This window comes from Symphalangus syndactylus, chromosome 11 (genome assembly GCF_028878055.3).
Source record: "Symphalangus syndactylus isolate Jambi chromosome 11, NHGRI_mSymSyn1-v2.1_pri, whole genome shotgun sequence".
Classification (NCBI taxonomy): domain Eukaryota; kingdom Metazoa; phylum Chordata; class Mammalia; order Primates; family Hylobatidae; genus Symphalangus; species Symphalangus syndactylus.
This window is the reverse complement of record NC_072433.2, coordinates 20,939,637-21,189,700: the sequence shown is the minus strand read 5'-3', so window position 1 is coordinate 21,189,700 and position 250,064 is coordinate 20,939,637. Positions and strand designations below refer to the sequence as shown.

At 43.4% G+C, this 250,064-nt stretch overlaps 3 protein-coding genes, 1 long non-coding RNA gene, 3 other non-coding genes and 2 pseudogenes across 15 annotated transcripts; 5 read left to right on the top strand and 4 right to left on the bottom strand.

Annotated features, from left to right (window-relative positions):
* Positions 1 to 10,330: 10,330 nt before the first annotated feature.
* LOC129492601 (E3 ubiquitin-protein ligase TRIM13-like) lies at positions 10,331 to 11,293 on the bottom strand (annotated as a pseudogene).
* A 22,903-nt stretch (positions 11,294 to 34,196) lies between these two features.
* Positions 34,197 to 114,290, top strand: AP1G1 (adaptor related protein complex 1 subunit gamma 1). Of its 3 annotated transcripts, XM_055298497.2 has the most exons (24): positions 34,214 to 34,285; positions 54,599 to 54,802; positions 70,424 to 70,548; positions 71,650 to 71,791; positions 73,759 to 73,855; positions 75,310 to 75,386; positions 77,128 to 77,136; positions 79,427 to 79,522; positions 80,316 to 80,396; positions 80,596 to 80,694; positions 83,446 to 83,501; positions 86,071 to 86,184; positions 88,817 to 88,957; positions 91,159 to 91,213; positions 94,726 to 94,848; positions 95,074 to 95,163; positions 96,662 to 96,789; positions 98,343 to 98,447; positions 99,746 to 99,887; positions 100,090 to 100,216; positions 106,312 to 106,419; positions 106,551 to 106,711; positions 111,055 to 111,153; positions 113,017 to 114,290. In XM_055298497.2, the coding sequence occupies exons 2-24, from the start codon at positions 54,602 to 54,604 to the stop codon at positions 113,116 to 113,118; spliced, it is 2,478 nt and encodes an 825-aa protein (XP_055154472.1). In that variant the 5' UTR covers positions 34,214 to 34,285; positions 54,599 to 54,601; the 3' UTR covers positions 113,119 to 114,290. The 3 variants fall into 3 exon arrangements, with proteins under 3 accessions (XP_055154474.1, XP_055154472.1, XP_063467661.1); XM_055298499.2 differs by lacking the exon at positions 77,128 to 77,136 and having other exon boundaries at positions 34,197 to 34,285; XM_063611591.1 differs by lacking the exons at positions 34,214 to 34,285; positions 77,128 to 77,136 and adding an exon at positions 34,376 to 34,543.
* Positions 86,489 to 86,574, top strand: LOC129457923 (small nucleolar RNA SNORD71). Its single transcript, XR_008649460.1, has one exon. It is a non-coding gene; the product is annotated as a small nucleolar RNA SNORD71 (small nucleolar RNA).
* On the bottom strand, positions 113,741 to 123,448 carry LOC134731689 (uncharacterized). The gene is made up of 2 exons (XR_010114160.1): positions 122,755 to 123,448; positions 113,741 to 122,450 (listed from the first exon to the last, which is right to left on the bottom strand). It is a non-coding gene; the product is annotated as an uncharacterized lncRNA (long non-coding RNA).
* Positions 122,238 to 207,739, top strand: PHLPP2 (PH domain and leucine rich repeat protein phosphatase 2). 5 transcript variants are annotated; one of them, XM_055298488.2, is made up of 19 exons: positions 122,238 to 122,405; positions 129,648 to 129,937; positions 142,215 to 142,348; positions 154,472 to 154,662; positions 167,171 to 167,296; positions 169,864 to 170,018; positions 172,535 to 172,681; positions 173,085 to 173,315; positions 175,432 to 175,634; positions 180,077 to 180,137; positions 183,072 to 183,167; positions 185,124 to 185,279; positions 188,344 to 188,544; positions 193,608 to 193,770; positions 194,060 to 194,190; positions 195,765 to 195,875; positions 196,995 to 197,189; positions 199,369 to 199,600; positions 202,353 to 207,739. In XM_055298488.2, exons 1-19 carry the CDS (start codon positions 122,307 to 122,309, stop codon positions 203,505 to 203,507), a joined length of 4,077 nt encoding a protein of 1,358 aa, XP_055154463.1. In that variant the 5' UTR covers positions 122,238 to 122,306; the 3' UTR covers positions 203,508 to 207,739. The 5 variants fall into 5 exon arrangements, with proteins under 5 accessions (XP_055154463.1, XP_055154464.1, XP_055154465.1 ...); XM_055298489.2 differs by lacking the exon at positions 167,171 to 167,296; XM_055298490.2 differs by lacking the exon at positions 188,344 to 188,544.
* On the top strand, positions 146,529 to 147,238 carry LOC129457612 (large ribosomal subunit protein uL16-like; annotated as a pseudogene). Its single transcript, XR_008649339.2, has one exon. The product of XR_008649339.2 is annotated as a large ribosomal subunit protein uL16-like (transcript).
* LOC129457905 (small nucleolar RNA SNORA70) lies at positions 146,532 to 146,666 on the top strand. Its single transcript, XR_008649444.1, has one exon. It is a non-coding gene; the product is annotated as a small nucleolar RNA SNORA70 (small nucleolar RNA).
* Positions 186,253 to 186,359, bottom strand: LOC129457867 (U6 spliceosomal RNA). Its single transcript, XR_008649418.1, has one exon. It is a non-coding gene; the product is annotated as a U6 spliceosomal RNA (small nuclear RNA).
* A 3,009-nt stretch (positions 207,740 to 210,748) lies between the features above and the next one.
* MARVELD3 (MARVEL domain containing 3) lies at positions 210,749 to 225,263 on the bottom strand. Of its 2 annotated transcripts, none has more exons than XM_055298508.2 (3): positions 224,737 to 225,263; positions 222,013 to 222,140; positions 210,749 to 212,325 (listed from the first exon to the last, which is right to left on the bottom strand). In XM_055298508.2, the coding sequence occupies exons 1-3, from the start codon at positions 225,207 to 225,209 to the stop codon at positions 211,688 to 211,690; spliced, it is 1,239 nt and encodes a 412-aa protein (XP_055154483.1). In that variant the 5' UTR covers positions 225,210 to 225,263; the 3' UTR covers positions 210,749 to 211,687. The 2 variants fall into 2 exon arrangements, with proteins under 2 accessions (XP_055154483.1, XP_055154484.1); XM_055298509.2 differs by lacking the exon at positions 210,749 to 212,325 and adding an exon at positions 217,735 to 218,476 and having other exon boundaries at positions 224,737 to 225,215.
* Positions 225,264 to 250,064: the final 24,801 nt, after the last annotated feature.

Below are 250,064 nucleotides of genomic sequence, written 5' to 3'. Positions count from 1 at the left end.
TAACTAGTCAACTTCATAGTAACATGAACATCTGATTAACTTAAGTGAAAACAAAAGTGAGCGCCAGTTGAATTTATGTTTGAATAACAACTGTGTTTTTGTTGTTGTTGTTTGTGTTAAAGTATTAGGTTGGTGCAAAAGTAATTGCGGTTTTGGCCACCTAGATGGAGACTTTCAGTTTCTGCAAATTCTGTTCCATAAATAACAATTGGGCCGGCGCGGTGTCTCACGCCTGTAATCCCCGCACTTTGGGAGGCCGAGGCTGGCGGATCACGAGGTCAGGAGATTGAGACCATCCTGGCTAACACGGTGAAACCCCGTCTCTACTAAAAATGCAGAAAATTAGCTGGGCGTGGTGGCGGGCGCCTGTAGTCCCAGCTACTCGGGAGGTTGAGGCAGGAGAATGGGATGAACCCGGGGGCAGAGCTTGCAGTGAGCCCAGATCGTGCCACTGCACTCCAGCCTGGGCAATAGAGTGAGACTCCGTCTCGAAAAAAAAAAAGATATGTCATTGCAGTTGCGTGTGTGTGTGTGTGTGTGTGTGTGTGTGTGTGTGTGTGTGTGTACATATAATTTTGTTTTTTTTTTTAGCCCTGTCGCCCAGGTTAGAGTGCAGTGGTACCATCTTAGCTTACTGCAGCCTCAAATTCCTATGCTCAAGCAGTCCTCCCACCTCAGCCTCCCGGGTAGATGCGATGATAGGCATGCATCACCATGCCCAGCTAATTTTTTAAAATTTCTTGCAGAGACAAGGTCTTGCTATATTGCCCAGGCTGGTCTTAGACTCCTGTGCTCAAGTGATCTTCCCTCCTCGGCCTCCCAAAGTGCTGAAATTTCAGGCATGAGTCAACCACACCCAGCCTCCGTTGTATGAATTTCTGTGTGCCTGTACAGAAAAGGAATAGAATACATAACTAATTAACATTGGTTATTCTGGGGAAGGAAAGTGGAATTGGGTGGTGGTCAAAAGGCAAAGAAACAACTTGTATTATTGTTTGAATATTTAGGAGAATATTATCTTAGAAATAAAAAAAGTAAGTTGAGTTACAGGTACAATGCATGATCTCTAAGATTCTTTCTAGAGAAGCCTTAGACCTCAATTATATTTTCTCACCTGGATGGACACATAGGGCCATAAAAAAATTATCAAGCACCACACACACACACACACACACACACACACACACGCACACATGCACACAGCACAAATGGGAAAAAACAGTGAAGTTACTGCTGTCATCTAAATCATCTGAGTGTTTTGCTTCATTAATATTAATATTGTTCATGACAGTCTCCTTCTCTCTCAATTTGGCCAAGAAGGAAGTCCTGTGGTCACTCAGTGTGTCCGTTTTAGCACTAACTGGCATTCTGGTTTCTACTTCATTTCTTAGCTCACTAAACTGGCATTAAAATAGTCAAGATAGGAACCCTTGGACTATCCAAGCATATTCAAGGATAGCTGGTTTCTCCCAGATCAAAATATACACTCAGAGCTGGGTTTTCTGTACAAATTTGAAAGAGTAGATGCAGGTAGATGTAAGCAAAAAAAAGTTTTATGGCTACCAACCATTAACATAATGATGTATTTGATACAAAAGCATGTCCATTAAAAAATAAAAACAGGGGCCGGGCGCAGTGGCTCACGCCTGTAATCCCAGCACTTTGGGAGGCCGAGGCGGGCGGATCACAAGATCAGGAGATCGAGACCATCCTGGCTAACACGGTGAAACCCCGTCTCTACTAAAAATACAAAAAATTAGCCGGGCGAGGTGGCAGGCGCCTGTAGTCCCAGCTACAAGGGAGGCTGAGGCAGGAGAATGGCGTGAACCCCGGGGGGCGGAGCCTGCAGTGAGCCGAGATCGTGCCACTGCACTCCAGCCTGGGTGAAAGAGCGAGACTCCGTTTCAAAAAAAAAAAATAAAAAATAAAAATAAATAAAAATAAAAAATAAAAAATAAAAACAGGATGTTCTGATTGGTGAAACACAGGTGATTTCCAGGTTTGGCACTACAGTCCCAAAAGGGTGGGTCATATGTCCACTGTATCCCATTCCTGAACTCTTTACTACTCTGAGTAATCCTTTTTTCTTTGGTTGTATATCTTGATGGTAGAAAGCTCCATAGCAACAGTTTGACAGGTATATTAGCAATAAGTAAACTAATAAAGTTTTTAGATTTATGGCACAAAAATAACCAAAAGTTACCTAATTTATCCAAATATCTGTATTATTTTTCTGGAATCTGGATAACGCCCCTATTTAAGCTATTTATATTCAGTAAACCAGGCCAGGTGTGGTGGCTCACGCCTGTAATCCCAGCACTTTGGGAGGCCAAAGCAGGTGAATCACCTGAGGTCAGGAGTTTGAGACCAGCCTGGCCAGCTTGGTGAAGCCCCATCTCTACTAAAAATACAAAAATTAGTTGGGCATGATGGCCCGTGCCTATAATCCCAGCTACTTGAGAGGCTGAGGCAGGATAATCACTTGAACCCAGTGGGCAAAGGTTGCAGTGAGCCGAGATCGCGCCACTGCACTCCAGCCTGGGCAACAGAGTGAGACTCTGTCTCAAAAACAAAAACAAAAAACAAACAAAAACTGATAAAGTAAATGGTTTTTTGTTTTTGATGTGTTTTAGGTATTTGGGGTATTTAGAAAATGAAAAGTTAAACTTCAATCTGTTTTGTCCACTTCTTCCCTTTCCCTGGATTCCTATTGAATTCCATTGTTGTGTATAGATTGAATTTTTGTGATGGGAGAGCTTGAGCTGCTCTCTTGGAAGGAAAACAAAAATAAAACCCTGTTAATGCTGGTTATTTTTCTCCCTGAGCAGTCAGGAGTTGCAAACTAGCTCTCTGTGTTACCTAGTTCTCACTGGTGATATTTCTTGTCCTGTAATACAGGGAGAGGAAACTCAGGAAACTACCCCAACTCTTTTTGACAATGCAGATCAAACCAGAGAGAAGCACTGGTAACTTGGGAAACCATGCGTGTCATAACAAGAGGAGTAGGTGGCATCTTTCATACTGTCATGTCTTCCTGTTTGTGTACTTGAGCATGTCAAGGTGTCATTTTAGGAAAGGAACTTTATCTTTGGATGCCAATGGCAGAAACAACAACAAACCAGCCAGGCGCAGTGGCTCATGCCTGTAATCCCAGCACTTCATGAGGCCAAGGCAGGCAGATCACTTGAGGTCAGGAGCTCGAGACCAGCCTGGCCAACAGGGTGAAACCCTCTCTCTACTAAAAATACAAAAATGAGCCAGGCGTTGTGGCAGGTGCCTGAATCCCAGCTACTCAGGAGGCTGAGGCAGGAGAATGGCTTGAACCCAGGAGGCACAGGTTGCAGTGAGCTGAGATTGCACCACTGCACTCCAGCCTGAGTGACAGAGTGAGACTCCGTTTAAAAAAAAAGAACAGCAAATCTCAAGTATACATTGAAATTATACTAGGCCAGGTGCAGTGGCTCACGCCTGTAATCCCAGCACTTTGGGAGGCCGAGGTGGGTGGATCACGAGGTCAGGAGATCGAGACCATCCTGGCTAACGTGGTGAAACACTATCTCTACTAAAAATACAAAAAATTAGCCGGACATGGTGGCACACGCCTGTAGTCCCAGCTAGTCGGGAGGCTGAGGCAGGAGAATCGCTTGAACTCAGGAGGTGGAGGTTGCAGTGAGCCGAGACCACGCCACTTACTGCACTCCAGCTTGGGCAACAGAGTGAGACTCTGTCTCAAAAAAAAAAAAAAAAAAAGAAATTATACTGATACTCTAGAAATGTATCGGTGCCTAGTATTAGATTACATTTTTTTTCTTTTTTTTTTTTTTTTTGAGATGGAGTCTTACTCTGTCTCCCGGGCTGGAGTGCAGTGGCCCAACCTTGGCTCACTGCAACCTCCACCTCCCAGGTTCAATTGACTCTCCTGCCTCAGCCTCCCGAGTAGCTGGGATTACAGGTGCCTGACACTACGCACAGCTAAATTTTGTATTTTTAATAGAGACAGGTTTCGCCATGTTAGTCAGTCTGGTCTAGAACTCCTGACCTCAGGTGATCCCCGCCTCAGCCTCTAAAAGAGCTGGGATTACAGGGGTGAGCCACCATGCCTGGCCTTAGGTTACTTTTCAAAAGCTTTTCTAGATATCCAAATGTAGAGATAGGCAATTCTCAAGCTTCTCTTTTAGCTACTTCTCTGAACAATTCTGTGTCCTCATTTCCACCTGCTTTTAATGTTATATGACCTTGCCAGATTCCAAAAGGGATTTCCCTTGAAAATTCATTAATATTTTATTTAGAAGGAGGTCTTACAATTTCTCTGTAAGTGACTACTATTTCCTTTGGGGAGGGGGATCTCCATCTCTTGTATATTTCCTCAGACACTTGCCAGTTTTTGTCAAAAACTTCCTGCAGAACTCTTAAAGATTACAGTAGAAAGAATGACCATTGGAATAAACTGAAGGAAAGCTAACCCTTATTTGCACTGTAAGAGTCATATCTGGGGAACTGGTCCACAGAGAAGCAAGTGCATTCAGGCCATTGCTGAGTGGCCAGAAGTTCCTTACAGGAGGCTTGCTGAATGAATAAATTGAGTGTGGAAAAACTGGAGCCATTCGTAATACTAATAACTTTCTCTGAGAAGCTTGCTCAGCAAGGTGACTTGTGAGCTGTTGTGTCCTGTGATGAAATGTTCAGCTCTACCTGCAAAGTTAACTTTGTAGTTAATTTGCAACTAGTTATAAATCGCCTATAACTCCGCGAAAAATGTGAGTAAATATTCTAGGCAGCATGGCAAGCTGCCTCTCAGATCACTGCACAGTCCTCAAGGCAGTACATCACCTAAGACTTCACTTAGCAATTTTGGAATTTAAAGGGATGTTTCTGACTTGAGAGAATGTGGTAATAATTATGACAGTGATCAACTCATTTTAAATGAGTTTCCAAAGACTGGAAGGGCACGGTGACTCATGCCTGTAATCCCAGCACTTTGGAAGGCTGAGGTGGGCGGATCACTCGAGGCCAGGAGTTCAAGACCAGCCTGGCCAACATGGTGAAACCCTGTCTCAACTAAAAATACAAAAATTGGCCAGGTGCAGGGGCTCATGCCTGAAATCCTGGCGCTTTGGGAGGCTGAGGTGGGTGGGATCCCCTGAGGTTAGGAGTTTGACACCAGCCTGGCCAACATGGTGAAACTCCATCTCTACTAAAAATACAAAAATTAGCTGGGTGTAGTGGTTGGTGCCTGTAATCTCAGTTACTCGGGTGGCTGAGGCAGGAGAATTGCTTGAACCCAGGAGGCAGAGGTTGCAGTGTGCTGACATCGTGCCATTGCACTCCAGCCTGGGCGACAAGAGCGAAACTCCGTTTCAAAAAAAATAAAAAATAAAAATAATTAGACAGGCGTGGTGGCGAGAGCCGGTAATCCCAGCTACTCTGGAGGCTGAGGCAGGAGAATTGCTTGAACCTGGGAGGCAGAGGTTTCAGTGAGCCAAGATGGCACCAGTGCACTCCAGCCTGGGTGACAACGTGGGACTCCATCTCAAAAAAAAAAAAGTTTGCAAAGTCTGTTCTATATCTTGACTATCAATATCGAGATCCTGGTTGTGATATTCAACTACACCTTTGGGGAAAGGTAGGGGATATGGTACTCCAGATTTCTCTGTATTGTTTCTTACAATGTGTGAATTACATGTGAATCTACCATTGTCTCAAAATAAAAAAGTTTAAATTTAAAAAAATTTCTGAAGGTTTAAATGTAAAACAATGCCCAGGATGGGCACGGTGGCTCACGCCTGTAATCCCAGCACTTTCAGAGGCCAAGGCTGGCGGATCACGAGGTCAGGAGTTCAAGACCAGCCTGACCAATATGGCAAATCCCCGTGCCTACTAAAAAGACAAAAATTGGCCAGATGTGGTGGTGAGCACTGGTAATCCCAGCTACTCAGGAGGCTGAGGCAGGAGACTCTCCTGAACTCAGGAGGCAGAGGTTGCAGTGAGCCAAGATCTCGCCGCTGCACTCCAGCCTGGTCGACAGAGCGAGACTCCGTCTCAAAAAAAAAAAAAAAAAAAAGTCCAGATGTCCAGATTACTGGACTTCTCTCCACAAAGGCAGAGAACTTTTATCTAGTCAATCTTTTAAATTGTGCAATAGCTATTAAGTTTGAGCCCTCTGGGCAAATTTCTCTGGAAGGGCTCCTTTACCTTTTTTCTTTTTTCTTTTTTTTTTTTTTTTTTGAGATGGAGTCTCACTCTGTCACCCAAGTTGGAGTGCAGTGGCGCAATCTCGGCTCACTGCAAGCTCCATCTCCCGGGTTCAGGCCATTCTCCTGCCTCAGCCTCCCCAGTAGCTTGGACTACAGGCGCCCACCACCATGCCTGGCTAATTTTTTGTATTTTTAGTAGAGACGGGGTTTCACTGTGTTAGCCAGGATGGTCTCGATCTCTTGACCTCGTGATCCACCAGCCTCGGCCTCCCAAAGTGCTGGGATTACAGGCGTGAGCCACCGCGCCCGGCTCCTTTACCTTTTTTCAAACACGCACACACAATGCTATTCCTTCCATCAGGTGACAGCTCAAGTCAGAGTACACTCAGGAGCAGGGGTAGTGCTGAGTGTTGTTTTTCTTAAGTTCAACTTGTTTTCTGTTGCCCTCTGCTCTTTCCTCATTCCTATGGGTCACATGAGTCATTAACCCCTCAATAAACTGAAAAACTGATGATCTCTGATTATGAGAAAGGTTCAGGTGAAATAAAATTGCATATGTTAATTAACTGCAGTTCCCTGAGTCTATAGTTAACAGCCCTGTTGATTTATCATCATCTATTAGTAGGAAGGTAGCTGTTGCTCACTTTCAAATTGATTTTTGGGCTTCTTTAGCCGGGTCTTGAAGATGTTTGTGCATTATTTAGACAATAAAGACCTAAGGAAAGTATCAAAACACATGAAATTTATGCAAACCCATTGGTATCCATTATTATGACCATGAACAATGAGGATGACATTGATGGTATAAACAGCCCTTGTAAATTTTAAACTGTAGGCCGGGCGCGGTGGCTCACACCTGTAATCCCAGCACTTTGGGAGGCTGAGGCGGGCAGATCATCTGAGGTCAGGAGTTCAAGACCAGCCAGGCCAACATGGCAAAATCCTGTCTCTACTAAAAATAGGAAAAAAAAATTAGTCAGGCGTTGTAGCACATGCCTGTAATCCCAGCTACTCTGGGGGCTGAAGCAGGAGAATCACTTGAACCCAGGAGGCAAGATCGCACCACTGCAGCCTGGACAACAGAGTGAGACTCTCTCAAAAAAAACTATACATATATATTTTAAACTGAATGTCCACATGTTCTTTTATTTTATCCTGACAATCTGGGGACACATATTACCCAGATAAATATTACCCTCTTTTTACAAATGAAGAAATTTAAACAAAACACCTGAGTGATTTGATATAAAACAAATTAGCCCTGTCTTACTGAAGTTTACTGTTTTTTTGAAAGGAGATAATAATCTTGACCTTCTATTTCTCCAGAGTTCTATTTGTAACACAGTTCTATTACCTGGGCACACAATAAATGTGTGCTGATGTTGGTATTGGTGTAACAGTGGCTCAGCATTTATCTGAAACAAGTCTGGTATTACCATGATTTCTTTTCCCTGAGCTGTCTAATGCAAGGAACATTTTCCTACTTTGGACTTAGCCATGCCCCCTTTCAAGCACTGGGCCTTGTGTTTATCTGAGATCCAAATGTAGTCTCATGTCAGCATGTTTTGCAGTAACAGAGTAACTCTCTATTCATGATTAGATGGTAAACATCACTTGTTAGGGTATCGCGGACAGACAGCATATGTAATTTGGAGGCTCACAGGTTTTCCCAGCTTGTGAAAAGACCATTTCCTCAGGACTCAGTCATCAATTGATAACGCAAGTTTTTTTTTTTTTTTCGAGATGGAGTCTTGCTCTGTCACCCAGGCTGGAGTGCAGCGGTGCAATCTCAGCTCACTGCAAGCTCCACCTCCTGGGTTCACGCCATTCTCCTGCCTCAGCCTCCCAAGTAGCTGAGACTACAGGCAGCCGCCACCACGACCAGCTAATTTTTTGTATTTTTAGTGGAGATGGGGTTTCGCCGTATTAGCCAGGATGGTCTCGATCTGCTGACCTCATTATCCACCCGCCTCGGCCTCCCAAAGTGCTGGGATTACAGGCGTGAGCCACCGTGCCCGGCCTACAAAGTAGAACGACTTTATTTGTCTCAGTGGATTGGCCTGGGAGAGGTTACATTTGTTACCTTTCCAACATGATTCTACTTGTTCATTCTGTGGCATAATGTGGTTAAAAAAAAAAAATCATAGGAATTTGCAGCCGGAAAGTTTGGCCTCAAGTTCCAATTCTACCAATTACTCCTAATTATGTGACCACGGGCAAGCCATTTAATCCACCAGAGCCTCAATTCTCTCAGCTGTAAAATGCAAAAATACAAACACACAGGTGTTGCTGGGATCAAATGGAACTGTATATATATACAAATATGTTTTTCTTTTTTATTTTCTTCTTAATATAATTTTTTTCTTTTCTTTTTTTTTTTGAGACAGAGTTTTGGTTTGTTGTGCAGGCTGGAGTGCAGTGGCATGATCACAGCAGCCTCAACCTCCTGGGCTTAGACGATCCTCCTGCCTCAGTGTGATGAGTAGCTGGGACCATAGGTATGTACCACCATGCCAGGCTAATTTTAAAATTATTTGTAGACGGCCGGACACAGTGGTTCACGCCTGTAATCCCAGCACTTTCTTGGAGGCCGAGACAGGCAGATTGCTTGAGGCCAGGAGTTCAAGACCAGCCTGGCCAACATGGCAAAACCCTATCTCTACTAAAAATACAAAAACTAGCTGGGCGTGGTGGCACACACCTGTAGCTACAGCTACTCGGGAGCCTAAGGCAGGAGAAATGCTTGAACCTAGGAGGCAGCGTCTCAAAATTTTGAGAGTGAGGCTCAAAAAATAAATAAACCGGCAGGCACAGTGGCACACGCCTGTAATCTCAGCTACTTGGGAGGGTGAGGCAAGAGAATCGCTTGAACCTGGGAGGCGGAGGTTGCACTGCAGCTGAGATTGCACCACTGCACTCCAGCCTGGGCGACAGAGTGAGACTCCGTCTCAAAAAAAAAAAAGAAAAGCTCCAGGGAATCTTAATGAATGTGCCAATGTGTTGAGGCAAAGAACATGTATGCACAACTACTAGTTTTATCTCCTCCCACTGACTGGTATCAAAGTTCTTCATTAGGGAACTTGTGGGCAAATTAGAGGGAGGTAAAGGGGTTTTCTTGATTACCTCCCAGAATTCCTGCATCTGTTGCAGCACATGACGGGTTCTGACACGACTTTGATAGCTTCAGCAATGTTAAGGCCATTCATTGCTCCTGCAAGACGGTGTTGAGTTTGTTGATCTCTGGATCAGTGGTTTGCCTAACTTTAAGTTTCATTTTTTGAGGCTGGGTGCAGTGGCTCATGCCTGTAATTCCAGCACTTTGGGAGGCGGAGGCGGATGTGTCACCTGAGGTCAGGGGAGGCTGAGGCAGGAGAATCACTTGAACCTAGGAGGTGGAGGTTGCAGTGAGCTGAGACTGTGCCATTGCACTCCAGACTGGGCAACAAGAGCAAAACTCCATCTCAAAAAAAAAAAGTTTAATTTTTTATTTTTTGGATCCAATTCACTTGATTTAATTTTTTTTTTTTTTTGATAGAGTCTCGTTCTGTCGCCCAGGCTGGAGTGCAGTGGCACAATCTCGGCTCACTGTAGTCTTCGCCTCCTGGTTTCAGGTGATCCTCCTGCCTCAGCCTCCCAAGTAGCTGGTACTACAGGTGCATGCCACCGTGCCTGGCTAATTTTTTTCTTTTTTTTGAGACGGAGTCTCACTCTGTTGCCCAGGCTGGAGTGCAGTGGCGCCATCTCGGCTAACTGCAAGCTCTGCCTCCCGGGTTCAGGCCATTCTGCTGCCTCAGCCTCCCAAGTAGCTGGGACTACAGGTGCCCGCCACCGCGCCCGGATAATTTTGTTTTTGTATTTTTAGTAGAGACAGGGTTTCACCGTGTTCACCCGGGTGGTCTCAGTCTCCTGACCTTGTGATCCACCCGCCTCAGCCTCCCAAAGTGCTGGGATTACAGGCGTGAGCCACTGCGCCTGATCTAATTTTTGTATTTTTAGTGGAGACGAGGTTTCACCATGTTGGCCAGGCTGGTCTTGAACTCCTGACCTCAAGTGACCCACTCGCCTTGACCTCCCAAAGTGCTGGGATTAAAGGTGTGAGCCACTGCACCCGGCCTTTATTTCAATTCTTTAGTACTTTACTTAAATATTTTAATCAGTAACTTGCTAGTCTCCATGGTTTTCAAGCGAGAAAGAACATCTCCCCAACGCCAGTTCTCAAAACTCTAGAAGAGGGATTCAAAGGCATAGCCATTTCTTTTCTGAGCATGAACTTCTTCAATAGAACAGAAGACAATGCTTGGTGTGGTCAACACCAGTAGCACGGATTCCACAGATTAGCTGTATATCAGTCAGCCGGAGAATGCTGAGAGGTACTCCAGATGTCCTTTGAACACTGGCATTTTAGAAGAGATCTTGATCTTGTTATATTTTCCTCAAACCCTTCAGGGAGTAATTAACCTACAGGCTGTTGACTCCAGTTGCTGAAGTTTCCTTACAGCACCCCAGGGCACTTGACTGAATGGAGATAGTCTCCACAATGAATTCTGCACATTCTCCTTTAAGCTACCTTGTATTAGAGTTCTCTTAGAGGGGCGGAACTAATAGTTTTTATATATGGGAGTTTATTAAGTATTAACTTACATGATCACAAGGTCCCACAACAGGCTGTCTGCAAGCTGAGGAGCAAGGAGAGCCAGTCCGAGTCCCAAAACTGAAGAACTTGGAGTCTGATGTTTGAGGGCAGGAAGCATCCAGCTCGGGAGAAAGATGTAGGCTGGGATGCTAGGCCCCTCTCTCCTTTTCACATTTTTCTGCCTGCTTTATATTTGCTGGCATCTAATTAAACTGTGCCCACCAGATCAAGGGTGGGTCTGCCTTCCCCAGCCCACTGACTCAGATGTTAATCTCTTTTGGCAACACCCTCACAGACACACCCAGGATCAATACTTTGTATCCTTCAATCAAGTTGATTCTCAGTATTAACCATCACATGCCTTCTAAGCATTTTTTTTCCGGAAGTTGTGCAAGTAAGCCAAAACTCAAGGATCATCAAACAGATTGTAACAAATTGGGCATTTGAGATCTTTCAGCACCACCATCACATACTTTGTCGCCTGCCAACAGATGTATTCAGCAGGGTTACCATCTCCCAGGGCAAAGCAATCACATTTATCTCCAGATCTAGACATAAGAATTGTGGTGTCTCTCCTTTCAGTCCCTGTGTATGTAACTATATGTAACATACACAAGTGTGTAGACACAGGTATATTAATATATAGGTTTATGTTTCAATTTTAGTTTTTAAAACTGATTTAACATTATATTGTGAGCATTGTCCATGGACTACTCTTGAAGCAAGGAAAAGAGGGAAATATAAGGCCCTGAATTTCATAATATTGTGCTTTCCTTAGGGAACTAGATTCTTGTCTGGCTGAATCCGTATCTATACTAATCTGGGCAGTTCTCAATTGCATGTAGATTTGCCTGAGTTGAACTGAGTTTGACCAGTTCTAACTCTGCACCATAATTGTTTTTTGTTTGTTTTTAGGCAGGGTCTCACTCTGTCACCCAGGCTGGAGTGCAGTACTGCGATCTCGGCTCACTGCAACCTCTGCCTCCCGGGCTCAAGTGATCCTCCCACCTCAGCCTCCCAAGTAGCTAGAACCACAGGTGCACGCCAACACACCCTGCCAAATTTCGTATTTTTTGTAGAGACGGGGTTTTGCCGTGTTGCCCAGGCTGATCTCAAACTCCTGAGCTCAAGTTATCTGCCCACCTTGGCCTCCCAAAGAGTTGGGATTACAGGCGTGAGCCACCGTGCCTGGTGTGTCTGTGCTGTAATTGTATATGAGGGTATTCCTAGTGTTACTTGTTTGGAATTGTAAGATTATTTGGGGAATCCTTTTTTCTCTTAAGGGATAACCAAAAAGTATTTCCTTTTATTAGTCTTTTTAAAAAGTGAAACATAAATGCTTTATTATGGTAATGGTATAAAAACTAAATAAGCTTTAACTAAAAACAAAACAAAACTTAAAAAGTGAGTTGGTTTAGAATTAAAAGTTTTTTTGTTTTTGTTTTTGTTTTTTGTTTTTTGTTTTGTTTGTTTTTGACAAGCCTTGCTCCGCTGCCCAGGCTGGAGTGCAGTGGCATGATCTCGAGTCACTGCAACTTCCACCTCCTGGGTTCAAGCGATCCTCCCACCTCAGCCTCCAAAGTAGCTGGGACTACAGGCACACACCACCACACTGGGCTAATTTTTTGTATTTTTTGTAGAGATGGGGTTTTGCCATGTTGCCCAGGCTGGTCTTGAACTCCTGGGCTCAAGTGATCCACCCACCTCAGCCTCCCAAAGTTCTGGGATTATAGGTGTGAGCCACCACACCTGGCCCCAGTTGTTCTTCGTCTAAAACAAATTCATCATAACTTGATGAATCTTGCCTTTCTTTCTTTCTTGGTGATGATTTGCTGCAGATATCTAGTCAGCTGTGTGCCAAATACAGCCAAGAATATAATCAATGAGATTGGAATTGTCAGCTCTCAAGTAGTACTATTTCTGGAGACACTTATTTTTTCTTTTCTTTTTTCTTTTTCTTTTTCTTCTTCTTCTTCTTCTTTTTTTTTTTTTTTTTTTTTGAGACAGAGTCTCACTCTGTTGCCCAGGCTGGAGTGCAATGGCATGATCTCATCTCACTGCAACCTCTGCCTCCTGGGTTCAAGTGATTCTCCTGCCTCAGCCTCCAGAGTAGCTGGGATTACAGGCACTCACTACCATGCCTGGCAAATTTTTTTGTATTTTTAGTAGAGACAGGGTTTTACCATGTTGGCTATGCTGGTCTCAAACTCCTGACCTCAAGTGACCCACCTGCGTTAGCCTCCCAAAGTGCTGGGATTGCAAGCGTGAACCACCACCCCAGTGACACACACTTTTTCTAAATGAAGAAGTCTGAGAAAAGCTGAGCAACTTAGAACACATAATTTGGTGCAGACGGAAAGATGTATAGAAATAAGTTTTGCATTGGAGGCAAAGCAACTTGGATAAAGGTCTCAAACTAGGGAATTGAACTTTATAAAAAAAGCTAATGCCACCAGGCATGGTGGCTCACGCCTGTAATCCCAGCACTTTAGGAGGCTGAGGTAGGAGGATCACTTGAGGTCAGGAGTTCAAGACCAGCCTGGCCAACATGATGAAATCCCATCCCTATTAAAAATACAGGCCGGGTGCAGTGGCTCATGCTTGTAATCCCAGCACTTTGGGAGGCCGAGGCGGGCGGATCACGAGGTCAGGAGATCGAGACCACGGTGAAACCCCGTCTCTACTAAAAATACAAAAAATTAGCCGGGCGTGGTGGCGGGCGCCTGTAGTCCCAGCTACTCGGAGAGGCTGAGGCAGGAGAATGGCGTGAACCCGGGAGGCAGAGCTTGTAGTGAGCCGAGATTGCGCCACTGCACTCCAGCTTGGGCGACAGAGCGAGACTCCGTCTCAAAAAAAAAAAACAAAACAAAACAAAAAAACAAACAAACAAACAAAAAATTGGGCTGGGCACAGTGGCTCACGCCTGTAATCCCAGCACTTTGGGAGGCCGAGGCGGGCAGATCACGAGGTCAGGAGATCGAGACCATCCTGGCGAACATGGTGAAACAACGTCTCTACTAAAAATACAAAAAAATTAGCCAGGCGTGGTGGCAGGCACCTGTAGTCTCAGCTACTCGGGAGGCTGAGGCAGGAGAATGGCATGAGCCTGGGAGGCGGAGCTTGCAGTGAGCAGAGATCGTGCCACTGCACTCCAGCCTGGGCAACAGAGTGAGACCCCATCTCAAAAATAAATAAATATACAAAAAATTAGCTGGACGTGGTGGCAGGCGCCTGTAATCCCAGCTACTCAGGAGGCTGAGGCAGGAGAATCGCTTGAACCTGGGAGGCAGAGGATGCAGTGAGCCAAGATTGTGCCATTGTACTCCAGCCTGAGTGACAAGAGCGAAACTCTGTCTCAAAAAAAAAAAAAAAGCTAAAGCCAAGAAAACTGAGCTGATTTCTTTTTTAAGAAAGTACACATTGGCCAGGTGCGGTGGCTCACGCTTGTAATCCCAGCACTTTGGGAGGCCGAGGCGGGTGGATCACGAGGTCAAGAGATAGAGACCATTCTGGCCAACATGGTGAAACCCCGTCTCTACTAAAACTACAAAAATTAGCCAGGCATGGTGGCATATGCCTATAATCCTAGCTACTCAGGAGGCTGAGGCAGGAGAATCGTTTGAACCTGGAAGGTGGAGGTTGCAGTGAGCTGAGGTCATACCACTGCACTCCAGCCTGGAGGACAGAGCGAGATTCCGTCTCAGGAAAAAAAAGAAAAAATGTAAAGTACACATTTTACTAAATGTAACTGGCTTAGTAATATAAAGGAAGCTAATGAAATTTAGAAGTTTCAGCTTTTGAACATCTGACATCATGATCACATTTACATAATTCAAAACTGACATTCAATGGAACACAGAGATCTGGCTACAGCAGTTGCTTCCGGCTGGTGGACATTTTTTGTTATTCAGGATGTCCATTCTGATTGGTTAGTGCCATGTTGTACTGGTTCTTGAATATGTTTACTATCACCCTTGACATAATTCAAATACTTATCACAAAATCAGAACTGTTGATTCAAAGTTTGGATTTTTTTTTTGAGACAGAGTCTTGCTCTGTAGCCCAGGCTGGACTGCAGTGGTGCAATCTCAGCTCACTGCTGTATTTTTGGTAGAAACAGGGTCTTGCCATGTTTGCCAGACTGGTCTTGAAATCCTGGCCTTAGGTGATCCACCCACCTCGGCCTCCCAAAGTGCTGGGATTACAGGCATGAGCCACCATGCCCAGCATTTTCTTATGTTCACTTTCTTCCTCATATTCTGCTTGGTTTGAAGTTCTCTAACTCCGGAATAGGGCTGTCTTATACATTCACAAGCAAGGCCCCTTTTTGTTGCTAAATTATACATCATCTGGCTGGGTGCGGTAGCTCACGCTTGTAATCCCAGCACTTCGGGAGGCCGAGGCGGGCGGATCACAAGGTCAGGAGATTGAGGCCATCCTGGCTAACATGGTGAAACCCTGTCTCTACTAAAAAATGCAAAAAATTAGCCAGGCATGGTGGCGGGCACCTGTAGTCCCAGCTACTCGGGCAGCTGAGGCAGGAGAATGGCGTGAACCCGGAAGGCGGAGCTTGCAGTGAGCCGAGATCGGGCCACTGCACTCCACCCTGGGTGACAGAGTGAGACTCCGTCTCAAAAAAAAAAAAAAAAAAATTATACATCATCTAAAAAAATTATACAGTAGTCCCTGTTTATCCGTGGGGAACACTACCAAAACCCCCATTGGATGCCTGAAACTGCAGATAATACCGAACCTGAGTAAGTTTCTGTACGTTTCCCACCCCCAAAATTAAGGTTTTTTTCCATCCTAACTAAGCATTTATCACACTCTACAGCCAAAAGTTTTGCAGTTTGTTTGAGCTGCGACAGGCAAACTAGCATGAATTTCTTTTTCCTTCTTCACAATTTCACAGATAGAAGATTCATTCTTGGCTGGGCAGGGTGGCTGACACCTGTAACCCTAGCATTTTGGGAGGCCAGGCAGGTGGATCACTTGAGCCCAGGAGTTAGAGACCAGCCTAGGCAACATGGTGAAACCTAAACCCTGTCTCTACCAAAAAATAATTTTTAAAAAATTAGACAGCTGTGGTGGCACGTACCTGTAGTCTCAGCTACTCAGGAGGCTGAGGTGGGAGGATACCTTAAGCCTGGGAGGCAGAGGTTGCAGAAAGCCAAGATCCTGCCACTGAACTTCAGCCTGGGTGACAGCGAGACCCTGTCTCAAAAAAAAGAAAAAAAAAAAAGAAGAAGATTCATGCTACCCATAGATCTTTGCTCTTTGCAACCTTACCATATGATTTTTTTTCTATCCTTACACTTTTTTTTTTTTTTGAGACGGAGTTTTGCTCTTGTCCCCCAGGCTGGAGTGCAATGGCATGATCTCGGCTCACAGCAACCTCCACCTCCCAGGTTCAAGTGATTCTCCTGCCTCAGCCTCCCGAGTAGCTGGGATTACAGGCATGCACCACCATGCCCAGCTAATATTTGTATTTTTAGTAGAGATGAGGTTTCACCATATTGGCCAGGATGGTCTTGATACCCTGACCTTGTGATCCACCCTCCTTGGCCTCCCAAAGTGGTGGGATTACAGGCATGAGCCACCATGTCCGGCCCATGGTAAGTACTTTTAAGATGGGAAAATTGACTTAAAGCTGAGTTTTTATTGTGCACTGAAAGATTTTTTTCTACTTAGTGATGTGGCTTCTAGAGTAGCTCTGGAAGAATTGTAAAGCAGGTAAAATTTGTACTTTTTCTCTGCCCACATAGTATTCGTAACAGACTCTTATAAGTGATTAACAATAGAGTAGAAAACAAAAAAACGAAGGTACTTAAAAGTGTTACATCCAGAAGTGTGTAGAACATTTTTAGTTCTTTTCTCCCCCGTCCTCTACTAAAAATACAAAAAAAAAAAAAAAAAAAAAAATTAGCTGGGCATGGTGGTGCATGCCTGTAATTCCAGCTACTTGGGAGGCTGAGGCAGGAGAATCACTTGAACCCAGGAGGCAGAGGTTATGGTGAGCTGAGATCACGCCATTGCACTCTAGCCTGGGCAACAAGAGCGCAACTCCTTCTAAAAAAAAAAGAAAAAGAAAAAAGAAAGAAGAGTATGGGTTCAGGAGTGAAATGATCCATATTCAAATCCTTGCTCCACCATATATTAACCGTGAGACCTCAGGCCAAGTGTCAACAACTCAGTTTTCTGGGTTGGGGATAATAGTATTTCCTAACTCATAAGCTTGTTGAGATGACTCAATTAGCTAATACACATAAGGAACTTAAATGCAATGCCTGGAACATAACAAATATAATCAATTTTTGCTTTTGCTTTTTTTCATTGTCATCATTATCATGGGGGGTGAATTAAGCTTCCAGAAGATGGTCATGAACTGTCTTAGGACAAGAGAGATTTTCCCCTAATGCATCTCACATCATTTCATGTGGGGAGCTACTTGTTTTAGTGATTAAGCTGTCTCTGGTGACTTCTTTATAAAGGATGGCTTCATACTTGGGTGCCAAACTTTTGCTTAGTGCAGGCATGAAGCAAAAAGTCTGTTCCATCTCCTGTGTTCCCATTGCTCTGCTTTCAGATTGCTGGATGTATCATGTTGGATTGCAGAGAATGGGGCACATTTATCTTTGCTGATGATGGTTTCCTGATAGGGATTCTTTTACTCTTGTTCTCTTCCAAAGAATTATATAGCTTGTTGAAAAATGACACATTGTATACATTTAAACAATACAGAAAGGGACTTTAAGCAGTAAAAGACATACGAAATGCCACTAGAGATGTGCTCAAGGGCTTAGTCTTTGGACCCCTTCCCAACTCTTGAGCTGACTTCATCCAACCACATGTTTTTCAATACCTTCTTTATGGTGGGGGCTTCCACATGTATAGCATTACCTAAGGCTTCTCAGTTTATATGAGCTCCAGGTTCATATATCCTCCTGCCTTCTTGACATCTTCACTTGAATATTTCATAGACATCTCCAACTTAACATGTCCCAAAGTGCTCTCACCCCTTCCAAAATATCTACCTATTCTACCGTTAATGGTAATTCTATGCTAGGACAAAAATATTGATATCTTCCTTGACTCTTCCCATTCTCTCAACCCCTACCCATCTAGGCTGGAGTGCAGTGGTGCAATCTTGGCTCACTGCAACCTTTGCCTCCTGGGTTCAAGTGATTCTCGTGCCTCAGCCTCCCAAGTAGCAGGGATTACAGGCACACGCCACCACGCCCAGCTGATTTTTTTTATTTTTAGTAAAGACAGGGTTTTACCATGTTGACCAGGCGGTCTTCAACTCCTGACCTCAAGCGATCCACCTGTCTCGGCCTCCCAAAGTGCTGGGGTTACAGGCATGAGCCACTGCATCTGGCCTCCAGTGCCTTTTTATTTCTTTTTTTTTTCTTTGAGATAGAGTCTCACTCTGTCGCCCACGCTGGAGTGCAGTGGCTCAATTTCAGCTCACTGTAACCTCTGCCTCCTGGGTTCAAGCAATTCTCCTGCCTCAGCCTCCTGAGTAGCTGGGATTACAAGCGACTGCCACCACACCCGGCTAATTTTTTATATTTTTGGTAGAGATGAGGTTTCACCATGTTGGCCAGGCTGGTCTCAAACTCCTGACCTCAAGTGATCCACCCACCTCCACCTCCCAAAGTGCTGGCATTACAGACGTGAGCCGCCACACTTGGCCATATTTCACTTAGAATAATACGCAAAGTCTTATTTCCCATACCTTCCCTCCCCATCACTCTGACTTTATTCCCCCCACCTTCCTCCTTGCTTACTCTGCCTTAGCCACACTGGCCACTTCGTGCTTCTTCAAATGCCCAGGAACATTCCAACGTCAGGGCCTTTGTATCTCCTTCCGGTATTCTGTGTTCTCTAGATATCTGCCTGGTTCCTCCCTTACTTCCTGGAAGCCTATACTTAAATGTTCTCTTCTCTGTGAGGCCCTTCCTGGCTATCTTCTCTAAAATGTCAACCTCCTCCCTCTTCTCTGCTATTTTTTTTCCTCTGTAGCATTTATCTCTAGCTCACATCGTGCATAGTTCACTTAGTGATCATGCTTATTATTCGTCTCCCCCACTAGAATGTCAGCTTCATGAGGGCAGGGACTTCTGTCACAGTTGCATCCCCAGCCCTGTTACTGTCTGTTCATTTTGTCAAATGAATGAATAAATCTGGAGTTTACCACTGCTAAAGTTTAATAAACTTTCTTGTAGACCTATCTATGCTTATTTACACATAGCTCTTAACTGTTTGTGTGCTAGTGTCTAACCTCATAGGTACTCAAAACATAGGCATGGAAAGAGAGAGAAGGAAGAAGTCTGTGGACTGGAAGGCCCAAAGTTTGCTTTTAACTCTCATTGACTAGACTATAAGCTTCATGAGGGCAGGAACCATGTCTCTTTGCTCACCATTTCTTCCCCAGGGATTCCAGGAATGTTTGGCATGTAGTAAGCATGCAATAAACCAATGGGTAAAAGATTGAGAACCTGGCCAGGTGCAGTGGCTCACACCTGTAATCCCAGCACTTTGGGAGGCGGAGGCGGGTGGATCACCTGAGGTCGGGAGTTCGAGACCAGCCTAACCAACATGGAGAAACCCTGTCTCTACTAAAAATACAAAATTAGCCAGGCGTGGTGGTGCACGCCTGTAATCCCAGCTACTTGGGAGGCTGAGGCAGGAGAATTGCTTGAACTCGGGAGGCAGAGGTTGTGGTGAGCCGAGATCACGCCATTGCATTCCAGTCTGGGCAACAAGAGCAAAACTCTGTCTAAAAAAGAAAAAAAAAAGATTGAGAACCTAGTGGAATTCTTACTCTCTTGTGAGGCTGAAGCCCCAGCAGACCTGGTGAGTATTTGATTTACTGATGATGTCAAGAAAGATGGCCTTGGCAGAGGAGATGGTACTGTAGTAGGAACTGATGATCAACTTGGGGTATCAACAACATCTACACCAGGACCCTTACATGTCATCGGCAGCCCTTTGTTGCTCTGTCCTTCCTCCTAAAAGATCAGTATGGATAGGGAAACAAAATCTGGAAGGACGCTATGGGTAGTGCCAAAATACGTTTTTGTTGTTGTTGTTGTTGTTTTGAGATCGAGTCTTGCTCTGTTGCCTAGGCTGGAGTGCAGTGGTGTGATCTCAGCTCACTACAACCTCTGCCTCCTGGGTTCAAGTGATCCTCCCACCTCAGCCACCCAAGTAGCTGGGATTACAGGTGCACTCTACCACGCCCAGCTGATTTTCGTATTTTTTGTAGAGATGGGGTTTCACCATGTTAGTCAGGCTGGTCTTGAACTCCTGACCTCAAGTGATCTGTCCACCTCAGCCTCCCAAAGTTCTGAGATTACAGGCATGAGCCACTGCGCCCAGTCACATTTTTTTTTTTTTTTTTTGAGACAGGGTCTCACTCCGTTGCCCAGGCTGGGGTTCAGTTTCGTGTTCTTGGCTCACCGTAACCTCTGCCTTCAGACTCAAGCAATCCTCTCATCTCAGTCTCCTGAGTAACTTGGACCACAGGTGCATACTACCACACCCAGCTAATTAAAAATTTTTTTTGTAGAGATAAGGTCTCATTATGTTTCCCAGGCTGGTCCTGAACTCCTGAGCTCAAGTGATCCTCCCTCCTTGGCCTCTCAAAGTACTGGGATTACAAGTGTGAGCCACTGCACCCAGCCAAAAATACATTTCTTTTTCTTCTTCTTTTTTTTTTAGAGTGCAGTGGCGCGATCTCTGCTCACTGCAACCTCTGCCTTCTGGGTCAACAAATTTTCCTGCCTCAGCCTCTCGTGCAGCTGAGACTACAGGTATGCGCCAGCACGCCCAGCTAATTTTTGTATTTTTAGTAGAGACAGGGTTTCACCATATTGGCCAGGCTGATCTTGAACTCCTGACATTGTGATCTGCCCACCTCGTCCTCCTGAAGTGGTGGGATTACAGGCATGAGGCACTGTACCCGGTCTGATCTTTGTAATGTTTTAAGGATGGAGGGATATTTGCAATCATTTAGCTGATATGCGATGTATTTTTACGCTTAAATCATAAGAAAACAAGGCTATAGTCTCTCATCAACCTCTTAATAAAACAGTACAGACTGCAGAGAACATTTTTATGAGCTGGACAAATTTGAAAGTCTTTAATGTACAGTGATTTAGACTCATGTTTTAGATTAGATATATTCAATTCATATAATATGGAAAACAATTTACTTTTATGTGGAAAATAGTATTAAGCCCAGGTGCAGTGGCTCACACGTGTAATCCCAGCACTTTGGGAGGCGGAGGTGGGCGGATCACCTGAGGTCAGGAGTTCAAGACCAGCCTGGTCAACATGGTGAAACCCATCTCTACTAAAAATACAAAATTAGCTGGGCATGGTGGCACATACCTGTAATCCCAGCTACTTGGGAGGCTGAGGCAGGAGAATCATTTGAATCCAGGAGGCGGAGGTTGCATTGAGCCGAGATCGTGTCATTGCACTCTAGCCTGGGCAACAAGAGTGAAACTCTGTCTCAAAAAAAAAAAAAAAAAGAAAAAAAGAAAAAAGAAAGAAAATAGTATTAAAATTTTGGGTGGGTATGGGGGCTCACATCTATAATCTCAGCATTTTGGGATGCCAAGGCAAGAGAATCATTTGAGCCCAGGAGTTTGAGACCAGCCTCGGCAACATGGGGAAACTTCATTTCTACAAAATATAAAAAAAATTAGCTGGGCATGATGGTGTGTGCCTGTGGTCCTAGCTATTCTGGAGTCTGGGGTGGGAGCATCTCTTGAACCCAAGGGGTCAAGGTTGCAGTGAGCCATGATCACATCACTGCACTCCAGCCTTGGTGACAGAGCAACACCTTTTCTCAATAAAAAAGAAAACCTCACAAAATTTGTATACATAAATCTGAAGAGGTCAAATAAATAAAAACTAAAGAGCTGTAGGCACTAATTTTCTTCACTTTTTATTCCTTCAGCGTAAAGAGAACTTCTTTGATTACTTTGCTAGGCTTTTTTTTTTTTTTACTTCAAAATTTTCCTCATTACTTGCTAGGCATTTCTGAGCCTGAAGCTCTTTTTCTGAGACTTTATATTTCAGACGTGGATTCCAAGGCTGATTTTCTTGTTGAAATTATTTGTCTCAACCATACCTTGTATATTGCTCAGCTTCTATTCTCAAAATTCGAGTCCTCTGATTTAAAAATAAAACAAAAAAACTTTATTAAGAAAAATTTTAGATACTGCATTTATAAAATTAGAATTACATATGAACTCCCATGTACCTATCATTCAGTTTCAATAGTTATCAATATTCTGCTGCTCTTATTTCATCTATCCCTTCTTAACTTTTCTTTTTTTTTTTTTTTTTTTTGAGATGGAGTTTCGCCCTGTCACCCAGGCTGGAGTGCAGTGGTGCCATCTCAGCTCACTGCAAGCTCCACCTCCCGGGTTCACACCATTCTCCTGCCTCAGCCTCCCGAGTAGCTGGGACTACAGGCACCTGCCACCACGCCTGGCTAATTTTTGTATTTTAAGTAGAGACAGGGTTTCACTGTGTTAACCAGGATGATCTCGATCTCTTGACCTCGTGATCCACCCGCCTCGGCCTCCCAAAATGCTGGGATTACAGGCGTAAGCCATCGCGCCCAGCCTCTTCTTAACTTTTCTAGGGGGAGAAAGCAGAGGAAGAATTTAAGCAAATCTGAGAAATTATATAATTGCAAATGTAAATACTTCATTACATATCTCTAACACATATCCTTTGTTTAACATAAAACAATGTCATTGTTCTCATTATAATGAAAATAAGTACTGGCCGGGCACGGTGGCTCACACCTGTAATCCCAGCACTTTGGGAGGCCGAGGTGGGTGGATCATGAAGTCAGGAATTCGAGACCAGCCTGTCCAACATGGTGAAACCCTGTTTCTACTAAAAATACAGAAATTAGCTGGGCATGGTGATGCGTGCCTGTAATCCCAGCTACTCAGGAGGAATTAATTCCCAGATTACTCAAGGGATTCTCCAGGCAGGAGAATCGCTTGAACCCGGGAGGCGGAGGTAGCAGTGAGCCAAGATCACGCCATTGCTACCCAGCCTGGGTGACAAGAGTGAGACTCCATCTCAAAATAAATAAATAAGTAAAATAAAATAAAATATAAATAAAAGAAGTCCTTACTATCATATAATATTCATCTGGGCCGGGCGCGGTGGCTCACGCCTGTAATGCCAGCACTTTGGGAGGCCGAGGCAGGCGGATCACAAGGTCAGTAGATCAAGACCACGGTGAAACCCCGTCTCTACTAAAAATACAAAAAAAAAATTAGCCGGGCGTGGTGGCAGGCGCCTGTAGTCCCAGCTACTTGGGAGGCTGAAGCCGGAGAATGGCGTGAACCCGGGAGGCGGAGCTTGCAGTGAGCCGAGATCGCAGCACTGCACTCCAGCCTGGGAGACAGAGCGAGACTCCATCTCAAAAAAAAAAAAAAAACATATAATATTCATCTATATATTAAGTTTATCCAACTGTCAAAAATGAATTATGCAGTTATTTTGTGAAATCAAGATCCAAAAAGATCCACATATTGTATTTGGTTGATATGTATCTGAAGTCTTTTAATCTTCAACACTTCCTTTTTTTCCCATTACTCTTTTTCCCGTCTCTATTTATTTATTGGAGAAAATGCCTTCTGATTTTTTTTTTTTTTGAGATGGAGTTTTGCTCTTGTTGCCCAGGCTGGAGTGCAATGGCGCAATCTCGGCTCACTGCAACCTCTGCCTCCTGGATTCAAGCGGTTCTCCTGCCTCAGCCTCCCAAGTAGCTGGGACTACAGGTGCGTGCCAACACACCCGGCTAATTTTTTGTGTTTTTAGTAGAGACGGGGTTTCACCGTGTTAGCCAGGATGGTCTCAAACTTCTGACAGGAGTTGGAGACCAGCCTGACCAACACGGTGAAACCCCGTCTCTACCAAAAACACAAAAAAATTAGCCAGGCGTGGTGGCACGTGCCTGTAATCCCAGCTCCACAGGAGGCTGAGACAGGAGAATAGCTTGAACGCGGCAGGCGGAGGTTGCAGGGAGCCGAGACTGCACCACTGCACTCCAGCCTGTGCGCCAGAGCGAGACTCCAACTCAAAAAAAAAAAAAAAAAATCAGTTTCGTCTTGAATGCTTCGTTCTAAGATTTTCCACTCCTCATAAAAGACAAGTTTATTTAAAGAATATGGAGTTAGAGAGAAGATCTTTAGGTCCAGGGCCAGGGACCCGCTTGCATAGCAAACTGCTTGCCTCTCCTTAGAAGTAAGACACCTCACTCTTGGCACCTACTTGGGTCCTAGACCATCAGCTGGCATGTGTGGACGGCTTGGCGAAGGAGTTTGTTGTTCCCTGAGTTGGGCACCAGGGACTGGCTGCCCCAGTTACTGCAGATGTCTCAACACTTCTTGAATGTCCCAGGCTAATTTTAAAGCAACTCACAGAACTGATTTTGGAAGAACAAGTATAAGACTTTGCAATTAAAGGAAAACAAAAACAATTTACTATAGATTTTTCTAGACAAATGATGGTGCCCATATTTATACATATTTTCGAGATGAGGTTTCACTATGCTGTCCTAGCTGGTCTCAAACTCCTGGGCTCAAGGATTTTTCCTGCCTCATCCTCCTGAGTAGCTGGTACTACAGGTATGAGCCACTGCTCCTGGCTCAATGGTGTCCATATTCAGGAAATAAAATTACTTGAGTAGAAAACAATGGGTCAGAAATCCTGCTTTGTTTCCGGATGGTGCATTCTCTTCTAGTGACCTTAGTTTTGTCATTCCTAACGGGAGAATGGCATCATTTCCTCAATTTGGAATTTAAGTTGATTGCAGTCTCATACCTGGTAAAGTTTTTCCCTCCAAAAGTGCCAAAATAATACAGAATAATTTACAAGTCAAGAAAAACTACTCTACAAAAAAGAAAACATTGTGACATAAAGCATCTCAGGTGGCACTTTGGGCTGCCTCTTTTTTTTTTTTTTTTTTTTTTTGAGATGGAGTCTCACTCTGTTGCCCAGGCTGGAGTGCAGTGGTACGGTCTCAGCTCACTGCAACCTCCACCTCCCGGCTTCAAGTGATTATCCTGGCTCAGCCTCCCAAGTAGCTGGGATTACCGGTGCCTGCAACCACGTCTGGCTAATTTTTGTATTTTTAGAAGAGACAAGGTTTCACCATGTGGGCCAGGCTGGTCTTGAACTCCTGACCTCAGGTAATCCACCTGCCTCGGCTTCCCAAAGTGCTGGGATTACAGACATGAGCCACCACGCCTGGCCTAGGGCTGCCTCTTTTAAAAAAAAAATTCTGAAACAAAGAAGCAGCTTGGCAGAAGCTAATATCCTCCAGGCTTTGGTCTTTACTCTTCTACATATAGTAGAGTTCCTAATGCTCTTGGTAAGAGGTCAAAGAGTGTATGGAGTTGGCTGTTGGAATTTTAATTTTTACATCCTTTCTGGCTTTTGTCATAAGTGAAAGATGAATTCCTAAACTCTTGTCTCAAGCCAGCATACATTGTGATTAGGGACTGTGCTTTAAAAGAATTGTGAAAATGCTTTTTGTGAAAACATTACGTAAACAGCAGACAGACTAATTTCTCTGACTTTCAGTCTTATTTATAGATTCGTGTGACTCAAAGGATAACAAAACAGGCCAGTGGAGCCGCCTCTTTGACTCACGTCACTGTATTTCTTACACGGCTGTGCCCCGCTTCACTCTCCTTTCTCGGCTGAGATATCTGGCACGTGGAGAGGCAGGAAGGGTTCCTTGTGAAAGACGCTGACTGCATTTCTTCAGAGAGAGATTTCCCCATCTGCTCTAAAGGTCACATGGGCTTCAGCTGCTGATACTGACCGAATCATTTAAGAAACTCACTGTGCCGGATGAGGTAGCTCAAGTCTGTAATCCTAGCACTTTGGGAGGCTGAGGTGGGAGGATCACGAGGTCAGGAGTTCGAGACTAGCCTGGCCAACATGATGAAACCCCCATCTCTACTAAAAATACAAAAATTAGCTGGGTGCAGTGGCACACCCCTGTAGTCCTAGCTACTCAGGAGACTGAGGCAGGAGAATCACTTGAATCCAGGAGGCAGAGGTTGCAGTCAGCTGAGATTGTGCCACTGCACCCCAGCCTGGGCAACATAGGGAGACCCTTTTTTTTTTGTCTCAAAAAAAGAAAGAAAGAAAGAAAGAAACTCACTGCATCCTAAGCCCAAACAAGACAGTTCCCCTCTAGTACCCCAGATTCCACCAGATACTATATATTCCAAAAGCCATCTTTCACTGCTCTGGCTCCCAGCAACCTCTCCCTTTTCTGCTCTTTCTGAACTAGAACTTCAGCGACCTCTCCGTTTTCTTCTCTTTCTGAACTAGGACTTATCTGCTGAATGATATCACTGGCTTATTTTATATTTGTGGATTTTTTAAAAATCTCGTTTTCCTCAATGAGATTGTAATTTTCTGGAGGGTAGGGGCAGTCTCTTTTGTTATGTCTATTACAGATTCTGGTGCACCCAGGACAGTGTGGCATAGGGGAAATAATCAGGTAGTCTGTTTGAATGATTGCTATATGGGCTAGAAGACGAATCCAGAGTTGGAAGGACTAGATTTGAGTCTGGTCTCTATTGTATGAAAGTCTGACCGATCATTTAATCTCTCTGAGCCTCTCCTCCTCTCCCCTCCCCTTCTGCTTTTCTTTCTCTCTCTCTCTTTTTGATATATTTTTTGAGACAGAGTCCTATTCTGTCACTCAGACTAGAGTGCAGTGGTGCAATCATGGCTCACTGCAGCCTTATCTTTCTGGTGTCAAAAAATCCTGCCTTAGCCTCCTGAGTAGCTGGGATTACTGGTGCGTGCCACCATGCCTGGCTAATTTTTGTGTTTTTAGTAGAGATGAGGTTTCACCATGTTGGCCAGGCTGGTCTCAAATTCTTGACCTCAGGTGATGCCCCTGCCTTGGCCTCCCAAAGTGCTGGGATTACAAGCGTGAGCCACCGTGCCTGGCCTAATTAATTTTTTTTTTTTTTTTTTTTGTAGATACAGGGTCTCACTATGTTACCCAGGCTGGTCTCAAATTCTTGACCTCAGGTGATCCCCCTGCCTTGGCCTCCCAAAGTGCTGAGATTACAGGTAGCCTCTGTTTTCTTATCTCTGAAATAAAGATGATAATATTTATCCTAAAGTAAGCTAATGTTTATTGTGTCCTTACTATGTGCCAGTCGCTTTTCTAAGTGCTTTAAGTGTGTCAGCTCATTTAATTATCACACCAGCCCTAAGATGCCAATGCTATTATAAGCTTCATTTTTCAGATGGGAACACTGGGTTCAGAAGTGTTCAGAGATGTTAAGTAACTTGTTGCAGGTCACAAAGTAAAGAAAGGAAGAGCAGAGTTTTAAGCCCAGGTAGTCTAGCCCCAGAAACTTACACTCTTAACTACTATGCTATAACGCCTGTGTGGTTTACAAATTCATGGTGTATGAGGAGCAAATGAATGGACGTATATGAAAATACTTTTTTTTCTTTTTTTTTGGGACAGAGTCTTACTCTGTTGCTCAGGCTGGAGGGCAGTGGTGCGACTCTGGTTCACTGCAACCTCTGTGTCCTGGGTTCAAGGGATTCTTCTGCCTCAGCCTCCCAAGTAGCTGGGATTACAGGCGCGTGCCAACACGCCTGGCTAATTTTTGTTTTTTTAGTAGAGACAAGGTTTCACCATGTTGGCCAGGCTGGTCTCAAACTCCTGACCTCAAGTGATCCACCCACCTTGGCCTCCGAAAGTGCTGGGATTACAGGCATGAGCCACCGCGCCCAGCCTGAAAATACTTTTGTAAATGTAAGACACACTGTACTACTGTTACTTATAAAGGGCAGTCAGTAAATGCTTTAGTTGAATGATGAGGCGGCACAAAAATTTCAATATTTACATTCTTATGATGCTTTAGGCTTTTCAAAGTGCTTTCATGTAGCCGATCCCTTCTGCATAACGAGCCACTCTAAATCCATTTTGGAACAGGCAAGACCTAATTAAATATTGGAAAGCTGAGTAAACCGGCTCAGAGATGTTTAACACCTTGCTCTGGGCAAAAAGTGAATTAAACCTAGCCAAGACCGGCATCTAAGTGGTCTGACTGCTAGCCAATGTTTCTTCAGTTTTATTTTTTGTTGTTGTTCTTTGTTAAATTGTTGTTATTATTATTATTTACTTATTTATTTTCGAGACAGAGTCTTGCTCTATCACCCAGGCTGGCGTGCAGTGGCGCCATCTCGGCTAACTGCGTCGTCTGTGATTTTCAAGTGATTTTCCTGCCTCAGCCTCCCGAGTAGCTGGGATTACAGGTGCATGCCACCATGCCTGGCCAATTTTTGTATTTTTAGTAGAGATGGGGTTTTGCCATGTTGGGAAGGCTGGTCTTGAATTCCTGACCTCAGGTGATCTGCCCGCCTCGGCCTCCCAAAGTAATCATGTTGGGATTACAGGTGTGAGCCACCGTGCCCGGCCTATTCACTGTTAAATTGAAGCAGTCCTCAATAGTAAACAAAACCATAAAAATAATAATCTTTGGCCAAGCACAGTGGCTCATGCCTGTAATTCCAGCACTTGGGGAGGGTGAGGTGGGAGGATCACTTGAGCCCAAGAATTCCAGACCAGCTTGGGTAACACAGCAAATCCCCGTCTCTACAAAAGAAAAAAAAAAAAAAATTAGCTGGGCATGGTGGTATGCACCTGTAGTCCCAGCTACTCAGGAGGCTGAGGTGGGAGGATCACTTGAGCCTGGGAAGTCAAGGCTGCAGTGAGCTGTGATTGTGCCACTGCACTCCAGCCTGGGCAACAGAGCAACACCCTGTCTCAAAAAAAAAAAAAAAAAAAAAAACTTTTTTCCTAGTTATTATCTCTTACTAAGTTTAACACTTCCAGGCTATTGTTGTTTTAAAAACAAAAATTGGCCAGGCACGGTAGTTCACGCCTGTAATACCAGCACTTTAGGAGGTGAAGGTGGGCAGATCACCTGAGGTCAGGAGTTCGAGACCAGCCTGGCCAACATGGTGAAACCTCATCTCTACTAAAAATACACAAATTAGCTGAATGTGGTGGCAGGCACCTGTAATCCCAGCTACTTGAGAGGCTGAGGCATGAGAATCTCTTGAACCTGGGAGGCAGAGGTTGCAGTGAGCTGAGATCACGCAACTGTACTCCAGCCTGGGCAACAGAGCAAGACTCTGTCTCAAAATAATAAATAAATAAAATAAAAACAAAAATCCATAAAATTCCATTTTCTTATAAGAATTTTCTTTTTAACTAAAAGAACAGTGTGCTCATTGCAAAAACAAAATATAATATAATAAAGTAAAAATTATCTGTAATCCCATCATCCAAAAAAGCCATTTTGTTGTTGTTGTTTGTTTTGTTTAAGACGGAGTCTCGCTCTGTCCCCCAGGCTGGAGTGCAGTGGCGCAATCTCGGCTCACTGCAAGCTCTTCCTCCTGGGTTCACACCATTCTCCTGCCTCAGCCTCCCGAGTAGCTGGGACTACAGGCGCCTGCCACCATGCCCGGCTAATTTTTTGTATTTTTAGTAGAAACGGGGTTGCACCGCATTAGCCAGGATGGTCTTGATCTCCTGACCTCATGATCTGCCCGCCTCAGCCTCCCAAAGTGCTGGGATTACAGGCGTGAGCCATCGTGCCCAGCCCAAAAAAGCCATTTTTAAATTTTAATTTGGTCCTTCAATTTTTTTCTATGCATGTAAGTTATCAGTAGTAAACAAACCCATAAAAATAATAATCTTTGGCCAATGGAAGTGGCTCACGCCTGTAATTCCAGCACTTTGGGAGGGTAAAGTGGGAGGATCGCATGAGCCCACGAGTTCCAGACCAGCTTGGGTAACATGGCAAAACCCTGTCTCTACAAAAAATTAAAAAAAATTAGGCGGGCGTGGTGGTATGCACCTGTAGTCCCAGCTACTGAGGAGCCTAAGGTGGCTCAATATACACTTTGCAAGCTCATTTTATAACATTGTTTTATAATATTTCCTTTTAAAGTCTGCCATACTATAATAATAAGGTTTTCATTTTATTGGTAGCATAGTATTCCCTTTTATAGATGTGCTGTAATTTATTGATCTGGAATTAGGGATTCTGTTTGAGAAGATGGGGAGTAAGCCTCTCTAAACTTAAATCACTAACCATGGAAACCAAAGATTCCAAGACAATGTGACTATGCTACATATTGAGGCAATTGCTTTTATTTATTTATTTTATTCACTTATTTAAAAGATGAGGAGGCCGGGCACGGTGGCTCATGCCTGTAATCTCAGCCCTTTGGGAGGCCGAGGCAGGTGGATCACCTGGAGTCAGGGGTTCGAGACCAGCCTGGCCAACATGGAGAAATCCTGTCTCTACTAAAAAATACAAAATTAGCTGAGCGTGGCGGCGCATGCCTGTAATCCCAGCTACTCAGGAGGCTGAGGCAGGAGAATGGCTTGAACCTGGGAGGCGGAGGCTGCAGTGAGCCGAGATTGTGCCATTGCACTCCAGCCTGGGCAATAAGAGTGAAACTCCATGAAAGAAAGAAAGAAAGAGGGGCGGGAATAGGGGAGGAAGGGAGGAAGGGAGGAAGGCAGGAAGGCAGGAAGGCAGGAGGGAAGGAAGGAAGAAAGGAAGGAAGAAAGATAGGGTCTCCCTATGTTGCCTGGGCTGTTCTCAAACTCCTTGGATCAAGTGATCCTCCCACCTTGGCCTCCCAAAGTGCTAGGATTACAGGCGTGAGCCACTGTGCCCAGCTGGGGCAATTGCTTTTAATTTTAGTTGCATGGAAGAAGGGTTTGGTAATTATAAATAAAGATAAATGGGCTGGGCGCGGTGGCTCACGTCTGTAATCCCAGCACTTTGGGAGGTTGAGGCGGGCAGATCATGAGGTCAAGAGATCAAGAGACCAGCCTGGCCAACATGATGAAACCCCGTCTCTACTAAAAATACAAAAATTAGCCGGGTGTAGTGGCATGTGCCTGTAGTCCTAGCTACTCAGGAGGCTGAGGCAGGAGAACCACTTGAACCTGGGAGGTGGAGGTTGCAGTGAGCTGAGATCATGCCACTGCACTCCAGCCTGGTGACAGACTCCGTCTCAAAAACAAAAACAAAAAAAAAGAGAAATGTAAGTTAAAAAATACTGAGAAAGGGTTTAGTTTTTAATGTTTAAAACTCTTTAACGCTCTGCACTTGGCATGGTAGAAAAAAAGCTCTTTCCGGGGCCGGGCGCAGTGGCTTACGCCTGTCATTCCAGCACTTTGGGAGGCCGAGGCAGGCGGATCACGAGGTCAGGAGATTGAGACCATCCTGGCTAACACGGTGAAACCTTGTCTCTACTAAAAATACAAAAAATTAGCCAGGTGTGGTGGCGGGTGCCTGTAGTACCAGCTACTCAGGAGGCTGAGGCAGGAGAATGGCATGAACCCAGGAGGCAGAGCTTGCAGTGAGTTGAGATCGCGACACTGCACTCCAGCCCGGGGACAGAGCAGGACTCTGTCTCAAAAAAAAAAAAAAAAAGCTCTTTCCTACTTAGGTAGCTGGCTTAATTTTTCTTTTGTGGTTCACAATGATACACATTTAAATTTGATCTCTAAGCATTTTTTTGTGGTGTTCCAAATGGAATACTTTAGCTAACTCTGCTTTGCAACCTGCAAACTTCTTTCTTATGTGGAAACCCCAAACTAAGTTTGGCCTGTGTTCCCTGCATAGCTATATCTCAGAGGAAACTGTGTTTTGGCTTCATTCCACTATTTACTAGCCTTGTAGTCCATGGTTGCACTGTACAGTAGCAGCATGGCAGAGGATCTGAATTCTGTAAACATTCTGTTCTCTAAACCACTTGTTGGGGGTTGACTCCATCCACCCTGAGAGTGTAGGTGTGTGTGTAGGTAGGTAGGTAGGTGGGTGGGTAGGTAGGGGTGGTGGAAGATTGTGGTACCCTATGCTAATTTATAAAATGGCACTCTGGCCTGGCGTGGTGACTCATGCCTGTAATCCCAGCACTTTGGGAGGCCGAGGTGGGTGAATCACCTGAGCTCAGGAGATCGAGACCAGCCTGGGTAACATGGTGAAACCCCATTTCTACTAAAAGTAGAAGAAATTAGCTGGGCGTGGTGGCATGCGCCTGTAATCCCAGCTACTTGGGAGACTGAGGCAGGACAATCACTTGAACCCGGGAGGTGGAGGCTGCAGTGAGCCAAGATGATGCCATTGCACTCCAGCTCAGGCAACAAGAGCGAAACTCTGTCTCAAAAAAAAAAAAAAAAAAAAAAAAAAGGCACTCTATAGCTCTACAGCAGAACCCCAGTGGAGGAGGGGGGAGAGGATGTGTCTTTTAGTCAAGTTAGTTTCTTGGAGCCTCTTTTTCCTTATTTGTAAAACTAAGTTACTTATGCTTGCCTAGCCTGACTCAGGAGGTTGTCCAGAGGGTCAGATTAGATTATACACATGAAAGTGCCTTATGAACAATGTGATATCAATATTTAATAATAAAAATGATAATTATTATCGCACCCATGGCCTCCTTTCTTTCCAGCCACTTGGCATGTCCCAGTAGTTCAGGGACCAAATTGTACAGATGGGCCTACTTGGTTCAATTTTTTTTGTTTTTTTTTTGAGACAGGGTCTCACTGTGTCGCCCAGGCTCGACTAACTGCAACCTCTGCCTCCCAGGTTCAAGCGATTCTCCTGCCTCAGCCTTCTGAGTAGCTGGGATTACAGGTGCCCGCCACCATGCCCGGCTAATTTTGTATTTTTAGTAGAGATGGAGTTTCACCATGTTGGCCAGGCTGGTCTCGAACTCCTGACCTCAGGTGATCCGCCCACCCCGGCCTCCTAAAGTGCTGGGATTACAGGCGTCAGCCACTGCGCCCGGCCTACTTAGAGCAATTTTTGTTAAGTGTTTTGAAATCCCTGCATGAAAATGACTAAGGAAAAAAGTGCAACCTTCTGTCTATGACACCCAGGTCCTAAACTCAAGATTTGTGGTTAGTTCTGGCCAGGCTGGTGGCTCACACCTGTCATCTCCACACTTTGGGAGGCCGAGGCAGGCAGATCACCTGAGGTCAGGAGTTCAAAACCAGCCTGGCCAACATGGCGAAACCCCCTCTCTACTAAAAATGCAAATATTAGCCGGCCGTGGTGGCGGGAGCCTGTAATCCCAGCTACTTGGGAGGCCGAAGCACGAGAAATTGCTTGACCCCGGGAGGCAAGGTTGCAGTGAGCCGGGATCCCGCCACTGCACTCCAGCTTGGGCAACAGAGCGAGCATCTGTCTCAAAAAAAAAAAAAAAAATTTGTGTGGTTGGTTCTGTTCTCTTTGGCACCCAGCCTGGTGCTGTTGTATTGTACTTTGTTGCCAATCTAGCAGAAGGATTTTAGTCTAGGTAGGTCACCTTTCCTTTAAACAGGCCAAGATATCAGGCCCTCTTTACATTCACATGGAAAAGACTCGCGTCATATGTTAGTAAATATTTATCAGGTTAGGAACTGTCTGGTTAGACTTTCTTTGGCCCTGGTCATTAATTCATGGAATCATAGACCGAAAGCCCATTCTGTAAGGGTTTCAGCTAACATGAGTCCAAGTCTTCTTTCTACAGATGAGGAAACTGAATCCCTGGAGAGTTTAAGTGACTTTAGCAGTGCATGCACCGCGGTACTGGGTGTGGAATCCATTCTTTTGAGTCATCCTCTTAACTCTTCATAAAATATGTTGCAAAGACACCATAAAACCATAGAATACCACCTGGAGCACGCTCCTTAAGTTATAAAGGAAGCAAAAATCTTAAAGGAGACAGCAAAGAGTTCGGGATTCCCGTGGACGAAGACCTTTTCAGCCCTGCTATCTTCTCCGCCCCACCTGTCTCGCTTGCTCTCACTTCCTGGGCTACCTGACCTAGCTCCGCCCCCTCCAGGTGGCTCCACCGCTTCCTGGTAGCCCAGCACCCCCCCCCCCCACCCCCTCCCACCCCCTGCCACCAAGCGGAACCAATGTCCGTCCGCTACGGGGTAAGCCGGATCTTTCTCGCTCAGACTCATCGCAGCGGTGACTCGGCAGCAGCGTCTCGCGTCATCAGTGACAGCCCCGACCCTTGCTACGCTTTGCGTCGCTCTGCCAGGAGCAGTCGCCTCCTCCTTGGCAAATAGTCCTCGGCAGGGTCCGAGTTCTTGGATAATCCGAGAGGAAAGGCACGAGAAGTTGCAGTACGGGGACACGGAAACGACCAGGAGAGGAGGCCAGGGAGCGAAGTTTCCGCAATAGTGTGTGAAGTTAGTTAAAAACTCCCTCCTTCCTCAGGATCCCTCCGCCTGCAGTAGCGGTGGTGAGGCCGAGGGTGCCGCCATTTTGGATGTTCGGTTCCTGCTGCCACTGCTGCCGCCGCCCCCGGAGCTGCTGGTTTCATTCGAGGTTTCGGGCCGGTGAGTGTCACTCCCGGCGCTGAGAGCATATTGCTGCTTTTGCCCCGCCGCTGCCGCGGGCGCTTGACCGGAAGCTTCCTGTCAGTTTCAGGGGTCCGGTCCCAGGCTGTGGGTGCTGAGAAGAGAGGACAGAGAAGCTGGGCCAGGAGGGGCCGGGAACCCCAGGGGCTGCTCCGACTTCTGGAGGGCCGACCCCGAGGCCTCGGAGCGGGAGGTTCCGCGCGCCGCGGCGTTCCATGTTGTGGCGTTGCCCCGCCGGTACCGGCCTCCTTGAACCCTTGACTTTCTCAGGCTGCGATCTTTGAGGGCTCATTCAGGGAGCCTGGGGTTTAGCGGGGCGGGCCCCACCCCCGCGTGTCTTCTCTGAGCCACGTATCAGCGTTCTTGTGACTTGTACCCGTGTCAGGTCTCTCAGATAACTCTTAGCGTGTCCAAATGCCCAGTTAATCGCTGCCTGCCCCTGCAGTGCCGTCCTCTCGAACCGGACATCGGCCTCGCCTCTCTCTAACCTTCCGAACAACTTCTTTCCCAATTTTCCGTGTGTGTGTGTGTGTGTGTGTGTGTGTGTGTGTGTGTGTGTATGTTTTTTTGTTCATGTTTTTTTCAACCTACCTGCGAGTATACTGTTTACCCTTTTCTTAGCTCCTGGCCCTGTGGACGTCAGCGTCTAATAATTCTCCCGGTCTTCCTGATTGCCTGAAAGAGTCGGGACGGTTCGGTTGATTGTGTTTCCCGGTTAGGACATGGTGTAGGAGGTCCATCGAACCACTCGCTCAGAGTAATGTTTATGAAGCAGATTATGTTTATGAAGCAGATTAAATGGCTTTTGGGAGGCGGGAGCTGTCAAATGTTTTCTCATGTGTGGATTCCCTCCCTGTGCCGAATACTTAGCTTTTTGGTACTTACCGACACTTGTGTGGTGTTTTTTTTTTCTCCCCTATTATATATCCCTGGGCATGGAAATCTGTTCGTGGAGAAAAATCTTAACCTGAGGTAGGTAGAAAGGAGAGTTGGGCTGCTTTACAGTGATTAGTTAACAGAAGAGAGGAGTTAGTGCTTTCTTAGTGACCTTAACTTTGAGGTGTTTGTACAGTAATGATCTTTGCTGACTGATTCTAAAAAATACTTGTAATGACTTCATGTATTGGGTTTTTCTGGGGATAGTTGAATTTTAAATATTCACTTCCACCGTTCCCTAGAATACTTGTCAAATACCTATCTTGTCACACACCCTAACTTTCAAGTTTGAAAAATATGAACCCTCTAAGTACTCGTAATCTCGTCACTTTTATTCTAAAGGCATGTTTGCAGTCTAGCATGCTTGAATAAAAAGTATGTCTTTATTTTTATTTTTATTTTTTTTGAGACGGAGTCTCGCTCTGTCTCCAGGCTGGAGTGCAGTGGCACGGTCTCGCCTCACTGCAACCTGCACCTCCCGGGTTCAAGCAATTATCCTGCCTCAGCCTCCCAAGTAGCTGGGACTACAGGTGCACGCTGCCACGCCCGGCTAATTTTTTATTGTTGTTGTATTTTAGTAGAGATGGGGTTTCACCATGTTGCCCAGGCTGATCTTGAACTCCTGAGCTCAGGCAGTCCGCCCGCCTTGGCCTCCCAAAGTGCTAGGATTACAGGCGTGAGCCACCGCGCCTGGCGAATAAAAAGTATTTCACAGTAATTCACTGATATATTTCCTACGTTTCAATTTAGGCGAGTGTGATTGAATCACCCTTATTTCATCTCAGCCTGGGTTTTCATATCTGCAAAAGAGAAATTAACTTATTTGAGATCACAGTCTAGTGGTTGAAGTTTAAATTTATAACTTGAACTGAGTCAAGCTTTTTAGTATTGCTAAGCCACATATAGATGCATTATTCTTATCAGGTTATTGAAATGAGATTGTAGATAAATTCCTGTATAGGTCATATGATGTCTTAGAAGAAAACTATTTTCAGTTTAAATACTCAATGATCTTGTTATTTGTTTTAAGCAGATTTTTCAAAAATATATTAGTTACTATTAGATATGTGAGTTCTGTATTACCCTGAAGCAGTGGAATTTTCTCTTTTGGTTTAAAGGAACTGTCAAACACTGAACACCTATGTAATGCTCACTCATTTACTAAGTATGCCCTCGCAGTTACTACTGAAATGTTCCATTTCTGACTTAGACTTTTCAAGTAAGGTGTTAGAAGAGCTATCACATAGATGTTAGTTAACTCAGTGTTTTTCATGCTTTAATATATTGGTATTTAAATGTCATTCAGGCGGGCACTCAGTGGCTCATGCTTGTAATCCCAACACTTTGGGAGGTGCAAGGTGGATCCCCTGAGCCCGGGAGTTGGAGGCCAGCCTGGGCAACCTAATGAGACTCCGTCTCTACCAAAATATTTTAAAATATTAAACTTTTAAAAATTCATTCTTAGATAGTTTGCATTCACTGTAGGAAGGGTCCTTTTGCCTTAACAAATTCCTAGCAAAGTGTTGTTTAGTGCACCATTGATCAGTGCGTATTTGAATGTCTGCTTTGTGTTTAGGAAATCTCCGTTTTCTTTTGGGAGCAGTTGCTTGTTCTTTGGTCTGACCTCTGTAATTGATAGCAGTTCTAGATTTGAGGGCAGATTTTAGAGTGAAACTATAAAGTACAGAATTTGCCAGGAATGCCTTGGTGATATTTCACCCCAGTATTTATTTTAAAAAGGACTTTTAAAAATCAGTGGTATGCAAACCAAAACCAACTTCTTTATGATTTATAAAAACTTTTATTTTTTATTATTTTTATTGTTTGAGACAGGGTCTCACTCTGTTGCCCAGGCTGGAGTGCAGTGGTCTTGGCTCACTGCAGCTTGGACCTCCTGGGCTCAAGCGATCCTCCTGCCTCAGCCCTCCACGTAGCTGGGACTACAGGTATCTGCCACCACACGGGGCTAATTTTTGTATTTTTTGTATAGTGTTTTGTCATGTTACCCAGGCTGGGCTCAAGCAGTCCTCTTGCCTCGGCCTCCCAAACAAAGTGCTGAGATTACAGGTGTGAGCCACCTCACCTGGCCAAACTCTTTTAATTTATACAAATTTAAAAAGTTGAGTGAGTATTTTCCAAGATATTATTTTTAATTAAAAAAATTGAATTGGCAATCTACATACCAAAACAGATTTTCCACAATGCTTAATCCCCTTATTTGCATTTGATGAGGATTTTAAAATTTTGTGTATATAGCAGGACTTAATTGCTATCAAAACTTTAAAACTCTTACTTAGAGCTTCAGAAAATTTAAAAATACTCTTTTAGGTGCTTGTAATTTAGTCTGTCCTTGCTTTATGAATTGTTTTCAGTTCTTTTTTGTTTGTTTTTTGAGACAAAGTCTTACTCTGTCTCCCAGGCTGGAGTGCAGTGGCTCGATCTTGGCTCACTGTGCAACCTCCACCTCCTGGATTCCAGTGATTTCTGCTGCCTCAGCCTCCCAAGTAGCTGGGATTACAAGCGTGAGCCACCATGCCCAGCTAATTTTTGTATTTTTAGTAGAGGCGGGGTTTCACCATGTTGGCTAGGCTGGTCTTGAACTCCTGACCTTAAGCGATCCACCCACCTTGGCCTCCCAAAGTGCTGGGATTACAGGCGGTAGCCACTGCGTCCAGTCTGTTTTCAGTTCTTGATTTTGGCTTTCTTTATTCTCTGTTACTTTTACTCAGTTTCTAATGCAGAATAATGTTGAAAGTAGCAAATAATTTTTTTCAACTCCTCTCAGCTTATAACTAACAAGCAATTTTATTTTAATTGATTGATTGATTGAGACAGGTTCTCTTTCACCCAGGCTGAAGTGCAGTGGTGCAATCTCAGCTCACTGCAGCCTCGACCTCCTGCCATGTTCAAGTAATCCTCCCACTTCAGCCTCCTAAGTAGCTGGGACTGTAGGCATGTGCCGCCTGATTTATTATTTTTTTGTAGAGACAGGGTTTCGCTATATTCCCCAGGCTGATTTCAAATTCCTGGGCTCAAGAGGTCCTCCCACCTCTGCCTCCCAAAGTGCTGGTATTAAAGGTGTGTGCCACCATGCCTTGCCCACAAGCAATTTTAAACTTAAGAGAGCAGGCTGGTGCAGTGGTTCATGCCTGTAATCCCAGCACTTTGGGAGGCCGAGGCAGGTGGATCACTTGAGGTCAGGAGTTTGATACCAGCCTGGTCAACATGATGAAATCCCGTCTGTACTAAAAATAAAAAAGTTAGCTGGGCATGATGACGCGCACCTGCATTCCCAGCTACTTAGGAGGCTCAGGCAGGAGGATTGCTTGAACCGGGAGGTGGAGGTTGCAGCGAGTTAAGATCGCGCCACTGCACTCCAGCCTGGGTGACAGATGGAGGCTCTGTCTCAAAAAAAAAAAAAAAGAAAAAAATTAAGAGAGCATATTTATATAATCTTTTGTATTTCTTGGCTTACAGGTTTTGAAATTGTCTTTGTTGGCTGGGCGAGGTGGCTCACACCTGTAATCCCAGCACTTTGGGAGGCTGAGGCGGGTGGATCACGAGATCAGGAGATCGAGACCATCCTGGCCAAAATGGTTAAACCCTGTCTCTACTAAAAAATAGAAAAATTAGCTGGGCATGATGGTGCGTGCCTGTAGTCCCAGCTACTCGGGAGGCTGAGGCAGGAGAATCACTTGAACCTGGGAGGTGGAGGTTGCAGCGAGCTGAGATCACACCACTGCACTCCAGCCTGGGGACAGAGTGAGACTCTGTCCCTCCCCAAAAAAAAAAAGTTTGTCAAAATGTAGTAGCATTTTTCCAGTTGCCTTTTTGTATAGAAAATTTTATTTCAATGAGGTCAAGAAAGAGAAAAGGGAAAAGAGGTGTCTTTTTTTTTTTTTTTTTTGAGATGGAGTCCCCCTCTGTCGCCCAGGCTGGAGTGCCTTGGAGCCATCTCTGCTTACTGCAACCTCCGCCCCCGGGTTCAAGCAATTCTCCTGCCTCAGCCTCCTGAGTAGCTGGGACTACAGGTGTGCGCCACCACGCCTAGCTAATTTTTGTATTTTTAGTAGAGACAGGGCTTCACCCTGTTGGCCAGGCTCAAGTGATCCACCAGCCTTGGCCTCCCAAAGTGCTGGGATTACAGGCGTGAATGAGGTGTCATTTTTACTTTGAAGATACATGTTAAGTTTTTTTCTTCACTGACCTAAAACACAATACACTTAATATGGCATGAGTTTTGGTTGCTGGAGAAACTGGTTAAAGTTTGAAGGGTCCAGAAGTGGGAGAAAAACACACTTGCCAAATGTGTTGAGTCAGCATTAACACTTTAGCATAAAAGGGCAAGGGTTAGGATGAGATGATTGAAATGAGAAATGCTTTTTTTCACTAGGTACTTGGAAATTTTACTTTTAAAAAAAGCCTACTCAGGGCCAGGCGCGGTGGCTCACGCCTGTAATCCCAGCACTTTGGGAGGCCGAGGCGGGCAGATCACGAGGTCAGGAGATCGAGACCATCCTGGCTAACATGGTGAAACCCCATCTCTACTAAAAATACAAAAAAAATTAGCCGGGCGTGGTGGCGGGCGCGTGTAGTCCCAGCTACTCGGGAGGCTGAGGCAGGAGAATGATGTGAACCCCACGGGGCGGAGCCTGCAGTGAGCCGAGATCGCGCCACTGCACTCCAGCCTGGGAGACAGCGAGACTCCGTCTCAAAAAAAAAAAAAAAAAGCCTACTCAGACCATTGGGAGATTTAATTAGTAAATTATAAATGTTGTTGGCAACAAATTAAGTAGTTTTAGAAGAAGTCATTTTTTTAAAAGATGAGGAAAAAATACATGTGACTTTTGTAATTTATAAATAAAAACATCTTATTTTTTATTTATTTATTTTTTTTGAGACAGAGTCTCACTCTGTCACCCAGGCTGGAGTGCAGTGGTGCCATCTCCGCTTACTACAGCCTCCACCTCCTGTGTTCCCGTGATTCTTGTGCTCAGCCTCCCGAGTAGCGTGCACCACTGTACCTGGCTACTTTTTGTATTTTTAGTGGAGACGGGGTTTTGTCATGTTGGCCAGGCTGGTCTCGAACTCCTGACCTCAGGTGATTGACCTGCTTCAGCCTCCCAAAGTGCTCGGATTATAGGTGTGAGCCAGAGCCTGGCTAAAATATTTTAAATCTTTCAAAGATATGTAAAGATGTTACATGTTTTCTAAACCTAAAAATAAACTTTGCTGGCCAGACCTGGTAGCTCATGTCTGTAATCCCAGTACTTTGGGAAGCCAAGTCCGAAGGATCACTTGAAGACAGGAGTTGGAAACCAGTCTGGGAAACACAGTGGGACCCTGGCTGTACGAATTTTTTTTTTTTTTTTTTTTTTTTTTGAGAGAGAGTCTTGCTCTGTCACCCAGGCTGGAGTGCAGTGGTGCGATCTCGGCTCACCTCAACCTCCACCTCCTGGGTTCAAACGATTCTCCTGCCTCAGCCTCCCAAGTAGCTAAAATTACAGGCGCCCGCCACCATGCACAGTTAAATTTTGTACTTTTAGTAGAGATGGGGTTTCACCATGTTGGCCAGGCTGGTCTTGAACTCCTGACCTCAAGTGATCCACCCGCCTCGGCCTCCCAAAGTGCCAGGATTACAGGCATGAGCCACTGTGCCTGGCCCAAAATTTTTTAAAGTAGCTGGGTTTGTGGTGTCTTTGCCAGTAACCTTAGCTGCCTGGGAGGCTGAGGCAGGAAGATCACTTGAACCCAGGAGTTCAGGCTGCAGTGAGCTAAGACTGTGCCACTGCACTCTGTCACCCAGCCTGGGTGACAGAGATAGACTGTCTCAAAAAAAAGAGAAAAGTCGGCTGGGCGTGGTGGCTCACGCTTGTAATCCCAGCACTTTGGGAGGCTGAGGCGGGCGGATCACGAGGTCAGGAGATCGAGACCACAGTGAAACCCCGTCTCTACTAAAAAAAAAAATACAAAAAATTAGCCGGGCGTGGTGGCGGGCGCCTGTAGTCCCAGCTACTCGGAGAGGCTGAGGCAGGAGAATGGCGTGAACCCGGGAGGCGGAGCTTGCAGTGAGCCGAGATCGCGCCACTGCACTCCAGCCTGGGCGACAGAGCGAGACTCCGTCTCAAGAAAAAAAAAAAAAAAAAAAAAAAAAAAAAAAAAAAAAAAAAAAAAGTAAAAAACGCTTCTTTTGCTTTCTTTTAAGACTGAACAATTTCTCAATTGTTTAGTTTTGAGGTTTAGTTAAATAGGTTCACTAACTTGAGCTGTAAAAACACTAATGGAACTCCTTTTACTTTGAGTTGTACAACTGTGTAATTATTTATATAAGTTAGCTCTTTCAACCAAATACACGTTGAGCATCCCTTATCTGAAATACTTGAGACCAGGAGTGTTTCATATTTTGGATTTTTTTCAGATTTTGGAATATTTGCGTTACGCCACTTGTACATCCCTAATCCTAAAATCCAAAATCTGAAACACTTGAAGAGCATTTCTTTTTTTTTTTGGAGACGGCGTCTTGCCCTGTTGCCCAGGCTGGAGTGCAGTGGCACAATCTCAGCTCACTGCAAGCTCCGCCTCCTGGGTTCACGCCATTCTCCTGCCTCAGCTTCCAGAGTAGCTGGGACTACAGGCGCCTGCCACCACGCCCGGCTAATTTTTTATATTTTCAGTAGAGACGGGGTTTCACCGTGTTAGCCAGGATGGTCTCGATCTCCTGACCTTGTGATCTGCCCGCCTCCGCCTCCCCTGCTGGGATTACAGGCGTGAGCCACCGCGCCCGGCCTTGAAGAGCATTTCTTCAAGCATCATGTCAACAATAAAAAAATGTCAGGTTTTGGAGCATTTCAGGTTTTGGATTAGGGACGTTTACCCTATAGTGTTACATCATCTCTTCTATGACAGTCTTAATTTTAACCCACAATTTTAACAGATTATGAATGAATATGCTTCAATGTTTCTCTCAATGCTTAGTTAAGTACTGTATATACGCACGTAAATGTATATAGGAATTTTTTGTTTTTGCTAAAGAGAGATCATGTTATTTATATTACTCTATAACACTTTTTTTTTTTTTTTTAACATGTCATGGTCAGTAAATATTATTCTTTTTTTTGTTTGTTTGTTTTTTGAGACAGTCTTACCCTGTCACCCAGGTGATGGGAACCTCCGCCTCCTGGGTTCAGTGATTATCCTGCTTCAGCCTTCAGAGTAGTTGGGATTATAGGCACCTGCCACCACACCCAGATAATTTTTGTATTTTTAGTAGAGATGAGGTTTCGCCATGTTGGCCAGGCTGGTCTCAAACTCCTGACCTCAAGTGATCTGCCTGCCTTTGCCTCCCAAGATGCTGGGATTACAGGCATGAGCCACCGCGCCCAGCCAATATAATTCATTTTTGTTTTGTTTTGTTTTGTTTTTTTGAGATGGAGTTTTGCTCTTGCTGCCCAGGCTGGAGTGCAATGGCGTGATCTCAGTTCACCGCAACCTCTGCCTCCCAGGTTCAAGTGATTGTCCTGCCTCAGCCTCCCTAGTAGTTGGGATTACAGGCATGTGCCACTATGCCCCACTAATTTTGTATTTTTAGTAGAGACGGGTTTCTTTTTTTTTTTTTTTGAGACGGAGTCTTGCTATGTCACCCAGGCTGGAGTGCAGTGGCACGATCTCGGCTCACTGCAAGTTCTGCCTCCCAGTCATGCCATTCTCCTTCGTCAGCCTCCCGAGTAGCTGGGACTACAGGCATCCACCACCACGCCCGGCTAATTTTTTGTATTTTTAGTAGAGATGGGGTTTCACTGTGTTAGCCAGGATGGTCTCCATCTCCTGACCTCGTGATCCACCCGCCTTGGCCTCCCAAAGTGCTAGGATTAAAGGCATGAGCCACCGCGCCCGGCCCGAGATGGGGGGTTTCTCCATGTTGGTCAGGCTAGTTTTGAACTCCCGACCTCACGTGATCCTCCCACCTTGGCCTCCCAAAGTGCTGGGATTACAGGTGTGAGCCACCGTGCCTGGCCAATATAATTTTTTTTTTTTTTTTTTGAGATGGGGACTCTTGCTCTGTCACCCAGGCTAGAGTGCAGTGGCGCGATCTCGGCTCACTGCAAGCTCCGCCTCCTGGGTTCACGCCATTCTTCTGCCTCAGCCTCCCGAGTAGCTGGGACTACAGGTGCCCACCACCACACCTGGCTAATTTTTTGTATTTTTTTTTAGTAGAGACGGAGTTTCGCCGTGTTAGCCAGGATGGTCTCAATCTCCTGACCTCGTGATCCACCTGCCTCGGCCTCTCAAAGTGCTGGGATTACAGGCGTGAGCCACCGTGCCTGGCAATATAATTCATTATTATTTTTTTAAAAGATGAGATTTTGCTATGTTGCTTGGGCTGATCTCGAACTCCTGGGCTTGAGCAATCTGCCTGCATCGGCCTCCCAAAGTGCTGGGATTACAGGCGTGAGCCATTGCACCCAGCCAATATAATTTATTATTATTATTATTATTTAAGATGGAACCTTGCTGTGTCACCCAGGCTGGAGTGCAGTGGCACAGTCTCGGCTCACTGCATGCTCTGCCTCCTGGGTTCATGCCATTCTGCATCAGCCTCCCGAGTAGCTGGGACTACAGGCGCCTGCCACCACACCCGGCTAACTTTTTGTATTTTTAGTAGAATTGGGTTTCACCATGTTAGCCAGGATGGTCTTGATCTCCTGACTTCGTGATCCGCCCACCTCGGCCTCCCAAAGTGCTGGGATTACAGGCGTGACCCACCTCTCCCAGCCTATTATTTTTTTAATAAGAGATGAGATATAGCTATATTGCTCAGGCTGGTCTCAACTCCTGGACTTGAGCAGTCTGCCTGCCGCGGCCTCCCAAAGTGCTGAGATTACAGGTATGAGCCACTGCACTCAGCCCACAGTAAATATAATTCTATCTTATTCCTTTAAATAGTCCTATTGTGTCTTATAGCATGGATGTACCATAATTTATTATTTTCCTGTGGGCATTTAGATCATTTCTAGATTTTTGCCACTTAACAAAGTGCTACAATAAATATCCTTGTACATGCCACCTTATTTGCTGATGCTTTTATTTCTGTAGAGTCTCCAAAGGGGGAATTCTGGGTTAACAGAGAAATACATTTTAAGTATTATTATTGCTAGATTACTCTCTAAATAGGTTATCATAATTTTCATCCCAAATAGCAGTAACTTCTCCATATCATGAAACCACTGGGTGTAAATACATAGTTTAATTTTTACTAGTCTGCTGGATGATAAATGGGTCATGCAGTTTGTCTTAATTTTAACTTCCCTGTTACTGGGGCTAGCCTTATTTGATACATGTGATGGCCATTGGATTTCCTTTATTGAGAATTGTCTGCTCATGTCCTTGGTTCATTTTTCTTTCTCTTTTTTTGTCTCCTGTAGGAGCGCTTATGGAATGTGAATTCTTTGTTATATGGCACGTGTATTTTTCTTGTCTTTCATTTATCCTTTTTTTTGGAGACGGAGTCTTGCCCTTGTTGCCTAGGCTAGAGTGCAGCGGTGTGATCTTGGCTCACTGCAGCCTCCGCCTCCTGGATTCAAGCGATTCTCCTGCCACAGCCTCCTGGGTAGCTGGGATTACAGGTGCCCGCCACCATGCCCGGCTAATTTTTGTACTTTTAGTAGAGACAGAGATTCGCCATATTGGCCAGGCTGGTCTCAAACTCCTGACCTCAGGTGATCTGCCTGCCTCGGCCTTCCAAAGCGCTGGGATTACAGGCATGAGCCACTGCACTGCGCCTGGCCTCATTTATCTTTTAACCTTATTTATGTCACAGACATTTTCAGGTAATTATATATATCCCTCTTTTCGTCTTTGGTTTCTGAAACTGTCTTAGAAGAGTCCATTCCAGCTGGGTGCAGTGGCTCATGCCTGTAATCCCAGCACTTTGGGAGGCGGAGGCTGGCAGATCACGAGGTCAGGAGACTGAGATCATCCTAGCCAACAAGGTGAAACCCTGTCTCTACTAAAAATACAAAAAATTAGCCGAGCGTGGTGGCACGCGCCTATAGTCCTGGCTACTTGGTAGGCTAAGGCAGGAGAATTGCTTGAATCTGGGAGGCAGATTTTTTTTTTTTGTAGAGACACAGTCTCACTCTGTTGCCCAGGCTGGTTTCTAACTCATGGCCTCAAGTGATCCTCCCACGTTGGCCTCTAAAGTGTTGGGATTACTGGCATGAGCCACCGCACCCAGCCTTAACAGTTTTTGATGATAATTTTTCCTTGCTGTAGTGTGTGTCTATTTGTTCAAGTTTCTTTTAGGTCTTTCAACAAATATTTTATAGATTTCGAAGTTTTTTTCGTATAGTTCCTATACCTTTCTTACTAAATTTATTCCTATGTATTTTATTTTGACACTATTGTCAATGGGACTGTTTACTCTCCACTTCTAACTAGTTAATATCAGATACATCAATTAAAAGTAAATCTTTAATTTTCTTTGGACAACTCCCCCACTCTCCTTGTGTATCCAGAATTAATAGAACTTGGATTCATGAAGAATATGCTAGGGAAAATTTGTCATCTTAGTATTAAGTAACTTTTTTTTTTTGAGACGGCGTCTTGCTCTGTTGCCCAGACTGGAGTGCAGTGGCACAATCTCAGCTCATTGCAACCCCTGCCTCCTGGGTTCAAGTGATTCTCCTGCGTAGCTGGGGTCACAGGCGTGTGCCACCACACCCGGCTAATTTTTGTATTTTTAGTAGAGATGGGGTTTCACCATGTTGGTCAGGCTGGTCTTGAACTCCTGACCTCGTGATCTGCCCACCTCAGCCTCCCAGAGTACTGGGATTACAGGGGTGAGCCACCGCGCCCGGCTATATTAAGTAACTTTCTAATGTTTCTGCTTGTCATCCTAGGGAAGAGTACCCTTAGATAAGTTTTTCTGGAATGAATGACACCTTACTAGGTTTGAAAGTTTACAGTTGCTTTATTTATACGTTTTTGTTAATTTGATTTTTTTCAAAGCAAGTTTTATTCCAAGTTTTACATGCTCGTTACTTGAAAGATAGCAGACTATGTATAGAAGTTAAAAAGGCATCTATATTTACATCAGATAACCTTCTTCAACATTAATTATACCCTTTGGGTCATGTCTTTAAGCCAAATTTTTGTTTTGAGAATTTGATGATACTTCTTGAATTGAGAGTACTTTAGTATGGTTTTGCTAATAAGATTATGGTTGGGAGAATGAAAATTTTATTTCATTAGTGTCAGATTAGATGTTTGTCTTGTTTAGCGATCATTGTTTACTTGGCCTTTATTGCTTTTCATGCTTTTATACATATATGTATATATATAAAATTTTTTTTAAGAGTCAGGGTCTTGCTGTGTTGCCTAGGCTGGTCTTGAACTCCTGGAATCAAGCAATCTGCCCTCCTCGGCCTCCCAGAGTGCTGGGATTACGGGCCTGAGCCACTGTGCCCAGTCTGCTTTTTATGCATCTTGGTGCTGTTGAATTGTTCAGTACGCATGTTTGCATTTATAGACATCTGCTTTTTAGATCTCAGTTCTGGTGAATTTTGGTTATGGATAATTAAGCATAAAATAAGATTCCTGTAATTACTGTGACAATTTAGGGAGAATTGAACTTAAGTCCTCTTAGAGGGATGCCATCTGGCTGCCTAGACAGGGTGGGGTGGTATCTCAATGTGATCCTACATTCCACAGCTTATTCTTTAGCCTTGAAGATCCAGAAATTCCATTTCAGTAGTTCATCTCCTAGGGGTGATCGAGACCAATCAAACACACTGATTTGTAAGTTATAATAATACTGTAGTATTGTAATACACAACGGGGGGGATATGCTCTTCTCCTGAATTACCTGTGCCTGCATTCCACAGGACACTATTCCTTGTATGGAGGTACTTGGGAGTTGAGGCGCTTAAGGAAGTATTTAATAATCAGAAAGTTGCACTGTGAGCCTGAAATCAGATCATATAAAGTTGGTCTTGAGTGTTTCATCATATTAGGCCATGGTGAAACCTGATCAAAGAATTATGCTTGTCTTACAATGGTGTTTGCCTCTCTGATGACCAGAATACTTATCCCCAGATTTATTTCATTTTATCATTATTATTATTTTTGAGATGGTCTCACTCCGCAACCCAGGCTGGAGTACAGTGATTCGATCTCAGCTCACTGCAACCCCTGTCCCCTTGGCTCAAGTGATCCTCCCACATCAGCCTCCTGAATAGCTGGGACTACAGACACATGCGCCACCACACCCAACTAATTTTTGTGTTTTTAGTAGAGACTGGATGTCGCCATGTTACTCAGGCCGGTCTTGAACTCCTGGACTTGAGCAGTCTACCTGCCTCGGCCTCCCAAAGTGCTGGGATTACAGGCGCGAGCCACCACACCTGGCCTATCTCCAGATTTAATCTCCTATTCAACCAGTGAAGTTCTAACTGGTCTTTTCCGTTTATTCACTCTGTAGACCATTTCCCTTCTGTGAACACATTTCTTCATATAGGGGAAATAGGTATGCACCCCTCTACTCCCCTCAAAAGAAAGAAAACCACAAAAACACAGGCAGTGAGAAAACCAGCTAGGCTAGATCAGTGTAATGATAGCCAGAATATCTAAGATGTATTGTAAAGTAAAAGTCTGATTGAAGCATAATACAATCAGTTGATTTGATTTAAGCTTTCCTCGTGTCACATTCTAGTCATAGTATTTTGCAGGTTGTAAATGCGTTAAAGCAACTCAGATATACACATGAAATAAAAATCTGAAATAGGGGTTCTGTATGGCCCATAATATAAAAATATAGGCCATCTGGAGAATGCAAGAGGGAAAGCATGGTAACTTCTTTTTTTTTGAGACGGAGTCTCGCTCTGTCACCCAGGCTGGAGTGCAGTGGCGCAATCTTGGCTCACTGCAAGCTCCGCCTCCCGGGTTCACGCCATTCTCCTGCCTTAGCCTCTCCAAGTAGCTGGGACTACAGGCGCCTGCCACCATGCCCGGCTAATTTTTTGTATATTTTGTAGAGACGGGGTTTCACCGTGGTCTCGATCTCCTGACCTCGTGATCCGCCTGCCTCGGCCTCCCAAAGTGCTGGGATTAACAGGCGTGAGCCACCGTGCCCGGCCTAGCATGGTAACTTCTTTGGAGGGTTTTGCCTGATGTTAACTTACATCCCTTGAACATTCTCAGCCAGACTTAAAGTCTGTGACTGACACAGTAGTCAGTGGTGAAGTTAATTGAAGTCTCGTTTATTTGCTTGGGTCTTATTGTTTAGCCAGAAAGACTTCTTCAAGTACAATCTTTGTTGGATAGAAAAATAGGTGATTTTAATGTTGAAAAGTTAAGTTTTAGAATTTTGTTTTTAGATTTAGAGCTCAAATAACTTGAAGTCTTTTAGGGGAAGACTGACCACATAGCTGCAGAAGCTCCAGCTTTTTGGTTGTGTCCTTGATGGTTGGCTATCAGTAGCTGAAAGTGCACAGCGGGCAGTGTGAGTTCTGAAGCAGGGAGAACGTTATCTGGGCAGGGTAGAAGAGAGAACTGGGTTGAGTTCTGACACCCTTTTTCCGTAGCTGTTGGTGAGCAGCTGGTATACCTTTATTTTGTGTGCTTTGGAAAGGACAATTCAATTTTTTTTAAAGATATTTTAGCATTTAGGATTTAATAAATATAGTATTTATCAAGTTTGTATTCTTATAGGGGGATACAAGAGTGAACAAGGCAAATGAAGATCTAGCCTTAGGGAGCTTGTATTTCGTGGGAAAAATAGGCATTTCAAAGTAAAAAAAAAAAAAAAAAGGTACTTCTCATGGCCTGAGAATGGTATTGCTGTATGAGAAAAATCTTTATACTTAAAGGGATTTGTGAAGGTGTTGGAAAATAGTCATCTTCCCCATTTTGGCCATAAATTTTAGGAGAATTGAAACATGCACACATTATTTTTTTCTTCTTCTTTTTAAATTTTTTTTCCTTTAGTTTATAATTTTGATTCTTTGGGCATATAAAGTAATCTTATTTAGTTTAAGCTCCAAAACCCAATTTTGCTTAACCATTTTGGATAGAAATTTTTCTAAAATGAATTTTATGTTTCCTTTTTTTCCTTTGTTTTTATCATTATTTATCATATAACTGTTAATAAAAACTGAAACACATTAATCCGTGTCCCTTAAGTCAGACTTTTAATTATTTTTGTGTTCCCTTTCCATCCTTGTTTTAAGAGATGTTTTTATTATTTGCTTTAAAAAAACAGGACAAAGAGGGACATTTTATTTTGTTAGAGTGTACAAGCCATAATGAATATAAAATAGGGAACACTTAAGCGTAGAGTGAAACCATTGAAATACTAAATGTTGGAAACACAATCTTAGTGGTAGACTTTAACATACCTTTCTCAGTCTTTGACGGGTCAGGTAGTTAAATTAGTAAGGGCAGATGTTACCTGAACTGTAAAATTTTTAGAAGTTGGTTATAATACAGATATAATTTTGTATTCATGTTTTTTCCCTGTGAATTGAATGTTAAATGTTAATCTTATTTTAACCACTTCTTGGAGAATCAAGGTCTTTTTATAAAACCACGTTATGGTCCAGGTGTGGTTGCTCACGCCTGTAATCCCAGGACTTTGGGAGGCCAAGGCGGGTGGATCGCTTGAGCTCAGGAGTTCGAGACCAGCCTGGGCAACATGATGAAACCTCATCTCTACAAAAAATACAAAAATTAGCCTGGTGTGGTGGCTTGTGCCTGTAGTCCCAGCTACTTGGGGAGCTGAGGTGGGAGGATCGCTTGAGCCAAGGAGGCAGAGGCTGCAGTGAGCCGAGATTGCGCCACTGCACTCCAGCCTGGGTGGCAGAGTGAGACTCTGTCTCAAAAAGAAAGCAAAAAACAACAACAAAAACTACATTGTGGTACTGTTTATAATTTATTGGTGCTGTTAGGACCTTAGTGGGAGTTGGCTACTTTTTGGTTACACGGTAAGTAGCTCCAGACTGTTTTAAAAATGCTTGTTTCTGCTGTATGTAGGTTTTTATTTATTTGTTTGTTTTTGTTGCTGCTTTTGTTTCCTCCCTTGGTGTTGGGTGACATTTTTAAATATCATAGATGTCCTTTTCTAAAGCAGTTTCTATCTCCTGGGTCCACCCTCCTCCCCTCTTTCCCTTAACAGTTTTCTGATTTGTAGCTTCTATTCCAGAACAGGCTGAATGAGGACCTCTATTTGGAGTAAAGTAGATGTTTTAGTGTGTTGATATGTCACTCTCTATATTGGCTGCTTGAGATAATAAAAATGTGTTTTTGGATTCTCAGCTATGTTCTGTATAGTTTCATTACTGTGTTCAGGACTTTTTTAAAAAAAGGTTGGAGTTTATTATTGTTATTTCTTTTGTTTGTTTGCTTTTTGTGTTTTTTGAGACAGGGTCTTGTGCCATCCCCCAGGCTGGAGTACAGTGGCCTGATCTCAGCTCACTGCAGCCTCACTCCTAGGGTCAGGTCATCCTCCCACCTCAGCCTCCCAAGTAGCTGGGACCACAGGTGCATGCCACCATGCCTGGCTCATTTTGTTTGTTTTGTAGAGACAGGGTTTCGGCATGTCGCCCAGGCTATTCATGAACTCTTGGGCTAAAGCGATCTGCTCGTGTCTGTGTCCCAAAGTGCTGTGATTGCAGGTGTGAGCCACCGTGCCCAGCCTCACTTGTAATTCTTTTTTTTTTCTTTCTTTCTTTCTTTTTTTTTTTTTTTTTTTGAGACGGAGTCTCGCTCTGTCGCCCAGGCTGGAGTGCTCACTGCAAGCTCCGCCTCCTGGGTTCACGCCATTCTCCTGCCTCAGCCTCTCTGAGTAGCTGGGACTACAGGCGCCCGCCACGACGCCCGGCTAATTTTTTGTATTTTTAGTAGAGACGGGGTTTCACCGTGGTCTCGATCTCCTGACCTCGTGATCCGCCAGCCTCGGCCTCCCAAAGTGCTGGGATTACAAGCGTGAGCCACCGCGCCCGGCCTTTTTTTCTTTCTTTTTGACAGAGTCTTGTGCTGTCGCCCTGGCTGGAGTGCAGTGATGCAATCTTGGCTCACTGTAATCTCCACTTCCCGGGTTAAAGCGATTCTCCTGCCTCAGCCTCCATAGTAGCTGGGATCACAGGTGTGCGCCACCACGCCTGGCTATTTTTTGTATCTTTAGTAGAGACGGGGTTTTGCCATGTTGGCCAGGCTGGTCTCGAACTCCTGACCTCAGGTGATCCACCCACCTCAATGCTCGCAAAGTGCTAGAATTACAGGTGTGAGCCACTGCACCCAGCCTCCTCACTTGTAATTCTTTAACTTCCTGTTACTTCCAGTGCTTGGTTCCTGTGGTGTGCTTCCTTCCTTTCAGTGCTTTGGCCAAAATACGGACTCACATTTCTTTGTTTTTCAGGGTTGGAAAGGGCTGGGATTTTCAGAATAGACTTTCTTATATATCTGGGGTAGAAATAAGTAAAAGTTCCTGAAGATTTGTCATTGCCCTTCTCCACATATATTAAGCATTATCTTCTCTTTCAGTCTGATTTTACCAGTTTAGAATGCCAAAAAGTTCATAGCTTAACAGGTGGCTTTTTTGACCTGCCTGTGTTTGGAGGGCATGGTCTTTCAACCCGCCATACAGAAACTCCCGTCTAGACATCTTGACACCTTTATGGTTCAGATTAATAGAATCTTTTTTAGCCTTCCATCCCCCATAGTTCTCGTCTCTAGTTTATTGACTCCGAAAATGACTTCATTTTTGAGGTGAGACTACCTTCAGCCATATAAGAGTTTAGTGTTGGCCTGGCGCGGTGGCTCACACCTGTAATCTCAGCACTTTGGGAGGCCAAGGCGGGTGGATCACCTGAGGTCAGGAATTCAAGACCAACCTGACCAACATGGTGAAACCCTGTCTCTACTAAAAATACAAGAATTAGCCAAGCATGGTGGTGCATGCCTGTAATACCAGCTACTTGGGAGGCTGAGGCAAGAGAAGTGCTTGAACCCAGGAGGTGGAGGTTGCGGTATGCGCCATTGCACTCCAGCCTGGGCAACGAGCGAAACTCCACCAGAAAAAAAAAAAGACAGTTTAGTGTTAGCTTTTGTACACCCAGCCGTATGACCATATCTTAATACACCCATTACACACAACTTTTTTTTTTTTTTTTTTTTTTGCAACAGGGTCTCACTCTGTCACCCAGGATGCAGTGTCACAGCTTACTGCAGCCTCAGCCTCCAGGGTTCAGGTTGTCCTCTTGCCTCAGTCTCCTGAGTAGCTGGGACAGTAGTCGTGTGCCCCTATGTTCGGCTAACTTTTTTTTTTAATTATTTGTAGAGACAGGGTTTCCCTATCTACATACAACATTCTTCACAAGATTTTACAATAATGTTTTGTTACTTGAGTGGTTAAATATGCCTTTAAGCAGGTTAGAACAACTAGTAATTTTCTCAGGTATATATTCTATAACTGATCAAATAGGTCTTCATTGTTTAGTTTAAGGGCTTTTTTGTTTACTTTAAAATAAACTCTTTAAAGTTAACATGGTAAAATTGACTCTTCTGGCTTATTGTTTTACACTTCTGTGAGGATTTTTGTTGTTGTTGTTGTTATTCTTTTTGTTTTTTTGAGACAGTCTTGCTCTGTTGCCCAGGCTGGATTGCAGTGGTGTGATCTTGGCTCACTGCAGTCTTGCCTCCCAGGCTCAAGCAATCCTCCTGCCTCAGTATCCCAGTTAGCTGAGACTACAGGTGTGTGCCACCACGCCCAGCTAATTTTTGTATTTTTTGTAGAGGCAGGGTTTTGCAATGTTGGCCAGGCTGGTTTCGAACTTCTGACCTCAGGTGATCTGCCTGCGTCGGCCTCCCAAAGTGCGGCATTAAAGGCGTGAGCCACTGTGCCCAGCTGGTGTGCCCTATTTTCATAATGATGTCTTTTGAAGAGCAAAAATTTTAAACTTTGATAGGGTACAGTTATTAAGTTTTTCTTTTATACTTTGTGGTTGTGTGTGAAGTCTCTCTGTTTAACCTGTTTGCAAAGATTTTCCTCTGTGTTTTCTTCTGGAAGATTTTTAGTTTTAGCTTTGACTTTTAGGTTTGTGATCCATTTTTAGTTAATTTTTGTGTATTGTGTGTGGTTAGGATTGAGGTTAATTTTTTCCCCCCATGGAGAGAGATAGTTGCCAGCACCATTCGTTGAAAGACTATCTTGCTCCTATTGAATAACTTTGGCCTCTTTGTTAAAAATCACTTGTGCATATTTGTGTGGGTTTATTCCTAAACTTTCAGTTTTGTTTCAGTCTATTCTTGTTTTTTGAGATGGAGTTTCACTCTTGTTGCTCAGGCTAGAGGGCAATGATGTGATCTTGGCTCACTGAAACCTCCACCTCCTGGGTTCAAGCAATTCTCCTGAGTAGCTGGGATTACAGGCATGTGCCACCATGGCTGGCTAATTTTGTATTTTTAGTAGAGATGGGGTTTCTCCATGTTGGTCAGGCTGGTCTCGAACTCCCGACCTCAGGTGATCCGCCCACCTCGGCCTCCCAAAGTGCTGGGATTACAGGCGTGAGCCACCGTGCCTGGCCTGCTTCAGTCTATTCTTTAATTCAGTTAGTTCCACATTTCCCTGATTACTATAGCTTTGTAGTAATTCTTGAAATTAGGTAGTGCACATTGTTTTTTTTTGTTTGTTTTTTAACAATTATTTAGGCTGTTGTATGTCCTTTATTAACATATTTTTTTTTTACTTTTAAAAGATATTCATGACACTAATAGCCTTATTTTCTGAGGTTAGTTTATTTTTTCCTCATCACATTTTCAAAGTATACATGCAGTGTACTGGGATGATTACAGTTTGTTGAATGTGTTTTAATCTGACAATTGGTCTTCTCTCTTAACCCCTCATATTTTGTTGAGTTGAACTGTGATTATGACCATATTTATTTTTGTTGAGCTATGTTATGTTTAACAGCAGTTGAACAGATAATGTCTATCTTTTCTAAGGTTAGGCATAGGCCTTTCCTTATTACTTTAAGGATTGAGTAAAGATTTGAGTTGTATTAGTTTCTGAGATATTTTGATATTAGTGATAGACTTTACATATTTGGTGTATTCTTTGTCTTATTTTGCTTAATTTAATACTTAACCATTTTTGTTTGTAGCCTTTCCAGAAATGTACAGAGTTGAGAGGTCTGTATGTAATAGCTTTGCGGAAGCTTAGCACGCTTTGTTTAGCTTAGCTAAGCTGGATTTGGCAAGTCTTGAATTCTTAAAAACTAGTCAAAAATTTAAATGGGAAGTTGTGTGAATAGCTTTGGTAGTAAAAAATGTGAACATCTCTATTTAATGTCTTTCCATATCCAGAGGATGCCAGCCCCCATCAGATTGCGGGAGCTGATCCGGACCATCCGGACAGCCCGAACCCAAGCTGAAGAACGAGAAATGATCCAGAAAGAATGTGCTGCAATCCGGTCATCTTTTAGAGAAGAAGACAATACATACCGATGTCGGAATGTGGCAAAATTACTGTATATGCACATGCTGGGCTACCCTGCTCACTTTGGACAGGTAGGCTGGGCTGAGACATGTAGCAAGGGTATTCTTTGACACTGTTGCTCAGGGATTGTCCATCTTTGTCTGGTGGGGAGGTACTTTTGATGGCCTTGTAGTCTGATCATTGTGGAACTGAGGGTAAGATTGAGAGAGCAAGCCGCAGGCCTGGAAAGGCATGATATTGCTATCAATTATCCTTTCCATTGGGAGTCTCATTATACGGATGAGAGAATGTTTTGATGGTGGCAACTAGCTTGCTTAAAGATTGACCAGGATTATGTGGTTGTTCTGCCAGAGTACCTGGACTATAATGAATATTTAAGAAAATGTTTCTTGCTGGACATGGTGGCTTTTGCTTGTAATCTCAGTTACTTGGGACACTGAAATGGGAGAATCACTTGAGGCCAGGAGTTTGAGATCAGCCTGGGCAACATAGTGAGACCCTGCTCTTAAAAAAAAAAAAGTGTGCTGTGGTAGAGCATGCCTTTAGTCCCAGCTACTCAGGAAGCTAAGTCAAGAGGATTGCTTGTGCCCCAGGAGTTTTAAGGCCTCAGTGAGCTATGATTGCACCACTGTACTCCAGCCTGGTTAATAGAGTAAGATCCTATTTGTTTTTTTTTTTTTTTTTTTTAAAGCTTGCTAAATGTCTTCTTAATTACTTTCTCTGGGCACAATGTTGTGTGGAGAAGTTCACAATATGTTTTTAAGTTAAGGAAATTAGGTGGTTGCCAATTGGTGGTGTCTGTTTTGTTCTAATTACTTTGTGCCTTGATTGCTGTAACTAGAGCAGATCTGGCTGCTGATTGTCTCCCATGCACAAATGGTTACTATCTAATATGTCCAGTCTGGGCTTTTAGAATGACAGTCTCAATGATAAATCCTTTCTTCTTTCCATGTTTATATTGTCATAAGTGGGATTTAGTCACAGAAAAGGAAATAGTGGGTTATTTTTTATTTCATATTAATGCTATTAAATTTTATTTTAATAATTTAAGAATTGTATTATATGCTAAATAGTCTCTCTAAGGAACAGACTGCCCAATTGAAAGAAAGAATGTGCAACACTGTCAGGAAAGATAGTCATCAGCTTATTTTCTGTTTAGGTCAGTAATTTCAGTGGAAGGAGATCTCCTGCCCCCAAGTTAAAACAAAAAAGTACTGGGATTTAATCTCATCAGACTGACTTGGGTTTTATGCTCATCTTGGGGTTTGGAGTGGGGTCAACGTCTTTAGAAATACATGATCAAGAGTGGGAGTCCATTAGTTTCCCAAAGAAAAATTGATGTGTTAGTATCAGAGGAAAGGGGACTGGATCAAAAGAAAAGGGGCCAGGCAGAAGCAACTGCCGGCTCATCAATATATTCATATATTTGGTTTGGGACAGAATTAATGTCATAATAGCATTCTTCTCTTTCACATGAATAGTTTCTAAAAATATAATACGTTCTTTGAAATATATTTCATATTTCATTCGTAGAGTGTTAGGAGTGGAATGAAACCCTGAGGCTCCGATGTTTCAGTTATAAGCTTTACCGCATCAAAAATTGATCCAGGTGGTTATCCATATAGTGTGTGTCATAGTATAAAGCCAATAGATGCCCACGTGTTCTTGTTGATTGGTTGATTGATTTTAAGTATTAGGTTAGATTTACAGAAATCTGATATATTAGAAATTGGGCTATAAAAAACTCTAGTGAGGGAGAAGACTCTCAATTCGTCAGCGATAACCGTTATTAACATTTTGGAAGCAGTACATTTACATATTCCCAAGGAAGTTCTTTAAGAGCATATTCTTTTTTTGTTGTTTTTAGAGGCAGGGTCTTGCTCTGTGGCCCACGCTGTGGCTCTGTGATGGCTCACTGTCGCCTCAACCTGCTGGGCTCAAGTTCTCCTCCTGCCTCAGCCTCTCGAGTCACTAGGACTGCAGGTGCATGGCACCACACCCAGCTAATTTTTTTTTTTTGAGACAGAGTCTCGCTGTGTTGCCCAGGCTGGAGTCCAGTGGCGTGATCTCCGCTCACTTCAACCTCCACCTACTGGGTTCAAAAGATTCTTCTGCCTCAGCCTCCTGAGTAGCTGGGACTACAGGTGTGTGCCACCACACCTGGCTAATTTTTGTATTTTTAGTAGAGACGGAGTGTTACCATATTGACCAGGCTGGTCTCGAATTCCTGACCTCGTTATCTGTCCATCTCGGCCTCCTAAAGTGCTGGGATTACAGGAGTGAGCCACTGCGCCCGGCCCTAGCTAATTTTTTGAGACGGGATCTCACTCTGTTGCCCAGGCTGGAGTGTGCAGTGGACACCTCAAGCTTACTTTCTACTGGGCTCACTGCAGCCTTGACCTTCTGGGAACCACACCTGGTTAATTTTTGTGTTTTTTGTAGAAACAGGGCTTTGCTGTGTTGCTCAGGCTCCATTTTGAATTCTTGAGCTCAAGCAGTCCACGTGTCTTGGCCTCTCAAAGTACTGAGATTACAGGCGTGCACTACTATGCCCGGTCAGCTAATAAAAAAAAAAATTGGGGCTGGGCGCGGTGGCTCACGCCTGTAAACCCAGCACTTTGGGAGGCCGAGGTGGGTGGATCATGAGGTCAAGAGATTGAGACTATCCTGGCCAGCATGGTGGAACCCCATCTCTACTAAAAATACAAAAATTAGCTGGGCATGGTGGTGCACACCTGTAGTCCCAGCTACTCAGGAGGCTGAAGCAGGAGAATCGCTTGAACCCGGGAGGTAGAGGTTGCAAGGAGCTGAGATCGTGCCACTGCACTCCAGCCTGGTGACAGAGTGAGACTCTTTCTCAAAAAAAAAAAAAAAAAATTGTTGAGTTGGGTTTTTGCCACATTGCCCTGGCTGGTGTTGAATTCCTGGGCTCAAGTGATCTTTGGGCCTCAGCCTCCCAAAGTGCTGTCATTATAGGTGTAAGCCACTGTGCCCGGACTAAGGGCAAATTCTTGAATTTGGAATCAGAGTAGATTTAAGACTTTGGGGGATATTTCATTTTGTAAAAAATCTCTCTATGTTTTCTAAGATTCATTTCTTCAATATGTTTAAATAGAATGTGCTTTTAAGGTTAGGTGGCATTTGAAGATATTTTGGGATTTAATTATTTGATAAAATATTTAATTCTGGCCGGGCCCGGTGGCTCACGCTTGTAATCCCAGCACTTTGGGAGGCTGAGGCGGGTGGATCACGAGGTCAGGAGATCGAGACCACGGTGAAACCCCGTCTCTACTAAAAATACAAAAAAATTAGCCGGGCTTGGTGGTGGGCGCCTGTAGTCCCAGCTACTTGGAGAGGCTGAGGCAGGAGAATGGCGTGAACCTGGGAGGCGGAGCTTGCAGTGAGCCGAGATTGCACCACTGCACTCCAGCCTGGGCGACAGAGCGAGACTCTGTCTCAAAAAAAAAAAAAAAAATTTAATTCTTAGAAAGTGTAAATGCTCCAGAAAACTGCTAAAATTTTATCATAAAATATTTTTCTGAATGGGACGGGGAATCATAATTTTAAGTTCTTATTCTGTTTCCTCTGTTTGAGTGAGTCACCATCTTGTTCATATCAGTAATTTGGTACCCCACCCGTTGGAATTACCTTTATAATATGCCTGTAAAAGGTTCATATCTAGATTTTGTCACCTGCACATATGGTCACAGTGCCATTTTCATTTAGTGTGTAATAATAGCCACTTTTTTCTTTTTTGAGATGGAATCTCACGCTGTTGCCCAGGTTGGAGTGCAATGGTGTGATCTCGGCTCACTGCAAGCTCCACCTCCTGAGTTCACGCCATTCTCCTTCCTCAGCCTCCCTAGTAGCTGGGACTACAGGCGCCTGCCACCACGCCTGGCTAATTTTTTTGTATTTTTAGTAGAGATGGAGTTTCACCGTGTTAGCCAGGGTGGTCTCGATCTCCTAACCTCGTGATCTGTCCGCCTTGGCCTCCCAAAGTGCTGGGATTACAGGCGTGAGCCACCACGCCCGGCCCACTTTTTTTGAGACAGGGTTTTGCTCTTGTCACTCAGGCTAGAGTACAATGGCACAATCTTGACTCACTGCATCCTCCGCCTCCCAGGTTCAAGCGATTCTCCTGCCTCAGCCTCCTGAGTAGCTGGGATTACAGGCGCCTGCCACCATGCCCAGCTAATATTTGTATTTTTAGTAGAGTTGGAGTTTTACCGTGTTGGCCAGGCTGGTCTCAAACACCTGACTTCAGGTGATCCACCTGCCTTGGCTTCCCAGAGTGCTGGGATTACAGGCGTGAGACACCATGCCCAGCCTGCAGCCACTCTTTAATTGCATTTTATTTGTTAGATGCTGTGTTCATTATGGTAACCAGTAGCTGCATGTAGCTATTGACCTCTTGGAATGTGGCTGTTTCAACTCAGGTGAATCCTAAAGGAAAATAAGTTGTTTTTGGTACTTGATTTAGCTATTGGAAAACTTTTTTTTTTTTTTTTGAGATGGAGTCTCGCTCTGTTGCCCATGCTGAAGTGCAGTGGCATGATCTCGGCTCATTGCAGCCTTCACTGCCCAGGTTCAAGAGATTCTCCTGCCTCAGCCTCCTGACTAGCTGGGCTACAGGCACCCGCCACCACACCCGGCTAATTTTTGTATTTTTGGTAGAGACAGGGTTTCACCGTGTTGGCCAGACTGGTCTTGAACTCCTGACCTCAAATGATCCACCATCTTGGCCTCCCAAAGTGCTGGGATTACAGGTGTGAGCCACCACACCCAGCTTAGTTATTTGAAGACTTTTAAATATGTTTTAAACAACTTGGGTATGTGAGTCTACTTTATAAATAGTAAATTTTATGAAATCTAAATACAGTTCAGCTATTTCTTTTTAGTTTAGCTATTTCTGACAAAAATGTACAAATTGAGATGTGCTGTAAGTGTAAAGTACATACTGTATATAGAAGCTTTAGTGCAAAAGCAAGTGTAAAATACCTAATTATAATTTTTGTGTTGATCATATGTTGAAATGATATTTTAGATATATTGATTAAAGAATATTAAAACTAATTTCACCTTTTTAAAACTTTTTACTGCAGTATCTAGTATGGTGCTGATAGAAATAAAATATAGGCTACGTAGAAATTTAAAAATTTCTAGTAGCTATATTTTGAAAGTCTTAAGTTTTACAATAAAACTTAAGGAGTAGGATGGACACGGTGACTTATGCCTGTAATCCTGGCACTTTGGGAGGCCAAGGTGGGGGGATCACCTGAAGTCAGGAGTTTGAGACTATCCTGGCCAACATGGTGAAACTCTGTCTCTACTAAAAATACAAAAATTAGCCGGGCGTGATGGTGGGCGCCTGTAATCCCAGCTACTCCAGAGGCTGAGGCAGGACAATCACTTGAACCTGGAAGGTGGAGGTTGCAGTGAGCCGAGATCATACCATTGCACTCCAGCCTGAGTGACAAAGCGAGACTCTGTCTCAAACAGCAACAACAAAAAAATATCTTAGCCCTGCCTTGCTATACAAAGGATTTTAGATGGCATAAACTACCAGCATGTACATTAAAGAGAAAAAGAATACTAGAAATTAAGAGTTGGGAAAAGGAAGCATTTAGAGCACAAGGCCAGTGTAGTTGCTGTTGGCGTGACAGCTAAGGCAAGAAAAGAGACAGTCAGCTTTTAGGTAGTTGTTATTGCCAAGATGGAAGAGCAAAACTGCAGAGAACCAGACTGCCTGGATGTGACTTTTGGCTTTAAGCAAGATCTTTAACCTTTCTGTGTCTCAGTTTCCTCATCTGTAAGATGGGGACAATCTTAATGCCTACTTTATGGTGTTATTATGAAGATTAAGTTATAAGTGTTAGACACATTTTGTATATAAAAAGCCTCAAATGTTACGCATTTTACCATTTCCTAAAGGACAGCAGTGTTTTTTGAAGCACTGAATTCTAAGAGATTTTTTTGTGTGGACCTTTTGTCTAGGAGTCTCTTAATAATGTAAGAGACAGTATCCTCAGCATTTTTATAACAAAAGTGGTGATAGATTTCCGGTAGTGTGTGTAACCTTTTGTGTGTGTGGGTTAAGCACAACCCAGAAATATTAGTGAATTATCTAAAGATAAGTAGGTAGATTGCAGGAGTAGAAAACTGGTGGCTTGGGGCCAAATTCTTCCAGAGATGTGTTCTTTTTTGTCCTGTATGGTATTTAAAATTGTTTCTGCCAGTACATAAAAAAAAAAAAAGAATTTCCACAGAAATCTAGATTTCTAGTTTCTCTTAGAAACATAATAAGATTTGTGGAATGGAAATCTACGTTTCCACATGTCAGTAGTATGCTGCTTTTAGGCTGGGCCTGATTCTGTTTTTCCTCAGTTCTAGCCTTGCTTGCCATACCCAATTACCTGTGTAGGATATTCTTCCCTTCCATCTGTGTAGGATAGGACTGCACTTCTTTAGCTTCTCTAAATTTTACAGTGTTCTCCATACAGTCTTATACATCTTTTTAAAAAATTTTAAAAAAATTTCCCTTAAAACACAGGATTTTTAAGTCTTACACATCTTTGGAGAAGTATATTTGTAGGTTCTTTAGAGCTCCTGTTTCTACTGCAAATAGTATCCTTTAAAATTTTAAATAATTACGTTGTAGATCTATAGTGATAGAATTGATTTTTAAAAATATTTGTCTGCTTTGCCACATTATTGAACTTGGTTCTAAGAGTCTCTGTAGACGTCATTGTTTCCATGTAGCCAATACTACTATTGTGTGCAAACAATGGCAGTTCTTTTTTTTCCTTTGACATCCTTATACATTTTCTTATTTTTTTATTACACTGTACAGGTAGTACATTATTGCAAATAAGTGATGATAATAGCCACTCTTGTTAAAGCTGTAAACAAATGCTCTACAGTAATATATGGGTGACTGTCATAGGGTTTAGTAGACACGCTTCTCACATTAAGGAATTTTTTCTTAAAAAAAAGTACTTAAGCTAGTACTATTCCTTGAAAGGCCTCAGAATTAATCACCAGACCAGAGCAATGAGCTATCCTTAAGCCTAGACTGTGATCTCCAAATACTATTTTCAGCCCATGGGAAAGATGGCTGATCCCAAATCCAGGGTAAGGAAATGTACAAAATAAGCTTGAATGATGTTACTATGCCAGAAAGCAAGAAAGACTGCAAAGATCATGTCAAAAGGTTTCAGTAGTCACCAGAAGAGGCAGTCATACCCCCAAAAGAGATAATTTGAGTATTAACAAGAATAATAATCGGCCGGGCATGGTGGCTCATGCCTGTAATCCCAGCACTTTGGGAGGCCGAGGCAGGCAGATCATGAGGTCAGGAGTTTGATACCATCCTGGCCAACATGGTGAAACCCCGTCTCTACTAAAAATACAAAAATTAAACGGGCATGGTGGCAGGCACCTATTAATCCCAGCTACTCAGAAGGCTGAGGCAGGAGAATCGCTTGAACCCGGGAGCTGGAGGTTGCAGTGAGCCGAGACTTGCCACTGCACTCCGCCCTGGGTAACAGAGCGAGACTCCATCTCAAAAATAATAATAATAATAATAATAATAATAATAATAATTGTAGGCTGGGTGTGGTGACTAAACCTGTAATCTCAGTCTTTTGTGAAGCTGAGGTGGGCAGATTGCTTGAGCTCAGGAGTTCGAGACCAGCCTGACCAACATGGTGAAACCCCATCTCTACTAAAAATACAAAAATTAGCCGGGCGTGGTGGCAGATACCTGTAATCCCAGGTATTCCGGAGGCTGAGGCTTGAGAATCGCTTGAACCTGGGAGGCGGAGGTTGCCGTGAGGCGAGATCATGCCACTGCACTCCTTCCTGGTTGGCAGAGTAAGACTCTGTGTCAATAAAAAAAGGATAATAATTGTAATTGATTGAAATAAACATTTATATTGCCTTTCCTTAGCAATAGTATGGCCTTCATTCTACATAGAGAAATTTCTTCTTAGAGCTGTAGTCCAACTAATAAATGAAGGAATGAATTAGAATATAATCATTTTGCAACCCATGATGATCATCCGTGCTGCTAATGTCACAAAAGAGATACGACTGCCAGAAATAATTATATGTCTCCTGATGAAAGTTCATACCACTGGCTCTAAGTGGTGCATATTTGCAAAATGAGATCACAACAGAACAAAGCAAAACCTGAAAAATCTGAATTTGATCAAGACTCCTTAGGTATATAACCTAGATAAATTTTCCAGTATACAAAGACATGTATGTATAAGAGTATTCATTTCAGCAGTGTTTCTAATAGGTAAAACATTGCAAACAATCTGTTTGTCCTCAGATAATAGGTAAGTTTATATTCAAAAGTGGGATACTATGTAGCAATGAGTTATGACTGAATTAGAACTTCTTGTCTTGATGTAATACTCAAAGCCGTTGAGTGAAAAGAGCAGGAATACAGTTTGATATTTGTTTAAAGTTTAAAACATTTAAAACCACCTGTCTCTCCGTGTGTAGTAAGAATATATGGCATGGCAGTCATGAGCAGCAGTTTAGGGTTTTGATTACTTCTGGGATGGAGAAATGAGATTGAGGCCCATTACACAGAGGGCTTCAGTTGAATTTGTAATGTTAAAAACTTTAAAATAAATAGGGTGAAATGTTAAGATTTGATAAAGCTGCTTGGTGGGTCAGTGACAGTTATGTGATTTTTATGTATTTTGAGTGGAATATTTCATAACTTTCTCAAAAGAAACAATTGGATTCACTAGGAATGTCAGGTTTTTGTTTTTTTGTTTTTCTGCCAGAAGAATGAAAAAACAGACTCTGGTCTATATAGATTTTATGTTGTCAGGCCTACATAGTGGTAGTGCAGTTGTAACAAACTTGCTTTTCAAAAATGATGATTTTAGGTGTGTGTGTATAAACCAGGCAGTTATTTCTGAATATTAAAAAGAAATAGGTTGGGTATGGTGGCTCATGCCTATAATCCCAGCACTTTGGGAGGCCAAGGCAGAAGGATCATTTGAGGACAGGAATTTAAGACCAGCCCGGGTAACATAGTGAGACCTCATCTCTACAAAAGTAAGAAGTTAGGGCTGGGTACAGTGGCCTATGCTTATAATTCCAGCACTTTAGGAGGCTGAGGCAGGCAGATGGCCTGAGCTCAGGAGTTTGACTAGGCACCGTAGTGCCTGGGCAATACGGTGAAACCCCGTCTTTACTAAAATACAAAAAATTAGTTGGGCGTGGCACCATGCACCTGTAGTCCTAGCTACTCGAGAGGCTGAGGCAGGAGAATCACTTGAACCTGGGAGGCGGAGGTTGCAGTGAGCCGGGATTGTGCCACTGCACTCCAGCCTGGGCGACAGAGCGAGACTCCAGCTCAAAAAAAAAACAACAAAAAAAAAAACTTAAAAAATTCACCTCATATGGTGGCACATGCCTATAGTTGTAGCTACTTGGGAGGCTGAGGCAGGAGGATGGCCTGAGCCCAAGAGTTAGAGGTTACTGTGAACTAACAAGTGAACTGTGATCATGCCATTGTACTCCAGCTTGGGCGATAGAGCAAGACCTGTCCCTAAACAAAAAAAACCAAAATAAATAAAGGTAACTTTTAAAAAGATCTACCCAATCAGTTGCAGGCCTGTTAATATTTACAGAAGTTTAATTGCATCTTTTCATTAAGGTGATTGTTCATATCATAAAGCTGCAATTTTTTTTTTTTTTTTTTTTTAAATTAAGAGACAGGATCTTACTCTGTCACTCAGGCTGGAGTGCAGTGGTGCAATCATAGTTCACTGCAGCCTTCAACAGGAGGTTCAAGCGATCCTGCTGCCTGAGCCTCCTGAGTAGTTGAGACTACAGGCACATGCCACCACGCCTAGCTGATTTAAAAAAATGTTTCAACAAAATTTTAAGACAAAACTTTGTTTAAGAAACTTTTGGCCGGCGCGGTGGCTCACGCCTGTAATCCCAGCACGAGGCCGAAACGGTGGCTTGCTTGAGGTCAGGAGTTCAAGACCAGCCTGGCCAACATGGTGGAACCCTGTCTCTACTAAAAACACAAAAATTAGCCGGACATAGTGGTGCGTGCCTGTAGTCTCAGCTACTTGGGAGGCTGAGGCAGGAGAATTGCTTGAACCCAGGAGGTAGAGGTTGCAGTGAGCCAAGATCGCACCACTGCACCCCAGCCTGGGTGACAGAGCCAGACTTTGTCTCAAAAAAAAAAAAAAAAAAAAAAAAGAAACTTTTAAACAAAATTTTTTGTTTTTAAATTTTGTAGAGATGGGGTCTTGCTGGGTTGCCTGGACTTGTCTTGAGCTCCTGGGCTCAAGGAATCCTCCCGCCTTGGCCTCCCCAAAGTGCTGGGATTACAGCTGTGAGCAATTTAGATGTGCATCTGACCATGTGCGAGACTGTTCTAAAAGCTAACAAAATAGGTGCAGCTTTTATCCAGGGGTAACCGGATTAAACACTGATAAGTGGCAACATTTGTATTTGCTACAGGAAAATGTAAAAAGGCCAGAAACATGGAAAGTTCTCTTTGTAAAATAGCTTTGAAATTCAAAGAAAATTGTAACATTAAGAGCCATTTGGCGGGGTGCGATTGCTCACACCTGTAATCCCAGCACTTTGGGAGGCTGAGGTGGGCAGATCACTTGAAGCCAGGAGTTTGAGACCAGCCTGGTTAACATGGCAAAACCCCATCTCTACTAAAAACACAAAAATTAGTTGGGGTTGGTGGCATGCATCTGTAGTCCCAGCTACTTGGGAGGTTGAGGCACGAGAACTGCTTGAACGCGAGAGTCAGAGGAGGTTGCATTAAGCCGAGATAGCACCACTGCACTCCAGCCTGGGTGACAGAGTGAGACTCTCCCACCTACTCCCCCAAAAAGAGAGTTATCTAGAAAAATTTTGTAAAAATTAAATTGTCAGTGTCTATGTCAGATTTACTCCATCAGAATATCGGTGGGGGTGGGGTGGGGGTGGTGACCCATAGTTTTCAAAACTCTCCTACCTGTTCTGACCAGTTAAGTTTGGGAACCACTTCTTCAGGCACTGTATTTGTTACAAAGAGGGCTGAAAACTTCAATCTCTTAGGCTTGTTGTTAATGGCTGACTAGAATGCTTCTGCTAAGAGTTTGAAGTAAAAGTTTTCCGTTAATTGTGTGGAGTTTGGATATAAAAGCTGGACTATTTACTCTGGTCTTAAAGCATCTGCTAGAGTTGTGGTTAGAAATGTTTCAGGTAGGTTTTTCAAGTAGCTTTAAGTGGAGTAGTAGTACTCCACTGAAATATTTGAGATTGTTACCTAAGGGGCAGATACATGTAATTGATTACTCTTTTCCTTCTGTTCTTTAACTCATGCAACAGTGTGGAGTTTTGCTTTTGGAGATTTGGAGATTGCTGCGGAAAAATGGATGCCCTCCTTTTGTGTGCGTCTCCCCCATTGTACTTTTTTCCCCCAAACCTTTATCTTTCTTTTTCAACATTTGAAAACTTTGATAACATTCTTTTTTTTCCTTTTTTTTTTTTTTTTTTTAAGACAGAGTCTCGATTTGTTGCCCTGGCTGGAGGGCAGTGGCGCGATCTCAGCTCACTGCAACCTCCTTCTCCCGCTTTCAAGTGATTCTCCTTCCTCAGCCTCCCAGGTAGCTGGGATTACAGGCTCATGCTGCCACGCTTGGCTAATTTTTTGTATTTCAGTAGAGACAGGGTTTCACCGTGTTGCGCAGGCTGGTCTAGAACTCCTGAGCTCAGGCAATCCACCCACCTCGGCCTCCCGAAGTGCTAGCATTACAGGTGTGAGCCACTGCACCCGGCCTTGATAACATTCTTAAAGATTAAACATGGTATATTCTCAGCACTATTGCTGGCCACTTAAGTATAAAGTGTGATCAGAGTTAATCCATCACTGGAGTGTATATATCAGATGCTATTTCCAGTCATATAACCTTATATTTTCCCTTAGATTTGTCACCTTCAAAAAGCAAATGCTTGTTTTTGAAGCAGTCGCTGTATAAATGGGGGAATATTGAAATAATGCTTGCCCCTTTAAATTTCAGTTTTTCTTTTTGCTGTTTAGTTTTTAGGTAAGGTGGTTTTTTTGTTGTTGTTGTTTGTTTTGTTTTTCCACCTCTTCTCTGTGCCTGTTGCACACAGGAGAGGGCAAATTTTAGGTATGTCTTAAACAAATGTCACAAAAAAACAGCTTGTATTCATCAGTCACTGGTGACTTAGTGTGACGACTATCTTAAAACTTGACCTGACTGAGCAGCCGCTGCTGCTGCCGCCATTGTCACAATGCCAGGTTCTGGTCTCAGCCACCCTCCACTGTCCAGGGCCCCTCTATCTTGGCCCTGGGACTCTAGCTCCCTGCCAGCCCCAGTCCTAGCACCATGTTGGAGAAAAGCATGGAGGCAGTGGCTGAGTTGGGCACCAAGGACCTGAAGGAGAAGGTGGAGGAGAAGGCAAGCCAGAAAGAGCGAAAGAAAGAAGTGGTGGAGGAGGAGGAGAAGAGGAAGAAGGAGATGATGAAGGGCCCGAGCTGAAGAGAGCTGCTGAAGAGGAGGATGAACCGGATCCCTAGCAGTAGAAGACAGAATGGGGCATCGGCATGACCCCCTGCCAACAGGCTGGGGATGGGAGGCCTCTCTTGGCCTGCAGGTTGGGGTGGGAGCAGACAAGTCCGGCCAGTCTTCGCCTGGCTCCTTGCTATGGGCTCTGCACCAGAGCCGCCACCCTCTTCTTTCTCCCCAGCTTTCTCATTTCTGCCTCTCCAGACACTGACCCCTCCACCCTCACTCTGCCACTGTTCCACCTCCTGACCTGCTCCATCTGAGCTCCCCAGCTGGCCCCCAGTTGCTCCTCTCTCTTTGTTTTCTTCTTGCCTCCCTCCTGCTCCCCCCACCCTCTGGTAGCCTCTCCTGCCTAACCTCTGCATCCCCTAGCCTCATGTCCTGCCTCTTCCCTATCCTGCCTGGGATCTCCCTCGGATCCCCTCCTGTCAGACAGCACCAGACTGTGGGTGGGCTGGGGTTGGGGCCAAACCCCACAGCTGCCCCCCTCCCCTCCCTTTTTGGTATAGTTTTTTGTTTGTTTGTTTGTTTTGTTTTTTTTGTTTTTTTTTGTTTTTTTTTTTGGTTAACAATTTGGCTCTTTTCCTAGGCTGGAGTGCAGTGGCGCGATCTCAGCTCACTGCAACCTCCGCCTTCAAATTTCAAACGATTCTCCTGCCTCAGCTTCCCAAGTAGCTGGGATTACAGGCGCCCACCACCACACCTGGCTAATTTTTGTATTTTTAGTAGAAACGGGGTTTCACCATGTTGGCCAGGCTGGTCTCGAACTCCTGATCTCAGGTGATCCATCCACCTTGGCCTCCCAAAGTGTTGAGATTACAGGCGTGAGCCACTGCTCCCCGCCTGCCTTTTTTTGTTTAATAAGAAATGGTCATGCAAAAAAAAAAAAGAAAAACAAAAACAAAAAAACTACACTTGACCCTAAAACCACAAAGTAGTATTAATGCCTAAGAGTGTGGCCTATTCCTAATAAAATATTTTTGGATAATTTATTTGTGTAATGCTTGGAGTTTGTCAGAAGTAATATTGAATGAGGATGATGAAAACTCTGATATCTGATTCTTGGAACATTTACTTACACTACTAAAATACTTACAGAATTATGAAATGAGAAGATTGAAAAACCAGTCTGAAAAAGAGTAGGATTTGTTTGATAATATTTTAGCTTCTGATTTTCTCACTCACCTTAGTAAATTTTCTGTTGACATTGTAAAGATGACTTTCATCAACTTCTGTTTCAGAAATTGCTTTTTAAATTTAAATTGAATCTGAAGAAGAAAGGGAAGATGTGTTACTTACATAATCTTTTCAATTTCACAAGGCATTTATGTTTTCCTTTTTGATCCTGGTTATTTTCCTTGGAGACTTCTTTGAAATGCTCGTGATAGTATAGTCATTCAGCTAACTTTAGATGTTTTTAATGCAGGTACATTGAGAGAGCAGTTTTTAAATAGCTTGAAACAACTCTGTGGAACTGTTTTACTTTCCTCAATTTCACTTTCGAATTTAGTAGATAAATTCATAATGGAAAGTAGTCTCACGTGATTTTAGCTTGCTGTATACACAGGTATCCATTTGAGCCCCTTCCCTTGGGATGTATGATTCTACAGGGGATCATGGTTTTTAAAACTCTTCTTGGTTAGTCTGTCTTGTGTACGCCCTTTGAATACTGCTGTAGAGGTAATGTTTTGGCCTTTTCCATGTTTGTCAAGATGGAGTGATAAAGTATGTCAAAGTGATTTTTAAGGTGGTTCAAGAAAGGCCAAGTAGAGGGACAAACTAATTTACAAGAACTCTTAAGCCCTAAGAAGCTATTTCTAACAATGATGTAAAGAAGAAATCATGTAAATCTTTTTAACTTAATTCCACTACTGAGTTTTCCGTTTTTTCTGTATTGGATTCTAAACCCTCGCCCTCTCCCATAGTACTTGGATCAAGCTCTGAATGTACTTGGTTCACATACTTTCCACATTATATTAAACTTAGTTATTGCCTCTCTCTTTTTAAATTAATTATACATTCCTCATGGTTAGTATGGGTTAGTGTATTTCTAATTATTGAGTCTTTTAATTCCCAAAATGGAACTATACCTTAAATACACGTTAGGTGCTCATTTAATGTAACTTGGGGATTAAAGTAGGAATTTGGTTTGTTAATCTCTTATAATACTTCTAATTTGTGTTTGTGTGAATCTGCAAAACTAATGTAAAACTGAGAGATTATTTGAATGGCAAATATCATGGGGCCTTGATGAAGTGATCTGTTCTAGAACTTGATTTCTATTAAGATATCCAAAGGTCTTAAATCTTTGCCTTCTAAAAAGATTTAGGTAGTTTGGCTGGGCGCGGTGGCTCACGCCTGTAATACCAAAACTTTGGGAGGCTGAGGTGGGCGGATCATCTGTGGTCAGGAGTTTGTGACCAGCCTGGCCAACATGTTGAAACCCTGTCTGTTCTAAAAATACAAAAAAAAAATTACCTGGGTTTGGTGGTGGGGGCTTGTAGTCCCAGTTACTCGGAAGGCTGAGGCAGGAGAATCGCTTGAACCCAGGAGGTGGAGGTTGCAGTGAGCCGGGATCGCGCCATTGCACTGTAGCCTGGGCGACAAGAGCAAAACCCCGTCTCAAAAAAAAAAAAAAAAAGAGGGAGGGGGGAGGGAGAGAGAGAGAGAGAAAAGAGAAAAGAAGAGAGCCAGGCGCAGTGGCTCATGCCTGTAATCCCAGCACTTTGGGAGGCCGAGGCAGGTGGATCGGCAGAGGTCAGGAGTTCAAGACCAGCCTGACCAACATGGTGAAACCCTGTCTCTACTAAAAATGCAAAAATTAGCCAGGCATGGTGGTGGGTGCCTGTAGTCCCAGCTACTCGGCAGGCTGAGGCAGGAGGATGGCTTCAACCTGGGAGGCAGAGGTTGCGGTGAGCCGAGATCGTGCCATTGCACTCCAGCCTGGGCAACCAGAGTGAAACTCTGTCTCAAAAAAAAAAAGAAAAGATTTAGGTAGTTTGATGAAACACATTTGTACTTTAGCCAGCTGGGGACTCTGGGTTAAAAACATTGCTTTTCTAGATTGTGGTAGCAAGTTTTTAATTTCTTTCTTTCTTTTTTCTTTTTTTGCAGTTGGAGTGCCTCAAGCTTATTGCCTCTCAAAAATTTACAGACAAACGCATTGGCTATTTAGGGGCAATGCTGCTGTTAGATGAAAGACAAGATGTCCATCTTCTCATGACCAACTGTATCAAGAAGTAAGTCTTACTTTTCTTTCTTCTAACAACTATTAAATACTTTGTTCTTTTTTGTATTTTCTTTGAGACGGAGTCTTGCTCTTTTGCTCAGGCTGGAGTGAAGTGGCGTGATCTTGGCTCACTGCATCCTCCTCCGCCGCCACCATCCTCCCCCACCGCCATCCTGGTTGAAGTGATTCTCCTGCCTCAGCCTCCTGAGTAGCTGGGATTATAGGCACCTGCCACCACGCCTGGCTAATATTTGTATTTTTAGTAGAGAGAGGGTTTCGCCCTGTTGGCCAGGCTGGTCTCAAACTCCTGACCTCAGATTATCTACCCGCCTCGGCTTCCCAAAGTACTAGGGTTACAGGCTTGAGCCACTGCGCCTGGCCTACTTTGTTCCTTTTTTTTTTTTTTCTTTTTGAGATGGAGTCTCGCTCTGTTGCCCAGGCTGGAGTGCAGTGGCGTGATCTCGGATCACGAGGTCAGGAGTTCAAGACCAGCCTGGTCAATGTGGTGAAACCCCGTTTCTACTAAAAATACAAAATACAAAAATTAACCTGATGTGGTGGTGTGCACCTGTAGTCCCAGCTACTTGAGAGGCTGAGGCAGAAGAATCACTTGAACCTGGGTAGCTACTCAGCCTCCCAAGTAGCTGGGATTATAGGCGCCTGCCACCATGCTCGGCCAGTTTTTACAGTTTTAGTGGAGATGAGGTTTCACCATGTTGGCCAGGCTGGTCTCGAACTCTTGACCTCAGGTGATCCACCTGCCTCGGCCTCCGAAAGTGCTAGGATTACAGGTGTGAACCACCCCCACCCCGCTGCCAACTTTGTTGAGTTTTCTAAAGTGTGTGTCTGATATCCAGTAGATAACATGTTTTTCAACTTCTACTGCTTTGGTACCTGGAAACATTGGCTTGTAAGCCTATAGGAGGGACTGTCAGTCTGTTTACTGTATTGATAATTTGTAATAAAGTTGGGATAAACATTTTCTGCAACAAATAATCCTATTGTTTTTGTTATTGGAGAAATCTTGAGTCATTCTGAACTAGTTTGAAATTGTGAAGCTGCTTCTTGGGGAGCACCAGGCTTGTTCCTACCTTCCTCTTTTCTTTTGCAGTGATCTTAATCATAGCACGCAATTCGTACAGGGGTTAGCACTTTGTACCCTCGGCTGCATGGGCTCCTCAGAGATGTGCAGAGATCTTGCAGGAGAGGTAGAGAAGCTCCTGAAAACCTCCAACTCTTACTTAAGAAAAAAGGTAACTTTTAATGAAGCAAATGTCTGTTTGGATTAGGGAGTATTATGGAGGTGAGCAGGCAGATTACTCATTTTTGAAAGATCTGATGATAATGTAAAGTCATTTTTTCTGTGCAGTAAATCTGTTTTACATGATGATATATTAACCTTAATTCCTCTTTTTTTAAGGAAGTGATTTATAAACAAACATATGTTACTGGATATATCCTAGGTGGCATACCAAATTCCTAAGTTATCTGATTCTAAACAGTATTAAAACAAGGTGATTATGAACAGATTTTTATGAATTTACTTTTGTCCTAATAATTAATGCCCGTATCTTTGTATTAGTGCCTTTGTGTCTCTGGAAGGGCAGTTCCATTGGGACCTAGATAATTATTAGGGAATGATGTAGAACCCACTTTCTGAATGGATTAGTAATAGAAAAGAATTATTCTTCTATCTGATTTTATTTGTTGATACAAGCATTTTATTGAGTTTTTAAAAATTGCTTGAACCCTACAACCTTTGAAAATGAAGTGTATGGAATTTAGAAGTCTAAGAAATGAACATAAACTGTGATCTGTTTGGCATTTTCTGTGCCTCTCTATTAATGGTTTGGGAAAGAGGCGTTGAAAGGGCCAAGCCATTTCCCAGGATGATATGCAGTTAATGATGGCTGCAAACAAAGTTAAATTATTTTCTTAATTTGTAAGCTGGTCTTTTTTCTTAAAGAATATGTGAGCTACTCTTGTTCAGAAAGCTCATTATCATATTAAAATGAAGCACTCCTGCAGGTTAGAAAAAAAAGGCCGGGTGCGGTGGCTCATGCCTGTAATCCCAGCACTTTGGGAGGCCAAGATGGGCGGATCACAAGGTCAGGAGATCGAGACCATCCTGGCTAACATGGTGAAGCCCCGTCTCTACTAAAAATACAAAAAAAATTAGCCGGGCGTGGTGGCGGGCGCCCGTAGTCCCTCACCTGGAGGCTGAGGCAGGAGAATGACGTGAACCCAGGAGGCAGAGCTTGCAGTGAGCCAAGATCGCGCCATTGCACTCTAGCCTGGGTGACTGAGCGAGACTCCGTCTCAAAAAAAAAAAAAAAAAAAGAAAAGAAAAAATATTTTTTTCCTCCCAAGTATAACATGGATGGAATTAGCAGAAATTATTTTTGTTAATATATCTAAACTTTTATGGTATTTGACTCAAACGTATAGTAGTTATAGTTACTTTGGGGGATATACAAAGTCAGTGTTTAAATGTACTTTTATTTTCCAGTGAACAAGCTAGTAAAACCATCTTTTCTTTAGTAGAGACTAAGTGTTTTTCAAATGATTTTCTTGATGTCAGCAGAGTCATTTGAGGGCCACATAGATACTATTAAACATAACAGTAGATTTATAGCATTTATAGTATATATCTTCCAGTTGTGTGATGTTTTTATAGCCTGTTAGTCATCTTACTCAGAGGTATGATTATCGCAGATTGAGATCGTTATCTATTTTTACTTCCTCAAAGCTCCACATAAGTTATGTTTAACTTTTTGATAAATTCATATTAACCATACATAGTCTAATGTAGAAAGTTTTTGCCTGCTTGTCTAGCAATATATGAACAAAGGGAGAGGTGAACTAGAAGATCTCTTTAATATAATAGTATAAACTGGAAATCCCCAACCAGTTAATAAATAATTTTCTCTCCTCTTAATTTTTTTAAATAGAGGCAGGTTCTTGCTGTGTTGCCCAGGCTGTTCTCAAACTCCTGGGCTCAAGTGATTCTCCTGCCTTGGGGCTCCCAAAGTGCTGGGATTATAGGAGTGGGCCATCACTGTGTCCAGCCATAAATCTAATATCTAAACTCTTCCTTCTTTATTTTTCTAGTAGATGAACTAGTTGGTGAGATTTTTGTGTTGGTGGTTTTTTTATAAGATTGGTTGCCCTGGCATAATTGAAATAAACCTTTTGTTCTTTTATTTTATTTTTTTTATAGGCAGCACTGTGTGCTGTTCATGTCATCAGGAAAGTTCCTGAACTTATGGAGATGTTTTTACCAGCAACAAAAAATTTATTGAATGAGAAGAACCATGGTAATGTAATTTGGATGTATTCATGAAGTATTGAGGGAGAAAGTGAAAGAGAAAAGGCTTAAGGCAATGTTAGTCCTGTGTCTCTCAGAACAGTGGAGTCGCCTTTCTGCTGTGCCTTAGACACTTTTCCAGGAAGGTCTGGTCTGACAAGTCTTTCCACTCACATATCCTAGTTTTATATTAGAGACTGATTCCTTCATAGTAAACTTATCTTTCATCTCTGGTCCTCTTTTACTTTATTAAAAATATTAAGTTATTAATATTTAGTATAATATACAAATGAGCCTACCCATAATTTTCATGTGTAAAATCCTTGGATTTCTTGCCTGTTTTACAATAAAAGAAAAAATTTCATTATCGTATAGTAGGAGTATACGATTTGTGCGGCTGGGCGTGGTAGCTCATGCCTGTAATCCCAGCAGTTTGGGAGGCCAAGGTGGGCAGATCACTTGAGCTCAGGACCAGCCTGGGCAACAAAGTCAGAACCCATCTCTGCAAAAAATACGAAAATTAGCTGGGTGTGGTGGCACATGCCTGTGGTCCCAGCTACTCAGGAGGCTGAAGTGGGAGGATGGCTTGTGCCTGGGAGGCAGAAGTTGCAGTGAGCCAAGATTGTACCACTGCACTCTAGCCTGGGCTACAGAGCCAGACCCTGCCAGACTCAAAAATTGTGAAAATTCTTTTGGGTTATTTCTGACAGAAGCTGGTATTAGGTACTCAGAATCTTTATATAAAACAGAGGAATTAAATGGAATGTGGCTGTTCTTTTCCCAAACATTTTATTCTTATTTGAAGTCAGTGAAATAAGTTCTGAATAAAGAAAATTCATGTGGCTTAAATGCTAAGAGGAAAAATTGTATGGTATATTTAATTTGATAAATTCAGTGCTGTGCCCAGAATGCTCAAAATATACTTGTTGAACAACTGAATTATTTGGAGCATGTATTTATTACTTAGTGAAAAGCATTGTGAGATTGTTTTTACTGACTCTCGAGCAATTAAATTTACTTTGTCATCCAAAGTTTTCTCAGAGTTTTGATGCATTTTATCTGGAAATGTAAAATCTTACTAAGATTTTTCTTCTTGAATTATCTGTTAGAACTCAGGTAATAGCTTACTGATTAAGTGTAGAACAGATCATACCTAGCTTACATTGTATGTTTTTATGGATATTCTCAGATGGAGAGACATATGTATTGGTCGTCACTTTTTAATAATTATTTTGATAACATAATTGTTGAAAACATTCCGATTTTACCAACTTGGCCAGTTTTAAATCAGGCATCTATTAAGTTCCTCCTTTGTATTCACTTCAATGCTTAGATTCTTTGGGGGATTAAAAAGCAAAAGTAGCAACTATCCTTTTGGAATTGACCTTCAGGAACTCAAAGTCCTATTCTATAAAATTGAATAATAGGCCTCATTTTTAGTTTTCCTTTGATCTTTTCTTTCAGGTGTCCTCCACACATCTGTAGTCCTCCTCACAGAAATGTGTGAGCGAAGCCCAGACATGCTTGCGCATTTCAGAAAGGTAGGTGCCATTCTGTAGGCCAAAGCCTTTCTTGATTGAAAAATGTTTTTCCTGAAAAGTACATGATTTTCTTACTTATTTATTTATTTTTTTTGAAAGCAAGCAATGAATCTGAATAAGGGATTTAACTAGCCCTGCTATGCAGTTGGGCTGGAAGCCAGATTTAGGCATATAAGTAAGAACTGGCACTAGTATTGTTTTCCCTTTCATGATAGAAGTCTCTCATTGTTGGCAGACACACCAATCTCATGTGTTTATCTGCTGTTTTCACGTTTCAGTCAGGAAACATAATCTGAGGTCAAATTAGAAATAGGAGTTTTGCGTGTGTGGTTTTTTTTTTTTTTTTTTTTTTGAGATGTAGTTTTGCTCTTTTTGCCTAGGCTGGAGTGCAATGGCCCGATCTCGGCTCACTGCAACCTCCACCTCCTGGGTTCAAGCGATTCTCCTGCCTCAGCCTCCCACGTAGCTGGGATTACAGGTGTGTGCACCACCATGCCCATCTAATTTTTGTATTTTTAGGAGAGTCGGGGTTTCACCATGTTGGCCAAGCTGGTCTTGAACTCCTGACCTCAGGTGATCAGCCTGCCTCAGCCTCCCAAAGTGCTGGGATTACAAGTGTGAACCACTGCTCCTGGCCTGTTTTTTGTTTTTTTTTTAAGACAGGAATTTCTTTTCTTTTTTTTTTTTTTTTTTTTTTTTTTTTTGAGACAGTCTTGCTCTGTTGCCTATGCTGGAGTGCAGTGGCGCGATCTCGGCTGACTGCAAGCTCTGCCTCCCAGGTTCATGCCATTCTCCTGCCTCAGCCTCCTGAGTAGCTGGGACTATAGGCGCCTTACCACCACGCCCAACTAATTGTATTTTTAGTAGAGTCAGGGTTTCACTGTGTTAGCCAGGATGGTCTCGATCTCCTGACCTCGTGATCCACCTGCCTCAGCCTCCCAAAGTGCTGGGATTACAGGCGTGAGCCACCGCGCCCGGCCCTTTTCTATTTTTTTAAGGTTAAAACTAAAAATTTTTTTATTACTCTTACCCCACTGTTCATTTTAGGCCATTGACTCCTGTGATGGAAGTCTTAGCTCTCTTAAGTACTCTCTTCTCTCTCTCTTTTTTTTTTGAGACAGAGTCCGGCTCTGTCGCCCAGGCTGGGGTGCAGTGGTGCAATCTCGGCTCACTGCAACCTCCACCTCCTGGGTTCAAGTGATTCTCCTCCCTCAGCCTCCTGAATAGCTGGGACTACAGGCGCCTGCCACCATGCCCGGCTAATTTTGTTTTGTATTTTTAGTAGAGATGGAGTTTCACCATGTTAGCCAGGCTGGTTTGAACTCTTGACCTCAGGTGATCCACCCGCCTCAGCCTCCCAAAGTGCTGGGATTACAGGCGTGAGCCACCGCGCCTGGCCTTTTTTTTTTTTTTTTTAACTAGTATTTTAAAGTGGACATTTCTGTTTCTCCACTTAATTTTAGAAGACAGTAGTAAGGAGGACTCAGAAGAAGACTGTTCTTTGGGTAGTTACATGCATTGAACTTCTTTTATAGGATGCTGGTCATTCCATAAATAGAACTCACTTTGTACTTTAGATCTAGTAAGGCTCTAACAGGAGTTCTTTTTTGGCTTTTTTTTCCCTTAGATGTTCATGTCTTGATTAAATTATTGTAATATAGTATGAGACCCGTATCTGTCCCTAATGCTTGCTTTGTATGTTTTGTTCCTGTTGTCTGTTTGGAATCCTGCTGTATGTTAGAATGAAAAGGTAAGAATTAACCCTCTTTTAGATGGTGCATGCTGGCATTAGGTCCTTAGTAGCTTTTGTGTATCCATCCACAAATGTGGCTTTTAAAATACACTAATGCTGAAGCTGTGCTTAGTACTGTGAGTTATTGTTCTAGCATTTTTGGCTAACTTCCTAGTCTAGTTTTTGTTTTGTCACTTAAACTCCTGACTCCAAAGTCAGCCTTGGATTTCAGTTGCAGCCTTTCTTGAGTTGTAAGCCTTCTTCTCTGCCTTTTCTTTATCTTTACTTGAGAAACTTTGAGCAGTTTCCCAGTGGCTTTGGTGATGGCAATTCCAGATTAGTCTGGAGCTTTGACACAAAATGCTGCTGCTTTTTGAAGTAGATATTTTAGAACCGCATATGGGTAACCTCATACTTTAAAAAGCTCCGTATGTACTGCTGAGCTTTCAGTTCAGACTTAGAGCTTTTATTTCTCCCTTACCTGTACTTAATCTTACATAGAAGTTTTGGAATATTAAAAGGATTTTGAGGTAGAGTAGTGGGCACCAACTGATTTTCATGGCTGCAGCCTTTCCCTATGTCATCTTATTTTGTCTGTCTTGTCATCAGTTTTAATAACTTGCATTTTTGTCTGAAAAATGAAACTGGGTTCCAAGAATTGTATGCTGAACATTTAGACATTTGTGCTCTGTGTCCCAGGGTAATCTTATGTGATGTGTTGGCCTTTTTGGCAGTGGATAAAACAATTTCTGAATTTAGTAGCCCAAGGAAAAATGACTTTTCCAAGAAATAACCAGATAAAAAATAACTAGGGTTATAGGTAGTACAAAAAAAAGAGACCATTGGGAAATATGCAAGATAAGCTTGGTAACTACTTGGTCTTCGTTTTATTACAAAAATACTGATTTAAAGGGGTTTTAAAAGGTATATTATTATCTCTAATATAACTTTGCCCATAGTCGACAGATTTAATGAATTTGCAGATCTCCATGGCTTAGATTTGTCTTATTTGGAGTTGTCCAAAGTAGACTTTTGTTTAGGTGACTTATAAGTTACTTAATTCCAAACTGTTATGGCTCAACTTATTTAAATTCATACATATTGTGTTTTCTTGTGTTTAGAAGTGGCCTTAATGTTTTGAATGCTTTGAGTGCACTCGTTGGATATAGCTTGGCTTTTCATTTCAATCTTGATCCCCTTTTAGGCTTGGGGAGTAGGGAAGGGACAGAGTCTAAATACAGTGAGAAAAAAATAACTGAGTTGCAGCAGAATTGTAGCTAAAATTGCCTGCAAAAGAGATGGAATGCAGTTCACTTTGCACACTGTTTAACTTAATTTTTGGTCATTAGAGTTGTTTATATAGCTAAAAATTGAGTTTTTAGTTGGAAACATAAAAAGTTCCTATTGTGGCAAACCTTTTGTTTTAATATCAAGTAATTGATCAACAGAAATGAAATGAGTGCCAAGATTTAAAACATCTTCGGCTTGGCAGTAAAATTGCCTTTACTATGTGTTAGGACTCTTAATGGATAAAGTAAAGGAAGGACAGGAAGGAAATTCCTGATTATAAGGAATGTACAGTCTCATTGAAAAGACAAGAAAACAGGCCACAAAGCCATATATAAGTAAGTCCTGAAATTTAAAAAAATTGTATCATGTGAGTTAAGAATAGGAAGAGGAAATTATTCATGGCCTTGATATCTCTTAAGATGAAAGATTTAATTTTTTCATGTGTCTTTTCCATTTGATTACCGTATTACTGTTGTCAGCTTTGGTATTCCCTGTTTGTTGGAAAAGGGTATAACTCTTCTATCTTAAGAGAAGAGATTTTTTTTCTCTATTTGAGGTTGTATGTTTTAAAGTTATAATTTTAATAAGATCACTAGTTGTATTTTGGTGTGATGACATGTTACATGCAAATGTTTGAATGGATGAAAACTGAACATGTTTTTGCCACCTAGGCAAGTCACGTTCTACAGAACTAGAAATGCGGTATGCCCCATAGGCATCTGTTTTACCTGGTTCCCATAGGCTTTCTGACCCAATATTATTTGTAATATCTTTACATATAACTCTGGCATAAAAAAGTCTGGTTTGGTTTTATCCAGATAAAATACATACTACTTCTTGAATATTGGCCTAAGTTACTCCTAAGTTTATCAAACATCTACAATACACTAGTATATTAAATCAGTAGAATTTGCTTGGACTCGGACCCTTACACTCTTTTTCTAAACCAAAGGACCTGCCTATCCATGAGACATTCTTCAATATTCACTGTTTTTTGATGCATCTTTCTTCTCTGCAGCTTGTGCCCCAATTAGTTCGTATTTTAAAGAACCTCATCATGTCCGGATATTCACCAGAACATGATGTTTCTGGTATCAGTGACCCCTTTTTGCAGGTGAGGTTGAAAGAACGTTTTAAATAAATGTTATATGAATTTAATATCTTTTAAGTAGACAATTTCCTTCCTCTTAAGTTTGTGTTGAGTAGAAATTTGGTAGTTAATTGATTAATTATATTAATGAATAGTGACACAATTCTATATTAGATTAAGAGGATACAATTACAAGTTTTTTTTTTTGTTTGTTTTTTTGAGACAAGGTCTTGCTCTGTCACTTAGGCTGGAGTGCAGTGGCACAATCTTGCCTCGCTGCAGCCTCGACCTCCCAGGGTCAAGTGATCCTCCCAAGTAGCTGGGATTTCAGGTGCACACCACCATGCCCGGCTCATTTTGTATATTTTGTAGAGACAGGGCTTTACCATGTTGCCCAGGCTGGTCTCAAACTCCTGGACTCAAGCAGCCCGCCCACCTCTGCCTCTCAGAGTACTGGGATTACAGGCAAGAGCCACTGTGCCCCACTTCAAATTACAGTTTTAACAGTCAAAATCATTTATTATTTGAATTTTTTAATATAGCTCTGCAGGCGCGGTAGTATCTGGTAGTATCCTTTAGCTGTGGATTACTGAAGTGTGGGTTGTCTTATAATAACTTTATTAGATGTAGAAGCATATATAGCCTCTCTAAAGAAAATGTTTTCAATTCTTCTGTTTGATATTTGACGATTTCTAATATGAATAAATGTTTCCAAATGAATTTCTAAGACTTCATTTAGTTATTTGAATTTCATACCAAGTGAGACTTCTTTGTGTGAGACATAATTTGTTGACACCTCTCATATTTTGCACGTTAGGTACGAATTTTGCGGTTATTAAGAATTTTAGGACGAAATGATGATGATTCAAGTGAAGCTATGAATGATATATTAGCACAGGTGAGTAGATCAAACTTATATTAAATATATATTTATTTTACTTTCGCTGGGAGTAGAATGATTATGGTTATATGGAGCAGTTTTTATTTGTGTTTCCCTATTCATAGCTGTAATCACAAAATGCCTCTTGTTACCTGTGAATATTTTTTGGGAGCATTGTTTTTATCACTTATGTACTGCCCTCAATATGTCTTTTCAGGTTGCCACTAATACTGAGACTAGTAAAAATGTAGGAAATGCTATTCTTTATGAAACGGTTTTGACTATCATGGATATTAAGTCAGAGAGTGGATTGCGAGTAAGTCTTTTTGAATCTTTTCTTCCCCACCTAAATGTTTCACTTAGAATGGTTGACTTGGACTTCAGTACTTCAGAATTGTATTCCATTTGGAACTCGACTTTAAGAAAGAATGATGCAAAATGTGGAATGCTGGATTTTTGGTATCTGAAATATTCTTTCCCATGACGGCTTAACATTGATTATAATAAACTTTGGGAGATCTCAGGTGTAGCAATATAGTAAATATATTTGTCTTATCATTGGTGACGTTAACCTTGATCATTTAGTTGAGATGATGTCTGCTGGGTCTTTTCACTGTAAAGTCATTATTTTTTCTTTTGTAATTAAAAATATTTTGGCAGCTATTTTGAGACTACGTAAACATCCTATCCTCAGACTTTTACCTATCAGTTTTAGTATCCACCAGAGGATCTTGCCCACAACAATTATTAAGATGTATTCTAATGACAACTTTCCATTTCCCTCATTTTTTTCTCATTAATTGGAATTCTTCTATAAAGAGGAGTTATCCTTTCTCCTTCATGAATTTGTTCATTCTATCATTTATTAATATTAGAACTGTTAGCCCATAGCCTTGTAAAAAGCAAATTTACCAGAGTATAATATTTGTGTACAGTTCTTTTTGTCTGTACCATTACAGTATCTAGTTAGATAACCAAAGTAACTTAGGTTAAGTTCTTTTCCTCTCCCCACCTTTCAAACAGAATGGTAACATACCATATATATTGTTCTGCACCACACTTTGTTCACCTAACATTATCTCGGAGCCACTTCCAAATTCATGCATAGAGATAAGTCTTGTTCTTGTATTCTTAATTGTGATAAAATATATATAACATAAAATTTACCATTTTAAGCATTTTTAAGTGAACAGTTCAGTTAGTACACTCATCTTGTTGTGTAACCAGTACTATAGTTTATCTCCAGAACTTTTTTGTGTTCTTAAAGTCTTTATCCATTAAACAATAACTCTCCTTGCTGTAACTACCTCTAGTCCCTGGCAACCACCATTCTACTTTCTGTCTGTGAATTTAACTACTCTCAGTTACCTCTGAAGAGATGTAAGAAAAAATCCCAAAATGTGTTTTCTACTTTTTACTCTCTACTCTCACACAGTCATTCAACACTTCACTTCTTTTTTGTTTTGTTTTAGTAACAAGTCTCTCTCTGTTGCTCAGGCTGATCTTGAACTCCTGGCCTCAAGCAATCCTCCCACCTCAGCCTCCCGAGTAATGTGAGCCGTCATGTCCAGCTCCAACATTTCACTTCTGACACCATATGTGTTGGGGCTATTTCCCTATACATCAAGCAGTTTTCTGGTGGATACCAGCTGGGTATCCTCTAATTGAATTCAATTCTGACACTGTTTCCCTGGAGATAAGGTGTCACATCCCACAGTTTGAGGGCTCAGTCCCACAAGACTGACCACCCCGCCCCAACTTCAGATGCCACTCCCAAGCTCAGGTTGTGACCTGTGCTTCTGACCAACCAGCTGTAAGTCAGGGTTCCCACAACCCCCTCCTCAGGTTTGGTTAGCTCGCTAGAGTGGCTCACAGAACTCAGGGAAACACTTTACATATGCTTGCTGGTTTGTTATAAAGGATATAGATGAACAGCCAGATGGAAGAGATGCACAGGGCAAGGCATGTGGGAAGGGGTTGGAAGCTTCCATACCCTCTCCAGATGTGCCGCCCTCCAGGAAGCTCCACATGTTCAGCTATCTGGAAGCTCTTCTGAACCCTCTCCATTTGGGATTTTTGGAGGCCTCATTACACAGACATGATTGATTAAATCATCGGTGATCAGCTTAACCTTCAGGATCTCTCCCCTCCCCAAGGTTGGGGGATAGGACTGAAAGTTCCAATCCTCTAATATCATGGTTGTTACCCTGGCAACCAATCTCCATTCTGAGGCTATCTTAGAAGCCCATATCATTAGAACTAAAGATGCTGTCACACAGGAAATTCCAAGGGATTTAGGAGTTGTATGCCAGGAAACGGGCAAAAACCAAATATGTATTTCACCATATCACAGTACCTCATGTAAGTGGAATCGTACAGTTTTTATCCTTTTGAAAAGCAGATTATCTTATTTTATTTAACATAATGTCTTAAAGGTTGAACCATGTGTCAGAATGCATTCTGTCTTAATGGCTGCGTGACATTCCATTGCATGGATGTGCCATAGTATAATTAGCAAATTTGCTATTAACGGAGTTTTAGGGTATCTCCTATCATTTGCAGTTATCAGTAGTGCCACAGTAGACTTTTGTCTATATGTACAGTTGTTTGTCAGATCAATTCCTAAAAGTGAAATGGATAAAACAGAGAATATATATTCATTTTAAATATGGTTATTGCCAGATTTCCCTCTAAAGAGGCTGTACTAATATTATTCTTCCACTGACAAAACACTGTCAAAGCATTAAAACAACCTTCCAGTAGAATATGATTTTAAGAGTTTGCCTTTAGATTTTTTCCTTTTTTTTTTTTTTTTTGAGATGGAGTCTTGCTCTGTTGCTCTGACTGGAATACAGTGGTACCATCTTGGCTCACTGACCTTGTGATCCACTGACCTTGGCCTCCCAAAGTTGTGTGATTACAGGCATGAGCCACCGTGCCCGGCCCTTTTTTTTTTTTTTGCTAGCAGTCTGTGAAGCTCCAGAGGCCACGAAGTGATCCTTTAAACTCAGGAAACAATATAAAACTTCAATTTTCCTAAATTTCGATTTATGCTGTTTCTCTTAAGGTCCTAGCCATAAATATCCTGGGTCGTTTCTTATTGAACAATGACAAGAATATTAGGTAAGTCAACTGAACTATGTCTTTTATCTTGGATATTATAAGCCCATTATTTTAAGAGCGATTTTGCTCAAGATCATACATGTATTAAGTCACATATCTAGAACTTTTAGCTCAGAATTTTTATGCTTTTCTGGTCTTAAAACTACTGTTTTGTGAAGAACTTGAGGATTTATCTCATGGCATATATTCCTATTTGTTCTGTAAATCAAGAGTCAGCAAAATTTTTCTGTAAAGGGTCAGATGGTAAATATTTTAGGCTTTGTGGGCCATGGAGTCTTTGGTAAACTACTCACCTCTGCCCCTTAGCATGAAATTAGCCATAGACAGTATGTAAATGATGAGTGTGTCTGTGTTCAATAAAATTGATTTACATCAAACTTGGGAACTAGTATGAAAAAATATTTTGATGTACAAAAACAGCAGAGAGCTGGGTTTTACAGGTGGGCTGTAGTTTGTTGACCCTTGCTCTAAATTAAGAAATATGTAACATTTCAGGTAGCAAATCTGGAATGTCTTTGTGAACTCTAGTTTTTTCGGTAAATGAATTGATCAGTATATCTTTTATTTTGTTATTTTCCTGTATGTAGTGAATATTCCTGCTTACCTGTTTTTCTAATCAGGAGAAATTTTTCTTATATTAAACATGAAAAGATGTGGAAGCTAGGCGTAGTGGCTCACCCCTGTAATGCCAACACTTTGGGAGGCAGAGATGGGTGGATCATGAGCCCAGGAGTTCGAGACCAGCCTGGGCAACATGACAAAACTCCATCTCTACAGAAAAATACAGAAATGAGCCAGGTGGCTTGGTGATGTGCACCTGTAGTCCCAGCTACTCGGGAGGCTGAGGTGGGAGGATCACCTGAACCCAGGAGGTTGAAGCTGCAGTGAGCTGTGATCACGCCACTGCATTCCAGTCTAGGTGACAGAGTGAGGCCCTGTTTCTTTTTTTTTTTTTTTTTTTTTTTTTTTGAGACGGAGTTTCGCTCTTGTTGCCCAGGCTTGAGTGCAGTGGCACAGTCTTGGCTCCCCGCAACCCTCGCCTCCCAAGTTCAAGCGATTCTCTTGCCTCAGCCTCCTGAGTAGCTGGGTTTACAGGTGAACGCCACCACACCCAGCTAATTTTTTTGTATTTTTAATAGAGATGGGGTTTCACCATGTTGTCTGGGCTGGTCTTTAACTCCTAACCTCAGGTAATCCGCCCGCCTTGTCCTCCTGAAGTGCTGGGATTACAGGCATGAGCCACTGCACCTGGCCGAGACCCCGTTTCAAAAAAAAAAAGATGTGGAAATAATTATTGTGGCGCCCTGAATTATCTTCTCCTTCTAAAGAACACTTGGATTGCCAGGCGTGGTGGCTCACACCTGTAATCCAGCACTTTGGCAGGCTAAGGTGGGAGGAATGCTTGAGCCCGAGTTCGAGACCAGCCTGGGCAACATAGTCAGGGACCCTATCTCTTTTAAAAAATAAATACATAAATAAAATTTTAAAACACTAACATACTAAGTTAAATACTTGGATTTTAAACTCAAATTTTTATAGAGGCAGTTTTGGTACCGGTATCAAATAAAAGCAGAGAAAACTCAAATGTTAAAATTAAAATTGCATTTTGGGGCAAAGGCAGCCTTAGAAGACATATTGTATGCTCTTTTTGTTTTACTATTTGGAACACTTTAAAAGAATTGAGTCCGTCACTTCTATTTATTTTATATTTTATATTTAATTATTTTTTTTTTTTTTGAGACGGAGTCTCGCTCTGTTGCCTAGGCTGGAGTGCAGTGGCATGATCTCCGCTCACTGCAAGCTCCACCTCCCGAGAGCCATTCTCCTGCCTCAGCCTCCTGAGTAGCTGGGACTACAGGTGCCTGCCACCACGCCCAGCTAGTTTTTTGTATTTTTAGTAGAGATGGGGTTTCACCGTGGTAGCCAGGGTAGTGTCAATCTCCTGACCTCTTGATCCGCCCGCCTTGGCCTCCCAAAGTGCTGGGATTACAGGCATGAGCCACCACGCCCAGTCCCAATTTTATTTTTTTGAGACAGAGTCTCGCTCTGTCCCCCAGGCTGGAGTGCAGTGGCATGATCTCGGCCCACTGCAACCTCAGCCTCCCAGGTTCCAGCAATTCTCATGCCTCAGCCCCTTGACTAGCTAGGACTACAGGCACCTGACACCCATGTGCCCAGCTACTTTTTATATTTTTAGTAGAGATAGGATTTCACCATGTTGGCCAGGCTGGTCTTGAACTACTGACCTCAGGTATCCACCTGCCTTGGCCTCCCATAGTGCTGGGATTACAGGTGTGAGCCACCATTCCCGGCCTACTTTTAGAAGTTTAAATGGACTTGACCATGAATGCAAATCTAAAATCCAAAGTGTCTCCGGGTTGCCACTGTTTTAGATTATGGTATTGCTTATACCTTTGAAATGTTACTTTTGTGTTCACTAACTTTCTTTTAAATAAAAATGTATGCTTTCTCTTATCCATTAGATGTCTTTCTTTTTATTATTTAAACAGAGAAAAACTATCCTGAATTTTACATTTTAACTCTGTTATTTTGCAACTGTTTCATCCAGATATGTGGCTCTGACATCTTTGTTGAAGACTGTACAGACAGATCATAATGCAGTACAGAGGCACAGAAGCACAATTGTGGACTGTCTTAAAGATTTGGATGTCTCAATAAAACGGTAACAAACTGAGAGCCTTTCTCAATCTAGTGTTTTTGGTAAATTGAGTGACAAACAGATTATTAATAGTTCTGTGCCCCTGCCATGTGATACTTTGTAATAGTTTTCAGAGCAAGAGTGTTGACATTTATGTATTTAGTCGTTGTGTTCACAGATGGACTGTGCTCAGTAGGGAGAAGTTTAGGTTGTTAAGGAGGCCAATAAGAATACTTAAGTGCACACTGAAGTTGTCCTTGGCTCTTTGATAAATACAACAGGCACAGATAAGCTAGGCAAAAGTTTACCTAACGGAGGTACTGTGCTTTGTGTGTTGGAGGATGAAAGTACGGAGTGATCCATCGGCTAAGTGTCTTATCACAATGCTGACACTCAAATTGCTGACAGCACACGTTTTTCACAGTACTTACGCCCCAGGATCCTGAAGGCAGCATATTACTTAGAACAGAGTGTCCTGAAATGACTGTTAGGCAGCAGATAGCGCTCTCAAAAAGCATAAATCTCTTCCCTCAGTGGAGTAATTCTACTGGATCTCTTCTTAGAACTCTAGATGTTTGTAGAATATGTAGAACCTAGCTAAAGTTGGCCTCTGAACTTTTGGTTGTATGTTCGAATCTAGAACAAAGTATATTTAAAGTGATCTCTGAAACCATTCAGTTAACAAACATTTATTGATGCTGAGTTCCTTTGATTTGCACAGAACAGGTACAAATAAAAGGTGCTAAGTGCTTGAGCAATCTAAAGATAAGACCTAAACTTAATAACACCAACTTTTATATAGTGCTTTGCAAAAGATTTTGTAAGTACCCTCTCAGTGCGTTCTCAGAGCAAGCCAATGAGAGAGCCTAAGCAACTACTTCTATCGCTAATTAACAGATTAGTTAAAATTTGGTTCCTTTGGGATCAAATGACTTAACCTAAACCTTAATCCTTGTAAGGGGCAGTCCTGGGAATAGATATTAGCCTTCTGACTCTTTTTGTGTTCTTTCTCTCTAGCTCATTACTGGGCTGTGAATTTCAAAAGAAGTGAAACCTGTGTCTCTTTGACAGGATATATAACACTAAGAGCTTAGACTCTGGAGCCAGACTGCCTCATTTCATTTTCTGACTCTGCCTTTAATAGACCGGGTCAAATTACTTAAACTTTTAGTGCCTCAATTGCGTCATAAGTAAAATGCAGATAGAAGGGCAACCACTTCATAGGGTTATGCAGGATAAATTGAATTAATATATGTAAATTACATAAGCACCCTATAAAAGTTATTATATCTAAGGATTGAATTTTTGCTTACTTATATGTTAGCTAAGATGAAAGTATCTCCTACTTGTTAAATTTTTTTTTTTTTTTGAGATGGAGTCTTGTGTCACTCAGGCTGGAGTGTGGTGGCGGGATCTCGGCTCACTGCAACTTCCGTCTCCTGAGTTCAAGCGATTCTCCTGTCTCAGCCTCTAAAGTACCTGGGATTACAGGCGCCTGCCACCACACCCGGCTAATTTTTATATTTTTAGTAGAGACAGGGTTTTGCCATATTGGCTAGGTTGGTCTCGAACTCCTGACCTCAGGTGATGTGCCCGCCTTGTCCTCCGAAAGTGCTGGGATTACAGGCGTGAGCCACTGCACCCAGCCTAAACTGTTACTTTTGAAAGTCAGTGTACATACAGTGTTTGATATTATTGACCAAGTATGGAAAGATGTATATAGCAACCTTACAGCTTTTACATGTTAAACATTCCTATTTTTAACTTCATTGCCAACTTTGTATAGGCAGTTACAGAAACTCTTATTTGTCCTCATAGCACACGCCTTTTTTTTTTTCCTTCTCATGGCCCTCATTTTCCCTTTGTTTTTTTTTTTTTTTTTTTTTTTTGAGACAGAGTCTCGCTCTGTTGCCAAGGCTGGAGTGCCTCGCCTCACTGCAATCTCTGTCTCCTGGGTTCAAGCAATTCTCCTACCTCGGCCTCCCTAGTAGCTGGGACTACAGGCGCCCACCACCATGCCCGGCTAATTTTTGTATTTTTAGTACAGAAGTGCTTTCACCATGTTGGCCATCCTGGTCTCAAACTCCTGACCTCAGGTGATTCGCCCACCTTGGCCTCCCAAAGTGGTGAGAAAACAGGTGTGAGCCACCACGCTCGGCCTTGAATTTGTTTTTAATTTGAATTTTCTGCACACCTTTTGACATAAACTATATTACATCATCTTTGGACAGAGTGGGGTGTAATAAAAGTAGAATATGGTGACTTAACATGTCACATTTTTAAGGAATGAGGCAGATAGGTATTATTATTGGGTAATACATTTGTTGCCCCTCCTTTTGAGACTGTTAGGTATTCTAACTTCCACCTTTGTAGAACAGCCTGTTGAACCCAAGCCGCATGTTTGGACATTAGTGGTATATCTCATAGGGACTTTTGAAGAAGAATATTGCATGAAGATTCAAAATATCAAAACTAACTTTGATTACATAAGAATACATCTCTTTGGTTATTTTGTGTGCAAAGATTGGGATCACAAGATCATGCAAGGACATTAGCACATCTGGCAGTACTTGGTGTTCACACAGTACATACCTGGGTCTTTGTTTCATTTCCACTATAAATTTCATAACTGTTTTTAATTTTTTCCTTTTGCAAGGCGTGCAATGGAATTGAGTTTTGCCCTGGTAAATGGGAATAATATCCGAGGCATGATGAAAGAATTACTTTATTTTCTGGATTCGTGTGAGCCAGAATTTAAAGCTGACTGTGCATCTGGAATCTTTCTTGCTGCAGAAAAGTAAGATTTAATTTTTACCTTTACTGGTAGAGTCTGCTTGGAACTTTTGGAAGTGTCTTTAAAACATGGGGAGGGTGCTGGGCGCGGTGGCACACGCCTGCAGTCTCAGCAGTTTGGGAGGCCAAGGCAGGCGGATCATGAAGTCAGGAGCCTGGCCAACATAGTGAAACTCTGTCTCCACTAAAAATACAAAAATTTGTTGGGCCTGGTGGCACGCGCCTGTAGTCCCAGCTACTTGGCAGGCTGAGGCAGGAGAATCACTTGAACCTGGGAGGTGGAGGTTGCAGTGAGCCGAGATTATGCCACTGCACTCCAGCCTAGGTGACAAAGCAAGACTCTGTCTCAAAAACAAAACAAAAAAAAAATGGAGAAACTACTGTAAATATGTTTAAAACACATAGCATTTATTTCAAGCTCTCAATTATAAATTAGCTTGGAGAAGGCTATTATAGCCAGAATTTAAATATGCTGAGACCCAAAAAATTTCACACTTTAATGAAATCTTCTCCTTTATCTGTTCTTTAACCTCTCATCTATGATGCTGGTTTTTTTTGTTTTGGGTTTTTTTGAGACAGGCTCTCACTTTGTCACCTAGGCTGGAGTGCAGTGGCACAATCTTGGCTCACTGCAACCTTGACCTCCCAGGTTCAGGGGATCCTCCTGCCTCAGCCCCCCAAGTAGCTGGGACCATAGGCTTACGCCACCACACCCTGCTAATTTCTGTTTTTTTTTTTTTTTTTTTTTTTTGGTATAGGTGGGGTTTTGCTATGTTGTCCAGGCTGGTCTCAAACTCCTGGACTCAAGCGATTCACCTGCCTCAGCCTCCCAAAGTGCTAGGATTACAGGCATCAGCCACCACACCTGGCCTATGATGCTGTTTTAATAAAGGGAATAGAAAAGTTACAACATCTGAATTGCAGCTCTATGCAGAATTTTGAGGAAGTACCTTATGATTTTAGTAGTACAGCTATTCTTTCTCTTCTTTCCACTCTGAATTTAAGGAAACAAGTTTTTAGTCCTAATATTGTTGTCTTGGTCTGAAAACAGTCCCTTTTCTTCTTTCTTCTTTATCCTCTCCTGCCCTGACTAAATGATTCATTTTCTCTGAAACTGAAAACAAATCTCATTTCTCAGCTTAGCAACTCTTACTGCAATCTTATGGGAAACATCTGAGTTTGACTACGTACCCTCTTTTTTTTTTTTTCTTTAATTTTAGAAACGGAGTCTTGCTCTGTCACCCAGGCTGGAGGAAGGTGGCCCAGTCATAGCTTACTGCAGCCTGGACTTCTGGGCTTAAGCCATCCTTCTGCCTCAGCCTCCTGAGTAGCTGGGACTATAGGTGCAAATCATCATGTGCCACTAATTTTTTAAGTTTTATTTTGTAGAGATGGGGTCTTGCTATGTTGCCCAGGTTTGTGTGGAACTCCTGGCCTCAAGCACTCCTTCCTCCTTGGCCTCCCAAAGTACTGGGATTATAGGCATGAGCCACTGAAGTCAGTAGACTGTATATCTTTGTATCTTTGAAATGGCATTTGCTGCTAGATTTGAAGTTGAAATGTTTCCAGATATGTTCACTTATCCAGGGAACCTAGAAAAGACTGTAGGACAGGATTTTCTTTTCTTTTTTCTTTTCTTTTCTTTTCTTTTCTTTTCTTTTCTTTTCTTTTCTTTTCTTTTCTTTTCTTTTCTATTCTTTTCTTTTCTTTTCTTTTCTTTTCCTTTTCCTTTCCCTTCTCTTCCCTCCCTCCCTCCCTCCCTCCCTCCCTCCCTCCCTCCTTCCTTCCTTCCTTCCTTCCTTCCTTCCTTCCTTCCTTTTCTTTTTCTTTTCTTTCTTTTCTCTCTCTCTTTCTTTCCTTCCTTCTTTCCTTCTTCTTTCTTTTCTTTCTTCTCTTTCTTCTCTTTCTCACTGTAGCCTCAACCTCCCAGGCTCAGGCAATCCTCCCACCTCAATCTCCCAGAGTAGCTGAACTACTGGCACCCACCACCACACCCAGCTAATTTTTGTATTTTTTGGTGAGACGGAGTTTCACTATGTTGCCCAGGCTGGTCTCGAACTCCTGAGCTCAGGCGATCTCCCACCTCGGCCTCCCAAAATGCTGGGATCACAGGTGTGAGTCACCCTGCTTGGGCAGGATTTTCTAGTCACTGAAAACAGTATATTTTACTGGTTCCAAGTGTCCCTTTCCATTGTTTTTTTTCAGGTATGCACCTTCCAAACGATGGCATATAGACACAATTATGCGTGTTTTGACAACGGTAAGTAGCTTTTTTCAGACAGCATATACGAAGTGCTGGGATATACTGATGTTATCATGAAGTTTATGTTCTAGTCAGGGAGGTAAGAAATTCACAAGTAAACAGGTAACATTAATGGCAGTTAGGAATAAATGCCATGAAGAAAAACCTAAAGCAGCATGGAGGAATATAATGATGGCAGGATAAGGTGGGATATAGGGCAACTGGCCAAGTGTTTTAAATTAGAGTTAGTCAGGGAGGTCTCTCAGAGGAGATAACATTTGTGTAGAGACCTGAGAGACATGAGGTGCAAGCCATGCAGAGATCTTGAGGAATCGTGTACCATACGGAGGGAACACTAAGTGCAAAGACCTGAGGTAGGAACAAGCATGGCTTGCTTGGAGAGCAACAGGAAGGCAAGTGAAGCCATAAAGTGAGAGAGGCAGAGAATGGTAGGATGGACGTCAGAGACATAAGCGGGGCCAGACCATGTAGGCCTCATGGGAGCTTGCATTTTATTTTGAATATGTTAGGAAGCCATTGCAGGGTTTTGAATGGCTAAAGTTACTCAGGATTTGAAATCCTGTTTCGGATGGGATCCTTTCTTTGGCATTCTTTCAGAAATTCAGGGTTTCTGTGTTTATTATTCAATTAGTAGGCAAGGATTAGGTATTTAAGAGTAAAAATGAAAGTGCAGTGACTTGTAAAGAAAACCATTTCCATCTAATTAAGTCACTAGAAGTAGATACTGTAAAGGAAAAGTCACAAATTTAACCATATTAAAATTTAAAAATTGAATAACGAAAAAGGGAGCAGTCTACGATTTAAAAGGCAAATTAACAACTGGGGAAAACATTAACATATGACAGCATATTAATATATTTGATCTATGAATAATTTACAATTAATAGGAAATACCACTCTAATGGAATAATTGGTATTTGAGCCAGCAATTCATGAAGAAAGAAATGGCTAATTAACATTTGAAAAAATTTTCTTATTAAAGAAATAAAGTAAAAGTGAGGTATCATTTTTCACATTTCATATTTTTTAATCTAATTCCCAGTGTTAGAGAAACAGGCAGTACTCTTCACTTTATGGGAGTATAGGATGATGCCATCTTTTTACTGTGCAGTTTGGTAGCATGTAGGAAAAACCTTAAATTGTACCCTTTGATTCATTAATTCAATTTTTAAGACTTTAGCCTGAAAAAATAACAGGACAAGTACACAAAAATGTATATCTAAAAATATTCATCCTAATCTTGTTTATAGTAGGAGAAAACCGGAAACAACTAGTAGTCCCCAAATGGGGATTAAGTAAATTATGAAACATCTGTAGGGAGAGAATGATATCACTGAAATTATGACTTATATGTATTTGTTGACTTATGAAATTATGACTTATATGTATATGTATTTGTTGCCGTGGAATTCTCTCTGGGGCATACTCGTTTTTTAGTTTACTTACAATGAATTAACTTGGTAAAAGGTTAAAAGTTAATAAATTTGATTAACAAGGGGAAAAATTATAATCTAACAAAATGTAATTAACATAATGATGAATCAGGACATGTTTTCCTAGTTTTCATGAGGCTCAAAAGAAGGAAGAAATTAACACTCCTGAAGGAAAGTGGTTATAAAAATTCAAAAGCTTTTTTTTTTTGTGCCCCTGATTTTATTTTTCTAACTGACTTGTGTTCTCTTATTATGATCATGTGATTTGTTTTCTTTAGCCTGTTACGTGCTGGGTTACATTGATATTTGAATGCCTAACCAGCCTTACATACCTGGAATACATGGTCAGGGTATATTATTCTTTTTATAAATTTGTTGGGTTTGATTTGCTAATATTTTGTATTTTTATATGTATATTCATGTATTTTATATGTATATTCATGAGAAAGTTTGGCCTATAGTTTTCTCCTATAATGTTGTTTTTGACCCATGTGTTATTTAGAAGTATGTTCTTTTAATCTCCAAGTATTTTGGGATTTTTTGCAGCTGTCTTTGTGTTGCAGATTTCTAGTTTAATTCTGTGTGGTCTAAGAACATACTCTGTATGATTTATGTTCTTTGAAATTTGTTAAGATATTTTTTATGACCCAGAATATGGTCTTTCTTGGTTCAGTGTAAGTTTGAGAAAAATGTGTATTCTGCTGCTAGAAGTAGTCTTATTATACAAGCCCATTAGATCACCCTGATGCTTTCGTGTATTTAATGCACTCTGCTTTAGGGAAGGATGTAAATAAACTATACTGCAAATTACCTGCTTTTTAGCTTCTCACCTTTTCTTTTGTTCATCTTCCCAGAAATCTTCCTCTGTCTTTGTGTTTCTTAACAGGAGTGACCTGATAAAACCCTGATCACCTGGCTGTTTTTTTTTTTTTTTTTTCTTTTTTTTCCCTTTCCAAAATACACATGGTTAGGACTGGTCTCAGTCTTACAAATTAAATCTATTGTTCTATTTAGGAATGGGAGATTGACCAAGGTTGGGTGATAAAGTTTTAAACCTTTACATTATTATTATTATTATTATTGTTGGTAGTGATGGAGTCTTGCTGTGTGGCCCAGGCTTGTGTCAAACTCCTGGCCTCAAGCAGTCCTCTTGCTTCAGCCTCCCAAAGTGCTGGGATTACAGGTGTGAGCCACTGTGTCCAGGCTTCCTTTTAATTTGGACAAAGAGAAAATTTTTTTTTGTTTTTTTTGAGACGGAGTCTCACTCTGTCGCGCAGGCTGGAGTGCAGTGGCGCAAACTCGGCTCACTGCAAGCTCTGCCTCCCGGGTTCACGCCATTCTGCTGTCTCAGCCTCCTGAGTAGCTGGGACTACAGGCACCCACCACACACCCGGCTAATTTTTTGTATTTTTAGTAGAGACGGGGTTTCACCGTGTTAGCCAGGATGGTCTCAATCTCCTGACCTTGTGATCCGCTTGCCTTGGCCTCCCAAAGTGCTGGGATTACAGGCGTGAGCCACCACACCCGGCCTTTGGACAAACAGAAAATTTTTTAAAATAAAATAAAATTTAAAAATTTAACATATTTAAATAAGACTTTGAAGTTTGAGCTGTTATGAACCTGAGAATTGGAACTAAATTTATCTTTGAGGGTGTTTTGTAGTATTCTTCTTTTAAAAACAATAGTAATGGCTGGGCGCAGTGGCACACACCTGTAATCCCAGCACTTTGGGAGGCTGAGGCAGGTGGACCATCTGAGGTCAGGAGTTCGAGACCAGCCTGACCAACATGGTGAAACCCCATCTCTACTAAAAATAGAAAAAATTAGCCGGGTGTGGTGGCATGTACCTGGAGTCCCAGCTACTCGGGAGGCTGAGCCGTGAGAATCATTTGAACCTGGGAGGTGGAGGTGGCAGTGAGCCAAGATCGCGCTATTGCACTCCAGCCTGGGTGACAGAGTGAGACTCTGTCTCAAAAAAAGAAAGAAAGGAAAAAACACACAGTAATAATAATAGCTAACACTTGTTATCATCATTGCTGTGTGTTTCTAGGGGTAATTGTCTGCATTTCCTTTTAGGCAGGAAGTTATGTTCGTGATGATGCAGTCCCCAATTTAATCCAGTTAATAACTAATAGTGTGGAGATGCATGCCTATACTGTCCAGCGCCTGTACAAAGCAATTCTTGGTGATTATTCTCAAGTAAGTACTTCATTCAGCTATTTTAGGGGGTAATTTTACCCTCAATTTTTCTGGTATGTTTTTCTTCTTTTTTTTCCCCCTCCTCTCTCCCCTTTGGTATGTCTTTATTTCTAACACTCTAGATATGCACAGTTTTGATCTTTATTATGAGATGACCTATGATTTGCATTAAATAACTTTGGAAAAATTGAAGTTCTTGAGAAATGTTGACTTTTCTTTTCACAGCAACCTTTGGTACAAGTGGCTGCATGGTGTATAGGTGAATATGGTGATCTTCTTGTATCTGGCCAGTGTGACGAGGAAGAGCCTATTCAGGTACTCCTTGTCACTCTTGGTTAAGTGGGGGAAAATAGCTGTTTTGGTTATAGGAGAGTAGTGTTTTATGGGGAGTTGAGGTTGATTCCTTGGAAACTTTTTAGGCTAGGCGTGGTGGCTCATGCCTGTAATCCCAGTGCTTTGGGAGGCTGAGATGGGAGCATTGCTTGAGCCCAGGAGTTTGAGACCAGCCTGGGCAACATGGTGAAACTGTGTCTCTATAAAAGACACAAATATTAGTCAGGTATGACAATGTCTAGTCTCAGCTACTCAGGAGTGAGACCCTGTCTCAAAAAAATTAAAAAAATACCCAACTTTTTAAAGAAGCAAATGAGAATTATATTGGAAAACCTCCCATTTTTTGAGATGGAACTTATTGAGCCATTGTGAGGTTTTTTTTTTTGAGAGAGTCTCACTCTGTCACCCAAGCCGGAGTGCTGTGGCGGGATCACAATTCACTGCAGTCTTGATCTCCTGGGTTTCAAGCGATCTTCCCACCTCAGCCTCCTGAGTAGCTGGGACTATAGGCATGCACCACCATGCCTGGCTAATTTATTCTACTTTTTGTAGAGACAGGGTTTCACCATATTGCCCAGGCTGGTCTCGAACTCCTGGACTCAAGCAACCTGTCTGCCTTGGCCTCTCAAAGTGTTGGGATTAACAGGCGTTTCTGGGCATGGTGGCTCACGCCTGTAATCCCAGCACTTTGGGAGGCCAAGGCGGGTGGATCACAAGGTCAGGAGATTGAGACCATCCTGGCTAACACAGTGAAACCCCGTCTCTACTAAAAAATAGAAAAAATTGGCCGGGTGTGGTGACAGGCACCTGTAGTCCCAGCTACTGAGGAGGCTGAGGCAGGAGAATGGCGTGAACCCGGGAGGTGGAGCTTGCAGTGAGCCAAGATTGCACCACTGCATTCCAGCCTGGGCGACAGAGCCAGATTCCGTCTCAAACAAACAAACAAACAAACAAACAAAAAAAACAGGCATGAGCTACTTTGCCTGGCCCCATTGTGAAATTTTAAAACCACTTTAGGCCCAAGTCCCTGTCCTAGGGGACTGAATTATTGTTTCTCTTACCCTCTGACTGATAAACAAGAAGAAATGAGACATGTATCCGTGTTCTTATTTGCACATTAAAGGACTGGCTTTAAAAGGGAAAATTGTGGCAACGACACTTGAACTCTGTATGTTTTTCTTTTCTTCTGTTTCTGCCACTTGAAGCTCTAATATTACTGCCTCTCAGCCCCAGTGGTCATTTTTCACTCTTTATACCCCCACCTGCTCTGGTTGATAGAACCAGAGCACTTTTTTTACCCCCACCTACTCTGGTTGATAGAACAGCTTGGACAGTTACCCTGGCAAAGCACAGGTTGAGTTAGAGGCTTTTGTAATGGTAGGATTGTCTTTCTGGCTGCATCCCCTGACTTGATATCAGATTTAGATGCTTAATCATGCTACTCATTCTTCATCGTCTTCTTTTTCCTCCTCCTCCTCAGGTAACAGAGGATGAAGTGTTGGATATTTTAGAAAGTGTCCTAATCTCTAATATGTCCACCTCTGTGACACGAGGTTATGCCCTCACTGCCATTATGAAGCTTTCTACTCGATTCACTTGTACTGTAAAGTGAGTATTGAAGAAACATAGGGTGAATAGGTTTTGTAATTAAAAAACAAAACCCAAAAAACTTGTTATCATGGAAAATTTCAAGCATAGACAAAAGTAGAGAGAATAATAACACAAATTTGCATTACTTATTTCTCCACAGTCACAGTGATCAATTCATGGTTAATCTTTATTCATCAGCACTTTGTTCCCTCTCATTCTTTTACTCCCTAGTGGATTATTTTGAAGCAAAAAAGTTTAGAGGGTTTTGTTCGTTTGTTTGTTTGTTGAAACAGGGTCTCGCTCTCTTACCCAGGATGGGGTGCAGTGGTGCCATCATATTTTACTGCAACCTTGAACTCCTGGGCTTAAGGGATCTTCCTGTCTCAGCCTCCAGAGGAGCTGGGACTATAAGTGCACACCATCTTGCCTAGCTAATTTTTAAATTTTTTTGTAGAGAAAGTGTTTCGTTTGTTTGCCCAGGCAGGTCTCAAACTCCTGGGCTCAAGTGATCCTCCTGCCCTGACCTCCCAAAGTGCAGGGATTACAGATGTGACCCACTCCACCTGGCCTAAAAGTTACGTTTTTAGAATGAGATTTCTAATACCTTTTTCTTTCTTTTTAAATTGAGAATCTACTTCCCCACCTAAAGGTTTTGGTTTATTTGTGTTTTATATTTCATTTTGTTTTATGACAGAGTCTTGCTCTGTTGCCCAGGCTGGAGTGCAGTGTCATACAATCTCGGCTCACTGCAGTCTCCACCTCCAGGGTTCAAGCAATTCTCCTGCCTCAGCCTCCCGAGTAGCTGGGATTACAGGTGCGCACCACCACGCCTGGCTAATTTTTGTATTTTTTGGTGGAGATGGGGTTTCACCATTTTGGCCAGACTGATCTCGAACTCCTGACCTTGTAATCTGGCCAAGGTTTTGGTTTATTATATTTTGACAAGTCTTAATAGGAATAAAATCGTGAATGTTTTGGTGATTAAATCTTTTAATTCTCCTCTTTGCTTTTTTGAGTAAAGTAGATTCTCAGGTCACTTTCCCACCTAAGCATATTTAAGGCAAACTTAGTTCTTGTAGTCTTTCTGCTTCACTTTTAAATGTGAAGTCTTATAAAAAATGGTATTGAATTACTTTTAAAATTCTGAACTGGAAGAATTTGGGGTCAACATTTTGATGCTCTGACCCTTTTATAGATTAAAAATTATTTTAAAATTATCAAAGAAGAGAATGAACAGTACAGATTTCTTTTGTGGCAAAGTAATAGTGGGTACTTTTGTCTAGCAAAGTTTAGGGACTGGCATATATATATATGTTTTTTCCACACCATCATTGCTGCAGAATGGGGATGGAATATTTAACAGACAAAAATCTAGTGTTACAATGAGAATAGTATAATGTGAATATCAGATAAATGGATGAAAATAAAGTGTTTTGTTTTTGAAAAATTATATAAATTAAGAAAAAATGAGTATTTCAGTATTTTAACCAGAAAATTCTGGCTTATTAAACATTATCTCTGCTTATTTTTGAATTTTCTTTTGGGTATTTTGTTTGTCATTTTATCTATAGCCGAATTAAGAAAGTGGTTTCCATCTATGGAAGCAGCATTGATGTGGAACTCCAGCAGAGGGCAGTAGAATATAATGCACTTTTCAAGAAATATGACCACATGAGGTGAGCGAAAGAAACTAAGCAATGCGTCTATCTCTTAGCATCCTGACTAAATTGTCATGGTAATCCGTAAAGAAGATTGATTCCTTGTGCTTTATTTATTTATTTATTTATTTTTTTTGAGGCGGAGTCTCGCTCTGTTGCCCAGGCTGGAGTTCAGTGGCGCGATCTCGGCTCACTGCAGGCTCCGCCCCCTGGGGGGTCACACCATTCTCCTGCCTCAGCCTCCCGCGTAGCTGGGACTACAGGCGCCCGCCACCTCGCCCGGCTAATTTTTTGTATTTTTAGTAGAGACGGGGTTTCACCGTGTTAGCCAGGATGGTCTCAATCTCCTGACCTCGTGATCTGCCCGCCTCGGCCTCCCAAAGTGCTGGGATTACAGGCTTGAGCCACCGCGCCCGGCCCCCCTTGTGCTTTATTAATTGGTCTTCATATCCCTGTTTAGTTCTAATTGCTTGGCTGCTTCTGTTTTGTCCATCTTCTGTTCTGCCTAGTCTCTAAAGAAATAAATTAACTCCCTTTCATTTCACCTCCAACCCTTACATTTTATTTGGTATGGAAAGTTTGCTTTATTTTCTATTTTATTTAGTTAAGAAGTGGGAGGCCGGGCATGGTGACTCACGCCTGTAATCCCAGCACTTTGGGAGGCCGAGGTGGGCAGATCACGAGGTCAAGAGATCGAGACCATCCTGGCCAACATGGTGAAACCCCGTCTCTACTAAAAATACAAAAAAATTAGTTGGGCATGGTGGCGCATGCCTGTATTCTCAGCTACTTGGGAGGCTGACACAGGAGAATCATTTGAACCTGGAAGGCGGGTGTTGCAGTGAGCCAAGATCACGCCACTGCACTCCAGCCTGGCGACAGAGCAAGACTCTGTCTCAAAAAAAAAAAAAAGAAGTGGGAGTTGTATTTTTTCAAGACAAATAATCTCATTCAAATTCTTCTACTGTTAACATTCTAGTGTTTGGGTCATCTTTTTTTCTTCTATTATGCAGTATCTTCTTGACTGTTAATACCTATGGATTTACCTTTCTTTCATCTCAATCTCTCTACCACTGAAATATATGCTTTGAGATTTAGCTGGACAGTCTGTTTATTCAAGATTTTTTTGCCTGCCCTTAATCCAGCCAGGAATTTAGGTCATGTATTCTTGTAATTTACCTTCTATTTTAGTGTGTATGTTGGATTGGGAGGGGAGATAGATCTCCATGCTTGGGCTCAGCATAGTTAATGGTGATTATTTTGGGTAGGGAATCTAGGTTGACTGCCTAGAATTTAACCACTTCAGATTCTTCTAGGTCTGCCCTACTTGAGAGAATGCCTGTTATGGAAAAAGTGACCACAAATGGCCCTACTGAGATTGTGCAGACAAATGGAGAGACAGAACCAGCTCCACTAGAGACCAAACCGCCACCCTCTGGGCCACAGCCCACCAGCCAGGTAGCCAGCCTTTCACTTGCTCATCTGGGGCTTCTTACGATTTTATAGTCCCTTACAGCTTTTCTCTTAGCTGAGTCCCTTTAATGTTCCTGGGTTGGTTGATGATTTCCTTCCTTATTTTTACATATTAAAAGAGCTTTGCATTAGATGTATACTAGACAAATCCAATAATAATGAATTGAGGTGTTGTTACCTTGTTTAGGCCAATGATTTATTGGATTTGTTGGGAGGAAATGACATAACACCTGTTATTCCAACTGCACCTACAAGCAAACCATCTTCTGCTGGTGGAGAACTTCTTGATTTGCTGGGAGACATCAACCTTACAGGTGAGGCCAGTCTGGAGCTATTTAATACCTGGGAAAAGATAGAGCCTCGAGGTAAAACTAAACTGAGCTCAGACTTTCCAGCACATGAATCATTTGAAGATGGGAGAGGCTAAATCAGAAGCAAAAGTCAAATCTTCACAATATCTGGGTTATATGTTGTCATGCTAATGCTCTAAAGATAATTTATAGGGATTTCTTAAAGGCAAACTTTTAATTTTGGGTGAGTAAATTATTCATAGTGTTTTAAGATAGAAACTACTTTCCCTGGCTGGGCACAGTGGCTCATGCCTGTAATCCCAGCACTTTAGGAGGCAGAGGCAGGCGGATCACCTGAGGTCAGGAGTTTTAGACCAGCCTGGCCAACATGGTGAAACGCCATCTCTACTAAAAATACAACAATTAGCTGGGTGCAGTGGTGCCTGCCTATAATCCCAGCTACTCTGGAGGCTGAGGCAGGAGAATCGCTTGAACCTGAGAGACGGAGGTTGCAGTGAGCCGAGATTGCGCCACTGTGTACTGCAGCCTGGGTGACAGAGCAAGACTGTGTTTCCAAAAAAGAAAAAAAAACAAAACACTTTCTCTTTCAAGCTCAAAAAATATATCCCATATCACCTTTGCTTTTAGTGTCCCAAGACATGACTTCTTCTTGGTTCCTTCCCATTCATGATTAGTTTTCAGTAGCTATGGCCATCTGTGGAGAGATGTTAACCTGCTACTTACCTCTTATCTTACTTCCCTTCCACACTTTCTGTAATTAAAGCAACTGAAGGGCAATTACTGATAATATTCAAACATAATTTTTCATTTGGGAATATTTTTTCTTTTGTTTGTATATACCAGTCATTCGTAATAGACATGTTCAGCAATATGATAAACCCGAGTCCAATACAACTTTTATTTTGAGATGGAGTCTCGCTCTGTTGCACAGGCTGGAGTGCAGTGGCGCGATCTCGACTCACTGCAACCTCCGCCTCCCGGGTTCAAGCGATTCTTCTGCCTCAGCCTCCTGAGTAGCTGGGATCACAGGCACGCACCACCATGCCCTGGCTAATTTTCGTATTTTTAGTAGAGATGGGGTTTCTCCATGTTGGTCAGGCTGGTCCTGAACTCCTGACCTCATGATCCCCCTGCCTCGGCCTCCCAAAATGCTGGGATTACAGGTGTGAGCCACTTCGCCTGGCCTTTTTTTTTTTTTTGAGACAGTCTCACTCTGTCACCCAGGCTGGTGTGCAGTAGCATGATCTTGGCTCACTGCAGCCTCTGCCACCTGGGTTCAGGCAGGTCTCCTACCTCAGCCTCCTGAGTAGCTGGGATGACAGGCGCCTGCTACTGTGCCTGGCTAATTTTTGTAGTTTTAGTAGAGACAGGGTTTCACCATGTAGGCCAGGCTGGTCCCGACCTCGTGATCCACCGGCCTCAGCCTCCCAAAGTGCTGGGATTACAGGTGTGAGCCACCATGCCTGGCCTATAACTTCTATCCTAAATTACAGTATAAAGTATAGCTGAAAGGTTAAAGTGTCTTTTTTTTTTTTTGAGACAGAGTCTCACTCTGTCAGCCGGGCTGGAGTACAGTGCGACTATCTCGGCTCACTTCAACCTCTGTCTCCCGGGTTCAAGTAAGCCTCCTGCCTCAGTCCCCTGAGTAGCTGGGATTATAGGCGAATGCCACCATGCCCGGCTAATTTTTTGTATTTTTAGTAGAGACGGGGTTTTGCCATCTTCTTTAAGAGGATAATGAAGAGTTAAAGCATACATGACCTTGAGTAAAAAATAGACATAAGATAACAAGTTGCATGGTTAGCTAAGCTCATTCCCACAGGCTGATTTTTTTTTCCTAATACAGTGGAGTCACAGAGTATAGGATTTGTGTCTGTGTCTTAACAAAATTTCAAAATGTTACTTGTCATGTACTTACGAATCATTTACAAATGGTCAATTTCAAATCCTCAAATGTCAAAGCTGTACTGGATAACTGACAAAAAACAACCCCATAGTTGGCTGGGCGCGTGGCTCACGCTTGTAATCCCAGCACTTTGGGAGGCCGAGGCGGGCGGATCACGAGGTCAGGAGATCGAGACCACGGTGAAACCCCATCTCTACAAAAAATACAAAAAATTAGCTGGGCGTGGTGGCGGGCACCTGTAGTCCCAGCTACTCGGAGAGGCTGAGGCAGGAGAATGGCGTGAACCCGGGAGGCGGAGCTTGCAGTGAGCCGAGATTGCGCCACTGCACTCCAGCCTGGGCGACAGAGCAAGACTCCGTCTCAAAAAAAAAAAAGAAAAAACAACCCCATAGTTAAACCATAGCATATACTTCACGTAATATGTTAGTATTTCCATGTTAGTATATAGCCTTCATAATTATAATTTTAGGTGACTAATACTTTATCAATAAGTTTGCTGTATTTACTCAGTTCCTTAGTATTGGGTAGTTTGGCTTTTTTTTTTTTTTTTGAAACGGAATCTTGCTTTGTTGCCCAGGCTGGAGTGCAGCAGCACGGTCTCAGCTCACTGCAACCTCTGCCTCCCGGGTTCAAGTGATTCTCCTGCCTCAGCCTCCCGAGTAGTTGGGATTTATAGGCACGTGCCACCATGCCCAGCTAAGTTTTGTATTTTTTTTTTTTAATAGAGATGGGGTTTCACCATGTTGGCTGGGCTGGTCTTGAACTCCTGACCTCAAATGATCCTCCCGCCTTGGCCTCCCAAAGTGCTGGGATTACAGGCATGAGTCACCGCACCTGGCCAGTATGGGGTATTTTGTTTCTAGATTTTTCTTACCTAGCGGCCTTAACAAATATTACATCAATTTGTTCTTATTTTAGATTAATTTCTTAGAGTAAGTGACTTAGTCTTTCTGAGTCTGGTTAAAATTAGGATGATTAATACTTACTCCATAAGATATTTGTGAGGCCCATTGACCTATTCAGTGCATGATACATAGTAGGCACTTGGTAAATATTATTTACCTTTTCCTCAATTTATATGTTTAACTGCACAGTCATAAGCATTGTATATTATCATTTTAAAAAGCCCTATTGGGTGAAAATTTGGTCCTGTTATATTTTATTTTTATTATTATTTTTTAAATTTTGTAGCCCTCTGCCAGGCTTGGTCAGCAGAGAGAGAGGCCCTATTATTTTTTGATCACGGAGAATGTTTATTATTTATTCACATATTTGTATTATAGATGAGGTTCCTTTCTGAACATTCTTCTTGTATTCTTAGCTCATTTATTGTGGAGTCTTTTCTTTTTGTTCCTACTGTCTTGTTTTCCTAGTGTTACATGTTAAAGCAAAATGATAAAATGTTAAAAAGTCTGGGTTTTCTTTCCTTATTCATAATGCTTTTAAGATGTTTTTCCACTTTTTACATTGTTTTAAAATTTTGAATTCTAGATTTCTTAATTTATCATTACAGCTTTACCCCATTATATAGAAATTTAAGTCAGTAGAAATTCAGAAATAGATTTATCATGTGTTTTTAAAGGGTTTGGAGCAGTAAGTTTCTGCTCTTCTCTTAAACTACCTTGCTATACTTTTACAGGGCAAAAAAAAGTGAAAATTTGAGGGAGCTGGGGACCTATATGCTGCCTGTATCTTGAGTGGCCTCTGATTTTCCATGAGAACACATATCTAAAATTGTTTTGAAAATGGGAATTGGGGGAAATTTTCTCGATTTGATTTTTTAGACTAGGAGAACTGTATGAATATTTGTCTACTTCATTGATAATCTGCTGGACTGCACAAATGGTGTTTGCATTTATTCTACTTCTTGTGCTTGCTTAGCCATCTGTATTTCTGTTTTCTTTGCTAATTTTTAATATGTGATTAACTTTTTTTTGTTTTTGAGATGGTGTCTCGCTCTGTCACCCAGGCTGGAGTGCAATGGTGTGATCTTGGCTCACTGCAACCTTTGCCTCCCAGATTTAAGCGATTCTCCTGCCTCAGCCTCCCAAGTGGCTGGGACTACAGGCACGTGCCACCACACCTGGCTAATTTTTGTATTTTTAGTAGAGATGGGGTTTCGCTATGTTGGCCAGGCTGGTCTCAAACTCCTGACCTCAGGTGATCCACCCGCCTTGGCCTCCCAAAGTGCTGGGATTACAGGTATGAGCCATCACGCCCAGCCTGTCATTTACTTTTCTGGTGCTCTTTAGTATCTTTTTTCCCCCTCATTCTTGCTGTCAATTTCTTAAAAAAAAGATGATATTCTAGCCTTCCTTTATTTCACTATGATAGTTCTTTTTTAAATGGCATATTTTCAGTTAATTTCACAAGTAGTTTGAAATCTATTTAAATATAAAATACATTCTCTTAATTTTGCTGAATTTTCTTATGCTTCTTCCTCAAATCTTGGTATCTCTCATGTTCTATGAATTATCTTCTATTGTATGATTGTCAAGTTGTTCTTATTTGGAAAGATTAAATAAGAATGGTAATCTATTTCTTTTTCCCACCCCACTTTATACCACCCCTCACAGGGTGCGTGTGTGTGTGTTAAAATTTTATTATACAGCATTTAACATCTACAAAATTTAATGAATGTTTTGATCTACCTAGTTTGTAAAATAAAATATTGAGGGTTGATGTTCTTTGTGTATTTCCCTCTCATCCCATTTCTTTTTGATTCCAGATGTAACTACTGTCTGTCCTAAAGTAGTGTTTAACATTGGTGTTTGCCATTCCTGTGCATTTCTCGATATAGTATGCAGTATTATTTTGCCAATTTTTACCTTTTTAGACATGGTATCCAACTGAATGTGTTCTTTTTTGCGCCTTTTTTTGCTAAACATTGTAATTGTGAGAATGAGTTATGAATAATCCATGTTAAGTGTATTTCTGGTGAATTCACTTTTTACTATTGTACATGTGTAGTATTTTAGTATATCAATATATCAGTTTACTTATTCATTATCAAGATGACAGACATTTTGATTGTTTCCAGTATTTCACCATTAGGAGTGTTCCTGCTGTGAATGCTTTTGGATGTATCTCCCAGTGAACACATGCAAGGATTAATTAAAAGCATTCCTAAGAAGGGGTAATCGGTTCTCAACTGGGGAAGATTTTGTCCTCCAGAGGTTGGCAGTGTCTGAAGATATTTTTGGTTGTTACAACTGGGAGGATGCTACCGTCTAATGCATAAAAGCCCAGGAGTGCTACTTAATATCCTACAATAAACAAGGCAGCCCCCTACAACAAAGAATTAGGAAACCTAAAAGCTATTACTGTCAATGTTGAGAAACCTCAGTTTAAGGATATACTGATGTTCAACTCTACCGTTGCCAAATTACTCTCTAGATTGGTTGTGCCAGTTTACCTTCCTATAGCAGAGCTTAAAATTTCCCGTCGTTCCGTCTTCTTGCCAACATCTGGAATTATCAGACATCGAAATTTTCACCATTCTGATAGACATGAGGTAGTATCTCACTATAATTTTAAATTCCACTTCCATCATTACTGGTAAAATTGAGCATCTTTTTGTAAGATTCCCTTTTCCTTCAGGTTTCCTCTTTTGTGACTTGTGTGTTTTTATATCTTGACACTTTTAAATTGGGTTATCTCTTCCTTATTGGTTTATAGAAGACAGTTATCATTTGGATACTTATCCATTTATTACTGTATAGCAAACATTTTCTCCTGTCTGTGGGCTCTCTCTCTTTACTTTTTTTTTTTTTTTTTTTTGCGACAGAGTCTCACTCTGTCCCCCAGGCTGGAGTACAGTGGTGCAAGCTCAGTGCAGCCTCAACTTCCCAGGCTCCAGTGATCCTCCCACTGCAGTCTCCCAAGTAGCTGGGACTACAGGTGCACACCATGCCCGGATAATTTTTGTTTTTTTTTTTTTTTTTTTTGTAGAGACAGGGTCTTGCCATGTTGCTCAGACTGTACTTTTTCTTACAGTATTTTTTAATAAACAGAAGTTGCTCGTTTTAAAGTACTTGAGTTTTTAGTTCTTTCTCTTTGTGGTCTATGCTTTTTGCATCTTGTTTAAGGAATCTTTTCCTTAACCTGAGACTGAAGTAATTTTCCCTATAATTTTTTGGTAAGCTTTGTCATGCTGCCTAAGGTTAACTTTCCATTAAAATATTTCCTTTAGGTGCTCCAGCTGCTGCTCCTGCCCCTGCCTCAGTCCCACAGATATCCCAGCCCCCCTTCTTGTTGGATGGGCTTTCATCACAGCCTCTCTTCAATGATATTGCTGCAGGTACGATGACTGTTGTTACCATCATTACATGGAGCACTGAGTAATGAGAGGTGGTTATTAAGAAAAAGAAGTAATAATTCTACAAGCATTAGGCTGACTACAATAAGACTTATCTTCCTGTACTTTCTCAGGCATCCCCTCCATCACAGCATACAGTAAGAATGGCTTGAAGATAGAATTCACCTTTGAACGGTCAAATACCAACCCCAGTGTAACAGTGATAACGATACAGGCCTCCAACAGCACAGAGCTAGATATGACGGACTTTGTTTTCCAAGCTGCAGTACCAAAGGTACTACAATGTCTTTAGATGTTTCCTTTGATTAAAGATTGGCTGTTTTTTTTTTTTTTTTCATGTGTTTGGTAAAGGATATGTTTTAATGTTTACAGATTAAGTTTGCAGACTTAATTCAAACTAACAATAACTTATGGTTCATGGAAGCATATCATTTTTAGTGAATAATTTTTACTAGGTTACAAGTATTCTGATGGTTAGTATTGTAGGATAAAGAAAAACAATTCTAATAGTAGTGAGAGCAGAATTCTACGAGGTGATCAGTTAACGCTTAGGGCATTGAGGATAGGTTAGGCTTTAGTAATACAGTGTTAAAGACCTAAAAACATAAAATATGGCATAGGATTAAAGTTAAGTAAGATGAGAAACTTTGTCTATCTGGTATTATCTTCTAGTTAACCAGATCAGAATTGGAATTTTTTGTCTCGATACATAAGTGAGAGAAACATTCCTCCTTCATTAACATCCAATTTATTATAGATAATAGTAACTGTTTTTGTGAATCAAGGTTTGGTCTACACCAAATTTTAGTTTAAGGATATTTATGTTCATTTTTGAATAGTGAAAAATCTTGAGGCCGGGTGCAGTGGCTCACGGCTGCAATCCCAGTACTTTGGGAGGCTGAGGCAGGCAGATCACTTGAGATCAGGAGTTCGAGAACCTGGCCAATGTGGTGAAACTCCCGTCTCTACTAAAAGTACAAAAAAAAAATTAGCCCGGCGTGGTGGCAGGTTCCTCTAATCCCAACTACTTGGGAGGCTGATAAGGAAGGAGAATCGCTTGAACCCAGGAGGCTGAGGATGCAGTGAGCTCAGATTATGCCACTGCACTCCAGCCCGCGTGACAGAGCGAGACTCCATCTCAAAACAAACAAAGAGTTCTGAATAAAGAAAAGTTGAGAATGAGGAGTGGGTAGTTTTTCTTAAAAAGATGAGACAGTAAGTATTTTAGGCTGCTATCTGGTCTTTATTGGTATTCAGTTCTGCTCTTATAGTACAGAAACAGCTGTAGATGACATGTAAATGAATGAACATAGTTCTGTTCCAATAAAATGTTATTTGCAAAATCAGATGTTGGGCCATTCTTGGCCAATCGGCCATAGTTTGCCAACCACTGGTTTAGACTACGCTAACCTAATCTTGGCAGTGGCATGTGAAATATGGCATTTAGACATTCCGACAACACACTTTTGGAAATTGAGGATGTTTTCTTTGTTTGTGGGTACTGCTGACTTTGCAGTCTTTTTTTATTTTTTCCCCGTCCTCTGACTCTCATGCAACCTTCTTTGCTTACACTTTGTAGGAACCAGAATAATTTAGATGTTTAAGAAGCAGTTAGCTGGACACGGTGTCTCATGCCTGTAATCCCAGCAATTTGGGAGGCTGAGGCGGGTGGATCACTTGAGCTCAGGAGTTTGAGACCAGCCTGGGCAACATGGTGAAACCCCATCTTTACCAAAAATACAAAAAATTAGCCAGGTGCAATGGTGTGTGCCTGTGGTCCCAGCTACTCAGGAGGCTGAGGTGGGAGACTCACTTGAACCCAGGAGGTGGAAGTTGCAGTGAGCCAAGATCATGCTACTGCACTTTAGCCTGGGTGATAGAGTGAGACCCTGTCCAAAGAAAAAAAAAAAAAAGAAATAAAAAAAAAAAAAGGGAGCAGTAGTGTCAAGTGGTAGAAGACCACTAATGAACTCTAGAGCCATTCTGTTTGGATTTCAATACTAGTTGTATGACATGAAGAAAGTCACTGAACCTCTATGCCTCAGTGTCTTCATTTGCAAAGAGGGTGATGATAATGATAGCCACTTCCTAAGGTTGCTTAAAGGAATAAATAAGTTTTTTGAATCAGGCACTGTTTGAAGCACTTTTCATCCATTCAGTGCTCAGTATATTTAGTTTCTTCAACTTAGGTTTTATACTTGTTACTTTAGGCTGCTGCTCTAGTGACTTACCACCTCTGCTATTAAAACATGACCTGTTTTTGGTGGTGTACTGTACAGTGCAGCATGATAATGTATTTTCAACTTAAAGTGTCATATTTTGCCGGGCACGGTAGCTCACGCCCAGCACTTTGGGAGGCCGAGGCGGGCGGATCACGAGGTCAGGAGATTGAGACCATCCTGGCTAACACACGGTGAAACCCCGTCTCTACTAAAAATAAAAAAAAAATTAGCCTGGCGAGCTGGGAGCAGTGGCTCACACCTATAATCCCAGCACTTTGGGAGGCTGAGGCGGCCGGATCACAAGGTCAGGAGATCGAGACCATCCTGGCTAACATGGTGAAACCCCATCTCTACTAAAAATACAAAAAATAAAAAAATTAGCTGGGCATGGTGGCGGGCACCTGTAGTCTCAGCTACTTGGGAGGCTGAGGCAGGAGAATGGCGTGAGCCCAGGAGGCAGAGCTTGCAGTGAGCCGAGATCGCCCCACTGGACTCCAGCCTGGGCAACAGAGCGAGACTCGTCTCAAAAATAAATAAATAAATAATAAATTAGCCAGGTTTGGTTGCGGGCTGCCTATAGTCCCAGCTACTTGGGAGGCTGAGGCAGGAGAATGGCGTGAACCTGGGAGGCGGAGCTTGCAGTGAGGGGAGATCGTGCCATTGCACTCCAGGCTGGGCGACAGAGCGAGACTCCGTCTAAAAAAAAAAAGTCATATTTTATAGGTTCTACTATGTACTATTTTCGTGTTTTAATGTTTCCAAAATTAGGGTACATTTAAAAATTGGTATCTTGTCATAATTCAATGGGCAGCATGTTTTCTGTCTCAGTGGTACATAAAATAATGGTGTGAATTACAACTGGTGGTAGCTTACATTTAATGAAATATGGTAGTAATTAATAATACTTTAGCTTACATAATTTAATGTGGCAGAATTATGAATAAGACCATATATATATATATATATATATATTTTTTTTTTTTTTTGAGATGGAGTCTCACTCTGTCGCCCAGGCAACCTCCGCCTCCTGGGTTCAAGCAAATCTCTTGCCTCAGCCTCCTGAGTAGCTGGGATTACAGGCATGCGCCACCATACCCGGCTAAGTTTTGTATTTTCAGTAGAGATGGGGTTTCGCCATGTTGACCAGACTAATCTAGATCTCCTGACCTCAGGTGATCCGCCCACCTCGGCCTCCCAAAGTGCTGGGAATACTGTGCCCAGCCCTCAGTGTAATATATCTGTACATTGAGAGTGAATCTTCACTCTTGTAACTTTTGGCCCTAGAGAAGACTAGTGTCTCTCTGTCTCTCTTTTAAATATTTTAGAAGTTTAATCTACTTTTAGGAAAGATTTTCAAATTCTGGTTCATAGAATAGCTACATAGTACAGTATGGTTTACCTAGCTTGCCCTATATAGCACTTTTTTTTTTTTTTTTTTTTTGAGACGGAGTCTTGCTCTGTTGCCCAGGATGGAGTGCAGTGGCACAGTCTCGGCTTACCACAACCTCCACCTCCTGGGTTCAAGCGATTCTCCTGCCTCAGCCTCCCGAGTAGCTGGGACTACAGGCATGTGCCACCATGCCCAGCTAATTTTTGTATTTTTAGTAGAGACAGATTTCACTGTGTTGGCCAGGCCGGTCTCAAACTCCTGACCTCGTGATCCACTCGCCTCGACCACCTAAAGTGCTGGGATTACAGGCATGAGCCACCACACCCGGCCAGCACTTTCATCTCTTATTTCTATAAGTAAGCAAATAAACCCTACCAGCATTCAACAAATTAATAGTGTTTGGCTTATGTAGGTCTTTTGCTGCATAGGCTGGTTCTGCAAGTCTTTCCTTCCCTTCTGTCATGTGGAGAGGAGGCTCTGACACATTCTAGATTATGCAGGCTTTAAAAAACAAAAGTTCAAGTCTCTGCGTCCCAGTCATCCAATCACACAAAAGCCTAAAAGCTTATAGTTGGTGACCAGTACGTTGGTTTGCTATTTTTGGAAAGCTTTTCTTTTGGTTTCTTTCTGGCTGTTTTTTTAAGCCAAAAGCACCCATATTTTACTTGCATAGTTGATCAGTTACTATTAAGTGAAGTTGCCAAAACAAGAATTGGTCAGCTTTTGAAAAGAGGTAGGCTAGAATTCCTTCTGCCAGAAAGGAGAATGTGGTTTATTGCTAGATGTCATGATCAAAGAACCGAACAGTGGATTTTTACAAATACCACAGTGAGTCAGCTCACGTGCTGTGAATTCCTGATATCTAGAAAACAAGTAGTAGGCAAAACTTAGTAGTAGTGAAATCTGTTACTTGACCCATCATCTGGGTGTCTAAATGTTTTTTGATATCTCTGACCTAGCACTGTGTATTTCTTTTTCTGAAGAGTGCCCTTTGTTCCCCCCTAGACATTCCAGCTGCAGCTCTTGTCTCCTAGCAGCAGCATTGTCCCAGCATTTAACACGGGGACCATCACACAAGTCATTAAAGTTCTGAACCCTCAGAAGGTGAGTAGCACATTTGTAGCCAATATCTGAGCCAAAGTATAAGCATATTTCCCAAAATAAAATTCTGCTTTGTTTCTTTAGGTTTTTCTGACTCATAGTTAGAGAAGAGATCAATGAAAATGCCTGGTCTAACTTCCTTGCTCTTTCGTAAATAACAAATGGAACCCAGAGACATCAGGTGGCTTAGTGGCATCTTATTAAAATGCAACTTCAAAAAAAGCTAGATTAAAGGTCTAGTTTTTGGGGGTAGGGGAGAAGCTTAGACATTTTAATTTATACACAAGTTGAAATCTGAGGTAAGAGCATTTGTTGAAACCAAATACCTACATTTAGTGCTACAGTTATTAAGTATGAATAGCAAAAATAGAGGCATTTTAAATGAAGCAGCCAAATGAAAAATAGCTTTAGAAACTGAAATTAAGCAATATTTTTATTATCTCTTCTTAAAGAAATAAGCTCACCTTAATAGTAATCAATTGGTTTTCAAACAGTTTTTGAAAATGGTTCAGAGAATTTCTTTAATAGAGCTCTACTAGTTGCTCATAAATAACAGTATACTTTCTCTTGTAACACTTGCCTTTCCTCTGCTATTCACTATATTTTGAGCATCTGCCTCTATAGTACAAGCACAAATTCCTTTGACCATCTGATACAGAGTAAAAAATTTCTTAGTGCATTTGTATTTGAAATCTGCCACATAAAGTAAAAAGTACCTAATTGAGTTCTCTTAAAACTACTGCTATTACCTGTGAGTTAAGTCATTTTTTAAAATTTCATGCTTTAGGAACAAAAGGTCACGTTCACATTTACTGTAGGTTTTTCAGATAAAGCAACAGTATATCTGAATGGAGAGTATACGATGAGTATATGTTCACCTCATTTTTTAAGAGACTGGGATACAAGGTTTGAATCTTTTTGAAAAGGACTCAGCAAAATGTTACTAGGAGAATGCTCCATGGTGGCTCACGCCTATAATGCCAGCCCTTTAGGAGGCTGAGGCAAGCGTATCACCTGAGGTCAGGAGTTCAAGACCAGCCTGGCCAACATGGTGAAACCCCGTCTCTACTAAAAATAAAAATATTAGCCTGGTGTGGCGGTGAGCACCTGCAACCCCAGCTACTCTGGAGGCTGAGGCAGGAGACTTGCTTGAACCTGGGAGGTGGGGGTTGCAGTGAGCCAAGATTGTGCCACTGCACTCCAGCCTGGGCAATAAGAGCAAAACCCTGTTTCAAAAAAAAAAAGAAAGAAAAGAAAAAGTGCTCCTAAGGGGTTCTGTCCTTTTAATGCAGTTCAAGGATTAAAGCTAACCACGTGTTCTGGAGATGCGCTTTCTCTACTTGGTGGCATGACATTGTTAGCTTCTTGGCTCAAGCCTAGAGTACTGGGTGTTTTTTGTTGTTGTTTACCTGTCATTCTTAACAGACAGCTTTGCTTTAAGTTTTAACCTCTAAGATTAAAAGTCTATTTGTGGACTGGACAGATTCTGGAGATTTTATATCAATATATAAATTGCACTTCTCGGCCGGGCGCGGTGGCTCAAGCCTGTAATCCCAGCACTTTGGGAGGCCGAGGTGGGCGGATCACGAGGTCAGGAGATCGAGACCATCCTGGCTAACACGGTGAAACCCCGTCTCTACGAAAAATACAAAAAAATTAGCCGGGCGTGTTGGCAGGCGCCTGTAGTCCTAGCTACTCGAGAGGCTGAGGTAGGAGAATGGCGTGAACCCGGGAGGCGGAGCTTGCAGTGAGCCCAGATCGCGCCACTGCACTCCAGCCTGGGGGACAGAGAAAGACTCCGTCTCAAAAAAAAAAAAAAAAAAAATAAATAAATAAATAAATTGCACTTCTCTTTTCCTCTTATAGCAACAGCTGCGAATGCGGATCAAGCTTACATATAATCACAAGGGCTCAGCAATGCAAGATCTAGCAGAGGTGAACAACTTTCCCCCTCAGTCCTGGCAATGAGGGTTTGGCACCATTCTCATTCTTATCCCACTCAATCAAAGGAACTCTGGGAAGGAGGTTGTGATTGCTGGCAAGTCCCCCCCAACTGTACCACGGGCATGAGGAGCTGAAGAGAACTGCTGAGGAGGATTTTCCTAAAGTTACTGCTGACCTTAAAGCATTGTTAAAGACTAATGTCCTCTCCTCCACTGTTGAGGCTGGCTGCTTCTGGAGGCTACTTTGCACTCTTCCTCTTCTCCTTTTTCCGCACTTCTCCACCCCTCCCACATTTACAGCCAGAATCAACATTCCCTGGGCCCCTGAGGAAATAAGCAGCTGGTCTGGAGGAGAGGACTGCAATCCATGGCGAAAAAACACTCACTTTGTCTCTGCAGCAAAGAGTTGCCCCTTCTTTCTACTGTTGTTTCTCTGTGGACTGGGCAAGGTGGGGTATTTATTCCTCACTAGCTGGGTTACCATCTTCAGGCACTTTTAACATCTGGCATTCGGAATGGAAACATAATAATGGACATTAGGGAGCCCTGCCTTTTTCTACTGGTTCCCCCAATGTTTGAAAGAGGCATTAGGCTCCTGGTAGCCTTTTCTGTGCATTGCTGTATACACACAGACACACACATGTATGTTTGTTATCAAGAACTGGTCAGACCTTGCGAGTTTATTTGTAAACACTGGACAGATGGAGTTAAAAAGAGCTTTTGTTGAGATTTGGCATGAAGGATATGGTGCTCTATTTGTAATAGAAACTTCCAAGGCTCTTCCAGCTCCCCTTTTTCTCCATTCTTTAGCTGTAGTCATGAATAGTCTCCATGATTTTCAAAATTGATTCCCTTTAAAATGCAAAATGGTCACCTTCTAAAAGATACATTCATAGTTATTAATGACCCTATTCCCACCACAAATTTTAAAGTGCTCCTAAGCCCATAACTTGCCTGTTTGAACTATGGTAATGGGTGGAAGAGGAGTTCACCAGTTTTAAAGATCAGACTCTGTATCAAAAGTACCTTTGCCCTTAGGAAGAGTGAGTATTGGAGTCACCTGTTACTCCAAACCTCCCTTTTTATTTCTTGAGCCTGGCTTGGACCTTGGCATTCCGTTTGAATTCCTTCTAACTGGAACATTTGTGTTGTATCTGTAACACTGGCACTGAAATAAAGACCACACGGTTAAAGAAATCTTTCCATATTGTACTTTATGGTGTTGGAGTGAAGCCTTGTAGCTTCCGTACCCCTATGTCAGAGGAGGTCTTACGGAGACCATAGGGTAGAATTCCTCAGTCTGAGAAATTGGTCTTTTTTAAAAGACGAATCTCATGAATATTCACATCAAAGACTTGAGCTTTTTAAACTAGTGAGAGTGCCAAGTGCTTTTTAGAAAGGACCCATGTGTTATCAAACTTTGAAATTGAGTTGCTGGAATGAAGTAGAGGTGACTCTCTCTGTGGTACACATTGAATGTACTATGTATGTTCAAGTATTCAGGTGCCATGTCTTATATACTGAAGAAAGAAAAAGTGAGGCCCACCTTGCTCTTACAATGTTTGCAATTGTTACTGTATTGAATACAGTATAATGACTACTATCGCTTCAATCTTAAACCTGGAAACAAATATCCCTTTCTGTCCCCTTCATTTCACCAAGCCTTTACTTAAAATCTTCAGTGTCTTGTCAAATCTAGCTCTGTATCAGATGCTGGACTATTCCGAACATTTGACAAACTGGAGTTGAACTAAAGGCTCCACAGGGGAAAGTTTCTGGTCTTACTAGTGTGTATGAGCAAGATCTGCTAAAACTTACTCCACTGGGTAAATGGTTGACTGAGTCAAGAACAGGATATTATCTCCTGCATAGTTTTCAGTAATGTAAGTGTGGACTAGTGCATATTTCAGACAACTGCTCTGCCTGTGCAATGAAAAATAGCCTTTAAGGGTTTCTTTGCAGACTGATTTCATTGGATGGATACTTAATGCTGTGAAACATGATAGGATTAACATAATGTTGGTGGATTTCTTGAATAGAATTTGTCTTAACATTCCTCTTTGCGTAGAGGCTTTATTTTCTCTCTTATATTTGTAGCTAACCAGCTCAGGTTTTTTTATTTGAACTGGGTTGAATCTCTGAAGAAATCTGTTCAAGACCATGCTATAAGACACTGTCAGCTAATGGAGCTGGGAAGGGTCTACTCTGCTGACAGAGCATTTCCTTGGGTGATCATAGTTTTGAGGTAGAGTTTATGATCATTCATAGCTTTGTCTAGAAGGAGTAAAATATCATGGCCTTAACACAAAGGGTGCTGCGTAGAATATGAATTGATTTTGGAATCTGAACACAAGCACCATACTGAAGGACTAGCAGCCAAATAACTGCCTAGGATACTGATGGTTGTGAAGACTGTTTCAAATGACTGGATCTTTGAAAGCTTCAGCGTGCCTTAGTTTCTAGGATCAGAATTAGTTTTCCTCTCACTTGGCCTTGCAGCTAAATGGAGAAATGTTTCAATTTCTTTGAATACTTGCACATTTCAATAATTCCTTTCCCGAGTATAACCATTCAAGGGGGAGCAAATTTGGATGGATTTACAACTTCAGAGGCATTGTGAGGAAAGAGCATTTTCCAAGGCTGTTTTGATAACCCTGGGGTGATAAGCAGTGAGCCCTCATACACTTACTTTGACAATTTCACGTGCACTTGTACCTCATTATTTCCCTCTTCAAGAGTCGATTCTATTCTAGTCTCTGCCCCATCCCGGAGAATCCTAAGGGAGAATTAATTCATCTAAGTAATCTCAAAAAACTGTAGGAAGGGTGCTCTCCCTGAGAAGCTTCTCCCACAGTGCTTTGGTGCTGTTACCTTGAGGTGGTTTGGACAGTCACGGAAGTTTTAGGCTGTGCATAGTGATCATTTGTTAATTTTAAGGTCTTTCTCATTTAAAGAAACATTCCTCAGTGTAACATTTGGGAGGGGATTCTTTCCTCTTGCTAGTTTAAAGGTGTGATTCATACTCCTTGTTTGTCTCATTCATATATGAAAATAGACTTTTAAAACTGTCCAACACTAATGGTTTATATAACATGCTTCCAATTTTTTTTGTGTCGTAGAAGAGATTGGAAGTTAGGGAGTACTGCTTTCAAGGTTCAACTTCATTATCTTCTGCATTGGAAAATATTTGGGCCATGAGAACTAGGGGAAAGGAGTTTGAATGTGTGTATTTTTTTCTAGTGAATGTATTTTAACCACAGTGTCCTAAACTGAGAAAACTAGAGAGGAAAAAGTGGGTGTTCATGAACTTTGTGGTTGGGAGAGTGGTTTTACATGTCTGTGTATTCATGACTTTGGGAGTGGGGAGGATCATTGGAGAGAGAATTGCACAGAAAGTCCTGAAGTTTAAAACACTTTTGACCAGCTTTGGCTCGGGAGGGTGGGGCTGCTTGTAGAACTGGAAGTGAGTAACTTTTTCAAGCAATATCAGTGAGTGGGTCCCATCGACAGGGTTCCAGGACTGGAACACTTTAACAGAAGGAAATGCTGAAGCAGCTTGCACAGTTGCTTTACAGACTTCCAAGAGGCTGATTCTGGCTTCAAGATGGAGCATTGGAGTTGGTTTTTTTTTTTTTTTTTTTTTTTTCCCCTCAACCTGCAGTTGCGCTTTGTGTGTTTTGTTTTTGTTTTCTATTTGGGGGCCCCATGGGAAAGAGCTTCTGAACTGTTTCCTTTATGAACTCCCACGGTGTTCCTATAAAGGCCCTTTTCTTTCATAGTGTTGTAGGTTACATCTTGATTATGCCCCATCACATCTTCTTTACTGTAAAAATATTAAAAAGCTGTTTCCAAGTGGGACAGCTAATGAAGCTCTAATTATTGCAGACATATTTTTGAGATGTAAAAAAAAAATTTAAAGTTAAATGATAAGTCTTAGAGGCGAGTGAGGAATAAAATGGATGTAAACATTTACATGGGATGCATTAGAATTCTGCTGTGTGTATTGTCTTTTGGTTGAAAAAATTATGAACAGTGACTAATAATAAAAAGTCAATACCCAATGATTTAAAATTTGCTTCCTTGCTTCTTACAATTGGATTAGAAGACTTAGATGAATTCTTATTCCAGAGGTTAAGCTAAACTTACTGACCTGTTAGTAATTCTTTTACACATAAGTCTCACCAAGAAAGGCATTTGAACCACTTAAAAACTTGGGGTGGTAGCCAGACACGGTGGCTCACACCTGTAATCCCAGCACTTTGGGAGGCCGAGGCGGGCAGATCACCTGAGGTTGGGAGTTTGAGACCAGCCTGATCAACGTGGAGAATCCCTGTCTCTACTGAAAATACAAAATTAGCCAGGCATGGTGGCGCATGCCTGTAATCCCAGCTACTCGGGAGGCTGAGGCAGGAGAATTGCTTGAACCCAGGAGGTGGAGGTTACAGTGAGCGGAGATCACACCATTGCACTCCAGCCTGGGGTGACAAGAGTGAAACTTCGTCTCAAAAACAACAACAAAACAACAAACTTGTGTTATAGACAGTGAAAAAGTCCTAAGTGCAATTGGACATTTTAACTATAATATGATTAATTTCATGCTTAATCTTCTCCATAGGCCAATTCTCAAGGCAGAGAAATCAAGATGAAATGTATATTAAGGGTGGTTATGAGTTTTCTTTATAAGCTGCTTTTTGTGAATTGTTCAAGTATATCTGTGACTGGGCAGAGGAAGGCTTGACCAGTCAAAATGAGTTATATTTCATGGTCTATTTTATATGAACTGTGTATTTTATATATATTAATTTTTGTAGGGATGTGGTCTTGCTATGTTGCCTAGGCTGGTCGTGAACTCTTGGCCTCAAGCAATCCTCTTGCCTCAACCTCCCAAAGTGCTGGGATTACAGGCGTAAGCCACTGCACCTGGCTTTTTTTTAAGACAGAGTCTCGCTGTGTCATCCAGCTGGAATGCAGTGGTGTGATCACCGATCACTTCAGCCTTGACTTCCCTGGTTCAGGCAATCCTCCCACCTCAGCCGTTCTAGTAGCTGGGACTACTGGCGTGCACCACCATGCCTGGCTAATTTTTGTATTTTTTTTTCTTTGGTAGAGACAGGGTCTCACTATGTTGCCCAAGCTGGTCTCAAACTCCTGGGCTCAAGTGATGCACTAGCCTCTGCCTCCCAAAGTTCTGGGATTACAGGCATAATCACTGTGCCTGGCTGTCAACTCTGTGTTTTGGAGGTTGGAAGCTTTAGGTTTTCCGTTACTCTTATGATCCCTGACAGTCCCTTGATTGAGAAGGGGGAGGGTGTGATAGTCCCGATTGAAAAGGGGAAGGGTGTAGGCCCTGGCAGTTATCTAGTTTATGCAGAAGTGCCCTTTGGTACTGTCTGATAAGCAACATCTCTATAATCTTATGTATGAGTTAGTTAAAATTCATAGTTGTTTCTAATATTAAATTTAGTTGGCACCTTCATGTAATTAGAGGAAAATATAAAAGCTGCAATAGAAAAGTTTAGCCAGTAATAGACATTTATTTAACAATACAACAAATAGTATTCAGATCTGAATTTCAATTCAGAAGCACTAAATTAATTTTTGTCACTTTTAAGGGTTTTCTATCCTATGTCTTCTCCCCAATTCAATTGTCCCCATATTTGAAAAATATCAAAATGTTCACAGAAAAGTTCTCCAAACTTTGAAGCTAGGTAAACACTGCCTGTTTATTTGGAACCAAAATTAGGAATATCCAAATCTGCTCAACCTATTGGTAGAATAACAAGGGATTTAGGCCCAAAGATGACTTTGTGGATCACTGGAGTGGGTACTAGATATAAATAAGTAAATATAAGTCTTACCTGCTTCCTCTCCCAACATCTGATAGGCACGAGCTTCCCTTCTCCAGACTTCCCATTTTGTAGTGAAGATCTGGAAAAGCTCCTGGCATAAAGAATGTGTGTGCGTGTGTACATACCAGAGAGGGGAAGCACAGCTGCTATAGGAAGGAGACAGAAAGGAGAGATCCTGATGACTTCTCTGTCTCTTGGTTTGAGCTAAACAGTGATTTTTGTAATGATGAACCTGCAGTGAGGGCAGATGGATTTTCGCACAAAAAAATCCCAGAGGAATTTATTTTCAGGGTTAGTCTCAGCTGTTTACCATTTCCAGAAATTGTAGTTACATAACCCTTGGCATACATAATGCACACTGCCTTGAACTGGGGGAGAACATCAATATGTGACCTTTGAAACAAAGTATAAAATGTTAATGGCACTACATGATTTGAAAAAAATCAACTGGTTGTCACTACTAAATTGGATCTTAAATCATGGGAACCATTAAAGGTAGTTACATCATAAATTAGCCCCTGAAACTTTTGGACGGATGGGTTTTTTTTTTATGTTTTCCCTTTTGAAAGAGGAACTACTGTTGCCAGAATGAAGGAGTAAATAGTAATGCTTTTGCCCACTATCCCTTTAATTAAACAATTATTCACCACTGTTGTTCCTCAGCATGAGCTTAAACTTCAGTTCTGGAACAAGATCTTTCCTTTTTGTGTAGTCAGTCAATAAAGAGCTTCTACTCATGAAATCCGGAAAAGGTAATGTATAATACCTCAAGAAACAGACTCTTACAGTCAGGCGTGGTGGCTCACACCTGTAATACCAGCATTTTGGGAGGCTGAAGTGGGCGGATGGCTCAGGAGTTTGAGACCAGCTTGCACAATATGGTGAAGCCCCATCTCTACAAAAAAATGCAAAAAATAGCCAAGCGTAGGGTGGCCCTCACTTGTGGTCCCAGCTACTGGGAGGCTGACGTGGGAGGATCACCTGAGCCCATGGAGGTTGAACCTGCAGTGAGCTATGATTGTGCCCATACTGTACCCCAGCCTGAGCAAAAAAGCGAGACCCTGTCTCAAAAATAAAAAAATATAAAAGCCTTTTTAGAAACACTTTTTTTTTTCTTGAGATGGAGTCTCCCTCTGTCACCTGGACTGCAGTGCAGTGGCGCGATATCTCTGCTCACTGCCAACCTCCACCTCCCAGGTTCAAGTGATTCTCCTGCCTCAGCCTCCTGAGTAGCTGGGCCTACAGGCTCGCGCCCCCATGCCGCCTAATTTTTGTATTTTTAGTAGAGATGGAGTTTTGCCATGTTGGCCAGGCTGGGTTCGAACTCCTGACCTCAGGTGATCTGCCCGTCTTCGCCTCCCAAAGTGCTGAATTACAGGCATGAGCCACTGCACCCAGCCAGAAACACTTGTTCTAAACCACATTTTTTTCTTATCACTGCTTGCCTGCCCTTGGTAAAATTTGCTTCTGTCTCCATATTGGTGCCTATTGCTTACATACCTGTTTTCTTGTTGGGAGAAATTACCCAGTAAGCACTGAAATGGGAATCCAACTACTTTGAGTACCTTTCCTGAAAATAATTTCAAGGTGGAAGGACAATCCAGGAGGTGGATGACCTAAGAGTTTTCTCCCCCTTTAAACCAGACTCACAGTGACAAATCGTTTTTAATGCATTAAAATGAGGCCAAGAAATGAAGATTACTGGAGACTGGAATTTTGGTATATACAAAGCTAACTCGTGAAGGGAGAAAGTAGGTCAGAAAGGGGTCGGAACCTGCAAGAGCCAAATTTGGTCCTGGCATTAAAATATCTCCAAATGGATACATATCTCAGATGGGGGACACAGACTGCCCTGTTAAATCTAAAAGTCTTGTACTAAGCCTGCAATTATTCTAGACATACAGTTAGTCTGAATGAGGCAAACTGAAGCAATGGATAATAGAGACAAAGGGTCCCGCTTTGTCACCCAGGCTGGAGTGCAGTGGCACGATCTCGGCTCACTGCAACCTCCGCCTCCCGGGTTCAAGCGATTCTCCTGCCTCCACCTCCCAAGTGGCTGGGATTACAGGCGAGCGCCACCCTGCTCAGCTCATTTTTTTGTATTTTTGGTATAGACACGGTTTCGCTATGTTGGTCAGGCTGGTCTCGAACTCCTGGCCTCAAGTAATCTGCCTGCCTTGGCTTCCTAAAGTACTGGAATTACAGTTCTTCAAAAGTGAAGAAATTACTCTTTTTTGCTGTCAAATTCCTTATAAGTTGCTTGAAGATTCAACACCCTATGTACCAGGGGAAGCCCTAAAAATCTGCAAGTCTAGAAGCCTTCCTAGGAAAATTTAGGAGGAATCAACAGAGTACTTTCCGAGAAACCGATTGGATCTTCAATTTAGAATTTTGGAATTATAATGGCTACTATGAATCCCCACTATACGTTAGGCACTTTTTATGCACTAAATCTTCATCATAACAACTTGGAAGATTTTAATCTCTTTCTCACAGCTTAAGAACGAAAGGCTTAGATCAAGTAACTTGCACAGGGGTATAGATCTAAAGAAGGGCAGAGGGGAGATCTGGAATCAGGCTGGCTGACTCCAAATTTGGCCCATTGGCCACAAAACTACTATCACTGCGAGAACGAAAAGAAAAAAAAAAAAAAACAGAAAGAAAAGACGTTAACTTTTAAAAGGTTTTTCTGAATCAGCCTTGCAAATAAATCATAAACCGGGTCACAGGCCATATTACTGCTTGAAGCAGAGCACCGAATTCTGATAATTTTGCTCCAGGAGGAGGCAAGGGAATTAAAACATGGCTGGGAGGTGAGCGGACGTTTTGTACGAGGTTGGGTTGAATTTGCTTAAGAAGGTCGCACGCATCTCTGATAAGGCACAGAAAAGGCCTTGCCAAGGTGAGCATTCTCAACAGTTCGTTCAACGGCTTGGCAAGTGAGGGAAGTTACAACAGCCAACCTGGGCGGAGGGCAGCGTCCTGTCACAATTGACAGGTGCCGGCGCCACCTGCTTCTTCCTCCCGCGGGTTTCTTTGAGGGCGGGGAAAGCAGCAAATACCCCTCCTTGCGCTCTAGTCCTCCAAGGCTAGGGCAGCGGGCAGTGGAGGCCCTGCGCCCTGCGGTGGTGCCAGGTTCCGCCACGCGGGCCGCGGCCGGGATGCGGCTCGGCGGCCCCGGGGCCACTCGGCGCCCGCAGCTACTTAGGTCCAGCCGGGCTGCGGGAAGGGCGGAGCTGGCGAGCCGCCGGAGGGGCGGAGCCGGCGGGCCGCGGGGGGCGGGGCCACCGGCTGCTCGCGCGCGCCGCCGAGGTTCCGCACGCCGTCGCGCGGGCCGGGCGTCTCTGTGCAGCCTGGGTCGCCGATGGGGGAGGTGGAGCCCGGGCCCGCGGGCCCGCTGGAGCCCCCGGAGCCGCCCGAAGCGCCCGCGAGCCGCCGGCCGGGAGGGATCCGGGTCCTGAAGGTGAGGGGGCGGATGGACGAGCGAGCGGGCAAGCGGGCAAGCGGACTAGGGAGGGAAAGAGGGAGGCTAGAGGCCGCTGCCGCCCCCGCCCCCGCCCCCGCCCCCGCCCCCGCCCCGCGCAGTGGCTGAGGCAGCCGGCGACCCCCGCCCCACACCCAGCTGGTCGGCCGCCCCACACCCAGCTGGGGACGCCGAGGCCTCAGCGCCGCGCCCGCGTCCAGGCCTCGGCGCCTCGGTCCTCCGCTGCTGCCCATCCCTGGCCGCGCGCCGCCCGCCTCGCAGGCCCACGCCTTCGTGCTGTCGGTAGCCGCCGCCCACCCGGACCCTTCGCCGCCCCTGCTTGCCTCACCGCGCTCGGGGCCCGGAGGCCGGCTCCGGAGGGCTCGGAGGGCCGCCGGCTCTTGGCACAGGAGCGGGGCTGGACGTACGCAGGGCTTTCTCCCCTTCCGGACACCTGAAGACATCACCTCAGCGGGAGGATGGCGGCGGCGATTTGCCGGCGCCGCGGAGGGCTCGGGGCCAGGCAGGGTGGAGCCGGCTCCTCTGCCCTCGGGGCTCGCTACCCGAGGTGCCGGCCGGGAAGGACAACCCGCCTCGCTTGGAGAATCCCCGCTGGAGCTGCGTCGCGGGGACTCGCTGGGCGTGTTGCGGAAGGGAGGAGGAGCCAGGCCGAAAGGGGCATTCCTGCTCGCCGGAGCGGGGCCGACTGCCGAGGGAGACGGAATGGGGGAGCCGTTATGCAACAGGCAGCTAGCGGGGCTTCTTGGCAGGAATTGGGGGAGTGGGAGGATATGAAAACAGATGCAGGCAAGAGGGGAGTGGAACCTTGAAGGTGATGACAAGTAAGTTTACGAAGGAATGCACAAGGTAGGGTGGTGATAGTGGGGAGGAGAAGATGGTTAAGGGGAGGGGTTGTGGGTTGTGGGAGGCTGACTGGGTGGAGTTTTTTACTAGCATTTGGAAGAGTTGCAGAGAAATTTTTCTGTAGGTCAAATACGTAAACTAGGTGTCCTTCCCCAGGTGGAATGGAATTCCTTCTAGAGTTCTACATGAGGAATTCAGGATATGAAACTTGCCCAGTAGAAGGATAGAAAGGAAAGAAAATTTAGATTTGATGTGTTTCAAAAATACATTGCAAAACAAAACGTATGATGTTAAAAATACTTTAAGTAGTATTTTATTGGGATTGAGGTTCAGCAGTATTTACATGTTATGAAGGTTAGTACGATGTCACAAAGATGGGAACACGGAAAAACAATAATAGAACCTAGTGAATCCATGGAACAGCATAAACTAGAACTCTCTAAAATATAAAACATTTTTTGTGCTATTGCCTCTCAATTTTTTTTCTTTTTATTTATTTTTTTGAGACAGGGTCTTACTCTGTCACCCAAGCGGGAGTGCAGTGACTCGATCTCTGCAACCTCTGCCTCCAGGGTTCAAGCGATTCTCCTGCCTCAGCCTCTTGAGTAGCTGGGATTACGGGCGCCCGCCACCACACCCCACTGATTTTTTGTATTTTTAGTAGAGACAGCGTTTCGCTATGTTTCCCAGGCTGGTCTTGAACTCCTGATCTCCAGTGATGCGCCCGCCTTGGCCTCCCGAAGTGCTGGGATTACAGGCATGAGCCACCGCGTCCGGCCTCATACAGTTTTGTTAAGTAGCTGAGTGGTTGAATTTTGTGCCAAATGATGCTGGAAAAGAAGTATTACAGTAGAAGACTCTGAATTGGGAAGAGTCATCTCCCACTCATTTTTCTCCGAAGACCCTTGAGAAACTTCATTCTTTTTTGTAACTCTTTTTTACCTAATACCAAATCATGAACATTATTGTCAAATAATACAGATACTCGTCAAAAGGCTAATATAACTAAGCCCGTCTAACTTGGCCAGACTAGATCCAGTTCCATCTATCCTGGGATACTGGAAAATTTCCTTCAAAATGTGCCCCCAGATTTATTTAGCAAATTGCTGGACCATAGGTTTGTAAATTTTCCAGGTGTTTCCTACAATTTGGGGTTTATGGTTTTTTTAGTAATGATTAACTGTTTTTTACTCAGCTTATAGAAGATACGAAGTTACAACTAATGTCGGTGTGTGTCATGAGATTCATTTTTTTTTTTTTCAAGAATAGTTTTGGGTGTTTAGCAAAGTATATATAAACAATTAATGCCAAAAAAAATTTAAGAAGATTTGTTTTAGAGACATAGCCTCATTGTGTAGCCCACGCTGGAGTGCAGTGGCATGATCTCGGCTCACTGCAGTCTCCACCTCCTGTGTTGAAGCGATTCTCCTGCCTCAGCCTCCAGAGTAGCTGGGATTACAGGCATGCGTGCCACCACGCCTGGGTAATTCTTTTGTATTTTTAATAGAGACGGGGTTTCACCATGTTGGCCAGGCTGGTCTCGAGCTCCTGACCTCAGGTGATCCCGCCCGCCTCAGCCTCCCAAAGTGCTGGGATTACAGGCATGAGCCACTGCGCCCGGCTAGAAAGATCTTTCAATCTTAAATACGCTCTTTGTATACTTGTTTGATGTAAGAGGTGATTGTAATTGTGTTCCCTTTTAAATAAATTTGTGATAACAATTCTATAAGAGTAAGGGGAAAATAGTTTTCTCAACCTAGCAATTCTAGTAGAATGGTGATTCTAAAAGTTGAAAGCACCTCAGGGGACAGTGTCATCTGCAGTCCTGGCTCATAGGAAGGTTTTTCCAGCAGTTAACTGATGTGTTAAGCAGTGGAGCAAGACATTCTTGAGAAGAAGGAAGCACTAGGCAATTCAGCAGTGGCTAATAATAGCTAAACAGTCCATCTAGATTGTTGCTGTAAGCCTTTGCTTTGCTTAATATCCAGGCCTTTTAAGTGCCCATCGGTCAGGTTTAAGAGAATGATATATACGGAAGTTGTAACTTAGCAGTTTATCTTCTTAGGGTGGAATATATCATGTAGACAGGAGATAGATCCTTTGAGGTAAATGATGATCAACAGCGTATATATTTTGTTATTGTTTTAATCTATTTCATTTTAATTTTTTTAGAGATGCGGTTTCACTATGTTGTCCAGGCTGGTCTTGAACCCCTGGCCTCAAGTAATCCTCCCTCCTTGGCCTCCTGAAGTGCTGGGATTACAGGCATTTTTTTTTTTTTTTTTTGAGATAGAGTCTTGTACTGTCACCCAGGCTGGATTGCAGTGGCGTGATCTTGGCTCACTGTAGCCTCCGCCTCCCAGGTTCAGGTGATTTCCTTGCCTCAGCCTGCCAAGTATTTGGGATTTCAGGCGCACACCACCACGCCCAGCTAATGTTTTTGTATTTTTAGTAGAGACGGAGTTTCACTATGTTGGCCAGGCTAGTCTCGAACTCCTGACCTCGTGACCCGCCTGCCTCGGCCTCCCAAAGTGCTGGGATTACAGGCGTGAGCCATTGCACCCGGCCACATATATGTTTTGATAATGTAAAGTTCCTTAAGGAATTTATAATCTAAGGTAAATATATAGGCACTAAAAATGACTTTTAAAAATCCTCACAGAAGAAAAGTCAGGCCTGGTGTGGTGGCTCATGCTTGTAATCCCAGCACTTTGGGAGGCCGAAGCAGGAGGATTGCTTGAGTCCAGAAATTTAAGACCAGCCTGGGCAACATAGCAAGACTCCATCTCTTAAAAACATAACAAAAAATTAGCTGGGTGTGGTGGCATGTGCCTGTAGTACCAGCTACTCTGGAGGCTAAGGCTTTAGGATCACTTGAGGTCAGGAGTTCGAAGCTGCAGTGGGCTGTGATCACGCCACTGTAGTCCAGGCTGGGTGACAGAGTGAGACCTTGTCTCAAAACAAACAAACAAAACTTCCTGGGGTCTTCTTGACTTTTCTAAGATTTAGAAGGTCAGTGAACTATTATTTGACCTTAGAAAGTTTTTCTGAAGAAGACTTTTTTGTTGGTTGTGTGAAACATTGTCTGTTTATTTTTTCTCCACTGAGTACAGAATGCAGAGCTTTGTATAAATATTGCTGTACTATATGGAATACTGTTTTCAGATGGTCCAGTTAATCTTTCCCAAAGATTAAAAAATGAAGAATATTTAAAATGTAACAGTTTACCTACTAAATATTTAACTATTAGCAGTATTTGACTATTCAGTAGTTAAAATTATTTAGTAGTACAAATATGATGGTCCCTATGTTTATGCAGTAAGCACTTGAAAGCCCTTTCATTCTGAGATGTTCAGCTTTGAGAAAATGCATTTGATGAGAAAACTAGTTCTCACTTGTAGCAGGGATTTATCCTACTTCTCTAAAGTTAGAATCAATAATCCTCATGGTTTTGAATAGCAATGCCTAAATCCCCAAGATCTGCAAAATGATCAGTTTTCCTGAGTTCTAAATTTAAACAATAAAGCCATTCTTACTCTTGTTTTTCTTTCTTCCCACATAGAAATACCTGCTAACTTTTCACTCCTCTTTCTCTGACATCTTTAGAAATGTGTTACCCTCAAATATTTAATCTTAGTAATTATAAAAATAGTGTTTGCTGTATTTATAGGTATTTCTATTTTCCAATGAGGAATACTACTGAAAGTATTTTATTTACTCACATTCACTTTGCAGCTGCTGCAAAGATGTAGGGTTCTCCATAGAAATGGGGATTTTTTCCCCCCAAGTTTGTTCAGCTTCCTGTCAGAGCTAATTGGACTAAGGTACAGATTGAGAATAGGTTTCTGTGATGTCAGCTGAGTTCTACAAACACTTCTGTGTCACCCAGGTGTTAACATGCTAGAAGTGGAGAAGAGGAAGAAATATCAAATAAATAAATAAAACCCATCATCATCGATGTAGTGTTAGAGATGTACTCAAGGTGAAGAAGTTCTTAATTCTGTCTAGATAATTCATTCTGTCTAGTAAAAATGTCTGCTAGTCATTAATTCTGTCTAGGGAGAATGATAGGAGATATGGAAGGCTCCATAGAGAAGGTGATGCCTGAGTAGGATTTTGAAGAATAACTTGTCATATGGATGAGGTGGAGAAGGATGTTTCAGACAAGCCACAGAATTGTGGTGTACTTGGTGTGTTTGGACAGCTGCAAGTAGTTGGAGGTGAATGAAACATGTAGTAAAGGGCAGTAGTAGGAAATGAAGCTGGAGAGGTGCGGCTGTGGAAATGTCAGTGGAAATTTCTTTTTTATCAAAAAGAACAGAAATAGCCCATCATAAAAATAGAGCAGGCAAATGCCAATCTTTAGAAACTTGTTATATTATCTGTAGAAATTGTTTTTGCTTTGAGATAACTTCGCAATATATGAATTTCACATACCTAAATTATCAAATGCGACATTAATTTTTTTGAAACAGGGCAGGAATAGAAAGTATATTTGTGCAGTATTGTGTTGATACTACACTTGGCTTATTTGGGATGTAAAGCAAAGGGTTAGGACCCTAGAGAAACACACATTTTCATAAGGAGACGTGCAAAAATGTTTATTGCTGGATTGTTTCTAGCAGTGAAAAATTGGAAGCAAACTAAATGCTGTAAACAGGAGAGTGGATAAAGTTTGATGTATTTGTATAAGGGAATATTCAAATGAATGAACTGGGTAGATTAACACAGTTGTATCTCTAAAGCAATATTGAACTAAATAAAATTACAGGGTGAAACATAAGTATTGTTAAGGATTAGATGACATTTAAATTAGATAAGACAATACTGTGTATGGTTTATAGATAAAAGTTTTTTTGTTTGTTTGTTTGTTTGTTTTTTTGAGACAGATTCTTACTTTGTTGCCCAGACTGGAATGCAGTGGCACAATCTTGGCTCACTGCAACCTCTGCCTCCTGGGTTCAAGTGATTCTCCTACCTCAGCCTCCCAAGTAGCTGGGATTACAGGCACGTGCCACCACACTCGGCTAATTTTTTTTTTTTTTTTTGCGTATTTAGTAGAGACGGGGCTTTACCATGTTGGCCAAGCTGGTCTCGAATTCCTGACCTCAAATGATCCACTCACCTGGGCCTCCTAAAGTGCTGGGATTATAGATGTGAGCCACCTTGCTCAGCCTAAAGTTTCTTTTTTTTTTGAGATGGAGTCTTGCTCTGTCACCCAGGCTGGAGTGCAATGGCGTGATCTTGGCTCACTGAAACCTCTGCCTCCCAGGTTCAAGCAATCTTCCTACCTCAGCCTCCCAGGTAGCTAGGATTACAGGCGTGTGCCACCACAGCTGGCTAGTTTTTTTGTATTTTTTAGTAGAGATAGGGTTTCACCATGCTGGCCAGGCTGGTCTCGAATTCCTGACCTCAGGTGATCCACCCACCTTGGCCTCCCAAAGTGCTGGGATTACAGATGTGAGCCACTGTGCCCAGGCAAAATACTAAAATTTCTATTTTTGAGAGACAAGGTCTTGCTCTGTCACCCAGATAGGATTGCAGTGGACAGTCAAGGCTCACTGCAACCTCAATCTCCCAGGCTCAATCTGTCCTCCACCTCAAACTCCCAAGTAGCTGGGACTACAGGCATGTGCCACCATGCCTGGCTAATATAAAAAAAAAATTTGTAGAGATGGGATGTTGCCATCTTACCTAAGCTAGTCTTTTTTTTTTTTTTTTTTTTTTTTTTTTTTTTTTTTTGAGACAGACTCTTGCTCTGTGGCCCAGGCTGGAGTGCAGTGGCGCAATCTCGGCTCACTGCAAGCTCCGCCTTCCGGGTTCAAGCAGTTCTCCTGCCTCAGCCTCTCCGAGTAGCTGGGACTACAGGCGCCTGCCACCACGCCCGGCTAATTTTTTTTTTTTTGTATTTTTAGTAGAGACGGGGTTTCACCGTGGTCTCGATCTCCTGACCTCGTGATCCGCCCGCCTCGGCCTCCCAAAGTGCTGGGATTACAAGCGTGAGCCACCGCGCCCGGCCTCCTAAGCTAGTCTTGAACTCCTGGCCTCAAGCAATCCTGTCACCTTGGCCTCCCAAAGTGCTGGGATTACAGGCCTGAGCCACTGCACCCACTGTTTTGTTATTCTTGACACGTTTCTGAAAACACAAGAAAAAGAGAGGGTCAAAGAAGATGATGGGTGGAAACACAGCAGTAAAGAAAATTAAGTTATCTGAGTTATTACCAATGAGCATGACAGATGTGAAGTGCTCCACAAAAGGAGGGGATACTTGAGCAGAGTGTTGGGGAATATAAAGTAGAGAGAGGTGGGTTGAGGACTGAAATGTCTAATTCAGTCAGATGTTCTAGCTAACGATTTCTTTCTCTTGATATTTTTTAGAGAAATATGAAACGCAATGGGAGCAGAAATTGTTTGAATAGGAGAAGTAGGTTTGGTTCTCGAGAAAGAGACTGGCTAAGAGAAGATGTAAAGAGAGGCTGTGTTTACCTTTATGGAGCAGACACTACCACTGCCACTACAACCACCACCACCTCCTCTTCCTCTTCCTCCTCCTCCTCTTCCTCTGACTTACATCTGGTCCTTTGCACTGTAGAGACACCAGCATCAGAAATATGTGCTGGAGAGGGAAGAGAAAGTCTTTATTTACAGCTTCATGGAGACCTGGTCAGGTGAGGTCTCAGTTTTACCACTCTAATTCTACTGTAATATAAATAATATGTGTTTCTGCCTAGAACTGGACTTTAGGATTTTAATTCTGCCGGAACTGATGTTGATTACGGACTCACTGGGCTTCAAGATTTGTCCTTGGAAGCCTGACTTTATGAATCTTGAATTTAAAAACTATTGACCAAGGAAAATTTGAGAGTTCTTTGATTTGGAATACGCCATAGGTCAGATATCTAAATTTAAAAATAAGTATTGTAAAAGTTAAATTTTTTTGGCTGGGCACGGTGGCTTATGCCTGTAATCCCAGCACTTGGGGAGGCCCAGGTGGGTGTATCACTTGAGGTCAGGAGTTCGAGACCAGCCTGGTCAACATGGCGAAACCCTGCCACTACTAAAAATATAAAAATTAGCCAGGCATGGTGGTGCGCACCTGTAATCCCAGCTAGTCAGGAGGCTGAGACATGAGAATCTATTGAACCTGGGAGACCGAGGTTGCAGTGAGCCGAGATCATGCCACTGCACTCCAGCCTGGGTGACAGCAAGACTCCATCTCAAAAAAAAGAAAAGATATCTTTTTTTTTTTGAAAAGTGTAAATAGAATGAAATTTTAAAAAGGGTATAGAGTGAGAAGTACTTTTCTGTCCCCCATTCCCCAACTACCCAGGCCTGTTCTTGATAGTTATTACCAGCTTCTCATGCACGCTAGGGATATTCTGTTTAATTATAAGCATATATGTGCCCATGCATGAGTATGTGTCTCTACATATATTATAAATTTTAAAACTCGTGGTGCTGTATGCAACACATTATTGACAATATCTTTTAGAGATCTTTCCATGTTAATATTTATATAGTTGTCATTTATTTAATGGCTGCAATAGTGTTCAATTTTGAGTCTACTATAATTTTAGCCAGTCTTCTATTAATGGACATTCAAGTTGTTACCAGTTTTTTGCTACTACAAGAAGTGCTGCAGTGAGTATCCATGTACCTGTGGTATCTCTCGTATCTGAGAGTCTGTATGATAAACTCCTAGAAGTGGAACTGCTGGGTCAAAGGATATCAGTATTTTTAATTTTCATAGTTACTGTCAAATTCTTCTTCATAGAGGTTATATTTCCATAAGAAATATGAAAGTATATCTATTTTCCCCTTTCTCAAAAACATGTTAGTATTAAATTTTATGTATAAATAGAGACACATACACATGCATGAGCTCAGACTTGCTCGTAAATAGAAATGATTGTTAAAAGTTTTAAACTTAGAGAGTCATAAAGTCAGCATTCCAACGACAAATCTTTGTCTAGGCCAAGTGACTTAGATTTCTGCAAATGTGAGAGGAATTTTGTTGTTTTGTTATTTTAATTTTCGTTTCTCTTAATGAGCATATTTTCATGGGTTTAAAAGCGATTTGTGTCTTGAAAAATTTTTATATAAATGTGAAGAAAATATTTTTATAATAGTCTTATACTATGCATGTGAACTCTTAGATTCAGCTTTTTAAAGAAAATCACTGTTAGTTCTTTGAATTAGATGTCAAATAAGAGCTCTTTAAATGCCTGACCATGATTTTTCTCTCCTCCCCATTTCCTATCATTAAAAAAGTGTCTTGAAACAGAATTCAAAGCTGTGGATTTAATACTGTTGAAAGTGAAAAGGAAGCTCCCACTTACACCTTAAAAGTGTGGTAATAATAGTAACACTTTTAGCTGAGTTAAAATTTGATGTCATTTTTAAAGTCTAAACTGAGATCTACTATGTGTTCCTTTTAAGATTTGGACTAATTCCTGAAAAAGTAGATTAGCATTTGAATGTTTTCCTTGTTCACCAGTTAACTACATTTGCTAAATCCATTTGTAAAACGAAAGGATCAGACTGGGTGATCCTTAGGCTTTTCTAAGTCTTAACACTGATTCTGATCTAATTTTATCAGGTGGAAAGCCTTGACCTAGATTATATCTGGTAGTGATTGATTAACTTAAGTATATGACGTATTCATTTGTATAGTAATGTTTATGTATACAAAGATATTAGAAATATGAAGAAAACCCCACTGGAATTGGCTTGCTACTAGTAGTTGTGTAATTAGTTAAGAATCCGAATGTGATAGTTTATTTACTTATGTGTTTATTTACTTATGTGCCCTGTAGCCTTCATCATTTATAATGAAATAGCCCTTTGAAGGTATAATTGATTAGAAAATAATGAAAGCACTATTGAACTGTGGTTTCAAAGAATGAATATATTTTCATTGCTGGAGTAGGAGCGCAATAACTTTTATCCAGCTGAGGATGATGATGATGGTAGATTTCAGCTAACATTAAGTGCTTTCATGTGTTAGTATGCTTAGTGCCTTATGCACATTTTCTCATTAAATCCTTACAATAACTCCAAGGGAGGTAGTAGCGTTGCTTTTAGATGAGGAAGATTGAGGACTTGAGATTCAGTAACCTGCTCAAGGTCAGGCAGGTACTGCTCTGCAGTTGGAATGCCTGAATCATTCAAGGTAGATGATGGACTTTGTTCTGAGTAAAGGCCAGCTGTGACAGGAACTGGTGCAGCAGCGACACTTCCTCAGTTTCACTATTTAATCATGCTTATTTCAAGATCGTTTTAGATCTGTTACTCACCTGTTACTTGTTTATGATCAGTTTTACATTATCTAATCAAGGGAGTAAGTATTTTCTTCGTAAAAGCTCTTTATCAGATAGTTGACAATCTAAGGCATTATCTTTTTAAGGAACTTTTTGCTGATTACTGAAGTATGTTCACCAAAGAAATTTTGAAAAATGAAAAAGCATGAAGAGAAATGATAATAATCAATGCTTATGCTTTATGTAAATTACCTCATTTAATCCTCACAACCATCTTGTGAGGTAAACACTGTCCCCATTTTATAAATGAAGAAAATAAGGTTTCACAGGGTTAAGCATCTCATCTAAGTGCAATCAGCCACTAAATGGTAGAGCTGGAGTTTGAATCCTGGCATTCTTACACTACATCTGTCTTCTGTATTGCCTCCCCATAGTAACATTATTTTTACCCAGATCTTTTTTCAATCCCACATACTTTTAAATGTTTATGTATTTGGGCTCATATCATATTCAGTTTTATATCCTGTCTACTTAGTGGATCATCTTAATTTCTTTCTTTTTTTTTTTTTTTTTTGAGACAGAGTTTCACTCTTGTTGCCCAGGCTGGAGTGCAGTGGTATGATCTCGGCTCACTGCAACCTCTGCCTCCTGGGTTCAAACGATTCTCCTGCGTCAGCCTCCTGAGTTGCTGGGATTACAGGCATGAGCCACCACACTTGGCTTATTTTCTGTATTTTTAGTAGAGATGGGGTTTCTCCATGTTGGGCAGCCTGGTCTCGAACTCCTGACCTCAAGTGATCTCACCTCGACCTCCCAAAGTGGTGGGATTACAGGCATGAGCCACGGTGCCCGGCTGGATCATCTTAATTTCATGGTGTCATTAGAAATTCTTTAGACACCAGTTTTAATAGTTACAGAATATTCCTCTGTATGGATATACTGTAAGTTGAGACATAATGTGCAATAATGGTTTAGAGATTGGATTCTGGAATGAGAGTGTATGGGTTCAAATCCTGGCTTTGACAGTTACTATGCAGGTTATATAATGCTCTGTGCTGCAGTGTAGTAATCTGTAAAATAGAAGATGATAATATTTACATTGTCGAGTTGTCATGAGGATTAAATTATAAGTGATATGAAGATTAAATGAATTAATATTTGTAGTGCTGCTTAAACTGTCCACCTGTGGGGCTTGTTCAAGTACAGATTCTGATTCAGTAGGTTTAGGTGGAGCCTGAGAATGTACATTTCAATTAAGCTCCTAAGAGATGTGCTGTACTTCAAATAGCAAGGAAGTAAAGTACTTAGATTGATGTCTGGCACCTAACAAGGGCTCAATAAATATTACCTATTTCAGTTGTCTGAAATCATGCGACTCTTAGAATTGGTGTTGCATTGACTAAACCATTGCCCATGTATTGTCACATTGCTGATTTCCCTAGGCTAGGTCCTGGAAATGGGATTACTGGGATTAAAATTACCCCACGTTTTCTCTGAGTTATTCATTACTACTTTATGTTTTTTTAACCATGAGTTGTCACTTGAATATAACTCAAGAATTACTAATTTATAGAATTTTAGCAATTGAGGAAACCTTAGAGAGATCATCTGGTGGTGAAACTAAATCTACCCTACATCCCTCCCACCTTGCCATTTGGAAATATGTGTGGGGACAGGGTTTTTTGGTTGTCATAACTGCTGGGAAGAGTTACAGAATTTAGGTGGCAAGGGCCAGAGAGACTTATTGAAATGTGTGTGTGCCAGGTGCAGTGGCTCAAGTCTGTAATCCTAGCACTTTGGGAGGCCAAGGCAGGAGGATTGCTTGGGCTCAGGAGTTCTAGATCAGCCTGGGCAACATGGTGAAGCCCTGTCGCTACCAAAAATATTAATACAAAAAATTAGACAGGCAGGCCGGGCGCGGTGGCTCACGCTTGTAATCCCAGCACTTTGGGAGGCCGAGGCGGGCGGATCACGAGGTCAGGAGATCGAGACCACGGTGAAACCCCGTCTCTACTAAAAATACAAAAAATTAGCCGGGCGTGGTGGAGGGCGCCTGTAGTCCCAGCTACTCGGAGAGGCTGAGGCAGGAGAATGGCGTGAACCCGGGAGGCAGAGCTTGCAGTGAGCCGAGATTGCGCCACTGTACTCCAGCCTGGGTGACAGAGCAAGACTCCGTCTCAAAAAAAAAAAAAAAAAAAAAAAAATTAGACAGGCATGGTGGTGCACACCTGTGGTTCCAGTGCATGCGCTTCTTGGGAGGCCGAGGGAGGAGAATCGCTTGAGCCAGGGAGGTGGAGGTTGCAGCGAGCCAAGATTGCACCACTGCATTCCAGCCTGCGCGACAGAGAGATCCTGTCTCAGAAAAAAAAAGAAAAAGAAAAATGCGTGTGGGACAGACAACCCTGTACAGCCAAGGATTTTCCTGCCCCAAAAGTCAGAAACTTCCCCATTAGGAATCACTGAGGCCATTTCCCTCAGTGAAAACAGACTCAGAGGGTTCAGGTTGAATGCACATTCCTGCAGCTGGCTGGTGATAGATTGGTCTTGTCTCTCAATCTGCTGCTCCTTACAATTAAAATATTTGGCTTGTCTTTTCTATTGAACTGTTTTGAGTGATAAAAATGACTCACTAGTGAAGCTTAGTGTAATCACTGCCTCCTGTCTGAAAAGTTGTTAAGATCATTTGTGATAAAATGGATTGCCCTTTAGCTGATGGTCATATATTTTTATTCTTAGTCATCAAAATAACCAAGTGTTTTTCTTTTTTTAATTTTTATTTTTTCATTAACCAGATGAGAAGAGAAACTAAGGTTTCTAAATAGTCAGTAGCTATCTTTTAAAATTAGTTTAGAACCAATAGGGTGTGTATAACAGAAAATAGCACCCTTGGGATTTGGGATGCTGAGTTCTGATCCCCATTTGCTGAGTCACTAAAATTTTGTTTGCCATATTTTGAAATTATAAAGGTGGAATGAAAAATCCTGTTTTAGGATACGTACTGAACTGATTACCACTGAATAGGAGAAAGGGAGTTTTTTTCTACATATTTTTGTACTATTTAAAAATTTTAAAAGAATGCGTTATATGTTACAAAATTGGAATATAGGTAAATAATTTTCTTTATTTTGAAACATTTTTTATCCATTTTAAAACTTCTGAAATCAGCATATATATTAGAGTTGATGGTAGGTTGTAGTTTAATTGGCAGAATTTTTTTAAATTTATTTTTCTTTTTTTAAAAAAATAGAGATTGGATCATGCTATGTTGTCCAGGCTAGAGTACTGTGGCTATTCACAGGCCCTGTCATAACACACTACAACCTTGACCTCCTGGGCTCAAGTGATTCTCCTGTCTCAGTCTCCTGAGTAGCTGGGACTACAGGGGCACGCTACTGCATCTGGCTAGATTTTTCTTTTTTGTTTGTTTCTGAGATGGAGTCTCACTCTGTTGCCCAAGCTGGAGTGTAGTGGCACAATCTCAGCTCACTGCAGCCTCCGCCTCCTGGGTTCAAGTGATTCTCCTGCCTCAGCCTCCCGAGTAGCTGGGACTACAGGCACGCAACACCAGGCGCAGCTAATTTTTGTATTTTTAGTAGAGACGAGGTTTCACCATGTTGGCCAGGATGGTCTTGATCTCTTTGTCAAGGGCTCTGTGTGAAGAGACCACCAAACAGGCTTTGTGTGAGCATTTAATCGCCTGGGTGCAGGTGGGCGGAGTCCGAAAAAGGAGTCAGCAAAGGGAGATGGGGTGGGGCAGTTTTATAGGATTTGGGTGGGTAGTGGAAAATTACAGTCAACCTGCTCTTGTGGGCAAGGTTGGGGGTTACAAGATGCTCGGTGGGGGAGCTTCTGAGACTCATTGTCCAGGAGAAGGAATTTCACAAGGTAATGTCATCAGTTAAGACAGGAGCCAGCCATTTTCACTTCTCTTGTGGTTCTTCAGTTGCCTCAGGCCATCTGAATGTGTACAGGCAGGCTTGGGCTCAGAGGCTTGACATTCCTGTCTTTTTACATTAATAAGAAACACAAAACAAAATAGTGGTGGAGTGTAGAGGTGGCGAAAATGCTTGGGGGTGGTGTGGAGAGATAATGGGCAATGTTTCTCAGGGCTGCTTCGAGCGGGATTAGGGGCAGTGTGGACACCTTAAAGAAAGACTTTGACCTCATGATTCACCCACCGCTGTCTCCCACAGTGCTCGTATTACAGGTGTGAGCCACTGTGCTCTGCCGATTTTTCTTTCTTAATGGTTATTCTGACACCAGCTGGCTTGCTGTAATACAGTTCTGACACTGACTGCCAGAGTTAGTGCAGACTTCACAAGTTAAAGGGCAAGGCCCCAACAAGACTGCCCTTCAGACTCCAGCTGCACTTCTGACCAACTGTCTACAAGGAAGAACTTGGCAGAACTCAGGAAGGTGCTATACTTACAATTACAGTTTTAGCTTGATGCAAATCAGCACCAGCCAACTGACGAGACACATAGGGTGAGGTCTAGAAGAGTCCCAAATACAGAACTTTGTACCCTCTCCCAGTGGAATCAAGGCCTGTCACCCTCCTACCACATCGAACAGTTCATCAACTAGGAAACTCCACTGATCTTCAGTACGATGTTTTTATTGGGGATTCATTATGAAGGCATGATTGGTTGAATCTTTGACCTCATGATTCAACTCAGTCTCCAGCCCCCTGTGCTTCCCCACCCAGGTCAGGGTGGCTCAGAGCCCCAACCCTCTAATCGCATGGTGGTTGGTCTTTTCTGGTGACCAGCCCCTGTCCTGAGTCTTCTCATCTCTTAGCATAAACTGGGGGGTGATCCAAGGGGCTCATGAATAACAAAGACACTCCTATATTATTCAGGAAATGCTAAGGATTAGAGTCTCCTCCCAGGAACCTGGGGCAAAGACCAGCTGTATTTTTTATTCTTCAGCGGTGGTGCATAAAAAATGGTGTATCTTTTAAATCATGATATATTGGACTTAATGAAATAATGGTAATTTTAAAACATAGCTTTTTTAGGTTTCTTGGTGTGAATAAGTTAACACATAAAGTGGTTTGAGCTCTCTTCTGCTTAATTTATTTTAACTATATAAAAATAATCTGGTTTTCCTAAAAAGAACCTAGGTTTTATGAAACAGGTTCCTACCTTGATGTCATTATGTACTAATTGTGTGACTCTGAATCTCATTTTTCTTATTTGCAAAATAGACATAGTTTTGTAATAATTAAACACTTTCAGCATAGTGTCAGATATGAAATAAACGTTCATTGAAGTATCCCTATTGTTTCTATTTGTATTATTATCTATATTATTGATTTTAACATTTGTGGATTTTACCTTTATAGGCAGTCAAGGATTGAGTTTTAATCTGAATTTGATGTAGAACATGGTACTATACTTTGTTAGGGTCTTTGATTCCATGTGTTTGATTTTAATAGTGTGTGGTTTGGCCCCCCACTATTAACTAAAACTCTTGTGAAATGATACTTGGAATGAAATTTACTCTTCTTACATATATCTTAAATAGGGACTGCTTAGAATAACTAATACAGAATGATACTACTCTTGGCTAAGAGGTATAATCTGCTGTTAACAGCATTACTGTGTCTGTTGGCTGGTTTGGAGAGAAATTACCATATGCACATATATTCAAATTTACATGGACTATAGTAGCTCTTACAAGCATTTGAAGCAAACCAAAACTGTTACTCCAAAACTGTTGTCTCCTTAAAGCAGTAGTAGAAATAGTTCAAATGCTGAATAGAACTTTTTGTTGCCAGTATTACTTTCTCTCACACCTGTTTTGCAGTATATAATTTCCCTTTGATTGGTGAGAGATTTAACAAATAGCTAATTACCAGACTCTTAAAGTTTTGGATCTTTGAAACACAAAATTGAACTGTAAGCACATTATAGCATTTCCCTCCCCAATACTGTCTACTCTTTTCAGCAGATGAGTTTAATGAGTAAATGGAATTAGTCCTTCATTTTACTTGTTTTTGTACTTCTTGAAATACTACTTGTTTACTTAGAAGAAAGAAAATACTTTCTTAGGGTAGATATGTATAAGGAGGTCCGGGTGCGGTGGCTCATGCCTGTAATCCCAGCACTTTGGGAGGCCACGGCGGGCAGATCACAAGGTCAGGGGATTGAGACCAGCCTGGCCAATATGATGAAACCCCGTCCCTACTAAAAACACAAAAATTAGCTGGGCATGGTGGCATGGGCCTGTAGTCCCAGCTACTCGGGAGGCTGAGGCAGAAGAATTGCTTGAACCCGGGAGGCAGGGGTTGCAGTGAGCCCAGATCACACCACTGCACTCCAGCCTGGGCAACAGAGCGAGACTTCGGCTCAAAAAAAAGAAAAAGAAAAAGAAAAAAAAGACATGTATAAGGAGGGTTTCCAAAATCTACACAGCCTTTTTAGGCCAAGAAATTTGGTCATGTAAAATATGTCAGAATTAGGATGCTTCCATTTCTTTCAGTTTTCTAGAGAGAAATAGAAAAATTGAGCACTCGAGATTTAGCCTGAAAGTATAATTATTTGTTGGTCCTGAATATGTGATCATTATATGGAATTATAGTGTTTAAATACACTGAACTGTAGGGGTCAGGTAGAATTTGTATTATATTAGGAAGATGTCGTAGATACCTCATAGACCCTTGATTTCTGAAGTGTCCTGAAGATCATCTGGCCCAGTTTGATTCTTACAGGTGTTTCTTCTAAAATATCTGTGACAGATGGCTCTCCAGGTCTCTCTGAGCAGTTCTGAGAGGCAGTTTCATGGTTGAGCATCTCTAATCGTTAAAATTCTTCCTCATATTTAGCTTAAATCTACCTATGCACCTTCTCATTTTTCCGAGTCCCATTCTTTGGAGCAGTACAGAGTAAGTCCAATCCATCTCAACATTTGAAGATCTGTCTCTTTATATCCTTACTCTACTTGTCTTCAAGTTACTCCTCCATCAGTTTATTCATATTATGTGGTTAGTTGACCTCTCTCTAGGATGCAGTTTATTAAAAGTCCCCCTTAAAACGTGTCTTTCTCTCAGAAGAATCCCACCATTGTGCTGGGAAAATGCCTAATGTTGTCATAGACAATGAGTTTTGTAAATTTTGGTTTTGTTTGGCTAGGGATTAATTGTAATTGATATCTGCATAATCTGAAAAGTTTATTTCCCATTTCTCTTTAATTCAATCTTTATTGGTCATTACAGGCTTTTTGTTCCTTGATCATTCCTCATGTAGTAGATCATTCCCCATGTAGTAGTTCATTCTGAGTTTATTTGATAGTTTCTGGAAGCCAAAATACTGAACTGAGCAGTCAGGAGAGGCCAGGTGGTTGTTTTATTTTTGTCTTTTTTGTACATCAGTATGATTTCTGTTCCTAAATTATTTTGTTAACAGTTGTTTATGTTCAGCTTTGTAGTTGTTTATGTTCAGCTTGTTGCCAACAGCATCTTCTAGTTCTTAAACTACAAAATGCAGACATTGTTCATATGTTTTTGTCATGATGGGAAATGCATCATATTTCTTGTAGTTATTAATGATATAATTATTAAGTTTTCTTTTTTTTTTTTTTTTTTGAGACAGAGTCTCGCTCTGTCGCCCAGGCTGGAGTGCAGTGACACCATCTCGGCTTACTGCAAGCTCTGTCTCCCAGGTTCATGCCATTCTCCTGCCTCAGCCTGCTGAGTAGCTGGGACTAAAGGCGCCTGCCACCACGCCCGGCTAATTTTTTTTTTTTTTTTCACTTATTTTAACTTTCCTATTTCTTTCTTTTTTATTATTATTATACTTTAAGTTTTAGGGTACATGTGCACAACATGCAGGTTTGTTACATATGTATACATGTGCCATGTTGGTGTGCTGCACCCATTAACTCGTCATTTAGCATTAGGTATATCTCCTAATGCTATCCCTCCCCCCTCCCCCCACCATTTTTTTGTATTTTTAGTAGAGATGGGGTTTCACCATGTTAGCCAGGATGGTCTCGATCTCCTGACCTCATGATCCGCCCGCCTCGGCCTCCTGAAGTGCTGGGATTACAGGCGTGAGCCACCACGCTCGGCTGTTCTCCAGTTTTCCGAACAGGTTCTTTAAATGTTCTTTCAGACCTTTTGAACACATACAGAGTTTCCTATACTTGCTTTTGGTTGTTGTTTGAGATGAGAGAAATATTCTATTTTTATTCTAACTAAAATTGATTCCAATCTTAAAATTTTTTAGAATAATAATTGTCAATATCTTACTGAACACTTACTACATGTGAGATATTTTGCTAAGCACTTTTCATACTATATAGTATCTTGTTGAAAGTAAATAAATAAATTTAAACATCTTATGAGTTAGGTATTGTTATTATTCCCATGATACTGATGAGGATTTAAAACAGTGAGAGTAAATAACTTACACTGGGGCATGCAGTTGGTAAGTGGCAGGACTAAGACTTGAACCCAGGCAGTTGACTGTTGGAGCCTATACGTTTAGATACTATATTTATAACTGTTTGGTTTCTGGTAAAAGCATTATAAAAGAGCTGTCTTGCTATTATGACTGTTATAGCCCCTTCTATCAAAATACACATTGATCACTTTTGTTTTTTTTTTTAAATATTTTTCAGTATTTTAAGTCTGTGATTTAAAATACAGTGTCACCAGAGGCCACAGGTGATTGCAGGACATTCTGGTTTTACCTTAGCTTTCAATTAGGACCACGTAGTAGAATGATTTTTAGGGAGTTATTTTAAGGTGAATTAATAAATGGAAATTCTCAATTTTAATTTCTAATTTGGTAAATATCAATAGATATAACACATGTAAACAAAAGCTCTTTGTGATCCCCAAAGTATAAAGGGGTCCTGACACCAAAAACTTAAAAACTTGTTTAGATTAGTTGTATCATAGAATATTAAAGAAATTCTTGACCTAGGAATAAAAATCAAGAGCAGATTTTGTATGTTGAGTTACTACTCAGTCATGAAAAAGGAATGAAGTCATATCTTATGCAGCAACATGGGTGGACCTGGAAGTCATTATCTTCAGGGAAGTAACTCAGAAACAGAAAGTCAAATACTACCTGTTCTCTCTTACAAGTGGTAGCTAAATAATAGAGTGTGGGGCCGGGCGCGGTGGCTCACGCTTGTAATCCCAGCACTTTGGGAGGCCGAGGCGGGCGGATCACGAGGTCAGGAGATCGAGACCACGGTGAAACCTCGTCTCTACTAAAAATACAAAAAATTAGCCGGGCGTAGTGGCGGGCGCCTGTAGTCCTAGCTACTCGGAGAGGCTGAGGCAGGAGAATGGCGTGAACCCGGGAGGCGGAGCTTGCAGTGAGCCGAGATTGCGCCACTGCACTCCAGCCTGGGCGACAGAGCGAGACTCCATCTCAAAAAAAAAAAAAAAAAAATAATAGAGTGTGGGGTAATAGACATTGGAAAAGCAGAAGGGTGTGAGGGTGGGGTGGGGGTGAAGGATGAGAAATTACTTAGTGACTACAGTATACATGATTCAGGTGAGGATTACACTAAAAGCCCAGACTTCACTACTAAGCAGTATATTCATGTAACAGAATAGCGCTTGTACCCCTGAAATTTATACAAATAAAAATAAAAATATTAAAAAATTAAATGAACCATTTTTATTACTTACCAAATATATATATATATTTTTGAATTGTGTAATCAGGAGACTGGAACCTACTGAACGACCTCTTCAGATTGTTTATGATTACTTATCCAGGCTGGGATTTGATGATCCTGTGCGCATACAAGAGGAGGCTACAAATCCTGACCTCAGCTGTATGATTCGATTTTATGGTGGTAAGAATTTATCAGTGGCTTTGTATGTTAACTACTTTTAAGTTGATCATTTGTGCTATCTGCCCTCAGCTTTTTAAAAGTATTTTATCAAAAGCTAGTTTTAAGCCAGTTAACTAATGTAGTTAACACCAACCAAACAACAACAAAAACCAAGAGGTCAGGGGTAAGGGAACACTTTAAAAATATCTTCTCTTTTTATTTTTGCTCATTTTGCACTTGTATTTTGCTAACTTACTAGCATTATTTTAAACCTTTGCCAGAATCTTGACTGGATCATGCTTTAGTAAATTATTTTTTCAAGCTCCTGGTAAAGTCTGTGAACTTCTGGATAGCTCAAAAATGTTGAGAGTAAGTAGTCATTATCATATATGACTTGACATTGATGAATATATCTGTCAAATTTGTATATTGGTGAATTTAGTGGGGTTTAAATCTGGGATTTTTGATTCTTCTGAGAAAAATATTTTAAGACGAATTTGAGGAACACAACCCATCTATCACTGTAATACTTAGTTAAAAAAACAAAAACTTGGAACAGTAACATGCTTCTTATCTGATTGTGGTTGAACCCTAGTTCTTCATTATGGTAGTCCCCCCTTATCCACGGGGATTGTGTTCCAAGATCCTTAGTGGACAACTAAAATCACAGATAGTACTGAACTCTATATATGCTATGTGTTTTCCTGTATACACATACCTATGGTAAAGTTTAATTGATAAATTAGGCAAAGTAAGAGATTAACAATATTTAATTATAAAATAGTACAATTATAGCAATATACTATAATAAAAGTTAGTGAATGTTCTCTCTCTCAAAATATCTTGTACTTTACTTACCTATTTTCAGACCATGATTGACTACAGATAACTGAAACCTTGGAAAGCAAGACCATAGGTGGCCGGGGGGCTACTGTGTATATTTTTTTCTAGAATGAAAGTTGAACCTTTCTTTTACATGCAGTTATACTGCGCAGTGGTTGGCTCTGATGCCCCTACTTTTCCTACCACCACTTGATAAATTACAGCATATGCAGGATCTTAATGTACTATACCCTTAAGAGGATATTTCCAGTAGAGTCTTAAAGAGTACCGGTTTGTAGTACTTAAATTTTGAGGGATCTTTCCAAAAGTGAGTTTTGTTGACATAGAAAAGCTAGTATGGTTTGAATGAGGAAATTAAGTTTGGGATGAAACTTAAAGTTAGTAATCTTTGAAAAAAGGTAATAATGCACCTGGTACCAAAAACAAAAGGTAGGTAGGTAGGTAGGTAGATAGATAGATAGATGAATTAGTTATCTGTTGGCTCTGTAACAAATTGCCTCAAAACTTAGGACTTAAAATGGTAATAAATACTTAATAATTATATAGTTTTTGTAGGCCAGAAATTTAGGAGCAGTTTAGCTGGAGGGATGGTCCTGGCTTGGGTTTCATGAGATTTTAGTCATCTGAAGGCCTGAGTAGGGCTGGAAGATTCACTTTCAACACGGTTCACTCACATGGCCTCCCTGCCACTGTCTTCTGAAGTCAAGTTGCCTCTCCCTGATGTCCAGCTGCTTCTGTTCTCCGCTGGCTGAGTCTGGGGTCTTTATAGGCACAGGTTGGGAGGTGCTGTAGGTAGTTTTGGAAAAGGCAACATTCGATTGGTAAAAAGACGTTATTCAGAAGAACCATTCAGGAGAGAGCAGACAAACAGGGATGGAAATTCTCACTTTGGGCCACAGGTTTCAGGCTTTTTGGCCTGAAGGTGGGGTTTTCCTGGGGACCCGCCCCTGTCTGCCTAGAATTTCTCTGCCTCCTGCCTCTATCAAAACTATCATAGAAAATATGCTTCCCTTTCACCTTTTTCCTCCAACCACCCAGTTCCTGAAACCAGACAGCTGCTGGTAGGAGGCCTCAGTTCTCTCTTCTGTGGATCCTTCCATAGGGCTTCCTAGGTGTCTTCACAACATAGTGGCTAGTTTCCCTAGTGATGAGACACACGTATATACACATATGCATGCACATGCACAGAGGCCTCAGTGTCTTTTATAACCAAGCATTATAAGTCACCTTTACTTTTACCACTTTTTATTTATTAAGAAATGAGTCACAGGCTGGACGTGGTGGCTCATGCCTGTAATCCCAGCACTTTGGGAGGCTGAGGCGGGCAGATCACAGGGTCAGGAGATTGAGACCATCCTGGCTAACACAGTGAAACCCTGTCTCTACTAAAAATACAAAAAAATTAGCCGGGTGTGGTGGCAGGTGCCTGTAGTCCAGCTACTCGGGAGGCTGAGGCAGGAGAATGGCGTCAACCCGGGAGGTAGAGCTTGCAGTGAGCTGAGATCGCGCCACTGCACTCAAGCCTGGACGACAGAGCGAGACTCTGTTTCAAAAAAATGAAATGAGTCACTAAACACAGCCCATACTATAGAGAGAAGAATTAGCTCCAGTTTTTGAAAGGAGTGTCAAAGAATTTGTGGGTCTATTTTTTTTTTTTAATTTTTAATTTTTTTTGAGACAAGGTCTCACCCAGTTGCCTAGGCTGTAGTGCAATGGTGCCATCACTGCAGTCTCAACCTCCTGGGCCCAAATGATTCTCCCACCTCAGCCTCCCAAGTAGCTGGAACTACATGCGCTCACCACTGCACCTGGCTAATTTTTGTATTTTTTGTAGAGCTGAGGTCTCGCCATCTTGCTCAGGCTGGTCTCAAACTCCTGGGCTCAAGTGATCCTCCTACCTTGGCCTCCTAAAGTGCTGGGATTACAGGCATGAGCCACTGTGAGCAGCCGGATCTATAATAAAACTGATGCAGGATATTTTCTTGACCCCTCTTTGGGATTTGTGACAGGAGTGCCCCATTTACTCAGCCCACCCCGCCCAACCCCTTGTGGGAGGGAATGTGCAGGTGAATGAGTGCATGAACTGGCTAGCTGATTGGACACTGGTGGGAACAAACCGTGTTCACTGGGGTCGTCATGCTCCACCCTCTGTGGAATGTAGCGCATAGGAGAGCGAGTGCAGGAACTGGCTGCCTGCTTTAGCACCAGCAGAAGCAAACTCCGTGCAGGCTTGCAGCAGCGTCCAGGTGAGAGTGTCTGTGATCCCAAGGCCCCAGAGGACATGTTATAATGCTCTCTTACCTCCCTCATCTGCAGACAGCAATGTGTTTTCAGGTCAGTGGTCCCTTTGCCTTGTTGCGTAGGGCGGCTGCTCTCCACCAGTGAGGATAAAGGGCCAGTGTGACAGCCTTTTTGAATACCAGCTCTTGGTGCATCCCAAATTCTTGTCTGGTGCCTAAGAGGCATGAGGTCATGCAGACAAATTGAAGGATGGTGAATGTGGAGAATTTTATCGAATGATGAAAGCAGCTCTCAGTAAAGAGTGGAGCTGGAAAGGGGATGGAAAGTGCAGCTCACTCTCCCTTGAAGTCAAGTTGCCTCCCTGCCACTGTCTTCTGAAGTCAAGTTGCCTCTCCCTGATGTCCAGCTGCTTCTGTTCTCCGCTGGCTGAGTCTGGGGTCTTTATAGGCGCAGGTTGGGAGGTGCTGTAGGTAGTTTTGGAAAAGGCAACATTCGATTGGTAAAAAGACGTTATTCAGAAGAACCATTCAGGAGAGAGCAGACAAACAGGGATGGAAATTCTCACTTTGGGCCACAGGTTTCAGGCTTTTTGGCTTGAAGGTAGGGTTTTCCTGGGGACCCGCCCCTGTCTGCCTAGAATTTCTCTGCCTCCTGCCTCTATCAAAAGTGTCATAGAAAATATGCTTCCCTCTCACCTTTTTCCTCCAACCACCCAGTTCCTGAAACCAGACACAACTATTGTTACAGAAGGAAAGAGTTGAAGTATTCTTTGAAGTAAATAGCTTAGTAATCAGCTTTAAATATTTTATGTGTAGAATTTTTGGTGCATCAGCTTAGTTGGAATATAGGGTAAATAAAGTCAAGGTCATAAGGGCCCGAGTGCGAACCAGTTAATATTGTGTTCTCTGGTTATAAAAGTACACTGGGTAGTGTCCCAGTCAGCCATTATGCAAATGCCAGTTATCAGTCTTGCTGGAGGGGGAGTGCTGGGGGAAAAGTGAGTGGAAGGGCTCTCTCAGTTCAAATTCATGATATAAAAGCTGTGGAAATAACATTTCACTAAAGTCAAGTTGAGTAGGTAGCATGATTAATCATGGGATTAAGAGAGCATGTAAATCCTCTGCAGCCAGTTAAGCCAACTGAGTTCCTTTCCTCATGGGGGCCCAGTGTGCAATGGCTGCTAACAGCAGCTTCCTTGGTAGTGTACTCAGCCTGTTTCTTGTATGGGTTGCTCTAAGGGACCTTGGAGACAGGCCTTTCAGATGGATGTTCATGTCTCTGACTTTGTGCTATCCCCAGTCTAGGCTCCAAACAGGTATGCGAGGTACCTTTGGAAAGCCCCAGGGCACTATGGCCAGGGTTCACATTGGCCAAGTTACCACGTCCATCTGCACCAAGCTGCAGAACAAGGAGCACGTGATTGAGGCCCTACGCAGGGCCAAGTTGAAGTTCCCTGGCTGCCAGAAGATCCCACATCTCTAAGAAGTGGGGCTTTACCAAGTTCAATGCAGGTGAATTTCAATGCAGATGAATTTGAAGCCATGGTGGCTGAGAAGCAGCTCATCCCAGATGGCTGCAGGGTCAGTTACATCCCCAGTAGTGGCCCTCTGGACAAGTGGCGGGCCCTGCTCTTGTGAGGGCTTCCACTGTGCAGCCCCCTCTTAATGCTCACCAATAAATCCTACTTTCTGGGCTGGGCGCGGTGGCTCACACCTGTAATCCCAGCACCTTGGGAGGCTGAGGCAGGTGGATCCTGAGGTCAGGAGATTGCGACCATCCTAGCTAACACAGTGAAACCCTGTCTCTACTAAAAATACAAAAAATTAGCCGGGCATGGTGGCAGGCGCCTGTAGTCCCAGCTACTCCGGAGGCTGAGGTGGGAGAATGGCATGAACCCGGGAGGCGGAGATTGCAGTGAGCTAAGATGGTGCCACTGCCCTCCAGCCTGGGTGACAGAGCAAGACTCTGTCTCAAAAAAAAAAAAAAAAAAAAAAAAGAAATCCTACTTCCTGTTCACCTTAAAAAAAAAAAGGGAGAGAAAGAGCAAACCCCTTATTTGCATTGGAGAAAGTGGCATATAGAGGGTATGATTTGTGAGGGAAGCTGTAGCTCTGGGACCGTATAGCTCAGGTAGCACAACTCCCTGCCAGAACATTTCTCTGGGTACTACATTCTCTGCACATATTGTTTAAAACAGCTTTGTCAAAAGAGCATAAATACAAACATCATCAGAAGCCAGACGCAAAAGAATTACATCGTATGTTTACATTCATTTAAAATTCAAAAAACAGGCTAAACACAGCCATATTATTTTGAAACATGTGGCAATACTATTGTTTATCAAAATCTGTTCTTTCATAATAACAAAATTGTAGTGGGGCATATAACTGTCTAGCTACAGCTTATTTTGCAGCCTTTCTTGCGATTAGGTGTGTACGTGTGGCAAAATTTTCTTCCATGGTATGGAGTGGACTTGATGTGCGCCACTTCTGCCTGGTTCCTAAAACCCCAGTGTGTGCTTCTCAGGGCTCTGGTGCCCTTTTCCTCTCTGGTGGGCTAGGATGGCAATAATCAGAACAATAATTGAAGTCAAGTGTAGAAAATTGCAGACCCTGAGTTTCTTTTTTATTTATTTATTTATTGAGACAGAGTCTTGCTCTGTCGCCCAGGCTTGAGTGCAGTGGTGCCATCTTGGCTCACTGCAACCTCCGCCTCTCAGACTCAAGCAGTTCTCCTGCCTCAGCCTCCTGAGTGACTGGCATTACAGGAACCCACCACCACAGCTGGCTAATTTTTGTATTTTTAGTAGAGATGGGGTTTCACCATGTTGGCTAGGTCTCAAATTCCTGACCTCAAGTCATCTGCCTGCCTTGGCCTCCCAAAGTGCTGGGATTACAGGTGTGAGCCACTGTGCCTGGCCAGAACCTGAGTTTTTGAATGACAGTGTTAACCCATGGCAAAACAGAATGCTCATTTGAATGAATTAAATTCCTGTTGCTTGAGCCATTATATTGTTTGCTACAGCCATAGTTAATACAGGATATATACAAAAGTGGCAAAAATATAAAGAGAGCAAGGAAATTATTATAAAAGTCAAGGGAGTGACTGAGGAGTGCAGGGAAGAGGATATGATTCTTACAAGTAGAATTTTTTTTTTTTTTTTTGAGATGGAGTCTCACTGTGGCCCAGGCTGGAGTGTAGTGTCATCCAGGCTGGGTGCAATCTCAGCTCACTGCAGCCTCTGCCTCCTGGGTTCAAGCAGTTCTCATGCCTCAGCCTTCCAAGTAGCTGGGACTACAGGCACCCACCACCATGCCTGGCTAATTTTTGTACTTTTAGTAGAGATGGGGTTTCACCATGTTGGTCAGGCTGGTCTCGAACTCTTGACCTCAGGTGATCTGCCCACCTCGGCCTCCTAAAGTGCTAGGATTGCAGGCGTGAGCCACTACGCCCGGCCACATTTAAAATTTTGACTCAGCATTCCCAAATTGCACAAATAGGTGTTAATAGTGTGTACTTGATTTGGTAGAATTTGAGAGTACTTATTTCCCTACACCTTTGACAACATCAGGTATCATCTTTGGCCCAATTGCAAAAATACTATCTCATGTTAATTTGCATATTTAAAGCTTCTTTGTTAAAATATAGGAGTAACGTAGAAAAGCATTCCACTACCCTAATACGATTATTTTTATGATTGTGTATTTTCTTAGTCTTACTTTATATGCATATTTTATATTTTTATTTATTGTTCATATATTTTTGCTTTTAAAACATTTGGTTTTTAACTACACAAATGTAATATGACTGGTGTCATTATCTGTGGTGTTTTAATTTGTTATAATTACCTCCTAAGTCCATTAACTGCTCTATAGATAACCACCGTCAATTTGGTGTATATCTTTTCAGAATTTTCCAAGTTGATTATTTTTATATAGTATATATTCATAGAACCATATGGATTTTGTTTACATAAATGTTATTATTTGGTATTGGTCTTCATGCATGCTTTTTTCAGCCAGGAGTTTGTCTTGGAGATCTTACCGTGTCACCATTTGCAGAACCACCTTCTGTGTGCATTTCTTTTTCTTTCGAGACGGAGTCTAACTCTTGTTTCCCAGGCTGGAGTGCAGTGGCATGACCTCGGCTCACTGCAACCTCCACCCCCAGGTTCAAGTGATTCTGCTGCCTCAGCCACCCGAGTAGCTGGGATTACAAGTGGCTTGCCACCACACCCAGCTAATTTTTGTATTTTTAGTAGAGGCGGGGTTTCACCATGTTGGCCAGGCTGGTCTTGAACTCCTGACCTCAGGTGATCCGATGGCCTCGGCCTCCCAAAGTGCTGGGATTACAAGCATGAGCCACTGTGCCCGGCCCTGTATACATTTCTTTAAGGGGCATAGTATTGGACATCATGTATACATTATAGTCTGTGTAACCATCTCCTTAGTGATGGACATTTACTTTGTTTCCAGTTTTGGATGGTTAAAACAGCCATTTTAGTAAAATTACCTCTTTATGCACCTGTATTCCTTCAGAGTGATCTCTAAGCATGAAATTATTAGGTTATAGGTTACTCACATTTTAAATATTAATAGTTACTGTTGCAGAACACTTTTATATCCTGTCAGTATAACAGAGTACCCCTTTGCCTATAACCTTTCAATATTATTAGGCTTTAAAATTTTTACTAATTTGATAGATAAAATGATGGTCTCGGCTGGGCACGGTGGCTCACGCCTGTAATCCCAGCACTTTGGGAGGCCAAGGCGGGTGGATCACGCGGTCAGGAGATCGAGACCATCCTGGCTAACACGGTGAAACCTTGTCTCTACTAAAAAATACAAAATATTAGCTGGGCATGGTGACGGGCGCCTGTAGTCCCAGCGACTCGGGAGGCTGAGGCAGGAGAATGGCGTGAACCCAGGAGGCGGAGCTTGCAGTGAGCCAAGATTGAGCCACTGCACTGCAGCCTGGGCGACAGAGCAAGACTCCGTCTCAGAAATAAAAAAAATTTAAAAAATGATGGTCTCTTTCGTTAAATTGTTTTTCCCCTGGTTACTAGTGTGATTGAGAATTATTTCATATTTTTATTGGATCTTTCGATTTCTTTGAACTACTCATTGATATTTTTGTACATGTTTCTGTTTCTCTTTCTTCATGTTGATTTAAAGGACTTCTGTGTGTATTCTGAATATGTATCTTTTGGGTAGTATATTTGTGACTCAACTTTTTTCCAGCCTGTAACTTTTTATTTTATTTATTTTTATTGTGCATAAGTTTAAAATTTTTATTTAGTCACTGTTTAGTCCATTTATTTATTTTATTTACTTATTTTTTGAGATGGAGTCTTGCTCTGTTGTCCAGGTTGGAGTACAATGGCATGATCTTGGCTCACTGCAGCCTCCAACTCCTGGGTTCAAGCAATTCTCCTGCCTCAACCTCCTGAGTAGCTGGGATTACAGGCCTCTGTCACCATGCCCGGCTAATTTTTGTATCTTAGTAGAGATGGAGTTTTACCATGTTTGTCACGCTGGTCTCAAACTCTTGACCTCAGGTGATCTGGCCAGTCAATTTTAAAAATTATTTTATTTTATTTTATTATTTTTGAGACAGTATTCCTCTGTCACCCAGGCTGGAGTCCAGTGGTGTGATCTCGGCTCACTGCAGCTTCTACCTCCCTGGTGCAATCGGTTCTCCTGCCTCAGCCTCCCAGGTAGCTGAGATTACAGGTGCCTGCTACCACGTGCAGCTAATGGTTGTGTTTTTAGTAGAGATGGGGGTTTTGCCATGTTGGCCAGACTGGTCTTGAACTCCTGGCCTCAAGTGATCCAACTGCCCGGGCCTCCCAAAGTGCTGAGATTACAGGTGTAAGCTACTGCACCTGGCCAGATTTTTACTAATATACATATGTGATATATTTTGCTAGCTGATAGGAGAGTTTTCTGTCCCTGTTCTCTGGAAAATCAGAGATGTCAAGAAATTGGGGAAGTCTTTGTGAAGAAGTTATATTTGAGTTGGTTCTTTAAAAATTGACAGTGTTTCACTAAGCAGAAATGAAAAAGAAGGCAGCCGTGGGAGATTAAAAATTTCATTGCATGTTCGTGAATCACAGTTAATTTGAGTCCAGATTGTTTTGGGCCATGGGTGCTCCATCAGGAGTTTAGCCATCATTTGGCAGATGGTAGCAGGAAGTGATGGGATCCAAGTGAGCCCAAGGAAGATCAGTCTGGTGCCAGTGTGGATAATGATTCAGATGTGAATTTATAAGGATCTGAACTAGGGGATAGGAAGGAATTGTTCATATGAGAGACTTTTTGAAGGAGTAATCAGTAAGACTTGTTGGTTGATTGAAAAGAGAAGTTGAGAAAGCGAACCCAAGAGTTGAAGCTGCTTCTAAGGTTTTGAGCATGGGTGACTTCAGGAGATGAGCTTGAGTTGTGAGAAGGAGCTGCTGTTGTACAGGGATGGTGATGACTTGGTTTAGGCATGTTGATTTTTTTTTTTTCTTTGGTGAGACAGAGTCTCGCTCTGTCCTCCAGGCTGAGGTGCAGTGGTGCGATCTCAGCTCACTGCAGCCTCCGCCTCCTGGGTTCAAGCGATTCTCTTGCCTCAGCATCCTGAGTAGCTGGGATTACAGGCATATGCCACCACGCCTGGCTAATTTTTGTATTTTTAGTAGAGATGGGGTTTCCATGTTGGTTAGGCTGGTCTTGAACTTCTGACCTCGTGATCTGCCCGTCTTAACCTCCCAAAGTGCTGGGATTACAGGCATAAGCCACTGCTCCCGGCCAGGCATGTTGAATTTTAAGTGATGGTAAACATGTAGTTGGAGATATCTGGATAGTTAGAAATGTGGAACTAGAACTTAGGAATATAGATCTGGGAGAACCAAACTCTCTGAGAAAGGTGGAATTTAGAATACAGTCAGTCGTCCATATCCACAATGGATCAAAAATATTAAAAAAAAAAAAAAGAAAAAATATGGCATAACAACTATTTACCTAATGTTTACATTGTTTTAGATATTATAAGTAATCTAGAGATTATTCAAATTACACAGGAAGACGTGCGTAGGTTATATGTAAATACAATTTCGTTTTATATAAGAGACTATAGCATCTGTGGATTCTGGTATCCTTGGGGAGGTCCTGGAATCAATCACTTGCCAATACCAAGGAATGACTGTGTAGATGAAAGGATTGACCTAGAATAGAAAGAGAAATGCTTATCCCATATAGTGTATTAATATACAAAGTTTTATTGAATAATACAATTTTAAGGCTTTGAAGTAATCTAGCTCATTTCCTCATGTTATATATGGGAAACACATGGTTAAATAGGCAAAGTGATACCTAAGCTTGTATAAACAATTAAGTGGCCGGTCGCGGTGACTCATGCTTGTAATCCCAGCACTTTGGTAGGCCGAGGCAGGCGGATCATGAGGTCAGGAGATCGAGACCATCCTGGCTAACACAGTGAAATCCTGTCTCTACTAAAAATATAAAAAATTAGCTGGGTGTGGTGGCGGGCGCTTGTAGTCCTAGCTACTCGGGAGGCTGAGGCAGGAGAATGGCATGAACCTGGGAGGCGGAGCTTGCAGTGAGCCGAGATCGCACCACTGCACTCCAACCTGGGTGACAGAGCAAGACTCTGTCTCAAAAAAAAAAAAAAAAAAAAAAAAAAAAAAAAAAAAAAAAAAAAAAAAAATTATGTAATAATACCAGGAGTACAACCCAGTCTTTCCAACTTCTGGGTTACTGTTTGGACCACCTCATACTGCCACTCCTGCTCATTTCTGTGTATAGTTAGTTGTGTTTTTTTTGTTTTTGTTTTTGTTTTTTTTTTTTTAAGACACAGGGTCTTGCTATGATGCCCAGGTTGGCCTTGAACTCCTGGGCTCAAACAGTCTTCCTGCCTCAGCCTCCTGAGTACCTGGGACTACAGGTGCACACTTCTTTTAATAGTGCTCTTACCAAGAACTTCACGTCTTTTCTGTTATAATGTGCTGTTTTATTCACTGTATCTCAGTCATGAAGGCCTCTGATGGGAAGTAGAATTTCCACCACCACAATCGGAATAGTTGATTGAAGTACCACCCATAAGCTTTTCCATATTAGTGGCAGAGAGATGGAGGATTATGTACAAAATTAGAGTACTCCTATAGTTACTAATTTCCTCCTTCTAGGGTAGATTAGTAACAATAGTGGTTGTCATGTATTCCATGTTCTTTTTGTACCTAAAACTATGCTTAGTATTTTATATTCATTATCTTACTTAATTTTTTTTTTTTTTTTTTGAGACGGAGACGGAGTCTTGCTCTGTCGCCCAGGCTGGAGTGCAGTAGCGTGATCTCGGCTCATTGCAAGCTCTGCCTCCCGGGTTCACGCCATTCTCCTGCCTCAGCTTCCTGAGTAGCTGGGACTACAGATGCCCGCCACCATGCCCGGCTAATTTTTTTTTGTATTTTTAGTAGAGACAAGGTTTCACTGTGCTAGCCAGGATGGTCTCGATCTCCTGACCTCGTGATACGCCCGCCTCGGCCTCCCAAAGTGCTGGGATTGCAGGCGGGAGCCACTGCACCTGGCCATCTTAATTTTTATAAGAATCCACAGAAGATAGGTTGTGTTAAGATTCAAACTGTATAAATGAGTAAAGTAAAGCTTAATGAGAATAAATAGTTCAAGGAAACAAAGTGACAGAACCAGCATTCAGATTCAAGTATATCTGACTTCAGAGTTCATGATCTTAGCCACTCTACCATACTGCCTTTCTCTAGGTACATAGGAGATATGGGTGTTGGAAGAAGGGTTAATTTAACAATGGTATCCAAAGTACAATTTTGCTTCGTAGATCAAAATTCACAGGTATTCCTCCTGTATATAATTCAGTGATGGATAATATTTGAGGACTAGATCTAATTTTGTCATAACTATATTGCTTGGTTACTTATATCTATAAATAAGATTGTTGAATGTTGACACACAATATTTTCTTTTTCCATTTCTGTATTCTTACACTACTTTAATGGTGGATTCTGAAGTATTGTTTCCTTTTCAGAAAAACCATGCCACATGGATCATTTGGATCGAATCCTACTGTCTGGCATCTATAGTGTACGCAAGGGAAAGACCCAGCTGCATAAGTGGGCTGAGCGCCTAGTTGTCCTCTGTGGTACCTGCCTTATTGTTTCCTCAGTGAAGGATTGTCAGACTGGAAAGATGCACATTTTGCCTTTGGTTGGTGGAAAGGTAAGACTCACAAAGATGAATTATTTTTAATTTGATCATCTTAATTAAGAAAATATCACATAATGCTTTTCATAGCTTTTATTCATATCTTTTCAAAGAAGCCAGTATGGGCATTATTAAAGATTATATCAGAGACTCTCAGAGGTTCAGAGGCTATTATGCCCCAAATCCTGTTGCAGAACTATTTGTTCAAGACATCCCCACTTCCACTGCTAGGCGCTAGATTCTGGGGCTCACAATAGCCAGAGTAGACAGTGGATGCTACCATTAGAAGCTGCCTTTGGAAATTAGAAGTAGCTGCCAGCATCCATCACCAAATAGATTGTTTGTGGGTTTTTTTTTCCCCCAATTAAATTAAAATTCAGAGTCTGAGGTAGTCATAAGATGTGATCCAGCAGCCAGGGAGCCATGCCATTTCTTCCATCTGTCCTAGAGGAGTCTCCATCCCAGGAAAGGAGTTCACTTGTTAGTCAAACAGAATGAATGACAAATGACCATAAACAGATATGTTAATATTTTTAGGAAGCTATCTATACATGATTTTACTCTGTTTTGAATCTTGACTGTCATAAACCAATCTGAGTTTGTCTGGAAGACTTCCAGACAAAATTACCTCATGAATTCACACTTTGGATCAGGCATCCAATCTGATCCAAATACACAGCAATATAGATAGAATTAATACATGTATTAAAAAGATAAATAAGCTGGGTGTGGTAGCTTGTGCCTGTAATCCCAGCTACTCAGGAGGCTGAGGTGGGAGGATCAGTTGAGGCCAGGAGTTTGAAACCAGCCTGAGCAACATTAGCAAGACCCTGTCTTGGCTGGGTGCCGTGGCTCATGCCTGTAATCCTAGCACTTTGGGAGGCCTAGGTGGGCGGATCACTTGAGGTCAGGAGTTCAAAACCAGCCTGGCCAACATGGTGAAACCCTGTCTCTACTAAAAATAATTTTAAAAAATTAGCTGGGCATGGTGGTGGGTGCCTGTAATCCCATCTACTTGGGAGGCTGAGGCAGGAGAATCGCTTGAACCTGGGAGGCGGAGGTTGCAGTAAGCCAAGATCATGCCATTGCACTCCAGCCTGGGAGACAGAGCAAGACTTTGTCTCAAAAAAAAAAAAAAAAAAAAAAACCCAGATGTAGTTGTGTGGCGCCTGAAGTCTCAACTGCTTGGGAGGTTGAGGTGGGAGGATGGCTTGAGCCCAGGAGTTCAAGTTGCTGTGAGCTGTGATCGTGCTACCGTATCCTAGCCTTATGTGACAGAGTGAGTCCCTGTCTCTTAAAAAAATATATAAATAAAAATATGAAAAGACCCAGCTGAGCTTAGAAATACAGAATAGAAACATAAAATGATCAGAAGGTCTGTGGGCGTCCTGGGCTCTGGGTCTGAAAGGTTGTGGCAACCTAGGAGTTTGGCTCTTTTAAGTATTTAGTAATAGTTTTCTGCTCATAATGGGGGTCCTGGGTTAGTCTTATGGCCTAACGCCAGGCTGATTGGTATCTTTTGTTTCTGCAAGAAAGCTAAAACAAAGCTGCCATTAAGCACGGACTGAAACCAAGGCTTATTTCTAGCTGTGGTCCTAAAGAGGTGAGAGAATCCAGTTACATGGCCTTTGACCAGGAAATGAATGAAATCCCTACTAGTTTAATGAATGAATGTTTGTAACTCCAATATCAACCATGGGGCAGGAACCCACTACTGTCAGTATGAGGTCTTGGGGGCTGAAGGACAAAATGAAGAAAGTAAGTAGAGTTGCTTGAGAGGGAAAGAGTGAATGAGGACAAGGTTGGGGATTGGTGGAGAGGAAGCAGCAGATAGGGTGAGAGAGAAAATGAACCTACCATTCAAATGAACCTGAAACGTAAACTCCCTCTCACACACATACAAAAAAAACCAAAACAACAACAACAAAAAAAACCACAGAGAAATTTAATACTAGGGAGGATTTCCACAAACTCAACCATGAGAAGATAAACTCACTTCAGATTGAAATGGAAATAAATGAACAAACATCTTGAAAATAAATGTGTTTAGAATTTTCTAAGAGAGAATGGAAGAACAAAAATGGAAAACAAATTCAGAAATAAGAATATCTGCCTATGAAAGAGCCAAGTAGAATATTGGAAATAGAAATACAGTTACTAAAATTTGAAACTTAAGTGGTTAAACTCTAGATCAGACAAAGAGAGAATTGATGAAGAGTAATTTTGTCTATTCTGTTTGCTAATAGAATTTTGTTCAGGGTAGCAGTATGCCTAGGATCAAAAACTAAATCTTCCAACGGAACCCTCTTGTAGCTACTGAGATATACAAGGAAGTTTCCTGGAAGGACTTTTGGAAAAGCCCTTTAAAATGGGATAGACTTTGTTTTTTTTTTTTTTTTGAGTCGGAGTCTTGCTCTGTCACCCAGGCTGGAGTGCAGTGGCGCAGTCTCGGCTCACTGCAAACTCCGCCTCCCGGGTTCACGCCATTCTTCTGCCTCAGCCTCTCGGAGTAGCTGGGACTACAGGCGCCCGCCACCACGCCCGGCTAATTTTTTGTATTTTTAGTAGAGACGGGGTTTCACTGTGGTCTCGATCTCCTGACCTCGTGATCCACCTGCCTCGGCCTCCCAAAGTGCTGGGATTACAAGCGTGAGCCACCGCGCCCGGCCTAAAATGGGATAGACTTTTAAAGAGCTTGACCTTTAAAGGTCATAAAGGGATGGCTTGACCCTTTGCCAGTTCCTCAGTGGAGCAGTCATACGATGACTATGAGTTGGCAAGCATATGTCAAGTGTAGCGTTTGAGGAAGAAGGAGCCTGGGTCCTTGCTGGCATATGGAGCTGTTAGGCTAGTCCTGGACTGACTCCTCTATTTTTTTTAAACCACTGTTTAGTAGCTGAATGTAATTAACTGATATACTGAAGAATTTCACAGATAAAAACTATAAAAGAACCCTTCAGAAAGGCTCTGGTATACATCTAATAGGAGTTCTAGAGAAGAGAGGAAGAGAAAAGAGAAATAATATCTGAAAAAATAATAGCTGAAAATTTTCTTGAAGACAAACATGAGTGTTTAGATGTGGCAATGTGTTTATTAAGTAAAGTGTGATACACTCTTGGGATAAGAGGATAGAAACATCAAATAATCTTAAAATTTATTAGAAAAATTTAACAATAGCCACTAAAATTAGAGGAGGAAAAGAGAATATGGAAAACTTTGTAACACTAAAATAAGGCAAGAAGAATTGAGAAAAAGGAGCAAAATAGCATGTTAAATTTTCACTAATTATAGTGATAGTAATAAATCCGAATATATCAATAATCACAATGATTGTGATAGTCAGATGTTATTTTAAATACTATTTGCTGTTCGTAAGAGACATAATTAAAACTTACTCTTAGAAGGTTGAAGGTGAAATGATGAAAGAATATATACTCGTCAAATAGCAATCAAGAAAATTGGTGTGGTTATATTAATAGCATATGAGACATTTATATGAAAGTTTATGTGCAACAAAGGACTTGTATTCAGAATATATAAGGAACTTTTGCAACTAAGTAACAAAAAGACAAACCCAGTAAAAAACTGGGCCAAAGATTTGAAGAGACTGTCACCAAAGCAGATATACAGGTAACAAACACATGAAAAGATCTTCAACCTCAGTCATTAGGGAAATGCAAATAAAAATCATAGTTAGATACTGCACACCACTAGAATGGCTAATTATTAAAAGACTGATGAATAACAAGTTCGGCAAAGATGTGGAGCAACTGGAACATTTATACATCATGGAATGAAGTTACTTTGGAAAATAGTTTATTCATTTTTTGTAAAATTAAACATTTGCTTTTCAAATAACCCAGCAATTCTGTTTCTAGTTTTTTATCCAAAAGAAATGAACATATGTTCTTTCAAAGACTTGTACATGAATGTTCATAGCAGCTTTATTCATAATGGCCAAAAACTAGAAACAAATGTTCACTGACTTGTGAATTGATAAACAAATGTGATATATCTATACCAGGAAATACTGCTAAGCGAAAAAAAAAAAAAGGAAAGAACTGGCGATACAAGAACAAGGATAAATCTTGACAGCATAATTCTGAGTGAAAGAAGCCAGATACAAAAGTCTATTTATTGAATTATTCGATTTATATGAAATTCTGAAAAAGGCAAAAAATTGTAGTGATAGAAAACAGATCAGTGGTTGTCAGGGCGTGGTGGGGAGGGGGCTGACTGTAAAGAAGCACAGAGGGAAGTTTGGGGGCCATGGGGTTGCACACTGTATTTATTCATTTATAAAAACTCATGAAATTGGTTACTTATAATCAGTTAATTCAAAAAAAAATCAAGGCCAGGCATGGCACAGTGGCTCACACCTGTAATCCTAGCACTTTGGGAGGCTGAGGCAGGAGAATTGTTTGAGTCTAGGAATTCAAGACCAGCCTGGGCAACATAAGTGGGACTCTGTCTCTACAAAAAAATAAAAAATTGGGGTCTCTACAAAAAAATAAAAAATTGGGAAGTGAGGAGGGCCTCTGCCCGGCCGCCTCGTCTGGGAAGTGAGCAGCGCCTCTGCCCGGCCACCCCGTCCGGGAAGAAGTGAGGAGCGCCTCTGCCCGGCCGCCCCGTCCGGGAAGAAGTGAGGAGCGCCTCTGCCCGGCCGCCCCGTCCGGGAAGAAGTGAGGAGCGCCTCTGCCCGGCCGCCCCGTCCGGGAAGAAGTGAGGAGGGCCTCTGCCCGGCCGCCCCGTCCGGGAAGAAGTGAGGAGCGCCTCTGCCCGGCCGCCCAGTCCGGGAAGAAGTGAGGAGCGCCTCTGCCCGGCCACCCCGTCTGGGAAGTGAGGAGCGCCTCTGCCCGGCCGCCCTGTCCGGGAAGAAATGAGGAGCGCCTCTGCCCGGCCGCCCCGTCCGGGAAGAAGTGAGGAGCGCCTCTGCCCGGCCGCCCCGTCCGAGAAGAAGTGAGGAGCGCCTCTGCCCGGCCGCCCCGTCTGGGAAGCGAGGAGCGCCTCTGCCCGGCCGCCCCGTCTGGGAAGAAATGAGGAGCGCCTCTGCCCGGCCACCCACCGTCTGGGAAGTGAGGAGTGCCTCTGCCCGGCTGCCCCGTCTGGGAAGTGAGGAGCGCCTCTGCCCGGCCACCCACCGTCTGGGAAGTGAGGAGCGCCTCTGCCCGGCCACCCACCGTCTGGGAAGTGAGGAGCGCCTCTGCCCGGCCACCCACCGTCTGGGAAGTGAGGAGCGCCTCTGCCCGGCCACCCCGTCTGGGAAGTGAGGAGCGCCTCTGCCCGGCCGCCCCGTCTGGGAAGTGAGGAGCGCCTCTGCCCGGCCACCCATTGTCTGGGAAGTGAGGAGCGCCTCTGCCCGGCCTCCCATCGTCTGGGAGGTGAGGAGCGCCTCTGCCCGGCCGCCCCGTCCGGGAGGAAGTGAGGAGCGCCTCTGCCCGGCCGCCCCGTCCGGGAAGTGAGGAGCGCCTCTGCCCGGCCACCCACCGTCTGGGAAGTGAGGAGCGCCTCTGCCCGGCCACCCACCGTCTGGGAAGTGAGGAGCGCCTCTGCCCGGCCACCCACCGTCTGGGAAGTGAGGAGCGCCTCTGCCCGGCCACCCACCGTCTGGGAAGTGAGGAGCGCCTCTGCCCGGCCACCCACCGTCTGGGAAGTGAGGAGCTCCTCTGCCCGGCCACCCACCGTCTGGGAAGTGAGGAGCGCCTCTGCCCGGCCACCCCGTCTGGGAAGTGAGGAGCGCCTCTGCCCGGCCGCCCCGTCTGGGAAGTGAGGAGCGCCTCTGCCGGGCCACCCACCGTCTGGGAAGTGAGGAGCGCCTCTGCCCGGCCACCCACCGTCTGGGAAGTGAGGAGCGCCTCTGCCCGGCCACCCACCGTCTGGGAAGTGAGGAGCGCCTCTGCCCGGCCGCCCCGTCTGGGAAGTGAGGAGCGCCTCTGCCCGGCCACCCATCGTATGGGAAGTGAGGAGCGCCTCTGCCCGGCCACCCCGTCTGGGAAGTGAGGAGCGCCTCTGCCCGGCCGCCCCGTCTGGGAAGTGAGGAGCGCCTCTGCCCGGCCTCCCATCGTCTGGGAGGTGAGGAGCGCCTCTGCCCGGCCGCTCCGTCCGGGAGGAAGTGAGGAGCGCCTCTGCCCGGCCGCCCCGTCCGGGAAGAAGTGAGGAGCGCCTCTGCCCGGCCGCCCCGTCCGGGAAGAAGTGAGGAGCGCCTCTGCCCGGCCGCCCCGTCCGGGAAGAAGTGAGGAGCGCCTCTGCCCGGCCGCCCCGTCCGGGAAGAAGTGAGGAGCGCCTCTGCCCGGCTGCCCCGTCTGGGAAGTGAGGAGCGCCTCTGCCCGGCCGCCCCGTCCGGGAAGAAATGAGGAGCGCCTCTGCCCGGGCGCCCCGTCCGGTAAGAAGTGAGGAGCGCCTCTGCCCGGCCGCCCCATCCGGGAAGAAGTGAGGAGCGCCTCTGCCCGGGCGCCCCGTCCGGGAAGAAGTGAGGAGCGCCTCTGCCCGGGCGCCCCGTCCGGGAAGAAGTGAGGAGCGCCTCTGCCCGGCCGCCCCGTCCGGGAAGAAGTGAGGAGCGCCTCTGCCCGGCCGCCCCGTCCGGGAAGAAGTGAGGAGCGCCTCTGCCCGGCCGCCCCGTTGGGAAGAAGTGAGGAGCGCCTCTGCCCGGCTGCCCCGTCCGGGAAGAAGTGAGGAGCGCCTCTGCCCGGCCGCCCCGTCTGGGAGGTGAGGAGCGCCTCTGCCCGGCCACCCATCGTCTGGGAGGTGAGGAGCGCCTCTGCCCGGCCACCCATCGTCTGGAAAGTGAGGAGCGCCTCTGCCCGGCCACCCACCGTCTGGGAAGTGAGGAGCGCCTCTGCCCGGCCACCCCGTCCGGGAAGAAGTGAGGAGCGCCTCTGCCCGGCCGCCCCGTCCGGGAAGAAGTGAGGAGCGCCTCTGCCCGGCCGCCCCGTCCGGGAAGAAGTGAGGAGCGCCTCTGCCCGGCCGCCCCGTCCGGGAAGAAGTGAGGAGGGCCTCTGCCCGGCCGCCCCGTCCGGGAAGAAGTGAGGAGCGCCTCTGCCCGGCCGCCCAGTCCGGGAAGAAGTGAGGAGCGCCTCTGCCCGGCCGCCCCGTCTGGGAAGTGAGGAGCGCCTCTGCCCGGCCGCCCTGTCCGGGAAGAAATGAGGAGCGCCTCTGCCCGGCCGCCCCGTCCGGGAAGAAGTGAGGAGCGCCTCTGCCCGGCCGCCCCGTCCGAGAAGAAGTGAGGAGCGCCTCTGCCCGGCCGCCCCGTCTGGGAAGCGAGGAGCGCCTCTGCCCGGCCGCCCCGTCCGGGAAGAAATGAGGAGCGCCTCTGCCCGGCCACCCACCGTCTGGGAAGTGAGGAGTGCCTCTGCCCGGCTGCCCCGTCTGGGAAGTGAGGAGCGCCTCTGCCCGGCCACCCACCGTCTGGGAAGTGAGGAGCGCCTCTGCCCGGCCACCCACCGTCTGGGAAGTGAGGAGCGCCTCTGCCCGGCCACCCACCGTCTGGGAAGTGAGGAGCGCCTCTGCCCGGCCACCCCGTCTGGGAAGTGAGGAGCGCCTCTGCCCGGCCGCCCCGTCTGGGAAGTGAGGAGCGCCTCTGCCCGGCCACCCATCGTCTGGGAAGTGAGGAGCGCCTCTGCCCGGCCTCCCATCGTCTGGGAGGTGAGGAGCGCCTCTGCCCGGCCGCCCCGTCCGGGAGGAAGTGAGGAGCGCCTCTGCCCGGCCGCCCCGTCCGGGAAGTGAGGAGCGCCTCTGCCCGGCCACCCACCGTCTGGGAAGTGAGGAGCGCCTCTGCCCGGCCACCCACCGTCTGGGAAGTGAGGAGCGCCTCTGCCCAGCCACCCACCGTCTGGGAAGTGAGGAGCGCCTCTGCCCGGCCACCCACCGTCTGGGAAGTGAGGAGCGCCTCTGCCCGGCCACCCACCGTCTGGGAAGTGAGGAGCTCCTCTGCCCGGCCACCCACCGTCTGGGAAGTGAGGAGCGCCTCTGCCCGGCCACCCCGTCTGGGAAGTGAGGAGCGCCTCTGCCCGGCCGCCCCGTCTGGGAAGTGAGGAGCGCCTCTGCCGGGCCACCCACCGTCTGGGAAGTGAGGAGCGCCTCTGCCCGGCCACCCACCGTCTGGGAAGTGAGGAGCGCCTCTGCCCGGCCACCCACCGTCTGGGAAGTGAGGAGCGCCTCTGCCCGGCCGCCCCGTCTGGGAAGTGAGGAGCGCCTCTGCCCGGCCACCCATCGTATGGGAAGTGAGGAGCGCCTCTGCCCGGCCACCCCGTCTGGGAAGTGAGGAGCGCCTCTGCCCGGCCGCCCCGTCTGGGAAGTGAGGAGCGCCTCTGCCCGGCCTCCCATCGTCTGGGAGGTGAGGAGCGCCTCTGCCCGGCCGCTCCGTCCGGGAGGAAGTGAGGAGCGCCTCTGCCCGGCCGCCCCGTCCGGGAAGAAGTGAGGAGCGCCTCTGCCCGGCCGCCCCGTCCGGGAAGAAGTGAGGAGCGCCTCTGCCCGGCCGCCCCGTCCGGGAAGAAGTGAGGAGCGCCTCTGCCCGGCCGCCCCGTCCGGGAAGAAGTGAGGAGCGCCTCTGCCCGGCCGCCCCCGTCCGGGAAGAAGTGAGGAGCGCCTCTGCCCGGCTGCCCCGTCTGGGAAGTGAGGAGCGCCTCTGCCCGGCCGCCCCGTCCGGGAAGAAATGAGGAGCGCCTCTGCCCGGGCGCCCCGTCCGGTAAGAAGTGAGGAGCGCCTCTGCCCGGCCACCCACCGTCTGGGAAGTGAGGAGCGCCTCTGCCCGGCCACCCACCGTCTGGGAAGTGAGGAGCTCCTCTGCCCGGCCACCCACCGTCTGGGAAGTGAGGAGCGCCTCTGCCCGGCCACCCCGTCTGGGAAGTGAGGAGCGCCTCTGCCCGGCCGCCCCGTCTGGGAAGTGAGGAGCGCCTCTGCCGGGCCACCCACCGTCTGGGAAGTGAGGAGCGCCTCTGCCCGGCCACCCACCGTCTGGGAAGTGAGGAGCGCCTCTGCCCGGCCACCCACCGTCTGGGAAGTGAGGAGCGCCTCTGCCCGGCCGCCCCGTCTGGGAAGTGAGGAGCGCCTCTGCCCGGCCACCCATCGTATGGGAAGTGAGGAGCGCCTCTGCCCGGCCACCCCGTCTGGGAAGTGAGGAGCGCCTCTGCCCGGCCGCCCCGTCTGGGAAGTGAGGAGCGCCTCTGCCCGGCCTCCCATCGTCTGGGAGGTGAGGAGCGCCTCTGCCCGGCCGCTCCGTCCGGGAGGAAGTGAGGAGCGCCTCTGCCCGGCCGCCCCGTCCGGGAAGAAGTGAGGAGCGCCTCTGCCCGGCCGCCCCGTCCGGGAAGAAGTGAGGAGCGCCTCTGCCCGGCCGCCCCGTCCGGGAAGAAGTGAGGAGCGCCTCTGCCCGGCCGCCCCGTCCGGGAAGAAGTGAGGAGCGCCTCTGCCCGGCCGCCCCCGTCCGGGAAGAAGTGAGGAGCGCCTCTGCCCGGCTGCCCCGTCTGGGAAGTGAGGAGCGCCTCTGCCCGGCCGCCCCGTCCGGGAAGAAATGAGGAGCGCCTCTGCCCGGGCGCCCCGTCCGGTAAGAAGTGAGGAGCGCCTCTGCCCGGCCGCCCCATCCGGGAAGAAGTGAGGAGCGCCTCTGCCCGGGCGCCCCGTCCGGGAAGAAGTGAGGAGCGCCTCTGCCCGGGCGCCCCGTCCGGGAAGAAGTGAGGAGCGCCTCTGCCCGGCCGCCCCGTCCGGGAAGAAGTGAGGAGCGCCTCTGCCCGGCCGCCCCATCCGGGAAGAAGTGAGGAGCGCCTCTGCCCGGCTGCCCCGTTGGGAAGAAGTGAGGAGCGCCTCTGCCCGGCTGCCCCGTCCGGGAAGAAGTGAGGAGCGCCTCTGCCCGGCCGCCCCGTCTGGGAGGTGAGGAGCGCCTCTGCCCGGCCACCCATTGTCTGGGAGGTGAGGAGCGCCTCTGCCCGGCCACCCATCGTCTGGAAAGTGAGGAGCGCCTCTGCCCGGCTGCCCCATCTGGGAAGTGAGGAGTGCCTCTGCCCGGCCACCCATCGTCTGGGAGGTGAGGAGTGCCTCTGCCCGGCCACCCATTGTCCGGGAAGTGGGGAGCGCCTCTGCCCGACCACCCATCGTCTGGGAAGTGAGGAGCGCCTCTGCCCGGTCACCTATCGTCTGGGAAGAAGTGAGGAGCGTCTCTGCCTGGCCGCCCCGTCTGGGAAGTGAGGAGCCCCTCTGCCCGGCCGCCCCGTGTCTGGGTAGAAGTGAGGAGGTCCTCTGCCTGGCCGCTCCGTCTGGGAGGTCTACCACGGAGGCCAGAAGCAATGTGGGGGCTGGACGTGGTGGCTCACGCCTGTGGTCCCGGCACTCTGGGGGGCGAGGCGGGTTGATCACTTCGGGCTAGGAGTTCGAGACCAGTCTGGCCAACTTGGCGAAACATGAAGAATACAACAGACAAACCAAGCAACCAACTCAATGACAACAAAACAGGTCTACCCTGGAGTCATACTCTAATTTTTTCTATTTTCCTCCCTTTCTGATCCTTTATCCCACTTTCTTTTTCTTCCTCTTCCTTCTCCCTCTTCTTTGTCAAATAGAGGATTGAGTTATTATCACTGATCCATATAAAGTTCCTCTCTCATTTATTTTAACTCCCACCCCCATTTCTATTCCCCGACTTCCCATGTGCAACCTTCCTAATATGTTTGATACGCATCTTTTTGTTTGTATGTATTTTTAGAAAGTGATTATTGTTTTTGTATGCAAAAAAAATTAATAAAAATAAAAAAAAAAAAAAAAAAATAAATAAATAAATAAAAAATTAGCCAGGAACAATGGCAGACACTTGTAGTCCTATCTACTCAGGAAGCTAAGGCGGGAGGATCACTTGAACCTGTAAGGTTGAGGCTGCATTGAGCCATGATCACACCATTGTACTCCAGCCTGGGTGAAGAGTGACCTGTCTCAAAAAAATACAAGAAAAAACAGTGAATTTTATTTTAGGTTATACCTCAGTAAAACCGATCCCCAAAAGGACTTTTTTGTGTGTGTGTTTGAGACAGTCTCGCTCTGTCACCCAGGCTGGAGTGCAGTGGCACGATCTCAGCTCACTGCAACCTCTGCCTCCCGGATTCAAGCAGTTCTCCTACCTCAGCCTCCCAGGTAGCTGGGCCAAAAGGACTTTAATGCAAAAAGCATTACTAGGGATAAAGAGACTCATTACAAAATGATAAAAGGAATATTTTACCATGAATATTTAATAATTCTAAAGTTATACATATGTAACAATATAATCTCAACATCTGTAATACAGAAATTAAAATAATTACTCAGGGAAGTTGACAAATTAACTTATAGTGAGAGATTTACAGATCTTTCTCATTGTTTGACATTATATGATTCTCTGTACTTTTCTGTGTCAAGCATTCCAAAATAACATATTCAAAAGATTATGCTAAAACAATCAGTATCTATTCTTCATTTCGATAATATTCTTTATTTTGACACAGACTCATTCAGTTGCATTGATTTGTTACTAATGAAAAATGGTTATGTTGTATCACAATTTAATATTGTGAAAATTATTTAATTTTAATGAATCTTTTTAATATGATTCACTTTTCTGGAAGTATTTGGTTTCTGCCACCTTGGTTCAATCTTTAGTTGGCACAGAAACCTAATGTAAGTTTCCATCTGATTTGCCAAGCTGTGACATAACAAAGTGAGATACCAGACAAAAAGATGTAAGTGGTTCCATGACTATAAAAAGACTGCCTCCTCATCAAAGCTATATAGGTTGAGTTGTTGGAATTTGGGGGAGAATTTTTTTTTTTTTGAGACGGAGTCTCAAACTGTTGCCGAACTGTTGCCCGGGCTGGTGTGCAGTGACGCAATCTTGGCTTGCTGCAACCTTCACCTCCTGAGTTCAGTCGATTCTCCTGCCTCAGCCTCCCAGGTAGCTGGGATTATAGGAGTCCGTGACCACACCCGACTAATTTTTTGTATTTTTAGTAGAGATGGGGTTTCACTATGTTGACCAGGCTGGTCTCGAACTCCTGACTTCGTGATCCGCCCACCTTGGCCTCCCAAAATGCTGGGATTACAGGCGTGAGCCACCACGCCTGGCCGAGAATTTCTTTGAGGAGCTATTTTTGTGCTGTGAATTCCTGCCACCACTCCAAATAGGAATGGGGGAGGTTTTTGCCTCTTTTCTCAAGCCTAGTAAAAGAGATTTGAATTGGACTGAAGAGGACTTGGTAAGAGTTCCATGCAGTAAGGGGGACATAGTGGACTGGTATCCTGTTTCCTGACCAGCAAGTCCTGAGGACAAGAGGTGCTACCCAGCTGCTGGTGATAGAGCAAAAGCACAGCTAATGTGTTGGGATCATTGTGTACTCCTTGGGTGTGTTCATGTGTGACCCACTGGCAGACGGAGTGGGACAAGGAGGGAGAGAAAAAAAATAAAAAATAACTCTATTTTTAAAAATTCAGTTGTTCGTCTTGTGATTGCCTTTTGCTTTTTGACTAGGATTTCTTTTTAGTGGTTCTGGTTTTCTCCCCTCCTCTTCTTCAGATAGAAGAAGTGAAGCGACGGCAATACTCCCTTGCTTTCAGCTCAGCAGGAGCCCAAGCTCAGACCTATCATGTCAGCTTCGAGACTTTGGCCGAGTACCAGCGATGGCAACGGCAAGCATCCAAGGTGAAAAGTGGTAGGATGTTCTGATGTGGAGATAAGAATAGAGAACCCCAGGCTGGGCACAGTGGCTCACATCTGTAATCCCAGCACTTTGGGAGGCCGAGGCGGACGGATCACCTGAGGTCGGGAGTTTGAGACCAGCCTGACCAACATGATGAAACCTTATCTCTACTAAAATACAAAAAATTAGCTTTGCGTGGTGGCGTGCACCTGTACTCCCAGCTACTTGGAAGGCTGAGGCAGGTGAATCGCTTGAATCTGGGAGGTGGAGGTTGCAGTGAGCCGAAGTCGTGCCACTGCACTCCAGCCTGATGACAGAGCAAGACTCTATCTCAAAAAAAAAAAAAAAAAAAATTAGAGTACCCCGAGAGAAATGTATTTTGAAACTGATGGCCGGGTGCAGTGGCTCATGCATGTAATCCCAGCACTTTGGGAGGCTGGGGCAGGCGGATCACCTGAGGTCAGGAGTTAGAGACCAGCCTGAGCAACATGGAGAAACCCCGTCTCTACTAAAAATACAAAATTAGCCAGGTGTAGTGGCACATGCCTGTAATCCCAGCTACTCGGGAGGCTGAGCTGTAGGAGAATCCCTTGAACCCAGGAGGCGGAGATTGCAGTGAGCCAAGATCGTTCCATTGCACTCCAGCCTGGGCAACAAGAGCAGCAAAAGTCCGTCTCAAAAAATATCAAAAGAAAAGAAACTGAACTTATTACCAAGATAGCAAATTACAATTTTTAATTTCTTTTCTAGGCCTTTTCTGAGTATATAATGAGTAAAATCATGGAATTCCACAGGTCTTTAACTTATTTATATGTGCATAGTACAAAATGCTGTCAAAAATGTTTGCAGGTGCATTTTCCTCTGTACTGTCTCTGGGAGTTAGGGCCTTTGAAGGAATTAAGACACAAAGAGATTGGACCCTTGAAGGAATTGAGATACAATGAGATTTAAATTACCTTCCCTTGACCGTAATAGTCAGTGATAGATGGATTCATTCCATAACTTGGGTCCCATTGCTTCTTGGTCTGCATATGTTCAGAACAGCCTTGGTGAACCACTTCAAATGTGCAGTTATTGATGGGACAGTGACCTCTAATGCTGTCACAAACCATTATTCCTATATGCCAAGGATAATTAGTCTTTCAACATAATTTCTGCACTTTAGCCTTTGAAGAGCAATAAAGTGTATTGTGATTTCCAAATTCTCTTTTTCTTGTAGCCGTCTTTGCAGGATTTTGTACAAGAGATTGTTATAGGATAAGGACATGCCATCAAAACGTGAATGACTTTTCTTTTTCTTTTTTTTTTTGGAGACAGAGTCTCACTGTCACCCAGGCTGGAGTGCAGTGGTACAGTCTTGGCTCACTGCAACCTTTGTCTCCTGGGTTCAAGCAGTTCTCCTGCCTCAGCCTCTGGAGTAGCTGGGATTACAGGTGTGTGCCATCATGCCCAGCTAATCTTTGTATTTTTAGTAGAGACAGGGTTTCACCATGTTGGCCAGGGTGGTCTCGAACTCCTGACCTCAGGTGATCCGCTCGCCTTGGCCTCCCAAAGTGCTGGATTATGGTGTGAGCCACCACGCCCAGCCATGAATGACTTTTCTAATGACATATTGTTTCTTTTTTTAGATCAATTTTTATAACCCATATTATATTAGCATACTATTATAGAACTATCAAGCTTGCTTTGATTTTGTTGACAGTTATATTGTGTTGGCTATAAAATCTGCTCTAAATAAAACTGGTCCCAGTTTTAAGTAGCTATTCCATTCTTCTGCCCTTTTAAAGAGAAGTTAATATTGTTTGAGTGTCTTTTGCATGTTTAGCAGTGTGCTGTGTGCTTGGTTATTTACTTTTATCCTCAAAACAGATGAAGAAACTGCTGATAAGTAGCAGAGCTAGTGTGGCTACAAAAGGCCGTGTCTTTTCATAATCACACTACCTCTTTTTCCATTTATTTAGAATCATCTTAAGGTAACTTCTTGCAACCGGGTGCTGTGACTCACGCCTGTAATCCCAGCACTTTGGGAGGTCGAGGTGGGTGTATTACCTGAGGTCAGGAGTTCAAAACCAGCCTGGCCAACATGGTGAAACCCCGTCTCTACTAAAAATACAAAAATTAGCCTGGCATGGTGGCACAGGAGAATTGCTTGAGCCCAGGAGACGGAGGATGCAGTAAGCCGAGATCGTGCCACTGCACTCCAGCCTGGCTGACAGAACAAGACTCTGTCTCAAAAAAAAAAAAAAAAAAAACCAAAAACAAAACAAACAAAAAAGATTACTTCTTACTTGAAATGTTAACTTTCCATCTTTAATGATACGTGTTTTTTTTTTAACCTTGTACTTAAAGAGACTTTATAACTTATACCCTTGTTTTTCAAGCAGCTTATGGTTTTAGGAAAAAGTAAAAATTAACTGGTATTTATAAAGGAATAATTGAATCTTACTGCCTTTTTATTTTTTCCTATCTTTTTAATTAGTGTCTTTTTGTGTAAATGCCATTCCATTCTTTGCTGGGTGATAGACATCCAGTACTAGCTCAGAAGGCTCTTCTCTTTGACGTTATTCAGGTGGTGTCCCAGCGAATCAGTACCGTGGATCTCTCATGTTACAGCCTCGAGGAGGTTCCTGAGCATCTCTTCTATAGTCAAGATATTACCTACCTCAACTTGCGACACAACTTCATGCAGTTAGAAAGACCCGGAGGCCTCGATACACTCTACAAGTATGTGGAGAATGGGTTTCCAGACTAACCTGTTAAAACCAACTCATAATCAGTATCTTATGGCTTCTACCTGCTACCATTGTATGTATATTCTAAAATTTCCCCTCCCTTTTGAAGAGGAAGTGAAAATGTTTATTCACAGAGTTTTCCTACCTGCCCTTTCCCCCCATAAAACAGAAGATTGATGTAAATGTTCTGTGAGCTTCTGTTGATCTGGGTAATCTTTTCATGTGAATCATTGACACCGATGCATGATCTCCCGCCAAGTTACATCAAGAGATTTAGTATATGGGAAATTTTTGAATTAGAAGTATAAAATTTCAGTAACTTACAGGAGATAGGTCTAATTATAAGAATTTCACTCTGAGAGGCAAGGCTCTATCTTCCCTTTGTACCTTCCACTGCCAACTCTTAAGCGTTTAGTCAGCTGTGAAGCTTCTCTGTTCTAGTAGAGGAACCATTTTAGCCCTACAGTGCTATGATCTACTTGTTATTCCATCTCCTTTATTAAAATATATACCCCATTCCCACACTCCACTCATCCCATCTCACTCCTCCACTTAAAAATGGATGCAGTGAATAAATAAGTGTTGTAAGTAATTGTCTGGACTTCTGGAGGAGAAGGGAGAAATTGGAAATTAAAGCATTCAAAGTGATTTAAATTAGATGGTGACTAAAAAGATAATATACATTAAAATGACATATTTTACATACTTCCTTAGTAGCTAATAATTCTAGAGTAATGTCCAGAAAATGTTGTTTTTTAAATCTCATCTGATAATTGTTATAGAAGGTTTTTCGAGTATAAGCCTGTTTAGTAATGAGGTAGTTATTTTAGTAATATTGGTATGTAAAAATGAAAACAAACAGTAATTTTAAGGAAGTTGGTTTCTAGCATTTCTTTGTGAGTTGCTATGAAAAAGAATTAGTCCAGTTTGAGGGCTGTATCGTAAATTCTGAATTTAAAGCACCAAGCCAAAGGAATAATCAGTAATCAAGGTTAGGTCATCTGGAAATCAGAAGTTGAAAATTTGGAAGAGAAGCGTTACAGTGAGGTACCAGGGATTCAAATCTAGAAGCAGGTGATAGATCATCATCATGGAGAACATCTCAGCCTTACCTTCTTGCATTTGTATAATAACAAAATATCCTACTCCCCAGTGGAATTACCAGAGTCTCTCATAAAAAGTTCTTAGTAATGAAACCTTTAACATCTTAATTATAATACAGTGGATATCAAGAAGAAACCCGAGATCCATTTTGTAATAATGCTATCTCTGGGTAAGACGGTATAGATACTTTTACTTCCATGAACAAAATAGAAGCACTAAAAATTACTTTGTGTTGTGTATCAGGTCACATAATGGTAAAATGCTGTCACATTTGTATTTTCTTTTTTTTTTTTTTTTTTTTTGAGACGGAGTCTCACTCTGTCGCCCAGGCTGGAGTGCAGTGGCGCAATCTCGGCTCACTGCAAGCTCCGCCTCTTGGGTTCATGCCATTCTCCTGCCTCAGCCTCTCCGAGTAGCTGGGACTACAGGCGCCCGCCACCACGCCCAGCTAATTTTTTTGTATTTTTTAGTAGAGACGGGGTTTCACCGTGGTCTCAATCTCCTGACCTCGTGATCCGCCCGTCTCGGCCTCCCAAAGTGCTGGGATTACAAGCGTGAGCCACCGCGCCTGGCCCACATTTGTATTTTCAAGCTCTAACTGGTTTATTCATTTTATGTGACATTTTAGCCAACATAATTTCAGTATGAAAAAAGAAGTTGCTCATAAATGGGATTTGATCTACATATTTGTTAGCTATTGCTCTGAGTTGATTAATTCTTGCAAGGATTTTGTATATTACATGTAGAAATTTAATAATGGAAAAAGATTTCAAGCATATCAAGTATGATGAAATACAAAAGAATTGTATCAGCATGACCTGTTCTTCAAGATTGTCTACCTTTTTTTTTTTTTTTTGAGACGGAGTCTCACTCTGTGGCCCAGGCTGGAGTGCAGTGGCGCAATCTTGGCTCACTGCAAGCTCCGCCTCCCAGGTTGATGCCATTCTTCTCCCTCAGCCTCCTGAGTAGCTGGGACTACAGGTGTCCGCCACCATGCCCGGCTAATTTTTTCTGTTTTTTAGTAGAGACGGGGTTTCACTGTGTTAGCCAGGATGGTCTCGATCTCCTAACCTCGTGATCCACTTGTCTCAGCCTCCTAAAGTGCTGGGATTACAGGCATAAGCCACTGCACCCAGCCAAGATTGTCTTCCCTTTTAAGGAGAAAAGAGAGCTCCTATAATGCTAGACGTGGTTTCCTTCATCACACGGACTGTGCATTAGTCATCTTGGTGTCCTCTGTCCCCACTCAGTGTTTGATATGTAGCGAGTGCTCAATAAGTATTTTTGGAATAAATTCTATTATAGACATTTAAAATAGATCATCAAAGGCCATTGATGTCCCTTTTAAAGATACAGTAAGAGATGTATTGAAATGCAATATCCATTTTTGCCTTTGCTCTTTAGATTTTCTCAACTGAAGGGCCTGAACTTGTCCCATAATAAACTTGGGTTGTTTCCTATATTGTTATGCGAGATCTCTACCCTGACTGAGCTCAACCTTTCCTGTAATGGATTTTATGACCTACCAAGTCAAATTGGCAATCTGCTAAAGTAAGTAACTTTTACTAGATTCCTCTTTTCCCTTGCAGAATAAGGAACTTGCCTGGGGTTTGGAATGAAGGTAGTATCTTGAGCTCTTGCAGTGAAATATATCATGTACTTCTTAGGATTCTAGTCAGCAGCAGTTTTTGACATCAGAGATCTACCTGCCCGTAGCAGTGACTGATCCCTCAGCTTCAACAGCAGCGGTCTTAACTCTTTTAATGTTGGAGGGACCATTTGTTTAAGTTGTGTGTAAATCATCTATTAAGTCTGTATAGATGGAGAGTTAGGACACTTTACTATTTTGGGATTGATAATAAATTAGTGACATAAATCAGAATCCCTAACTCTGATTCTGTGCATTCCAGTGAAACCTTTCATAAAGTAGACTTGTTTTGTTTTCTTCCTATAGTCTTCAAACCCTCTGTCTTGATGGCAACTTTCTGACTACTTTACCTGAAGAATTGGGAAATCTACAACAGCTTTCCTCCTTGGGAATTTCCTTCAACAACTTTAGTCAGATTCCTGAGGTTTATGAGAAACTCACTATGTTAGATAGAGTGGTTATGGCAGGAAATTGCCTGGAAGTCCTGAACTTAGGGGTGCTGAATAGGATGAACCATATCAAGCATGTGGATTTAAGGTAAGGTTATTCTTTACCACAGCTTCCTTTAAATTGACTCTGGTGGACCTTTATGTCTTCTCTTTATGAAGATTTGTTTAAAACATTAGGGTTTTTAAAATTTTGTTGTTGTTTTGAGACAAGGTCTCACTTTGTCACCCAAGCTAGCATACAGTGGCACAATCTCAGCCCACTGCAGTCTTGACCTCCCGTTCTCAGGCGATTCTCCCACCTCAGCCTCCCGAGTAGTTGGGACTTCAGGTGCGCACCACGAGGCCTGGCTAATTTTTTTCTACTTTTAGTAGAGATGAGGTTTCACCATGTTGTGCAGGCTGGTCTCGAACTCCTGGACTCGAGCATTCCACCCACCTCAGCCTCCCAAAGTGCTGGGATTATAGCCGTCACACCTGGCCCGTAACTTTAGGTTTTTTGAATAGTGTAGAAATATATATTTTCAAAGGTATAGTAAGACTTATCACTTAGTAGCAGAGAGATTAAGGATCAAGTAGTTGTACCACGTGATAGAGACTATCAAATTGCCTTTGACAAAGGTTGTTCTCACTTACCCTCCCATCAGTGTATATTTTTTATTTTAAAAATTTTTTATAGAGATGGGGTCTTGCTGTGTTGCCCAGGCTGGTCTTGAACTCCCTGGCTCAAGTAATCCTTCTGCCTTGGCCTCCTAAAGTGTTGGGATTACAGGTGTGAGCCAGTGTGCCTGACCCCTCCAACATTTTATGAGAATTCCCGTTTTCTCATATCTTTGTCAGTGTTGGATTTTAGCATTTCTTTTTATTTATCATCAGTCTAGTAGGTTGAAAAAAGTATTTCATTGTTTTAATCAATGTTTATTTACATAGCAGTGAGGTTGAACATCTTTTTATATGTGTATTCGTAGTTTGTAGATTTCCATAAACAACCATTTTACTGTTGTGTCATTGGGTTTCTTCTTGATATCCATTGTATTACAATTAAAATGTTAAAGGTTTCATTACTAAGAACTTTTTATGAGAGTTTTATTTTCTAGTCATAATATTTTCACCAGGAAGCTGGTGAAAAGACACCTACTGGATGTTCTGTTATTTACAGTAAGCGATTGATGTGGCTTGTAAAGACAGTAAGAGAGAGTTTTTGTTTTTGTTTTTGTTTTTAACCACACTGGAGACTTAAGAGAGAGATTTATAGAAATACAGGAAAGTGAGAACAGACCTGCATGAATTAAATCATATACTTGTGTAGGAAAAACCCAGAGGTCATTTTCTATAATTTGCTTTTGAACTCTTCCATATATATATATATACACACACCCACATACATACATATATATGCAGACTATTTCCTTGTCTGTTAATTAATTTTATGTTTGAACCTTAGCACTAGAGATGGAGCAGGCATAGCAACAGGAAGAAGTATGGCTCCATTCTTATACTCTGGACATGGTACTGTTGTGACTGCTTTGCTACTCACTAACTCAAAAGGTTATGTTCATCTTCCTGTTCCTTTGTCCTACTTCGTGGCCACCTGACATTATTAGGTATTTGGATATAAGTGTTTAACTGTTCATAGATATGGCCTCTTTTTTCCTTCTCTTTATTAATTTGTATATGTATTTGCCAATCTGGATTGTCTAACTTAGCTGTACCTTGAGTTATTCATCAACTGTAGTTATTTGTATAGTACCTTGCAAAATGAGGCGAGTAGTGAAATTCTTAAATTGTTTAGGAAACAGAGAAAGGGGGCCGGGCACGGTGGCTCACCCCTGTAATCCTACCACTTTGGGAGGCCGAGGCAGGCAGATCATCTGAGGTTAGGAGTTCAAGCCTGGCAAACATGGTGAAACCCCATCTCTACTAAAAATACAAAAAATTAGCCTGGCATGGTGGGGGTGCCTCTAATCCCAGCAACTTGGTAGGCTGAGGCAGGAGAATCGCTTTAACCTGGGAAGCAGAGGTTGCAGTGAACCGAGATCACGCCATTGTACTCCAGCCTGGGCAACACAGTGAAACTCCATCTCAAAAAAAAAAAAAAAAAGGAAACAGAGAAAGGGATCTTACCTGTCCTATTTTTTATTTTTGTTCTGGTAAGCACATTTAATAGACTCTTATTTATGATTATTTTCTTGTTTCTGTGTATTAAGGATGAACCATTTGAAAACCATGCTTATTGAAAATCTGGAGGGAAATAAACACATCACCCATGTGGATCTGCGGGATAACCAACTGACTGACTTGGATCTTAGCTCCTTATGCAGCTTGGAACAGCTGCACTGTGAGCGGAATCAGCTGAGGGAGCTAACACTCAGTGGCTTCTCCCTTCGGACCCTCTATGCCAGTTCCAACAGTGAGTTTTCTATCCAGCCTTTTGTTTTTTATCTTTCGGCTGTTGTCAGGGCTTTCTGAGAACAGTGGCACTTGTGGTGTTCCTCAGCCACTCTGCAAGATGGGGTTTGTGGCTCATTGAGGCAAAGCTTTGTCTTTTCACTTTGCTGTCAATACTTAAGTGGTTGCACTGTGCATAAAAAGACATGGCAGGATACTTTGAGCTTTACAAATTGAGCATAGTAAGAGGCATTCCACAGAATAGTGGTGGTGGGGAGGTGGGCAAGCATGTTCAAAACAGAGCATCAATAATAGTCTAAAACAGGTGGGCAAACTATACCCCAGGACTGCATCTGGCCTGCCATCTCTTTTTTTGTGGCCCATACGGAATGGTTTTTACATTTTTCTAATGGTTGGGTAAAAAAAAAAAAGTCAAAAGGAGAATTTTGTGGCCGATCATGGGGGCTCATGCCTGTAATCCCAGCACTTTGGGAGGCCGAGGTGGGCTGATCACCTGAGTTCAGGAGTTTGAGATTAGCCTGGGCAACGTGGCGAAACCCTATCTCTACAAAAAATACAAAAATTAGCCAGCATGGTGGCACACCTATGGTCCCAGCTACTCAGGAGGCTGAGATGGGAGTATCACTTGAGCCTGGAAGGCAGAGGTTACAGTGAGCTGAGATCGTGCCATTGCATGTTCTCATGAGAGAACTGGGTGAAACTTGTGAGACCCCATCTCAAAAAAAGAAGAATTTTGTGACATGTGAAAATTACTATGAAATTCAAGTTTCTATGTTTCTAAATGAAGTTTTACTGGAATGCAGCCACAGTAGTTTGCTTGCATATTATTTATACATTCTTGCTCTTGTGCTACAGCGGCAGAATTGAATAGTAGTAAGAGAGGCTGTGATATGGCCTGCAAAGCCTAAAATGTTTACTATTTAGCCTGTTACAGAAAAAGTTTGCCAATTCGTGGTTTAAAAGCTTGTGTAGCCTCAGTGCTAGAATGAGAAGCCCCTGATTTCAATAGTGATTTGCCCTGAGAATATTTTTCAATGAAAAGGTCCTCATATTTGTCAAGGCCATTCTTCTTATGGAAAGTTCTTTACCTTTTTTTACTTTTGATATGTGTTTAAGGAAGGAAAGGAAAATAGGTTAAATTTTACTGTCAGAAAAATGCAAATTTAAATAATAACGTTTTATACTCATCAAATTTAAAAAGTAATTCTGAGTGTTTCCAGAGGCAAGGAGAAGCATCTTCCTGAGCACTCACACACTGCCAGTGAGAGCTGACTGGTAAAACCACCCCAGAGAGTAATGTGATAGTGTTAGAGATGTCGAGACACACACATACCATATTCTAGAAGTTCCCTGATGGGAATATATGTCAAAGACATCCACATGTGCACAAGGAGATATATACCAGATTGTTTATCACTTTTTGTGATCACGAAAAAGTAGGATTTTGAGACGGAGTCTAGCTCTGTTGCCCAGGCTGGAGTGCAGTTGCCTGGTCTCGGCTCACTGCAACCTCTGCCGCCCAGGTTCAAGCGATTCTCTTCTCTTAGCCTCCTGAGTAGCTGAGATTACAGGAGTGTGCCACCATACCCATCTAATTTTTGTATTTTTAGTAGAGACGTGGTTTCACCATATTGGCCATGCTGTTCTTGAACACCTAACCTCTAATTAGCTGCCCACCTCAGCCTCCCAAAGGGTTGGGATTACAGGTGTGAGCCATTACACCCGGCCTAAAAGTAGGATTATTAATAGGAAAATGGGCAAATTAGTAGTGATATATTTTGCAATAGAATATTGCACAGCAATGGAAATGAATGTACTAAAGCCTTGTATGGTAATATGGATAAATTGCAAACTTTCTTTTGAGCAAGGAAAAGTGCATAATTAAATGTATATTGTGATAGTTATATCAAAATTTAAAACACTCACAGAAATACTGTTTTCTTAGCTATAAATATGCCATAACAGTATGAAAGAATACATGAGAGTGATGAAAACCATATTCAGGATGATGTTTACCTCTTGGTATGTGTGGTATTTTAATTCTTAAAAAAAAAAAAGTCTGGACCGGGTGCGGTGGCTCAAGCCTATAATCCCAACACTTTGGGAGGCCGAGGTGGGCAGATCACCTGAGGTCAGGAGTTCGAGACCAGCCTGGCTAATATGGTGAAACCCCATCTCTACTAAAAATACAGAAAATTAGCCAGGCGTGGTCGCGCATGCCTGTAATCCCAGCTATTCAGGGGGCTGGGGCAAGAGAATTGCTTGAACCTGGGAGGTGGAGGTTGCAGTGAGCCAAGATCATGCCATTGCACTCCAGCTTGGGCAACAAGAGCAAAGCTCCATCTCAAAAAAAACAAAAAAAAGTCTGCCACATATAAAGCAGAATGTAGGTTTGTTAAAAGCTATATGATAGGTGAAGGAGGGTTCATTATTTTATTCTCTTTATTTTTCTGTATCTGCAAACTAGATTATACAGATACAAGTTGAGGACTTCTGTTTGCGTTGCCTTTTATTATGTTATAGAAGCTTCAAATTGTAGCTTAGATTAATTGCTTGGTCAGAAGAGTGTTAAAACTGGTGAGTGTTGACTTATGCTGTTTATAGATGCCTGACATCATAGTGAGTCCTAGCTGTGGAGATTTTTGTTATCAGGCCCATCCCTGATACATCCTTAATGTATCTAAAGAGTCTGAATTCCTGACCCTACTAGAAAAGACCTCATCAACAGGCACACAGTCCTAAATATTTACTCTTTGTAAATATTTAAGTATATACAAATAAATGAAATATTTTAATAGTATTTAAATACTTAAATACTATGAGTCACCAGGATTCTATCACAGCAGTTAACTGAACAGGGCTTGTTTGAGGTCTGCTACTCCGTTTACAAAATCCTTAAATTCCACAACCTGGAAGAATTCACATAAAAACATAAAGTTTTTTTTTTTTTTTTTTTTTTTCTTTTTTTTTGAGACGGAGTCTCGCTCTGTCGCCCAGGCTGGAGTGCAGTGGTGCGATCTTGGCTCACTGCAAGCTCCGCCTCCCGGGTTCACGCCATTCTCCTGCCCCAGCCTCTCCAAGTAGCTGGGGCTACAGGCGCCCGCCACCACGCCCAGCTAATTTTTTGTATTTTTAGTAGAGACGGGGTTTCACCGTGATCTCGATCTCCTGACCTCGTGATCCGCCCGCCTCGGCCTCCCAAAGTGCTGGGATTACAAGCGTGAGCCACTGCGCCCGGCCAAAAACTTAAAGTTTTGATGCCTCAAAGTCAAGAACTCTGCTTTACAAAAAGAAGTTATCTAAATGTGATCAGTTAATACATGGAAAGCACTGAACTTGACTAGTCATCAGGGATATGCAAATTGAAACCCTTATGTGGCACCACTATACACCTACCAGAATGACTAGAATGGAAAGGCCTAAAAATCCCAGGGTCAGCTGTTGGAGTGTAAATTGGTACAACCACTTTGGAAAACTGTTCAGTAGTATCTGCTAAGGTGAACAGAAACATACCCTGTACCCAGCAGTACCTCTTCTAGGCTTATGTTCAATATAAGGACTTATGTTAGTCCACAAAAGACACGGACAAATATGTTCATAGAAGTACTATTCATAGTAACTGCAGACTGGAAAAGAGTTAACATGTCATCAACTCTAAAATGGGCAAATAAATTGTGGTATATTCACATAAAATAATTTTATACAGGCATGAGAATGAATGAACTATAATCATATGCAACTGTATAAACAAATCCTGTAAACATATTGTGGAGTGAATGAAGCCAGACAAGTAAATTATACATACTGTGTGCATATATTTATGTAGATAGGCAGAAGTAATTATACATACTGCATGCATATGTTTACATAGATAGGCAAAAGTAATTATACATACCACCTGCATATATTTATGTAGACAGGCAAAAGTAATTTGGTACTTGGAGTCAGGATAATGTTACCTTTGAGGGGCAGTGACTGGAAGGGGAGACATGGCAGTTCCCAGGGAGCTGGTAATGTTCTGTTTCTTGATCCGGGTGTTGGTTCCACTAGTGTGTTCAGTTTGTGAAAATTTACTGAATTGTTGCACTCTTCTGTATTTTTGTTATACTTCAATTAAAAGTTAAAATATTGCCAGTAAAAGTCTAATTATTTTTATCAAGTTAAAAAGCTAAGTAGTTACTATTAACATTTAACTACTGCTTAAGGTTGTATAAAGGCAGTGAAGTACACAGGATCCTTCAATTAGCTGTTACATTTGTTTTTCAAGACAAATTGGGATCAGTTAGTCAACGTCAGTTTTCAGTAGTTTTTGTCTTTAGCTCATCTTAGTAGAAGACATCAGTTTTCTCTCTGGTGGTTTCACTAAGCTACGTTTCCATTGTCAGCTCTCAGTTACTTTCTTTTTTAGAGGATGTCACTAACACCTGTTTGTTTTTGGATTAGAGCTGACAGCAGTGAACGTCTATCCAGTACCCAGCCTGCTCACTTCCTTGGATCTCTCCCGGTGAGTGTCCTTCATGAGGGTGGCACTTGTTTCTTACTATTTAAGAGATACATGTGCATTCTTTGGCAGTTTTGATGTACAAGAAATCTAAGTATTTTGAAATATTTGGATAACCTGGAAAAAGGAGAAAGGAAGAGTGGACGATTAAGTTTAATAGCCTTACTGTATAAAGGAAGGATTCTCTTGAAATAGTAAGGTGTCTGTGAATTACTCTTTCTTAAAGACTATAGATGTAGGATGAGATGCAAACAAAGAAGACCTCTTATCTTCAGGGCACTGATTCCCGTTGTGTTGGTTGGAATCAGATACTTCTTGATTTTTAGGTAGTGGGTGTTTGTTTGTTTGTTTGAGATGGAGTCTCGCTCTGTCACCCAGGCTGGAGTGCAGTGGCGTGATCTCGGCTCGCTGCAAGCTCCGCCTTCCGGGTTCACATCATTCTCCTGCCTCAGCCTCCCGAGTAGCTGGGACTAAAGGCGCCCACCACCATGCCCGGCTAATTTTTTGTATTTTTAGTAGAGGCAGGGTTTCACCGCGTTAGCCAGGATGGTCTCCATCTCCTCACCTTGTGATCTGCCTGCTTTGGCCTTCCAAAATGCTGAGATTATAGGCGTGAGCCACCGAGCCTGGCCAGATAGTGGGTTTTTAAAATATATTTAATTTTTTTGTACTCCTGTAACTCATGTTGGTCTTAGTTTTGAAGGGACATTAATTATATTCAGGATTTTATTACTCCTCTCAGTGGCCAGAAACAAACATAAATGAGGTTTGTTTTTCTTTTATTCATTTATAACCACTGTAGGGCATTCTGGGTTCAGTGGTAGAGTTTTGCAGTCTAGTGGCGAGATGAACAATCAAATAAGCAGTAACAGGGCATCATCCTAAGTGCTGTGAGTACAGGGTTCCCAAAGCAGATCAAAGGGGCAGTGGGCAGGGTCCTACTTGGTCAGGGTTGTGAAGACTGAGTGAGATGATAAATGCAAAATGCATAGGATAGTACCTGACGTGTAGCCGTCTCAAGAAATACTAACTATTGTAGCCAGGTTTCTTTTTGTTGATTTCGTTACTTTATCGTTATCATTTTAAGCTAATGTTTTAGATTCCCTTCCATTTATTTCTGCTTATCTTCCCAGCAAAATCCCAGCATGGATCAGTACTAAAATTTTACCTTTTACATTGAGCTTGATCGTTGCCGAAGAAAATCACATCCAAGTAGACACCACTACAAACTCAAAATTTCCAACCTCATCTGGAGCTTATTGGTTCTTTGTCTTGCCAGCTCCTTCCAGTGTCCTCAGTATCTACCTCCCTCAGTGTCCCCCTCCCCAGTCTCCTCCATGCTGGAACTTAGCTTCCTACTTGATTGGGAAAATAGAGGCCATTGTGGGCGATTTCCCTCAGCTTCCAAACACCCACCTTGCTTTAATTTATATAGATGCGTATTCATTCTCAGCTTCTCTCCTCTGTTCATGGCCAGTCCAGCTGTCTGTGCCTGTGACTCCTCCACTCCCACTGCGCTGGACCTTGCTCTGTTCGTCGTCATTATTGTCCTCTCTCCCCCTCCTCTTCCTCTCCTCTCGAGTGTGTATGTGTGTGTGTGTGTGTGTGTGTGTGTGTTTTCAGCCTCTTTTTTCTTAGTCTGTACGCACACTTTGTCTCTTCTGTCATAACAAAGTTCCCTTTACCTGACAACCCCCCAGCTATTTTCTTAATTCCTCTCTTCCCCCTTTTGTCCAAATTTCTCAAGAATTATGTGCATTTGTTGGCTTAGTTTCTTCAGTCCCCATCTGCTTATCCCTCTAACAGCTCAGTTTAGTTCTGCTCTTACTGGAACTTTTCTATGTTGACACAGTTAATCTTGCTCTCTTTTCTCCAAACATGCTTTTTCCTTGGCTAGCTAATACAGTCTGATTTTTTTCATGCCACTTTGGCCATGTTTCTTTTGCATACCCTTCTTCCTCAGCTAGTCCTTTAAAGGTTGATTATCCCCAGGGTTCTGTGCTTGGTCCGCTATACTTCATTGGACGTGACCTCATTTACTCCAGTTATTTCAGCTACACTCAGATCTCCAGCCCAGGCCGTCTCCTCTGGGTGCTCCAGCATCACCAAGCTGCTTGTTCCCCATACACATCATGCGTTTCTTCTCTTGCCTCTGTGCTCTAGCTCATGTTGCCACCCTGTGCTTGGAATGTGCTCCTCACCTCAGGCCTTTGTACAACATCTTCATATTCTAACCCACATATTTCTTAGAGAGCTTGTTGTGATCCATTTTAGGTAAAGGGTTTCCTTCACTAAGGTATAGCAATATGTATGTTTCTCTTACATAGCACTGCTTCATTCTGCCTCATTATGTCACTTGATAAATCCGTAGATACCTTGAGGCCTAGAGAAGCTGTCACATCTGAAAAAAGATTCTCTTGACTAAATATCTGCCTAGTGCTCTACTAATTATTTGAGTTCACATTCTAAATGGTTTGAAACTTTTTCCCCACTGGTTATCTTTTGCCTCTACTGTCTCACTTGTATTCATTCTGTTCATTTTCCCTGGAATTTGCTTCTCTTCTTACCCAGTCATTACCTGTGGAAGTCTTAACTCATCTTTGAAGGTTTGTTAATTATAATTCCTTATCTTTCCCTCATCCCATCCCACCACAAGTGTGCTTTTCTGTTGCAGAAAGCCTTTTTATCTTCTTTGAGCATGCAACATAATTGATCCAGTATTAAACATTTTCAAGTACTTGTCTCTCCTCTCCCTTCTAATTCAACAGCATTCACTGAGCACCTACTATATTCCAGGCAGTGTTCCAAAGGATGCCTTGGAGACAGTGTTCCTGCCCTCAAGGGCTCACAGGCTGGTTAATGGATACATTATAGCCTAGTGAAATGAGTTCCACTTGTCATCTTAAATGGCGCCATTTAATTATTTATTTTCTGCAGAAACCTGCTAGAGTGTGTCCCTGACTGGGCCTGTGAAGCAAAGAAGATAGAAGTATTAGATGTGAGCTATAATCTTCTCACAGAGGTTCCCGTGAGGTATGTGTGCCTGGATGCATATATTATGTATATATGTATGTATATACTAACATTTACGTGTGTGTGTATTTAATTTTTTTTCTAGATTTGGGTTGCCTTTTATTTGTTCAGTGTGTTGAGTACCTGCTGAGCATGAAGCAGTGTGATGTGCTATAAGGAACATAGTAAAGGCTAAAGCATGGGCTTGGCTTGCAAGGAACTTAATGAGAAGATAGTGTAACATATATGGATAACTGTGATGAAATAAATACACTAAAATTTGCTGCCGTAGGTTGGTGACATGATAGTAATAATAGTTAATTTTTATAGAATGAGCTATTATAAGCTGAGCGATGTTCTAAGAACATCACTTTTATGATCTTACCTAATCCTTTAAAAACCTTATCATATATTTAATAGGTGCTGTTATCTTCATCTTAGAAATGAGGAATGTAAAATTTAGAGCAGTTAGGTAACTTGTTGAAGGTTGCTCTTAACCAGGAAGTGATGGGAGCTGGCATTTGAAGGTAGTCTTTTTTTTTTTTTTGGAGACAGGGTCTCATTCTGTCACCCAGGCTGGAGTGCAGTGGCACAATCACTCCTCACTGCAGCATCAACCTGCCGGGCTTAGGTGATTCTCTGGCCTCAGCCCCCCATCAGTAGCTGGGACTATGGGTGCACACCACCACACCCAGCTAATTTTTGTATTTTTAGTAGAGACGGGGCTTTGCTATATTGGCCACACTGGTCTCAAACTCCTGGGCTCAAGCAATGGGCCCATCTCAGCCTCCCAAAGTGCTGAGATTACAGGCATGAGCCACCACATCTGGCCTTGGATGTAGTCGTTTTTACTCCAGAGCCTTCACTCTTTTTTTTTTTTTTTTTTTTTTTTTTTGAGACAGAGTCTCCCCCTGTCGCCTAGGCTGGAGTGCAGTGGCGTAATCTCGGCTCACTGCAAGCTCTGCCTCCTGAGTTCACGCCATCCTCCTGCCTCAGCCTCCTGAGTAGCTGGGACTACAGGCGCATGCTGCCACGCCTGGCTAATTTTTTTTTTTTTTTTTGTATTTTTAGTGGAGACAGGGTTTCACCATGTTAGCCAGGATGGTCTCGATCTCCTGACTTTGTGATCCGCCCGCCTCAGCCTCCCAAAGTGCTGGGATTACAGGCGTGAGCCACGGTGCCCGGCCAGAGCCGTCACTCTTAATCACTACACTGTATAAATTAAATGGAGAAAATCAGAAGAAATTTGAATAATTAGGGAATGTTTCATGGAGAAGATGGCATTTGAATTGACCTTTACCAGATGATGGGGTTTTTCTAAGTGGTGGGAGAGAGAGAGTGGGGCTTGGTGAAGGCGGCAGGGAATGTTATATTCAAAAGCATTGAGGTATAAAATGTTATTTTCTATGGAGTCTTTAAAATTAAACCAGATGCGTTTAACATACTAAATATGAACACAGTCTTTGGAGTCAAACCTTAATTCAAGTCCAGACTTTACCATTTACTACGCAGTGTGAAATCTTAGGCAAATCAAAGTTACGGAACCTTTCTGAATTAACTTCCTTGTTAAGTGGCTTAGCACATTTTAAGCACTCAATAAATGGTAGTTTTTATTGTAATGAAATGTTATGAATTTATTCACAAGATGTGTTAATATACTGAATTTTTGGTGCTGCTTAGACTTAAAATCTAAATTGATTTATTCTAGAAATTGCCTTTTTAGTGTAGATCTTCTCTGTGCTGTTTGCCTTCACTAATTCACCTTTTCTCAGAATGACCTTAATGACTTCCTGGTGGGTGATAGGTAAACATATGGTCATAGCTGCTTTCTTGGCTCAGGCACTTGTCAGTGAGTTTACAATCTAGGAGAATATGTTTCTATAAGTTAACTGATTTCAGTTAAATAGGCTAGGACAGCCTCAGAAAGAATGATTTAACTAAGTTTTTTGTTTGTTTGTTTGTATGTTTCCCCCTTAGAATTCTGAGTAGCTTGAGTCTTAGAAAACTGATGCTGGGACACAATCATGTGCAAAACCTCCCAACACTGGTAGAGCACATCCCCCTTGAGGTGTTGGATCTTCAGCATAATGCACTCACGAGGCTGCCAGACACCCTCTTCTCCAAGGCCTTAAAGTAAGTACCATAGGATTTTTTTCGGAAGAGCAGAATCATTGGCTAAAACAGACTGCAGTGACTTATCACTGGAGTGACCTTTGGAACCATATTTACAGAGAGTTTACCTAATAGTCCAACTGTGAGTGGAGACTTACTTGCAATCTTTATGAAACAAAATATGACACTGTTTTATGAGGCAGTAACTCATAGTTGAAATAACTGTCAAATCCTTAAAGAGGTTTCTGTGTTGTAAACAATTTCAGACAGGTTGAGAAGATTCAGGCTTTCATTTCTGAAAATGAATATAGTTATGGTATTTAAAGAGAAATTATAACATTCTGCTGTGGCTTCTTTGGGCAATTTTGAGCTTTTGCATTGGAGAGAAAAGGACATACCACTAAAGTTAATTTGGTTTTTGCTCCTAGCTTTACCAAACTGCGTTTGAATTACAGTCTTTATGTAGAAACCTTTTTGTGTACTTTTTGAAAACTGTATTTACAGATAATGTCCTTCCAAAAGGTGTCATTTGCCTTCTCACTATAAATTAACAAATAGATGACATGTCTTCCTATTTTAGGCCTATAATCAGGTTTACCTAATGTGTACATCACCTTTAAGTGAAATCTAGTTTTGTGGAGTTTGTTTGTTTTTGTGGGGTTTTTTGTTTGTTTGTTTTTTAGAGATATGGTTTCACTGTGTCACTAGGGCTGGAGTGCAGTGGTGCAATCATAGCTCACTGCAGCTTTGACCTCCTGGGTCCAAGTGATCCTTCCTCCTCAGCCTACTAAGTAGTTGGGACCACAGGCGTGCATCACCACACCTGGCTAATTTTATTTTTTGTAGAGGCACGGTTTCACCGTTTTATTCAGGCTGGTCTCAAACTCCTGGACTCAAGTGATCTGCCTGTCTTGGCCTCTCAAAGTGTTGGGATTAACAGGCATGAGCCACTGCACCCAACCTGAAAACTAGTTTTTTTCTTTTTCTTTTTTTTTTAAATATGGAATGGTTCACAAATTTACCTGTCATCCTTGCTCAGAGTCTGTGCTAATCTTCTCTATATCGTTCCAGATTTAGTATATGTGCTGCCACACCGAGCACTGAAAATTGGTTTTTAATTATGTTTTTCTACAACATAGAGAAGGCAATATTGTCTTCAATTTAGAGATGGAGAAAACAGAGATGAGCAGTAGTAAATGAACAGGAGACGTAAAAAACTGTTTAGCCCACAGTTGTCTGGCTTGTTCTCTCTTTAGCAGCTTATACATCTCTTAATGTATAATACAGTTGGTTGGATATTCTTCAAAATAAAATCTTTGGAAATTCTAAAACGTAAAGGAAATTTTCTTTATGTAACATTTAATGAAGTCTTGATGCAGTTGTTAATCTACAAATATTTGTTAGCAATGCATAACGCTGCATTTGGTCCTCATGATAATCTGAATGAAATTAGTTTACAACCTTAGAATCTGTAGTGAGTAACTTAGCTGTAGCGAACTGTCAGTGGTATTTATTTAATACTAACTCTGGACAGAGCTTTGTTGAGACCACAACACAAGCAGACACACAGTACCTGCCATTAGCTTAAAAGCTAATTAGTTATGTAATACTTATATTTCAGTATAAAATGAATTAGGGATTATGGATCACACAACATGAAGAAGACCTGAGAACACACAAATTTAATAATACTAGCTGTCTTTTATTGAGAATGTTCTGTATATACCAAACACTATGTTAGGCAAATTTTAAAATTATACCATGTTTTATCTACTAGACTGGCAAAGATTAATGGATTTGTAATATTCAGTGTTGACAAAGGTGTGACAAACTGGCATTCTTAATAGTCTTCTTGTGGAAGTATAATTTATTTTTTTTTGAGACCCAGTCTAGCTGTGTCGCCAGGCTGGAGTGCAGTGGCGTGATCTCAGCTCACTGCAACCTCCGCCTCCTGGGTTCAAGCGATTCTCCTGCCTCAGCCTCCCAAGTAGCTGGGGTTACAGCCATGTGCTGCCACACTCAGCTTTTTTTTTGTATTTTTAGTAGAGATGGGGTTTCACCATGTTGGCCAGGATGGTCTCAATCTCCTGACCTCGTGATCTGCCCACCTTGGCCTCCCAAAGTGCTGGGATTGCAGGCTTGAGCCACCTCGCCCAGCCAGAAGTATGGTTTCATATACTCTTTCAGGAGCTCAGTTTGGCAATATATTAAATCTCTAAAAAATGTATATCCTTTGATCCCTCAAGTTCTGTTTTTAGGAATGTACCCTAAGGAAATAATTGGTTAAGGATACAAAGATGCTCATTACAGTGTCTATAATAGCATATGTATAGAAATGGAAACAGCCTATATGTTCTTTATTAGGGGATTATGGAATTGGCTGAATACATAATGATGCTGTTAAAACCAGACAAAAGTTTTTTTTTTTGAGATGGAGTCTCACTCTGTTGCCAGGCTGGAGTGCAGTGGTGCGATCTCAGCTCACTGCAACCTCGGCCTCCTGGGTTCAAGCAATTCTCCTGCCTTAGCCTCCCGAGTAGCTGGGACTACAGGAGTGCGCCACCACACCCAGCTAATTTTTGTATTTTTTTTTTAGTAGAGACGGGGTTTCACCATGTTGGCCAGGATGGTTTTGATCTCTTGACCTTGTGATCCGCCCACCTCAGCCTCCCAAAGTGCTGGGATTACAGGCATGAGCTACCGCGCCTGGCCCGGACAAAAGTTTTTCCAAATGGTGTCTTCACAGTTCAAAAATATGTGAACATGATATTCAGCAACATCCTTTCAGTAGGCAGTTTGACACTAAAAGATGAAGTTAGGTTAGAATCAGGCACTCCAGAAGCCTGGGAAAACAACCAGGCTTGTACTTTTTCCTCTCTACTTGGTTTGCATGAGTTGAGTAAAAGGAACTTTGGGTTGGATAGGATCAATTAGAGAAAAACTACCTGGAAATTTTTTTTTTTTTTTTTTTCCCATTTGGAAGCTTAGAATGGCAGCATTCCATACTGAGGTGACATGATGGTTTCTACATAGGAAGGCAACAAATAAACTTAAAGGAGGTGATGATCTGTGTATGTTCTATCAGTCTCAGATACTTGAATGCATCTGCAAATAGTCTGGAGTCTTTACCATCCGCCTGCACTGGAGAGGAGAGTTTGAGTATGCTGCAGCTGCTTTATCTGACCAACAATCTCCTGACGGATCGGTGCATACCTGTCCTGGTAGGGCACCTGCACCTGCGAATCTTGCACCTTGCAAACAATCAGTTACAGACCTTTCCTGCAAGGTAAAATGAATGCAAACTTTGATCATTTCAAATACACAACATTAATTCTACAAGTGTCCAAAAAAATATAGCCACCTGACTATGACTCTTTGTTTATGTTCGCTGACTTACAGATTTCACTAGTTGAGTGGCAAAATCTCATCTTAATAGTTAGTACCCTGTTGTTAAGTATCGGTAACCAGGAAAATTGGTTAAAATATGTTTAATTTTTAGTTGTGACTACTTAATTATGGTCTAATAATCTAGAAAAGTACAGGCTTATGAAACAAATTCTGAAGACAACTTTTTCTTTTCTTTTGTCAGCACTGCTTTATAAAATACTGTTATCTATTCATAATACAAAAATGGAATGCTTACTATATGTCAAATATTGTGAACAGTTACAGTCTCTGTCCTCTAGGAATGTATAGTCAGATTGGGGAAATAAGTGGATAGGCAGTTGCAGTGCAGTCTAAGAAAGGCAGGGTGTTTGGCTGGGAGTGGTGGCTCACGCCTGTAATCCCCACACTTTGGGAGGCCAAGGCGGGTGGATCACAAGTTCGTGAGTTCGAGACCAGCCTGGCTAATATGGTGAAACCCCGTCTCTACTAAAAATACAAAAAAATTAGCTGTACGTGGTGGCACATGCCTGTAATCACAGCTACTCAGGAGGCTGAGGCAGGAGAATTCCTTGAACCCAGAAGGCGGAGGTTGCAATGAGCCAAGATTGTACCACTGCACTCCAGCCTGGGCAACAGAGTGAGACTGTGTCTCAAAAAAATAACTAAGTAAATAAAATAAATAAATAGAAATGCAGGATGTTAAAGATGATATGCACACATTGCCAGTCACACTGCACAGAGCCTGGGGATGGGGCTAGGCTCCCTGGAGGAAGAGATGAATAGTAGTAGTTAGCCAGGCTAAACTATAAGAACAAATAAGAAAGATGTTTAATGCTGTCAAAGTTTGAGACAGTGTCAGTGGATAAGTAAATACCTTTCAAAATACATTTGGTTAAAAAAAACAACTTTAGAACTTTTTTTTTTAAGAGATGGGATCTCATTACGTTGGCCAGGCCGGTCTCGAACTCCTGGGATGAAGTGATTCTCCTACCTCAGCCTCTCAAGTACCTGAGACTGCAGACGCATGCCACCATGACCAGCTAAAACTTGGAAAATTTAACACCAGAAAAATCTATGCCATGAAAGTAGTAATTAAAAATAATATTTTCAAAAACTAAGAACATGGGGCAATGACATTTGATATTAATAATTCTGGATGAAATTTTATGTATGTAAATTATAAAATTATAATTTTTATGAACATTTACCATTTACAACATGAGACAGAGCTTCAGAAGACATACAGGAGAAACTTGATTGGAGTTCAGGTGATTCTCCTGCCTCAACCTTCCAAGGAGATGGGACTACAGGCATGCACCACCATACCCAACTTATTTATTTATTTATTTATTTATTTATTTATTTATTTATTTATTTGAGATGGAGTCTTGCTCTCTTGGCCAGGCTGGAGTGCTGTGGTATGGTCTTGGCTCACTGCAACCTCTGCCTCCCAGGTTCAAGTGATTCTCCTGTCTCAGCCTCCCAAGTAGCTGGGATTATAGGCATGTGCCACCATACCCAGCTAATTTTTTGTATTTTTGTAGAGACAGGGTTTCACCATGTTGGCCAGGCTGGTCTCGAACTCCTGGCCTTGTGATCTGCCCACCTTGGCCTCCCAAAGTACTGGGATTACAGGCATGAGCCACCGCGCCCGCCCCGCACCCGATTAATTTTTTACTTGTAGAGGCCGGGTGTGGCCACTCATGCCTGTAATCCCAGCACTTTGGCAGGCGGAAGCGGGCAGATCACGAGATCAAGAAATGAAGACCATACTGGCCAACATAGTGAAACCCCGTCTCTACTAAAAATACAAAAATTAGCCAGGTGTGGTGGTGGGCACCTGTAATCCCAGCCACTCAGGAGGCTGAGGCAGGAGAATCTCTTGAACCCGGGAGGCAGAGGTTGCAGTGAGCCAAGATTGTACCACTGCAACTCCAACCTGGCAACGGAGCAAGACTCCATCTCAAAAAAACAAAATGAAACAAAACAAACTTGTAGAGGTGGAGTCTCGCTGTGTTGTCCAGGCTGGTCTTGAACTCTGGCCTCAAGTGATTATCTCACCTTAGCCTGCCAAAATGCTGGGATTATAGGTGTGAACCACTGTGCCTGGTCAGCCTTCTTGAAAGAATTGAAACAATGACTTTTTACTTTTACTTTTTTTTTTTTTAATGACTTCTAAAATGAATGCAGAATCTTAATTTCAGGGTGTGGTAGCTCTCTTAAAATTTTATCAGATTAACCTGATTGACCTCAAATATGTTCATACAAAGTGAAAATAATAGACCAATGGAAGCTGTTGGATGATACCAGGCATAATGCTGTAAAACTAATGAATCTCACCTAATTTGATGACACTTTTATTATTGGAGGGTTCAAAAGCAGGTTGTTATAAAACTTAAAACATATCAAAGAAAATGAAAATAAGAAGTTAGTAATAAAGACAAGAATTAGGCCGGGCACAGTGGCTCACGCCTGTAATCCCAGCACTTTGGGAAGCTGAGGTGGGTGCATCACGTGAGATCAGGAGTTTAAGACCAGCGTGGGCAACATGGTGAAACCCTGTCTCTACTAAAAATACAAAAATTAGCCGAGTGTGGTGGCGTGTGCCTGCCTGCCTGTAATCTCAGCTACTCAGGAGGCCAAGGCATGAGAATCGCTTGAACCTGGGAGGTGGAGGTTCCAGTGAGCTGAGATTGCACCATTGCACTCCAGCCTGGGCAACAGAGCAGGACTCCATCTCAAAAAAAAAGACAAAGACAAGAATTAACATCACAAAAAATAGAATAATCTGAATATATATAATAAAACTGAATGGAATTTAGGAACAACATATTTTTAAAAATGTGTGTTCTCTACTAAATAATAAATCCACTATCGGTTCATTTCCTGAGCAGTGTTGTAATTGTATAGGCACAATACAAATCTTGTTTGTTTCTTTTGAACTATTTTCAGAATCTAGCACAGTTCTGGGTACTCAGTAAGAAACTGATTGAGGAGGCTGCATGTCTATTTACAAGTCAGAAAAATCCAGGCAGGATAAGGGAAAAAAGCATGAGATTTGGACATGGGAACACTTTTAAAATATATTGTTAAATAAAAGAAAGTCATAAATACTATGTATAGGCCAGGCGCAGTGGCTCACGCCTGTAATCCCAGCACTTTGGGAGGCTGAGGTGGGCAGATCATGAGGTCAGGAGATCGAGACCATCCATCTCTACTAAAAATACAAAAAATTAGCCGGGCGTGGTGGCGGGTGCCTGTAGTCCCAGCTACTTGGGAGGCTGAGGCAGGAGAACAGTGTGAACCCAGGAGGCAGAGGTTGCAGTGAGCCAAGATTGCGCCACTGCACTCCAGCCTGGGCAACAGAGCAAGACTCCGTCTCAAACAAAAAAAAAAACAATGTATATAATATAGTACCTTTTTTTGTTTTTTTTTTTTGAGACAGGGTCTTATGTCGCCCGGGCTGGTGTGCAGTGGTACAGTAATAACTCACTGCAGCCTCAAACTCCTGGGCTTGAGCGATTGACCTGCCTTAGCCTCTGAAAGTACTGGGATTACAAGTGTGAGCCACCACACCTACCTGGCCTATAATACCATTTTTTAATTTGAAAAGTATAGTTTCGTGCCTTAAGAAAGGCAAGAATACTATCTACCAAAATGTTATCAGAGATTATTTATTTTAATGAAGTAGCATTAAAATATTTTTTTCCTGTTTGTCTCTATTTTTCAGTGAGTATTATTATCAGAAAAAATAATTGTAATTTACAAAGCTTAGTTATTTAAAAATATGAAATTTCTAGGAGTAGAAATTATTTATGATATGTTATATGAAAAAGGCAAGATATAAAATTATGTAAAACAAATATATGAAACATTTGATAGGAAATTCAGCAAAATGATAAAAGTAATTCTTTCAGATTGCTGGTATTGGTGATGTATTTATTTTTCAGACTTTCTCTCCATGTTAACAGCAGTTGATTATTTTTGTAATTTTTAAACCAATAAATCAAAATAAATTAGAACTATTTGTAATAACCTGAAGATGTTAGTCTCACTTAAGTTATTTTGCTTACCATGTAGAAAGCTTTGCTCAGTCATGGAACAGTGTGAATCACTTGCCTCACAGCACAGTGCTATGTGTATAATAAGAACTTGATAAATGTTTAGTGGAGATGAGTTAATGTCATGAATGGGTAAGTATAGAAATTTAAAACTGAAAAGAATCTTAGTGATGGGCCGGGCACGGTGGCTCACGCCTATAATCCCAGCACTTTGGGAGGCTGAGGTGGGTAGATCACCTGAGGTTGGGAGTTTGAGACCATCCTGGCCAACATGGAGAAACCCTGTCTCTACTAAAAATACAAAATTAGCTGGGCGTGGTGGTGCTTGCCCGTAATCCCAGCTACTCGGGAGGCTGAGGCAGGAGAATTGCTTGAATCCAGGAGGCAGAGATTGTGGTGAGCCGAAATCAGGCCATTGCACTCCAGCCTGGGCAACAAGAGTGAAACTCTGTCTAAAAAAAAAAAAAAAAAAAAAAAAACCTTTGTGATGATTTAGTGCAACTTTTTTACAGCTGAGGGTATTGAAGACTGCTGACATTGACTTACTTAGTATTTTGCCGCTAGTTAGTGGTAAAGCAAGCATCGAGACTAATCCCCCAACTTGAGGCCACTCCTTTTCCAGCCACTTTTTGTACATTAGGTAACAGGAAGATATTCCTGCCCACAAGATCCAACAGCTCTTGAAACACACTGAGGCAGATCAGGCTTCGTTATAGCAGGAGTAGTTATCTTCTTGAGCCATTGCCTTTCCTGGTATTCCTGGTATCGGTTTCATTTCTCACCAGTCATCTGGCAGTGGACCGTGTCAGCCTTCTGTACTCTGTGGCTGCTGTAGAATAGCACTTCCCTTGGCAGCTGCTCCGTCTTGGTGCATTATGGTATTCTGGTGTTTCTTTTTCAGCAAACTAAATAAATTGGAGCAATTGGAGGAACTGAACCTAAGTGGCAACAAGCTTAAAACCATTCCCACAACCATAGCAAACTGCAAAAGGCTGCACACCCTTGTCGCACACTCCAACAACATCAGCATTTTCCCAGAAATACTGCAGTTGCCTCAGATCCAGGTACTTCTGTGTGCTGGAATGGTGTCCTTATTGGGGGAAATGGCAGGAGAGTGAATGACATTATTCTCCTTTTATAAAGAAGAAGAAAGGAGTGTGAATGAGATTATTCTCATAAGGAAAAATATTATTGTCTTCTTATGTACTCTAGTTTGGGACCAGAATGTATGTAATGGATTCCTGGGAAGAAATTAAGTTCCTCTTTGGGGATATAGTTAGAGATTGGATACTTGGGAGTAAAGAACTAAATCTCTATGATGTATTTTCTTTTGATTTCTCTATTGTTTCTTAGTTTGTAGACCTAAGTTGCAACGACTTGACAGAAATCCTGATTCCAGAGGCTTTGCCTGCTACATTACAAGACCTTGACCTGACTGGAAATACAAATCTGGTTCTGGAACACAAGACACTGGACATATTTAGGTAGGAAAAAATTTGAAATGGAATCTCTATGTGCTCTTAGGCCCACCAGCCATGTGTAGGTCTTCCTTAGTACTGTGGAGATCTTGATTAATTAAAAGAACAGAATGAAGTTAGGCCATAAAGCCCCTAGGTTCTCTTCTTTGATTAAGTTATGAATAGATGTTCTATCCAGTAGTCAATCTGTTTATATTAGGACTACTCCATGGCTACTACCCACCCACATACTGAATATTTTCACAACAGGCATAGATGTTTTAGGTGGCACAGATTATATAATATCTAAGAGACAATACAAGTTCATCCATTGTACCAAGACTTCATTGTATCAAAATAGTTAACATAAATAGATGGTTGGCTAAAACTTAGAAATCTTTGTTGTGCTTAGTTTTTGATTGAAACTCCTACCCCTTTGATCCTCCTACCCCTTTCCTTTCTCTCCCCTCCTTCTTTGCCAGTAGTTCAGCATACTACTTTCATCAGTCTCTCTGGAAATGAATCTTAGTCAGTCCATAGGTTATTTTATTAAAAGATAATATTATTGTTGGCCGAGTGTGGTGGCTTATGCCTGTAATTCCAACACTTTGCGGGGCCAAGGCGGGTGATCATCTGAGGTCAGGAGTTTGAGACCAGCCTGGTCAACATGACAAAACTCCATCCCTATTAAAATTACAAAAATTAGCTGGGAGTGGTGGCTCACACCTGTAATCCCAGCACTTTGGGAGGCCGAGGCGGGCGGATCACTTGAGGTCAGGAGTTCGAGACCAGCCTGGCCAACATGGCGAAACCCCGTCTCTACTAAAAATACAGAAATTAGCTGGTTGTTGTGGCAGGTGCCTGTAATCCCATCTACTTGGGAGGTAGAGGCAGGAGAATCGTTTGAACCCCGGAAGCCAAGGTTGCAGTGAGCCGAGATTGCGCCACTGCACTCCAGCCTGGGCAACTGAGGGAGACCCTCTCAAAAAAATAAATAAAAGCCCGGGCGCGGTGGCTCACGCCTGTAATCCCAGCACTTTGGGAGGCCGAGGCGGGCGGATCACCAGGTCAGGATCGAGACCATCCTGGCTAACACAGTGAAACCCCGTCTCTACTAAAAAAAAAAATACAAAAAAAATTAGCCGGGCGAGATGGCAGGCGCCTGTAGTCCCAGCTACTCGGGAGGCTGAGGCAGGAGAATGGCGTGAACCCCGCGGGGTAGAGCCTGCAGTGAGCCGAGATCGCGCCACTGCACTCCAGCCTGGGTGACAGAGAGACTCTGTCTCAAAAAAATAAATAAATAAATAAATAAATAAATAAATAAATAAATAAATAAAATAGAATAAAATAAAGAAATACAAAAATTAGCCGGGCATGGTGGCATACACCTGTAATCTCAGCTGCTTAGGAGGCTGAGGCAGGAGAATTGCTTGAACCGGGAGGCAGAAGTTGCAGTGAGCTGAGGTCACACCACTGCACTCCAGCCTGGGTGACAAGAGGGAGACTCTGTCTCAAAAAAAAAAAAAAAGAATACTATTGTTGGGATAGTTTTTGTAAAATGCAGAAGAATATATGGTTTAATCTTCCTTCACCTCCCACAGCCATATCACAACCCTGAAAATTGATCAGAAACCTTTGCCAACCACAGATTCTACAGTTACGTCAACCTTCTGGAGCCATGGACTGGCTGAGATGACAGGGCAGAGAAATAAGTGAGTATATTGGCCATGGAGACTGAGAAAGAAAAAAGGCAGCCCCTGGCATCTGAGAACTGGCCTGATGCTCATAATAGCTAGGCCATGTTGTTCTGTTGTACACAGACAAATCATAGAACATCAGTGTCAGATAAGATCCCTTTGAGATCATGATAAAGTTTTAAGACAAAAACAACACTAATGTGCAGTCAACAGAATACCAAACACCCCCTTTCATGGCTAAGATGGGTAGATGCTACTTTCTTTACCAGTTACAGCTTTATCTTTCTGCTAATTTTCCTTTCCTATAGACAAGATTTATACCCAGCCATAGAATGGCCCCACTTTCTGGTGACACCCAGTCTAGTATGATCCTCTTCCTTAGACCCTCCCCAAAGTGACCAAACCAAAGTCCAGACCCTATACTGGGTTCTTTTCAGCACCGCTTACCTGTATACCCCAGAGTTCCATGGGGTGCACTCTCATTTGCTGTAAGGAGTAATAAACTCAACTTTTTCAACCATACGTGTGCTCTGGTGGTCTTTGACTGACGGGCCTTGACAAAACTAATCCTTAGTCACTACTAAGAGAAAATGTTTTATCTTACCAGCCTTTGGCAGCATTGCAAAGCTAATATGTACTGCCCATGAATGCGACTGTTTCCCCTTTCCTTAGGACATTAGCTCTTTCAGATGTTGCTTAATTATCATGTCTAGGGACTTTTCTTATGTGTAGATTACGATTTGCTAGTAGTCTTCGCCACCTTTAATTAATACTTACTTTTTAAAAGAATGCTCCCGGCCAGGCGCGGTGGCTCACGCACTTTGGGAGGCCAAGGTAGGTGGATCACGAGGTCAGGAGATCAAGACCATCCTGGCTAACATCTCTACTAAAAATACAAAAAAATTAGCCCGGCGTGGTGGCAGGCACCTGTAGTCCCAGCTTCTCAGGAGGCTGAGGCAGGAGAATGGCGTGAACCCAGGAGGTGGAGCTTGCAGTGAGCCGAGATCATGCCACTGCACTCCAGCTTGGGTGACAGTGCAAGACTCCCTCTCAAAAAAAAAAAAAAAAAAAAGAATGCTCCCTGAAGAATAATATTTTACCAGTAACTTTTCTGTTTTCATGTTTCTGTTATAGGCTGTGTGTCTCAGCACTTGCTATGGATAACTTTGCAGAGGGGGTGGGAGCTGTGTATGGCATGTTTGATGGAGACCGAAATGAGGAGCTCCCACGCCTGCTGCAGTGTACGATGGCAGATGTGCTTTTAGAAGAGGTACAGCAATCAACTAATGACACAGTTTTCATGGCTAACACCTTCTTGGTATCTCACAGGTAAGCAGGTGGGTTGAAAAATCCCTAACTCAGTTCTACTTTTGGAAAATATATTTTTCTAAACCAGAAGGTCAGGGTCTAAATTATGGATACAGGATCAAGGAGAGAACTCACAGTGTTGTCTTCTATGATCATTCTCTATATGACCATAGAGTGTGGGGACTTTGTCTCTTTCAAAAGCCTGTGGGGTCATCCGTTTTCTCTGTTGAATCCAAAGGCTGCTGAGGATCTGGGAAGCCCAGAATTTATGTGCAAAAGGTTGTGTGTGTATATATATATGTGGTTGTACATTTTGAGGAGGAAGGTGGTCAGCTTTCATAAGATTGTCCAAGGAGTCAGTGACCTACAAAAGAGTTAACCAAATACTCATCAGATTGATATGTTTAGAATACCTCTTTCTGGGGTTTTACCAAACTAATCTAAGTAAAGTATAAACCATTTAAGGGCAAAAACCGTATACAGATGCTCCTCAACTTAGAATAGGGTTACACCCTGATATCTTAAGTTGAAAATGTGGTAAGTAGAAACTACATTTAATATACCTAACCTACCGAACATCATGGCTTCACCTAGCCTACATTAAGTGTGCTCAGAACGCTTACCCCATTAGCTTATAGTTGGGCAAAATCATGTGGTGACATGGAGCACTGTATTGGTTGTTTACCCTTGTGATCAAGTGGCTGGCTGGCAGCTATGGCTCGCTACCTCTGCCCCGCATCATGAGAGAACATCATACCACATGTCACTAGCCCAGGAAAAGATCAAAATACAAACTACACTTTCTACTAAATGCATACAGTATTGCTTTTGCACCATCATGAAGTCAAAAAATCTTAAGTTGAACCATCGTTAAGTCGAGGACATCTGTATAACCTAACTGTAATGGAGCATTTGCATGTCAGGTGAACCGATAAAGGATACAAACAACTGAGAGGTTGTTTGTCAACTTGTATAATCCAGGTTGAAATGGAACAGCTTGGAGCTTGAACTAGTTTTTTTTTTTTTTTTTTTCTTTTTTGAGACGGAGTCTCGCTCTGTCCCCTAGGCTGGAGTGCAGTGGCACAGTCTCGGCTTACTGCAAGCTCTGCCTCCTGGGTTCACGCCATTCTCCTACCTCAACCTCCCGACTAGCTGGGACTACAGGTGCCCGCCACCTCGCCCGGCTAATTTTTTGTATTTTTAGTAGAGATGGGTTTTCACCGTGTTAGCCAGGATGGTCTCGATCTCCTGACCTCGTGATCCGCCCACCTCGGCCTCCTAAAGTGCTGGGATTACAGGCGTGAGCCACCGCGCCAGGCTAATTTTTTGTATTTTTAGTAGAGATGGGGTTTCACCGTGTTAGCCAGGATGGGCTTGAATTAGTTTTATCTGTCATAACACAAAGCAAAGTGTTAGGAAGAAGTCGGTTTTTCAGTAGTATAATTGAGCTAGAGACTTTGCAAAAATAAAGGGTTTAGGAAAGGAAACTCAATTTATGAAGCAACTTGAGCCAGGAATTGTAGCAAGTATTTTTCATGCTATATATTTTATCAGAGAAATTTCCTGGAGAAATGGCTTGCTGAGGGTCTGTAGCCAGAAAATGGCAGAGCTGAGATTTGAAACTAGGTCTTTCTGCTAGTGTCTGTTCCTCGTTAACGTTGTTTCCAAGTACAGACGCGTGGATGCCCTGCATATGGGAGAAATGCAAGAATCATGGTCCTTCCCTCGAGGAACTTAGAACCTAAGTGAGTGGTTCTCAAAGTGTTGTTCTAGGACCAGCAGCCTCAGTATCAACAGAAATTTCTTGAAATACAGTTTATTGGGCCAGCCTCTTACCACTGGTTCAGAAACTCTGGGGCTAGGGCCCAGCAGTCCCTGTTCTGACAAGCCCTCGGGGGATTCTGATGTGTTAAAGTTTGAGAGCCCCTAAATTAGGAAGTCTTTGATCAGACACAAAAGCTATGGAGAAAGATGCAAAAGGGAGATTATCTCCCTTTTGTAAAACCTTTTCCTCAGCTGAGAGTGGAAGGCAGAACTGTCTCCACCACCATTAGCCACAGCAAGTCTGCATTTAGGTGGATAAGGGTAGGGCTGGTTCACGATCACATGGCAAAAAAAAAAAGAAGGGATGTACGTACAAGACCACCACTTTCTTCTAAAACTAGCCACCACGTCTTCTTTTTCTTTTCTTTCTGAACAGGAAATTAGGAATGGCTGGCCAGAAGTTGGGCTCCTCCGCTCTCCTGTGCTACATCCGCCCTGACACTGTCGATCCAGCAAGTAGCTTTAGCTTGACTGTAGCCAATGTTGGCACGTGTCAAGCAGTCCTGTGCCGAGGTGGGAAGCCAGTGCCCCTCTCTAAAGTCTTCAGCCTGGAGCAGGACCCAGAGGAGGCGCAAAGGGTGAAGGACCAAAAAGCCATCATCACAGAGGTGTGTTCTGCTCCCCTCCAGTCACTTCTACTCCCCAGATCAGTGGAGGCTGCTTTGTGTGGAGGTGACGAAGGCCCATTTTCTTCCTATCATGCCCTGTAAATTGTATCCAATCCAGATAAAAGTTCAATTCAGATGGTTTCAGCAACAGTACTGGAGGAAAATCTGATCAGTTAGTGACTAGCACAAAGAAAAAGCAAAGCGAATTAGAAATACAAAATCCTAATTTGTGATCCTGTATATTCATAGCTAGCTTGTAAAATGGATGTTAAATATCCGCCTTAGCTAATTTCCAGCTCATCTGGTTTGTTATTCCAAATAGAAGAAAGAGTTCTCTAGTTTGACATCCCCATTCTGACATCCCCATTCTGAAATGCAAAGTTTCAAAATGTTTTGTGTTTATATTCTGTGTGGTGTAGTATGCTCTGGTGTTCTGTTTTGATAATGAAACATCAGTATTTCTACTGTTCTACAGCTTTTCTCCTTTTTTAGAAATTAACATTTTTGCTTTCAGAAGAACTTTAGCAATTACTTGTGAACATTGTTTATCACAAAGCGGAAGTCCATGAATTCCATTCAAATCTTTTGAGAACTGTAAATTGGATTGTTTGTTTCTGTATTGTTGAGTTTTAAGAGTCTTTGTATATTTTGGAAACAAGTTCTTTATCAGATACCTGTTTTGCAAATATTTTCTCCCAGTCTGGGGCTTGTCTTTCCATTCTTTTAACAGTGTTTTTTTGCAGAGCTTTTAGTTTTAATGAAGGCCCACCTGTCAGTTTTTGTCTCATGGATCGTGCTTTTGGTATTGTATCTAAAACTCATCGCCAAACCCAAGGTCACCAGATTTTCTTCTGCGTTAACTTCTAGAAGTTTAGTTTTGTCTTTTACATTTTGGTTCTCGGTCTGTTTTGCGTTAATTTTTGTGAAAAGTGTAAGCTCTGTATCTATATTCATGTTTTGCATGTAGGTGTCCTCTTGTTCCAGGACCATTTGTTGAAAAGACTATCCTTTGTATGGCCTTTGCTCTTTTTTCAGAGATCAGTTGACTGTATTTGCGTGGGTCAATTTCTGAGCTGTTTTGTCAGAATTCTATATTAGAGTTCATCTAAGGAAACAAAATCAAAAACCATCATTTTTATGTGATTGATACTGTTAGGATTCTGGAAGTATGAGACACTAGTTTTGGGAAGCTCTTTCAGTCAAAACAAATGAAAGATAAAAGATAATGTTTTAAATTTTTAGTTATTTTTTATTATTATTATTTTTTTAGAGACAAGGTCTTGCTGTGTTATCCAGTTTGGACTTGAACTCCTGGATTAAGTGATCCTCCTGCTTTAGCCTCCTGAGTAGCTGGGACTATAGGCACTTGCCACTGCGCCTGGTTTCAGATAACTTTTTGTTTGACTAGTCTTTTTATAGAATTTGGATAATGTTTAGATTTTTCATTTCTTTTTTTTTTTTTTGAGGCAGAGTTTCGTTCTTATTGCCTAGGCTGGAGTGCAATGGCATGATCTTGGCTCACCACAATCTCCACCTCCCAGGTTCAAGCGATTCACCTGCCTCAGCCTCCCGAGTAGCTGGGGCTATAGGCATGCGCCACTACACCTGGCTAATTTTGTATTTTTAGTAGAGACGGGGTTTTTCCATGTTGGTCAGGCTGGTATCCAACTCCCATCTCAGGTGATCGCCCACCTCGGCCTCCCAAAGTGCTGGGATTACAGGCGTGAGCCACCGTGCCTGGCCAATGTTTAGATTTTTCTTAGGGGATTGTAGACAAGTAGGAAGTATTTTTACATAAATGTTATTTTAACCACAAACATTTATTGTTTGTCCATTATTTGCCAAGCACCATACCTTTATTATTTTCCTTAATCTTAACAGTAACTCCCATGAATTGGTGGGCCCCAGAGTTTCTAATTCAGTGGGTAGTTGTTAAACTCCCATTTTCATTTTACAGATGAAGAAAGTACAGTTTAGAGTTTATGACAAATTCTGGCTAATAAGCTCAGGTCTTCCCCCAGAGGGTGATTACAACTGTGATATTAATTTATTGATGACTTTAGAGTTTTGTTTTGTATTTTTTTCTTTTCTTGAAATCAGTACAACAAAGTGTCTGGCTTGTGAGCATTCCCAACCTGCAAGCATGGTTACTCTGTTTCCTCTAAGTTTGGAATTACAGGGGTTTTGATTTGATCAGCTATTTATTCTTGATACAGTCCCCAGAGCATAGGTAAATTATGCTGCACATCTCAGACTCCCCTTTGTTAGGCTGAGTAACCTTAGAGATTATTTGATGCCTTAACTACCAAGATTGTCTTTGCCATTGGTATCTTTTCAGTCCCAGCTGACATCCCTTTAAGTGAGAAATCACTTTTAGTGACCTTTCTGTTTCATCCTCTCTGAGAGTACTAGTGATAGAGAATTAATGATAGTTCTGCTTATTGTTTTTCTATCATGTTTCTCTATTTATAGACATACTAAGGCCTGTTCTTCATGTTAAAGCAAACATCTTTTGGGATGGTGGTGCCTTCTAGTCACTTATTTTTACTTGGCTCTATAGTAACCATATAATATTTTGTCTTTAGGACTTCTCTACATTTATTTCTGTGCATCCATTTAAAATTGTACTAATCCATAGGAAAAATCATATATAAATTGTTTTATTGTAGTTCCCTAAGCACTGTGATCTAGAAAGATAAGTTGGCTATCATTGTTGCTTGTTTCTCAGAATTTGTGTCCTGCTCTTCTCTAGGACAACAAAGTGAATGGGGTAACCTGCTGTACCCGCATGCTGGGCTGTACATACCTCTACCCTTGGATCCTCCCCAAGCCCCACATATCTTCCACTCCGCTGACCATTCAAGATGAGTTGCTGATTCTGGGAAACAAAGCATTGTGGGAACACTTGTCCTACACAGAAGCTGTCAATGCTGTACGTCATGTACAAGACCCATTAGCAGCTGCTAAGAAGCTGTGCACGTTAGCGCAGAGCTATGGCTGTCAGGACAATGTAGGGGCGATGGTGGTTTATTTGAATATTGGTGAGGAAGGCTGCACTTGTGAAATGAATGGGCTCACTCTCCCAGGTCCTGTGGGATTTGCTTCAACCACCACTATCAAGGATGCCCCTAAGCCAGCCACTCCATCCTCTAGCAGTGGGATTGCCTCTGAGTTCAGCAGTGAGATGTCCACCTCAGAGGTGAGCAGTGAAGTGGGGTCCACTGCTTCTGATGAGCATAATGCTGGGGGCCTGGACGCTGCCTTGCTTCCGAGGCCAGAGCGGCGCTGCAGCCTCCACCCAACACCCACCTCTGGGCTGTTTCAGCGCCAGCCTTCTTGTGCTACCTTCTCCAGTAACCAGTCTGACAACGGCCTGGACAGTGATGATGACCAGCCCGTTGAGGGGGTCATAACCAATGGCAGCAAGGTAGAGGTGGAAGTAGACATCCACTGCTGCAGGGGGAGGGATCTGGAGAACTCACCCCCTCTCATAGAGAGTTCTCCTACCCCGTGTTCTGAGGAACATGCTAGAGGGTCGTGTTTTGGGATCCGAAGACAGAACAGTGTGAATAGTGGCATACTCCTGCCAATGAGCAAGGACAGGATGGAGTTACAGAAGTCTCCCTCCACCTCCTGCCTCTATGGGAAGAAACTCTCCAATGGCTCTATTGTGCCCCTAGAGGACAGCCTGAACCTCATTGAAGTGGCCACAGAAGTGCCCAAGAGGAAAACTGGCTATTTTGCTGCCCCCACTCAGATGGAACCAGAGGACCAGTTTGTTGTGCCTCGTGACCTGGAAGAAGAAGTGAAGGAACAAATGAAACAGCACCAGGACAGCCGGCTCGAGCCTGAGCCCCTCGAAGAGGATCGGACCGAGCCCCCGGAGGAGTTTGACACAGCACTATGACTGCCCCACTGGGCACAGTGTGGGAGGAGGCTGTGCAGGGTTGGAGTAGGGACCTGCCAGAGGCATTCTGCCTCTATGTTTCTTTTTGTTTGTTTGTTGTTTTTTTTTTTTCTTGAGACAGAGTCTCGCTCAGGCTGGAGTGCAATGGTGCGGTCTCGGGTCACTGCAACCTCTGCCCCTGGGTTCAAGCCATTCTCCTGTCTCAGCCTCCCGAGTAGCTGGGATTACAGGCACCCGCCGTTATGCCCGGCTAAGTTTTATTTTTTTTTTTTAGAGACGGGGTTTCACCATGTTGGCCAGGCTGGTGTTGAACTCCTGACCTCAGGTGATCCACCCTCCTCCCCCTCCCAAAGTGCTGGGATTACAGGCGTGAGCCACCACGCCCAGCCCTGCGTCTACATTTCTAAACCATAGCTGTGTGGGGTTGAACTCAGAGCCAAAAAGTGTGAGAGCCATCAGGGGCTGGCTCTGGATAAACTGGTAGCCACCATCAGTGTTAAGTTTCACATTTAACCTGCATTGGAATTCCCAGGGGGTACTGGGAAGAAAGCAGCTGTTCTGTATCAGTCCTACCACCTGCCATTAACCCTTTCTCTCCTAGGATCATTTTGAGAATTTGCCTGCCTGGGCAGGAAAGGGACTATTTCTGTGGAGGAAAAAAGTGAAGATTGATTCTCTTTACTAGTTGCTGCTGATGGATCTCTGTGACAGAGAAACCACCTTATCTCAGACTAATGGGGTGTGATGTGACTAGTCACATGGCTTTTCATTCTTCTCTACGAGAATACAGCCTATCAAAATGATGTCTGTTGGAAATGTAGAACCAATCAAACAGATAATTTATGTATGTAATGTAATGAGAGCACTTTTCATTGACTGTGAACTTTTTATTTTTGAATCTGCACTCGAGCCAATCTTCTTAGAGGCAGCCCGGCACCTTCATCCATAGGCAGAGAGAGAATTGGGTGTTGGAGACTTCTTCGAGGGTATAGGAAGGGCCCTGTGAAGTTGATTTAACTGTTGGATGTCAGACTGTGAAAGCTCCTGAGAAACTTGGGGTAATAGAATCTTCTTTTGGGGATGAAAATGGGGAAGGCATGAGGACCTAGACTACTTCTCCCTAGATCAGAAAAAGAGAATTACCCCTTGACAAATATGATATCTGCTAGGTATTTCCCAGGGAAATTTAGGGATTGGCCTCTTTCCCTAGCATGTGGTGGAATTGGCAGACAGCTTCCTAAGGTGGGGGGGGAGGGCCAAGGCTGACACTGCTTGCATCCACGTGACCTTAAGTTATGGCAGATGACTCTGAAACGGACTGAGGCCAATGAGAACAGATGGATGGAGCACTCAGGTTAGACTTGTTCCTTCTCCTATGCTGGAGGAGAGGGATGGTTCTCTAGAATGTTGGAAGTGAGTTGAGGGCTTGCCTCTTGAATGTTGAACAGTGTACTCTTCTGAAAACTGCATATTCACTTTATGTGGTTTCAGAATACTGGGCTCAATACTAACATAAGAAAGAACTTCATTGAGAAATTCTTAAACTTACAGAAAACCTATACTTTTTGCACATTCCACATAACCCTAGCAAAATGCAGTTTCTTCATATTTCTGTCACTTTTTCCATTGGAAGATTTGCTTAGAAAAATTAATTCCTATTTATTCCCACAAAATGTTGGCATTGCTTGATTTTACCCAATGGCGAATGTGCTTTGATTTCTTGGAACATTTTTACAATTAAAAATAAAGTAGAGCCATTTTTAATTTGTTTCATCAGAAACAATATGTTAAAGAGAGGGTTAAATATAAATATATTTTCGTGTGTATTTTTGGGAAGATTTTTTTTCAAAGCAATAGTCAAAAATCAGATGACCTGTCCATAATAATTATGTGTCTTCATCTTCTCAGAGGCCCCATGCCCATATGCGTGTGTCATTGGGATACACTCTTTTTTTTTTTTTTTTTTTTTTTTTTGAGACGGAGTCTCGCTCTGTCGCCCAGGCTGGAGTGCAGTGGCGCGATCTCGGCTCACTGCAAGCTCCGCCTCCTGGGTTCACGCCATTCTCCTGCCTCAGCCTCTCCGAGTAGCTGGGACTACAGGCGCCCACCACCACGCCCGGCTAATTTTTTGTATTTTTAGTAGAGACGGGGTTTCACCATGGTCTCGATCTCCTGACCTCGTGATCCGCCCGCCTCGGCCTCCCAAAGTGCTGGGATTACAAGCGTGAGCCACTGCGCCCGGCCCGTCATTGGGATACACTCTTGGGGGATTTGGTACACTCTAATGGATGTCTAATGTTCAACCCCTCGAGAATCTGAACTTGAGTGCCCAGATTGTCAAACTACTGGTCAGCTATTGAGAATTTTAGAACTCAGGTCTTTGATTTGAAGTAGGGAACACAGTGGCTCACACAGAGTTTAGGTGCTGTTAGAAAGATGGGAACAAGAGTGTTTTGCCACCTTATTTTTATATGGGAAATTTTTTTTTTTAATGAAGAAAAAGTGAAATAACAGGATGATAGTGAAGAGTGATGTAAAACATCTTACTTAGACAGCAGAACCTTCGGGTTGTAGAATAGTGATGTCTAAAAATTAAAGTTATTTTGGGAATACACCACTTTAATAGTATAGTCTTATAAAAATAATTCATTATGGTGAACCCCTTTCTTGTCTGCTATTCGTTTCCCACCCTACTTATTGGAACCACCTCAAAACCCAGTTCTGAAATGACCTTACCAAAAGTAAATGTATTTACTTTTTAGTCAGCAGAACACTGTAATTCCAGATGTTCTTCTGTGTGGTAGAATTTTTTTTCAGGAACCATTAGGTCGTATTGAAAATCTTTATTATAGGCAATACCAAAACTGATTATTCTTTTTTGCAGTCTGCTTTAATTCATGTCCTGCAGTTGCTCTGTATTAAAACAGGGTAAAAAGGCCATAGCCCATTATGAAAAATATAATACAAAACTTTGACCTATGAGGTAAGTTACAGACATTGTGTTTTCTAAACAGGCTGTCAGTGAAAGCCAGTATCTGTCTCCAGGTGAATGTAATCTACTTCCGAGTACTTTACCCAGAGGATGTGTTCCCCGGGTGGGCGGAGTACAGTTGATCTCTAGCACAGAGATTCTGGCCTCTGCATATTCTCAGGTCTCTGTGTGTACCTCCCATTGAGTAGAGAAGCTTAAGATAATTTCTGAGAGAAGAACACTGCTGATTATGGGAGCAGTTTAGGAGTCCATGGAAGAAAGAAAAATACATGTGTCTTGACAGCCATGGTATATTTTTGTCCAAATGGATTGGAAGGATATTTGAAAATTTGAATGTTGGTATGACATAAAGCTGCAGTGCACTATAGAGTCAAGTCATTGAATTACCACTCCTGATACAGGGCTTTATTGTACTACTGTGAAGTGTATGTGTGCAATACATTGGTGAGTTCATTTACTGGTGTAGAGCCAGCAGGAGCAGCGTGGTCATTGCTGGGTGCTATTACAGTTGCTTGTAGTGAGTGCTATTTTCCAGGAGATGGAGCCAGTTGGGTGTGGCAGATCTACTGAATATCAAATGATGCTCTTCTTCCCATGTAGACCTTTAGCAAAAGCCGGTACTTGGAAGCCACAGGCTCACCTTCTCTATCTATCCAATAATTATTAATGAAGAGACCTCCATAAGGGAGCAGCTGGCTGTTATGGATAAATGTACCAATTATTAAATAATTAGTCTCCAAGCCATTCAGTGATGTCTTCAGCATCACTATAGAACTGTCTAGTGTCACTTTTTACTTCCTTCTGGGTGGAGGCTTTCAGACTCCTGATTATGAAGGCAAGTTAATCTTTCTCTCCAGTTAGTGACTTCTGCCCCATAGTTGGGTAAGCACTTCCTAGATTGAGAAAAAGCAGCTACAGTCAATCCTGCTTTGTTTCCCTCATTTGGTGATCAGTCAGTCACACATAAACTCCTTGTATTCTAAATTTCATGCACTTCTCCCAGATGCTATAGGGTTTTCTCTCACTGTTGCCAATGGATGTCATCCAGACAGTGGGCTCATATCTTACGGTTTTGTGCAATCATTGTCGTATTGTAGTCTTAAGACTCATTATAGTGTATTTTTGATATTTTTGAAATGTGTTAAATTTTTTAATTCAATAATATGAGCCAGAGCATGTTGCAGCAAATCTGTTTGTAAAAATAACAATAACAATAATAAATAAAATAAAGTGGAATCTCTTTTTCATGGCTTTGTTTTAAAATGGAGTGCTTGTTATTTCATAAGTATTTTAGCATGAAGCTATTATTTTCTCTCCTAACTTGTTTGTAGAATTGGGTTCTTAACCAAAAGCACCTGCAGGATTTTCCTGGGGAAGATAAGCGAGAACAAACACGTGAAACCACATTCCATGACACTGCAAAGCTATGAGTTAAGGCAATAATAAATATTTTTGATCAGGTTTTAAGCTGAAATGGCAATACAGATTTTTACTTTACGAAACACTATATTTTGCCTTGGTTTATATGCTTACAGAAATCACAAAGTCAGGAAAAAGGAAAAGAATCAGGAAACACCATCCTTATTGACATGCAGATTAGCTGACTAGCAGAAACTCAACTGTAAACAATCCACAGCTCTGTCTAAATGACAGCTGATGACACCATGGAAAAGCCGGTCATCACGTTTTTCATGACAGCTTTGGTGTAAGAAGGAACTTCAGAGTCTTGGCTCATGAGCTCCAGTTAAGCCTCTAAATTGTTGCTTGCCTACCCCCACTCCTGTGGGTGTCTCCCATAATCTCTGGACTTTCAAGCAATATTAGCTACCTCTCAACTGATTGATTGATTGATTGATTGATGAGACAGGGTCTTGCTCTGTTGCCCAGGCTGGAGTGCAGTGGTGTGATCTTGGTTCATTGCAACCTCTACCTCCCATGCTAGCACAATCCTCCCACCTTAGCCTCCTGAGTAGCCAGGGCTACAGGCAAGCACCATCACACCCAGCTAATTTTTGTATTTTTTGTAGAGACATGGTTTTGCCGTGTTGCCCAGGCTGGTCTCGAACCCCGGGGCTCAAGGGATCTGCCTGCCTTGGCTTCTCAAGGTGCTGGAATTACAGGCATGAGCCACTGCACACTGCCTGCTACCTCTCATTTTAAATAAGGGTCAAGATAAAGTCATTTTGTAGGTTTCCTCTTCATCTACCAGAAGGAACATTTATTTATTTAAGATGATGTCTTGCTCTGTCACCCAGGCTGGAAGTGCAGTGGCGTGATCTTGGCTCAGTGCAATCTCTGCCTCCTGGCTTCAAGCTTTTCTCCTGCCTCAGCCTCCCAAGTAGCTGGGACTAGCGCTGCCACGCCCAGCTAATTTTTTGTATTTTTAGTAGAGACAGGGTTTCACTGTTACCCAGGCGGGTCTTGAACTCCTGAGCTCAGGCAATCCACCCGCCTCGGCCTCCCAAAGTGCTGAGATTACAGGCATGAGCCACTGCGCCCGGCCATTTATTTATTTATTTTTTTGAGACGGAATCTTGCTCTGTCATCTAGGCTGGAGTGCAATGGTGCGATCCCAGCTCACTGCAGCCTCTGCCTCGCAGGTTCAAGCGATTCTCCTGCCTCAGCCTCCCAAGTAGGTGGGATTATAGTCATGCGCCACCACGCCTGGCTAATTTTTGTATTTTTAATAGAGACGGGGTTTCACCATGTTGGCCAGGCTGGTCTCAAACTCCTGACCTCAGGTGATACACCCGCCTTGGCCTCCCAAAGTGCTGGGATTACAGGCGTGAGCCACCACACCTGGCCAGAAGGAACATTTTAAACACTTGGTTCAACAACCATCTATTGAGCACCTTCAACATGCTTTTATATCTCAGTTCCACGAGACACACACCTCCCTAGGCCAGCATGGCAGAAATGAATCAATGTCATGCGATATAAATTCCCTGGTACACCAAAGGCCACAAGAGTATGTTAGTCACTCAGAACACCTTCCAGTGTATGATTCAGTGGGGCTGAGTTTTGCCTCTGCTCCTTAAAAGTTTTGTGACTTTGGGCAGTTACTTAACCTCTCTAAGGCTGTTTTTCTCATTAAATGTTAATACTAATATCTTTTATCAAAGGGCTTCTTTATCACAGTACTGTACATACCTAGCACACAGTGAGAATTAACTCTTTCATAAACCACCTAACCTTGAACCTTGTCTCCTTATTGGTAAAGTGTGAACAATACACCTTGGCCTGTCTGACTGACAAGTGGTAGTAAGAGGTTTGCTATAGCATCGTGAACGTTATAAAGTCGTAAGACGTGGGACTGTTGTTGTTACAGTGATGGCTCCATTCCCTTGAGAGGAGCTGCCTCTCCGGAGCAGTACTGGAGCTGGGCCTGGGCACAAGGTTGGGGTCAGATAGGCCAAAGTCTCCATTTTATCAACCACAGGACCCAGATGTGGGCAAGGATATAATAAGGACCTATTTCAGGGAATATGTGCTAGGTGAGAATAGTGGCTGGGCTTGGTGGTATTTCTCTGGAGGGTAGGTGGAGGGTGGGTCGCTTGATTCTGGCTGCAGTTATACTTCTAATCTACCACTGACTGAAAATTGTGTGAGACTCTAGCCACTGCCTTGGGCTAAGGGTGATGGAGTGGAGACACTTTTCTGAGGAGCCACAACTTTTTTTTTTTTTTTTGAGACGGAGTCTCACTCTGTCACCCAGGCTGGAGTGCAGTGGTGCCATCTCATCTCACTGCAACCTCTGCCTCCCCGGTTCAAGCAATTCTCTGCCTCAGCCTCCCGAGCAGCTGGGATTACAGGTGCCTGCCACCAGGCCGGCTAATTTTTTCTGTATTTTTTGTAGAGACAGGGTTTCACCATTTTGGCCAGGCTGGTCTTGAACTCTTGACCTCGTGATCCACCTGCCTTGGCCTCCTAGAGTGCTGGGATTACAGGCGTGAGCCACTGTGCCTGGCCAAGACACCACAACTTTTAACCTAGCAATGTAGATTTCCAGTTGATTATTTTCCAAGCTTTATTTTTATAAAACTATAATCTAGATCTTTTCTGCTTAGGTAGTAGACTTAGCTTCGATCCTTTGTCCTGAACAGGTTCCATAAGAATTCACTACTAAAAAGCAAGAGGACAATTAGAAAAAAGACCATAACGAGAATGTGTATTTCTAGTTGCATCTGACTTGAACTAATATATTTGGGGCAAGCTGTAAAGTATAAGAATAGGTATAAAACACGTCAGATTAAAATTACTAAAAGAACTTTATTTTTAAGATTCAGTGTTAGTGATCTGTTACATTATGAGAACAGTCCAGGGTAATAAGATTACTATCTACCTTTGAAGGCCTACTCTATGGAGCACTGTCAGGGAATGCAGAAATGAAAAAGCCTCTGGTATGCCTTCAGGGTCTAATAAAATCTACTGTCCTATCTTTTTTGTTGTCGTCGTCGTTTTTGAGACAGAGCCTCGCTCTGTTGCCCAGGCTGCAGTGCAGTGACGCGGAGTGGAGTTTGCTCACTGCAACCTCTGCCTCCCAGGTTCAAGTGATTCTTGTGGCTTAGCCTCCTGAGTAGCTGGGATTACAGGTGTTCGCCACCAAGCCTAGCTGATTTTTTGTATTTTTTTGAGATGGAGTCTTGCTCTTGTTGCCCAAGCTGGAGTGCAATGGTCTTGGCTCACTGCAACCTCTGCCTCCTGGGTTTAAGAGATTCTCCTGCCTCAGCCTCCAGACTAGCTGGGATTACAGGCGCCTGTCACCACACCCAGCTAATTTTTGTATTTTTAGCAGAGATGGGGTTTCACCATGTTTGCCAGGCTGGTTTCAAACACCTGACCTCAAGTGACCCGCCCGCCTTGGCCTCCTAAAGTGCTGGGATTACAGGTGTGAGCCACCATGCCCGGCGATTTTTTGTATTTTTAGTAGAGACAAGGTTTCGCTATGTGGGCCAGGCTGGACTCAATCTGCTGACCTCAAGTGATCCGCCCACCTCAGCCTCCCAAAATGCTGGGATTACAGGCATGAGCCACCATGCCCGTCCTCAATTCTTAAACTTTGCCTCAGTCTAAAGAGAGCATTTATAAAATCAAGTGTGTGAAAACCATAGTTGTCTAATGTGGAGTTTTAAAAGACCTGTCTTTTTGAGAGAAACAATGTGGGTTCACATTTAGGTTCCGGAAGATCTCAAAGAGTTCCAGACCACAGATATTCCGGTGCATCACAGTAACTTCTGGGCTGTTCTCGGCTGCCTTTGTAGCGCTTCTGTTCTCGGTAGCTACGCAGGGCCAGCACCATGCTGGCGCCGTACATGATCACGAGAAGACAAGCAAAGGTGGCTGCTGCTCCGTCGGTGCCTGCCAGCTGGCAGTTCATCCAGGTGAGACCCTTGCGGGCATAGAGCCTCTCTCTTGTTTTGCAAGTGTCGGTGCTATTGATCTGCAGAGCCACGTGGAGGTAAACACCAATGCCTGTGCAGTAGCCCGCAGCTGCTAGGAGGCTGAAGGAGGCCTCCGTGAGGAGCCACTTCCCTGACAACATTGTTAGACTCTTGGCTCCTTGGAGTAAAACGCCCATGGTGAGGACCCCCAGTCCCAGAGAAACAGCCACGCCACCGTATATCAGGGGCGACCGGAGGATCGTGTACTGCTGGTCCAGCTGCCGAACCTGCTCTAGCTCAGTGCCCTCGAACGGTGAGTAGTAGTTGTTCCCAAAGCCACCGCCACTGGAAAAGCTGGCACTGAATCCGGCAAGGACAAAGTAGGAGGCCACGATACATATGAGAACCATCCCATTCAAGACCACCTCCACTATCTGCACCACACCTAGGAGAAGAGAGATTCGGGCTTTAACACTGACATTACTCACCCAGGCCAAGCCAGAGACACACCACAGGCCACCTGATTTTAAGGACGTGGTCGATTCAATGTCAACATTTTTTTGTTTTGTTTTTGAGACAGGGTGTCACTCTGTCATCCAGGCTGGAGTGCAATGGTGTGATCTTGGCTCACTGCAACCTCCACCTCCTGGCTTCAAGCGATTCTCCTGCCTCAGTCTCCTGAGTAGCTGGAACTACAGGCACGCGCCACCCTGCCTGGCTAATTTTTTGTATTTTCAGTAGAGACGGGGTTTCACCATGTTGGCCAGGCTGGCCTCAAACTCCTGACCTCAAGTGATCCACCTGCCTTGGCCTCCCAAAGTCCTGGGATTACAGGCGTAAGCCACCTCAACCAGCCTCAACATCAGTATATTTAATTTGCTTTTTGTTTTTGTTTTGTTTTGTTTTCAATCTACGTTTGAAAAATCAAAGTACAACTCTGAAAACAAAAACGTGGACATAAATATTCATTGTAGCTTTATTTATAGTAGCCAAATATTGGAAACAACCCCAGTGTCCTTCAGTGGGTGACTCTGGTTACACAAATGGGTACGCCCATACCATGGACTACCCTACTCAGCGATAGAAAGGGATGAACTCCTAGGCTGGGTGCAGTGGTTCACGCCTGTAATCTCAGCACTTTGGGAGGCCAAGGCGGGCAGATCACTTGAGGTCAGGAGTTGGAGACCAGCCTGACCAACATGGTGAAACCCCATCTCTCCTAAAAATACAAAAATTAGCCGGGTGTGGCAGCACGTGCCTGTAGTTCCAGCTACCCCGGAGGCTGAGGCAGGAGAATTGCTTGAACCCAGGAGGCAGAGGTTTCAGTGAGTCGAGATCATGCCACTGCACTCCAGTCTGGGTGACAAAGTGAGACTCCGTCTCAAAAAAAAAAAAAAAAAAAAGGAATGAACTCCTGATACATGCAACAACTTGAATGGATCTCAAGCGAATTATGATGAGTGAAAAAGAACCAGTCTTGGCTGGGCACAATGGCTCAGGCCTGTAATCCCAGCACTTTGGGAGGCTGAGGCGGGCAGATCACCTGAGGTGAGGAGTTCATGACCAGCCTGGCCAACATGGTGAAACCCCAACTCTACTAAAAATACAAAAGTACCCAGGTGTGGTGGCAGGCGCCTGTAATCCCACCCACTCGGAAGGCTGAGGCATGAGAATTACTTGAACCCAGAAGGCGGAGGTTGCAATGAGCCGAGATCGCACCATTGTATTCTAGCCTGGGCAACAAGGGCAAAACTCTTGTCTCCAAAAAAAAAAAAAAAGAACCAGTCTCAAAAAGTTACATACCGTGTGATTTCATGTATGTAACAGTCTCAAAAGGACAAAATTATAGAGAAGCCCAGATTGGTGATCGACAGGGGACAGGAATGAGTAGGGATGGGGGAGGGAGGAAGAAGATGGATGTGACTATGAAGAGTTAGCACAGGGATGTCCAGGGTAAGTGAACAGTTCTGGATTGCATCGTGGTGCCACTCACACAAATCTGCACATGAGATAAAATGGCTTAGAACTACAAACACATACAAATGTGTGCAGGTAAAAGGGGGAAACCTAAATGAGCTCTGTAGATTGCTACTTTCCTGGTCTTGATATTGTACTAGTTATGCAACATATTATCATTGGAGAAAACTGGGTTAAGGGTACACAGGAGTACTCTGCACTGTTTTTGTGACTTCTTGCAAATCTATATTTCAAAATGAAAAGTTTCTAAAAAACTGAAATGACATAAGGTATAAACTGAGAAATTTCACTCATATCCAGTCTCTTCAATATTGCCAACCACTTTCATTGGTTTCTAATATAATTGTCCAGTGTTCCTTTATGCAAATAAAAAGCACATTTAAATCTGCATTTCATTCCCTTCCCTGCATTTTTCCACAAAAGTAAGTGTATCACGTACACTGTTCTGCATTTTGATTTTTTCATTTACTATATCCTCCAGATGTTTTCAGATCAGTTCCTACAAGAGGAGCCACATTTTGTTAAGTGGCCTTCGACTTCGTAGTATGGATGGATTCGTCTATTCAACCAGGACCTTACTGATAGATATTTGGACTAAAAGGAACCTACAAATGGCATGAGGCAGAGGAAGCCAACAGGCCAACAGACTGAAGATATTCTTGTCCGAGGTCAGCTTTTATTTGTTACTGACAGAGGCCCCAAATCCTCCTTAGGTGTCCTTCTGGGAGAGGGTCTCCTGCCATTCCCGTGGCATTCAGGGATGAGCATGAAGAGAAAAACAAATGAACCAAGAGCAGGACCACCAGGTTCAAGTCCCCGTTTTTTACTGCCTTGCCAAGCCATTCAGTCCTTCTAAGCCTCAGACAATATGACAAATGAAGCTAAGTCTGCCAATCTTCACCCACAGGGATGTGGGGAGGCTCCAATGAAAGCAACTGTGTGATACTGTGGGAAGTTAACAACAACAAAAAAAGCAAGTATGTGAAAATACTCTAAAAATAAAATAGTATACAAACGGATGGTGACGCTACTCGGTAATGTTTCCAAAATGGAAGGGGATTGGTGAGAAACGTAAGAAAGAATGGGATAAATTTAAGAAGGTTGCCCAGAAATCAGGACAACCCTCTAACACACTAGGGGGTACCATGATGTTTACAATCAGGGCAGTGAAAGACTCTAAAGTACTTAGGCAACAGCTACTCAGCTTGCTAATCCTATCTCCTGCTGGGCCCACACAAATTCCTAGCGGTCCACAGGGACATGGCAGTTGAGGGCTCTGATAGTTGAGAAGTTACATTCCTCTAATTTAAAACTGAAAATAACATCAGACTAAAACTGCCCACTCATCACTCAGGCACAGTAAGCTACTAGTTTACACTCTCCCTACAGCAGAGCAAGCGAATTGACCCAGACATCATTCTAATTCATGGGGGTTAGTGGACCCAACACCTTTCTCTTCCTTGGTTTTCCTTCTGCATGGACATTAATATTTCACCCCTTGAAGGGAAACAGAAATACTCTACTGAAAATACAAAAGAGTGAGACGTTTTCCTCTGGGACGGATTCACAACCCAGGCAGCATCTATCTGTTAGGCTACAATGGAATAAATCTAGATCTTGTCAACCACCTGTTGACTGCACCAATTGACAGGAATAATGGTCTTCTGCTAGGTCCAATGATATTGGGACTGTTGAAGGAATATGGCCAGGGAATATTATCCCAGGTTCCAGCCAGGGTTGGCCTGGCTTACCTATCAATATCAAGCAGGCTCAAGTATTTCCAAGCATGCTGTTAGTGCAGAAAGACACAGGGGGCAGGGGAAGGGGAAAAGGGTAGCGAGCAGAGCTAGCAGTTTATTTCTATGGTGGGATGGGACAAGTCTCCGGAAAGACAGCAGAGGGTTTGGTAGAGGGAAGCAGAGATTCTGAAACGACATGAGATCTTTGTTGTAAATAACGTCTTTCTGGGTCTGGCGCGGTGGCTCATGCCTATAATCCCAGCACTTTGGGAGGCTGAGGTCGGTGGATCACTTGAGCCCAGGAGTTCGAGCCTGGGCAACATGGTGAAACCCCATCTCTACTAAAAATAAACAAATTAGCCAGGCACAGTGGCATGGGCCTGTAGTTCCAGTGACTCGGGAGGCTAAGGTGGGAGGACAGCTTAAGCCTGGGAGGCAGAGGTTGCAGTAAGCCGAGATCCCACCACTGCACTCCAGCCTGGGCGACAGAGCCAGATCCTGTCTCAAAAATAAGAAACAAAAAAATAAAAGAAGTATTTATGGTTGAGGCTGTTTTTGTGGCTGATCATTTAATAATCTGCTTAACTATATATCCATACCTGCCTTTGAACTTTAAATGTGGTCCTGAAAAAAACTGAAGAGAGCAAGTCAACTTTTTTACTTTTTATTTTTCTAAAATTAATACATGTGCAGTCAGCCATGCATAAATGAAAAGTCCCCTTCTCTTCAAAAGCAAAACTGTTAATACTTTCTGATGTTATTCTTCAAGAAATTTTCCAATCATATACAAGCATGTATATATAGATTTCCTTTTCTAAACTCAAATGGAACTCACCTTTTAAATGTGACAAATTATCTGTATTTAAGAGAATATTATAAATGTATTGTAAAGAGGACATCAATTCCAAATTAAAATTCTTTGGATTTTTTATTGGATTCACATAAAGCAAAAAACTTATTCACTTGGACCGAGAATATATTGTAATGTTCCATAAGTCATAATTTAATGTGCATTAAGAACCCATGAAGTTGTCTGGCCAAAAGTAACACTCTTCTGTTGGGAAAGATTTTACATCCTTTTATTCCAGATGGATCCTGAATTCTAGATGTTGGGTTTAATGCTTCACACAATGGCACATTTAGAAGAGGTACAAAACACTTACTGAGCTTTCAGGGCCACTGCAAGGGGCTTGCAGAATAGCCTCTTTGCAACCCAGAGAATTAATCTGATTCCTCTTTCCTCAGCCCACGCCTACCTCCAACTTCAATTTTACAGGAGTAGTTTCCCAAGAGTCCCCACTCCCTCCATTTGCAGAATTAAGGAAGTGGAAGGACTGGAGAGTTCAGTGTGGAAAAACGTGTGGGCTAATCTGCTTGAGACAGCTGTGTTTTAGAAAAATTCAGGCTGAAGTGTGGTCTCATGTCTATGTGGCTCTCCATGAACTTTTTTTTTTTTTTTTTTGGTATTTTGGCAATACGGTCCCGGTCTGTTGCTCAGGCTAGAGTGCAGTGGCACAATCATAGCGCACTGCAAACTTGAACTCCTGGGTTCAAGCAATCCTCCTACCTCAGCCTCCCAAAGCTCTGGGATTACAGGTGTGAGCCACTGTGCCCAGGAACTTTGAAGATAAAGTTCATCAAATTCTCTTGGTGACCTCCCTTTACTGAATGAAGAAGTGCACTCTGTTGTAGTACATGCCTTTTCCTTGTGGCTCTTGGGCTCCAGTTTTTTTGCTTTTTTTTTTTGAGACGGAGTCTCGCTGTGTTGCCTGGGCTGGAGTGCAGTGGCGGGATCTCGGCTCACTGCAATCTCCGCCTCCCGGATTCAAGCGATTCTCCTGCCTCAGCCTCCCAAGTAGCTGGGATTACAGGTGCCCACCACCACGCCTGGCTAATTTTTTTTGTATTATTAGAGATGGGGGCTCACCATGTTGGTCAAGCTGGTCTCGAACTCCTGACCTCAAGTGATCCACCCACCTCAGCCTCCCAAAGTGCTGGGGTTACAGGTGTGAGCCACCGAGGCCGGCCATTTTTTTGCTTTTTGAAAAAAAATTTTGGTTGGTCCCTCACTCACAGAGGACTCCAGAAGCCAGGGTCTGTTGCATCCATGAACACTGCTCCATGCGACTGGGGCTCCACCCACCACACCAACGCTGGCTAGCTGCTTTTCCAGCATTGGAAAGTTCCACAACGAGGGATTCTTGGGAAAGACAGTGGCTCAGAGTACCTTCCACCACCACTCGCATCTGGCAGAACGTTTTAGAAACCCTTAAAATTCAAACATTTCTGCTGGCTTTTCTTTTAGTTTCCTGACTTTTCGGTAACCCTTTATGGCCAGGACAGCCCCTAGGGCAAAGACCACAATGCCCAGGGCAGCAAAGATTCCAGCTCCTATATCTGCCCCGTGGAAACTGCAGCCGAAACCGTTGTAGCCTTTGCTTTGGTACAGCGCCTGCCTCTCTTTACACACAGGAGAGCCATAGGCAGCAGAGAGGTAGTGGAAGTAGAAGTACAAGGCCGGGATGTACCCCCCCGCGATGAGCACGTTCAACAAGCCTTCGGTCACCAGCAACAGCGGACAATGCCACGGGACCCGCAGGACACCCATGGCAACGAAGAGGCAGCAGAGGGCTGTGAGGGCTCCACTGCAGGCCATTGCCACAGTGACCATGGGCAGCTTTAGCTGGTAGAACTGGACATCCAGCTGCTGGGCCTTCTCCCCGTCAGCACCATCAAAGCCACTGTAAGCCCCTCCGAACTGATAGTAGTAAATGCCCCCCAAACTGGTGATGCCCGTGTAGCCCCCTGTGGAACTGTAAGACACAGAGCTGCAGGCCAGGATCAGCAAGTTCAGGAGAGCCTCCAGCATTTGGCAGCAGGCTGCAAAAAAAGGGTGTTACCATTTTTGAGTGATGCTGTTTGGCACCAGGAGACTCTTCCACCTGAGGCCCACCTTCCGCGCAAGGCTCAGACCCCTGTAGGCTTCTGCCCCTGTGGAACGCCCCAGGCCAAAGCAGCGCTATTAAAACCAGAGGGCAGTAGGGAACTGTGGTCTCCAGAAATGGTGCCAGAAATACTATGGACTCAGAGGGGTGACACTCAAAAGAGCAAAGCAGTGTGCCCTGAGAGTGGGGCAGGAGGATGATGGGAGAGATCAGGCCAGTGAGCAGAAACAAAGCCATCCTGGATACAAGGGTAAGAACATTCCACCTCCCACCACCAAAAAGATGAAACAAGGCCGGGTGAGGTGGCTCACGCCTGTAATCCCAGCACATTGGGAAGCCAAGGTGGGAGGATTGCTTGAGCCCAGGAGTTTGAGACTAACCTGGGCAACATAGTGATACTCCATCTCTAATTAAAAAAAAAAAAAAAAAGGAAAAAATTAAGTTAATTAAACCTTTAATGCTTATCGAATTAAAAAAATTGTTTTATTGTTCTTAGACTTTAACTCATAAGTATGTCTTAAAGTTTAATGCTGTTTTATTTAGTTCCCTAAAGAGTGTATCTGGGCTGTGATATTTTCCCAGAGCTGGATTCTTCCCCGGCCCTTGGCTTCTTTATCTCTTGGAGAAGGAAAACTGGCTGCTTTCCTTAAAATCAACCTTAGTGAAATATAACTTATATGCAACAAAACGACCCATATTAAGCATACAGTTTGATGAGTTTTGACAAATGTATGTACCATGTAACCATAATCAAGACACAGAACATTCTCATTACCCTAGAAATTTCCTTAGTGACGCTTTGTAGTCAATCCCTCACTTTGCTTGTCAGCAAACCACTGATCTGCCCTCTCTCATTAGAAACTAGTTCTGCCTTTTCTGGAATGTCATGTAAATGGAATAATACAGTTATGTGCTTTTGTGTGTGTGGCTTCTTTTGCTCAACATCATATAAGCTGGGTGCTTCTGAGCTGGAAATTGTACATGCTGCCAACGTCAGCCTGTCAACATCCCACCTGATGTTTGATAACCAGATTTTATGCCTGGTTCCAGTTGGTCTATTGATGAAACCACAGCTACACATTGTCTAACTGAAATGGCGATGCTCTCTCAAGTGTGATCTTTACACTGTATAATTTTCCCCCCGAATGCAAACAACATTATTGTTTTCTTTCTTTTTTCTTTTACAGACAGGGTCTCACTCTGTCACCATTTTATTTATGAAAGTTATACGGCCAGGCGTGGTGGCTCATGCCTATAATCCTAGCACTTTGGGAGGCCAAGGCGGGAGGATCACGAGGTCAGGAGTTCAAGACCAGCCTGGCCAACATGGTGAAACTCTGTCTCTACTAAAAATACAACAATTAGCTGGGCATGGTGGCATACGCTACCTCCCAGCCACTGGGGAGGCTGAGGCAGGAGAATTGCTTGAACTGGGACCCGGGAGGCAGAGGTTGCAGTGAGCCGAGATCATGCCACTGCACTCCAGCCTGGGCTACAGAGCAAGACTATCTCAAAAAAAAAAAAGAAAGACAGTTATACTTACTTATAACAACAACAAAAAAAGAAAAGGTAGACTTAAGAAAACATGCAATGTAACAATTGCCTATAATACAACCAATTTAAAAAAATCACTGTGAATATTATATTTTTTCCTGAACTTTATTTGTATATTCATAATTTTTGTTGTTTGCTCTCAATGAGAACACAGTCCTCTGGAGATCTTACTGTACTTCTCTGAAGCTCAGGAGCTGTTGACAGAATTACAGGCTGTGAGGTTGTGCCAATATCTGCAACTAGAGTAATGATCCTTGTACCTGCATCGCCTAGAGCCCTTTCCTCAAAGTTCCTATAATCCTATGATCATATGCATCTTTGGAATTATCCTGAGATTACATTTTCAGGTATGAGCTCCATGAGTTCTCTCCCTTAGGCTGGAACGTTTTCTCCCTTAGTCATAGTAAACCAAGAAATATTTCTCACCAAATCATGTGAACTGTAAGCTCTCACCCAGACAAACCAGATTTTCTTCATTGCTGGCAAGGCCAACACCGCTAGAACGGGAACCTGGGGATGCCATATTTGGGGTGGATACATGATAGGCTGGAAGTGTTTTTCAAACTGTGGGTCCTAAATAAGTATGGTTTTTAAAAAATGATTTTGTTTTTAATGAACGGGATAGAAAATATCAGAGTACTTGGTATATAATAGGGTCAGTATGGTTTCACATTTTTGTTTCTGCGTGTGTGTGAACTTGGTCTTAATGTAAAAAATATATATATTTAACAACCTTATGAATATATTATGTGTGTGTATATATATATGCATATATATTATTATTATTATTTTTTTTTTTGAGACGTAGTTTCACTCTTGTTGCCCAGGCTGGAGTGCAATGGAGCAATCTCAGCTCACCGCAACCTCCGCCTCCTGGGTTCAAGCGATTCTCCTGCCTCAGCCTCCCAAGTAGCTGTGATTACAGGCATACGCCACCACCCCAGCCAATTTTATATTTTTAGTAGAGATGGGGTTTCTCCATGTTGGTCAGGCTGGTCTTGAACTCCCGACCTCAGGTGATCTGCCCGCCTTGGCCTCCCAAAGTGCTAGGATTACAGGTGTGAGCCACTGTGCCCAGCCTTATTATTTTTAAAATTTTTTAAATTTTTAATTTTTTTGAGATGGAGTGTCACTCTGTCACCCAGGCTGGAATGCAGTGATGTGATCTCTGCTCACTGCAACCTCCTCCTCCCAGGTTCAAGCAATTCTCCTCCTCAGGCCAGGCTGGTCTTGAACCCCTGACCTCAAGTGATCCACCCACCTTGACCTCCCAGAGTGCTGGGATTACAGGCGTGAGCCACTACGCCAGCCTTTTCTCCTTTTTTTTTTTTTTTTTTAAATAGAGATGGGGTATTGCTATGTTGCCCAAGTTGGTCTCAAACTCCTGGGCTCAAGTGATCCTCCCTCCTGGGCCTTCCAAAGTGCTGAAATTACAGGCGCGAGCCACTGTGCCTGGCCTCAGTCAATAAAGTTTAAAAGCCATTGATCAAGTGTTGGGCGTCAGATCTTCAAGGAGAACAGGTGCTGCAACTTGGCTGCCCATGCCAGGTTATTTTCCCTCTCTTAATTCAGCTGCCTCGCCAGAAGATCCCTCCTCTGACAGCTGGCAGCTCATAGCCAGTTCCACCTACAGGCCTCTGCACTTCCACCTGGAGTCTGAAAGCTGCAAACATGGCTGCTTGCCTTTGCAAACCCAGGGCATGTTTAAGGAGAGGCACAGGAAATCTAGCAGCACTTTTGAGATGTTCCTTCTTTTTTTTTTTTTTTTAAAGAAAACAAGAACCTCACAAGTACAGAAATGAAAATGCTAGGAACCCACAAGGGAATCTGCTTGAATTTTTGCTTCACCAGCTCAGACCATCCCTTCCAGAACCACCAGTGACAGTAAATGATCAAACATCCTGCAAAATGGCTCACCTCTCCCAGTGCACAAGTATTTGCATTTATGGCATTCCAGGAGTCCTTCCGCCTCTGACTGGTAATATTCCACCTCCTCTCGTCCAAGCCTGGGGGGCGAGGGCAGATATCTCCCTGAAGGGGGTTCACTATAACCAAAAAGCATACACGTCATTAGGGGGTCTCTCATTCAATAGCGTTCAGGATTAGAACTCTTGACTCCTCATGCTGGGCCCAAACATTAGCAGAACAGAAATAGAATTTGTCCTGGTATTTTAAACTCCAAAGAGTTCTCTGGTTTAGTGGCCCCATGGGACATCCAAATACTTGGCCCAGCTCCGCTAACCACGTGACAGATGCTGTGGTACCACTGAGCACCACCTTTGATGGTTTGTCTGCCCTTGGGAGCTGTCTCACCAGGTAGCTGTGAGCTGTCTTCCTGTGAGTGCAAGTTCTCAGTTCAGCATGCACCAGGCCTCTTCAAAACCAGTTTGCATTCACATGACTCTGATGCCCATGCAGACATTCTCTTCCTCCCTTTGTTACTTTGGAAAGTGCCAAGTCAGCACATGGGCGCTGCAGACCACGGATTTTGACGTCATCACATCATTTCTTCCTCTGCCAGCCCTAGCATTTTCTTTCTGTCCCTTCTCTCCTTGCTTTATGCAGCACATCCTGGACTTTGTTCAAGATTCAACAGGGAGCTGCATTCTACTTGCGAGGCTCCCACAGTCTTTCTAGAACATCATGTCTCTCTTAGGTTTGAAATTTTTAAAACTTTTAGCATGCACAGGAGGCCCCTGTTCATCTCTCTACACTCACAACCTCATGCTCACAGACCCAGCCATACTGAACTACCCCCTTACCCTCAAAAGATGACGGCTTTTCCATGCCTCTGGGTTACTACAGAAGCTATTTTTCTCCTTGGGACACCTTTCCTCTTCCTCCCCAGTCTTCCTTTCTTTTTTTTTGAGATGAAGTCTCACTCTGTCACCCAGGCTGGAGTGCAGTGTCAAGATCTCAGCTCACTGCAACCTCTGCCTCCCAGGTTCAAGCAGTCCTCCCACCTCAGCCTCCCGAGTAGCTGAGATTACAGGCGTGTGCCACCGCGCTCGGCTAATTTTTTTGTATGTTTAGTAGAGATGGGGTTTCCCAATGTTGGCCAGGCTGGTCTCGAACTCCTTACCTCCAATGATCCGCCTGCTTCGGCCTCCCAAAGTGCTGGGATTACAGGCGTGAGCCACCGCGTCTGGCTCGGACAGTGGTTTTTAAAGAAACCTAAAAATGCAGCTCTGAATTCTCCCAGGTCCTGCAGTTGCAAGTGCAATGGGCTTTAGTCAGGGAAACAACAGCCGTTTCCCTGGGCGCAGCTTTGACTGTATCTGGGCGCACCCTTTGTTATGCTAGTTGGTTTTAGATAATGTAACATAAACTCAGGATAGGAGCTTTCCCGCTGTGTGGACATAGCAGGGACAGAGACTGGGCTCAGCCTCCAAGTCCCTGGGAGAGGGGAGCCTGACTCCTCCCTAGAGAAGAGGCCAGGTGTCAAAAACCAGAAGCAGTCGTCACCTCGGACCTGTCTCCTGTTGGAGCCGGCAGGCGAGATACCCCATCTGCTCACAGTTCACCCTGTGGGGCACATTATCTGCGCATTCAATGGATGGAAAAAAACACCAGGTCCCTAGGAGGGGGTGTGGGGATCAGGTCCCCTCTTGTCTTTCCTTCCACCCCCACCCTCCCCTAGCTCACAGAGTCTTCCAGTACACCCTGAACCTTTCTCCTTACAAGGGGCCTATGGGAATTCTGTGCAAGGCAGAGATGGCAAAGTTTTTTCATTAGGAGGGTGCGGTCTCAAGCAGCCGTGGGATTCGAATGACGCTGCCTAGAGAGACCTCACTGGCAAAAGGGAAAACAAACCTGTACCCTTCAGTGGGGGAATTTTATGTAGACTTTGTTCTTTGGTTAAAAATGTAGCGTCTCCCACTGTCTTTTTTTTTTTTTTTTTTTTTTGAGTCCAGTCTCCCTTTGTCGCCCAGGCTGGAGTGCAGTGGTGCGATCTCGGCTGACTGCAAACTCCGCCTCCCGGGTTCAAGCGATTCTCCCGCCTCAGCCTCCCAATTAGCTGGGACTACAGGCATCCGCCATCACGCCTGGCCTCAGGTGATCCGCCCGCCTCGGCCTCCCAAAGTGTTGGGATTACAGGCATGAGCCACCGCGCCGGCCCACCTGTTTTTGAAGGCAAGTATTCCTGGGAGGGGGTAACACATTAAACTATTAACTCTTCATTGGGCTTCCCAGGTGGGCGGCCCGGCCACAGGGAAGGGGACTTTGGAGTCGGGAAGGGCTGGCTCTGGAACACGGGGCAAGGGTCTGAACCCCAAGGCGCAGTCCTGTGACCATGCGGGGCGGGCCGGGGAGGAGCCTGGGGTGAACCCCACCCGCCTGGTCTCCTCCCACCCCTCCCTCTCGGGTCCCGGGGCCTCTCTCTTCTCCAGGTCCTCCAGCTCAGCCACTGCTCACAGGGGCGGTTTTTGCTTTGTTAATTGGGTTCAGGCCACGAGAAGGGGGAAACCTAAAGTTTTCCTTCCCTGCCAGGTCGCCTCTGAGAGCGCAGAAGGGAGAAACGGCATTTGTTCCTTTAAACGGGCTCCTAGGACAAGAACCCGGGGACGCCAGGGCCTCGCAGGCCGGCCTGGGCCCCAGGTGTCCCCGGCGCGGAGGTCGCAGCGCCCTGGCCCCTCTCACCTTTCGGGTCTGCGGCGCCCGGGGTCCCCCTTCCTCTGCGGCTGCGGCGGCTCCGGGGCTTCCCAGGGTGCGGGCCCAGGAGGCGCGGCTGCGTCCCAGGTCGGTCCCCGGGCTCCGTCCCGCGTCCGGCTTTGGCGCGGCTTTTCCCAAACTCCGTGTTCACCTGCGCGAGGGCCCGCGTCCCTGTGTGTGTCCCGGCGGGGGCCTCGGTCCGGGTCTCTCTCCCTCTCTCTCTCCCTTTCCCTCTCCCGGTCCCGGTTCCGGTCGCGGTTCCGGTCCCTCTCCTGGTCTCTCTCCGGGTCCCGGTCCCTGTCCCTTCGCCGGTTTCCGTCGCTGCTTCGCTCCCTGCGCGGGTCCCCGGGTCGGTCCCGCGGTCGATCGTGGGTGCGGTCTCGGTCTGGGTGGGGGCGCCGTCCCGGGTCCCGCTCTCTCGGCCGGGCCCGGGGCTCGCGAGCCCCCGACGGATCTTCCATGGCCTGGTTCCGTGTCCCCGCCCGGGAGCGACCCGAGGGCAACAACCAACAAGTTTCCTGGGCAGGTGGCCAAGCCCGGGGGCGGCGCGGGCACGTACCTGTGCGCGTGCGCGCTAGTCCGGGAGCGCACCTGAGCACGGGCGCCGTCAGGGGGCGCCCTGAGCGCGGCTGGGGCCCGGGCGGGAGGGGTGCCTGTGTGCTGGGTGGGGGCCGGGGTGCTGCTGCTGGAAACCCGGGCGGGGCGACCCACAGCCGCGGCTTTCTGCCCCGAAGTAACCCCTTGGTGACCCCACAAGGTGGGCGGCCTAAGGGAGCCAACTGTGGCCACCTCCTCTGGCTCAACTTACACAGCAACTTGGATTTACCTTCCCAGAGGTACCCATCCTCTCACTCACTCAGCCAAACACTTTCATTCACCCACCCACCCACTACCCGCTCATCCACTCACCCACCCATCCACCCACTCACCCACCCATCCACCATCCATCCACCCATCCACCCACTCACCCGCCCGTCCAACCATCCACCCATCCATCCACCCATTCAACGACTCACCCATCCATCCACCCATCTATCCACCTATCCACCTACTCACCTACCCATCCAACCATCCACCCATCCATCCACCTACCCACCCACTCACCCACCTATCTACCACCCATCTACCATCCACCCACTCACCCACTCACTCACCCGGCCATCCATCCACCCACTCACTCACCCATTCACCCACTCACCCACCCATCCACTCTCACCCACCCATCCACCATCCATCCACCCACCCATTCACTCATCCACCCATCCACCCACCCATCCACCATTCATCCACCCACCCACTCACCCACCCATCTACCAACTCACCCATCCATCCACCCATTTATCCACCCACTCACCCATCCAGCCACCCACCCACTCATCCACCCATCCACCATTCATCCACTCACCCATCCATCTGGCCACTAACCTACCCACACATCCACCCAGTCACCCACCTTCCACTCCTCCCTCCACCCATCCACTGTCCCTCTTTCTCCCTTCTCCTATTTCCCTTATAACACCTATGTTGTATGTTGTAAGGGGCTTGCAGCCAGTTCATTTATCACAATAGTCCTGGGCTTACAAATAGCCCTGTTTTTTAAAATGGGGACTTACACAAAATTGGCAGCTTTTAATTCTGCCAAGTAAGGATATTACAAAATATATACAATTGCCATCTGGTAATTAATTCTTTCAGCAAGTATGTATGAGCACCTGCTTTAGCAGGTACTGGAGATACAGTGGAAACTTTGCTTGCCGGATGATTGCATTCTAGTGTGTCAGGAAAAGGGAAAACCGGTAGTAAACAAAGAAGACAGTGTCTAAAGTTTAATGGGCAGGTTAGGTTTCCTCATATAGACCTGGGAAGATGTTGTTTGAATTGTGTTCTGGATGACAAGAAGGCTGAGAAAATGTCCCAGAAAGAGAAGGTTGAGAAACACAGGAGCTGGACAAGGAGGTCCCTGGGAGTAGAGTTGGTGGGCATGAAATGAGGCTGGAGAAATGGACCAGGCAGATGGTGTAGATGACAGTGTGCATTTTTTTTCTTTTTTTATTATTAATTTTTTTTTGCACACAAAAACATTTTCTAAAAATACATTCAAACAAAAAGATGCATATCAAACATATTAGGAAGGTTGCACATGGGAAGACGGGGAATAGAAATGGGGGGTGGGAATTAAAGAAAATAAATGAGAGAGGGACTTTGTATGGATCAATGATAATAACTCAATCCTCTATTTGACAAAGGAGAAGGAAGAGGAAGAAAAAGAAAGTGGGATAAAGGATCAGAAAGGGAGGAAAATAGAAAAAATTAGAGTATGACTCCAGGGTAGACCTGTTTTGTTGTCGCTGGGTTGGTTGGTTGGTTTGTCTGTTGTATTTTTCATGTTTCACCATGTTGGCCAGGCTGGTCTCGAACTCCCAGCCTCAAGCGATCAACCCGCCTCGGCCTCCCAGAGTGCTGGGACTACAGGCGTGAGCCACCACGTCCAGCCCCCACATTGCTTCTGGCCTCAGTTGTAGACCTCCCAGACGGGGCGGTCTGGCAGAGGCGCTCCCCACATCCCAGACGGGGCGGCCGGGCAGAGGCGCTCCTCACTTCCCAGATGGGGCGGCTGGGCAGAGACGCTCCTCACTTCCCAGACGGGGTGGCAGCCGGGCAGAGGGGCTCCTCAGTTCCCAGACTGGGCGGCCGGGCAGAGTCGCTCCTCACATCCCAGACGATGGGCGACCGGGCAGAGGCGCTCCTCACATCCCAGACGGGGCGGCCGGGCAGAGACGCTCCTCACTTCCTAGACGGGGTGGCGGCTGGGCAGAGGCGCTCCTCACCTCCCAGACGGGGCGGCCGGGCAGAGGCGCTCCTCACATCCCAGACGATGGGCAGCCAGGCAGAGACGCTCTCCACCTCCCAGACGGCCACCGGCGGCCGGGCAGAGGCTGCAATCCCAGCACCCTGGGAAGCCAAGGCAGGCGGCTGGGAGGCGGAGGCTGCAGCGAGCCAAGACCACGCCACTGCACTCCAGCCCCGGCAACACCGAGCACCGAGTGAGCAGGACTCCGTCTGCAGTCCCAGCACCTCGGGAGGCCGAGGCGGGCAGACCACTCGAGGTCAGGAGCTGGAGAGCAGCCTGGCCAACATGGCGAAACCGCGCCTCCAGCCAAAGGAGAAAAAGCAGGCAGGGGTGGTGGCGCGTGCCGGCAATCCCAAGCAGCCCGCAGGCCGGGGCAGGAGAGTCACGGGAGCCGGAAGCAGGGAGTCTGCAGCGAGCCGACTATACTCCAGCCTGGGCCACCGAGGGAAGAAAAGGAAAGAAAGAAAGAGAAAAGAAAGAAAAAAAAGAAAGAAAGAAAGAGAGAGAGAGAGAGAAAGAAAGGAAAGGAAGGAAGGAAGGAAGAAAGGAAGGAAGGAAGGAAGGACAGTGTGCATTTTTATTCTAAACAGTGGAGGAACACTGAAGATTTTGAGGAGGAGAGTAACCTTTTCTGATTGATATTTTTGAAAGACCACTCTGGCTTCTGTGAGGAGGGTGGATGATGGGGGCCCAGAGTAGAGGGAAGAGATGAGTTACAAAGCTGCTGCTGAAGGAGTCCAGGTGAGGGTGATAGTGGCCATGGAGAAAGTGACAAGTTGACAGATCCAGGTTGTAGTTTTGGGGAAGAATTTACAGTATGGATCGGATGTGGGGAAATGAGGGGAAGGGAGGAGTGACCAGGTGAATGGTGGGGTTTTTTACTGAGACGGGGGAGACTGGACAGAACCAGATTTGAGGGGAAATTAGGGACTTCCATTTTGGACATGCTAAATTTGAGATGGCTATAATTCATCCAAGTGTAGATGTCTAGCTGCAGTTGAATATATGAGTCTGAAATATGGGGAGAGGGTTGGGCTGGAGATGCTCCGTGGGAGTAGAGAAAGAAGGAAAGAATGGAGAAGAGGCTTTGGGCGGAGCCCCCAGGGAATTCTTAACTTTTAGAGCTAAGACTCAAGAGGATTAAGAAGTGATGAGTAAGTAGAAGGAAAACGAAGAGGGTGGGGGTGACCAGACATCAACTTCCAACCCACAGAAGTGCTACTGTGAGCCCCGAAGCCTGTCTTCCCAGAGTGGAGAGGATGGGGCCAAATTCTTCCACAAATCTTTATTGAGCAAAGCCCTGTTCTGAGCCCGGGACATTATGGATGCAGAGGAAGCCTGGTGAACAAGCAGACACAGGATGGTTTGTGTAACAGCATAGCCCTTCCTCTCTTAGACCTTTGCTCTTGAACTCTGCAGACCTCTTTCAGAATAAACAAACCCTCAAACCAGCTTGTCTTTTAGTTTCGTTTCTCTTTGTTTTGTGTCTTTATACACAAATTATTATCGTTTTGCCACATTTGTTCCATCTCTCTATATATGGATGTAAACTTAAAAAAATGAAACATTTGTGCTAAATTCCAGACACATGGCTCTTCCCCTAAATACTTCAACATGTTTTTCCAAAGAATAACTTCCTCCTACACAGCCACATTGCAGTGACCACAATCCAGAAATTTAGCATTGATATAATATTATCGAATATATACTCTATAACCCAATTCCTTTATTATCCCAATAATGTCCTCTGTATGTACCCCCTCCGCACTTAAAATCCAAGGATTCAATTAAGGATTATTCATGATATGTGAATAATGCATTGTCACATCATCATCATCATCATGTCTGTTTAGTCTCCCTTAAGTCTCCTTCAATCTATAACAGTTTCCCAACATTTTTTTTCTCTTTCACAGCATTGACTTTTTTTTTTTTTTTTTTTTTTTTTTGAGACAGAGTCTCGCTCTGTTGCCAGGCTGGAGTGCAGTGGTGCCATCTCATCTCACTGCAAACTCTGCCTCCTAGGTTCAAGCTATTCTCTGCCTCAGCCTCCCGAGTAGCTGGGATTACAGGCATGCGCCACCACGCCTGGCTAATTTTTGTATTTTTAGTAGAGATGGGGTTTCACCATGTTGGCCAGGCTGGTCTCGGACTCTGGGCTCAAGTGATCTGCCTACCTTTGCCTCCCAAAGTGCTGGGATTATAGGCATGAACCACTGTGCCAGGCCCTCAACTTCTCTTTTAATTATAAATTTTATCTTTAATTCAATTCTTTCTTCTCATATTTTACTGTAAGCAGTCAAGAGAAACCATGCCGCACCTTCAACACTTGCTTAGAGACTTCTTCTGCCAAATAGCCTATTTCATTGCTTGCAAGTTTTACCTTCCACAAAACACTATGACATGAACACAATTCAGCCAAGTTCTTTGCCACTCTGTAACAAGGATGGCCTTTCCTCCAGTTTCTGATAACATGTTTCTCACTGCTGTCTGAGAGCTTGTCAGAATGGCCTTGATGGTCTATATTTCCATGAACATCCTGATCGTGATTGATTAGGTAATCTCTTTTATTTATTATTTTCTTTCTGAGACATAGTCTTGCTCTGTCACCAAGGCTGGAGTGCAGTGGTGCGATCTTGGCTCATTGCAACCTCTGCCTCCTGGGTTCAAGCAATTCTCCTGCCTCAGGCTCCTGAGTAGCTGGGATTACAGATATGTGCCACCACAGCTGGCTAATTTTTGTATTTTTAGTAGAGACAAGGTTTCACCATGTTGGCCAGGCTGGTCTTGAACTCCTGACCTGATGATCCGCTGGCCTCTGCCTCCCAAAGTGCTGAGATTACAAGTGTGAGCCACTGTGCTGGCCTGCTTAGGTAATCTCTAAGAAGGTTGAGGTCTCTACAGCTCTCCTCTCCTTCTCATCCCTCACCAGAACTGCCCTTTACAGTATGTTTATGGCAATATAGGATTTTTCTAGTGTGCTCTTCCAAACTCTTCTAACCTCTGGCCATTACCTAGTTCCAAAGCTGCTCCCACGTTTTCAGGTATTTGTTACAGCAGCACCCCACTTCTCCTACCAATTTCTGTTCAGTCCATTTGGGCTGCTATAACAAATACCATAGACTGGATAATTTGTAAATGACAGAAATTTATTTCTCATTAATTCTGGAGACTAGGAAGTCCAAGATCAAGATGCTAGCAGCTTTTGTGTCTGATGAAGGCCTGTTCCTCATAGATGATGCCTTCTAAGTGTCCTCACGTGGTAAAAGGAGCAAGGAAGCTCCCTTCAATCTTCTTTTATAAGGGCATGAATTCCATTCATAAAGGCAGAGCCCTTATGACCTCATCACTTTCCCCAAGTCTCTGTCTCTTGATACTATCACACTGAGTACTGGGTTCCAACATATGAATTTTGGGGAACACCGACATTCAGACCATAGCATACCCTTTCCAAGTCAGGTGGCCCTCTGTTGGGTGGCAGGCAATTCCCCAGAGAAGGAATAGCTGTGACTTGCTGTCAGTCAGCGTCATCATGGCTGGGGGATGGGTATATCAGCAGGAAAAGGGGATCCAGAGCACCCCTCAGCAAACAGTCATTGCAATGATTTTCTTGTGAATTGTTCTAGGGTTTGATTCACATAAATATAAGCAGAACAAATCTATATACCCTTCTTCCTGATTCACACAAAAGCTAGCACAGTGTTCTCTGTTCTGTGCCTTGCTATTTTCATGTAATTATCTGGAAGATCTTTTCATATTGGTAAATAAAAAAGGTCCTCATTCTTTTTTTCAAGCTGCATAGCACCCTGCTCTATGACTGTATCATAATTTATTTAATTAGTCCTCTCTTGATAGACCTTGTATGTTATTTTGCATTCTCACATGTACATCTGTGGGGTAAATCTCCAAAAGTTTAATGTCTAAAAAGTGACCTAGCCATCCAAAGGTAGGAGAATCACTTGAACCTGGGAGGCGGAGGTTGCAGTGAGCTGAGATCGAGCCATTTCCCTCCAGCCTGGGAGACACAGCAAAACTCTGTCTCAAAAACAAAAAAAACAGCCTGGTGTATTGCATCTGCAGCCTCAGTGGTGATCATGGCAGGGCTTGGAATGGAGTGAGTCTTTAATGAAATGGTGAAGGGACCAGTCTAAAAAGTGACCTAGACATAGACACATAGACATTAACCTTTTTTTTTTCTTTCTGAGACTGAGTCTCACTCTATCGCCCAGGCTGGAGTGCAGTGCCGTGATCTCGGCTCACTGCAACCTCCACCTCCCGGGTTCAAGTGATTCTCCTGCCTCAGCCTCCCAAATAGCTGGGACTATAGGCACCTGCCACCACACCTGGCTAATTTTTGTATTTTTAGTAGAGACAGGGTTTTGCCATGTTGGCCAGGCTGGTCTCGAACTCCTGACCTCAAGTTATCCATCCACCTCAGCCTCCCAAGACATTAAACTTTTGACAGATTGCCAAATGTCCTCCATAGGAATTATATAGATTTGTATTCCCATCAGTTATACATGAGAGTGTTTATTTCCCCACAAGTTCATCAACAGCATGTATTACCAAACTTTTGGTTTTTCTACTAAACTAAACGTCCTTTAAAATGTAGGTGGAGGTAGCCATGTCCCCACAGCTCTTGCACTCTGTACATTGGTGGAAATGTGATTAAAATCACCACCCCAGTGATTTTAAGAACTGTTTTTTCTGATTATAAAAATAATACACAGGCTAGGCATGGTGGCTCACACCTGTAATCCCAGCACTTTGGGAGGCTGAGGTGGGAGGATTGCTTGAGCTAAGAAGTTCAAAACCAGCCTGGGCAGCATAGGGAGACCCCTGTCTCTACCAAAAATACAAAAATTAGCTGGGTGTGGTGGTGCACTCCTCTAGTCCCAGCTACTTGGGAGGTTGAGGTGAGAGGATCACTTGGGCCCAGGAGGTCGAGTCTATAGTGAGCTGTGATGGCACCCCTGCACTGCAGCCTGGGCAATGGAGTGAGACCCTGTCTCAAAATAATGATAATAATAATAATAATACATGCCCACTTGTAGAACATGTGAAAAGTACAGTCTTTAAGCTTGTTACGTTTTGCCTATCTTTAAATATTTGAGAAAAAAATTTTATCCACTTAGCCTAAGGGTATTTTTCTCTCAATTGCCTAAAAGTTTGCTCACAAGTAGTCAAAATACTTAAAAAAAAAATCACAACTTTATTATTTTTTTTTTAGATTGAGTCTTGCTCTTGTTTCCCAGGCTGGTGTGCAGTGGTGTAATCTCAGCTCACTGCAACCTCCATCTCCCAGGTTCAAATGATTCTTCTGCCTCAGCCTCCCGAGTAGCTGGGACTACAGGTATGTGCCACCACGCCTGGCTAATTTTCGTATTTTTAGTAGAGGCGGGGTTTCGCTATGTTGTCCTGGCTAGTTCCGAACTTCTGACCTCAGGTGATCTGCCCGACTTGGCCTCCCAAAGTGTTGGGATTACAGGCATGAGCCACCGTGCCGGGCCTCTATGTTTATTTTTTAATGTGTCTGTTATTTGACTGACTGTATCTTGTAGAGTAGGCTCCATGAAAGCGGGGACATATCCTGCTCCCTGACAAATCCCCAGGGCCTCGAACTCCAATGGCACTGAAGGCACTTGTTCAATGAATAAGTGACTCTTGAATGAATGGAGGGGAGCCACCCGGGGCCATGTCTCCAGGAAGCCGGCTCAAATTCCTCCAGCTGAAAGTGGTCTTTGGCTCTCTTTAACATCCTGACACTTCGTTTGCAGGGTTCTTTGTACTTTGCCCTCTAGCTTTCTCTCTCTCTCTCTTTTTTTTTTCTTTGAGATGAAGTCTTGCTCTGTTGCCAGGCTGGAGTGCAGTGGCACGATCTTGGCTCACTGCAGCCTCCTCCTCCCTGGTTCAAGTGATTCTCCTGCCTCAGCCTCCCAAAGTGCTGGGATTACAGGTGTGAGCCACTGTGCCTGGCCATCAAATATTATTACGAATTTCCAGGTGGTGAGAGCAGAGCATTAAACCAAGCATGGGGCTCTGAGTGACCACACAGGTCACACGCCCATTAAGCTGGTCCTGAATAGAATGCAGTGGAAGTGACGCTGAGTGATTTTTCAGGCTTATCAACAAAGGTGATACAGCTTCTACCTGGCTCTCTCTGAGGATGCTCTACCTTGGAACCCAGTCACAATAATGTAAGGAATCCCAGGTGACATAAAAAGGCCATGTATAGGTGTTTTGGCTGTTGCCTTTAGCTAAGATCTTAGTCTACAGCCAGCATCAATCTCGAGACATTAGTGAATGAGCTCTCCAAGCTTCCAGCCTCAGCCATCAAATCACCCCCAGCCTTTGGGTCTCTCTGCTCAGACCCTAGACATTGTGGCACAGAGACGAGCCCTTCCTACTGTGCCCTTTCCAAATTCCCGACCCACAGAATCCATGAGCATAATAAATGGTTGTCTTACACCTCTAAGTTTGGGAGTGATTTGATACTCAGCAAAAGATAACCGGAATATTTCCCACGACTTCAGCTCATACTGGCCTCTCCTTTTTTGAATTGTTGCAATTTTGGCTCAAAACATGCATCTCATCTGCTGTTCTCAAAATTTCAAAGTGTACATTTAATTGGCCGGGTGTGGTGGCTCACGCCTGTAATCCCAGCACTTTGGGAGACTGAGGTGGGTGGATCATTTGAGGTCAGGAGTTTGAGACCAGCCTGGCCAACATAGTGAAACCCCATGTCCACTAAAAAAAAAAAAAAAAAAGAAAAAAAATACAAAAATTAGTCGGGTATGGTGGCCCACGCCTTCAGTCCCAGCTACTCAGAAGGCTGAGGCAGGAGAATCGCTTGAACCCGGGAGACAGAGGTTGCAGTGAGCTGAGATGGCACGACTGCACTCCAGCCTGGGTGACGGAGCGAGACTCTGTCTCAAAAAAAAAAAAAAAATTCAGTACAATAACGTGCTATACAGATTTGTAGTCTAGGAGCAATAGGCCATATACCATATAGCCTAGGTGCGTTTAGTAGGCTATACCAAGTAGGTACACTCTGTGTATAAATACACTCTATGATGTTCACACGATGACAAAATCACCAAATGATGCATTTCTCAGAACATACCACTGACATTAAGCAACGCATGACTGTATTTGTGTAGTGTCTGCGCCTCTCTCTGGACTGTCAGCTCCCATAGACTATGCCTTTGCCATTATGCCTGGCACCTGGTAGGTGCTCAATAAATAATCATTGGGTAAATAACAGGATCTTGCTCTGTCACCAAGGCTGGAGTGCAGTGGCACAATCATGGCTCACTGTAGCCTTGACCTCCTGGGCTCAAGCGATTCTCCCGCCTCAGCCTCCTGAGTAGCTGGGACTACAGGCACATGTCACCATGTCTGGCTAAGTTTTTTCTTTCTTTTTTTTTTTTTTGTAGAGAGAGATAGGGTCTTGCTGTGTTGCCCAGGCTGATCTGAAACTCCTGGGCTCAAGCAATACTCCTGCTTCAGCCTCCCAAAGTGCTGAGATTATAGGAGTGAACCACCATGCTTGGCAACATTAGTTCTTACAAATTAATTCTATGTACTCAAGGAGATGACAGGGATCTTTTATTTTCTGTTGCATCTTGTAGCATCATTAGATACGGTAAAAGTAAAACAATCCACTGGGCGTGGTGGTGCATGCCTGTAATCCCACCTACTCAGGAGGCTGGGGCAGGAAAATCTCTTGAACCCGGTAGGTGGAGGTTGCAGTGAGCCGAGATCATGCCACTGCACTCCAGCCTGAGTGAGACTCTCTCTCTAACATGTGTAATTTTTGATAAATTAATCAAGCACACAAGTAAGGACAGAATAAGTAAGGTAGTTGAGAGTTAAAGCCTAGTGAACATCTGATGAGTTTATTTCACTTTATTGTATTTTATTTGTGGAAGAGAAGTTTAGGAACCAATCTTCTGGCCTCTCTTTTGCCTTAATTAAAAATATAACACCTTTTGGTTATTCCACTGTTTTTCCAGGAACCTTTGGACAGACATTATGCATACAGTGGAAAGTTACAAAAAGGGAGTTATTTTCTGAGAAAATCCCCCGAGTAAACTTCAACCAAAGCAAAGAGTGTAAGTAGCAGATGACCAAAGAGTAGAGAATAGGAAAGTACTTGTCACTGGTATATTAAAGATAATTTTTCTTTTTTTTTTGGAGTTTGAGACCAGCCTGGCCAACATCGTGAAACCCTGTCTCTACTAAAAATACAAAAATTAGCCGGGCGTGGTGGTGTGCGCCTGTAATCCCAGCTACTCAAGAGGCTGAGGTAGGAGAATCGCTTGAACCCGGGAGGCGGAGGTTGCAGTGAGCCGAGATCGGGCCACTGCACTGCAGCCTGGGAGAGAGAGCGAGACTCCCATTTCAAAAAAAAAGAAAGAAAGAAAGAAAGAAACTCTCATATAGATATAAAATGAACAGGTTCAAGATTTTCTTTAACTCAATGATCATTGAAGAAATCAAGCAGATATTAGAATAGGTTCAAAAAATAGACCCATTTGTAGACCAGGAATAATGAAATAAATGTGCAAATGGAGGCAAACGGATTTTTTTTTTTTTTTTTTTTTTTTTTTTTTTTTTTTACAGAGGGTAAGCAAAATCGACTGACTTTCTACTAGACAGAACGTAACTTGCATGTTTATAGACAATAATTTTTTTTTTGCATTGCTACCAATTAGCTATTTTGTAAAATAGCTCAAAGTCAATGAAAGACTAGAGGCAGATACCCTGGAGGAGTGTTCTCTAGACAATGAAGTTTTTCACTGAAGTTCAAGTGGAAAGGCATTGGTTTTCCTCCAACTGGAAAGGTGAGATGTTAAATGGTCTGGGAGCTTTGGGGTTTGGGAAAATCTGGGTTTGAGGCTAGTCCGGAGGAGAAGTAGCGCCTCCCGGTGATTCTGATTCAGCAGGCTGGGAACCGAGCCCGGGCATCTGTGTTTTCGAATAGCTCCACGAGGCACCCTAATTAAGAACCAGTGTGTTAATTTAGCTCTCAATATTCCATCCTAAAGGCGAATCTAATGTAAGAATAATCCAAATATTTATCCAAGTTTTTCTTTAAACAAGTAAACATTTCTATTGATTTTGGGTACAGGCAATGGCTTTCGGGGACACAGAGTTGACTTTTCCCGTTTGGTTTCTTTGAGTGGTTTCTTTCAGCCTTCCCTTATGAGGGAGGCAGTCCTTAGGTATGTGGATCAAGGGGGAAATCCTTGCACATTACCCGCGAGATCTTCTGATTCTCTTCCTCACTCAGCACATCCTGTGCTTGCTGTCAGACCCTAGACTCAAGCTCTGGTGGCAGAGGGGACTTCTTGCTGAGTTAGTTCCTACGCAGGCGCTCTATGTGGGAAAGGGAGACTGCAGGGGGCGCAGAGCTGGCCAGCAGGGGGCAGCACAGGCTCAGGCTGGGAGGCGCGGGAGCCCATAGGATGCCGTCTTCCTCAGTTTTGAGAATCCCCTCCGCCGACTCAGCCTGGGTGAGCAGAGTTCTCTCATCCAGCTGTGAAACAACGCCTGGAGTTCACTATTTAGGTTCACTAAATAGGTTCACTATTTCCTGAACTTCGCCTAATACGTAAGTGAGACTGAGCTTGGGAAATCACTCACCCTCCCTCTGCCCAAAATGCAACCCTCTCGCTTGCAAAATGGGGATAATTGTACCTACCTCATAGGCTTAAATAAGTAGTGTGCATACCACACTGGAGCAGTGCTTAACATATATTTATAATACACATGTGTTAGCTATTCTTTTATTTTATTTAAAATTTTTTTTTAGACTGGGGTCTTGCTATATTGCCCAGGCTGGTCTTGAACTCCTGGGTTCAAGCCATCCTCCTTCCTCTGCCTCCAAAGTCCTGGGATGACAGGTGTGAGCTCCTGCGCCTGGCCTGTATTAGCTATTGTTATTGCTTTGCTACTGCTTATCAGGCACTGTGAATGCCACTGTGATGCAAGGAAGAGAAAATAAGATGGTCGTGCTGGCTGAGAGCTCACAGCCTCACGAGAGAGGCAGCTAAGTAAATTCTTTGTGACACTGGGAAGAAAAAGATGAGCATGAGGTGTGGGCAGGGTATGGAGGCAGAAGTAACCAAAAGTCTTTGGGAGGCTGAGGCAGGCAGATCATGTGAGGTCAGGAGTTCAAGACCAGCCTGGCCAACATGGAGAAACCCTGTCTCTGTTAAAAATACAAAAATTAGCTGGATGTGGTGGTGTGCACCTGTAATCCCAGCTACTCGGGAGGCTGAGGCAGGAGAATCACTTGAATCCAGGAGGTGGAGATTGCAGTGGGCTGAGATCACGCCACTGCACTCCAGTCTGGGCAACAGAGCAAGACCCTGTCTCACAAAAAAAGAAAGAAAGAAAGAACTAAAAGCGATGAAGGAGTGAAGGGAGAGCACTCCCTTTGCCCTCTGAAGGGTTGCTGAAAATTAACTGACAAAAGGCCGATTAATAGGAGAAACAGAAATTTATTAATGTGTCGGAAAGTCTTACAAAATATAAGATCTCAAAGAAAGGGAAGAGGGTTGGATGCTTTTTTTTTTTTTTTGGAGACAGAGTCTCTCTGTCGCCTAGCCTGGAGTGCAATGGTGCGATCTTGGCTCACTGCAACCTCCGCCTCCCAGGTTCAAGTAATTCTCTTGCTTCAGCCTCCGAGTAGCTGGGATTACAGGCGTGCGCCACCATACCTGACTAACTTTTGTATTTTTAGTAGAGAAGGGGTTTCACCATGTTGGCCAGGCTGATCTCAAACTCCTGACCTCAAGTGATCCACTCACCTTGGCCTCCCAAAGTGCTGGGATTACAGGCGTGAGCCACTGCGCCCAGGCTGGGTTGGTGCACCCAGGCTGGGTTGGATGCTTTTATATCATCTTGAGGTTACAGGAAGAATAGGGGTTGGACTCTGGCACAACAGGTTATGGGAGAGGGAAAGGAGGAGGCCTGGCTAGCGAAGGTGTCTTGTTATGTAGCTAAAACTTCACAGGTAACCACTCTCAGAGAGAATAGATATGAATGTTTCTTTCAAACCTTTATTTTTTATTTTTATTTTTTGTAGAGTTGGGGGATCTCACTATGTTGCCCAGGCTGGTCTCGAACTCATGGGCTCAAGTGATCTGCCAGCCTCGGCCTCCCACACACCCAACCCCTTTCAAACCTTTAAGGGTGTTAGACACTTACTTAACCTTCCCTAGATTTGGAGAAAGGAGGGCTTCAGAGAAAGCCTGGCTGCATCAAGGCAGATTTTCTCTATAGATAAAAGTCTCTCCCACAAAAGACAGCTTTTCAGCTATTTTTGTATTTCCAGTTCTTCTGAATAGCCAGCTTGAAATGTGTCAAAGAAGTATATTTTGGAGCAAAAGTTTTTGGTTTCCTTTAGTGACTTCCAGGAGAGAGAGTGCTTAAGGAGAGTTTTTAGGAATGAGTAGGACTGTAATCCTTCCTTTTTTTTTTGAGATGGAGTCTTGCTTCATTGTCCAGGTTGGAGTGCAGTGGCAGGATCTCAGCTCACTGCAACCTCTGCCTCCCGGGTTCAAGCAATTCTCCTGCTTCAGTCCCCTGAGTAGCTGAGATTACAGGCATGTGTCACCACACCCAGCTAATTTTTGTGTTTTTAGTAGAGATGGGGTTTCACCATGTTGGCCAGGCTGGTCTCCAACTCCTGACCTCAAGTGATCCACCTGCTTTGGCCTCCCAAAGAACTGGGATTACAGGCATGAGCCACCACTCCTGGCCCTGTAATCCTTACGTTTGAACCACAAGGGAAGAAGTAAAGGGGAGCAAGGTAAGAAGTAAACGGAAAAAAGGCAGAAGAGGGAGGCAGGGGTCAGATTATAAGAAGCCTGGAAAGCCAGGCATATGCAGTTAGTCATTTCTCCTACTCTTCTCACCCAAGACACAGTCTGACTCCTTCCTGGCAACCTGAAAATGATCTGTCTAAGATCATTGACAACTTCCAAACACAAATGACACGTTTCAATCTTGAACTTACTCAGCTTCTCTGTGATAAAAACGTTACAGCTACCAGTAGCTGACATTCATTGAGTACCTGACATTCACCGAGTATTTTGAGCATCTGTAGTTCATTGAGTATTTATTTGACCATCAGTGACTCATTGTTCTCAGGCAATGAGTCACTGGTCGTGTATTTTGTCTGGGTCGGTGGTCTCCAAGCAGGTGCACACAACCTGTCAATGTGGTGAAGGGAAAAAATCCTAGACCTCTGTTTAATCTGGAAATATTATCTTTTTGGGAATCTCTTTTTCTGTATCTGGTTTATAATGTAAATAGTATGTTAATACAGCAGTTCATAGATGTAATTTATAAATACATGTGTTCACGTTGGGGTTAGGTTTGAGAGTACAGGCTGTTTGGAGCCACCAGAGATGGCTTTTAATCAGAGAAGCACCTCAGTCAAATTTGTTATAAAAATAACATTCCAGGCCAGGCACGGTGGCTCATGCCTATAATCCCAGCACTTTGGGAGGCCAATGTGGGCGGATCACAAGGTCAGGGGTTTGAGACCAGCCTGGCTAACATGGTGAAACACTGTCTCTACTAAAAATACAAAAATTAGCTGGGCGTGGTGGCACGCACCTGTAGTCCCAGCTACTTGGGAGGCTGATGCAGGAGAATTGCTTGAATCTGGGAGGCGGAGGTTGCAGTGAGCCTAGATGGCGCCATTGCACTCCAGCCTGGGCGACAGAGCAAGACTCCGTCTCAAAACAAAAAAAACAAAAAACATTTCAGGCTAAGCGTGGCGGCTCATGCCTGTAACCACAACACTTCGGGAGGACGGAGCAGGAGGATTGCTGGAGACCAGCCTGGGCTACATAGGCAGACCCCTATCTGTTAAAAAAAATTTTTTAGCTGGGTGTGGTGGTGTGTGTCTTTAGTCTCAGCTACTTGGGAGGCTGAGGTGGGAGGATCATTTGAGCCCAGGATGTCGAGGCTGCAGTGAGTCATGATTGCACCACTGCACTCCAGTCTGGGCGACAGAGTGAGACTTTGTCTCGAAAAAGAAAAATAAAAAATAAATAACATTCCAAAATATTCTGGAGGGAGAGCAGGTCCCAGCTGAGGCCTTGGGAGGGAGAAAAAGGGAATGTGAGAGATATTAAGAAGGGTAATTACATAAGCAAGAAGGAGCAGGTGATCAATAGTACTGAATGAGAACAATGAGTCACTGATGGTTCAACAATGAACTACAAATGTTGAAAATATTCTCTACCACACTGCAGATCAGAAATTCAAGAGTGGCTTGACTGTGGGTTTGTGAGTCTTCCTCGACATTACAGCCAAGAGGTTGTCAGGGACTGCAGTCATTTAGGGTTTAATGGGGCTTATTCTGTGGAAGGGCTGTGTATGCAAAGCAACCCCCAAACACAGAAGGAGCCGAGAAACTAAAGGACAAGGCAGGTGAATCCAGTTTGTCAGTAGAGGATGAATTATTGGGGAATTGACAGGTGGAAGTGTGGTCTTGGACAGCAGCAAGACAGGTAGATCACTGCACCGTTATTTCCCAGAGGGCTTATATACGAGAGGGAAGGGGTGTACATGCCTGCTGTATAGACGTAATTAAAGGAATTAAAGGAAGCCCTCCAGAATAGGCAAGAATGCTATCTATGTGCGTCACAGCCTATAATTTGCGCGATAACATCAAGGTTGCTTTGGCTTAAAGGCAGGATTTATAGTGAGTACATATTCTTACAGAAAGGGCAGTAAACAACGTTGGAATCAGGAGGCACTCCTGGGAATTGGGGTTAATTGGAAGTCAGCATGGTGGATTAGCATCCAAAATGGAGACACTTGAGTCTTCACAGGGCTTGAGGATCTGCTCCAAAGCTGGCTTGCCCAAGGTGAGCCTCTCCACAGGGCTGCTGTGGTGTCAGCATAATACGGCAGCTGCCTTTTCCCAGAACAGGAGAGCCAAGAGACCAAGATGGAAACTTAATGCCTTTAAAAAAAAAAATTTTTTTTTTGAGATGGAGTTTTTGCTCTGTCTCCCAGGCTGGAGTGCAGTGGTGCAATCTTGGCTCATTGCAACCTCTGCCTCCCAGGTTCAAGTGATTCTCCAGGCTCAGCCTCCCGAGTAGTTGGGATTGCAGATGTGCACCACCACGTCTGGCTAATTTTTGTATTTTTAGTAGAGATGGGGTTTTGCCATATTGGCCAGGCTGGTCTCGAACTCCTGGCCTCAAGTGATCCACCCACCTTGGCCTCCCCAGGTTCTGGGATTATGGGTGTGAGCCACTGTGTCCTGCCTGCAATGCCTTTTTTGACTTTACCTTGGAAGCCACATGCTATTAGTTCCACAGTATTCTATTGGTCATACAAGCCAGCCCTGGAATGTGGGAGGAGCACAGCAAGGCCTAAATCATGGAAGGCAAGGATCACTGGGACTGTCTTGGAGACTGGCTATCCCAAATGGGAATTATAGCTTTTTTTTTTTTTTTTTTTTTTGAGACAGAGTTTTGCTTTTGTCGCTCAGGCTGGAGTGCAATGGCATGATATTGGCTCACTGCAACCTCCACCTCCCAGGTTCAAGCGATTCTCCCGCCTTAGCCTCCCTGGTAGCTGGGATTACAGGCGCCTGCCACCATGCCCAGCTAAGTTTTGTATTTTTAATAGAGACGGGGTTTCGCCATGTTGGCTAGGCTGGTCTTGAACTCCTGACCTCAGGTGATCCACCCACCTTGGCTTCCCAAAGTGTTGGGATTACAGGCGTGAGCCACCGTGCCTGGCATTTTTTTTTTTTTTTTTTTAAGATGAAGTTGATGTTGCGCTATGTTGCCCAGGTTGGTCTCAAGCAGTTCTCCTGCCTCAGCCTCCTGCATAGCACATGCCATGGCACCCAGCTTTATCACTCTTCTTTTGATATATGGTATCCTTAAGAATTTTCCCAGATCGTGAAGACTTTTTCAAAGCATCCCTTGTTTTCAGAAAAGGTCTATAAAATCATGTATATATATTAATTTTATTTATTTATTTTTTTAGACGGACTCTCACTCTGTCACCCAGGCTGGAGTGCAGTGGTAGAATCTTGGCTCACTGCAACCTCCACCTCCTGGGTTCAAGTGATTCTCCTGTCTCAGCCTCCTGAGTAGCTGGGATTACAGGTGCACACCACTACGCCCAGCTAATTTTTGTATTTTTAGTAAAGACAGCATTTTGCCATGTTGGTCAGGCTGGTCTCAAACTCCTGACCTCAAGCAATCCACACATCTCGGCTTCCCAAAGAGCTGGGATTTCAGGAGTGAGCCAGTGCACCTGGCCTTATTAATTTTAAAGGTAATGTAATAATGTAAAAAATAACCCCTCCCCAACTATGTACTATTTTCATTTTTGCATATCCTATAAAGATCTTTTTGTGTCTCAATGTGTTTTGCCACTTTGTTTTTCCAAACAAAGGGAACTGTTGTGGCCTACATCTGAAACATAGCCATAGCAAATTGGAGTCCTATGTAATTATTTTTCTCTCTTCTGGGCCTCTCCACAGTTTCAGGACTGCACAGTGCCCTCTGAGCATCGTTCTGTTTTCTGTCGTAGCACCCAGTGTTGAAGTCCAGGAGGTGCTGGAGAAAATTGCAGTTCTCTAGACCTGAAGAGGTCAGTGATGACACATGGACAGTCCTTGCCAAGGAACGGCACCTGCATCAGCCCATCTGTGGGCCTGGGTGACCTTCTGCACACTGATGTCCGCTGTGTGCCCTATCCTGCTCTCAAGGCCCGCCTCTCCCAATCGTACCCTGGTGTTGGTGATTCCCAACGTGGGTTTCACCATCTCCCAAGGAAGGTGGATGAAAGCAAGAAGCAGGCTAGGACCAAGGAGGGTGGAACTCTGGAACTCTGACTCTAAGAGCCAATTTCCAGTACAGTCTGGACACAAACAAAGAGTGCTGCTCACCACGTTGAGACTTCTCCATTCAGCATCTTTTCCTTCTCTGGGAATGCATGTCACCCCCAGCAGGCTGCAGTCTCCACCTCCACATCCCCTATCCCCCAGAATTTGCTCCAAGTTAACTTTCACACAGAGGAACAAATGATCTGTTTCTTTTTTTCTGTTTCTTAATTTTTTTTTTTTTTAATTTAGAGACAGGGTCTTGCTCTGTGGCCAAGGCTGGAGTGCAGCGGTATGATCATAGCTCACTGCAGCCTCAAATTCTCGGGCTCAAGCCATCCCCCCACCTTGGCCTCCCAAGCAGCCAGGACAATCTACAGGTGCTAATTTTTAAATTATTTATTTATTTATGGTTTTATTTTTATTTATTTATTTATTTTTTTGAGTCAGCCTCACTCAGGCTGGAGTGCAGTGGCGTGATCTCAGCTCACTGCAACCTCTGCCTCCCGGGTTCAAGTGATTCTCCTTCCTCAGCCTCTGGAGTAGCTGGGATTATAGGCGCATGCCACCACATCCAACTTATTTTTGTATTTTTTTTTTTTTGTAGAGACAAGGTTTCACCATGTTGGCCAGGCTGGAGCAAAAAGCTTTTTGTTTTTTGTTTTTTTGAGAAGGAATCTTGCTCTGTCACCCAGGCTGGAGTGCAGTGGTGCTATCTCGGCTCGCTGCAAGCTCCGCCTCCCAGGTTCACGCCATTCCTCTTGCCTCAGCCTCCTGAGTAGCTGGGGCTCCAGGCGGCTGCCACCACACCCGGCTAATTTTTTTGTATTTTTAGTAGAGACGGTGTTTCACCGTGTTAGCCAGTATGGTCTCCATTTCGTGACCTCGTGATCTGCCCACCTCGGCCTCCCGAAGTGCTGGGATTACAGGCGTGAGTTACTGCGCCTGGCCTGGAGTAAAAAGTTTTAAGCAAAGATGAAGGAGAGAAATGTGACATGATCAGAAAATACTTTGGGATGATATTACTCTGGCTACAATATGGAGAACAGATTAGGATGAGGGAAGATTACCAAGGAGGCGATTACAAATAGTTCTGCCAAGAGGTGATGGTGATGTAGCTAGGGCTAGGAGGAGATGATGAAATAAGGAGAAGGAAATGGATTCCAGAGATATTTAGGAAGTAAATTATTTTGTTTATTTTTTACTTTTCCATAAGTTATTGGGGTTCAGGTGGTATTTGGTTACATGAGTAAGTTCTTTGGTGGTGATTAGTGAGATTTTGTTGCACCTATCACCCAAGTGCCCAAGTGTACATTGTACCATATTTGCAGATTTTTATTCCTTGTCCCCCTTCCACTCTTCCCACCAAGTCCCCAAAGTCCATTGTATCATTCTTTTTTTTTTTTTTTTTGAGACGGAGTCTCGCTCTGTCGCCCAGGCTGGAGTGCAGTGGCGCAATCTTGGCTCACTGCAAGCTCCGCCTCCCGGGTTCACGCCATTCTCCTGCCTCAGCCTCTCCGAGTAGCTGGGACTACAGGCGCCCGCCACCACGCCCGGCTAATTTTTTGTATTTTTAATAGAGACGGGGTTTCACCATGGTCTCGATCTCCTGACCTCGTGATCCGCCCGCCTCGGCCTCCCAAAGTGCTGGGATTACAAGCGTGAGCCACCGCGCCCAGCCATTGTATCATTCTTATGCCTTTGTGTCCTCATAGCTTGGCTCCCACATATCAGTGTGAACATACGATGTTTGGTTTTCCATTCCTGAGTTACATCACTTAGAATAATAGTCTCCAATCTCATCCAGGTCACAGCAAATGCTATTAATTCATTCCTTTTTATGGCTATGTACTATTCCATCTATATATATATATATATACCACAGTTTCTTTATCCACTCATTGATTGACAGGCATTTGGGTTGGTTCCATGATTTTGCAATTGTGAATTGTGCTGCTATAAACATGCATGTACAAGTATCTTTTTCGAATAATGACTTCTTTTCCTCTGGGTAGATACCCGGTAGTGGGATTGCTGGATCAAATGGTAGTTCTACTTTTAGTTTTTTGAGAAATCTCCACACTGTTTTCCATAGCGGCTGTATTAGTTTACATTCCCACCAGCAGTGTAGAAGTGTTCCCTGTTCACTACATTCACACCAACACCTACTGTTTTATGATTTTTTGATTATGGTCATTCTTGTGGGAATAAGGTGGTATCGCATTGTGGTTTTGATTTGCATTTCCCTGATTATTAGTGATGTTAAGCATTTTTTCATATGTTTGTTGGCCATTTGTATATCTTCTTTTGATAATTACCTGTTCATGTCCTTAGCCCACTTTTTGATGGGATTGTTTGATTTTTTTCTTACTGATTTGTTTGAGTTGGTTGTAGATTCTGGATATTAGTCCTTTGTCAGATGTACAGATTGTGAAGATTTTCTCTCACACTGTGGGTTGCCTGTTTACTCTGCTGACTGTTCCTTTTGCTGTGCAAAAGCTCTTTAGTTCAATTAGGTCCTAGCTATTATCTTTGTTTTTATTGCATTTGCTTTTGGGTTTTTGGTCATGAAATCCTTGCCTAAGCCAATGTCTAGAAGGAGTTTTCCAGTGTTACCTTGTAGAATTTTTATAGTTTCAGGTCTTAGGTTTAAGTCCTTAATCCATCTCGAGTTTATTTTTGTATAAGGTGAGAGATGAGGATCCAGTTTTATTCTCCTACATGTGGCTAGCCAATTATCCCAGCACCATTTGTTGAAAAGGGTGTCCTTTCCCCACTTTATGTTTTTGTTTGTTTTGCAAAGATCAGTTGGCTGTAAGTATTTGGGTTTATTTCTGGGTTCTCTATTCTATTCCATTGGTCTATGTGCCTATTTTTATACCAGTAGCATGCTGTTTTGGTGACTATGGCCTTATAGTATAGTTTGAAATCGGGTAGTGTGATGCCTCCAGATTTGTTCTTTTTGCTGAGTCTTGCTTTGGCTATGCGGGCTCTTTTTTGGTTCCATATGAATTTTAGAATTTTTTTTTCTAATTCCGTGAAGAATGATGGTGGTATTCTGATGGGGATTGCATTGAATTTGTAGATTGCTTTGGCAGTATGGTCATTTTCACAATATTGACAGACATCCATAAGCATGGGATGTTTCCATTTGTTTGTGTTGTCTATGATTTCTTTCAGCAGTGTTTTGTAGTTTTCCTTGTAGAGGTCTTTCGACTCCTTTGTTAGGTATATTCCTAAGCTTTTTTTTTTTTTTTTTTTTTTGCAGCTGTTGTGAAAGGGGTTGAATTCTTGATTTGATTCTCTGCTTGGTTGCTGTTGGTGTATAGAAGAGCTACTGATTTATGTACATTAATCTTCTATCTGGAAATTTTGCTGAATTCTTTTAACAGTTCTAGGAGCTTTCTGGAGGAGTCTTTAGGGTTTTCAAGGTAAACAATCGTATTATCAGCAAACAGTGACAGTTTGACTTCCTCTTTACCGATTTGGATGCCCTTTATTTCTTCCTCTTATCTGATTGCTGTGGCTAGGACTTCCAGTACTATGTTGAAGAGGAGTGATGAGAGTGGTCATCCTTGTCTTGTTCCAGTTCTCAGAGGGAATGCTTTCAACTTTCCCCATTCAGTATTATGTTGGTTGTGGGTTTGTCATAGACGGCTTTTATTACATTAAGATATGTCCCTTGTTTGCTGATTTTGCTGAGCGTTTTAATCATAAAGATATGCTGGATTTTGTAGAATCCTTTTTCTGCATCTATTGAGATAATCATGTGATTTTTGTTTCTGAATTCTGTTTATGTGGTGTATCACATTTATTGACTTGCATATGTTAAACCATCCCTGCATCCCTGGTATGAAACCCACTTGATCATGGTGGATTATCTTTTTGATATGTTGTTGGGATTAAATTAGCTAGTATTTTGTTAAGGATTTTAGCATCTATGTTCATCAAGGATATTGGTCTGTAGTTTTCTTTTTTTGTTATGTGCTTTCCTGGTTTTGGTATTAGGGTGATGCTGGCATCGTAGAATGAATTAGGGAGTGTTCCTTCCTTCTCTATCTTGTGGAATAGTGTCAAAAGGATTGGTACCAATTCTTCTTTGAATGTCTGGTAGAATTCTGCTGTGAATCCGTCTGGTCCTGGACTTTTTTTTGTTCGTAATTTTAAAATTACCATTTCAATCTCACTTATTATTATTGGTCTGTTCAGGGTATCTAATTCTTCCTGATTTAAGCTAGGAGGGTTGTATTTTTCCAGGGATTTATCCGTCTCTTCCAAGTTTTCTAGTTTATGTGTGTAAAGGTGTTCATAGTAGCTGTGAATGATCTTTTGTATTTCAGTGATGTCAGTTATGTCTCCTGTTTTGTTTCTTAGTAAGGTTATTTGGATTTTCTGTCTTCTTTTCTTGGTTAATCTTGCTAATGGTCTATCAATTTTATTTTCCTTCAGAGAACCAGCTTTTTGTTTCATTTATCTTTTGTATTTTTTGTTTGTTTGCTTCAATTTCATTTGGTTCTGCTCTGATCTTGGTTATTTCCTTTCTTCTGCTGGGTTTGGGTTTGGTTTGTTCTTGGTTCTCTAGTTCCTTGAGGTGTGACCTTAGATTGTCTGTGCTCTTTCAGACTTTATTTTTTTTTTGAGACAGAGTCTCACTCTGTTGCCCAGGCTGGAGTGCAGTGGTGCGATGTCAGCTCAATGCAACCTTTGCCTCTTGGGTTCAAACAATTCTCATGCCTCAGCCTCCCAAGTAGCTGGGATTACAGGCGCATGTCACCACGCCCAGTGAATTTTTGTATTTTTAGTAGAGACGGGGTTTCACCTTGTTGGCCAGGTTGGTCTTGAACTACTGACCTTAGATGATTCGCCTGCCTTGGCCTCCCAATGTGCTGGGGTTACAGGGCATGAGCCACCACGTCCGACCTCTTTCAGACTTTTTGATGTAGGTATTTAGGGATATGAACTTTCCTCTTAGCACTGCCTTTGCTGTATCCCAGAGGTTTTGATAGGTTGTGTCATTATTGTCATTCAGTTCGAAGAATTTTTAAATTTCCATCTTGATTTTATTTTTGACTAGTGCTCATTCAGGAGTAGGTTATTTAATTTCCATGTATTTGTATGGTTTTAAAGGTTCCTTTTGGAGTTGATTTCCAGTTTTATTCCACTGTGGCCTTAGAGAGTGCTTGATATAATTTCAATTTTCTTAAATTTATTGAGGCTTGTTTTATGGCCTATCATATGGTCTATCTTGGAGAAAGTTCCATGTGCTGTGGAGTAGAATGTGTATTCTGCAGTTCTTGGATGAAATGATCTATATATATCTGTTAAGTTCGTTTGTTCCAAGGTATACTTGAAATCTCTTGTTTCTTTGTTGACTTTCTGTGTTGATGACCTGTCTAGTGTTGTCAATGGAGTACTTTTTTTTTTTTGAGGTGGAGTTTCACTCTTGTTGCCCAGGCTGGAATGCAATGGCGCAATCTTGGCTCACTGCAACCTCTGCCTCTCAGGTTCAAGTGATTCTCCTGCCTCAGCCTCCTGAATAGCTGGGATTACAGGCATGCACCACCACGCCTGGCTAATTTTTTGTATTTTTAGTAGAGATGGGGTTTCTCCATATTGGTCAGGCTGGTCTCCCGACCTCAGGTGATCCACCCACCTCAGCCTCCCAAAATGCTGTGATTACAGGCATGAGCCACTGCACCCAGCCTCTAGTAATTGTTTTATAAATTTGGGAGCTCTGGTGTTAGGTGCATATGTGTTTAGGATTGTGAGATTTTTCTGTTGGGCAAGGCCTTTTACCATTATATACGGTTCCTCTTTGTCTCTTTTAACTGTTGTTGCTTTAAAGTTTGTTTTGTAAGAATAGCTACCTCTGCTCACTTTTGGTGTCTATTTACATGAAATGTCTTTTTCCACTCCTTTACTTTAAGTTTATGTGAGTCCTTATGTCTTAGTTGAATCTCTTGAAGGCAGGAGATGGTTGGTGAGTTCTTATCCATTCTGTGGTTCTGTATCTTTTGAGTGGAGCATTTAGGCCATTTACATTCAATGTTAGTATTGAAATGTGAGGTATCGTGCTCTTTGTTGCCTGTGTACTTTGGTTTTGTTTTTTGTTTTTTGCTTTTTTTTTTTTTTTTTTGAGACGGAGTCTCACTCTGTCACCCAGGCTGGAGTGCACTGTTGGGATCTCAGCTCACTGTAACCTCCGCCTCCCAGGTTCAAGTGATTCTCCTGCCTCAGCCTCCCGAGTAGCTGGGATTACAGGTACATGCCACTATGCCCGGCTAATTTTTGTATTTTTAGTAGAAACGGGGTTTCACCATGTTGGCTAGGCTGGTCTCGAACTCCTGACCTCAGGTGATACACCTGCCTTGGCCTCCCAAAGTGTTGGGATTACAGGTGTGAGCCACTTTGCCCAGCCCTTATTTATCTATTTTTTGTTTTGTTTTGTTTTGTTTTAAGGAAAGGAAACAGGAGTTCCTGGGAGACCCCAGAATAGCCAGCATTCACATTTCTTATAGTTACTGATTGTTGCTCTGACATCAGGCAATATTACATCACCATCTCTGCACATTCTGTGGGCCTTTGTACAAG

Bases quoted from the DNA above. Each gene is read 5' to 3' on its own strand.
- AP1G1 (XM_055298497.2), top strand. From the start codon at position 54,602: ATGCCAGCCCCCATCAGATTGCGGGAGCTGATCCGGACCATCCGGACA. The intron at 94,849-95,073 runs GTAAGTACTTCA...TTCTTTTCACAG, and splicing joins TTCTTGGTGATTATTCTCAA to CAACCTTTGGTACAAGTGGC. The intron at 106,712-111,054 runs GTACTACAATGT...GTTCCCCCCTAG, and splicing joins TCCAAGCTGCAGTACCAAAG to ACATTCCAGCTGCAGCTCTT.
- PHLPP2 (XM_055298488.2), top strand. From the start codon at position 122,307: ATGGGGGAGGTGGAGCCCGGGCCCGCGGGCCCGCTGGAGCCCCCGGAG. The intron at 154,663-167,170 runs GTAAGACTCACA...CCTCTTCTTCAG, and splicing joins TGCCTTTGGTTGGTGGAAAG to ATAGAAGAAGTGAAGCGACG. The intron at 175,635-180,076 runs GTGAGTTTTCTA...TTTTTGGATTAG, and splicing joins CCTCTATGCCAGTTCCAACA to AGCTGACAGCAGTGAACGTC.
- MARVELD3 (XM_055298508.2), bottom strand. From the start codon at position 225,209: ATGGAAGATCCGTCGGGGGCTCGCGAGCCCCGGGCCCGGCCGAGAGAG. The intron at 222,141-224,736 runs GTGAGAGGGGCC...TTTTGGTTATAG, and splicing joins GGGCGCCGCAGACCCGAAAG to TGAACCCCCTTCAGGGAGAT. The intron at 212,326-222,012 runs GTGAGCCATTTT...CTCTTCTCCTAG, and splicing joins ATACTTGTGCACTGGGAGAG to GTGTGGTGCAGATAGTGGAG.